At 39.4% G+C, this 202,500-nt stretch overlaps 6 protein-coding genes across 13 annotated transcripts in view; 4 read left to right on the plus strand and 2 right to left on the minus strand.

Moving 5' to 3' along the window:
- pnpla2 (patatin-like phospholipase domain containing 2) overlaps positions 1-11,193 on the minus strand; it is an 11,803-nt gene extending 610 nt beyond the window's left edge. Inside the window, exons 1-9 of the mRNA XM_026918735.3 lie at positions 10,682-11,193; positions 8,928-9,160; positions 7,870-7,935; positions 6,332-6,544; positions 6,130-6,190; positions 5,208-5,390; positions 4,976-5,108; positions 4,169-4,291; positions 1-3,332 (exon numbers count right to left, since the gene is read on the minus strand). The exon at positions 1-3,332 is cut by the window's left edge and continues 610 nt beyond it. Coding sequence (XP_026774536.3) covers positions 2,996-3,332; positions 4,169-4,291; positions 4,976-5,108; positions 5,208-5,390; positions 6,130-6,190; positions 6,332-6,544; positions 7,870-7,935; positions 8,928-9,160; positions 10,682-10,868 — 1,536 coding nt within the window. The 5' untranslated portion in view covers positions 10,869-11,193 and the 3' untranslated portion in view covers positions 1-2,995. The remainder of the gene's footprint in view (positions 3,333-4,168; positions 4,292-4,975; positions 5,109-5,207; positions 5,391-6,129; positions 6,191-6,331; positions 6,545-7,869; positions 7,936-8,927; positions 9,161-10,681) is intronic.
- Positions 11,194-15,539: 4,346 nt separating this feature from the next.
- Positions 15,540-28,612, plus strand: pidd1 (p53-induced death domain protein 1). 4 transcript variants are annotated; one of them, XM_026920006.3, is made up of 16 exons: positions 15,540-15,597; positions 16,101-16,847; positions 17,233-17,646; positions 18,368-18,526; positions 18,691-18,742; positions 18,833-19,034; positions 19,170-19,319; positions 19,413-19,586; positions 21,201-21,348; positions 21,454-21,589; positions 22,219-22,369; positions 22,696-22,819; positions 24,122-24,237; positions 24,900-25,007; positions 25,232-25,425; positions 27,262-28,612. In XM_026920006.3, the coding sequence occupies exons 2-16, from the start codon at positions 16,262-16,264 to the stop codon at positions 27,500-27,502; spliced, it is 2,955 nt and encodes a 984-aa protein (XP_026775807.3). In that variant the 5' UTR covers positions 15,540-15,597; positions 16,101-16,261; the 3' UTR covers positions 27,503-28,612. The 4 variants fall into 4 exon arrangements, with proteins under 4 accessions (XP_026775807.3, XP_026775806.3, XP_026775805.3 ...); XM_026920005.3 differs by having other exon boundaries at positions 15,567-15,637; XM_026920004.3 differs by having other exon boundaries at positions 15,573-15,860.
- Positions 28,613-28,874: 262 nt separating this feature from the next.
- slc25a22a (solute carrier family 25 member 22a) lies at positions 28,875-57,781 on the plus strand. Of its 3 annotated transcripts, none has more exons than XM_026919344.3 (11): positions 28,875-29,164; positions 42,412-42,576; positions 42,856-42,981; positions 43,105-43,160; positions 44,311-44,401; positions 45,446-45,503; positions 47,900-47,960; positions 49,506-49,653; positions 49,739-49,893; positions 51,139-51,214; positions 53,498-57,781. In XM_026919344.3, exons 2-11 carry the CDS (start codon positions 42,557-42,559, stop codon positions 53,649-53,651), a joined length of 945 nt encoding a protein of 314 aa, XP_026775145.2. In that variant the 5' UTR covers positions 28,875-29,164; positions 42,412-42,556; the 3' UTR covers positions 53,652-57,781. The 3 variants fall into 3 exon arrangements, with proteins under 3 accessions (XP_026775145.2, XP_026775146.2, XP_053092781.1); XM_026919345.3 differs by lacking the exon at positions 28,875-29,164 and adding an exon at positions 39,010-39,362; XM_053236806.1 differs by lacking the exon at positions 28,875-29,164 and adding an exon at positions 39,461-40,661.
- Positions 57,782-61,332: 3,551 nt separating this feature from the next.
- Positions 61,333-171,952, plus strand: syt7a (synaptotagmin VIIa). 2 transcript variants are annotated; one of them, XM_053236777.1, is made up of 11 exons: positions 114,722-114,777; positions 129,496-129,575; positions 131,143-135,507; positions 139,856-140,260; positions 145,748-145,864; positions 159,282-159,393; positions 159,762-160,026; positions 164,015-164,184; positions 164,402-164,516; positions 164,997-165,196; positions 166,204-171,952. In XM_053236777.1, the coding sequence occupies exons 3-11, from the start codon at positions 135,428-135,430 to the stop codon at positions 166,306-166,308; spliced, it is 1,569 nt and encodes a 522-aa protein (XP_053092752.1). In that variant the 5' UTR covers positions 114,722-114,777; positions 129,496-129,575; positions 131,143-135,427; the 3' UTR covers positions 166,309-171,952. The 2 variants fall into 2 exon arrangements, with proteins under 2 accessions (XP_053092753.1, XP_053092752.1); XM_053236778.1 differs by lacking the exons at positions 131,143-135,507; positions 139,856-140,260; positions 145,748-145,864 and adding an exon at positions 61,333-62,847 and having other exon boundaries at positions 114,674-114,777.
- Positions 171,953-185,411: 13,459 nt separating this feature from the next.
- Positions 185,412-197,685, plus strand: ppp1r32 (protein phosphatase 1, regulatory subunit 32). Of its 2 annotated transcripts, none has more exons than XM_026918770.3 (12): positions 185,412-185,646; positions 188,878-188,986; positions 189,325-189,442; positions 189,571-189,715; positions 189,817-189,880; positions 190,230-190,342; positions 190,978-191,043; positions 191,144-191,230; positions 191,381-191,455; positions 193,418-193,515; positions 193,691-193,792; positions 195,208-197,685. In XM_026918770.3, exons 2-12 carry the CDS (start codon positions 188,878-188,880, stop codon positions 195,227-195,229), a joined length of 999 nt encoding a protein of 332 aa, XP_026774571.3. In that variant the 5' UTR covers positions 185,412-185,646; the 3' UTR covers positions 195,230-197,685. The 2 variants fall into 2 exon arrangements, with proteins under 2 accessions (XP_026774571.3, XP_026774572.3); XM_026918771.3 differs by having other exon boundaries at positions 185,415-185,646; positions 190,230-190,330.
- Positions 197,686-198,702: 1,017 nt separating this feature from the next.
- LOC113529984 (leucine-rich repeat-containing protein 10B) overlaps positions 198,703-202,500 on the minus strand; it is a 4,519-nt gene continuing 721 nt past the window's right edge. Inside the window, exon 1 of the mRNA XM_026919623.3 lies at positions 198,703-202,500. This exon is cut by the window's right edge and continues 721 nt beyond it. Within this exon, the coding sequence (XP_026775424.2) occupies positions 201,106-202,224 (1,119 nt within the window). The 5' untranslated portion in view covers positions 202,225-202,500 and the 3' untranslated portion in view covers positions 198,703-201,105.

The raw sequence follows: 202,500 nt of genomic DNA on the forward strand, positions 1-202,500 counted from the left end.
TATGGGCTCTATGGCCTCTAATGAGGCTCAGGGGAAAAAAATTTTATTAAAACGTCAATCCCACCTATTTACCCATTAATTTTATCTAATTTTAATTAATTTATTAAGGGAACCTATTAATTTTTTACGGGAACCTATGTTTTGTCATCCAAAATAGGCGGGTCCACACTAGACAATTTTTATAATGAAATAATTGTCTACTTTCTCTCTGTGTTTTCATCAGTTTCTCACTGACACATGCTGATAACCTTTCTCTGATTTCTCTGGTCTCTTACCTAAACAAAGATACCTGCAATGCTGAATGCGTAACACACTGTATTAGGCCACAAGTGGTTTGTCCACTCAAAAATTAATGCACCAAAATGATTTATTTCAAACCTACTGTATGTTGCGTATGTGCTGTGTGAAACTCGAGCTGCTCTGAATTGCAGCCTGTCTCATACTACACAGTCTTTTCTTAAAGACAGAAAGTATAAATATTGTCCAGTTTTCCTCAGATCTGAAATACAGCTGAGGCAGGGTAGTGGCATGTCCTAGTATATTTAATATGTATTTGTATGCTCAAAGTTTTTTCACACAGTTAATGTTATAATTAGTACAGTCACTATTTCTATACATGCTTTTTTACGATTATGGGACAAGATATACTTGGGCGGTGATCAATATACCTGGGCACACCACCAATGTATCACTTTTGTGTGGGGAAAAACTGCTCTCCGACTGCAAAGAGCTCAACAGCCAGAAGCAAAATCATCACAGAAAAAAATACTCCAGCATACAGGATCATGCAACATGCAATTTTTTTCCCATTCCACATTTTAGCCAAAAACAAGGGCAGTTGATGAGGTGATGGAAGTTCTCCCAAATACATCTTCAGACTGATCACAATAAAGAGTTCAGGTTGAGGAATGTGTTTTCTGACTGAGGCTGTGCAGTCAAGTCTAGATAAGAAGCACACAAACTTTGAAGCCTAATGTTCATCAAAATATAACCTTCTGTATCATTGATGTAATTCACAGCACGGTGAGTACAGCAATGTTCCTTTAGCATCACTCCAGTGAACTTTTTTTCCTGTTGTCAGGTCCCCGGGTTCAAACACAATATATTTTTTATATTATATTAGTTTTTATATTATATTATTTTTTCCTTGAATATATTTTGTGCAATATATTCAAGAAAACAAAATAAGCCTATAGAAAACTATAGTGAAGCAAAAAACAAAAACAAACAGACTTACGAAATTTGAAAAGTCATGGCTGCATGTGCATATACTGAGCACTTTATTAGGAACACTTGTACACCCACTCATTCATGCATTTATCTAATCAGCTAATTGTGTAATGTATAAAATCATGCAGATACAGGCCAGCAGCTTCGGGTGATATTCAAATGAACCATCTGAAAGGGGAAAAATTGTGGTCTCAGTGATTTTTACTGTGGCATGATTGTTGGTGCCAGATGGGCCGGTTTGAGTATTTCTATAACTGCTGAGTTCCTGGGATTTTCATGCACAACAGTCTCCAGAGTTTACTCAGAATGGTGCAATAAAGAAAAAACATCCACTGAGCAGCAGTTCTGCAGGTGGAAACACCTTGTTGATGAGGGAGGTCAACGGAGAATGGCGAGATTGGTTCGAGCTGACAGAAAGGCTACAGTAATTCAGATAACCACTCTGTATAATTGTGGTGAGCAGAGAAGCATCTCAAACATGTCAAACCTTGAGGAGGATGAGCTACAACAGCAGAAGACCACGTTGGGTTCCACTTCTGTCAGCCAAGAACAGAGCTGAGGCTACAGTGGGTACAGGCTCACCACAGCCGGACAGTTGAAGACTAGAAAAATGTAGCCTGGTCTGATGGATCTCGGTTTCTGCTGAGGCACACAGATGGCAGGGTCAGAATTTGGCACCAACAGCATGAATCAGCATGAATCCATGGACCCAACCTGCCTCGTGTCAACAGTCCAGGCTGGTGGAGGTGGTGTAATGGAGTGGGAAATGTTTTCTTGATATACTTTGGGCCCGTTATACTAATCAATCATCGCTTGAATGCCACAGACTATTTGAGTATTGTTGCTGACCATGTGCATCCCTTCATGGCCACAATTTACCGTCTTCTTCTAATGGTTACTTCCAGCATGATAATGCACCATGTCTCAAAGCAAAAGTCGTCTCAAACTGGTTTCATGAACATGACAACGAGTTCAGTGTTCTTCAGTGGCCTTCCCAGTCACCGGCTCTGAATCCAGTAGAACACCATTGGGATGTGGTACAACGGGAGATTCGCAGCGTGAAAGTGCAGCTGAAAAATCTGCAGGAATTGCATGATGCAATCATGTCAACATGGACCAGAACCTCAAAGGAATGTTTCCAACAACTTGTGGAATCTATGCCACGAAGAATTGAGGCAATTTTGAGAGCAAAGCGAGGCCCTACTCAGTATTAGTACAGTGTTCCTAATAAAGTGTTCGGTGAGTGTATATTAGGACAAATAAGTCTTTCTACATTTTTTTGTAATATTGTGGTTTTAAAAATCTCTCCCACCACTGCCTGGTCTCTAAGGCCTGATTTACAAAGATCTCTCACTAGTATCAGGTAGGTGATGTTTTTTGACAGTGTGGGAATGAAATAAATGCCGCCCCAGGACGAGCTGATGACACCCCCCCCAAAAAAAAAAACCTTGTTTAACGTCAGAAATTTAAAGGCATCATTAAGCTGCCCATGTTTTCCAGACACCCAGAAAACATCACTTTTGCAAAGTAATAAAATGAACAATAAACTTTCCTCATGGTGTCCAGTTACAGAACGGGGAATCACATAAAAGCCATAGAGGATCCAGTTCTGTTCATCTTGATGAGTTAATTAAATAAATAACCAAGAACTTCTTTAAACATCCTTTTTTAGCATTGAGTATGTTGGAATTATTAGTTTTCTCAGAATGCCTGGGGCTCATGGTGATCACATGACATCACAATTTTCCATGACTGAAAAAGTGCATTATGAGATGGGATGGTCCTCCATTTGATTGTTTTGTGGAAGAAAGTCGGCATTAGCGGACCCCACAGGATGCATAGTCAAACCTTCATCCATGTCTTCATGGATAGGTGGAGAAGGGGTAAATGTAGGTTGGAGAGATCCAGCACTAAAGGAGCCGTGTAGATTCAGGTTAATGCAGAAGAAGCCTGGCAGGAGCTGGCGCTGGTACTGCTCCAAACGCTGGAGAGCATCCAGCACAGACGAGCTGCGTCTACACACCCAGCCTGGCAGAAGATTGGCAGCGCTGAAACTTGCCGGCGCAGACTGAGCATGCCTCAATTCCAACTGATAAGACAATCTAAGGGTGTGTGAGAGAGAGAGAGCATAGTTCAGTATAATAAGCAGTAAGTCCTGGAGTATTTTGATGAGAAAAAAGTTTAGACACCTCTGGCCTGGATGATTTTCACTAACCTCTGAGGAGCACAGGCTGTAAAGCTATTGATGAGGATGTTTTGTATTGAGGTGAAGAATAATTGGGAAGTTCTTGTCCCAGTTCCACTAATGTTGAATGGAGCGGCACATATCTTTTGCTTTCTGCAGTCAATAATAGGCTCACTGATGTTAAGGCTTCTCCTGATATTAAGTGATAGAGTGTGCTGAGAGTAACCTTTTTTCTCCCTAAAGGCTGACAACAATGTGCCCAGGATACAGCCTTGGGGTTCACCTGTCAGACGGCATCCTGATATTTTGAGGTCAGTAAGAAAGAAAGCCTTGATTCCAGTTGCATTAAGCAAGAATCAGACCAGCTTATAAATAAAAGCTGTGCTATAATCAATAAAGAGCATCTAGGCTAACTTCTTTTTATCCAGGTGAATTAAGGCAGTATGCAGTGCAACTGGTATCATGTCATGAGCGATTTGCGAATTACAGGGGAACATAACTGTCAGGGATTTTGACGTACACTTTTACAAAACATTTCACGATTATGGCTGTGAGTGCAACCAGTCGATAGTAGTCAAGGCAGGCGATTTTGTTTGAGGTTTTAATAAACAGGTAAGTACAACTGGCCATGACAATGAATTATCAAAAATGTCAGTCCACACCACAGATGATGTGCAGTGTCTTTTTTAAGAATGCTTGCTTTTTTAAGAATCTCCTTTTCGTTCATGTGTTTGTGTATGTGTGGACTCTCACCGTGCCACCAGCTGTTGGGACACATTCCTCCTGGCATGGTTTAGAACACAATTCAATAGCTTCACAGTCTGATCTTTAATCCAGCCCACATCCTCCTGGACATCAGGGAGCCACTCCAACATCCTGACAAAGAGTCATCATGCGTACTTAGAAATGGCGACAGTAGAATCAGTATGAAATGATACAGTAACGAAATAATGCAGAATACAGAGTAATATGAATGTTTAACAAAGTTCTGCAACCCTTTATAAAACTAAAGAACCCTGGAACCATCTTGAATGAGAATTACACAGTTTCTGGAGGATTTCCTGTTTCACATTCCCACCACACCGCAGGAAGCAGCACCATTCTGTAAAAGCTTTCTGTAAAATCAGCTCCGCGCTGCAGTGTCTGAGACAAGTGGTTTTATCCTACAACCTAAGAACTCACTCATTATAAATTCATTCAGTATAACAATTATAACAAGCTCCACTATTAGTTCCTGGCCCAAAGAACGGTTCTTACTTTGGAGAACTCTTGAGGTCAGGGAAAGTTCCTGAACTTTAGAAAAAATTCCTAAAACATTTTCTGTAGTGAAAGTGCACCTCTTTCTCAATTAAGCATCATCTCTCATTACTTTTGACCTCAAGTATTGTATTCTTGCCTCACACCCAGTGTTCCTGGGATAGGCTCTGGATTCATGGTGACCCTGACCAGAATTACTTACTTACTTACTGAAGATAGATGATTGAATGGATGAATGAATGATTGAATAACTCGCTCATAGGATGTGATCAACTGTTTTTTTATGAGCACACTAGTGATCACCTGATACTCAGTGACACAGCTGACTCCAGCGGCAGTGTGCATGGCTCTAAGATGGCTGACAGCATCCTGACTGGTAGCGTGTTGCTTAGAGACTGCATGGGACGTCGTCTTTCTTCACAGGCTTCCATGAGAGCTATTGAGGAAAATGAAAAAGAGAGACATAGTGTCGTTCATATTTCTGAAGTACTTATAGCATGTTATTCCAGGAGTACTGTGTGTATTCTTTCAATACCCCTATGCAGCTGTGGAGGTAAGTGCTCCAATATATGTTCCTCTACACTTGAGTGAGTGCCAGGCATCATCTCTCTTTCTCTTCTATGTCTTTGATCCTCCTCATTCTCATTCTCGGAGTCCTCCTCAACCCTCACACCACCGTTACTCAGTGGCTGCTGAGGTTGCTGGAACTGTAACAGGCCTGTGAAGCAAACACAAAGCATGTTAGAGAACTTCACAGTTATTTCCTGAATGCAAAGTTTTTTCTCCTTGTGCTTACATTAGTAACATGACCACTAGAGGGCACTGCGACACTTAGAAACAGCTCTTCACAGTATCATAGTGGCTCCTAACTTTAATAAGCATCTTATCCATGACAGCAGTTATTTCAGATAAAACAAAATATTTTATAGTCTAGAGTGCAAAATATAGACGTTACTCTATCCGTTTGACCAATAGGCCACTTTAATAGGAACACCTGTATCAAAACTTGATGTGATCTTTTGCTGTTGTAGCCCAAGCCTCAAGGTTTGACATGCTGTGCATTCTGAGATGCTTTTCTGATCACCACAATTGTAAAGAGTGGTTATTTGAGTTACTGTAGCCTTCCTGTCAGCTCGAACCAGTTTGGTCATTGTTCTCTGACCTCTCTCATCAACAAGGCGTTTCTGCTTGCATAACTGTGGTATAGTAAAAACTATAGTAAAAAAAAACAGGAGATCAGCAGTTTCTGAAATAATCAAACCAGCCCTTCCTGGTCAAGCTCAGTGAGATCACAGGTTTCCCATTTGAAAGTTTTTTTATTGTGAATATTAACTGACGCTCTTGACTTGTATGTGCATGACTTTATGCATTGCACCACTGCAACACGGCAGGTATACAGGTGTTCCTATTAAAGTGCTCGGTGAATGTATATGATAAACCTCTCTTTCTTCTCTTACCATTTTTCTTTAGGAAATGCAATGCATCTTTGTATCCTTGCTGGCACATTGTCTTCAGCACCTGATTTAAAAAAAAAAAAGTTGAGCAGATGAAGCATGTGTACAGTTTCAGTACAGTTTACTGTTTTCCATGTGTAAATGCAGCATCAGTATTAAAGCTGAAACAGAACCAGAGTGCATGTGCGTGTGTTCGTTTATTTACCTGCGGATCCGGAGGAAACAGCGCTCTGGAGACTCTATACAGGTTGGAGAGTGTGAACTGTATAGAGGTGTTGGTAAATCTGAGTTCGTGCAGGTTGGTGGAGCTGGAATCTCGGGGGCAGATATCACTCTCCCCTGAGAACGGAGATACTGTGATGGTGTTCTTCAGCTCATACTGAGGCAAATTATCAGTGATCCCTCCATCCACATAACGCTGCAGAGACATCGAGACAGAAATGTAGCTTTTACCCAACAGTTCTTACACACCTTCCCAAAAAATTACACACAACACAAATTTCCAGGCCCTATTTCATCTTTTTAAAATACATTAAGTTTACATTAAGAGTTTTCCCTCACGAAAACTATGAAAACTTCCTAGGATGGACTGAGGTCATCCAATATTCTATTTCTAGGTACAACAAGAACAGGAAAAAAAAAAACACCATCCTTAGCAGCAGTATGGCCTTTGTGATACTTGGCAGCGCATGTATACACACAATACCAAAATGCTTCTGGCACAGTTCTGGCAGACACACACAAACACACACACACGCACGCACACGCACCATGCTTCACTCAGAAGCACACGTGACAGCAGGAGATGTCACTTTTTCCCATAAGATATAAACACAACACATCGGTATAAGCAAAACAGAAATGTCTATTTTCAGCGCACACAATTGCAAAATCAAAACATGTGCTCTCTCAAGTGAAATTCTTCCCACATCCAGTGACTCACTGCTCTGGGACTCATATGCTGTGCGATCCTGTATCATGACATTGTGGGTGTTCTGTGTGCTGAAGGTCTATAAAAGAGATTAGATCCACCCTGAATAATGTGTGTACTCTTTATACATCTTTATAATTAACACATTATGATCTTCAATGGCGTCTATGAGTCGACCTTTTTTAGTTTAAATTTCTTTCATTGATGTGCTGCTACCCACAATGCCTTTCGACTACCTGCTGATAGTGGCACCAGGAATTACCTCTTGCTTCGGCTCTACCTAAAGAGAGCGATGCAGCAGAGCTTTAGGCATTTAGTCTGTCCAGCTCTCTCACCTCCTCATCGGTATACTCTGCTCAAACAGATAAAGTTTAAAGGATGGCCATCTTGTAGATCTACACAGCTGAGCCCAGTCAACAGCGTCGTACAGTCGCACTGCATTCTGGAACTTTGAATCCAGCATTGGATTTCTACATTAAACATCGTTGGAAAATGGTGAGTGAGAAAATAAGCTCTTGCTTTTTTTGTGTTTAGGAGTGAAACCTGACCATTTTCCTTTATGTTTCAGATTGCTGAAATTAAACACCTTAGTAATTTTACTAGCAAGGTCCACAATCGCTAAGAACATCACACGTATGTCAGTATAAACATCTTTAATGTGTTTCAGGGTGGAGGTTTCCTTTCTTAGGTTCAGGTGCATTCGATTACACTCTGCCATGAACAGATACTTACGCCTAAAAGCCACTAACAGATCGAACATATCTCTCACATTTCTCAATGACAAAAAAGTGAAGAATACATGGAATACTCACCACTCCCCGCAGGGTGGGAGGTATAAGGCCACAGTACACGGGAATAAAGGCACTGCACACACACGCCTGGTCAAACACACAAACACACACAAACTTTTTTTATACCATCTGTTTTCCATTTGCACAGCTCCCAGTTAAGTTCTTACAATAAGTTTGGATTTGTCTTCAGCTGAATGATAATGTACATAAGAGTTCAACTGCTCAAGCAATTATGATGAAGAATGAAAAGATGAACACATGCCAACTTTCTTTCAGAATGTCATTTTAGTTCAGGTTTTGGAATGATGCAGCTATTTTGTGTTTATCATTTTAGTGGACTGACAGTATTAGCACAAAGAGTAAATTGTAAATAAAGTACTATGAATGTACAGATCCTATAACTCTCTTTTGTTCTGCACAGTTTTCTTACTTCAGTGAGGTCTTTAGCCACTGAACTGCATAAACTATTAAAATTATTTGAACATGTTTTTAGTAAACATGCAGATAATATATTTCTGAAGGAGTTGCACTTTATCTCTTCTGGTCATATTATTAGTAACTATTAGTAACATTAGTAATAGCATGGCCCAAGGGTTGCCATGGATACTGAAGGTAACACACTTTTTCTATATTTCACAGGTCTTTTTCCTGACACTTTAAAGTCACGTATACATTGATACAGATTTGCTAAAATGATCTGAAATGCTTTAGACTCATTTTCCTACTTTTCAGCCTACTGTAACATGGACTTTAAACGTTTCATCCCAATGATGTCATGGCACATGCAACCTGACTCTTAAAGAAATGCCAAATCACTGATGCGTCCAATCTCTGTTTTGCAATCTTTATCTCAGTTTACTACTTTTCTAATTAATTTATTATGTTTTCTGGCAGATGGCTCTCACGGCAGAGCTTGCTGATGATACAATTTATATACAGAAATGTTATAATTACAGAAATTATATAATTTGCTCACCACAAAAAGTGACTATTAGACAATTATAAAGCACACATGCCCAGCAATGCAAAAGCAGACCTTATCTAAAACTGCTTTTGTATAGAATGCGTGTGATTCTTACTTGCACCAGTTCCTCATTGCTGTTGAATTGAGACACCAGCACATTCTCCCCATCTGTGACGCGGGTGAGAGAGATGCCCAGTCGGCCCGTGGCCTTGCTGTACGCATCATGCGGCAGTATCCGATGCATCATGCCCCGCATTATCTTCACCAGGTTAAAGGAAGGGTGCATTGGTCCCAGAAAACGCTTCCTTGCTTCCTTCGCAACATCGATAATGCGGGCACCTGCCTCTCCTGGAAAACAGTAAAGGAGTGCAAATACAGTGTTGAGTTAAGAACAGATGTGTACATGGTAAGCTTTTTATACACACGCAGTATGCCATCAAATACATGATTACATGATTGAATCAATGATGGAATGATTACATGATTACATGATGGAATCAATCTACAGTACTTCTCTGCACAGTCTTGGGTCTCTTTGCATTTCATCGTGGTAATTATGAAACCTTCATGACTTGGATAAGGTGTACAAGGCAGCGACTACAACATCCTAATTTCTGAAAAAACTCTCTGTTCTCTTTTTCTGCTTCCAGCCCTACTGCAGCAAGAGTGTTTAAAAAGTTCACAATGCAATGTTATGATCGACATTCTTAGTGAAAAGATGTTCCCCAGGGTTTCGCTAGGACTTGCAATCTTCTCTGAAAGCAAAACTTTTTGTGGGGTTCTACATAGAAACTTTAAGTGTCCTGACAAGCTTGAGAACTCTTATGGCTTCTAGACTTGACCTAGAGATGATCAAGTAGATTCATAAACTAGGAGATCATACTTGGAGTTCTCTGAAAGCTAGCTTCAGAAAAAAAAAGACAGGACATGTCATTTAATTAATATGTCATTAACATGTAATTACTCCAGTACTGCACTGACACTGGCATTTACTCACATTTCGTGAATATATATATATATATATATATATATATATATATATATATATATATATATATATATACACACACACATATACACTTATATACTTATATACACTATATTCACTTTATACTGTTAATACTCCAGCATTGCACTGACACTTCCACACTTCCACGAGGACTTGTGTATATAAGGCTATAGTCACATTATATCCTGTACTATATTATATATATATATATATATTAGTCTTGCTTACACACTACTTTTTGGATTGCTGCTGTAATCTGTGAATTTCCCTCTCCTCTGGTATTAATAAAGTTTGTTAGTCTATCTATCTATCTATCTATCTATCTATCTATCTATCTATCTGTATCTCTCTCTATCTCCTAGCTATCTATCTGTCTATCTGCCTCTGTTTATCTATCTATCTATCTATCTATCTATCTATCTGTTTGTCTAACTGCCTCTCTCTCTCTCTCTCTCTCTCTCTTTCTATCTATCAGTCTGTATATCTGCCTCTCTCTCTCTATCCATCTTTCTGTCTATCTATCCATCTACCAGTCTATCTATCTGTCTCTCTATCTGTCTGTATATCTATCTACCTACCTATCTATCAGTCTGTATATCTGCCTCTCTCTCTCTCTCTCTCTCTCTGTCTATCAGTTTTAAAGGCTAGGGCACAGGTTTCCAGCCCTGGTTCTGGAGTAGCTCTGTCCTGAACATTAGCTCTCTCAGCTCTGAGTTGACTAACATGTGCAGGACAGAAGGAGGAGGAGGAGCAGGAGGTTTAGTCCAGGACCAGGGCTGGAGACCTGTGCATTAGTGAATGCTCTGAGCATTAGGGAACACTCTGAAGCAGGTTAGATGAAGTTAGAGAGCCTGTGTTACCCAGACAAGCCCCGCTGACCAGCGCCGTGGCAGTGAGTGCTCCTGCTGAGGCTCCGTACACATGCTGCGCATTCTCAATGAGGAAAGGCGCTTCCTGCTGCAGACAGCTCGCCACTCCAATATGGTAGACACCGAGAAACCCACAACCTGCGAATGAGATATTCCAGGGCGAGTCCAGCGGAAACATGATGGAGAGGATGCTGAGAGGTCAGAATGAAGTCCCTACTCAGTCAGAGCTCCATTTAAAAACAACATGACCTGCTGCTTCCTCAAAAAACTCCGCTGTTTACAGTCAGAGCCGGCGGTGCTGAGGCCACCAGCAGAAATAAACACACCGCTACCTCGCTAACTGTAGTCCACTAAGCTAAAACACTTCCACACGTCTTCTCTCCGAGCTGCTTCTCTTCGAGCTCAGTGTGTTTTAAGCACATTTGTGTAAAGTAGCCGGTTAAATAACGCATCACAGCGCTCGTGCCATCTCCGTCAGAACTGTCCGTTCAGATAAATGGGCGTATCCGCTTCCATACTGACCAATCAGCTGCTTGTAGTCGATTCCGTCTCGACCAATCACAGATCAAGAACAGAGAACCTCCCGAGCTGTCAATGCAAAAGCCTTTCCAAGAATGAAGTAGTGACGCACGACGTCGTTATTTTGTATCAGTACAAAAAAAAAAAAAAAAAAGAAGAAGAAGAACATTGACCAAAAGAATAGTAAATATTGTGATCTGGATGCTGAAACAACATTCACTCACTTTCTCTGACTTAATTGGTTTAGTTTGTATAAGATTTGATATTAGGGAAGAGGAAAGTCTCTGATAAATAATATTATATCAGCAAAATAATTTATACATTAATGCCAGACTTTACTAAGTCCAGTATTCTGTACAATATTTAATGTTAATAAAAAATTTAATGTTAATGAAAAAAAAAAAAAAAAAGCTGTAAGCTTATTTCAACTGTTAGACCATTGGATTTTTTTGGATTATGGTTTTATTGATTTTAAGGATCATGGATCTCTGTTCTTGACATTCTTTTTTCTTTTCTGATTTTCCTTTAAAAATAATTTCAAACACTCAGGGGTGACAAAGTACAGAGAAATTATACTTAAGTCAGGGGTACCAAAACTTCTGGCCAAATGGATATTATGAATTTTCTGTGACCACAAGAAATAAAAAAAGCCTTACATTTTTACAATTCTAGATTAACTGTAATGTAACATTTAAATATTTAATTAGTCCGTAATGTCAGTAACATACATATGTGTAACATGTATATAACATAAGGAATATTCCTCGCACTGATCCAGTGGGAAGTGTCGTTAAACTGAACCAGTAGGGTGGTGTGCTACGCCCTGACGCTGAGCAGCCTGGTTTATACTTGACGGATGATTTTGCATGCGCATACAGAAGGAGCATTACTGTTCACACACTTACTGTGTATCTTATGAACATCCAGAAGATTTAACAGCAACAAAACATCCCTTCACCAAGTGCAACTGTAAAATGTCTAGAGATTTCATGCACAGTGATGTTAAACACAGTGACTTTCCGCTGTCATCATGAATGTCGTCATGAGCCGAGTCTCAAATCTAAAACTCTGACCTTACATTTAAAAATATTTACTAATCGAGGAAATCCAGCTGACTGGTACTCAAAATAGACCTTTTGCAAAATATACCATTAGTTAGAATCTGATTTGCTATATAGCCTATTATCTTAGGTACTAGCTAATCATCATTAGTTTAACCTGTCATTAGCAAAGAAAATAATATAACTTAGTCAGTCAATGCCAGCAAATTAGCAAAACATACCTCAATCTGGCTAAATGAGAGAAGACGAGACCTTTGTGATTTGCATTTGAAGGTTTAATTAAAAATGTGAGGAGGAAAACATAAGTTTTTTCCTTGGAAATGTAACTAAAAATACAAGTATTCAATTTCAGTAAAGTATAAACACACTAAAATAACACTTAAGTATAGTAACAAAGTATAATTACTCAAGTAACATTGTTTTCAATATCATTACCGAGCTGTATTTATGATATAGATTTTAAATTACAAGGTACTGTGCACTTTTATAAATTATATCATAGGGCTTAATTTACAGGTGTTGCTTGTCACGTTTCTAAAACGGGTACAGTCTTTTGCATTATATGTTGCAAAATTGTGCTTTCATTAGAAATTTCTAACTTTGGACACATGATAGCAGCAATTCTTTTTTCTCAAATAGTTGGAAAAGCTTCTTTTGTGTTTAGTAGAAATGTCCCCTGGGTATGCTGCTGCTTGCCTCTTGGCAAATGTGAGAAGTCCTGCTTTAGGTGTAAATGGATAGGTCTTTTGTTTGTTATTTACCATTTAATGGGTTTTATGTGAACTATTATTATCTGAGAAGCTAAAGAAAGTCAATTTATGGATCATGTTCATCCATTGCACGTGTCAACCCACTTAATGTTTTGGAATAATGGCGCTATAACTAGGCTTGTTGTCTTGACAACTGAGTTATTAGTCTATGGATTCATGCTTGTGCTATTTATGCATCCTGCTAATAGAAAAGTACACTCTGTTATAGGGCATTTCCACCCGCCAATGTGCTCTTCTTGGAATGTGTTGTGAACAGTTATGACAAAAAAACTATTGGTTTTCCTTTGGCCTCCTTCTTGTACAGTGTGCCAGATAGTGCCTCGTGGAAAAGGCTTTACTGAGTACCTTGTAGGGTCAATCACAGGGCGAAAATAGGGAAAGGGCATTTCAGCTCTTTTTTTGTTGTTTGTTTCCTACATTTGGAAAAATAACTAATTTCTCACATATAATATAAAATACCAGAATTGCCTGCCTGCTTCAAAAATAAAATTCTTAAGATTCTTCTGTGATGATAGTCTCATCCTGTGCTTTTTATTCTCTTCCCCTGGGGATGAACAAGATGATAGCAGGAAAATATGTTCTTAGTCTCAGGGGCAGGGAGAATCCCAAAATAAAACAGCTGGGGCAAAGAAACAGGACAAACAATAACACAACATGTCCAGGCAAGCAGGAAATAATTAAAAAAATACCACATCATGTTGTTTCTGGTCTGGAGGATTCTGCTTTTTTCTGATATCAGTCTATTTATCCATTATTGATGTCTTCCACAACATACAATCAACCTAGTCTGTGAATTATCACTCGTAATACCACAGTCTAGTATAAGCCAGGCCTTAATCAGTATTTGGGGCATTACTGGACTTTCTAAAATATCACTATGCTTATTCAATTCAATTTTATTTGTATAATGCTTTTAACAATGGATATTGTCACAAATAAGCTTTACAGAAATAAATACATTCAAATTAAATTAAACCAAAATAAATTGTAAATATGTGAATTTATCCCTAATGAGCAAGCCAGAGGCGACAGTGGCAGGGAAAAACAACCTGAGATGAAATGAGGAAGAAACCTTCAGAGGAACCAGACCCAAAAGGAACCCATCCTCATCTGGGTGACACTGGATAGTGCAATTATAAACAAATCCCTTCTATAACTGTGTACTACATGGACAAATAGTGCAATTGTGCAACCAGTATCTTATCTGGGACTAAATGACAAAATGATATATAATGAATGTAGGCCAGGGGACTCCAAGGGCTACATGAAGCTTAGCCAGGATGGCAATGATATTTTAAAATTTTGTTACAGTGATGGAATTCACAACCCACTTTTAATAAGCTATTATATTTACTATTGAGTTTTTGTAATAGTAATTAGCATACTTGACTGATCATTTGAATTAATTTAGTAATTCAAACCTCAGTAGCTAAAAAAAACAACAAAAACAATTAGCCTGTAAATAATGTCTACTTGAACCTAATATGTTCTATTGTTGGAAAGGAAAAAAAAAACACTTAATGGCTGCAATATATAGGATTATGTTCATAAAAAAAACTCTGAGGTATGCAAGAAATTTATTTTACAGAATTTATTTTACCCAGCTTTGTAGGTACTGAATGCCAAAGCAATCCATCTGTTACATGTTATTTGGGTGTTGGATCATTCTCAGCACTGACACTGACACTGACATGGTAGTTGTATCCTAATGGGTGTTTCAGGCTAAAGAACAGTTTACCTGCAGCTGTTCGACTGTATCCTATAGGTCAGTTAATATCCTGTAGGTCAGTTAATTTAACAGTACAGTACAGTGCTTTGTCTTGTCTTTCAAATTAACATGTCTGGGTGTACAGAAGTTTCCAAAAATATCTTCTGGGATTTTTTTTTCCTAAAAAGATTAGTCATTATTTGGTTCTCTGTCACACCTGATGCAGCTCATCAAGGGCCACAAGACTTTAACATTTAAAGAAATCAAAGGGAAAAGCTTCCCATACTAACTTCCTTTATCTATTTGTTTAATTCTTGCTCATTTCCTGACCAATGATTTGTTGTTAAGATCATTAAAAGCTTAATATTTTGCCATTTTGGGCTTGGAGTGAATATGTGACAAATAACGGCTTCTTCGTAATGATCAACGCTATGTATGAAGGAAAAAGGGTGAGACACTATCACTATCCTTACTGTGAAGCATGGTGGTGGCAGCATCCTGTCATGGGGAGGTTTTGCTGGAACGGGAACTTCAGAAAATAGACAACATCATGAGGAAGGAAATATTGAAATACTAGAAATACTGAAGCAACACTTCAAAACAGGCTGAAAGTTAAAAACATGGTTGCAGCTGGGTCTTCCAGCAGGACAGTGATCCTGAATAAACCTCCACAGTTGTAACTAAGCGGCTTAATGACAGCAGAGTGAAAACACTGGAGTGGCCATTACACACATCTCCTGATCTGAATCCCACAGAAACTTGGTGGCTGAAGTGAAAAACTGGAGCTGTCCCTTTAAGAGCTCGTGTCCCGCCTCGCCCTTAAAGTTCCGCGCGTGAAAATATGAAAATGTGAGGAAAAGTGTTTGACAAGGAAGTAGCTTGCTATGTGGTATTTTACTTAAGCCATAAACACACACACGCACACACACACTCACAGGCATTTCACTGACAACATGTTTACATTTTCGACGACGAAAATTTTGGTATTTAGCCCTAAATCCACCGCGACATTGTGTGAGTTTTGACAGGTTACTTATAGCTAGCTGGCTAACGCTGGCTAGCTAGAAACTTTCCTAGCAAGACAGCTAATTAGTGCTTATTTTACCTAACCAGTGAGTTAAACTGTTTATTTTATACTCGGAAAATAACTAACTCTTAAAAACAACAACAACAACAACAACAAAGCTTTCCTGTCCTCCACACTGTAACTGTAAAGTTATACTGAATGTCACAATAAGGGCTTTACATTTAGTGCACCATTGCTTTTCAGTGAGCCAGCCCTGAACTGAGAATATAATACCATCTGTTATTATATCTGGCTTTTTCAATTTGCACCTTCCATCTCTTGACAGGCATGGGCTTGCCTGGACTAGAATATCTCAGCATGGGCCAGTTTGGTGATGTGGTTCAATCTCAGTCATGGTGCAGGAGAAAGAGACGAGGTGTCACATTTATGTTTTGACACTCCTGTTCACTTGCTTTGCAATCCAAAGCCGAACTAAAAAGAAAGAGGATGGAGAGAGAAGAAGAGTGGACGCAAGCATCCGCAGGAGACGGCACGGCACAAGACAAGGAAAGACTGGATCATTTGGGTGTAAAAGAAGGGATGACTGTGGAAAGGGATCTTGGAGAGCCCGGGATAGCATCGGATCTGGATCTGCGACTGATCAGACAGTCTGCACTGGAAGTGGTGAAGGACGGATCAGCATCAATGCGAAGCTTTCTTCATGGACATGCAGTTGGAAATGGAGAAGCTTTCAATGCCTTTACATCTCCCTCTTGTAGCTCATCTTCTTCCTCGTGCCCTTCTTCCTCTGCTCTCCTCTCCACTTTGTCTCACTCCTCTTCATCTCCACAGCCCTCTCTCGCTCCTCCTCTCACACCCTCACTAAAGTTGGATGCAGTGTTAGTGGACGGGAGACTGGTGTTGGACGTGTATCAGCGTGGGGGCGCAGTGATGCCCGCTCTGTGGGAGAGAGCTCCAGAGCGGATGAAGCGGGTACAGTATGTCCGACTGGGCTCTGAGGACGAGGAAGCACTGGAGGATGCTCTCGGTGTTCTCCCTCGTCTCACTCAGCTGCGTTCACTAGCTATTCGAGGTACATGCACACACACACACACACACACACACATATGTTGCGGTGTTCTCAATTTGACTGTTATATATAATTTTAGGTAACTGATTAGGACTTACGGGCAACATGGTGAACATGTCACATCACAATATTTGAAGGCGTTTTGCCACATTTTAATAATACTTTTATTTAATATTAAACAGAGAAAGTGGAACTGAAACATTTGGTACAAGATGAATTATAGCATCCAATCAACTACTTATTAAAGGTTATAAAAGTGTTAATGATACCTGATTTTAAAATGTAATGTGATGTATTTTATTGCAATATTATTGCACTTGTTGCACTTCATAACTCTAAGATGGAAACCATATCATAAACTCTACCCACTCTGTTCTCGCTCTCCTAGGCCACCGCTTCTACGATGCCCGAGGCGAACCCCTGCCTGGCCTGCTGACCTCTCTCCCTCCCTCGCTCTCCTGTTTTTCCCTCCTTGTCCACCTGGATCTCTCCTTCAATCGCCTCTCATCTCTCCCGGCCTGCCTGTTCTCACTCTGTCACCTCTCTGAGCTCCTCCTCTGCCATAACCTCCTGATCAGCCTGCCTGGAGAAGTGGGTGGCCTCGTGGCCCTGCGCCGTCTCAGCGTGCTGGGAAATAAACTGGAGACTCTACCTTCACAGCTTGGTCTTTTGCATGGGCTACAGGACCTGGACGTGTCCTTTAACCAGCTGACGAGTCTGCCCGATGAGCTCGGCCTCCTGAAGAATCTACACACGCTGGAGCTCTCGTCCAACAGGCTTCGAGAGCTGCCCGAGACATTGGGTGAGGGAGAGAGTGGAGTGATGCGTGCGTAGAATTGGGTCTAGATGTATGAACCCAGAACTATGAGCTATTTTTATTGCATCAGCTGTGAAATACAAATATGTAATTCTTTAGCACATACTATTCACAATTTATTAGATAATCCAGACACACGATAGTTAAGTTGTATCCTTGTATGGTCTTGAATTGTGCCTGAATGTCCTGTTCGCAAATCATTTGTTTCTTTTCTTGAGAGCTGTGACACACTATATTTGTCATTCAAATGGTTACTCGGATGATCTTAGCACCCAGTGTGATTTGTTGTTGTCTGTTAAAGCTCAATTCCTAATTTTGATTCAATTGCCACAGCAAATAAGAACAAACCTTTTTGGCATTATATTAGTGAAGAAGGATGATATCTTGTTTGGGACAAATAGACAAAATAGCACTAGACTTGGGTATCTGAAATACAGTTCTGGGCACGTACAGTACACTTTTTGAATTGGAGGAACAAGTGAAAGAAAAATACACATGAATAGAAATGTATTAGTTTCTTTAAATTGGCATGATGAAATGAAAAAGAGATTTGCATGTGGTATAAGTAAATATTCTGATCAGTAAAACTTAACTATTTCCATCTTTATTAATTATTTGTTGTAGTTTTTCTTTAAACATAAAATGATGATGGTCATATTAAGACAATTCTATCTGTCTTAATCTCTTTTTTTTTTGTCCTGTTTAGGTTGTTTACACTCTTTGAAGGTGCTGGCAATCCACAGTAATGAGTTGCGGGGCGTCCCGGAGTGTGTGAAATCCCTCCCTGAGCTGACCAGACTGGACGTACGAAATAACCCACTGGGCCGACCCCCGACCCCCCCACCACTCCCTCTTGCACCAGCAGGTTGTGCACAGTTTGACTCTAACCACATGTTACATGTTTAATTAAATCCTACATACACTAGTTAGTCACTTTAATACATCACGTGCATTTGTCTGTTTAATAAAACACATGCTGTTAGTTATGCTTTTAGTTGATGCAGGATTATGATCTTGTGTCCTTTACAGCTCAAACTGACTCTCCAATACCAGAGTTACACCTTGCCTTCAACCAACACAAGTAAATTAAACACAACAAAAGCTTTCTTGTAATTATAACGTATAAGTATGCTCCTCTCTTTGACATCCCTTGTTGTGAAAATTCCCACAGGTTTTCAGTGTCTCCTGCTGGATGTCATGTGTTTCTTCCCGGTGGAGGAGAGCTCTTGTTTCCACAGGGCTGCGTTAAGGGCTTTACACAGTTCAAATGGGCTGAGAGAAAGCCAGACAGGAAGTGGATATGGCTTGAGGAGCATGATTTCCTGCTAAGTCGTTCTTTGGAGCTGCTTCCGCACGGTGTTACATTTGACAAGGTGAAATGAAAGGGTTATTATTTGATTTTGGAGAATGATTAGTGTACAATTAATTCTGTTCTCTTAGATACTGCTGACTCTTATAAAGCAGTATCAGTTGCTTACTTCTAATTTGTCTTTTCTTATCTTTCCCAGCCTGTAGAAGTGTGCATTCCCTACCACAGGACTCGTAAAGGGGAGGTGATTGTGCGCAGGTATGATGGTCACTCCTGGGATACACTACCCACTCAGACCAGAAGAGGGAGCCACAGGCATAGCTGTAGGCCACGGGGTCGACCTGCGCGGGTAACACACATCACTAAATATCCTCTAACCTGCATTGTAGGCTTTATTTATAAAACTCACAGTGATATTTTTTCGCGCTGTGTGTGTGTATAGCTGGCGTGCTGCACTGTGATGCACTTCTCCTGGTTTGTGGCCGTCTCTCGTCCTGTCAGAGACTGTTGCTCGGTATTGCCAGAGGGGGCGCTGCTGGTGTCTCGCTATGACCCTGGGATCAAACTCACTTTTCCTCCGAACTGCACAGCACATGCGCGCACCGTCACACTGCAGGTGTGTGCCTCTATTAAATACATCCTTATATGGGGACTGATCTGTTTTAACCATAAATTATAATATATCTACGTGGTATTTATAACACTGCAAATATCTCTAGGTGTATAATAGGTGCACAACAAATATATTCTAGCTTGCACTCTTGAGATGTTTATGATCCCAGAGCGTTGTTTATAAAGCTTGTATGCTTATATTTGTTGTTAATATTCATGGATGCTAATCAGGATTTGTGCAATCTTAAATGGACATAAACTGTTCTTATATATAAATGCACAAAAATTACACCAAATCTTTTTCTGTGCTCCTGCAGTGTTTGTTAGTGCATACTCACTTTTTTCCTGATCAGGAACTTTTAGTTAGACTAGTGTTAATTAAACAGGCTGAGTGATTTCGTTAATCATTGAAAGTTAATGTCAATTATAAAAATGTAAAGAACGTGAAGAAATGAACTATCAGTATGCACAGCACTGAGAGGATAGGGCGCTACAATATTTCATTTGGAGGAACGGAACAAAAGATTTGTTCTGAATATTCATTCATTCATTCATTCATTCATTCATGATCTTCAGGTTTATCCTGATCAGTGTAGCAGCCTATCACAGGAATACGGGTGCGAAATGGGAATACACCATGGACGGGATACCAGTCTATCACAGGGCACCATGGACACACACATACAGTGAATATTGATTACTAAATAACAAAATCAGCAAATACATTTACTGAAGTAGAAACTCCCGACATTTGAGTTAACCTTTCAGAAAAAGGTATCAGTATGTTACTTACAGTTTGGCTTCCACCTTACTGGTCTAATATCGTTCATAACTAGCATTTTATAACTTGATTTTAGAAAATAATTGTGTGTTTCTGACTATCTGTGATGGACTGGCATTCCATCCAGGGTGTATTCTCGCCTTGCGCCCAGTGTTCCCCGGATAAGCTCTGGATCTACCACGACCCTGACAAGAATAAAGCTGTTACTGAAAGTGAGTGAGTGAGTGAGTGAGTGAGTTTTGGACTATTCTACAGACCACAAACTCAGACCACAGACCACAGGACTTCACATTCATCTTCATGCATATGTGGAAGCCGTCTTATAGATGCCCTGATACTTTTTCAGTCAGTCATTTTTAGCAGACTAGAATAACATCTGGGTTTGTGTCAAGCTGGTTTTTTGACACTGTCTGTTGTTACAAGCGCTTTGTAAGTAAAATAGGATGGAATTAAACATGTCCTGTGCATTGATGTTATACCTTCTCTAATCCTTGGCAAGATAAAGTGACCTATTTCACAAAGATTACCCTAAACTTCACCCTAAAACTTTGACTTTTTGTAACTTTTTGAAGTATTAAAATCATTCCGTTATCACAAGCCCTTGCAATATGCATATTGCAGTATTTACATTTCCAATATTTCGATAATTTCAAAAAGATTTTGCAGCCCTAACAATGATGTAAGCTTACTAAAACAGCAAGCTCCATGTGTTATCAATGTCCATGTTATGAATATTTTAGTGTCTGTACTGGTCCATGAGCCATGTAGTTGATGTCTCTAGATAGGTTTGTTAAACAGCTCGGTATGTTGTAATGATAAATTCTTTGCTATACGCAGGTGCTGCAGGTGGCACAGTCTGAGGTGCAGGATCTGACTGGAGATCCACACGCCAGTGCTAGCCCCCTCCTCTGCCTCTCCCAAACTCCCAGCATGCACTTCCTCCAGCCAGTCAAAGTGCAGATCCCCCTTCCTCCTGGACTTACTGGTGCTCAGACTATTTCTCTTTCTCTGTCTGTTTCTCTCTTCCCCTGTTCTATCAGGTAAGGATAAAGTGTATGTGTTTCCGTGTGTGTGTGTGTGTGTGTTTTAGGACTTACAGTGGATATGTCTCGGCTGCACCTGCTGCATGGTGACCCTGTGGCTCACACCTGGACTGATGTCACTGCTCAGGTGTCTCTATACATCACACATCTCTATGCCATCTTTTCTGTCACACACTTCTCATGGTGAGTCATGAGACAATGCACATAGGTTTATACTGTCTAATGCAGCAGTGTAATATCCTGTGTTGTGGGTTATATGATTTGTGTATGTGTGGTTACACCATATTTTCCACTTTGCTAGACTTGGATTAAAGATGCAGTATGTAACGTTTGTGATGGAATTTCAATATTATTGAGAACTTTGCCGATGTAATATCTTCAACATAAATCAAAAAAATTTCTTTATTTGCTCACGAACAAGACTGGCACTTTTTGACTGACACTTTGTCCTCTGTGATTGTTTTTCCTGCTTGCGCCCCCCTAACTTGCAGCCTGAATGGTCAGGAGGTAAAAAAGTGATGTCACTCTGTGGGTCTCTGAAAAGTGCCTTGTGGCCCACAAGTGATTCCCATAGAATTACTTGTTAAAAAAAAAAGTGCATTAGTGGTTCGGTTATTTCGAATAACTAGAGAAGTCTACAAATCCCCTAAAGTTACATACTGCTGCTTTAACACTTAGTTACTGTACACTGTAATACAGTCACACAACCTTTAAATGTATGACTGTGCTCAATCTTTGACCTATAAGCTGGTCGTTTGTTAATGGTGTGGGAAGACTTATAAACATCTGTGTGTGTGTGTGTGTGTGTTCAGGTACTGGCTGTGGTACACCACTCACAGCTGTGTTAGTGGAGTGGTGAGGAAAGTGTACCACAGACTAAAACAGTTCAGGGTTCAGTTTCTGGTGCTGCAGAGAAAAACAGACCTCACACAAGTGCTACTGCAGTGTCTGCCTTCAGATAAGGTGTGTGTTTGTGTGTGTGTGTGTGTGTGTGCGCGCACGCAAACTTTCAAAATAATCTATGTGTATTTACATGCTTATGATATTTTGTTCTTTGAAAACCATATAACATCATTTGGGCATGTTTCTATAACCATTAGTGTGACAATTCACAGTTTCTTGCTTCGGTTGCCATGGTAACATGAATAAATTATCAATTGTCCAGCTTGTCAGTAAGACAGGAGGAATGATAACACTTAACTCATGAAATCCAAAAAAAATTGTGACACCCCTAGTTTTTTGAGTAAGTGACACATGGTGTGTGTGTGTGTGTCTTTGTCTTTGTGCAGGTCGACAGTAGGTTAGCCTCTCTGTCAGAGCAGTATGATGGTCCTCAGCCTTCAGATGTGTGTAACCTGTTGGAAGGAGAGCAGTTCTTTGCTGGGTTTGAGAAAGGCATCGACATCACCTCCGGTGTGCTCACACACACACACACACACACACACACACACACACACACACACACACACTGTACTCCACATGCACACTAAGGTATAGCTGTTAAACCAGACTGTTAGGAGTATGCTTATCTGGCTGTGTTTGTAATTGGGTAGGAGATCATATTCGTTCTTGGGTTGGGTAGCATGTGTATGAATAGTTTATAAACCAATTGTGCCGTAGAAGTTGTAGATGAAACTACACACAACCACAAACCAATTGATGGTGTTGCAGATTGTTATTGTTATTACTATTATGTAACTGTACTGTATTGTTATTACTATTATGTAACTGTAAAACTGAACAATTTTTGCTTTGGAGTTTATCAATTTAGCTAACATCGGTGTAAGTTGCTACATTTGATCACTCCAAAATACACCAATAGACTCTTCTTTTTCCCCTGGATTAAAAAAAAAAGAAAACAGATGAACAAGTCAGCATATGAATATGAAATGATTGACAGTTGCATAGGTGTTTTGAACTTTCTGATATTAACTGACCCCCCCATGGAAGCTCTGCTTTCTTTCTTCCTGTTCTTGGACAAAGACACATAATTGCATTTAAAAGTTCTTATGAAAGTGTGAGCATGGTGCACATGGTGGTTAGTGTAACTCTATCTAAGACAAGTAATTTGTGATGGGACTATATTGAAAATGTGCTCTGTACTGTGCAGGTCTGTAATTGTACATGTATCTGTAATTCTATTTTTGTTTCTTCTCTTCTTTTTTTTTTATCTTGTTGTGTCTTATGTCTGTGGCACCTCTCACTGTTGGTTGGGCTGCTTAGTGCTTTAAATAGTATATTTATTGGACTTTCACCAATTAACAAACAACAACAACCACAAAAAAGAGAACATTCATTAATCGATAAATAGAAAAAACAAAGTAAAATAAATTTTTAAAAAAATTTAAAAAGACAGCTCATTTCAGTTTTTAAAACACAAAATGCAGTTTCAGAATACAAAAACATACTTCACACTTTATATAAATAACCAGTTTTGGAGTGAGAAATATATGTAAGGTATTCCAGTGGTACTAGTTCCATTAATACTTTTTGCCAGCCTTTCACAGAAGGGGCTAATGGGACATTTCTGGTTGAAGCAAGTAATAAAATTAAAAAAAAAAAAACTTTATTGGTCCTACAAAGAGTGGAGTTAACTTTGATATGTTCATCACTAAGGCTGCTGTTCATTAGGGACAGATACCCAAGTTAATTAATGCCCATGTTCTGTATAACATTTATAAAACACGGACATTGGTTATGGTTATGTTCTGTCAGATCGACCAGACTGTAGAGAAGGCAGACTATCCTTCACCTTCTACTCTCACTTGAAGAACATCAAAGAGGTTCACGTGTGCCCGACACACCAACAAGAGGGAACTGTCCGAGGACAGGTGAGCATGAACTGTCTGGACTGTGCCTGTATTTTTAGTCCCACATTGTTGTTTACTGGATACAGCTGAGATTTCAGACCAGACCAGACCAATATGTTTAGTTAACAAATCAATTAGTAAATGCTTTAGTTTCGTGTACATGTTACTTTATACGTGAATTCTATTCAATTCAATTCAATTTTATTTGTATAGCGCTTTTAACAATGGACATTGTCACAAAGCAGCTTTACAGAAATAAATGGATTCACAAAAATATATTGTAAATATTTGAATTTATCACTGAATTTATCCCTAATGAGCAAGCCAGTGGCGACGGTGGCAAGGAAAAACTCCCCGAGATGATATTAGGAAGAAACCTTGAGAGGAACCAGGCTCAAAAGGGAACCCATCCTCATCTGGGTGCAACGGATAGTGCAATTATAAATAAATCCCTTCTATTATTGTGTACTATATGGACAAATAGTGCAATTTTGCAACCAATAAATTCATCACTGAATGAGGTCCCATTTATAATTTATATCAGAGACAGTTGTGGCCCAAGCAGATTCTTTATTCTCCAAAGACAAAGCATTTTGGAAAATAGATCAGTCTTTCCACTAATGCGCAATAATTTCATATGTGGTTACCCAAATGTGTGTGTGTGCATGTGTTTATTTTCTCAGGTATCGTTCTACAGAGGTGAGGTACCCAGTGACCTGCCAGAGGAAGTGGCGCAGAAAAGGAAAGGCCACGATAGCCAGTGGATGGCTACGCTCCCCCTTAGACTTCCGGTAAGATTCACAGAGTGAATACATACATGGTGGTAAACAGTTTAATGCTGATTGCTGCTTTAAAAAAAAGCAAATCATTTTTGTCCTAATGGGTAAGATCAGGACAGAGCTTCATCGCCAGAGAGAGGAACCCAAGTGGAACTTGCTTTTCTCTGCTCAAATCCACTACAATTCGCACCTGACTTTTCTCATACAGTCCTACACTCATATTCTCACACACACAGGGTGTTGACCAGGAGGGCAGTGTGTATGCAGAGCGGCAGTACCCTCCGCTAAACCTCGGTGATCCTGAGAGCGGCTATCTGACAGAGACCAACTTGCTGGCCATCTCATTACGCATCAGCCAGGACTGGCGCAGCATCGGCATCAACCTGGGCATCAGCTATAAGGAGCTGGATCGCATCCAGTTCAAACACAGGTGCGCATCACAGGAAGTGCTGCAGAGGCAAAGAGAGCCTGTGTGCCACAAGATGGCGCTGTTAATCACGCTTCAGTTGCTGCTGGCTCTTAGGCTTTTTTAATATCTGCTCATGCTGTATAGATATATGTATATATATATATGTATATATCGATCAAACTGTGAATACCAGGCAAACATATTTCTGTGAGTAGAGCCTTAATATTAAGGATTTAGACTTTCAAAGTTAAAGGGAACATATACAAATACATTAATGTATAGATGTGTATACGTGTAAGCAATTTCTGTGTACATGTGTAATGTGGGTTATGTCTGATTAATCGGCTTAGCTAAAAGCAGATGACAAAAGACAAAAACTAAGCATGAATATGCATGAGTATTATTGTTTAATCTCTTCCCTGTCAGTCATCGTGGGCCATCTGGGACACTGCAGGGGATTGTACATCCACACACACACTGAGAAGCTCAGTGCATTGTCTGTTTTTTCTTCCTCGCTCTCCAGAATCTTCTCCATGTCCAGTGTTGCGCAGTAGAATTTCTACAAGTGCATTTCTCCATAGCAAGATGGTAGTGTTAATGTTTTATCAACCAAGTAGAAGAGTACAGTTGATACACAATATGTAAGACACACCACAGACCGTGCTGTTATATGAAAATAATACATGCTGAGGGGGAGTGATGCAGCACGATGCTAAAGCAGAGAGATGCTACCCCCCGAGGTGCATTGTTTTTGGATAACAGCATGGTCTGGAGTGTGTTAGTCCACTTATAGCACAGCAATTTGCCAACAGTTACAGTGTTTAATTTATTAATGTATAACACGTTGCACATTTTACTGGTTTACAGTTAGATTTAATTCTGTGGAATGTCTGAGAGACAAGTTAGTTCCTGTTCTCACTTATGTGATAAACAGTCATTCCCTTAGTGGCCTCTCTCTTCTCTCTTCTCTCTCTCTCTCTCTCTCAAAAAACACTGCTTGTCATTTTTCTGAGAAACTAGAAAGCGTAAACTCTTCTATCCTGAAGACTTTCCTGTACTGATAAACTTGGCGAAGCACTGTGACTGTTACAAAGTGCTTACAACCCAAATCCGTTTATTAAATCTTTTATTATTAGTCTTAGATTATGCTGATTGTACAAGTGCCTGTGTTTGAGCTGTTACTATAGAAACAATAACATATTCGAACGAGCACATGAATGTTAAACTGTTGTTCTGTGCTGTTACACAGAAATAATGGAGAACCTTCTGACTTGATCAGATTTGAGCATTCAACCACACTGTGGTATAAACGTGTTAAATCCATCAGTTATGTATGTCTGATGATTTGGCTGAAGCACAAGTGACTGAGGACTACTGGCTGTTACTGAGTCACTGGCAGGCAGCTCCATGGTGCTAACACAACGATGGGCCTTCCTTTGATTTTTTTTTTCTTTTTTAATATGTGCACATCAATCATTTATGTAGTTAAGTTATGTTTACTGTGTAGCTTGTAGTGTAGCTAACTACTTTTAACATATAGTGTTGCTTGAATCTTTAAATTGATATACTTTCAAGACTCAACCTACTTCTTTAACTTTCTTTTCTCAAATGGAAAAGTAATTCAATTATTAAAAAATAATTCAATTCAATTATTAAAAAATAAATCAATCCAATGCTTAAACACCTAGATCCCACCTAGAGGTCACACTATATGAATTACATACTAATGGCTAATCCAGCATTTAGCACACATTAATCATGCAATTAACGAATGTCTGAATGCACCAGAGTGGCTGTGCACATTCAGTCCCATACCATATGGCTGAGAAAGCACTGATCTTGCTGTGTGTTTTTCAGAGATAACCTAGGAGCCATGGTGTTGGAGATGCTCTTCCATTGGGCGAGAGGGCAGGAGAAGGCGGGAGCAGGAGCGGTCCCACGGCTCATCGATGCTCTAATTGAGAGCGGGAGGCGGGACCTTGCTGAGGAAGTGGAGGATATAGTGAATCTGGGGAAAAAGAAGTACACAGAGTCCCTGAAGAGAGTGGGCCTAGAGACAGAGACTCCAACAACCTCTACTCGGTCTCCATTAAGCTGACATAAACGCACACACACACACACACACACACACACACACACACAGAGAGAAGGGAGACATCTCCCAGGTGCCTAATGCACAAATCAGACTAATGGTGCTGGCCATTGTACATTTAATATTTAAAGAGCCAATTATTTAATATAAGACACACACACACACACACACACACACTTCTCTGCAGTGTCCCTGCTGTCAGGTTTTCCACTGTGTGGTCGTTGCTATGGCTGAGCTGCCGTTGGGCTGAATCAGCTCCTCACACATGTCTGCTGAACAAACTTCTTCCACTCTACCTCTCTGTCTCCTGAAGCTTACAACAGCCTTGTGTTCACCAATCACTAACTTAAACTGGAATCAGACAAGTGCACTAAAATGTTTATATTGCCAATGTGTTTTGACCATTTTGTGATCACTGATTGTACATGATTTTTATTTGAACCATGCCCGAACTACGCTACACTATGTGGCCAAAAGTCTGTGGACACCTGACCATCACACTCTTTCCCAAAATGTTTGAAGCATATAATTGTATAGGATGTCTTTCAGGATCAGGATCAGAATCTCTTTAATAGCCAGTGAGCTTTAATACATGAATTTGACTTGGTCGTGGCCTTGTATATCAAACAAAACAAAGAAACCAAAAAAAAAAAGAAAAAACCCCACCATGCTAAAAAGAGAGCTTGCAGTGAGCTGCAGCATTACAGTTTCCCTTCACTGGAAGTAAATGGTGGATCCAATAACCTGTTCCAGCATGACAATGCTCCTGTGCACAAAGCGAGCTCCATGAAGACATGGTGTGTGAAGGTTGAAGTGGAAGAACTCGAGTTTCCTGCGCAGAGCGCCTGATCTCACTAATGCTCTTGTAGCCGAATGAACACAAATCCCCACAGCCACGCTCCAAAATCTAGTGGAAAGCCTTCCCAGTAGAGTGGAGCTGATTATAACAGTAAATCAGGAACAGGATGTTCAGGGGTGTAACGGTCAGGTGTCCACAAACTTTTGGCCATGTAGTGTATGAGTGTATAATGTTTGTTGACATCTTAAACAGTCTCTGTATTATGTTTTAATCTGACAATTTTGTTAACGCACAAAAATAAATGTGCTGTGAGATAATCCTAGCCTAAGAAGAATCCCAAATTGCGCACTGAACAGCATGTAGGTTTAGCAGCACCTGTCATTGCGCACTATGTATGTAGTGCGCACTATGTAGTGCACAAGTATGCAGAATGGGATGAGGCTATGCGTCCTAGTTATTTTTACCTCCAAGGTCACAGAGTGCGGAGCAGGCGATGTCGTCATGGTGACGCCGTGCTCATCGCCCCGCCCCTTCAGCTCGGGTTGTAATAACGGGGTCTAGCACAAGGGGACGCAGCTCTCTCTCTCTCTCTCTCTCCTCTACTCTTCTCTTCACTTCTCTTCTTGTCATCCCGGCGCTGCATTCCTTTCAGCTCTCACCTCTCCTCCTCAGCTTCTCGTCCTGTCCTCACCAGTCTCCGCGACCGCCTCGTTTTCTTCCTGGGGGTTTGTTTTGGTTTCCCCCCCTCTAAGGTTACAGACAGTAGCTGACGACGGTCGGCTTTAGTCGGCTTTAGTCGGAGCGCATCGGCAGGAGTGGAGAAGACGTGATTACGGGTGTAAAGACATAACGGGACGCACAGCACTACGGTATGATCGCGTTAAATCCTTTACTGACTCGCTGCAGTGCCATGTTTATGAGATCAGAATGCGGAATGATGAAGGATGCAATTTTAATGAGAGTGCGATACACACACACACACACACACACACACAAAGGTGCTGGATGTGTGCGTTAATCCGGAGGAGTAATAATGCATTATGAGCGGTGTGGGTGTGGATGTGTGTGTGTGTGTGTGTGTGTGTTTCCCGTTATGTGGCACTGTGGGATTCCCTGAAGCTTTTCTGTTAGAAGGGTTGCCATGGTCACACACGGTCCTGTCATACAGCTCCTGTGACCGGTTATAAGCGCTTAATGAACATCCTTCTCCTCTAACACATCTGCTGTTTCATGGCTGTTGGGCCTGAGGAGTCTTGTAGCGCGAGCAGATCATCATCCGGGATTCCTCACTGCATTCGCGGTTGTGTGCGCTTTTGATGGATGCTCCCTAATATCTCATAATAATAATAATAACAATAATAATAATAATAAGCTGGTAATGTTTAATATTCAAGGGGCTTCCCAATGTACTGTCTGCTTCAGAGAGCTGTATAAACGGGATCTTTGGGATTGGATATGGGATTGTTAAATGGGGGATAATAAAAATAAATAAATAAATGAATGAAAACAATGTTGCGGTAAGCCGGAGCGACTCGTCGCGTGCCGTGCGCGTCCCCGACACGCCTTAGTGCGCGCTCCCGACTCAGGAAAACGTGACCCTTTTCGGCGTCCAGTGGTCTAACGGTGCAGATACACAGCAGCAGCAGCACGTCTTCACACACTGATCACAGTGTCTTCGTCTGAGGACTTTGCACTTTGAGTCCGCTTTTAGGAAAGAAAAAAAAGAAAAATCCAGCACCTTTTGTATTTAATGATTTGCATGCAGAAGTCTTTCTATCAGAAACCCTTTCAGGAAGCCAACAACCCTTAAGTAGCCTATACACACCCCTTTCATACATAAATTATTTTAAAACATCCAATTTTTATTATATATACATATATATATATATATATATATATATATATATATATATATATATATATAAATGTATTTTGACTTTTAAATCAAAATCTAACTTATAATAAAAAGTAAGTAGAAATAGCATGATTTAAAAAAAAAATGTGTTAACAAACAAAAATGGTTTACATTCATGTCTAAAATATTTAACGCTGATGACCAAAATGATAGAAAATATTATTTTTCAAATATAATCTTGACAAAATTTTTTCTTGACAAAAAAATTTCAATAAAAAAAGCTAGTCTCTCTGGCAGAAAAAAATATTTGTTTTATTTAATTTAAGATTTTGTGTAGAAAGTTTGTAAAGATATATCAGAGACATGGTGCAGTGGGAAAGGTAAAAAGTCTTCCAGAGCAACAGAAATAGTCGAGAGAGTACTTTACTGATCCCCAAGGGCAAATTTGGTGTCACAACAGCCACAACACAAGAGCAACAAGGAAGACTAAGACTTACCAGTTCACAAGAAACTCACAATATACCACAAATAAGAAGGAATAAATATATACATATAAATATCTCTTCAAGTTATTTACAGAGTGAGATTCCTGTACAGATTAACTGTATGAAAGCTTCTCAGGTTTAAAACTACATTCTGATGAGCAGCCGTGGTAGTGTGTGTATAAAAATGTAAAGTAGTCATATGTAAAGTGGCAAAAATTCAGGATAAAACTTTATGTTGAATTACACTACGTGATTAGGAGATGATGATGTACATCTGATATTTTCCATAAGTGTGGACATGATACATGTCAAATAAAGGGTCAAATATTTCTTTTAATAGCGCAGATTGTTTGCCTGTAATATCATTATTAACTACCAGTGCATGCAAGGGTGTAAAAGTAATCAGAAAACAGATCACTCATGACATAAGATTTACAGATCAATTACTTAGGCTCTGTCGAAAAAAAAAAAAAAAGTAAAAGTTCAGTATGACATTAAAAGACAACAACATTCACACACTTTTCTCTGTCTGTTTAAAGTTATACTTGTTATGCATCAGGGCTTTTTATAGTCAGAGACCCTTTTCAGTGTAAACAATTTCCACTGATCTCATTACAGATTTATAGTTTTATAGTTACAAATTATTTTAACGTTGACTTTAAGACTTGACAAGTGTGTACCACATTTACAGCTTTTTATCCCTTAAAAGTCCAAACCATTTAAACTGTAGTAATATTTAGATTTGTAACACTGCACTGTAAACCCAATCAACTAAAGTGACCAGGCAATTAGGCTTATAACAATAATAACATAATAACTATAACTTGTTTGATAGTGGTTGATCATACATGTGGCTTACTGAGAGCCACATGGCTATAAATTGCCTCCATCCCTCTGGCCCGCTGAGACCTTCGAGCGGTCAGAGGTCATCGGATGTGTCCCGTTCGCTCCGCCACTCCAGTGGCACACACTCTGGATTAAACTTGGGTGTAGGTGTACGTGTGTAGCTTGTTATTTTGAGAATTCCCAAATGACACCCTTTAGAGCAGCTGCTTCAGGCTTCTAGCGGACATACAGAATATGCTCGTTTGTCCACCTGGTCACATTGCAGTCATTGGGGTCAGAGGACATCACCAGATATGCATGGTATGGTTTTCAGCAGAGATTAGGCTGAAGGCCGTTTCCTTGTTTCCCAGACCGGTGTCCCTGACTGACCAGGTGACAAACAATCAGACACGGGGCTTTGGTATGAGTTGCATTCTTACTGTATTACGAAGCAAAGCAAAAGGAAGGAAATCTACTTATTGCTTGTTAAGCTGCTGAGGAAACAGTCACAACTACTGTTGGAAATAGTTGAGACAAAGGTTGAATAGTTCAGCAGGATTAATAATGATTAAACTGAAACTCATGACAAGGCTTTATGATTAGATTTTAAGTTTTAGAAATCAGCTTTTTAAAATGAGGCTTTAAACTGAATGATTTTGCAGTTGCAGACAAAAATCGCATGTCATAAAAGAATTATTTGGTTGTGAATTGAGCTCGGTGGTTTTATAAAATATAGTGTGATATACTCACTGGTGGCTGATTTCGTGCCATTGAAGCGACCAAAGACAGCTGACGTCAAAATTCTGCTACACTGCTACAAGGCTCATCTGAAATCCACCAGCAGGAAGACAGCATAGTATTAGCTTCAAATATGAGACTCACGGGCTAGCTTCAAATATGAGACTCACGGGCTAGCTTCAAATATGAGACTCACGGGCTAGCTTCAAATATGAGACTCACGGGCTAGCTTCAAATATGAGACTCATGGGCTAGCTTCAAATATGAGACTCACGGGCTAGCTTCAAATATGAGACTCATGGGCTAGCTTCAAATATGAGACTCACGGGCTAGCTTCAAATGTGAGACCCATGGGCTAGCTTCAAATATGAGACTCACGGGCTAGCTTCAAATATGAGACTCACGGGCTAGCTTCAAATATGAGACTCACGGGCTAGCTTCAAATATGAGACTCATGGGCTAGCTTCAAATAGGAGACTCACGGGCTAGCTTCAAATGTGAGACCCATGGGCTAGCTTCAAATATGAGACTCATGGGCTAGCTTCAAATACGAGCCTCACAGGCTAGCTTCAAATATGAGACTCACGGGCTAGCTTCAAATATGAGACTCACGGGCTAGCTTCAAATATGAGACTCACGGGCTAGCTTCAAATATGAGACTCACGGGCTAGCTTCAAATATGAGACTCATGGGCTAGCTTCAAATATGAGACTCACGGGCTAGCTTCAAATATGAGACTCATGGGCTAGCTTCAAATATGAGACTCACGGGCTAGCTTCAAATGTGAGACCCATGGGCTAGCTTCAAATATGAGACTCATGGGCTAGCTTCAAATACGAGTCTCACAGGCTAGCTTCAAATATGAGACTCATGGGCTAGCTTCAAATACGAGCCTCACAGGCTAGCTTCAAATATGAGACTCACAGGCTAGCTTCAAATATGAGACTCATGGGATAGCTTCAAATATGTAACTCACAGGCTAGTTTGAAATATGTAACTCACAGGCTAGCTTCAAATATGAGACTCATGGGATAGCTTCAAATATGTAACTCACAGGCTAGCTTCAAATATGAGACTCATGGGCTAGCTTCAAATACGAGCCTCACAGGCTAGCTTCAAATATGAGACTCACAGGCTAGCTTCAAATATGAGACTCATGGGATAGCTTCAAATATGTAACTCACAGGCTAGTTTGAAATATGTAACTCACAGGCTAGCTTCAAATATGAGACTCATGGGATAGCTTCAAATATGTAACTCACAGGCTAGCTTCAAATATGAGACTCATGGGCTAGCTTCAAATACGAGCCTCACAGGCTAGCTTCAAATATGAGACTCACAGGCTAGCTTCAAATACAGGACACACAGGCTACCTTCAAATGTGAGACCCATGGGCTACCTTCAAATATGAGACCTATGGGCTAGCTTCAAATACGAGTCTCACAGGCTAGCTTGAAATATGAATGTCTCATGTCAGTGGTGAAATAAAATCCTGACTTGCTCATATTTATTAAGCTAGCATCCCTCATACAGTGAGTTACCACACATGCTAAAATATCCTTATTATATGAAGCTTTTGAAGAAGATATTCCACGTTGTCCTCTTTTCCCCATCCATGAACTGCTCCAATCTCATCTTATCCGCCTTTTAAAATGTGATTTCTCTAGGCATAATGTTTCTACTATTTTACACAGTGCTGGTTTCTGTTTATGTGACTCCATTTGCTGCACAGATCACTCTACTTTATATCGTATGTAGAACATAGTAATTTTTCTTTAATCTGAAGTCGATGGGTAGAGCATCACATAAACTGGCATGGGGAACACATGCGATCGCACATTGTGTTATAGGATTCAGGTAAGATTATCTTGTACAGTGTGACAAATAATAATCATACAGTGCCATCACACGCCTTACAATCAGATCTTTTTTGACCAAATTCATGTGAAACAAAGAATACTATAAGAAGAGCATGACCTAAGATCTTGAAAGTTCAGTAATCACAGTCACTGTCATCTTTTTTTAATGCTGCGATGGAGAATTGCAGAGAAGATGCACCTGCTTCAAACATGAGATGCATGCTTGCTATGCTCAAGAATAACAAACTCATTCTTAACCACTGATGTCTGTTATACTGTTCAGTGTCCGGACCTGAGTCTGAGATTTCCATCAGCGCAGAGCATGTTTAGGTAAATGAGGATGCAGGAGTTCACTGAATCAAAGTGTGTGAAATCCTAGATTCTACTATATGGCTTAGGAGATACTCGAGTATTTAACTGAGCACACAGAGGCGGGATGGGGATATGCCCTGGGTTTTCAGCTCAGGGCCATCTTGTCTAGAGCTAATTCTCTGAAGCATGACATTCCACAGTAGTACCATATACATGTCCACCCTAAATAATCAGGACATAGTACTGCAACTGCTTTCTGTCTCTTTGTCTCTCTCGTAGTTGCACTAATGTTGAGCCTAGTTCTCTGCAGCACACAGTCATTAAGTCAATCAGTGAGCTTTATCACTGATTAGCATTGGTTTGTTTTCCTGCGGTCAATGTCTTCATGGAGTTGGCATTCCCTCAAGCTTGAGTTAATCGTCTTTGTTTTCTGAAAGAGGTCAGAATGAGGGAATTCACTGTGAAGAGCATTTTGGTCCGTTGGAGTGCCTGACTCCCGTCTGTTCAACACATACAATAGGTTGCATTTATATAATGGGTAGAGTGTGGAATTTTAAATGTGTTTGCTTTTTGGTGTTTGTTTTTTCTTGGACAAATGATAAATCCATTAGCTAACCCACTAGGCAAGTAAAAGCTCCAGTGTGCTAGGCAAAAAAAATGGTGGCTAATGTAATATAATAATGTATAGTGAGCTAGTTAAGTGCATTAACACAGCCTGAGGGAAAGGACTGAGTATATGATTATTGTTCTCTTCTGACATGGTTTATGAAGTAGCACATCATGTTTGTACTCCTGATAAAAGGTCAGCAAGTCTCTGGGCAATATTTTGGCTATGAGCTGTTTTGTTCCATCCTCACATCACATGTAAAAGTATTCAAGTCAGGCTAGCTTCTTTATTTTCCCTCCATGTGTGTAACTGTGAAGTGACTGTTACTTATATAGCTGGAGATTTATATAACAGTGTTGTGCTGGACTTTTTTGTTTCCCGTATGTTCCAGTTCTGTCCTGGGCATTAGGGGTGGGCGATATGGCAAAAATATCGTATCACAATATTTCAAGGTATTTCTATGATACACAATATGCGTCATGATATACAGGTTTCCTAACAAACTGGCAGTAAAACAGTACGCATTTAAAATAACTCCTTTACCTTTAAATATTTGTTTAATGATGTTTTTATTTAATATATGCAAAAATAAATGAATATGTGTAAAAACGTAACATTAACACTTAACAATTTTAAAGATTCAGACCGTAGAAAACTGCTTCCAGGGATTCTAATGTAACCTTAAACATTCATATATATATATATAATTAATTTTTATAATTTTTTGATGATGCTTTTATTTAATGTGTACAAAAATAAGTTAACACTGAAAAGAAAAAACATTTTATAGTTTTAAAGATTCAGATGGTAGAAAACCTTATCGAATCTGCTTCCAGAGATTGTAATGTAACGGCAAACTTTTATTAAAAAAAGATATCACGATACTCACGATATCTCTAAAAAGTGTATCGTGACATAATTTATCACAATATTGATATTATATTGTCATATCGCTAAGCTATACTGGGCATCCAGGCTACTGATTTATCCCCCCCTGTGGACTTGTTTAGAGCTAATACCTGATTTTATTAAAAACTAAGATTAAAGTAGCATGCACGTCACAGTTCTTCAATGAAAAGGCCCAATACTGGCTGAATTGGGGATTATTAAGAAGGATTGTGTGTATTGTAATAGTTGTGGGTGAGATTCTGGGTACAATTAATTTATATACTGAAGCAGTATATGACCATACATAGTCCAAGTCTCCATACATAGGGCAAATTAACACTTTCTAGCAAAATGTCTTTCAAAAATTTTCATACTTGGTGTGCATTATATATATATATATATATATATATATATATATATATATATATATATATATATATGTATGTATGTATAAGGTTGCGATGGACTTTAACAGGAAACATGGCAAGCACATCACACACAACACTGCTGCCAAACATATTAACAAATTCAAAAAGACAACGCCCACAAACATCCACTGACGAAACCACAACCGATATGGTGCTGGCAAACGTAGTCCCCTATGTATGTATGGAGACTTTTGGGACAGCCATTAGTATAAAAGTGTCTTTAAATGTGAAAAAGCCTATTTTTATTCCTTAACATGCTTTGATTACACAGAGCAAAACAAAAAGCTAAGAGAAACAGAGAGATTACAGGTCATATCACCTTTTATTTTCAACTTTGGAATCTGGACCTTACAGGAAACTGTAAGGATGTAACTCTTGGAAGTCACATTACACCCTTGTAGTTAGGTTTATAGCACCACATTACTGCGACTTCTTCCGTTTTATATCTTTCACCAGTTTGTGGAGTGGCGTGTGCAATGACTTCATACAATAATAACAGCAAATAAGTAAATAAATATAAAATTACAGGCTTCGACAGTGTCATACTGTATTATAGAAGTAGGTTTATTAAAATATTCTTAGGTACGTTTTTATTCATGGGACAAAGTTCTGGCAATCCACAAACAAAATATGACTATTAATTAACTAGTAGATTATATATGTTAGTTAAATAACAGGCAGTTTTAACTTGCAATAGATTTCACAGCTGAATGAGTTTCAGATTTGTCAGCCGTGTTCCTGGGACTCTCATGCAGCTATTATGTAAGGGATGAAACACAACAGGGCTTGCTGTTATATTACAATAATCAATGACAGAGTGATGTGATGCCATTACCACCCCGAAGCTGATTGTTTTCCAATAACAGCATGGCTCAACATCATATATTCCTCTTATTCGACGTCATTTTGCAATAGATTACATTTTTAATTTATTAATGAACAACAAATCATACTATTTATCCGTTTATAGTTATGTTTAATGTTATGTTAACGTCTGTGAATCAACTTAATTCCTGTTCATCAGCCTCTCTTTTTCTCTCTCTTGAAATGAACAAAACAAAACCTTAAAGCCCTTGATCCTGATGACCTTCCCATGTTGGAAATCTTTACCTCTGAATGTTACAAAGCCCTGACACTGGAGACTCCTTCCAAAAATGCTACGTGTACATCTCCTCAGAGAAAATCTCACCATATAAACATACAGATATTTAATCTGTTTATAGATATACACTCCTGGGCAAAAAAAAGGGCCAAGCCCAAAATGGTAAATATGAAGCTTATAATGGTCTTAACAACAAATCATTGGTCAGGAAGTGAGCAAGAATGAAACAAATGCACTCCTGAGAGCTCCTGTGCCTCCATTTACTGGTTTTCTTTTGCTGCAGTGAACTGTTTGTTTGGGGAAAAGCTAGAAACAGGGAAATTCACTTCTATAGTCTTCTTGTATGCAAAGTTAAAATCATGATAATGATTCAAATGTTTGATGTCAAATTCAAACTAACACACGTCTGGGTGTACAAAATTTTCCAAAAATATCTTCTGGGATTTTTTTTTTTTTTAAAGATTGGTCATTATTTGGTTCTCTGCCACATCTGATGCAGCTCAAGGGCCACAAGAAACCAAAGGGAACAGCTTCCTATACTAACTTCCTTTATCTATTTGTGTAATTTTTGCTCATTTCCTAACCAGTGATTTGTTGTTAAGACCATTAAAAGCTTAAAAATTTGCCATTTTTGGCTTGGCCCATTTTTTTTGCCCAGGAGTGTAGTGAACAGTAATGTATTAGGTTGAGTGCATTAATACAGTATAAACCCGAAATTCACCTTACAGCTGTAACTATTATCAGAGATACTGTAGACAATTTATCAGCACCTTCTGACCAATCAGATTTGAGAATTTATTAGCGCTGAGGATGGAACAGGGATCGTTATAGGATTATAGATCAAAATAAGGACACTTGAGTCTTATGTTGCATTTGAATGAGACAAGCTGAAATGTATTTTTTTAATCCAGTCTACGAGTCTATGATAACGATACTGTCATGCCGTTAACGTTTATCAGCACCAACTCCAAGTGTTCGAATCTTTAATGTTTAAATATTTTCAGAAGGTTACACAGGCAAGGTGGTGTCTCATTTGATTGTATCAAGACTACAGTTACTTTAGTCTGAACAATATTTATAACTCCGTTTAGCCTTTTTTTTCTGTCATGTTCTCTCTCTCTCTCTCTCTAGCTCTCGCTCTCGCTCTTTTTCTCGATTCACCTCTTTGGCTGAAACCATGACAACTAAAAAGGCAAGAAAGAGAGAAAATGAGCAGAATTCCCACTTGCATAGTTCACACCGTTTCTTCTTGATGCTGTATCATGCACAATTGTGATTTTTGATTTTATTTAATCTTTTTCTGTTCACTTTGTGCCACTCTTTTCTTAATGATGCACTATAATGACAGTGAGCATGTAAATACATTACAAAAGGAAGATATGACTCAAATAATGAATTAATATAAAAATATTAAAACCTATTACTGCAATACACAGTAATTTCTGAACACTAAATGGTGTAGTATAGGAAAAAAAAGAGGCCTTGTTTTAGGAATAATGAATAAATTGCAGTTTATAGCTCAAAGCCTGTGACTGAGAATAATATGATTGTGGGGAAATAACAGTTTTAGCTGAAATAACTGCAGTCATTTGGTTATGTGATCATTGTAACAGTCCTAATAAGAGCATATACTCTGGGAATGTGCAGTGCATAAGGTGACTTGATAGTCAAAGTTCAGAAGTTTCTTAACTGTTTCAAAGTTCATAGTGCACTAATAAACTGTAGCACTATCACACTCCACCCCAACCCCCCCTCCACACACACACCCTCCTGTCTCACTCCAAGGTTTATTTCATTCTAAAGTTGCTTATTTGCTACCTCTGTTATCTACCCATTTGCTTGTCTGTTTCTGTTTCAAGTGGACCCATGTGTTTGTAATTTTTCTCTTTGGGACTGTGTTAATGAGAGTGAAAGTTAATTAACGTGTGTTTGTTCTTTCTGCGGTTGCTGAAACAGTTTCAACATCTGGTAGGTCTCATTCTTTGCATTCACTGTTTGACATTTTTCTGAGTAGGAGCTCTGCATTTCACCACACACACACACACACCACACACACACTTATGGACAGCTGTGTTGGCAAAAATCTCATTGCATAACATTTTATCTGTGATATTTGTTCAGTGCTTTGCTTACTTGCCAACACTGACCTTATGTTCATGCTTAACGTCAGGTTCTGTGTGAGCGTGCTGCTGAAAGCACGTCATCAGCTCTTTTTTTAATTATTATTGATTATTTACGTCCTCTTAAGACTGGAATTGGAAATGTACAAATTATTGGGTCATTGAAGTTTACTGTCATGAGCTGGATATTGCTGTGATTTAACAAAAAAAAACTCTTTAAACTCTGTATGTTCGTCTTGGTTCTCTAGGACTCCTTCATGTTGGCTGCTATTTACTGTATTAATTATTTTACTGCACTGCTGAATTCCCAGATCTGGTTGGTCAGAAGATGTTGATTAATTCTCTATAACAGCAGCATAGGCTGTAATTCTAAATTGCAGGTTTATATTAATGCACTTGTCCTAATACCTTATCATTTCTATTATAACAGTTCATTCACAGGGACTCAAATTTATAAATAAGTTGTTATTTAACATAAAAATGTATAATCATTGATAAGCTGCAGACTTCCAACATTTTAGGAAGGATTCTCCAGTGTTAGTGCTTTCTAACAGTTAGAGGTAAGCCTCGTCCTTTAATTTTTCCACCATGTGAGAGGCTTAAGAAAAGATTTTGCAGTTTGCCGATTCTCAGTAACATGACAAACTGCTTTTTTTGTCTTATTAACTGCAAGAGAGAGAAAATAAAGAGGCTGGTTGAGGCAAGTGCTTACATGTTCTGCAAACTTTCCACAACATTAAATGTAACTATAAGTGGATAAAAAGCACAACATTTTGTGCTAAGCTGCATCACACCTGTTGTTAATTGTTTTCCTAACATCATGTCCATAAGTGTTTTACTTCTTACTTAACGTACTGCTGATGTACTGCTTATCAACTGTCACTTTGTTTAGTTTTAGTAGTAATGCTATCTATCTATCTATCTATCTATCTATCTATCTAGAACAACTTATTTACAGACTGGTCATGGATTATGCTTATTATGTTAAGAAGCTATAAAAAATTAAGCATGGAAAAGTCACTGATTTGTTATTACATGTTTTGCTTTACAATCTTTTGTGTTTCTTCAAGTATGATGGTGGAGAATTTAAACATCGAAGGGAGAATGACTGAACAAGTACAAGATGGAATTTGTTTAGAGGTTTAAGGTAGGAAGGAATAGAAGAATGGAGTGATAAGAGAAAGGCAAAGAATGGGTCAAAGGACAAGGTCAGAGGAAGAGTTCAGGAGGAGAGGAGAAAGAGTGGGACTAGTGTCAGCATATTCCCTCTCAGGAAAACTGTAAAGAATAGTGAGCACTGAAATGGATTAGAGAGAGAAAGAGAGAAAGAGAGAGAGCGTTTATTTCGTCTGTATGTTTCCCGTGACTTGTTTTGAACTCTGCTGTTGGTGTGGACCAGACAGACGCAGACACAGACACACACATTGATCGTGAAGAAGTGATGACCATGAGAGATTGGAAAGAGACGGAAATTCGACTTCGCATAAATGCTAACAGGAAAGCTGGAGGAGTGTATGAAAGTGTTTAGAGAGAGAGAGGAAGGAAGAGGGGAAAGGGGAGGAGATGGAGTGTAAAATGATTGGTTGCAGGGAGGGGTGGAGAGACTGCTAGAGTGAAACACCTTCCAAATCCTCAGTTTCACATCTGATCAGCATCAGAGCCAGAGATTGTGGTTCGCTGCCAAGTTACACTTTTACTGGGCTCTCAGCTCCGCTGTGTGAAACTGCGGACTCCTACAGAATAAAACTCCAGAAGCTTCCAGACTAAAACTGTGGAATCTTACAGAATAAATTTTTGGAATCTTACAGAATAAAACTTCAGAATCTTACAGAATAAATCTCCATAATTTTGCAGAATAAATCTCCATAATTTTACAGAATAAATCTTCAGAATCTTCCAAATTAAATCCTCAGTATCTGCTGTTGCTTGTACATCATCTCTTTTTTCCTTACGTACGTGCTTCTTCACTGTCCCCTATATTTCATTCACAGGGTTGTAAGCTTCGTGTGTTTTCTTGGTTTCTAATTTTCACAAGAATGAAGTGTGTTGTCATGCAGGTAACACGTCCAGAATGTGTGGTGTGGATCTAACCGAATGTGAACTCGGCCTTACTTCTCTTCAGAAAAACTTTCAAAACAGAATGTGCCCATTAAGTCAAAGCTCATGGTGCACTTTTTGTTTTTTTGGGACGATTTGGGACGGCAGTTATATAGTTAGTTTGTAGTTTCAACTTCTACTTAAGTTTGAAACAGCAACAGATAACACAGAATAGAAAATAGAAAAAACAAGTCTGATTGTATTGATGTGCTTCCCTGCTTGTTGCAAAGCATTTAACATTTTATGAACATTACGAGTCTGAAGAGGGGCTTTAAATTGGAGAGGTGGAGAAAGTCAGTGATCACGTGACGTGTGTCTCATATACACTCAGGAATAATGTCTGAAATTAGTAAGCTGTAGAAGACATTTGACTCAATCACTTAGTGATGTTGCCAATAAATTAAAAGATTTTATTAATATAGTGTGCAAGATTGAAAAGGGGATAAGGATAATATATTTTATTGCCTTTGAATACTTTGCAGTTGTTATCATGCAGTCCTCCAGAGATCTGAATGCTCTCTAGTGAAAGACAATAGCTAAAATCACTGTGCTAGGTAGGTATGCTGTGTGTGTGTGTGTGCTGGATTGTACATCTGGTCAGCCTTGGGAACTATTCAGGACTTCTACTACACTACATCAGCCAAAGAGAGCGTGCAAGAAACACATGATGAGAAAAAAAATGAAATAAAAGAGCAAAGGCAGCCAGTAATGAACTATTCCTAGGCATAAGCAACAAATTAGCTAAGGATACTGTGTTCTTGCTGGGTTTAAACCCCTGTCTCTGTGTGTGTCTTTCTTAGGTACCCTTGGTCAATGTGAATGGGCACACTCACACTCACACACACACTCTGAATCCCTATCGACTAAACAAGATAACTGAAGGACGTACAAACCGATACTAAAAAACCTCTCTAACACACAATAAAGAGGCGTGGGCCGACATAAATGGCTGACAAACAGATCAGGTAAGCACGACTCCCATTTTTCCATTTAACGTCATTGAATCATAAATCTTTTATACTGAACTAGGATCGGCTTCATTATGTTAAAAAATGATTATGATAAAAAGCCTTCATTTTATACATCCCCCTTTGTTGCTTGTATTTATGTTAATTTGTTTCTGGTTTCAATGGAGTTTCTCTTCTCACTCTTCACCCCTTTTTGTTAGACCCTTTTTGCTCTTATCACGACTATTAACATTGCCTTGTCTTCTGTCTTTCTTCTTGATTAATTCCTTCTACCAGTTTGCCTGCCAAGTTAATAAATGGGGGTATCGCTGGCCTGATTGGTGTCACCTGTGTGTTTCCCATTGACTTGGCCAAGACCCGCTTACAGAACCAGCAGAATGGCTCTCGCCTCTACACCAGCATGTACGTATGGACACAGCCACACAGAATGAACATAGTGTTTTCACATTCTCCATTCCCTAATGATATTTTCTGTGCCTGTGTGTCTCTGTGTACTTTTGGTTGATTTTTGTTTATGCTGTGCAGTTCAGATTGCCTTATCAAAACCATTCGCTCAGAAGGATACTTTGGAATGTACAGAGGTGGGTGTTTTCCTAAAGTCCCAAAGAATATGATATTTGTATGAAATTAAACTTAAGAGAGATATTAATCCTCCACCACAGTCTTAATGAAAAACTCTGCGGAGTCCAAGCACCTTTTCTAAATAGCTCCCCAGTGGCCAGTTCTTGCAGGAGACCATGGATGAATCTACTGTTCAGGCTTCATGACAGTTACACTGTGTCTTGGCCAATTCCCACCCTCCAGTTAGGTCTTCCCTATCATGTGCTTCCTCTGAGGTGCATGAAGCTAGCCAACCGCATCTTTTCGAACTGCTGCTCATGCAATGTCAAGGGGTAGTGTAACACACTTGGAGGAGAGTGCAGTCCGTCTACTTCCACTTGCATGAGCTCACAAACCTAGATTGATAGGGGAGACAGGGTACACCACTGTTCCCTCCCCAAGCCCATGACCAATTTTGCTCTCTTAGACTCCTGACCACGAATGGCTGTGACATCACTGGGATTCAAACATGCAATCTCCAGACGACAGGGCAGACACTCTTCTGTTGCACCACTCAGGAGCCCCCAAAGCTCCCCCAAGCTGTTTGAGTAAATTAAGCTCTGGCCCAATAGAAGTAATTGGTATATGGTGGCCATATTGTATACAACTCTCAACAGCAAATTTTGTGAAGAGACTCCAATATGAGGAATCACTTCTAAGCTTAAACTGATCAGACCTTCCTCAGAGCTGGATGGGTGTGGCTTAATATTCTAATAAGCTCACATGATTTAGATGGTTTCATAGTTCCTGCAGAACTGTAAGAAAAGGTACAACCCAAACTCACAACCTACAACCTACGAGCTCAGCCTGCTACACAGTAGACTATTTTCTTTGGCCGTTAGGTGAGCCTCTTAGGTAATGTTAAAGCTTACGTAATCATTTTCCAGGAGTATGACCACCCGCTTTACATCAAAAGGAGAAACGTGGTATGGAATTTAGAAAATAAATCGTGAAATTTTCATGCTTTTTACTAATTAGAAAACAGTCACAGATTTATGTTTGCAGGGTCATTCCATTCTGCATTTTAACAACTTACTTTTAAATAAGCAGGTTACTATGAGGTTTTGGCATATTTATTTATGCATTTATGCATATGATGGTCAAAGCGTCTTCCCTGTGTGGTGTGTTCAGGTGCCGCTGTGAACTTAACTCTTGTGACTCCGGAGAAAGCCATAAAGCTGGCTGCCAATGATTTCTTTAGGCACCATCTCTCGAAGGACGGGTGAGCCACAAACACACACACACACACACACACACACACACACACACACACACACACACTGTTGTGGTACACACTAGCAGTCTTGGGTGCAGTTGCATAAATGCATGCATGCATAAAAGAAAGAACTGTGTGTGTCAGAAGAACACAGTCATCCTTCATGCACACAAGCCTGCCGTTATTGTACATGCCTACATGGTAGAACATCTGGAATCACTTGCTCATAAAGGAAGGTGTAGTATTACACAGTGTGGGCTGCTATTGTATGTCAGACATTAATATTAAACACAGGCTGTTCACCAACACTACCCAAAAGTCTCTGTTCAAATGACAGACCACTCGACCTTCACTGGCCAAGTCGCACATTGGCACATATCTCCATAGTGACCAGAAACGGGGCCGGTAAATTATTGACTCGACACAATGTGAATTATTAATTCGGGACTGCACGTGTACTTGTGTGTGTGTTGTCTGCGCGTACACGTACCAATTTGTGTGTACGGGCCAAAGAGTTTGTGTATTATTTGAATACAATATATAAAATATTTAGTATTCAAATGCATTAAAATATTATGAGCTTGTAATGTTGTCATGCAGGAAATCACAAAATGTTATAATTTCATCACTATTTTTATATTTCAGGATTTTTATTTATTTATCCATCTTAATGCAAGAATATATATGTTTTTTAAGCCACTCCAGAACAATTAGACTGAGTGCAAATTATGTGCACTATATTTGCTCTAGAAATACAATATACCATAACAGCGTTCTGGCACATCTGTAGCTCACTATACAGTATATCCAATACAACACCATATCCACTTCCTGTTGGATAACCTGAATATTTGAATGTGTACATATTATAAATAAAAATGTGATTACTGCTGGACCAATGCAAGTGTTCTTTAGATATAACATAACCAGAAATTGACCACATGGTCTGCAAGGGCAAATTTTATTTACCTTATTGTGCTTTAAATTGTGTGTATTTATCTCACACTCTGTCTCATTCATCTGCTGTCTGTCATCTGCTGTGTGTTTCAGGCAAAAGCTCACACTGTTTAGAGAAATGCTGGCAGGCTGTGGTGCAGGTACATGTCAGGTCAGTTCACACACACACACACACACACACACACACACACACACACTCACACACACACACACACACACACACACATGCTGTCTTTTATTCATTTATTTTAAGATCCCTGTGCATGAACAGCTATTTTCATCCTCTCTCTTTGACTCACAATAAGCCTCATTTGTCAAGCGGGATAAGAACGGAAATCATTCGTAGGATCTTTTGCACATTAAATTTAGTATTTATGACAATCCTGAAAAACGTCTGTAACCTACTCGTGCTCCTGAGTGTATGTAAATTTACACATAAGAAGACTAACAAATGCAAACCTCAAATGATCAACCTCAAATCATATATACTCATTGAGCACTTTATTAGGAACACCTGTACACCTACACAGTCATACAGTTATCTAAACAGCCAATCGTGTGGCAGCAGCGCAATGCATAAAATGCAGATACAGGCCAGCAGCTTCGGGTAATGTTCACATCAACCATCTGAATGGGGAAAAAATGTGAAGTCAGTGATTTTAACAGTGGCATGATTGTTGGTACCAGGAAGACTGGTTTGTGTATTTCTGTAACTGTTGATCTCCTGGGATTTTCACACACAGCCATCTCTAGAGTTTACTCAGAATAGTGAAATAAAGAAAAAGCATTCAGCGAGCAGCAGTTCTGCAGACGGAAATGCTTTGTTGATGAGAGATGTCAACAGAGAATGACCGAAAGGTTACTGTAACGCAGATAACCACTCTGTACAATTGTCGTGAGCTGAAAAGCTCACCAAGACTGGACAGTTGAAGACTGGAAAAATGTAGCCTGATTTCTGCTGAGGCACACAGATGGTAGGGTCAGAATTTGGCACCAGCATGAATCAGCATGAATCCATGGACCCAGCCTGCCTCGTGTCAACAGTCCAGGCTGGTGGAGGTGGTGTAATGGTGGAGAATGTTTTCTTGGCACACTTTGGACTTGTTAATTCCAATCAATCATTGCTTGAATGCCACAGACTATTTGAGTTTTGTTACTGACCATGTGCATCCCTTCATGGCCACAAATACTTCATGGGCACTTGGTAATTTACGGGTGCTTGGCATCAACATATGCAAGTGAGTACGAAGAAAATCAGAGTTTCCGAAACTTCCGTAAATCTGGCGGAAAATTTTTTGATCGGTTTGGCTTATGCAAATAATTACACACAGCTATACTCAAAGATTGATGCTCATTGAGGCCCATTATTTCTATCTGAAGTCTCTGGGCCATAGATGTCATATAACTGAGGGTTAAAGCTCTCTGGTTTAAAATACTGAGTATATGAAGTTCTCATGTATGGTTTTGACAGCCATGTAGTCATATGTATTTCTTCCAGATGAGATCATATTACAATCCAGTCCAACAGAATTGGATTCCTCATTAGCGAATAGACTGTAGCTACACCGAACTAAATAATGGGATTACAATACTAGACAGCATGTGGATTAAGTTGTATCGACCGCGCAGGCTTTCCAACACTAACAATTACATTTTACCCATAATCCCATCAACCTATGAGTGTTCAGGGTGAGATGTGAGCGGCGAGGAAAGGACCTTGCTCGGTTAAAACAATGTCTTCCGTGTGATATGATCCTAACTGCCATTTATGTCCAAGATAGATTTTCAGCATCTGTCTCAGCACAGCTTCTTCATGTGAGTCTGTGCACAGAATTGGTCCTTTTCCTGTTAGTGACTGCGTTTAGGGACACACTAATGTCTAAAGTCACATTCATCTCGGACCGGGTACACATCCGATGAACATACGTACCTTGTGATCTTGACAGGAGAAAAATACATGGGAGATTTTCATGTTTGCTTTTTTTAACCTACTGAAATGAGGAGATAAATAAACATGTCACATGTGAAAGAGCTGCTCAGGAAATACTAGGGAGTGAGAGTAATGGCCTTAATTACAGCTGACTGACTCTGTTAAGTGTGTACATGTTAGTCCCATGGCAACCACATCCTGTCATCTCCTCAGGAGAAAACGAGTCTTATATAGTCCCTTAGGGGATTGACCTTTATTTTGCATGTTTTGTGCATGTGGAGACTGTTATCAGTACCATACTGATCTGTCAGTATCCACTTCACTCCAGAACACTCTGACTGAATATTAGCTTTTAAATATTAACAGCTAATTAGCATCAGCATTGCCTGTTTCTTGTTTTATTGAGGTACTTCACAGATAGGATCTCATGTCTGCTTTAATGACATAAAAGTAACTAATCATGATACAGAAATATTGATCTATTTTATTGTCAAATTTTATTCTAGATAAAAAGGGTGTATTTTGTTAGAGTTTTTATTTTTAATTTATTTGCCTTTATGTGACATGTTCTCATTTTCACAAAAGTTTCTTTCTCTTTATTTGTGTGTGGCTTGCAGGTCATTGTTACAACACCTATGGAGATGCTGAAAATCCAGCTGCAAGATGCAGGAAGAATTGGTGAGAAAAAAAATATTGACTCTTATTCATCTATCCACCAAGCTGCACGTAGATTTGAGCGCTGAGAACGATGTGTAAATAAGAATCTGAGGCTACAGTGGGCATAGGCTTGCTGAAACTGGACAGTTGAAAATTGGAAAAACATCACCTGGTATTTTTTTTTTCCAATCTTGAGCTGCCCGATTTCTCTGAGCCTGTGCCCACTGTAGCCTCAGATCCCTGTTCTTGACTGACAGAAGTGGAACCTGATGTGGTCTTCTGTTTTTGTAGCTTGTCCACCAAGATTTGACATGTTGTATGTCCTGAGATGCTTTTCTGCTCACCATGGTTGTAAAGAGTGCTTATTTGAGTTGCTGTAGCCTTCCTGTGAGCTCGAATCACATCACATGAGATCACATTATTCCCCATTCTGAAGTTTGATGTGAACGTGAACTAAAGCGTTTGACCTGTATCTGCATGATTTTATGCATTGTGCTGCTGCCACATGATTGGTACAGGTCTTCTATTAAAGTGTGTGTATATATGCTACATTGTGAGGAAAGTATTTGATCATCTACATTCACACAGAAATCAAGGAAATCAAGAGGAAAATAAAGAAATGAAAATGTCTTCAAAGAAGTGCACAAGACATTATTTTATACCTGTTTTATTATTTGTATTTTAAAATTTGCTGACATTAATTATGATATTGATAACGAGTCACAAATAACTGTAAACTGTGGTTGACTGTTGTAGGCTCACATATTTATTTGTACAATATTTATTCTCTCGGACCAGAGATGCGATGAAATCGAGACACAGTAAAACTGTCTGCAGAATTTAGGTACAGATTTACTCAGGTGCACCACTGATGAATAAGGGCCCGTAAGAGGCAAGGGGGTGGAATAAAGACAGAAACACTCAAGTGTGGAGATGAGAAAGAAAGGAAGGAGAGGGGCAGAGTCATCAGTTGATTATAATACACTGCCCTCATGTGGCTAACATCATATATAGCTCATAAAAAACTTGCAGTAAAGTGTGTAATGATAATAAATGCAATATATCAGGGTGTATGTAATGATGTAGAGATTGTTAAAGAAGTCTAATGCTGATGTTGTCATAAAATAGTACTATAATGGATACAGTGAATGATTATAAGGTTTTCCAGACTTGAATACATCATCTAAGTTAGTCTGAATTTCTGAATCCTGGCTCTGGAGTACCATCGACCTGTACATGTTGGTGCTTTCCCTCATCTAACTCACCCAGGCTAACCTGGTTAGGCTTGTGAATTAGTTTAAATAGCTGAATCAGGTGAGTTGGGAGCAAGGAAAACACCAAATGGTGCAGGGCAGCAGTACTTCAAGACCAGAACTGAGAAACACATGAAAAATAAGATCTAAATAATAGGCATTTATGGATTTATTGGATTTTGTGTGTTAGAGCAGAAAAACATCACAACATATTTAGGCTAATATATTTTCTGTCAGTGCTAGCTTTGGTAATTCTGATATCTGTGTGTTTGTGTTTGTGTGTGTGTGTGTGTGTGTGTGTGTTTGTGTATAGCTGCTCAGAGGAAGCTGATGCCACAAGCCGTGTCTCCTGGTGGCCCTGTGGAGGTGAAGAGCCCGACTGCCATGCAGATCACACGAGAGTTGCTAAGAGAAAAAGGCATTGCTGGACTCTATAAAGGGCTAGGAGCCACTCTGCTCAGGTACTACACAAACACACACACACACACACACACACCTAGGAAGCATAGTAATACTTGATCTTATTCTCTCTCTCTCTCTCTCCAGGGATGTTCCTTTCTCGATCATCTACTTTCCTCTGTTTGCTAATCTGAATAACCTGGGGAAGAAGGGAGAGGAGGGTCCTGCTCCCTTCTATGTCTCCTTCATATCGGGATGTATCGCTGGCAGTACAGCTGCTGTGGCAGTCAACCCTGTAGATGGTGAGTGCCAGAGCGTGAGATTCAGACCTCAGACCCCTGGAGAAAAAAAGATTACCTGATGTCGGATACACTCCATGTAGCCCCTTAAAAGATTTTTTGGTTTGTTCTTTTGAAGGAATAGAACAAGATTCTATATATAATGGTACAAAACAGGTTCCTTTTCAAAACAGTTCAAAACAGGTGCAGTTTTTCCTTTTCAAAAAAGTTGAACCGCTTTAGAAAGCTAGCGCTATTAACCATCCATTGAATCCTTGTGCGTAGGACAGGTCAGGTATCGAAGTCTCCAGGAGAGAGTAGCACAAGGATGACATTTAGAGTGAAGAAGCAGCCAGGAACACAATTACAGCCAACAAACAACTTATTGATTGAATCATTAGTGTGTCCACACAGAGTGCTTTCACAAACCTGTGGCAAAAGCTAAATGCCTTTTAGTTCAAGGTTTTTTTTTTCCATAGTGGGGCAAGGGGGGGGTACAAACACATTACCAGAGTGGTCCAGCTGAGGATGCACATACAGCATGTGGTGGGCTCATACAAATTTCAGAAACTGCATAATTACTAAACAAATAATATTAGTCTAAATGACTCTTGTGTGCAAAGCAGTATCAATGCAATATCTATTTAAATGACACCAGTATGATATGATTTCAAGCTAATTTTTAATTAATAAAACTATAATCTAGGATTCTCAAAGAGCTATTTGCTTAGGGCCTTTCCCTGTCGTTCTTTTAAAGGAATAATCACCCTTTCATATTAAACCAGCTTGAACACTTTATATAGAATTACTAACTATATTATTGCAAGCATAAAACAGAGCTTGCTGCAGATTTGCTTGATGCTTTTGCATGATGGACTGTACCATTTATTTAAAAAGAAAAAAAGGAATCAGCATGAATGGCTAACAGTACCTTCATTCTGACTTGCTGAAAACATTTATCTCCTGTAATCTTTCAGCTTCTGATTGCACATGAACTGCACAGAAAGCCCCCAAATCAATTGACTTGGGTTTTAAAACCTGGCTTGCGTAAAAACGTAATCTCTTGGCATTAAAGTGAAATTGTGAAAGGGGTTTTTACTGAACCACCCCTGGTGGTGAGGCAGCTAAATACTGGAGTCCAGGATAGAGATACAGGTGATCTAGAGGTCTAATGCAACAGCATTTATAAATGTGCAACACCTGAGCATGAAACACTGAATAGTCCATATGTGTGTATGTGTGTGTGTGTGTGTGTGTTTTGTGTTACAGTCATAAAAACCAGGCTGCAGTCGCTAACACGTGGCAATCAGGAGGACACATACAGCGGAGTGACTGACTGCATCAGGTGACTTCAATCTCTCTTTGTTCTCATTGGCTACTGAGAGTGACTTCATCAACTCGTTTTTATTGTCTGTTGAAGGTCAGAATTAGTCAGCTAATCTGTCAGTTTCTGTTATCTGGCAATATTTCAGTTGGCAGTTCTCACACTGGCTCTGTTTCAGCGTTGTCAACGTTATTTTCAAATGAGCACCATTCCAAAATTCTGAATAAGTGAGTGGTTCTCAGACGTGTCCTCAGGGCTCTTAGACAGTCCACATTTTTTGCTAACATCTCACACATGAATAGAGGAAAAAATGTTGACCATTTGGGTGCCCTGAGGACTCGTTTGGGAGCTGTTGGCATAAATGATAAAGATTATTGTTAAAATGCAATAGTTTGGAACTGCAAGTAGATCAGAAATATACATTACAGTACTGTACTGCATAGGAACGAATCCCCTTAGCCAGATCTATATGAAAGTTATGAAGATTCAAGAGAAGGACCACCATCACCAACCTTCTCCACATGTACTGTATGATATCAGACTTGGAGAATTGTATTATTGTAGTATTTTAAAAGGGGAAATGATCAACACAAAATGAACTAAACTATCACAAGGCCATGTATGAGACATACAGTTACAAATAACTGGGAATCCTCCAATCAAATGTTGAATTTTCTTCATTAAACATTACAAAAAAAAAGTATTTTCATATATACTGTACACTATATGGCCAAAGAAATATAGACATCTGACCATCACACCCACACTCTCCTGGGAAAAAATGGGCCAAGACCTAAATGGCAATTAGTAAGCTTTTAATGGTCGTAACAACAAATCATTGGTCAGAAAATGAGCAAGAATGAAACAAATGCACTCCTGAGAGCTCCTGTGCCTCCATTTCCTTGTTTTCTTTTGCTGCAGTGAACTGTTTGTTTGTGGAAAAGCTAGAAACAGGGACATTCACTTATATAGTCTTCTTGTACGCAAAGGAAAAATCATGATAATGATTAAAATGTTTGATGTAAAATTCAAACTAACACATGTCTGGGTGTACAAAATTCCAAAAATATCCTCTGGGATGTTTTTTTTCTTAAAAGATTACTCATTATTTGGTTCTCTGTCACACCTGATGCAGCCCATCAAGGGCCACAAGAAATCAAAGGGAAACGCACCCATACTAACTTCCTTTATCTATATGTTTAATTATCGTATATATATAATATCCTCCACTCTTCTGGGAAGGCTTTCCACTAGATTTTGGAGCGTGGCTGTGGGGATTTGTGTTCATTCAGCTACAAGAGCATTAGTGAGATCAGGCACTGATGTTGGTGAGGAGGTCTGGGGTTCAGTCGGTGTTCCAGTTCATCCCAAAGGTGTTCAGTGGGGTTGAGGTCAGGGCTCTGTGCAGGACACTCGAGTTCTTCCACATCAGCCTTAGCAAACCATGTCTTCATGGAGCTGTCTCCAACTTTGTGGTAAGAACCACATATGGGTGTGATGGGCAAGTATGCACATACTTTTGGCCATATAGTGTACGTAAAAAGAAGAGAAAATTAAAAATCTGTACAATAATAGATTTTAAGATCCAGCCACTTGCCTGTTACAATGAGTAAGAATGGAGCACTGACCAACTCATCTCATCACCGTCTCAGAAAAGTACATCATACTTAATATATTGGAATATTGAGCCATCAGATAACACGGCCAGTGCGATAAAGCCGAACAATTTAATATGAACACCTGAAAACTCCTCAGAGGTTACAAAGCATTCTCCCCACTTCAGGATTAGGAGAGGGGCCTAATCCGGTGTCCTATTTTACATATGAAACATGCACGAGCAATGGCATTCAAGCCATGAGTTTACACACATATGAGTAGATAGATTTTCAATTTAATTCAGTGAATTAGTTTAAACTCTATAGCCTGGGCTTTGAGGACTGAAAAAATGTGCACTATTTAATTTTGTTCTTTTAAATTTCCATGTTCAGATAACCTAGGCTACATAAAACCACAGGATGCTGTTTGTATAAGCTAAAATAGCACACAGTGCAGCTCAGCAGTGGCATTTCTAGAACAATATCATTTATGCTACGGTACAATAAATGTGGTATTAATATCACATTCAGTTATGTTCACATGTGGGAATTCTAGTGTTTAGCTATGATTTGTACCAGGTTTTTAACCATCACTGGGGGCTGTTACTGTGGTAACTCGGTTAACCGTCACCAGGCACAGGTTCTCTGACTGTACACGTATTAGATCTATGCTAATGTCACACCTACTCAACTGTCTCATCCACTACAGAAAGATTCTGCGGAACGAAGGTCCCACCGCCTTCCTGAAAGGCGCGTACTGCCGCGCTCTCGTCATCGCCCCGCTCTTCGGGATCGCTCAGGTCGTCTACTTCCTGGGCGTTGGTGAATTTATCCTCAGCTTTTTACCCAAGCGGAACAATTAACCAATCAGTTTTGCTTTCTGCCTTCCCATCTACACTGCACCAGTTAAGACCTCTTCCCTACCGCCTCCATCTCAACTACATGTGATGCCTGGAGGTGTTTTTATTTTTGTCTATTAATTTTGTTATTGTGTAATTTTATTGGAATGTATGTTTCATTCTGGATGAATGTGACAATCAAATGGTGATGAGAGGAGATTTTTTCAGAAGGAGAGTTTGCCAAATTCCCTGAGGGGGCCTGTTAGTGCTTAGCTTTAGCACAGGCCTTGAAATTCTTAATTCAACATGCCATAGTTGGTTATATGGTTTATGGAGAGTCATATGAAGTCATATGAACTCAAAATAGTGATCCTGTTCGGGATTTTATAAAGTTAAAAAGTGATTTTAATATTTGGAAAAACGACACTTTAATGTGTTTTAAGATCCTTGGGTAGACTAATTGCTTCCCAATATTGTGATATGAATTCTCATAAGCCTAGAATGTTTTTCTGGCCTTGAATGACCTCGAGACATCATTTGTGTGTGCGCTTGAAGGTTTTGTGTGTGTGTGTGTGTGTGTGATGCAATAGCCATTTACAGTCTCAGACTGACTTCAGGTCTGAGTAAACACACACACTGATGCTGAGCTTTGAGTCTGATGATAGCAGCATACACAGTGCAGATGACTCATATCAGCTAGAGCCATCTCACACTCCAGCTTTTCATCTGTGGAGAGATAGTCCATTACACACTACGTCATGGAGAGCAGTGCTGTTTGAATAACCTAAATGCACACTACGGCTGTGTCATTAAGAGCTATAAGTAGCAGTTTCCAGTTTGACTTGTTAGTTGTAATCCTACTCCGCTTACTCGCTGCCCGCTGGCTAGAAATAACCCTTGCACTAAAAACCGTCACAGAAAACTGAATTATTCTGTCATGTATCCTCAGACTTCTTACATGTTCTGAGAGTAACTTTTCTGCCTCACAGCACCCAGATCACGGCTGATTATGGGTTTGAGAAAATTTGCTGAGCCATTTTGCCTAGCAATTCTTGTGCTAACATAAAAAATTCCTCGAAAGCACAACCACTGCATATGTCTAATCACAGATCCTGCTTGGATTGGCAGCACACTTGCTCTCATGAACTGGTATTTAAAGTCTTATTACAGTTGCTGCTAGTGGGCTTTTGAGTAAAAGAGAACGCCAGTTAAAAGGCCTTACATGCTGAGCCGTCCCTTTTTATAAACGAGTACCAATCTGTTCTTTGTGGTGTTAGTTATTGCTAGCGTAATTATCTAAATGAATCGCATTTCACGACTTCCACAGTACAGGGAGTGAACGCTGTACTGTGGGAGCTGTAAGTATAATCTAGCCTTATCTTTACATCCTTTACCCTGCAAACCAGATCCAAACCATCAGATAATTATGTGTTAGTACAGACGTGTGATCCAAATGTCAACTTAGTGCAGGGAGGCGGAAATCCTTTGTAGAGAATATTTGGAATTTGGAGATTCCTCATCTGCATTCTGGACAATTTGCATGCTGAGATTTTAGGATAGTCTTTTTTTTATCAGTGAGAGATTGATGAACTAATTAAATTCATTAATGTCGTTTTCTTTCTCATATCTCAGCCCCCCAACCTTCTCGCAGTCCCCCCTCACACACACACACACACACACCCTCCGCTATGCATTGCGTGCACATGGTGAGTTGTGGCCTCTTATTGGCTAGCGAGAGATGAAGGTGACTTTGAAGAGTGATAGCTAATCATATGATGTCTTTTCAATGCTGTGTAGTGAAAGGGCAAAAGCACATGCTGAGTGATGTTTCAAAAATATTCTGTCTTCTCTGCTGGGAGTGAAATCATATTTATCAAGATTCCTTACTATATATATAAAAAATACACACACATATATATATATATTATATATTTGTATTAGTTGGTTTATTGTTGCTTGTCTGTATTAACTGTTTAATGAATATGTGCAGATTATATTTTTGATTTTGTTTTTGTTGTGTACGTGATGGCTTATTTTGCACACTTCCCTTCCCTTCCTCATGCTTTCTTTTACATTTTTTTTAAAATGGCATTTGAATCCAGGAGCATTAGACCTGCCCCATGTGAAATTGACAAGGAAGTAACTGCCACAGTTGGTGCGGTTCTCACTGTCCAGATGAAGTACAAACTTTCCAAACAGAAAGAGTTTTGCTGTTGCTAGAATTCGGAAGTGCTGATGAATACGGGTCAGCATTCGAATCTGCGCACAGCAGTTAGTGTGAGCTAAGTACATATGCAACGATGAGCATTCATAGTCAGGCTTTATCCTGACGCTCTCTTGCACAGAGAAAGCCTGTTTTATGACTGCCAATCAAATCCTGACCAAATCCCTACTCAAAAGACCTATGCTCCTGAGGCCTGTTGCCAGCCTACCTCTCTGGAGATTAGCCGATTAGCATTAGCATGCTTTACAGGAAAAAGCCATCTCTGCGAAGGTCTTTATTGCAGTGAATTGGAACTGGGAAGCAGAAATCGTTTTATTTGAATCTGCTTCTGCTCCTGGTTCACTGTGTGCTGGTATTGATGAACCCTTTAGACATGAATAGTTATTGTTATTTAATACCATGATGCAGTTATTTATTTACACTACAGTTTTTGGGTCAGACAGTCCAGAGTTTAGACAGCTGCAAAGTTGAGACACCAGAAGATTGTTTACATGGTTCTCCTTCTTATTACACTGTGTCATCTGTTTCTTTGCAGTCTGTGCTTTACACCTTTTTCTGAACGTGATCAGTGTTCAGTCTCGCTCTTAAGGCTTTGTGAATGTGTCTCAGTGACACTCTGACCTTGCTCTCCATGTTTGCCTTGTGCTTCTTCTTCATCTTCTTCTTCTTCTCTGTGTTTTTGTTTGTCCTTTTCCTGCACATTCCAAATGCTCTTTTGTGATACTTGATTCTTTACATAACTGTGATTATTATTATTTCTGTTAATTTGTATTTAAATTTTTAATGTCATGTGATTACTGGTGTTTTTATTCAAGATTGTAAAAAAGAGATTTGAAAAAAAAAAAACTCTGTAGTTGTAATTGTGACAATGTCTGAATGTTTTATCAGTTGTGAACTGATTGTAAAGTGAAACTTAATAGTATATTCTGTGAGGTTGTGTATGGCAGGTGTGGTGTGTATGTTTACGTGTGTGTGTATGTGACTGTCACTTATTGTGATGTTAAATTTTATATTTTTCCCTTACTTTCCCACACTGACTCTCCAATCTGTCCTACCTTCCCTTTGTCCTGGATGGAGAGGTATGGGAGATTGAGGTCTAAACACCAAAAATGTTTATTTATAATCACAAAGAAGCAAAAAGCACAAAGAATGATCAGGCACAAGCTCTACACTTGCGGCCACACGCACAAACACACACACGCACACACACACACACACACACACACACACATAGGTAACTTCTTGTTAAAGTATAGTCCAGGAGTTCTCAGCTGTACATTAGAGTTAAGAACCTCTGATATAGTCCATATAATGTTTAATGAATACCTAAATTACTGTAGTGTGATATAAATTAGATCAAATTTGTGCTTTTTTTAAAAATAGTCGCACAATTGTATAGTCTATAAATGATGTATTGCGGTCCATAATGTATTTTAAACCTTATAACAAAACAGAGAATATACCTTTAAATATTATGACCAATGTTGGAGATTCTCCTTTAGTAGTTTAGATGTCAGTTATCTAAGATTTGAATACATATGATGTGAGTGTGAGTGATATGGATAGACTATATAATAACCAGCTTACTTATATGCAATAAAAGGAGACACTACAAACAGGAGGAGTAACCTGTCAGATATCTGCAGCTTTACTCTGTAATGCAGCTTTTGCTGATTCCGTTAAAGGCTGTAGAAACAGCACATCTAACTCCTAACACCTTGTTTTCTTCCTCCAAGAGGAATAGTGCAATGAAACACTTGGAAACACACACACTGACAGCCCTCTTTCTGCACTCTATGCGGAGATTGATTTCAATGCAATGAATATAAAATACATAAATCTTCACTGTTTTCCATGCAAAACATGGAGAGACAAAGTGTTGCATTCCTGTGTCAGAGATGGTTGTTCAATAAAATGGGTTTTGTCATGAGTGCCTTGCCTGCTTGATTTTTTTTAAACTCGTGAGCTTCTTGGTCAAGAGACTGACAGACTTCTACACAAAATGCTTTAAATGTGTAATTTGAAGTCACAATATAATAGCCAAATACACACAGTTAGTCAAGGTCATGGTGTGTGTGTACGCAGTGCTCTGTTCCACAAGATGGCGCTCCAGTGTGATGGAATATTATGACTATATTATGCTGCCATATTGGTTTGTTTCCATCCCAGTTAGTTTTACAACACCAGGTGAACTTTAAATCAGTCTGAAGTCATTTTTAAACCATAAATAAATAAACAGGGTAAACGACTATTAAGAAATAATGAACAAACGACGATTCCAGGCATTTGTGAATTGAGAATCGACTCGATTCCACACAGTGATGTTGTAGTAGCCTGATATAGTCCCAGTTATCATTTTATGTAGTTAACTATAGCTAAGACTTTCATATATGCTTTATAAATCTAGTGGAAATCCTTCCCAGAAGAGTGGAGGTTATTATAACAGCAAAAGTGGGACTAAATCTGGAATGAGATGTTCAGCAAGCACACATGGGTGTGATGGTCAGGTGTCCACATACTTTTGGCCATATAGTGTAGCACATTCAAAACAACTTTGGTTGACCAAAGAACTGAATTAGCTAAGTCTTAGGATACTAAGATTTTAAAATCAAATAATAAATAAATAAAGCAGTAATAGTAATAAATAGACAGGCAGATTGGTTTTGCTTGTGTGTGTGTGTGTGTGTGTGTGTGTGTGTGTGTGTGTGTGTGTGTGTTTGTGTGTGTGTGTGTATGTGTGTGTTTGGCACATCCCCCTAATTTACTGGAACTGTCCTAATATTGATGAACAGCCAAATGAGCACCCATTATTGATTTAACCACAATTAAGCTATATTCTGGTAAATTATGTAAAAAAAAAATGGCAAATGAATTTTGATTTAATATTTTAATTTGTCCCGTAGGAGAACAATAACACTGTGAGTAATACAGAAGGAAATTCAAAATGATATGCTATACATCAACCGTTGCAAGCTGCAGAGGGAGGAAACCTCAGTGAAAAATGCCATAGCTAGAGAAAAAAGCACAAAGTCACTGTTTAATCATTGAGAAATATATCCAGTAATTAGAAATAGTTTGAATTTTTCATGGAACAGAAAGACAGATGCACACACACTCACATACACACTGATGAGAGAGACAGTCTGCAAGTGGTTATTGAATTGAGGTATTATTTCATGGTCAGGTTTCATACGCTCTACTAGAACTGGCTCATCAGACCAGCGCACCATCTCATGCTATAGTTCATTACGACTCTCGACAGCAGCATATCCGCTGCTCTCGTGACAGTAATGACATGAGATTACACTGGAGTATGAGATGACATACAGGACTAAAACGTAACACTTCAGGATGCAGCAGGCACAATGCATGTCATGGCAGCATCTCACAGCTGGTGTGTCATTCAGGGTCAGCTGTATTAAGATTTTTGTGGAGCTCAGTGCCAGTCAGGATGTGATTTGGTTCCTGGGCAATGAAATATGAGCTGACCTCGCGGTTCTCTCATCATGTCAAGAATATGCTGCTTATATATCACCATTAAGGTGCTGTGTCATTGTGCTGTCCTTGACGATAATGGCACGTCCCTTTAATCTTGATTTAAATCTATATAATAATCAGACTTTGGTGCCTTTGTAATATCTTTTGTGATATAAATGTGCAGAATTTTAGTAGTGTGTGTGTGTTTGCAGTCGTACATTGAACATTTCCTTCCTTGTGTCTCTTGGCCACTCTAAGCCTCCACCCTGAACTATTATTAGCCCCTCTTCCACTCAGGCTAGAGAGAGAGAGAGTGAGAGAGAGAGAGAGAGAGGGAATGAGGGAGAGAACATGGGCCAGATAAGTGGAGCTGAAAGTGGGGAAAAAATAGAGGTAGTGTGATGAAGAGCTGAGACAGAGGGGTGACCACTGAAGCATAGAGTGCTGAGGTAGGGGGCAGGAGGGAGAGTGGTGTTGGTGATGTGTATATAGGTCACTAAATCAATGGAAATCTGTTTTTTGAGAGGAGAAGATAGCGATGGAAATATTTATAGAGATGAGAGAAACTGAGAGAGAGAGAGAGAGAGAGAGAGAGAGAGAGATTTTCAACCCTCTGCATTCTTGTTTCTTTTATTCCACATTACTGAGAAACTACGCACACATATACAGATATATACATGGATACATGGGAATAGTGTATATACAGTATAAGGCTAATGGATTATATGGATGTTTTCAAAAAGGATTGAGGCCAGGATTGTGGTGTTTATGTAGGACTGGGTGTAACTCTATCCTGCAGGAAGTGGTGCAGTAGAAATTGGAAAATGACATCAGCACCATAACTGATACACTGGTACACAATAACATCAGCAGATATCATTACTACTGTCAATAGCAACCACTGTACATGAGCCTCAGGTAACAATCTGCGCCTGATATGATTTGAATTCCAAAAAAAAAAGCCTTATCTTAACCAAAGAGTAGGATTTGCAACCATTTTTGCTTCATAGTCAAGCAGTTACCAAAGACCCCAGAGGCAGCAGATTCACTAAAATGCACTTTGCACATTATAAACACTATTGAAGGGAGTTTATGTCACTGTAACAGTGGAGTGTGTAAAGGATTTCTGGTTGTGTTTGTGGCACACAAAGGGAGCTGCTTGAGCTGACATTTTAGTTTGTCATTAGATTTAACAGACCCAAAACCCACCTGCCTGCACTTTTAGTTTCCAAAATGCACTAGTATGCCCATATCTCCAACATCTCTTAATGGAAAGCTCTAAAGCCAAGAGAGACACTTTGTGATGAGATTGCATACTCGCAAACTTTGTTACCTTGCAATCACTATCTAGGCCCATTAATTTTATTGGTGCCTCATCTGTCTTGGCATCCTGACAGCTAAGAGATATCATAACTTAAAAGCCACTGCTTCACTGGGCAAAGTGGAGGGGACACATCCTTAATCCAGTGATGCCTGTCTGCAAGAATCCAGCAATCAGTTTGGTGATCTCCCTACACACCAATACACACACACACCTGATGATTTCACTCAGAAGTCACCTTTAAAAACCCATCTTTTCTCTTTGGCCCATGCCTAGCTGTAAGAGACGTAGTGCACAGTGATGCAGTGGAGTGCACTGTTCACTTATAATATTTTACCTTATGTAATCTTGTCTATATATTTACCTATGTAGTTTTATGTATTTTTAATTATTATTTATATTTTATTTTTTAAATTCATCTATTCTAGTACTCTTTTTCCTTTTATCAAGCTTTTTATGAGCTTAGTTTATAAACTTTACTTTATTAACACGAGTGATTTTATTTCAGCTTTTGTACAGCACTTTTGTCTACAATTTGTTGCTTTTAAATGTGTTTTAAAAATAAATTTCTGACTTTGATTTTGACTTCGAGCTAATCCTGGGAACACTCGGTGAGAGGCAGGAGAATTCACTCCGGATGAGTATGCCAGACCATTGCAGGGCATCACACACACACACACACACATTCACACCTAGGGGCAATTTTAGCATGGCCAATCCACCTACCTGTATGTTTTTCCTCCAAGCAAGAGGAACCCAGAGGAAACCTATGAGAACTTGGGGAAAACGTGTGCAGGAACTCCACACAAACAGTAGCCCGAGCTCAGGTGTGAGGCACTGTGCCAACATGCCAACCTGAGGTGACTCTTGAAAGCTGCCAAATGCATGACAGTAAGTGACAAGGTGAACTTCCTTCCCTGCTGTGATAGGATAGGATGCTATTTTATTCTCAGCTCTACTGGATCCACCTCAGGGACCGATGAAAGTGTGCGTGTGTGTGTGAGACGGGTTTATGAAGAACTTCCTAAGGAAGGTGCTTTGCTCTTGGCAACATTATGCATGTCATTAGTCCTATATTACAGCATTACAAAGTGCTCAAGGTTACTGCTGCGTGAAGTCTAACGCAGCTCATGTGGAATAACCGACACACAGCATTCAGGGGTTGCTGTTACTATGAGCAGCCTTTGAGGTTGTAAAAAAAACACAACCAAAAAACAAGAAGGAGAGCATGTATGGATGCTGACGCTGATTGCAATGGCAAATATAAGCCGCTAGACGTCACCACTTTGACGCGTAAACTTCTGATCTCCTTCCACAGCGCGCGCAATTACAGGAGGCTGACTCTTTCTCTCTCTCTCTCTCTCTCTCTCTCTCGCGTGTATATGACGACGTGGATGAGGTAAGAGCTGTGCGTGTAACGAGCTCAGAGTCACGTGGGATCCACCTGCACGACGGTTCCCAGCGGGAGCTTCACCCGGGAGACGCGCGCGCCTCTAATTGCCCGGTGTTGTGAGCTTGGTTAAGAGGCCACGCCCCTTCAATTAGTGCTCTTCTCTCACACATGTGCACCATCACCCGAAAACAACGTGTGCACACACCGTGCTAGGAGTAGAGCCATTAGTGTGCGTTCTCTAAATATTTAGCAGGCTCCTGTCTGACCCACACACACACACACACACACACACACACAGTAAAAAACAGCAAGATTCCTGGAAGATCTTTTACACGGTTCTTCAGGTTGGTTCACCAGCAGAACCTATCAAGGTGCCTCCAGAAACATTGCAAAGATTCTTATTGGAAATAAAAAAAACCCTCAAATGTTGTTTTTTTGGAGTGTTAGAGCATCCGAGTGCAGAAAACAGACTTTGTCTTGATCAGGCTTTGTGTGTGCGTGTACAGAGAGAGAGAGAATGTGACACACACACACACACACACACACAGTGAGAGAGAGAGAGAGAGAGAGACTACCTGCCCGCGCGTAATTCTGGGAGGACTCCGTAGCGCGTCCTCTCGCCGAGCAACAAGACAATAAACACCAAAAAGAGAAGGAGAGAGAGAGAGAGAGGGAGAGAGAGCGAGACGCGGATGCGAGAGTTTCCCACTGGAGGAGTACAATTAACCACCGAAGCAACGTCTCCGGCGTCGAAGGGCGAATCAGCGAGCCATGTATCTGAACCGAGAAGAGGAGCATAACAAAGGTAAGGCGCGTGAACCCTGGACGCAGCACTACTCTGGACGTGTCGTGTAGCATCCTGACAGCAGGAGGTGGGGATGATTTCGGGCTTTGGGGACTAAGCACCTGTGAGAGGCAGGGGTCATTCCAGCGGCCACTGTCTCCCCTCAGGATATAGTTTTCCACAGTCAGCTGCGTGACATTGCCCTGCGCTGCCCGGTGTGCCACCTGAACCCAGTCCCACTGATCCATCCCAAGGTGACTTCTTGCATAACCATTAAATACAGAACGGGGAGCTACTTGTTGGCTGGAAACACTAGAGAGGACATGAAAACACAAGGTCAAAGCAATCATGGGTACAGGACAGTAGTGTCTCCCTCGGAGGGAGCTGCACGTTCAGGGGACCGTTATGAGAATTTAGATATGATTCTGTCCGAATACTATTATTATTATTATTATTATTATTATTTTGGTAAATCCTTTTTGCATGTTTATGGTGTCGCGTAAAAAGACACTGGCTCCTGGGTTTAGTGGAGGACGAACTGGTAATTAGGAGCCAAAGCTTCGGGTTAGACAAGCAACACCTGCTGCTCAACACCGAGTGCGTGCGTGTGTGTGTGTGTGTGTGTGTGTGTGTAAGAAACACACGGTGCGGCAGGCAGAAGGGAGTAATGCTTTGCTCCATTCCCCTTTTTGCTGTGAGGTAATGGCTCTGTGCAGTGTATCAGTGATAACAGTAAGGAGCGCGGCGCGGATCAGTGTGTAAGATGCACGGTCTCGTGCACTGCTGCATATGTTGCAGGAAAACACACAATCCGTGAGACTATATGTGATCATACTGCAACTGTTTCTTTTCATTTCTCATGAGTTTGTTAAGGATCAAGACATGGATCAGGTTAAACTGCCTTTTATCAGTTCCCTCATACACATGCACCACACACTATTCCAGTCCAATAGAGTGTATTAGTCTCACTCTGGATATAGGGAGAGGTATTGCACCCATGCGCGTGATTATTATTATTATTGCACTGATGCTGTAAGCGCTCGCGGCGTGTATCCAGCGCCTCTGCTTCCTGCCTCTTGTTCTGAATTCGCGGCGCGTCTCAAGGTGGAGTGATTGGGCGCGAGATTGCGTGTGTGTGTGTATGTGTGTGTGTGTGTCTGCGCGCGCGCGGGGCTCCGTCGCTCGTGGGCGGGATTACGGCGCACGAGGACGCGATGGATTGGTCACGTGCACCACGCGCTTTAAGGTCTTATTTCCTTTTTGGGGTCTGTCCGTTTGAACAGCTTTATTGCTAAATTGATCAGGTGCTGGGGGGGGGGGTCACGGTGGCCTAGTGGTTAGCACGCTTGCCTCGCACCTCGTGGGTTGGGGGCTCGATTCCCGCCTCTGCCCCGCGCGCGTGGAGCATCCATCTCCCCGTGCTTCAGGGGCTTCCTCCCGCAGTCCAAAGACATGTGCTGTAGCTGATCCAGAGAAGCTGATTGGCATCTCTATACTGTCCATAGTGTGTGTGATGGTGCCCTGATGGATTGGAAACCCCGTCCAGGGTGTCCCCCGCCTTGTGCCCCAAGTCCCCTGGGATAGGCTCCAGACTCCCCACAACCCTCTGGAGGAGAAGTGGTACAGAAAATTGATTGATGGATGGATGATCAGGGAGTCATATAAAGCCTTAAAGGTGCTATTAATATGAGGATCAACTATTTATCTAGAATAGAGAGCTTTATATAATGTTAGTTTGCTGAGACAACCGAGAGCTTGCACACATTTCTGGGCCTTTGAACATTCATTCATTCATCCTTAGTAACTAGTTCATCCTTGTCAGGGTGGCAGTGGATCCTGGGAATGCCAGGCGTGAGGCGGGAATACACTCTGAACGGGACGCAAGACTGCCTCAGTGAAGCACGCGCACACAATTTCACACTCATTCACACCTACAGAAAAGTGACCATAGACAGTTGACCTACGTGTTTTTTGGAGAAACCAGAGAACACGGAGGAAACTAGAGGAAACTTGCATGGACACGGGGAGAACATGCAAAAGTCACACACAGATGGTAATGCAAGCCCAGGTTCGAACTGGAGCTGTGAGGCAGGAACGCTGCCCGCTGCACCCACCATACCGCCGTGCGAAAATACAGCCTCTTCTGAAAATACAGACTTTAATCCTAGTCTCTTAGGTCGTGTTCACACCTGATGTTAACATCCGTCTCGAGTGATCTGATTGCAAACAGACAGCTGAAGCACATAAAAGTTCATTTCGTCTCCAGTGACCACTTGTGATCGGATTTCATACATCATTTCCGCTGGAGGAAGGGTGTTAACTCCTTATAAACGAATTTATAACCGAACAGGGGATGAGACAATGAAAGATGCTACGAAAAGCAGCTTCTTTCGTCTCTGCTGTTATAGTATCACATTTATCCCTTAGCCTAGTAGTGGAGAATCCGCCCATTCAGCGTGATTTCCAAACATTTCCGACTAGGGCAATGACGCAGTCGATTAGGCGTCCTTTGTTGTTGTCTGGGACGCTTTTGCATTGACACTACAGATGTAATGTGGTCATATGCGTCCCAGACGACCTCCGAAGGGGGTTTGAGTGGTCAGATCACAGTCCGTCTCCAAGACACATTGGACCCCATTCGCACTTGTACTTAACGCTGTCCACTTACAGTCGGATCACCCAGGATGCACATTAATGCCTGGTCCTGTTCGCTTAGGGGCCCCGGGCAGTGAGCTCCATACAGAAAAGGTGTTGTAGTGTTTCTTTGAAAAGGCCGTGACCTATTAGAGGAATATGATGTCAAAGCTCATGAGACTGACAGGTTAACCAAAGATTTATAAAAACATGGGGTTTTATCAGTTCAGATAATTTACAAATAAAGGAAATTCTACTCTTTGTCCACACTTCCTAGAATCGAGCCTTTTACAAAAAAATCAGTCCAAGGGCATGCTGACAAATGATCAAACATCTGACAGAGAACCCTACTCAACCTTCTCCTGACAGCTAAGGATGTTTAAAATTTTACTACAAAAGAAATACTGACCAAGTGTGTGTGTGTGTGTGTGTGTGTGTGTGTGTGTGTATATCTCCTGGTTCGGAATACTTTTAGTGTTTGGATGTCCTCTTGTCAGTCATTTTATAGACACTCCCCAATGCCCCTTCACTCTACCATCGTCTTAGTCTGGTAATTATCCTTTGAGCAAAAAAGTCCCTCACAGTAAAAGCAGAATAAGCATTGGCACCACTTTTGAAAGATGGAGTAATTTATTACAGGTGAGAATTAGTGAAATTGCTCCTGGACAGATACGTGAAGACAGTCTGTATAAAGCCTTAAATTGTTTGCATGGCCAGCTTTACATAACATATCGGGTAGAGAGATTTTTTTTTCCCCCCTTACAAAGAAAAAAAGTGCAGTGGCAGCATTCGTGAATATATTTATAGTGTTATAACTCACTTTCAAGCAGCTGAATGTCCAAATGCACTGGAAAATGATGTCATGACAGGCCTTACTAAATCTAGTTGAACTCCTGTAAGTTCTGCAGGGTGGAGCTTTTGTGCAGATGTTGGGTGGGAATGGGGGTGGGCTTAAGGAATAAAAAACATTCAAATCTGATTTAACTCCACCCATTTAACTGTTGGAGACCTTGCTGAATTTTGAGAAAAATGTTAAATGATGCACCTTTAACGTTCCAGCGGTACAAAGCACTTAAACTGGAGACTCCTTCCAAAACTGATGAATAAACTTTACCACATCAACAATTCCACATGTTTTTTAAAATTATATTTATGTGAAGTGTCCACCATATAAGTCCATGTGTTGTTGCTATATGAATGTTAATGTAATAGAGCTAAAATGAATGGAAATCTGTGCTTTGCCTTATAGCTGGAACTATTAGAAAATTAATCACCACCTTCTGACCAATCCAAGCCAGTCTCACAGAAAAAAAAAAATTGCATGCTCCTTATTTGCAGCACTACCACTACTCTATTTGAATCAATATGTAATAAAATAACATACATCATTATTTACATAAATAGTATTATACTTTTTAAATAAAGATGATTTGGATAAAATTAACTTTTTTTGCCATCACACTGTACCAGCTGCAGGTTTAGGTGGCACCTGAAAAACGACAAAATGAAACTTGGCAAACCTTGGAAGTCTTTGTCATCATAAGAGATCGGTCTTTTTCTATCATTTTCAAAATCTCCAATAAACTTACCTCTATTCATTTTTACTAACTAGGTTATATGAGTGTAGATTCTCACATTTCCATTAGGTGGGTCCAGAAAAGGGCTGAATGATGTCACAGGCAAACACAAAGGAACTGTGACTAATTCAGTAACTAATAAAAGTGTCTAATATTTACTTATACAGGTTTTTGTCCTCAGAGGACACCCCACTTATGTTAAGTGACTAAATACACACACACCAACCAATCTACACACTGTACATAATGAAGAGACTGTCCACTTCATTTACTGATTACTGTTTCCATGCACATAACGTGATGCATGGAACTTCTTGTTCCATGACAGGGGTGTGTACACACACACATTTCTGTATATTGACTGATTATAATCTGTTAGGTACAGACTGTGGATGCAGTGGTTCAGAATGGAACAGAAGGTGGAACTGTGTGTGTGTGTGTGTGTGTGTGTGTGTGTGTCTTCATGGCTGCAGCAGAGGAGATGAGAGGAAAGGAATGATTGACAGCTCATGTATAATTCATGAAGTCCTGTTCATCATGGTGGTGTTTGGTGTGTGTTGTAGGAGGCAGGGGTAAGGGGAGCAAGGAAAGACAGACAAATGGTATGAGCGAGAACGGTAGACATATACACGGTGTGAAAGAGAAAAATTAAAACGGCGATCTGAGTGTCACCACGGACTATCCCTACTGTTGATTATCAATACAAGTGTGTATTTGTAATGACCAAGAGGAACTCTGGGACCTCTTTTCATTTGCACTTTAAACTAGCCGATATTACCTAAAAGCCAGCCCGGCTTGTCACAGTAATTGGAAACCTGCAGAAAGCTATTATACGAGGGATAACCGAGAAGAGACATTGATTTTAAGCTCGGTTATATCCAGCTTTGCTCTTATGAGATGAATCACAGGCATAATAAATTGATTCCAAACTTAAGCCTTTTAATCATCATGAATATTAGATGGCTATATTGTTAGTGAACTCTGTTCAATACATGACATGTGGTTTTGCCTTTAGGGGCTACACACTGTATGGTTCAGATTTTTCCTTCATCCTCGGCAGCCTGCTAAGCCCAGTCCCCTTTCTTCTTGCTTTTTTCTTGGCAAATAAATGTTAGAGATATGCAGAGTCCACAGCCATATGCCATGTTTTTCACAATCGTTGTTCCACAGATATATTCTATCATCACTACAAAGTTTGATGCAAAAGTAGGACACTGTTTAGACTTTATATATGCACACATCCTGGTTCTGTGCTCATTACAGAAGTTTTGTCATTCAACTTGCAGGAGTTCTCTCTGTTAAACTCCCAACTTATTATTCAGTTATGCAGCTTAACTGCAATGAGACTAATAAGAAATGTGTGTAGAACTGAAAGTAAGGAATGCAAGTCTGGACCCACAGACGGATCCTAGGATCCTAGTAGTTTTGTTTATTTTTCTGCCTGTCATTTGCCTTCCAGACAGATGTAGTCTGGCTAGTAATGAGCACAACATTTCAACCCAGTTTCCCAGAAAAAATGTTCAACATGCAGCTTATCTACAGCAGCTTCTACATGCTGAATATCAGTGTTCTGGCACGAGCATACGTTGCATACCAATGTATCAAACTTTAACCCGAATGTTCTGTATGTCACGTTCTGCACCGACATCATTTACCCAAGCCCACCTCTACATAATGAATAATTGTACTTATTTTTAACCATATTGCGTGTAGCCTAACTCATGTGTGAAGTTGATGCTTTTCATGACATATGATTAGACTTACCAGGCACATGGAATAAGCCCAACTCTCTTCTGTGCAAACACGGCCTTGCAAGTCACATGATAGTGCGGTACGTTAACGTGGGTAGTTTTAAAACATGGATAGTTTTTACCCTGTAATTTCCTGATGCTTCTGAGAACACAGACTTTCCATATTTTGAAAATACCTGTGTTACCATACAGCGTTACCATGTGACTTACAAGCCTGATTGTGTTTGCAGAGAAGATTCATGAGCCAGACAAGTCTAATCATATGTCATGAAAAGCAGAACGTTTATACACAAAGTGAGCAGTGCTCAATGTGATAACGAAAGAGGTATAATTATATTATTATACATAATTACATGACATTATTACATATCAATCTTAATTAAATAGAGCAGTGGTAGACGTGGGTTTGATTAAAATATGTTGTTGTAGAACGTGACATACAGACCAATCAAATGAAAATTTGAGATGTTGCTATGCAATGTATGCTTGGGCCAGAACATTGATATTTAATGTATTAGAAGGTGCTGCAAATAAAGTGTCTGTGAGACTGGGTTGAGCATTTGGAATGCAAAGCTTGATATGCATTTAGGCCATATGTAGATGTTAAAAGCTCACTATGCATTGCATGAAAACAGAGAGCAATTGGACAGGCCAGAGACACCAAATATGAATGCTTATGATAGTGCAAATACAGAGCAGAGAAAGGAGCAGGTGAAATGAGAGAGAAAGAGATGGATGCAGCAGCCACAAAGGCAGGGGGAGAGGAAAAAAGAGGCCAGCCAAGTACCAGGTGAGAGTTAGTCAAGACAAAATAGCTGCAACTCTAAGAAGGAGGGTGAATATAGTCTGATAAGTATCCCTATTTGACCCCTTTTTTATTGCATATGGAGAATCAGTGTTGTTTGCCAATTTGAGAGAAACTAACCCTGTGGCATTTTTACTTTGGTGAACAGTAATTAATTCCATCCATCTTAAGGAATTCCTTTATCCTGGTCCTGGGTGTGAGGAAAGAATACACCTGGGATGGGATGCCAGTACATTACAGGGTACCATACGCACATTCACACATTCATTCACACCTAGGGGCAGATTATAGTCTCCAGTCCACCTATTGGCATGTTTTCGAGAGGTGGGAGGAAACCAGAGACCCCAGAGGAAACCCATATGGACATGGAGAAAACATTCACAGAAACCCCACACTGATAGTAACCTGGGCTCAGGATTGAACCAGGGACCCTGTAGCTGTGAGACAGCGACCGCGCCATCGGGCTGCCATTTTGGGGAACAGTGATTGATTAAATTTTAATCTACCATACCAGCTAACATTGCATATTTCCTGATGGAAAGAGATGTTATGCACATACAAACAACACAAAAGTGACAATGCATGTTTGCATTCAGCTGTATTTCTATTTCCTCATTGTTTGCCCATCATGTTTCCTCTAGGCGTCTGAGCCCATTAAGGGTTAAACTGTAGAACAGACCTTGTGGATGACTAAGTAATATCACTGGCTAACAAGCTGGGAATTTATTATTACATAAATCAGATGACACTCCATGCACATAACATCATGGCAAACATGCCAAATAGACATTATTTATTATTGATAGTGAATAAAATTTGACATAAAGACCACTGAGTGATTACAGGCAGTGATATCTGAGCTTGTAGAGTATGATTGAATTGTAATGAATACTAGAATAAAACATAATTGTGATCAGCATGTTTGGACATTTGGAAAGGTGTGGGGATAGAAAAGCTGGATTTGGGGGAAAAATACATTGACTCAGTACAGAGTAACTGAACCAAATTTGCACAGACTGTGTTTTTACCACAATATACTTGAAAAGTGATGCGAAAAGTGTGAGAAAATTATATAATAGCAAAAATATTATATAAAGTAGGAGGTGAACTGTAAGGTATCATTTTTACAATAGTCTCTAGGCTGTAGAGGCCATCTAAATCAGATTGGGGCAGTGTCCAATGTTCCCATCTGTTCATGTGATCTCACTGCAGATGAGTTTTGGTGGGTGCGTTGGCACTAACACTGTCCCATCATGTTTCTAATGGATAATACCACAAAGTCTTCCCAAGCCCAGTTTTCCTCTTGCTTAAAGCTGCAGGATGTAGGATTTTCTAATTTTACTCTTTTTGGTAGAAAAATATTATTCCTAATTGTGGAAGAACATTTCATAACGTGGATTGTCCTACGTTCTTCCTCCAATAGTAATGACACCGATGGTGTATTGAAAATAGTATTTAGTACAGTAGTATGCAGTTTAGGATTCTGGCCCAAGTATCCACTTAGAGTTGCTCAGTATTGCAGAAATGTTACGAGAATAACATTGTATACATCAGTATACTAAGTATCAGATGAACGAGCAAAGCCTCTCAACAGTCGCTCGTCTTTTAGCCACCGTAAACCGGTTAACTTTCTGTGTCTTCTAATGAGCAAACTTGTCACGTAACATTAGTTAGCTAGCGAAAATGTAAGCTCTGGTCAAAGAGAAAATGGTTGCCCTGCCGTAGTCTCATGCTGTGTCTATTAAACAGTAGAGGCTACACATCTCTGAAGTGAGAGACACAAACTAGTCTGCTAATTCTAGCTAGCTAGCTAAAGTATAATATAAAGAACTAAACTATTAAGCCTGGTCTTTTTATTTTAAATGTTTTTATTTCCCCAATCCTTGTTCTCTGTCTAATTTAAGGTTAGCGGGTTAGTGTTAGCAACCTAACTAAACCACTCACCACTGAAAAAAAGACACGGATCAAATTATAAAAATGCAGAGAAGTCTACCAGCTTAACAGTTTATTAATCACTAGCGGGAAATGAGGAGAAATCGACCGAGTAACATCTATCATTCACTATCTTCCCACAAAACTCAAGAACAAATAACATGTTTAGCTAAACTCCTTTAGTCCTTAAACCTTTTTCCTCTTGTACTATATCAAATTCTTTCACTCTCTCACTCCTCTGTTGCTTGTTTATACTTTCATGCACTTCCTCTTTCTCTCTCTTCCCTTTGATTAGCTCCAGCACCTGCCAGTCACAGTGTAGTTGGACTTCTTTCATGCCTATAGTTTCATGTCATACAGCCTATAGACTGGGAATATGACAAATTTCTCACCTATTATGACCCAACACCAGTGACGCAGAGCTGACTGTAAGACCCACGCACCTCTATTCTTTTCTTGCCTGACTCAGTCCTCATTTTAACAAAACAGTCCTGGATCTTTAAATGATCTTGCTGAACCAATACTCAAACGGAAGCAGTAGTCTAAGGAAGCAAGATCGAATTGTCAGGATGTCTGTCATGTAATATGTTCTCTTTTACAACCATACAATGCCTATCTCCTTTCATTCATTCATTTATTCTTTTTGAGTAACCGCTTGATCCTTGTCAGGTTTGCGGTGGATCCAGAGCACATTCTGGGAACACTGGGTGCACCGCCAGTCCATCACAGTGCATGTCTCTGTCCTTGAAGAATATAATATATTTGCACTTCAACTTTTTCAAACAATGTCTCTTGATTTTTTTTATGCATTATAGAAGTCTGGGTTCTCTGAAATGGGAGGCACATACTTCACTTTGAAGGTTTAATATGCTAAATGTCAAAGCTGTCATTCTGGACTCTCATAGCAGGTGGTGTTGTTTGCCTACTTCCTGTCTGCATTTAAAGTGTGTCTAATAGCAAATTGCTGTGGTAGCTTAATACACGGATGTGTAGTCAGAGGGAATTTAAATTGGCAATGGAGGCAGAGGAGGAGGTGTGTGTGTGTGTGTGTGTGTGTGTGTGTGTGGTGTAATGACAAGATTACAAACCTATTACAGCTAAATGATGATGATAAAAGCAGAGAGAGAGAGAAATACAGTGCAAAGCTGCTGAAGGGAGGTTGCAGTGTGAATGGGGTCCCGTGAGGGATGAGGGAGCAGCGCTGCTGTCATCTCTGCTTTGTCTGCGCCTCACAATGGTTGACCCTGCATGTATTGGAGGTGTGTTGGGGTTGGGACACATTGACTTCATTTACAGGTCTTAGATATGATAAAGAGAGAGGAAGAGAGAGATGTCAGACATCACAAGTAGAGTCAGTGATTATTGCTTTACTCTGCTACAGGAACTAATTACAGCCTTTGTGCATAAGCACCTGCCTCTGAGCATTTGTGTGTGTGTGTGTGTGTGTGTGTGTGTGCTTAGAGTGTTTTGACACAACTCTACTCTCAGCTCAGCAGTAACAGTAATAAGAGCGGTGCTCAGTGCACGACCGGATGGAAAGCATCGCCGGAGTGATGTCTGGGACGAATAAGTCGAGCAGCTTCACTCGTTCAATTCGTCACTGTTCTTCCATTTTATCTAGCTCTCACCGTTTACTAGATTTACTAGACTGTGGTTTAACCCACTTCCATTAAAGCTTTTGCACATACCTTTTGCATACCTTTCTGTTTTGCATCTTCATGTTTTGGAGAAATTCTGTAGCCCAAGATTCAGCACAAGCTCAGGTTATGAAATATTTGTGAAATATTTCAGGTTATGAAATATTTAAAATGTTACTGTGCATAAGAGCCAATAAACAAACAAAAACAAACCTAAATAGGAAGTAAAAATTGCACACACAGCAAAACCCTGTAAAGAAAGAAAGAGAATTGCATAAAACATTATAAAGCATTAAAGATTTTAAATAAGATTTAAAAAATAAAATGTACCTATGCATGTGTCAGTAGGAGAAAAAATGTGTAGTACATAGTGATTGAATTACAAAATTCATGTCAAAAGGAATGGTGGATACAAATAATTAGAGATTATCCTGGCAAAATCTGTGATTTTGCTAATAATGTATTGTTTTAATAAATGTGATTAAATATTGGTGCAATCCCCCCGATATTATATACTCACACATACTGTATCATTAACACCAGACACATTGCACTGGTCAATGCTGATCATATGTGATTTTTTTCTCTTTTTAAACAGCAGATCTTTAAGTAGCAATACTGCACTTGTTTTGCAGTTTCTAAAGGCTGAAACTATTAATAACTGATATGATTCCATTAATAAAGGCTGGAAAGTGCCAGTAAATCATTAAACATGAACCGACATGCCATTCTACCTTAAACAAACAGAAAAGTATGTGGTTATGAGAGCAAGGAATTTATGTCTAGGGGTTTAAGGGGTTAATAGAGTTGATGTCTAGCTCAATCCAGCATTCCAGCTGATGGTGTGATGCCAAACCCGGAAACCTAATTGTGTGTTTGTGTGTGTGTGCACGGGCTCTGACTCTGGCTCAATACAATGATGTTTGTGACCTCCTCGTCCTCTCACTGTCATCTGTCCTTTCTGACAGGAGTATCTTTAGGCAGTCACATCTTGTGTGTGTGTGCGTGTGTGTGTGTGTGTGTGCGCGCGTGTGCGTGTGCAAGTGCATGTGTGTGTGCGTGAAAGATAAAGCAAGTGACAGAAGTAAGCGTATGTTAGAGAGGACATGCTGGCATGATTGAAAGGTCACACAGAGGAGATGTGTGTGTGTGTGTGTGTGTGTGTGTGCGTGTGTGATAGAGAGAGTTCTTTTGTGAAGAAGGCAAGAGAACAACTCCATCCATTCATTTTATGCAACAGCTTTATAAAGTATGTATGGTTGCTGCATCTGATGTACCTCAGAAGCGGGAAGTCGAAGTTAGGAATGATCTCATTTTCGACCTTTGAGCATTCAAGCTACAAAGTGGGGGGAAAAACATGGACGCCTCCATGTTTATCTTTTGCTAGCAACAAGCTAGCCAGCTAACTGTGATGAGTGATGTATATTTTCTTCCTCAAAACAGCCAACTGTAGAGTCAGTGTTATAGATTTAACAAGCGAATATGTCTGTATGTTGATTAATCTAAAGCAAATACTTGCATATACAGTAAAACTCATTTAAAGGTAAGAAGTGCTGCTCTGTTTACTCTTAATGCTGTGATCAGCCATGTTGATCTGATGTCAGTCTCGGAGGAACTTGTAGTTGAGAACACTATACAAGTTCGAGTTGAGGGGCATTTCTTTAGCTTTTCCTGGTCGGAGGTTGGGAATTATGAGTTATGACACAGCATTAATATCCTGGACACTCCTGTACTTCGTGTGTGTGTGTGTGTGCTTTGTAGAGGTGTGTAAACTAACCAAAATCTGGACATGACCAGAATAAAACACTTAGAGTTCAAGCAGTTGAATGAAGATGAAGATGAATGAATGAACTATTCAAACTTAACAATAAGAAAGCACACCTCTTGAATGTGAAAAAAACAAAAAAAAACATTACGCATAACCTTCTCTGCTAGCTAGCTAGGAGTTTACAGTTAGTGTTAACAAAGATTAGCGCTGTCAGATTCCTCTAAACATGCATTCAAATTGTAATCGAAACAGTCTGGTGTTCAAATACATTTAAAAATATGAATGTTATAGTGTCAAAGACAGAACCGAGATTGGCAGTAGTGTGTTCGTATCTCATAAACCTTGTAAAGACGACTTACTTTCAGCAAGCAAAAAGAGGCAATGTAATCATTTTAACATAATGTTTCAGATTTTTTCTATTAGTCCATTCTTTATAATTCATCTTCAATTATTAAGCACCACAATAATCCTTTAAAAATGTAATTAAGCAAATGCAGACAAAATCAAACAAAATCATTGACGACCCGCTCTGATTCAGTGATGTGGAATTCCTTCACCTCTCCTGTGTTGTGTGATCCTTCTTTACATTTTGTCTAAAGTGTTTAAAGCACATGCTTTTGTGTAGAAAAGAACAGGTATAAAATATCCAAAACATGAACAGCATGAACCTGAGCAGCACGACATGAACACGTCAGCTTCAAAAACTACACCTTACTGAACGTCTCTGGAGGTGCAGCTACTTTAACCAGCTTCACTGTCGCTCAGCCTTTGATTAGTGTGAGTGTGTGTGTGTGTGTGTTGTGAACAGGTGATTTCGTCAAGGTTTGTCATCTTAGCATGTGGCACTTTTGAACAGCCACGGAAAGACAAATAGGAAATGTTTTAATCAGTTTCCTCCCACATGAACAAAGAGCCTCTCATGAGACTTTGTACAGAGAGGAGTGTGTGTGTGTGTGTGTGTGTCTGTGAGATGTGCCTGGTGACAGTGTGTTTCTTTTCTCTTCTTTGAGACAAGTATGTGGGGTGTGTGTATATAAGTATACTGGCTTGTATAAATTCATAAAGGCAAAACATGAAACTAATAGTGTTTTAAGGCTTTATATGGTTTAAAAGCACTTTCTATAAAACCAGTAATGATTCACATTGAATTAGTAACCTAATGAAATGAATTCAAATACAGTTAATTAAATAGATGAAGCAAATTTTCTCTTTCATTTGACCTTCTTTGTGAGCGTTGTGGGTCTGACACACAGTTCATCAGCATCAGTGCATGCGATAGACATTCAGATGAAATCACTACCTTTTTGACTATTATGCTAAATAATGATGTCTCTTCCAAACTAGATTATTTATTGCACAATACCAATAAGATATTGGGAAAGCTTCAGTTCTGACTCGTCTTATGATTTCATAGCTGTAATCTTTGTTGAAATGGATAAAAAGGGCAGAACATTGTGTGTGTGTTGTTTTTTTTTTTTTACATTTAAATGATTTATCCCTTGTGTTTTCTTAAGCAGCAGAGAAAACGAGTGATTAAATGCAGTCTTTCTGCACTGTGAAGAGGGAAAACCTGGATATTCACAAAGCTTGTGATGAATGACGGGTGGTTTCTTCATGAAAAATAGGTTTGGGATTTAAAATTCAATTAAGCTGCTTTATTTTAGGACTTTAGTGAAGGTGGGTCATATTTGACTATTAAGACTATTAAGGCTGTAGTGACAAATTTCTAAGTTCATAAGTACACTGGGAAAAAAAAGGGGAATATGTGGTCGGTCAGATTTATGAGAAAATATTATGTATAGTTTACATTGAAATATTATAAGTTTTTCATCAAAATGTGGTTTTATTGCTTATATGAAATTTAATTTAAAACAAATATCTAATCTAGTAGATTGAATTATGTAGAATGAGTGTGATCAATTCACATAGTGTTAACATGATCTAAATACGTTATAAACATTAGTGAGGATGTTGGCGATGACAGGAAGAAATGATTATAGTACTAAATGAACTTGGATAAATCATGTATAGCTTGATAGCGCAGATTTATGAGAAGATATTATGTTGAGTTTGCATTAAAATAGCAGAGGTTTTTCAAGAGAATGTGATTTTTGTGCTTATTCTAAATTTAATTTAAACAAAAATATCTAATCTACTAGTGTGGCTGCCTCACAACTGGTCCTGTGTTTGATCCTGAGCTTGGGTGAGCATGCAGAGTTTAATTCTATTTCAAAGCTTTGAAAAAAAAAAAAAAAAAGATCATATCATGTTGGATGTACAAAAACAAATCGTGTTAATGTAACTCGATTTATTCACATGGAACCAATGTATACTAAGTAATTAAGTTTTTTTTTTTCAGTGTAGTTTGTGAGTGCTGGCGCTTAATCCAGATTTACACTGTACGATTTTCGGGCAGATTTTGCTGCTGCAGGCGCAATCACACATTGTAAAATCTTTGGTCAGGAGTTTGAGGTCGGTGGTCTTACAACGCATAATGTGATTTGCTCATTTAGTGCCACTGCGACCAGAAACAGCCGACGACAAAGTTTTCAGCGTGTGTGTGCGCTGCTACAACACTCATCTAAAAGTGAGCATATGATTACACAAAACTCATGGGACAGCGACAAATACACTAGTGGCAATGGCGAAACGTAAACAAAAGCATACGAGGTTTAAAAAAAGAGTGGTGTGTTGAATTGTGGCAACAGAGACAGTGTCTCTATAACGTCTCATCACATTTTTATCATGATAGAACAAAAAGGAACATAACATGGGAAAAAATAGGGGACAAATTACAACTTCCAGGTGTGTAGCTAGCTAATCAACAATGCAAACGCTCTGTTCATCGAAACGCTCTGTTTTTCATGAAATTTTCATGCTTTCCAGTCGAAGTGCTACAAACCTGTGCTGCGTCTCTGCACACCCAGTATGGCAGTGCGTAGTAATTTCTTTAATTGTAGGTCTAAGATCTTCATCGTATAATTTAACGTGAAGGACACTTGTTATCGCACATTCTGGTATAGAATTCTGCCAAGATTTGATCATGTCGTACAGTGTAACAATTGTAAAAAGACCACTGGAATCGCACAGCGTAAAAAAACTTTATTCAGGTTTATATGCAAAAATGAAACTGTTCCTGCTCATATTAGCTGCTTGATGCTGTAACTAATATCACATACAGGTGGTGACAAAAACTAACAGAAAAACTGGCTGTAGTGAGCAGTTTGCTGGCATGGTTCGAGTCCACTTGTCTCCTTAGACTGAGGAGTCACTGCAAATCAATAGGAATCAATACAAAAGTTTCTTTCCCAGTGTCCCCATCCACAGGGCATGAATTCAGGCCACTGAATAGTTTAATGAGGATTACAATCATGTAAACTATATGCTGTGGCCTTCCCAGTCACCAGATCTCAACCTAACTGAACATCTGTGAGAGATTTTGGAGTGACATCCTAGACAGCGCTTTCCACCACCATCACCAGAACACCATTTGAGGGAATAGACTTTCGAAGAATGGTGTTCATCATTCAGTGGTGTTCATCATTGCTCAAATACAGTTCCAGAGTCTTGTAGAATCTATGCCAAAGCACATTGAAGCTATTCTGGGAGCTCATTGTGGCTCAACACCTATAAGACACTTTAGGTTGATTTTTCCTTTCATTTGTAACCCATCTGTATGTGGAGTAACATTAATGATTGCATTAAATTAGCACCTAATGGTTTTTGCGTCATTGTTTGTCACCACAAAGTTCTCACCAGACACCACAGAGATACTAACGAGATGCACGGCATCAGATATACAGCACTAATGGGCCGCTTTCAGGTCAGAACTTTGCATATTACATTTAGTCCTATCACAGTCTTTATTTAGGTCTACATCTAAATCTTTAATTTGGCCTCTTGTGACTGTAGTGCATGACCAAGTAGAAAATATCTTCAATATATTCTTGTTTAAGATTACTCGAAACCAAATATAATATTATTAAACCTATTTCTAGACATTTTTACTCATTTCAAGCTTTTTTCTTTGGCAGGTTATTTTGCTTTTTTCTAGAACGAGGCTAAATGCTTAAAAATAGAATAGAACAAGACTATTTTATGCTTGAAATTAAGAAAAACATCTAGAAATAGGTTCAATAATCATATATTTCGTTTCTTGTAATTATATAATAAGAAATATTAGATCAATTTGTCTATATTATTTGACAATATTTGACTATATATATATATATATATATATATATATATATATATATATTTGCTAAGATGTCAGTATGTGTTTGGCTGTTGTTCAAAACGGCATCATTTTGATCATCTATAATTAACCACTCATATAACAAAACACACACTCTCTCTCTCTCTCTCTCTCTCTCTCACTCTCTCTCTCAAAAAAAAAAAGTAGTGCACTTCTCTCAAAGGTAAAGTTGCTGAGTTTGATCTCCTGTGTCGCATATCACACATCAGTAATTGTGGTCTGAGGCAGTTTACCTGCTAAAAATCGTTATTACTGATGAACAGAAAACATATATTTCTGTATGTATATGTTTATATGCAGATAATTATTTTCATGTGCATATAGATATCTGAATGTAGTGCTTTATTAAGAAGCTATCTCACATTGAGTGGCTGATTTCATTCCCTCTTTGTTTATTAATGAAACAAACATTCGTATGAAAGAATATTAATGGTGCTACATTAGTCTGATTGATGTTAATTTTGTGGACTGATATATCAGTCTGTGTTTAAGTAATATGGAGTTTGGATGTAAAACAGCTTCTTCCTGTGTGCTGCGTCTTACCACAATGATGCTTTCATCAGCCCTGGATGAGGTGAGAAACACACGTCATGTCAGTAATGTAACTGGGGGAGAGTTCGTGCAACAGTAATTACTGGTGTTTGAGCTGCTGTGTGTGTGTGTGTGTGTGTGTGAGTGTGTCTTAGAGACAGAAAGAATCCAGCAAGATAGACAGATTGCACTGAATGAGTGCCATCCTTTCAGCTTGGATGCTTGATTGCTCTCTCTCACACTCTCTCTCCATTTCATCTTTCCTTGGTAATGATTTCTATCGACATTTTGTCTATCATTATGGCTGTATGATGATATGATATCGATATTGTGGTAAATAATGTGGTAATGATTTCTATCGACATTTTGTCTATCATTATGGCTGTATGATGATATGATATCGATGTTGTGGTATATAATGTCACAACGCACTTTTCTGAGATACTGTAGGTATTGTGATATACTTGTTTCATACATTTTTTTAGTAATTTTAAGCAGAGGAACAATGACAATCTAATTGGATGGTCTGATTTGATATTAAAATATTGTACTGAATTTTAAAATTATAATGTTAAAATGTTAGTTTTTTTTTTCCTTTTCAGATTTTTTTTCAGTGTTATATAATTTGATATTTGAGGACATTGCTTAAATCTATCATTGAACTAAAGTTAAAAAAGCAACTTTTTTGAGGATTTTTTGTGCATTTTTGCCATAATTTGGCCAATTCCTTCTCTTACCATGTGACAACTACCAACTAGGGAGGCTAACACATGCTTCCTCTGAGACACGTGAAGCCAACCAGCCACAGCTTTTCAAACTGCTGCTCATGACACATCACAAGGCAGCGTAACACACTCAGAAGAAAGCGCTACCCACCCTCTTCCGTGTATATGAGTTTAAAGACGTTCACAATTGGCTAGTGTGATTGACAGGAAAGAGAGAGCATGAGAGCATGGCGAGTTTTGCACTGTTGCCCCCAGCAACTCCTGATCTCTGGATGATAGAGTGAACAGTTTTCTGTTGCACCATTCAGGAGCCAGTACTGTTTTGCTGTCAGTTTGTTAGCAAATCTATATATATTGTGATACATATTATGTATCGTTGAAATGTCTTCAAAGTATTGTGGTATGATATATTTGTCATACCGCCCACCCCTATATACTCTATACGGTTAACAACATGTAGACACCTGGCCATGACACCCATACGTGCTTGTTGAACATCCTATTCCCCTTTTCCTGTTATAATAACCTCCACTCTTCTGGGAAGGCTTTCCACTAGATTTTGGAGCGTGGCTGTGGGGATTTGTGTTCATTCAGCTACATGAGCATTAGTGAGATCAGGCACTGATGTTGGTGAGGAGGTCTGGGGTTCAGTCTGTGTTCCAGTTCATCCCAAAGGTGTTGAGTGGGGTTGAGGTCAGGGCTCTGTGCAGGACACTCGAGTTCTTCCACTCCAACCAACTCCAAACCATGTCTTCATGGAGCTCGCTTTGTGCACAGGGGCATTGTCATGCTGGAACAGGTTTTGGGCCTCTTAGTTCCAGTGAAGGGAAATTGTAATGTTACAGCATACAAACACATTCTATACAATTATGTGCTTCCGACTTTGTGGTAACAGTTTGGGCAAGTGGGTGTGATGGTCAGGTGTCCACACACTTTTGGCCATATAGTGTGTATACTTTTTTTTTTTTTTTACAACTTCTTGAATGCATTTGATAACATGTCCTGAAAACATCACATGAATCCTGAAAAGGAGAAAGAATGAGGGAAGGACAGATAGATTATGCTCTTAATGTCCTTCTCACACTTTAAACTATGTTTAGTTCTACAAGGCATTTTTATGTCTTTGATAATACCAGTCTATTACAGACATTAGTCACTCCTTGTGGATATTCAGTGAAAGGCGACGTGTAAAGAATATGATCAGTGTTCCACATCAATTTTTTAACAGCTCTAGTTTTCTGTCTAACTCCAATAATCCATCACAGAGCTAGTTATTCACTGCTTTTTCATTTCTCGCTTGCTCACACCAAGGAGAAGATTGTCATAGCTACAACACTTGTCTCATATTCAGCAGCTTTGATCAGGCTGTGAAACCTGTTCTGCTTTATATAACCGTGTTCGAACTTGTCTATATTGAGCTCACGACAGCTTGCTTTGTGATGCCTGCAGTTTGGGGGATAATTACTTTCACGGACATTTACTTCTATATTTGCTGAGGATGAGATTTAGTTCTTTATTTTCTACAACAACAATCTATTTTAACAATTAGTAACAGTTATTAAATTTACAGGTATAAAAGATGCTGAGCTTTGAGACTTTTACGGCTTTTATACTGTACATGCGTTTCCCACAATTAGTTTCCATAATTACCTTTTAATTAGTGTCCTCTTCTGGGCAAATGTTTGTGAAGCAATGCCCACTATATCTATGTATCTTTTGTGTAACGTGTTATAAAACGTTTTTTTTTTTATGGGCTGGAGCGCAATAGCTAATTGTCATTTGAGTGTTTTGTGGACTGTGCTGCCCACTAGTGGCCTGAGCTGCAGGATAACGTGTGATTCGGGAGAAAAGCAGAGAGGAGAAGGGAAGGATGAAACAGGGCAGCGGGCTGAAAGAGCGACTGCAGGCGTGAAGGGCTGACGACGAAGCCTGAAACCGTGCATATGGTCGTCAGGATGCGCATGGACGCACACAAATGGACAACGTAAACAGATGTCTGTGTACGGCAACATATCGCTGATATAGATGCTTTTCTGCCAACAAACGGACAAAACCATCCACCCACTCACCCACGAAAGGTTGCCACCAGCGTATGCCAACATCACGTCTATAGAGACCCCAGAGGAGAATGATCCACACTGGAGTTTACAGACACGCAGACACATCAGTGAACAGCAACACCGTGAGCATATAGACTGTCTATAAATAAGATGACAAAATGGTGCTTGGGTACAGGGAGGGGTCAGATACACAGATAGGGCCTCGGCTGTGCAGACACACACGGCCCAAATAGAGCAGATCCCTCCCTGAGAGACAGCTCAAACATCAGACAGACTCATTTGCTCTCTCCCCACATCCTACTTTCAGTCCCACTACACACACACACACACACACAGGCACACATTTGCATGCTGCTCTTTGTTCTTACTCTTGATCCTTCTCAGTTGGACAGCTCTGTTCCAGATCTTCTCTCATTACTTTCTATTGAACACGTGTACACACACACACACACACACACACGCACACACACGCACACACACACACACACACACACACTAGGAAGAGAAAGACCCAGATGGTATGAGACATAATGGAAAGAAAAGAGGGTCTGAAGCTCTAAGTGCATTCCTTCTGCCTTAACTATGTTTATGTGTTGATCTTAAATAAAGCTCTTAAACACTCCAGCAGCACAGAGCCGTCCATCCACAAGTGGCTCATCAGGGGAAGCTTGCCAATGCCCAGTCGATTCTCATGTTTTAATCCCAGTTGTTCTTTTATTCTTTAGTGGCTAGCGCATGCTGGCTTAAAAAGTCTTAAATCGAATTTCCCTTAAATGGTACTTATACACCCTTATCTGTTCACTTACAGTACACGAGCTCCTAAAAACGTTAAAGGTTGCAAAAGTCATACCACAGCGCAGTTGAGTTCTCAAATCTGATTGGTCAAAATGTGTTTCAGTTAATTAAACGCCGGGTGCAGTGCGCATTATCCTGCTGAAAGAAGCCACTGCCATTAGGGATTACCGTTGCCATGAAGAGGTGTACTTGGTCTGCAACAATGTTTAGGTAGGTGGTATGTGCCAAATTAACATCCACATGAATGCAAGGTTTCCCAGCAGAATATTGCCCAGAGCATCACACTGCCTCCGCCGGCTTGCCTTCTTCCCCTTAGTGCATCCTGGTGTCATCTCTTCCCCAGGTGAGTGACGCACATGCACCCGGCCAGCCACATAATGTAAAAGAGAATGGTCCATGGTCCAGTTCTGATGCTCGCGTGCTCATTGTAGGTGGTGGACAGAGGTCAGCATGGGCACTCTGCCCGATCTGCAGCTACACAGCCCCATATGCAGCAAGCTGCAATGCATGGTGTTCTGACACCTTTCTATCACAGCCAGCATTTACTTTTTTACCTTCACTCCCCATGTACATCAATGAACCTTGGGTTCACCAGTTGTCCTTCCTTGGACCACTTTTAGTAGGTACTAACCACTGCATACCGGGAACACCCCACAAGACCTGCCGTTTTGGAGATGCTCTTACCCAGTCGTCTGGCCAGAATTGCTCATATGCTTACGCTTTCCCAATTGTCCTTAGTGTACCTTGTTCTCTGACAAACCGTGCCTTGTTATCGTGTTTGCTTTTCTGGTTTTGGTCTTTGTCTCATTTCCTGGTTCCTGATTAGAGTCCTTTTCTGCCATAGTCTGTTTGTTAATCGCCTGACCCTTTCCTGTTATAACATTTACGACTTTGCATTTTGAATTTGGTCTGCCAGTATCAAAATTAAAACATTTCAACCTGCACCTGCAACCTGACAAAGCCATGTTTTTGTGTCTTATTAGCTTCAGGACAGTGACAAAGTGAGTAACAAAGTGAGGCTGGTGAAGGAACGACTGTTTGATAGCTGCTGTAATGTCATAACATGACAATAAACATAAAGTCATAACATGAACTAACTTCACTAATGTATAACTATAAACAGATTAAATGTCAGACATATCATTCTTTAATGAGTTAATAAGTTAGTGTTGGCAAATTGCAGTGGTAGAAGAGGAATAGAACTCACAGTTATTAAATCGCTGCAGTAACTATGGATAATTATTTCTATATTTTATCTGTCTTTTCCCTCAGGATACATTGAGGTTGTTGCAGAATTTACCTTAACATTACTGTGCCATGTGAAAAGCTAAAGATTATATGAGCCACGTTATCACTCCATTAAGAATCTGCCTAACCCGTGTTTTTTTTTTTTTTTTTTTTTTTTTTACAATAAAGAGAATCCAGTAGTCCATCTGAGCAGTGAAAAAATATTGCAAGAGCACAGATTTTAATGTCAAACAGGAGGACAAGCACATAATGGAACATCAGCAAATCAGCGAAGGGTATCACTAGCAACACCCTGATGAATAGACTTCAGAGACGCTGTTATCAGTGCGTTCTTTATATAGCCTATATTAAGGTATTTTCTTTTGTATATGCTTCTCTTTTGTATTTATTATAAAGTCAATTCAGTTAGATATTTTCTCGTTTTTACGTCTCGTATGTCTAATTAAACTGTATATGTTAAATGGTAGTTATAGTAATTTACATTAGTGGCAGTATGTTGCCATGGTTACCATGGGAGTTTTTTCTTTTAATAAACTATATATAAACTATAAACATATGGGAATATATGGACTGATAAACATTAGCTTCCCAGACTAGGGTTGGGAGTCGATCCCAAAATGAATCCTTGATTCCAGACATTTGGAAATTGAAAGTTGAATCCAAAGTGATTTTATAGTAGCCTTATTTATAGTAATCCTTTTTAAAGTAATCCAGATCTGTCTTCTTAAGTGTTAATTGACCGATGGTTTATCTTGTTCTCTAGACCGTAGTGCCATTGTTCCACTTTCATGGATGACATGTTTTGGAAACAGGTTAGGTTATGCTAGCCTGGATATATTTTGCATGTTTATATAGATACATAAAATATATATCAGTTTCTGATGTGTTCATACATGTTTGCTTAAGCCTTAAGCAAAGGTTGACATAAAGTACTAAATACAAATAACTGGTCCTGTGCTCGGTTGGAAAAACAGTAGCAGTATGTACCATTCCACGCTTAATTAGTATTGCACTGTTTGGTTTTGCCCAGTCTTCTTCCCTGTGTATGGGCTTTTGGAATCGGGAATGGAGAAAATTATGGTGTGGAATCGACTCCATCGATTCACATCACTTGGAATCGAAATCAGACTCAACTTCAAAATGTCTGGAATCGAGCAGCCTTACCTCTGACAAAGGGGAATTGAAATAGGATTGAAATCTACAAAATCGGCATTGAATTAATGTTTTAAATAAAAAAGAAATGCTCTAGATGTTCTCTTTATACTCCCGAGCCATATTACCTGCTCCACCTGTATGTAAACCACACAGTTTCCAGTGGTTATTATTGGTGACCTGCTCGTCCCCAACCCAGTCCTGTATACTACAATGCTGCCATTGTCATGATAATTACTCTGTCAATATTGAATCCCAAGCTCTTAGATATTTACTTAGATCTTGGGTCAGTGAGTCACACTGTGTCAAGCCCCACCAAAAAAAAGCATGTGCACTTGTCACCATACGAGGGAGGAAATGTGATGAGCAAATACAATGGTACTGTAAATATTACAACACTTTCTTTTTTTTTTTTTTGCACATTTCTACTCCAGTCAGTGTTTCCATAGTTACACACAAGAACAGCCACACAGTCATTCACATATAAAGCAGTTTCAACTTTTTAAAATTCATCAAATGCACTTATAATTTTTTTTTATATCCAGTGTGTGCATGCGTGACACAAACATGAGAAAGGCGATAACTACTTATCGGTGTCTGTACACACACACACACACACACACACACACACACACACACACACACACAGAGCAAAACACTGATTTTCTATGCTATGTATTTAAATCCAGCCTCTTATTTGATAATGAGCTTTATCAACCAGGGTGTAGGCATCTCACACATAAATCTTATAATTATCAGCTCTGTAGGTGTCTATGTGTATGGGGTGTGTATGTGTGTGAAAGAGAGAATGAGAGTGTGACTGCATCCGACGCTTAATAAATCCTCATCTTAGATGTTAAGATGTTTAAGCCGTTTCAGTTTCCTTTCACATGACTTAGAGCAAATGTGCTTACAATTATTATGGAAAATCTATTTTAAAAGGATAAGAATTTGTACGCTGGGTTATTATTAAGCTATTAAATGATTACTTTGCAGTTGACATGTTTTATTACTATTGATTGCTACTGCAGAATCTAAATGCCATCCATCCATCCATCTAAGAAATAAAATAAGTAAGCTTGCTTTTATTGATTTGTTGTTTTAGCTTAGTTTTTTAAGTAGCTCTTATTGCTGAGTAGAAAATGAGGAGGACAGCATTATGTATCATGTGCTCTTTGCTCCTTTGTGGAATCAGTAAAGTACATGCATCCATCTATCTATGTTGATCTATCAATGAATGAATGAATTGAATGAAAGAACCAGTAGGAGAAAGCAGCAGGTGGCACCTGGTCTGCAGTTAAAGCATGACATTGTGTAGGTTTTTACTCTTATAAGAACTGCTCATGACATTTCTGATTCAATTTATTGTCTGTTAGTCAGCTTTATAAATGAATTGGAATAAAATGCTCACTACAGTGTTTACTACAAAGAGTGATAATCATGGCAAAACCCAGCATTCTGTAATGTTTTGTTAAAGAAATACAGTGCAGCAATGTATGAGGTGAAGAAGTTTTATTTTTTAAACAAATTTATAATTAAAGTTATAAATTGCTTTATAAATTTACATTGCACCAATATGAGAACACAGCATGCCAGCAAATCAGTGTATCATCCATTCAATCCAAAAGTTTTTTTTTTTCTTTCTTCCATTTTATTTCCCAAAAACAAACACAGATTGTTTCATATAAAACAAGCAACCTTATAAAACAAGTGTTCATAGGAATAAAAATAAAAATCCTGTGCGTGTTCATATAAAACAAGAGATCAGATCCTGATTTCTCAGCTTTTCCATTCTAAACCATAAAACGAGAAGAATAATCATGAAAATATAAAGTAGGCACCTTTTTTTAAAACTGGTTTCATTCCCACACGCAAAGATCACCAGCAGGTGGAGATACTGTGTGAAGATTTGAACAGGGAAGACGCAGGGAAAATAGCTAATAGTTGCTGGAAAGATAGCGTCACTGGAGATGTAAACAGATGTCATAGTGTATATTTGATGATGGAGTGACACACAAATATTTCCGCCAATCTGGCTTAAACTTGTTTAGAGAAATGCTCGACCATGAGCAGACACAGGTTTTGCCAAGACGACAGCTCGAGAAGGAAAGGAACGTGGCTGACAACTTTGGCTAGGTGGATAAAATGAGGTAAAATTGTTGAGCCAACAATATCATTGCCTTTAATGCAGCCTAAGTTGGGCAACACTTATTTAATTGATTTGTTTTTACAATTCGACCACCGCATACTCATTTAAACACAATGATATTGGTGGTTCAACAAATTTACCTCATTTATCAACCCGATTGCTGCCTTTTTTTTTTTTTTTTTTATGAGGTTGACATCCTCTTGTCCTTTCTTCTGGGTCAAAATATACAGTACACATAAAATTCAGTATATAGGCTAATATTTCAAAACATCATATTCAAAGTCTACTGTAGATTGTCGACTAAATTCATAGCCAATGCTATAAATGGGTGAATTTAGAAAACAAGTAGTTTCAGGGTGTTTTAAAAAAAAAAAAAAAATGGATAAGGATTTGAATGGATGATACACGGATATATTCAACAGTCTATACTCTTACACGAGGCAGGTAAAAGTTTTACCTGAACAGCAAAAAGAGATAGAAGGGATGAAGATGTTACAGTGAGATTGAATGATCTGAATGACGTGTTCAGTCTTAACTCGGGTACAACTAGATAACTCCAGCAGCTGAGGACGTGAGTGTAAACCCAGGGGTGCTATAGATGACTAGCTCTACTAGATAAACAGCAGAGTCTGTAACAAATGTAGACACAGAAATGTAACTAATGCACCTGCACTTTCTACATAAATCATGTGTGTATAATTTGTATAGAATGGATTTGATGTTCATAATCTGTGGATATTTGTATTCCTAAGCAAAAGTGCTGAATCATTCATGCTTAGGGCGGTGTAGTTTAGGGCTCCCTGGAGACCATCACTCTGTCTCTAATGTTTCCATACACCTAGTATGGTCAAAACAGATGTCCTACAGGGTTGTTGACAGAGCGTCCATGTTACACATCAGCTGAGATTCTGTTTATGCAGGAAGGTCATACAGTGTGGACTGATACGTAAGACCATCATCAGTTCACCGAGTCGATTACGTCAAACTTTGGATCACACCAAACCCACAAGTAGCACCAAGTTTGGCTTCACTGTGTGTGTTTATGCTCTTTAGTGCCATAAAATATTCAGAACATGTAATAATACTTTTTAATATTTAATCTGTGCATTTGCATTTCCCATGGTCGTGTTCAGGCCTACAGATAAGGTCATCTTGATTTTAGTGAAGCTGAAGAAGGAGGGATTGTGTGTGAATGTGTGTGTGTGTGTGTGATTGGCGAAGTGTGGGATGTGGGAGTAGTAGGGGACTAAGAAAGGAAGACAGAAAGATGGTTCCTGGAAGCCTGGAGGTTTCTAGCCGGCTGTTCTACTTTTCCCGCCAGTGCTCCTAAGGCGTGCTCAATTCCCAAGTTCCTCTGCTGTACTCTCCATTCGCCACTTTCTACTCATTACACTCTGTTTATAGCCACCTGATGCCTAATGCTTATAACTAAACACAGCACCATAAACCGGCAATGCAGCTTATGCACGAGTGTGTGTACATGAAAGAGGGAGAGAGAGAGAGAGAGAGAGAGAGAGAGAGAGAGAGCAGGAAGGAGAGCCAGCCAGTTCATTATGTGAAATGACATGAAGGAATAAAGAAGAAAGAGGAGAGTTGAAGATGACTGGGAGACAGATGGCAAAGACTGAGAACGCGGAGAGAAAGTGGTGTAGTTGAGAATTGGGGAGCTGCGATTCAGACGTGAGATCCTGTCAGTATGGCTGAGAGAGGGGAGCAGAGTGATGGAGAGATGATGAGAACAGATGGAGGTATGGATGGTTGGATGATGAGATGCGACTGTGGGCAGGATAGATAGGCTTACTGGCTGCTGTTTTTTTTTTTTTTTTTTTAATACGGCTGTCGTTTAAGGTAGAATCTCAGGCTAAATGAAGACAAGTCTCATTTCAGCTCATTTCAATTCATTTGATTTTTTTTTTTTTGTGAGCACAATCTGAAACTGACAGCATAGAAGAGTCCTTTCAATGTAAAAACAAAGTTCAAGGGCTCCCTTATAATTCATTTCATGAATAATTTCCATTAGTATGAATAGTATAATCCAGCTATTAGAACATGATGTAAATACAAACCGCTTATATAAATGGAGTCATTAGAGCTTTATGTTCCTGAAAAGTTCTGTTGCAGAACCGAGTTACACCAAGTTAAGATTTTGTATCATATAACAGCACTTTTCCTCATTTTTTTTTAAATTAAATTTTAGGTTCTGTTAGATTAGAGGTGACATTTATGTTGTTCACACTGTGTTTAAAGAAATGACAAAATTGTAAACCCATTTATTTCAAGTGGCTTGTCAATTAGTCCAATAATTATAATAGCAAAACCATAACTATAACAAATATAACAGTAGTAGTTGATAATAACAATAATAACCTCCGCCGTCATCATGTCCTTAACCCACTTTATGGGTCCCATGTTGAGAAACTGGCTGTAGAGGACATAATATCAGTCTGCTCATTTTACATGTGTGTTAACCACAATTACAAATGGCATCTTCTTTACAATCCATTAAAATAATAAATATTTATATAGGGTTCATGGTGCTTGTGCAAGTCTTTTTTTCCCAATCCAGATATTCCAGTCTCACCTTTCAGTTGTCCAGTTATCATCTTTCTCGTCTAATCTGATCAATTTGAATCTAATCGAATTTAATCATAATGAGTAAGTTTCTCAAAATTACAGCTTAGTGTTTGCTAAAGTTGGCTTTGTTTTGTAATTTCCGTACATTCACACTTCCAAAGCCAATACCAAAGAGAGTGTATGAAATGGTTTTCATTTACATATACCTTATCAACATTATTATCTTTTAAGGCTTTTTTTTTATAGGTCTCACTGATTTTGATTAGGCTAGAAGAAAGAATCCATCACTGAATATACATGCAAAAGCCAAAGCACCTCTTGTTGTTTTTGTTCTTCCTTTGGGCCGAAATGGGTCACCACAGTGGATCATTGGTCCGCATATTTGATTTGGCACCGTTTTTAATGCCAGATGCCCTTCCTGATGCAACCCCCCCAATTTTATCCAGGCTTGGGACTGGCACTGGGAGTGCAGTGTCTTGCGCAACCCCAGTGGCTGGGGATGGTTCCCTGGCTGGGAATCGAACCTGGGCCGCAGCAGTGAAAGCGCAGAGGCCTAACCACTGGTCCTCCAGGGACCCTGCCAGAACAACTCTCATCAGTGTCTTATTAGTGATTCCATATCATGGCCATGTGAAAAGACAGCAATGACCTGCAGAACAGTTGTGAGCCATAGACAAATCAAATCTGTCAAAGACTACTCTAAGGTGCTATGGCAAGTTGAAAACCAAGCCAGTAGTTAATAACTGCGACAAACAGTGCATGAAAGAGTTTGATTCAATAGAATGGTTTTGATCAAAAAATAAAAATTTCACCAAAGCATGCATAATGCCTGATTAGGTCCACAAGATAATTGAAAACGGTTGAGAACATGATATTAATGTAAGCTGATTGTAGACACGAATACACTTAGTCCTTGCACAGGAGGCATAGTGTGAGAGTTTCATAGAATATGCTGGGCCACGTTTTAGATTTGTATCACCACTTAGTGTAAGAATGTCCTGAGTGACTCGCGTAGGTATGCGTGGATCCACAACTAGAATCGATCTGTCAGATCAAAAACAAACAAACGAATAACCTTTTTGAAGCCAGTCTACTTAGCAAGCTGAAAAAAAAGAGCATTACCAGACAAGTTACACAATAATAGAGTTAATGGTTAAAATACTCTATATTTTAAAAATAGCTCTGAGCAGATGGTGTCAGAGTGTAAGCTTGTAAACTGTCTTTGTAGCATTGCCAAAGAATTGACTGACAACTTCCTAAACAAAGACTAATAATGAACAGAAGATTTTACTAATTAGGATTGGTGCGTGCAAGACAGAGAGAGAGAGAGAGAGAGAGAGAGAGAGAGAGAGCTCATAAACTCAGCTGGGAAATCTGGCATCACAAGAAAACCTGAAGTGAGGTAAAACCTTACAGGACTCAAAGTTTATTATGATAGTAAAACATTTTGTTTCAGTTTGGATACAATTTTTTTTACTTTAGCCCATGTTTTTTTGTTTTGTTTTCTGATTGCTATAATGCAGAAGCTAGACCAAATGCAACGTACTGACTAATGAAAAAAGAAAAAAAGAAAGAAAGAACAAGTGTATTGGCTACCAGTTTCAAAGTTTGAGGCTGTGTTTTGTTTTTTATGGTCTGAAGATATGCAGCTTCCTGTCAGCTTGAACTTTATTACTAATAAGATTTCTGTTGTTGACCTTTATTGTTAATTCTAACATCGTGTTTGTACGCTCTGGTTGGTCTGATATCGCAGATTTAAATATATAATTCAAATTGTGATTCAAATCACAGGTTTATATTAGTTATCTTATTCTCATATGTGAACTTTTCTATAGTAACAACTTATATAGAGAAGCGATTAAAAGATGTGTAATTGTTGAAATATGGTATATAAGTTTTCTATGAGATGTTTATTTAGCATTTTTGGAAGGAGTCTCCAGTGTCAGCACTTTGTAACAATCAAAGGTAATGCTGTAACTTTAAGTATTTGAGTTTTTTTAATAGATAAAATTTCTTTTATTTTCTTTCATCCTGTACATTTGTTATTAATGTAAGAGTTGTGACTGCAGGGAGGGAAATACAGTAAATCTAAGGGAATGATGAGGACCCACTGGGAAAAAGAGAACAATCATCGTATGCCACTAAAATATGTGTGGTATTGTGCAGCATGGTGAGCGTGCTCTAACTGGCATAGCTGAAGCGTAACGATGACTATTGTGCACAGGCCTCCCTTTTCCCTATCTCTTTTCCTCAGTCGCTTGTGTGCCAGTGAGCAGACCATGTTTGCAGGCCTCTCACTGTTTGAGCCGGGCGCTGATTCAAAAGCTAAGCCTGTTGTAGAGCTGCACTGAACCACTTGGGGTTTGTGTGACCTTGTGCTCTAAGCTAAGCGAAAGGAAGGGTGGCGAGCAGTAAAGCCAGGCTCAATCCCTCAAGCCGAACACAGCGTAGGATTCTCAGTGAAGCGAATCACTGCACACACAGTCCAGGAACACTCGATAGCACTCACCGAGACTGCAAAAATGCTCAGCATGAATGTAACAGCGCTCACTATGTCATTAACACATCACTAACAACTAAAACTCCATAACTCAGTGGTGTAAAAACCATCATGGCATTTACATTCGCAGCTCTATGCTGCATAACATCTTATATCCCGTAACACTTTCTACATCATTCTCTAATGCATTTGAAACACACATTCAATCTGTGTTTTTTAATCAGGGTTTAATTTTCCATGCATATACGCTTTATTAGGAACACCTGTACAACTGCATATTCATGCAGTTATCTAATCAGCCAATGATGTGGCAGCAGCGAGATGCAAAAAAATCATGCAGCACCATTTGCGCACCATACTGTGTAAACTCTAGGACTGATGTGTGTGAAAATCCCAGGAGATCAGCAGTTTCTGAAATACTCAAACCAGCACATCTGGTACCAACAACCATGCAACGGTTAAAGTCAGAGAGATCACACTTTTTCTTCATTCCAGTGTTTGATGTGAACATCAACTGAAGCTCTTGACCTGTATCTGTATGACTTTATGCATTGCACTCCTGACAGATGATTAGATAACTGCATGAAAGTTAGATAACTGCATGAATGAAGGTGTACAGGTGTTCCTAATAAATATATATATATATATATATATATATTATACATACATACACACACACACACACAATATATACACACTCAATGACAGTTACACCACATTGATATCTAATCATCCGTCTGTGAACAAGAAACAGTTGGTGTCATTTTGTAGGGTGACAGCTCAATCATAACTCACACTCTTCAGATCGTCCTTATTTAACTAAATAAGAAAAACAATTATCCCAGAAGTAATTAAAATAACAAAGACATCCAATGACAGTTCAATTGAAAGGTTTCAGTTTTAATGGAAATTTAAATACTTAGCTTAGATTCTCTAGCCTGCATTTCTGCAACAGGCAACATGATGTTGAACACGGAACATTTACATGTTTTCTAGACGACCCTTCAATGTCAAATAAAAGGCTGTCACCATATGTGGGTCTGGAATCCTATTTGCTCCTGAAACTGTGACATTTTAAGGCCCATGTCCTAGATTCCCTCACCACACACACACACACACACACACACACATACACACACAGACACACACACACCACCTCCAGTGGCCACCGCTGAAGCCAGCCAGACTTCGCTTGCCATAAACAAATTACAAAAGATTTATGAGCACCTGGAGACCCCCTCCTCTGTCTCACTTCCCTTCTCTTTGCAATCCTCCTTGTTTCTTTTCATCACACTCTTTTTTTAATCTCTATCTCTTTTGGTGTCCTTTTGCCCTTTTCCTCACTGCTCATTGAAATAAAGTGTCTCTGTAAAGAGCGATTTATTACCGCATGAGACAGTGTCCTCTGTAAAGCTCAGAGGTGACTGCTCGACTTGCACCCTCATCCCAGAGATAGAATATCGACTGGAGCACAGCCCTGGCTCACCAGCCTGATTCTGGACTCCATAAAACACACAGCAACAGACAGTTTTAAAGTCACTTATCATAAGAGTACTACTTTCTGTTCTGTGCGTGGGTCAGAAGGGCAATCTGCATGTATGCATTAAACATGCACAATGTATGCACCTCTCAACACATGTACATCACTAAATTACGAAAGATCCACATCATATATGTATTTTCCCCTGGCTCTTTTCCCTGTCTCTGTCACTATCATCCGTCTAAAGCCACTTAAACAAGAGATGGCACCACTAAAATCAGATTTGCTTCTCGCAGTACTATTGCCCACTGAAAACAAGCTTGTGATTTATTCCTCAATAACTGCACCCTGAAGCGTATCATTTTCTGCATTGTGAAACTCAAATATAGTCTGTACAGCGGCCTTTTGCTAACGTTCTGGGAAATCAAGCTGAAGTTCAGTGAAAAGGTCCTTCGTGAAAGCTCAAATCTTAAAGACATTTGAGGGGAGATTCATTTTATCATCATAAAAAGCCAAAAGAAATTTGACTCTACATCAAGGAAACAGGTTAAGTAATAGAGTGAAGGAATTGTGGATAAGACAGTAGTTACAGTCAGGTCCAGAAGTATTTGGACAATGACAGAGTTTTTGTGATTTTGCCTTTATACACCACAACAATGGATTTGAAATAAAACAATAAAGATGTGATCCAAGTGTAGACTTTCAGCTTTATTTTTAAGAGGTTCCACAAAAATATGGCATTTACCATTTAGGAATTACAGCCATTTTCAACAAAGTACCTCCATTTTCAGGGGCTCAAAGGTATTTGGACAATTGACTGACAAGAAGTTAATTGACCGGGTGAGGTCCATTCCCTCGTTACTTCAATACAAATGAAGCAGATAAAAGGTCTGGAGTTGATATCAGGTATTGAGTTGGCATTTGGCAGCTGTTCGACTGGAGCTACCAATATGAAGTCCAAGGAGATCTCAATGCAAGTGAAGGAGGCCATCATTAGGCTGAAAAAACAACATAAATCTATAAGAGAGATAGAAAAAGCCTTAGGTGTGGCCAAATCAACAGTTGGGTACATTCTTAAAAAGAAAGAAAGCACTGGTGAGCTCAACAACATCGAAAGGCCTGGAAGACCATGGAAGACAACTAAAGTGGATGATCACAGAATCCTTTCCTTGGTGAAGAAAAACCCCTTCACAACTTCAACAGAAGTCAAGAATACTCTGGAGAAGGTAGGCATATCATTGTCAAAATCTACAATCAAGAGACGCCTTCATGAATATAAATACAGAGGGTTTACAACAAGGTACAAACCACTGGTAACACTCAAGAACAGGAAAGCCAGATTAGACTTTGCCAGAAAACATTTAAAAAAGCCTCCCGTGTTCTGGAATAAGATTCTTTGGACTGATGAAACCAAGATTAACTTGTACCAGAACGATGGGAAGAGAAAAGTACGGTGAAAGAAAGGAACAGCTCATGAACCAAAGTATACCACATCATGTGTCAAACATGGTGGAGGAAGTGTTATGGCATGGGCATGTATGGCTGCAAATGGAACGGGCTCACTGGTGTTTATTGATGATGTGACTGCTGACAGAAGTAGCAAGATGAATTCTGAGGTGTATAGGGCTATAGTCTCTGCTCACATTCAGCCAAATGCTACAAAACTGATAGGACGCCGCTTCACAGTGCAGGGGGATAATGACCCTAAACATACTGCGAAAGCAACTCAAGACTTTTTGAAGGCAAAGAAATGGAATATTCTTCAGTCGCCTGATCTCAACCCAATGGAGCATGCTTTTCACTTACTGAAGACAAGACTGAAGGCAGAAAGACCCACAAACAAGCAGCAACTGAAGGTGGCTGCAGTGAAGGCCTGGCAAAGCACCTCCAGGGAGGAAACTCAGCATTTGAGTTTTGAGAACATGGGCTCCAGACTTCATGCAGTCATTGACTGCAAAGGATTTTCATCCGAGTATTAAAATTATGGTTATATTTACAGTTATGTCACTTTGTCCAAATACCTTTGAGCCCCTGAAAATGGAGGTACTTTGTTGAAAATGGCTGTAATTCCTAAATGGTAATGGTTTTGTGGAACCTCTTAAAATAAAGCTGAAAGTCTACACTTCGATCACATCTTGATTGTTTTATTTCAAATCCATTGTGGTGGTGTATAAAGGCAAAATCACAAAAACTCTGTCATTGTCCAAATACTTCCAGACCTAACTGTATATATGTAGTATTATATCACTGTATTATATCAATTATATAGGTTACAAAAACAGCCTAGCCAACACCATCCATTAGTAGACTAGGCTGTTTTAGGATGCCATCAAGGAAAAAAAGATTTGAAATTGTACTTATTTACAAATGAGCAGACCCTCTTTATGATGTGCTTCTGTGTCTTTCTTTCTTTCTTTCTTTCCTTCTCTTTCTTGAAAGTCAAGAGAAAGAGAAAGACCTTCTTAACCCTGGCATTTACAAATAATTGGACGCTTGTGAGTTTGCTCCCTGTGTCTTTCTGCAAAATATCTGTGATATCTGTAAATCAGTAACAAAAATATTCTTGAGAAACTATTTTCAGTTATTTGGAAAACCTCTGCTATAGTGCTTGTTCAGGCACAGAGAAGCTCAGAAAAAGCTCTCCTCTCCCAGAAATGAGTGCGAGACGATAACAGTTTGCGTGTGCAGAAGAAGATAGATGCTTTGCATGCTTTACTGGTGTGCAAATAACACAAAGCATGCCACAGCCATCATACCACTAATGTATGTAATATACGGTAATAGGGCATAGCTGTGTTAATAAAACATGGGTGGACTTTTGGCATGCTATCAAAAAGACAAAGCATTGCTCTGTGATAGAGACAATAAACCGTCATGGTTGTTTATCTTTGTCCTTGTCATCCTTTTCATAGCTTCCTTTGTCTATCAGATCCTAAGTGATGAACCAAATATCCGTTAAAAAACACTACCCTTAGGAAGAAAAAGAAACTCACCAGTGGGTAGCAAAGGTTTAAAAATAGTAGCAGTAGAGAAAAAAAACACACTGGTGCAGATATTTACATCTGCTTTGGGTTCATAATTACTGCACTGAGTCGGAATGCGTTATCTGCACTGAATCTCCACATCCATGCTGTAATGTTGTTACTGAAGTCCTTAATGTCTCACATCCTTTAAGAAACAATACTTAGTCCCTGTCCTAGAGTTATTAGCGGTTATAAATCATAGTCACCTGTATTTTAGACACAGGTCAGTGGGCAAGGTTAGCATGGAGTCATCAGTCCCAGTGACCTTATTAAAAATAAAAAAAAGCTTTTATAGTAATTGCTCATGTCCCAGACTTGAAGCCATTTAAAAGAAGCAAAAAAGTGATACCTGAGGCGCACCCTGCGTCATAAAAACACATGCGCTAGCGAAACTTAATCCCCAAGCAAACATTTAACCTGGCAACTCAGGTGAGTGATAACCTGCTTATGTTTAATCTGTGAGAAAACTGTAAAGTTACATAACCTGTTGTTCAGCTTACCATCAAGAAAACATATTACAGCATGCATGCAGGTGTGACGTGCACCTTACAGCCTTATAACATTATAGTATGATAAGCTACGTGTTCTAACAGCGTGAGTGAGATATAATCAGTAAAGTGTTTAACATTCTCTAGAGGTGAGTTCTCTTGTCCTGTGTCCTGTGCCATACAATAACACAAAAACCAGCCCGCACAAATTGTGTGCACCGTGACCTTTTGTGAGGGCAGGTCTGTGGCGGAGAGCTATCTGGGATGAGTTACAGTGCTGTTCCGAAGCTATCTGGATCAGATAATAGTGCTTCATATTCAGAGCTGAGACGCCAGGGGACAGAGACAGTTAGGAGGCAAAAGAGGCTCAGCTAGCAGGGAGAGCTGTAAATAACTCATTCATTAGGAAACCGACTGAAGAGATATGAGACGCAAGCTGCCTGAAGAATATTTATTAGCCAAAACACACTGTAAAAACACACACACACACTCACTCACACTATATTATAGGAAACACACTGAATACAACAGTAAACACACAGCACTTAGCACACATATGTGGACTCTGAGAAAGAAAGAAATCAAGCTTAACAAGGGCAAGTCAGTGTTGCTATTAATAATCCTTAAACATGACACAAAGTGATCAAAATCACAAAACATTAATTCAATCATGGAAATAATGTGAACGACTCTTCACTCTTAGGCCAGATCTGTCAGAAATAATACAGGATTTGTAATGAAACTGTATATGTGATGTAATCATGTAATAAAAAAGTTTTGACACTCCCACTTTATAAAACAACACAGTTACAGGTATTCTGGGACACATCTATAAGCTCTTCATATGAAGGACAGGTGCATTCTGGGAACATAAAAGCTTATTATGCACAAGGTAAAATATGAATCAGGGATTAGGAACTAATGCAGTAAAAAAAAAAAAAAAAACATTTTGGTAACACTTTATTTGAAAGGTACCTACATAGAGCCTTAATAACACATTCCTAAGCATTGCACAATATTTTATAAAGCAGTGCTGGAGAATTTCTGAAAGGCTTATGTCAAAACATGTAAAGTGACATAACTTTGATAACTTTGTATTTTTTGTGACATAGTTATCTAGCATTAACTATTTCCTTGATGTAGATTTCAGGTGAGCTATGTAGGTTTGTTCATGCAATATAAATTTGGTACGTTAGCCAACTAGCAAGCTAAGCCCGTTAAGTTCTGATATGATAGTTAGCTTCAGTTATTCCTTCTAACCGGCTGTAACCATAATCGACTTCTTTTGGCTTGGAAAGCTGTCTGATTTGATAGTATGCAGTAAAAACGAAGGTGTTTATGAACAGGATTCTGGCTTGGTCTCAGAAATCACTATAGTCTCCAGCTGATGTCACAGTGACGTGTATCACTCAGCGGTCAATTAGACAAAATAATGTTACTGCAATTTTCTTAAAGAATGTAATAAGGCTTGGCTTCATAATGGTCCTATAATGTTATACACAAAACATTACAGTTGAGACAAAAAGTAATATTTGCCGAGAACCAAGACAGCTTTATTGGCCTTGTATTGGGATTCTTTCTCATTTCAGTGTACCTGGTTACACAGACACACCAACACAGGATACAACACACATGTAGTGCAAATACATGATTCACATGTCAACTATAAAAAAAGTTATTAAATAGCAATATACAATCAAATGTTAAGTAATGTGCAGTATTATACTGAGAAGCAGCATAATTAAAAAAACAGTGTGCACAATATTAAGTGTAGTCTTACAATTATGTGCATTGTGCAAATGAGCAAAAAGGAGCTGTATAACACAGCAGCATATAATATGGTGCTTTTTAGGTGTTCAATAATGCACTACTCAAGATGCAGAAAGCCTGAGGGTAAAAACCCTCTTTCAGTCTGCTAGTGCGTTCGTTTATGCTGCAATATCTTCTACCAGACACTAGGGGATAGACCAGTTTATGGCTTGGGTGGTTTGGGTCCTTGATTATTGCTCTGACCTTGCTGCAACAACGGGAAACACACATCTTGTAATTGTTAGCAAAGCAAAAGTTCTTAGAACCGTAACATTCAGAAAATGTTCCACTAAGCTAAAACTGTTAGGCAAATAATGACATTATTTGCTTGGGAACCAAATTGGATCTGTCTTTCAGAGAATCTCAAATGTGATCATGTTACTGGTTAGAGGCAGCGTGGGCAGATGACACATGTTCATCTTCAGGTTTTCCTGTTTGACAAATCACCCTTCGATACTATTAGAGTTAATGCAATCTTCACTCAGTGCTGCTTCATTATCTCTCTGGTTTTCCTTTCCACATGCTGTGGGAGGGATGTTCCACCCAGTCCACATCCGCCATCATTCTGGCTGCACTGGTGAGCGATGGAAACATTTGCAAGGAGAGGAACGAGGAGAGTTTTCCAATACAGTGATGAGCAATAGCAGTCAGTGAAGTTTGGGGGAAAGGAGGAGGACTTGTGGGATTTTAGAAATTCAGGCAAAATGAGGGAGATTGCAACTGAAAGAGCATGACTGAAGGAGAGAGAAAATGTGACCTTTATGCCACCGTTAATTAAAGTGCTAACGGGCATATGCTGATTAACGTGACCAGAGAGACAGCTATACAAAAGAACTTAGTTTCTGTTATTTTATTACGTGACATGGACGGAAAAAAAACTACGCTGTTCACTGTTCAAGACTGCCAGACCTACAACACGTGTACACACTCCGTGACTTCCTGTGAGTCATTAACAAATCATTTCACTGGTGGAATGGAGCAAGTTATAAAATATAAAATTTAAGCAGGAATGAAGTGTTAGCTAGTGTACATTTTCGATGAGATGAAATTAAATTAGTTGAATCAAGATTTAGCCATGATTTTTATATAGTACAGATCATGACGATGAAGCATGTGCAATTCAGGCAGTGTAGTTCGCAGTACAATGAGCTTAAGGAACATGATACCGAAATCATTCAGTTGTGGTGGGAAATTTGTGAGATCTTAATGTTAATGGAACGTGTTAGCTACACTGATATTTTTATTCAAATGGAATTGAATCACATATAAAAAGCAATTGAAATAAACAGGCCAGATTTATTGAAAAAATATTTTATTTATTGAGAATGAAATGTTAATGTTAATGTTAAATGTAAAAAATTTCAGTTAATACAGAAAGTATTGAGAGGCTGAAAACAAGAACTACTTATTATCTAGTTTCATGTATTCATTTCTAACCTCTATAAACTGGATTAATATGGTATATAGGTATGGAAAGGGTGCAGTGTGTGATATTGCCTGTGTAGTGAATTCATTGTGAGTTAAAACACAATACAACACAATACAATATGTTAATAAAAGGACTATAAAAAACTCGGAGAGTGTTCTTTTTGTGTAAGATGGTCAATTATAGTAGCCCCTCACCCTCCCGGAAACAGGGCTTCCCTTCCTTACAAATCCTAATTTAGGCCCTGGTTAATATTGGCTCAGAGGAAACCTGCAGTAGATATTTGTGCATGTGATACAGTGACGTACAGTACATTTTAGTGTATGTTCAAATATGAGCAGATTTGAGATTCATGGAAAATAATCAGTATTGGTGCAACCATAAAACCTCACTATAGATGTTCAGGAAAAAATATTTAGTTCCCAGTGTCCTGGGATTAAAAAAATGAAATCATCTATATAAAATGTTAGATACACTGTACAGTACCATGCAAAGGTTTACAAATAAATGTTATTTCTTTAAAGATATTTATATGGACAATATGTGTTTATTTGATTGTCAAATCCCTATATAACATTATGTAATGAATGTAACAATGATTATCTGCATTTAACAGTATTGTAACAGCTCTGACCCTTCAAGGCATGGACTCCACAAGACCTCTGAAGATGTGCTGTGGTATCTGGAACCAAGATGTTAGCAGCAGGTCTTTTAAATCCTGTAAGTTGCAAGGTGAGGCCTCCATGGATCAGACTTGTTTGTCCAGCACATCCCACAGATGCTTGATCAGATTGAGATCTGGGGAATTTGGAGGCCAAGTCAACACCTTGAGCTCTTTGTCATGTTCCTCAAACCATTCCTGAACAATTTTTTTGCAGTGTAGTAGAGTGCATTATCCTGCTGAAAAGGTCACTGCCATTAGGGAATACCACTGCAGTGAAGGGGTGTACTTGGTCTGCAACAATGTTTAGGTGGGTGGTATGTGTAAAAAGTAACATCCACATGAATGATGCTCACGTGTCCATTGTACGCGCTTTCAGCAGTTGACGGGGTCGGCATAGGCACTCTGACTGGTCTGCGGCTACGCAGGCTCATACACAGCAAGCTGCGATGCACTGTGTGTTCTGACGTCTTTCTATCATAGCCAGCATTAACTTTTTCAGCAATTTGTGCTACAGTAGCTCTTCTGTGGGATTGGACCAGATGGTCTAGCCTTCACTCCCCACACGCATCAGTGAGCCTTGGGCGCCCATGACCCTGTCGCCGGTTCCCTGGTTGTCCTTCCCTGGACTGCTTTTGGTAGGTACTAACCACTACATACCGGGAACACCCCACAAGACCTGCCGTTTTGGAGATGCTCTGACCCAGTCGTCTAGCCATCACAATTTGGCCCTTGTCAAAGTCACGCAGGTCCTTATGCTTGCCCATTTTTCCTGCTTCCAGCACATCAACTTCGAGTTAATGTTATTCACCTCACCTGTCAGTGGTTTTAATGTTATGTCTGATTGGTGTATCTATATAAACAGCTTTGGTTCTCATTTGACGTTAAAGTCATTCATATGACTGTGAAAGTCAGATACTGAAACAGTCTTGTACATATCAGTTTTTCATCAGGTGGCCTATTAATATTGCCCAGTACTGCGCAAAGAAACAATGTCATGAACTCAATTTCAAATGAAGTCAGTTATGGGCCATATAAAATAATGTATGTGCAGTGTTTGTATGTGTGTGTGTGTGTGTGAGAGAGAGAGAGAGAGAGAGAGAGAGAATTAAGACGTGATTACAACAGCACTGTAAGGTCTACCAAATTTTCTAAACCCTTATAAACCAAGTTGAAAATAAAACACCAGTAATAATAAGTAGGGGATTTTTTTGTTTGTTTCAATTGCAGTGGATATCTAATGACAGAGAATGTAGGAGAACGTATGTGATTTACGTTTATTTTGTGTCTGTTAAATGGAAATTTGTCTGTAACTCTGTACACTCTGTGACATGATGTGTATGCATTTAAATTACATTTATGGCATTTGGCAAATGCTCTTATCTAGAGCGACTTTCACTATCAATAAATACATCTTCATACTGGTTCAGTAGGTCGGGGACTAAGAGTACTATTAGTCTAAAAACACTGCTGGGGAGGTAGTATGCTATGAAAAACACACAAGATAAAACAAGATTTTTTTAAAGATAGCAAAGTGCTATTCTACCACCTAGGCACCAGAACAGAGAAGAACCTTGATGCATGCCTTCCTTGTACCCTGAGAGATGGTGGGATCAGTCGAGAAGTGCTAGAGGATCAGAGGGAGTGTGGTGCAGTGCAGGGTGTGATAAGTGCTTTAAGGTAGATGGGTGCTGATCCATTTTTGGCTTTATAGTCCAGCATGAGTGTTGTAAATCTGATGTGGGCAGCTACAGGAAGCCAGTGAAAGGAGTGTAGCAGTGGGTCGTGGGAGGGAACTTGGGAAGGTTGAAAACAAGTTGTGCAACTGCATTCTGCATCAGTTGCACAAGTCCAATGGCAGGCAGGGGCAGACCTTCCAGGAGCCAGGAGACTGCAGTAGTCTAGTCTCGAAATAACAAGGGACTGAACAAGCACCTGAGTGGCCTCTGTGCATAGAAATATATACTTACCTAGGCAAAAGTACTTACCCATAATATAACCTGAAAAGCAATGTATTAATGTCGACATGTGTAGAGATACTTCAACTGTGTTTTATATGTTATAAGTTTTCAAATACTAGAGCCAAATGGTATATTCCAGGCCCAATTAGTGGCAGGGCTTCAGGTATGTAAGTATGGGTACAAGGTGCAGAGACTCATTTCCCAGGCTGTAGTTGAAGCCAGGAGTTATGTGTCTGCTGGAGGTTAGTCGCAGTCCAATGGGGCCACTTAGTGGTTTTGGCTGTTGGTTTCATAAACAAAAGACATTTTATTTGGAGTTTAACCCAAGGAGTCATCAACTTGGAGAACTTGTGCAGTCCATCTGTAGTGAAGTCCGTGCAGTCCATCTGTAGTGAATCCACTCTCTGAACCCACTCAAGTATCACGCACCATCACGTGTAGTGTCTGGTGAATTCCCAGCTGTAACACACCCACTAAACATGGTAATTAACTGGTGAGCTAAATCAGTTGTTTTAGAGCAGGTACATCACCAAAGTGTGCTGCACTGTCACCATCTAGGACTGGAACTGGATATCTTGGGCATGTCTTAAACTGTTGTACTATGTCATAGTGCTAAAGTCATAGTTTCACAATTCTATGTAATTCCACATACCTTCCTCATACCTTAGACCACTTGTGTTAAAATATGATTTGTTAATCTTGATGGCAGCAAACGTCTATGCAAGAGGGAAAACCGATCACAACTAACACTAACCAGGATGTTAGTTTGATTATTATCTACAGTAATTATCTGATACATGTAAAATGACTGCACACGTTCATATATCTCTATGCCTATTATTGTTATTAAATAGCAATTTATTGGGAAAATGTAAATTTATTAAGGACATAATGGACAGTGAAGGCAAAATGTGCCATTATTCAGTAAAAATAGCACAGTGTCCTTTTCTCTTTCTTCATACTTTGAGGTAAATCCATACACTGTTGTTTTGTTGTGACTGGCAGTAAATAAGTGGACAATTTCTTTTCCTAATAAAAGACCTTTATTAGTTCTTTAAGATCCTTTGTTGGAGAGCTAATTTCCTGAGCAAGCTTGTCTTAATGTACTAAAGATTTGATGTTTCTTAATAATGTTGTTGTACCTGTGTAACACATTGCATGGTTCAGTGTTCATTACGTAATTCTCTCCAAAGAGACTTTGCTCACATTGCTGTGTGTGCAGGCATGGAATTTATTTTTGTTTAGCAACATTTTTCTGGTCCTCGAGCTCAGTAACAGTATTTTCATGAGGTTCAGAGCTCAGATGCTGTTAGAGAGCTCTTCTGTGCTGCACCTGGGACCTCATGTACTGTGTGTCAAGCCACAAAATAATAAAATATCATGCTTATATTGTTAGAAGTGGCTCAAGCAGCTTTCTGAGCTGGTTATCAGCAATGCGTGAGCTTGCATGTGGGCATATGTGTAAATGCAAATGATAAGAAAGGCTCTTCTTCGGGGGGGGAAAACGACATACACATAGATATGTACAGATGGACGACATACACATAGATATTTATAGATAGACGAAGAATATTCTAGCTCTTGGTTACAGCATCTTCTCTCTTGGACACACACACACACATACTCTCTCTCTCTCCCTGTATCCATCTCTGTCTCTGTGTATCATCTATTTCATTATCATCCTGTAGTAAGAATGAGTGAATTAGCAGTACAAATTAAAATAAATGTCATATAAGAGTAGGAAATAGGGGAAGAGGTGGAGCCCTTATGAAAATCTCTCCATCGTACCATGTTTTTGTCTTTGTGAAATGACAGCTATAGATGCATAGAGGCCAGTGTGTATGTTTGTCTAGGTGTGTGTTGTTTGCCATCTTGCTGTAGACGTTATTCAGTGTTGCCCTGCAGGTTTGTACCAGTCACCATCACTCAGCTCATTGCTCACAATCTTGTGAACACACACACACACACACACACACACACACACACACACACACACACACACACACACACACACACTCTTCTCATTGCCTCCTACACTGCAAGTTCTTCTCATTGGCCCTGTAGTTGTTGAGCTTAATCGCTATATGACGCAGCCTGTTGTAACACACTTATGTTCGGCACATACAGTATACACCACTCCCATTTATACAGTGGGGACCAAAAGTCTGAGACCACTACTGAAAATGTGTCTATTTTGCGTTCTTTTCTAATTTAATACAACATTTTTTCATTAAAAATTATATTACCTGCAACAACCTGAGTGAAAAGTACAAAATATTTACATGAATTTCAGAATTTCACTAATTATGTTCCCCTTTTGCTTTAATAATAGAATATGCACTTGAGCTGACATGGACTCCACAAGTTTGTATAAAACCTGATGATGCATGTTAAATCAAATCCATTGGAGTGTCAACTGAACACCTGCTTCAGTGGAAGAGATAAGACTCAAGGAAATCTGACCTTTTGTGCAAAGGATTTAACATAATGAAATAGTGACCTAGTGTAGTAGTGTAGCAACAGTGTAGAATCTTAAATATTCAACATATTGAACATTCAAAAATAAGCTAAAATAAATTACAACCATGTCATTATTTGTATAATGATAATTTTATATACATATTGCTTTTAAGACACTGTGCATCCCTAATCAGATAATAACATACTCAGAAATTAAACATAAGTTCTTATGTAAACATATGACTGTGATGTAGTTATGAGTTATGAATATTCATCCTCCAGGTTTGACTGTTAGAAAGAAATGCTTTCGCTGCCAACAGCAGGCCGATTGCCAGTTGCGAACGTACACCTGCTCTCAGCTCCTACAGAGCGAAATTTAGTTGGAAACAAATATTATCAAGGCTGATTGAGATCAGGGCTGATCTAGGATCATGTCTTGGCTCGGACTATTATTTCAGTTAGGTCTAAACGATATATGAATAATACATTCACCCAGGAACCCAGTCTTCATTTATATTATTCTGCAAAATATTATGTACACTCACCGTCCACTTTATTAGGAACACCTGTACACCTGCACATTTATGCAGTTATCCAGTCAGCCAATCATGTGGCAGCAGCACAATGCATAATATCATGCAGATACAGGTCAAGAGCTTCAGTTAATGTTCACATCAAGCAACAGAATGAAGAAAACGTGTGATCTCTGTAACCTTAACTGTGGCATGGTTGAGTATTTCAGAAACTATGGTGTGAAAAAACAAAAATATCCTGTGTGCAGAGGGTCTGCAGGCTGAAACACCTTGTTGATGAGAGAGATCAGAGGAGAATTACCAGACTGGTCTCAGCTGACAGGAAGTCTGTAGTAACTCAAATAAGCACTCTTTACAACCGTGGTGAGCAGAAAAACATCTCAGAATGCACAACACATCAAACCTTGAGACCACATCAGGTGCCACTCCTGTCAGCCAAGCACATGAATCTGAGGCTTTCATGGGCACAGTCTTACCAAAACTTACCAAGACCAGGTGATTTTATTATTTTTTAAATCTTAAACTGTCCAGTTTAAGTGTCCATGATAGCCTCAGATTCCTGTTCTTGGCTGACAGGAGTGGAACCAGATGTGGTCTTCTGCTATTGTAGCCCATCCACCTCAGGGTTTGATGTTTTGTGCATGCAGAGATACTTTTCTGCTCACCACGATTGTAAAGAGTGATTATATGAGTTAGTGTATCCTTTCTGGCAGTTTTCCTCTGACCTCTCTTAACAACAAGGTGTTGCCACCTACTGAACCGTCGCTCGCTGAATGTTTTTTTGTTTTTCGCACCATTCTGTGTAAACTCTAGAGACCGTTGTGTGTGAAAATCCCAGGAGAACAGCAGTTTCTGAAATACTCAAACCAGCCCATCATCTGATTGGCTGTTTGGATAACTGCATAAATGTGCAGGTGTACAGGTGTTCCTAATAAAGTGGACGGTGAGTGTACATAATGTTTTGCAGAATAATATAAATGAAGACTGGGTTCCTTCCTGTAAAGCAGGAAGATTCTGGATCTCTTCTTAATGTCAGACACGCACTGTGAGAAAAAGTTTGAAACTGTAGTGTGAGACGAGTCGCACAGATGTGTCACTTGAAAACAGGCATGACTCAAGTTCCAAAGTCTTGAATCATACTTTATCACGTAAAGCTGCCACACACTAATGTAGCCAGTTTATTCAGGCCATTCTTTCAAAATGCCATTATTTCATGCTGAATGCTGTAAATATAAATAAGCGTTCCCTGTGAGAAGTAATCAAAGGCAGGACTTTTTGATCAGGACTGTCATGTATTCTGCTCTATCTGTTTAGACAGAGGTCACAATTCCCCATATCAGATATGTATCTGAGTTCAGTACCACATAGGAACGTGGCCTACACTGGAATTTGAAATGTCAGATCCAGTGTGATTTTTTTTTTACTACATCTACAGAGCCATGCTGCAAAAAATGACCTCTTGGCAAGTGAAAATATCTTGAATATAGTAAAATGTATCTAGTTTTCCTATTACAAGATTACAATAAACCAAATTCAAGATTATTAAACCTATTTCTAGACTTTTCAAACTTGAAATACTCTTGTTCTATTGGCATATAACTTAATTTTAATCGTTTAGGCTATTTCTAGAAAAACAAAAGCAAAATCATCTGCCTATAGAACAGGATAATTTATAGCATGAAATAAATAAAAAAGTTTGGAAATATATTTGATAATCTTATATTTGCTTTAATGTAATGTTATAATAGGAAATATGAAATACATTGGACTATTTTCATGATATTTTTTCTTTCTAAGATGTGCTCAGTGGACTGAGGTGACATGGTGGTTATTCTTTAATAAAATGTAGCCACAAATTCGTATATTAAGGCCAAGAGTTAAGTTTCTCAAGATCTATTATGTGGCCACAAACTACTTATCTTGTGGCTGCTATTTGTATTTTAAAATGAACGAGACACAGTGAGAGTGAGAAATCAATTGAATTAAACCATCGTGGCCACAGGAACGTAAGCATGGAGATGACTGATAATATTACATGTTATTTCAGTCTTGGAGTGTTGTATAAAGACATACTGGAGTCACTGGCATTGCATCATAGATACCATTAGATTGAGTCTCCTTAAGCGAAATGTCAAAGAACATAGACCTTTTCAGCTGTTCCTGCCAGCTAAATAATTGACTGGAGGCCATGTGTTAAGTGTGACTTTCCAACAACATAGTAAATTGTGGGTCCAAGTCATAAAAAAAAAAAAACAAAACTACAAAGTCACCTCAACGGCTCAGTACAAACCTGTGTTGTCACAGTATTGCAGTGTATTGATTTGTGCAGGTTATGATGCATTGCACATTTTCCGATTATAATGAGCATTTGTAGGTCATAGGTTTGAAGTCACACCTTCCACTATAAGGTCATTATTTTTAGAAGGAGAACGTGTGAATGTAGTGAACAGGGCTGGGTGTTTGTAGCCCCGTGGGCAGATTTCATTAAGGACTGTTACTGGGTCAGTGTCAGCATCCCTGTTCTCTTTAGCATCTGTATGAAGATATTACAAGGTCTTTCCAAATACACACGCACTCAAACTTACACATAGACACATCTTGCAGTGTGCATAGTAGCTGCTGTTTGTCTGAAGTGCTGCCCTCACCATGTCAAGTACATCCTCATCCTGCGTCCCAGAGGCTGTTTACCATGGCAGCTCTGCTCACCAAACTGCACTGCTGCTAATAAAGCCAGACTAATTAACTACACACACTCACTATCACGCACACACAGGAAAGCAGATGATCTTTGCTAGGTTGGTTTCCAGACCCTCAGGGCTTTGAGCATGTACAGTACAGTGGCAATCCAATCTCAATACAGAGTCATAAATATGTATAATGGGTTGCTTGGGCCACTCAGTGTTCCATAAACTGTAAGGCTAACTCATTTCATTAACGTATTATTATTATTATTATTATTATAATTGCATTTATTCTATAGATTAACATACTGTAGGTGAGATTCAAGATTCAGGATTCAGATTCATGCGTTAGCAGGTTAGTTAAGTGTAGGTTGTTGCTTGTGGGTGTGGAGCGAGCACTACTACTTTCTCTTGTGCGTGTGTAGGATTTTTAGCTACGATGAGAAAGGCTGATAGCCCACATGTAGCCTATAGCACACAGTGTACTACAGTATGCAATTTATTCTTTAAAATGTATTTAAAATGAACTCTAATATTTGAATAAAGTAAATAAAAAGTGTGAAAATGGGTTTTTGATGTACTTTAGTGTACGTGCCAGGTTTTGTATTAGCTTTGTTAGCATATAAGCGATGAAAGCTAACTGTACTAGCTACATACACTCATCAGAGGCACCACTATATGCCTGTATGCCTTTATATCTTCTAAAAAGTAAGACATAAATTAAATAATGCATTAATTAGCTCCGATGAGAAATGGTAGCAACCAAAATATAGCCTACGGTGCACGATTTACTACAGTATGATTTATTTGTTTTTAAAATGTTTTACTAAATATCTTCATCAAATAGCACGCTAATCAGTGTGAAAAACTGATTAATTTGCATGTAAAATACCAGTCTTCGTATTAGCCTAGTAGCATATTAGCAGTGCACTTATTGCAGTGTACTTCCTCTCTGCTACTTCCTTCCAAGCTTTATTTTCCTTCATAATGTCTCTACACAGATTTTGTGAGAGGTTGTATAAGAAGCATAGGTCTTATACATCATCATTTGTGAAAAGGGGAATGAAAAAATGTTGGATCATGCGTACCATGCAATTGGCTGGAATCATTCCTCAGGACCAGTCGCATGGTACGCATGGCTTTACTTAATTGCATAACTAATTTGAAACTCACGTCACTCACCACTGTCGCTGGAATCATGGCTCTGTGTCATGCACAAATGTGAATGCATGGTAATACTGCTTTAATATGAAAATGATAGTATGCTTTGAGATAGGTATTATTTTTCATAGGTTTTTTCATAGATAAGTCCTAGCATTCAGAAAATAAAACTGAGCACGTGCCTGATCTGTGTTCTACACATTATCTATATGTATTGATGCATTAAACCCCTCTAAACCATTGCTTGATCTGAAAACACAGTGCCAGAGTTTCTCTTCTCTCTTATTACAGAAGGGTAATTCACTGTGAGAAGTTGTCAATGACACAGAGAGCTACGCGCCTGAACCCAAGCGTGATTGTAGTTGTTTAAGACTTCTTCTGGCTTCCTGTAATTACGCTTCTGAAGGAGTTGGCCTGTGCCCAGAACAAGCACTCTGAGCCAAACGCAGGCCCTGAGAGCTTCTTTAACTGAGAGGACCGTTTTATTCATATCATTATGGCCTTCTGGACGGCAGATCTGATCTGAACAGCTTTATGCTTGTATCCGATAAGTCAATAAGTCTGAGACAGAGTGTGTTTTTAACTAGGCTTCTCCTCACGTCCTCGTAAATCTCTCTGATGCAGTAAAGAGGGCTTTATTTGGAGCATTGTTTATATAGTTTACGTGAAATAATTTACATTTTGACCGAATTCAGAGCAACAGAAATTCATTCATCTGCCCTGAGCAAACAAAACCTAAAGTCCTAAACACCTGCAGATTGTGTGTGAGTGTGTGTGTTTCTCCATGTGGAATATCACTTATTCTAGCTACAGTATTGCTGTTCTAGCTTAACCTTGAGAAATGAAAGATCTGGACTTTAGGTTTATGAGAGAGAGAGAGAGAGAGAGAGAGAGAGAGAGAGAGAGAGAGAAAGTGTCACCACCAGGGACAGTTTGCCTCATTTAGATCTCATCACGTTTCCATCTGCGTGTCTCTCGGGCTCGAGAGCAGATTTCCCTCTGTCGTTTACCTTCACTCCATCTCCTCTCTGTGGGGTCAAGACCCATTATACTGATACTTTATTTCATGCTCCACCTTCAAGAAAAGATTGAGGTGTGTGTGTGTGTGTGTGTGTGTGTGTGTGTGTGTGTGTAGAGGGGTGAAAAGATCATACACACTGGTTTGCAGCATGCCTCAGATGAAACCGGCTGTGGGGATTGATTGGTGCTTTATGCCCTGTGGTCTTGTTTAGGTTAAACACAGAATCTATCTGTCTCTGTCTTTTACACACACACACACACACACACACACACACACACACGCTGACTGCACTCAGCTAGGTTCTTTTTTTTTATTGCTTACCCACTAACTACAAGGGAGTCTACTGTGAGCAGTGTTTGTGTATATGTAGAGGTGAGTGTGTGGGATGAGTCAAACAAAAGTTTATCTGCCTATCTCTCTGTTTGTCTATCTACCTATCAGGGTGTGCAACATGGCAAAAATATAATTTTATGTTACTCGTTGACAATATGTGAATGGTAACGATAAGAGCTTGAATCCTGATAATGCCACTACCATCTGTGGTCAGGGGCGAAGGGAGCAGAAATTGACCGTACTCTCTGAGTTTGAGGGGCATATTCTCTCTCCCATGTCAATCACAATGACACTAGCCAATCACAGACATCCGTGAGCTCATGTATGCGGAAGAGGGCGGATAGCGCTTTCCAATGAGTGTATTACGCTGCCCCGTGACTCAGCATGAGCAGCAGTTTGAAAAGATGTGTCTGGCTGGCTTCATGTCTCTGACGAAGCACGTGTTAGCCTTCACGGTCGCCTATTGGTAGCGGTCGTATGATAAGGGAAAGCTGTCTGTCTGTCTTACAGTAGTGTTATGCTGAAACTTCTTGTAGACGAGGGCGGTGATGAGAGCTGAGTCTGTGTGAGTTCTAGCCTGAAGAGAATAATGCCATTTTATGTCCTTTAGAAGAGATAAAATTCTTCTGGCATTCTGGCATCAGAGTTCAGTGTTAGAAAGTAGAGTGAAACATAACCTCCTGTGGCATTCTGGGTGAAGATGTTGGATGTGTGCGTTCTTGTGTGAGCAGCCATCTTGGACCCATTCCCAGACTCATATGACAATGATGTGTTGGGCGTTTGAAAACCTGTTGTTTTACCACAGCTGATAGTGCTTAGCCAAAAATAGAGTACAAATTGTTAAGTCGGCGAGAAAAAACAAATATATATAAAGCCAATATGAAAGTCTGGCAGTATTGTGACTCAGACTGCAGTGCTAGAGTTGTGTGCAGGTGTGCATGTTGGGGAAGAGATTTTTATCCTCACATGGGAAGATATGAAGATGTGAAGATTGCGGGACAAAAGATAAGAGAAATAATACATTCAGGAAGATTAATGCATACATCCAGTGCAAAGGCATTAAATGTCTTAAACCTCAAAGGCCACAAATTGGGTATCTCAGGTTTGTAGAAGTCCATTTCACGGGTTTTTGTTTCTCTGGATGAAGCACAGTGTTGTGAAAAGATGAAGACTCCTCCCTCTCTTGTAAACCTAAGGTCCAGCTCTTTCATTTTTCAAGGTCGAGCTAAAACAGCAAAGGAGTAATAATGTTCTGTATGGAGACACACACATGCACACACACACACACACACTCAGTCTGCTTGTACAATGTAGTAAAGCATTATAGTTTCCTTCCATGCTTACTGTGGAAATAAATCTTACACTTTTATCAGCTGTTCCTTTCATCCCTGATTCTCTGCGCAGCTCTACCTTCAGCCTGCATGTGTATTCATTAATCAGAGTTTGGCAGGCCCTGTCTTTCTCACTGTCACCTTTTCTTTTTTTTTTCTGGTCTCTCTCACCCACTTTCTCTCTCTTTGTACTTCTTTCTTTTAATTTCCTTTTTTCCTCTCCGTTTCACACCTCTTTCGTATACAGTCAGTTACACAAAGTGTGCTTGTTTTTATTTATGTGTGTGTGTGTGTGTGTGAATGTGTGTGTGTGTGTGTGTGTGTGTGTGGCTGTGGAAGAACAGCACACACAGAACACACTCATTATCAGAGCTGATCCCAACAGCCTGCTCTCCAGACTAGCCTGCCTTCCATCTGACACGATCACAGCCAGCTTTAGCCTCCACTTACAAGACCCATGTGTGTGTGTTTGTGTGTGTGTGTGTGTGTGTGTGTGTATGAGTGCAATAGAGGTGAGTGTTCATATTTGTACTAAAAATGGCAGAATAATAGATGTGCATGCATCAAGCTAGAGATAATAGACATTTGCACACAGTAATTGGAGTGAGCTGTGAGGTTTCAGACATTCTCTCTCTACAGATATCATTGTTCCAATTACATTTTCCACTTAGTCCACTTAGTCTTCTTCCTCTTCATATGTATGTTCTCCCTGTTAAAGGATAATCTGTCTTTTTATATTAGTTTGGAATCCTGTTATTCTAATCTTTGAAAAGGCAATAAACATTCAAAAATGTGTAAACTGATGTATTAACAGACTCTACAGTGGAACTGTATGTTTTTTTTCCATAATGAACATGTAATTTGGGGCTGTTCTACCTAATAGTTCAAGTAGATTAATTTAGCAGCACAATTTGATTCAGTAAACCTACAGCAATGGCGATTGTGTGAGCAAATTAATAGTTCTGGAGAGCAAATTTATAACATACACTTTTTATACAAAATTATACCATTCAGTATTTTAATATTAAGAAGGTTCAAAATTATGCCTCAGTATCTCCAAATGATCAAAATGGTTCTTAGTCAGTTTCATGTTGCACCTCAATGCCAACAGCATTTAGAAACTGAAAATTCAAACATATTATACTCTAAGAACAGAACATATAGGTTTTTATTTTACATTAATATTGTACGTTGTACAGTTTTTTGCTGTAATCACAGCATTTAATCAACATTATACTGGACACACACTTGACCTATAACACACCCACTTTTTGCACATTACGAGTAGAAACTTTCTAAGACTGTTTTTTCCCCCCTCTGCCAGCCATTAACACACTCTGTGTGTGTGTGTGTGTGTGTGTGTGTGTGTGTGTGTGTGATTCACAGGCTCAGTGGCACTGAGTGTGTTCCTGGTGTCATTGGCAGTAACAGTGTGTGCTGTTTGGCTGGTGGCTCTGTGCGGCGTCTGTGGTTGGTGTCAACGCAAGCTGGTGAGTTTTCACACACACACACACACACACACTGACCACACCACATATCCACACACAGGCCTTAATGATCAAATTAGCATCCAATTAAATCTATGCATAAAATGAACCCACACACTGACACTGCTGATATTCAGCTCTTCCATCTTGGCTTTACCTGTACCTTTCCAGGTGGCATGGAAATGGGAGTGAAACACTTTAATGTAACATTTTTTCCAACCAAAATTTATGATTAAATCAATAAGACCAACCTATCTTAATGTATCAGAATGTTCTCAAATATTCAGAAGAGTCAGAAAGAAAGAAGTATTCAGTATTCGAGAAGTATTTTTACATACGGTGCCTCGTAAGTCAAGTCAGAGCGTGGAAATTTCCAGCAATCAGCCAGCAGCTTGTTCATTGCTTTGAGACAATCGCACCACACCTTGCTATGACACCAAGACAAATGAAGTGGCAGTAGTGGTATTAAACATGTCAGGCAGTAGTGTTTTGTTAAATATAACTCTGGAGTGTTACCACCTACTCCTGGTGATTGACTAGCCTTCTCTAGGCTTATATACTCATCAAGAGGAACCGCAAATCTATATATAGTTGAATAGACCATGATCTGAATTAAAAAGTACCATTTAGGGATATTACAGCTATAATATTTAGCTTGTGCTTCTCCAGAGAGAATTTTAGATGTGAATATTGTTTGCTTTAGCTACAGATTAATCAAAATGTGCTTGGTCAGTAAGCTCACATTAAATCTATTTCTTATTAGTACTGTTGTCCATGTACATGTGTGTTTAGTTCATTTTATTAAACAATAAACTCTGCTGAATTTGTTAATGAATTCTGGCATAAAGATCTAAAATAATTTATAATAAAGGCTTTAATATTTTCCTGACAACTAGCAGATCCATCTTTATTAATGTCACTAAAATGTTTAAAACAAGTTTGATTGATAGATATTGTAGAAATTCTGTATTAAACCTCTAACAGTATGGACTTTATCTGCCACTTTGGCCATTCATTAGAGTCAGAGAGAATGTATTACACTGAAATGTATTACACAATGTAAACTACATTATACTCTCATCATACACTCATTCCCAAACAAACCCACATCTACCACAAATAGATCTGCTCAGGTCTGAGGCAGCACTTTGATTGCAGCGTCATGTAAATCTCTTTTCTGTGTACTGTATCTAGCCCAATATTAGGAGAATATTTCAAAAAGGAATTATGAGGTCAAATGCTACGACGGAAAGATCTAAGTTGTAAAACTACTTCTAATTAAAACTTGACTGCCTTTCCCAGTGCTCGAATATGCACTCATTTCATTTGATGATGAGCCTAATGGGTGAACGTGATGTGTAGCGTGCAAACACACACACACACACACACACACATACATACAAAAACCCACATCATGGCAGCCATAAGTGTTACTGGACAGATTGTCCATGTACTTACATCTGTCACTGCACATAGATTTTCTTCCTTTCTTACAAACCACAAAAACCACACACACATACACACACACACTAACACACACACGCACACACACTCACAATGAGCCTCTCTCCTCCACAGGCGAGCACTGTCACTATAGATTACAGTGAAAGGCTTGGAGTTGTAATGCAGTCCATGGCTTATGTAACATAATTTGGCTCTCTCTCTCTCACACACACACACACACAGACACACACACACACACAGAGTTGCAATTGACAAGAGATTGATATGAGCTTTTGTGTCCATGTGTGTATGCGTGTGCATGTACGCATGTATCTTTGCATGTGTGTGAGTGGGTAGTGTTTGATCACTCACTCTCTGCTCAGCCTCCGTCAGTGTTAATTAGGCAGTATGAAATGTGATTGATTAAAATAAGGCGGCTGCTCGTTAGGCGGATCGAGTGGAGCATGCTAGCCAAGCGCTTCTTTCCTCACACGAACTTATTCGCTCGCTTCGTTCCGAGCTGATTGATTCATGATGCACGATGTTTCCTCACAAGCACGAAACACAGGACATTCGCAGAATAAAGTTCAACCTCCTAATCAACTCAGATAAAACATTATAATACTAAACTCACAACATGCGTGACGTAAGCGTGTGTACACGTGTACGTGCGTGTTTTTGAGAGTGAGCAGACTATGACGTGTGGCTGTCAGGAAGCCGTATTTGCTCTGATTCATCGCTGGGAGACTGATGCAAGCCAACCACACAGAAAGAAGAGAAAATATTTGCTTATGTGACATCAGGCTGTGTTTAAAGTTTATTACTGAGCTTTATAGGAGCTCAGTACTTCAACCGCCGTACTGAGCCTGAGTAGCTAAAATCTAAAATGAGAGGTATCTGACAAAAGCTGATAATTTACATTTATTATACTGGACTGAAGAGACCCTTACAGATAAATTGGGGAAAAAAAAGAAAAAGAAATATCAGTTTAGTTTGTAAAGAAGTATCGCACTTTAATTTGGATTTCTTTATTGAAGAAGCAGTGCTCAGTGTGTGTGTGTGTGTGTGTGTGTTTGACTGAAAGCCCTTAATGTGTTTCTATGCTTTATCAGTAGTTCAGGACAGAGAGCCTCATGGGTAACATGATGTGCAGTGAGCACATGTGAAAAAAGCTGCTGCTGCTGCTGCAAAAAAAAAAAAAAAAAAAAAAAAAAAAAACACCACTTTGTTGTCCACTTCCTGTGCAAAGGAATTCAGCAATGACATTTTGAGAAGATGGTTGACCTTCTCTGGGAGTCCAAAGGGAACTGCTAAATCACACTCATAAAATGAAAAGCAATGATGGAAATCTGAAAATATTCAGCAAATTGAGAGCAGGAATGAAGTTGCACCAGACTCCCTTGGTTAGACAACTGTAGTGTTTCAGTACTAGCAAACTCGGCTCAGCCAAGGACAAACAGGACACACACACACACACAGGGAGAGAGAGACACACACACAGCAGAGAGGAAGATAAACAGGCATTTTGAGATTAATGAGATTAATTTATAAGAGACCATAAGAGAGTTTGGATTAGAGTTTAGTCTTCTTCCTTCATGCTTGTTCACCTGTCTGGCTGTCCTTCACTTTTTAATTTCCTCTAATCATAATAGCATTATGATGATTATTGATTACTCCACACTAGGCTTGTATTATATAACAGTATTATCGTCCCTACTTGATATTACTTCGCCACAATATCCAGTGACGTTTATCTCTGATTATATTATATTACCAGACCTGCCGATCGCTATGCGTTTTCCGCAGGAGCTCCACAAAAAACATCCGAGCACGCTTGTACCAGTTATCACTCTGAAACTACACCAAAAGAGTGGTCTTTTTCTCCTAAATAAAATGATAGGTGAAAACTACTCTCCGAAATTAACAGACACTTCCTGGAAGTCCCGCCCGCTTCCCCATCTCATGGTGAATATTTCGAGTTCGTTAATGTGAAATAAAATCTAACAGTTAATGTTCAACCTGGATAACATTAGAACAATTTCAGCCAAAAAAAAAAAAACCTCTTAGGGTTTTGTCGGAAAGAGAAAAAAAACGAACAAAAGTTTTGACCAAAAAAGATTCGATCAGACGACCACAAAGTGTCAACGCTAACATTTTATAAATAATGTTAATGATGAGAAAGTGATTAAATACACTGCATTTCCTCTCCTGCTCAAGCCATGAGCATCATCAACAAAAAGTTGGCTATGAGGGAAGAAAAAAGTTGCCTATGTGAACATCAGTCAGTTTGTAAAAGGATTCCAGTGAAATATGATGTTATGTTTATTTATTTATTACTGTTCACTGCTTATTACTGCAGAATCACTTAAAATCCACTGTCCTGCTGAGGTTTTGCGATTGCCACAGTTCCTGACTGCACAGCTGGTAATATTATTACGCCCTCTCCTACTCTCCGTAAACCCGAAATGGTGGGAGTGCTCATTTCCCCGTCTTCTTTAGGCTAATTATTCTGGAACAATTGAATCTTTTACCACGATATTTTAAAATGGAAAATTGCAATGAGGGAAAAATTTATATTACACAAGCCTACTCCAAACCTTTGAATCTCTATATTTCCTGCTTGTACAGGTGTATATTTGCAATGAGGGGTTTTTGTGTAGTATCCAGTACAGCTTTACATCATAACTGCATTAGATTTATTAACTTAGAATTGCTATATATAAAGATATGTGCACAGAAATTGGCTCAGGTCAAATGCCTTGAGTTCTAAATGTCACTCATTTCTCAGTGTTCTCCAGGTGGAAACTACTTTCCCACACTCCTCCCACCCTTTCTCTCTCTCTCTCACTCTCTCCTTCTCTCTCTCTCTCTCTCTCTCTCTCTCTCTATCACACACACACACACACACACACACTTTTCCCATCTGACTCAGTTGGACTTCACATGCGTCATGGCTGAGTGTCAGGGGGTCGTACAGACTGGTATTAAATCCTTAATGAAGTCTGGTGAGATGGACCCACTGTGCATGCCTGTCTCTCTCTCTCTCTCTCTCTCTCTCTCTCTCTGTATGCCTGCATGTGTGTGTGTGTTTGTGTGTGCGTGTGAGAGAGAGAGAGTGGTGATAATTGCATCCTGTCTGGTGATTGGAGGGAAACTCCGGTTCTGGGTGCCAGTGTTTGATATGAGAGAGTCAGTACTACAGGCAGCCTTTAATGAAGGCAGTGGGTGATGAGGAAAATTGCTCCAGAGCCTCGTTCTAATAGAGGAGAAATGGTGCGTGGTTACCCAGGAGTCACAAATCATCCCCGACAGACACAAACACACACATCTCATCATTAATAAGCGCTGTAGATTTGGGTGATTATTGCCCAAAGCTTGGCTTTTCAGTGAATTAGCAGCCAATTTGTCTGAAATCACCTTCAAGAAGAATTACATGGTTGACTGTTTTTTTGTCAGAATTTTCAACATTAAATTGAGCATACGATGCACAACTGGTAAAATCCTGGTAAAATCACAGTAAGAAATGGACAGGCAGTGAACATTGCGGCAGAATGTTTTGGACAAAAGCGCTTCATTAGCCGTGCAAGCCAAGTCCTTCACAGCTTGCCTGAAATGTTCTGTTTCTCCGGAAACTTTATAAACCTCTAATTTCAAAAACAGAAAATTTATCCTTTTTCTGTAAGGGTGCACATACAAATGACCATTTGTCATCCCCCTCCCTCAGATCTGTCATTCACTGCTGCCTATATGTCATCCAATTATATAGCTGACGCTACAGTGATGATGTTTTTAGTCATAACAGACGTTTGACTCTGACACTGACTCCTCAGGTTTCCCACTAGAACATTTGGTACCAGTTCAGGGATATTAACTAAAATCCTGCGAACATGACATTAACAAGTTCTAACAGTGATTTAAATTTCTGTTGAAAGAAGTCGTCATTTGGTTTCTTTTTTTTTTTTTTGGAAAGCAAAGCAAAATTATTGCTGCAGTTATGATGTTTAGGATATTCTCTAAATGAAAAGCAAATACACACCATAATTCATTTGCAGTGATGAGCTTCAGTTCAATTTTGTTTTTAAATTTGTCTAATACTGAGTGAGTAGGAGTGACTTTGACAGAAGGTGAATTGGCGAACTTTTTAATTTTTCAGCTTGTCCGTCTCAGCGTGTAATCAGCGTGAAACTCTAATACACATCTGCCCTTTGACAAGCACCAGTTCAGTATGCATTCTTTATGAATATTTATATATGTTGATTCCGTCTCTGTACAGGACCAGATTAGCATATACTGTTCAGTAAAGAATATTAGCATCTAAATGAGAAATTGTGTTCATGTAGGGTGTGCCTGTGGCAGATGGAAATAAACACGAGCAGGGCTAATGATGAAGCAGTAACTATATTTAGATGGCAATAACTATATTTTGACAGTATGTTTTGTTTATGCCAGACCAGTAACGAGCACACACACACATAAACACACATTCATTGCATTTGCTTCCAGTGTTAAGGATGTGAACAAGTGTATACACCTCTGAGTCATAGGTTATCAGCTGACATTTTGAGTTGTGTGAGCGTTAGTGATTTTTTTTCTTTTTTTTTTTTTTTTGCAATAGGCTGAGTCCATCTCATATTCCCTCTAGCTCTTCATTACCCAGAAGAAATCCTTAGGAATGCTGCCAAGGTTTCAGGCAGATATGTATGTAAATATATTTGTTTGTACAGAACAACTGGATAAATAATAATAAGGTAGACAGGCAAATTGAAGTTATGTAATTTAGAAAGATAGTACTAACAAAAAAACACCATGCCATGATGGTGCATTTTTTTGTACTATGGCTTTATGTCACAGACGTGTCCATTGCTTTTATATTTAACATGCTTAGACACTTTAAACAGTCACTGAAGTTCTGCAGGCAAAAATGCCTTGTTGATGAAAATATTTATTCGGGGGAGAATGGTCAGACTGCGTCAAGCTGACATGAAGGCTATGGTAACTCAAATAAACACTCTTTACAACCGTGGTGAGCAAAAAAGCATCTCAGAACTCACAACATGTTGAACCACAAACCACGGGTTCAAGGAACGATGTGTTGTGCAATGCTTTTCTGCTAAGCACGGTTGTAAAGAGTGGTTATTTGAGTTAACGGAGTGACGTCAGCTTCTTTCAGTTGCTGTTTTTTTGGGGGTTTCTCCCTTCAGTCTCCTCTTCACTTCAGGAGGTGAAATGCATGCTCATTTGAGTTAAGGTCCGGTGATTGACTTGGATAATCTAAAACCGTCCACATTTTTCCCCTGATGAAGTTCTTTGTTGTGTTGACAGTGTGATTTGGGTCATTGTCTTGCTCCATGATGACATTCCTCCTAATTAGATTGGATGTGTTTCTCTGTAAATTAGCAGACAGAATGTTTCTGTAGACTTCTGAATTCATTTTGCTGCTACCATCATGAGTTCTATCATCAATAAAGATTAGTGAGCCCATTCCAGAAGCAGCCATGCAAGCCCAAGCCTTGACCTTCACTGTGTTTGACCGATGAGCTCATATGGTTTGGATCATGAGCAGATCCTTTCTTTCTCCACACTTTGGCCTTCCCATCACTTTAGAAGAAGTTAATCTTGGTTCCAGAGCTTTTGTAGCTCATCTCTGTATTTCTTTGAGAATTCCAATCTGGTCTTCTGATTCTTACTGCTGATGAGTGTTTTGTATCTTGTGATATGGCCCCTATATTTCTGCTCTCTAAGTCTTCTTCAAACAGTGGATTGTGATACCTTCATCCCTGACCAGTGGAGCTTATTTTTGGTGGTTTATTTCTTTTTCAGGACATTCCAAATTGTTCTATTGGCTAAGCCCAATGCTTGTGCAATGGCTCTGATTGATTTTCCCTCTTTTCTCAGCTTCAAAATGGCTTGCTTTTTTCCCTTAGCAGCTCTCTGGTCTTCATGTTGGTTTATCCTTTTTAACAACAAATGCAGTCTTCACAGATGAAACTCAGGGCTCAAACCAAAAGTAGACATTCAGAGCTATTAATTGTTTAAACAATCAATCTAACAGGGCACACTTGGGCAACAGGAAACACCTGTCAGTCACATGTTCCAATATTTTTTATATTTTTGAAATGGTGGCATGTTGTTTAACACAATAGATATAAATCAGGAAATGAACGCTGAAATTATGATCTATCATTTCATATTCATCTTTTGAAACCCAAAATCAAACCCAAATCCTTGTCCTTGGAGTGTCCTTGGCTGAATTAGTGTGTAATGCCTGACATACACTATAGACCAAAGGCACACAAGCTAGCAGTGATATTTTAAAGCACAATACATATACATTATAATTATGGCATTTTGCCAACAACCAACATAACACATGTTTCCTGACATTAAGTCAAGGTACATCATGAAAATAGTTTGGCTTCCACAGTCATCTCTCAACTGTTGAGCTCCAATGGGCCAGATCAGTGAGAAAAGCAAGGTTTAGCATTTGAAATAGACTTACAAAAGGCTGGCACTGGCATACAAGCAACATACCTTTTGAATCTTTATAAAATGACACCTCAAAATATGTCATGCCGTCATTAGGGAGATGATATAGAATGTATAATTGAAGCACAGTTAGGTCATTGTACTCTATTGCTACATAATACTGTATGCCTTAGTAAATATTTTACTGTGTATCTCTTTATGTTTGTTTCTACAAAATGGCTTCCAAACTTTTAGCTTGTAGCGTAAGTTATACACACCAAATAGAATTATCATGGTTAACTTTACATTAGTTTGTGTGAAGCCACAGCAGGTAATTAGATAAATGCTCTAATGTGGCAGTGGGGGATTGTGGGGACAGTGTGGCTCAATGGTGGGGACTGGATCAGGGTCAGTAGATTAAGGGTCCGCACCAGGAACCACAACATGATAGAGCTTCTTGGTTTGATCCCAGACTAAGCACTTCTGATTTTGATCTAATGCCTGAAGTTTCCAGGATGATGCTTCAGACCACTGCCACTAACACAAAGCTCTTAAACACAAACTGCTCCAGAGGTTGTAACCATAGACCCTGTTCTCAGTCTCTTCTCTTATCTCATGTCTCCATGCATGTCACCATTCATACATAAACAGAGACAGGAGTGAACAAAAGGGTGTGAGATCAAAAAGTGTTATTGGCATAAATTGTAGTTAAATGTAATAACTGCAGTAAATAGAATAAGGGAAATGAATAATGTTAATGATGGTATGAAGGAAATAATGAAACAAATGCAATTCACATGCATGTATTATATGCATATTATACACACACTGAAATATCTACATATGGGAGAAATATATAGATTTATATTCTGTTCTCTTTCCTGCTCTGGCTCTTCGGCCTGAAATATCCCTCATTTCTCTCTCCATCTCTTTCTCCGTCTCTCTCTCCATGTCTCTTTCTGTATCTCCCTCTCTGTCTCTCTTGCCATTTCTCTGTCTCTATCTGTCTCTCTCTATTGCTCTCTCTATTTCTCTGTCTCACTCTTTGTCTCTCTGTCTCTCTTGTCATCTCTCTCTCTCTCTCTCTCTCTCTCTCTCTCACTGTCTCACTATCTCTCTTTGTCTCTCACTGTCTCTTGCTGTTTCTCTCTGTATATTGCTATCTATCACTGGCTTCCTGTCACTGTTGCTCTCATAACAGTGGCCTGTTTGCTCTCTTTTTCCTCCCTGGAGTCAATTATTCTATTCTATTCTATTCTATTCTACTCTATTCTATATATTTATCAGATGATAATGCTCTGAATGAAGCTTTAACTGCTTTTTGTAAATGGCAGTCACTCCGTTTACCTTCTTTAGTGCTTAGTGTCTGAGAGAGAGAGAGGGAATAAGAGACACAGATGTATGGACAATCAGACTGCGAGATAGAGAGGAGAAGGATGGAGGGCACTCCATGAGCGCGAGAGAAAGACAGATGCAGACAGATGGATGGACACACAGGCTGACTTAAAAAACAAAGGAGAAGGGCAGAAGACTTTGAAGTTGACTCTGAAGAGAGATGAATAGGATTAGAGACTGGGAGAATGAGTGAGAGAGCATGCCAGAGACTAGATAAAGGGAAAAAGAGAGGGAATAAATGAAGAGATTCGTGCCTGACAGCAGTGTCCTCTTGAGAATTCTTCTAAAAGTCATGTTTTTTCATTGGGAGAAGAGAAGTCTGTTGAAAAAGTAGACTGTTGTTTGGTTAGGTGTGTGTATGTGTGTGTGTGTGTGTCTGTGTGTGTTTATGTGTGTAGTGCTGATTATTTCATGAACTGATTATGTGAATTTTAATCTTTCTTTTTCTGTCTATCTCTCTCACACACATAAAGAATTTGTAATTTTCCAGAGAGGCCAGTAGGAATATTTGTTCCCTTGCACCATGTCCTTTCCTCTCCCCACTCTCTCTCTCTCTCTCTCTCTCTCTCTCTCTCTTTCTCTCTCTCTCTGTCTCTGTATTTTACCCCCTTTTTATCCCCTACTCTCCTTTTTTACTCCCACTCATGCTCTCTCTCTCTCCCTCTCTCTCTCTCTCCCTCTCTCTCTCTCTCTCTCTCTCTCCCCTACATCTCATCTTTCTAAAAATTTATCATGCTGTTGAATGATAGATGAGTTGCCCTTGATAGCTTGTTCTTGCCTGTCACAAAGCAGCACTGCTCTCCATTCCCAGGAGCCACAGTGTGTAAGTACAGTCTGTGTGTGTTTGTGTGTATAGACAGTTTGTGATCAAGCCTCTTTAAGTGTGCTTAATACACAATATTTTATGTGAGATTTATAATGGGACACATTGCATAATATATTAGATATTACAGATTACAATGCTTTAGAGCTAATAAAACAAGGTAATTTGCATATTTGCAAATTATATTACATTATTTATGATTATGTTTTGTGTTTTTTGCAGTAGTGGTTGAGTTTGTTGGAACCCCACAAAAACAGGCCATTAATAAGTCTGCTTATGAGTTTGAACAAATTCCTGTAAATTCCTTTAAACCTGCAGAAGTCTACTTTAACCAGTCTGATCTGCTGTTGTACAAGTACAAGTATTGTTTGTACCACTGAACATGGTCTGTGCCTCTGGCTGGAAATCATATACAACATCATGGCATTTTCCGAACACATAGCTGAACATAAATAGAGCAATAGCAGAAACAGAGATTTTTCCTGTATTGCATCATGAGTTTAATGTTGTATGGCAACACTGTTTAAATGATTTTTTTTGGAGCGTCATGAGAATGTGCAGAGCAATAAGAGAGCTCAGTGAGCCTGATCTTCCCAGTGTTCATCCAGGGATGATAATTGATGGCGTGATGATGCTCTCAGCTGGAATTGCTCACATGGATGAGGGACACAGCAGTATTTCTCTTTTCCAGACCCACTGATGCTGCTCATATCACTCCACTTAATGTGGGTAAAGCCTCTGTTTATGACCTTGCTCTAGTGGCACTGTTCTGATAATCCTGAGGATACTCTATTCTTTTGGGCTTTCCTGCTGAAATCATGTGCACGAGCAACGTGCAAGCTGCTCAAAAATCCCAGCGATTTGCAGTGTCATTGTTCTTTGCTGTGTGCACTGATATGGTTTGCTTTCTTGCCTGTATCTATTTTGGTATTTTTATGATTTAATTTGGAGGTTTTGATTCATTTTCATATAACAGCAGCTCTGACAGTAGTTGCAGCTCTAAGGCAAATCACAGGTTTATATGCTTGTGGTTGTTCTAATCCAATATCATTTCTATAGTAACAACTTACACACGGATCTGTATAGCAGACACTCCAAATAGTGTCTTTTAATATATTAACTACAAAAAGAAAGTCTGGTGAGGGGATAACTAGTCTCACATATCTCATAGAATAGGTCAATTTGCACATTTGTAAATGTTACTGCTGCTATTTCTTATCAAGTAGCTTCACTTTGATTTGCACATTGTTAAATGTGACAGCTGCTATTGTTATTGTGTAGTTGCACTCAATTTGCTACAGGCTACTGTACTATTGTTTTTGTATTTGTTATTGTTATTGTCTTGTACATAAGTCAATATTGCACATAGAGATATACTTCATATTACTGCTACATGTGAACACATTACTGTTACTACATGTACTGTACTATTGTTTTGCACAAGTCAACATTGCACACTCACACATACAGATGTACATAGTCTATATTTCTATATACATAATCTATATTTCTACTTCTGCAACATAGCTACACTTTATTATGTTTGTTTGTATGTATGTATGTGTATGTCTGTTTTTTTTTTTTTTTTTAATTTTTTTAAATAGTTTGCATTTATCTTGGCATTCAATGTGGACAGCAAAGAAAGAATTTCATTGTACAGGGAAACTTGGTTTCCTCACTGCACATGACAATAAACGCTTTGAATCTTTGAACTGTTTATAGCTGTAATACTGTAAGTGATAATAGGAACTTTCATGGATGTTATACAACATTATACATAACTATGAAAGGATAAACTATATGATGTGCTGTTCTTCAATTAATCAAAATTTCTTAGTGTTTGCAAATTGCAGTGGCATAAGAGGACTAGAATACAACACAGCATGCTGTTAGAGAAATATAATCTCACTACCCTGTTCCTTACATATTGCTGTTGCGCATAGCTACTGTAGCCTGCTTTGTTGCTCGGTGTGTATATTTGTGTGTGTGTGTGTGTGTATGCGTGCGTGCGTGCTTTGGGGCAGTCAGGGTGCATGTGTGATGTCCCTTCTAGCTGGAACTGACTCACCAGTGTTTGGCATTGCATGTTCTATCTGCCATTTCTGTGCATATCCTCTTGTTTTGTCTGTGTGTTTGCCAGTATTTCATCATGTAATACACACACAGTTCTTTTTCTCGCATAGCTGAGACACTGTGTTTATGTAGTTAATCTGAAAGTCATACCAAAATTAGAATGAATGTCACTGTTTAAGTAGTATTCCAAATTTTACATTTAGTCCCCTAAGTCTGGTGAATCATGCTACCCAAATGCTTCTGCATGCGAAGAACTACATCCCATTACTGTGTTACTCTCAACTGAGATTTACATCAGGGGCTCCCAAATTTATTTTTGGGCAAATGACCCCAAATGGACATTATGAATTTTCTGTGATCACAAGCCTGGACCAACTTAATAGTTTTTTAATTTTCAAATTTAAAGTTTAGGATTGTAGTAGCATTTGAACATTTTATTAAGTTATTAACATGTATGTATAATGTAAGTGACAAAAAAAACCCACAAAAACAAAGGAATATTCCTTGCAGTGACATTCACTACATGGCACATCCGAGCCACAACATCCCCGTGCAACAGGTTTCCAAGTCAAACTGTAAAATGTTTAGTGATTTCACGCACGTTGACGTTACACACACCGACAAGCTCTGTCTGTCTTTAAAACAACTGATATACATATTTGCATTATATTACCTCTGGCTCTGTATAGAGCCATGAGCACTGACTTCCTCTGTCCTGTCTGTCCCATCTTCACCTCCCACACACCCTTCCAATCCTGTAAGTGCATACATGCATGCATTACGTGCAGGCTCTGTGGGTCCTGACTGACATATAAAGTGAAGTCACTCTATTTATAGACTTGAGTACTCTCATTCGTGTACAAACTCACATGCATGCATGCACATGGACACACACGCACACAAACCCGAGCTGATTCAGCGCTTGTGTCCTTGCTGTCGGAGATTCCTGCAGCATCACAGCTCCACCAATCACAGAGCTTTGTTTGTACAAGCGTAACCATAGCCTGTCCCTTGCTGTGAGATGCTCTTGGCCACAGTGAAGTAAAGCCAGCCAAGCCATTCATACACACAAACCCTGCTGTCCTCCAGCTCTGGACTGGCTCAGGGAACAGGACAGATAGTGCTGATGAGCCAGATAGCCACAGTCCCAGAGGCCATGGGTGAGATCTCACACCGTCTGCTGATAACTAAATAGTGTACACCATGCTGGGTACAGGACAGGACTTGTTGCATGTTGTGTGACGTGTTTTATCAATGATGCTGTATACAAATATAATGAAGTACTACCAGAAGTTTGTCTGCACGCCAGTTGCAATACATAATGGTAACAAAATGTTCACATCATATTTAAAGGAATGGTCAGGATTTTTCAACTTAATTATTATATCCTTTATTTTTCTGCACTGAGAACACTTGTACACCTGTTAATTCATGCAATTATCCAATCAGCCAATCATGTGGCAGGAGCGCAATGAATTATATCATGCAGCTACACAATAAGAGCGCCAGTTAACGTTCACATCAAACATCAGAATGGGGAAAAAATGCGATTTCAGTGATTTCGACCGTGGCATTGTTGTTAGAGCCAGATGGGCTGGTTTGTATTTCACATTGCCTGGTCTTTTTCTAGTCTTCAACTGTCCAGTTTCAGTGAGCCTGTAGCTAGATTCCTGTTCTTGGCTGACAGAAGTGGAACCTGATGTGGTCATCTGATGTTGTAGCCCATCCACCACAACGTTCGACATTTTGTGCATTCTGAGATGCTTTTCTGCTCACCAGGGTTGTAGAGAGTGGTTATTTGAGTTATCATAGCCTTTCTGTCAGCTTGAAAGAGTCTGGACTTTCTCCTCTGACCTCTCTCATCAATAAGGCATTTCTGCTAGCACAACTCACTGAATGTTTTTTGCTGTTTTTCACACCAATCTGTGTAAACTCTAGAGATTTCTGTGCGTGAAAATCTCGAGAGGTCTACAGTTTCTGAAATACTCAAACCAACAACCATGTCAAAACCACTGAGATCACATTTTTTCCCTCCATTCTCATGTTTGATGTAACCATTAACTGAAGCTCTTGACCTGTATCTGAATGACTTTGTGCTGCTGCCACATAATTGGCTGATTGGATAATTGCATTAATGAGCAGGTGTCCTTATTAAAGTGGCTGGTGAATGTTAATTGGCAAAATTCAACAACTGACCTTAGACTTCTATTATGAGTCAGATTTGAGGCTCAGTGACACAGTCGTGAGGTGATAGAGTTAAACTGGGTATTTCTGTGTAAATATGTGTGTGCAGTAATTACAGCTGAGAATGTAGTGTGATGTCTGCACTCAGAAGTGGAGGGGGGGCTGCAGGGGGGCTGCAGGAGGAGCACAATGAAGAGGATAATGGCTTACATACAGACCTGGTGGATGCACTCCAAAGTTATGTTTCTAGCTTTAATTAGGAGGCTTTATCTCATTATCTGATTCATTCTGCCATCCTCTCTCTCTCTTTCTCTCTCTCTCTCTCTGTCCATGTCTAGGGAAAGAGAAATAAACCGGGCGTCGAGGCAGTGGGCACTCCAGACTCTGCACGAGGCCGTGGAGAGAAGAAAGCCATCAAGTAGGTGGAGGGCATCTCACACACGCTCTCGCTAAATTAACCTCTCTCTTTCTGTCTCTCTCTCTCTTCTCTCTCTCTCTCTCTCTCTCTCTCTTTCTCCCCCACCTATGCTGTGGTGGGATGAGATCATATGACTTGGTAAGTCTGGTGCTAAAGCATCTAACGAGCTCTGCTGATAGTCATGTGACTAGCACCATGAAATGTTCCTACTTCCTGTCCTTTATTCCCTTCCAGCTCTGTATGACTTTTTCTTATGATCCTTTTTTTGTTGCATTAAAATTTTGTTGCATTTCATCTGCTGTAAGGCGTGATTATGATCTGATCTGCTTGGGTTGAAAAACATATCAGCTTACTCTATGCCAAAACTTCTTTTCCATTATGCATAATTCCACTTCCATGACTGATAGCATCTCCGATGCTTAAGTGTGTGTGTGATGGCAGAATAAGAGCTACAGGGAACGGCACACGCAGTAAATGAATCTCTTCTGAATAGAGGATTTTGCTTTTGTGTGCACGTGTGTGTGCGTGTGTGTGTGTGTGTGTGTGTGTGTGTGTGTGTGTGAAAGAGGTGCTTGGCAGTCATAAGTGCTGCCTGTAAGTGAGAGTTAAGTGGGGTGGATGCGTCGTGTTGGTGCGCAGCTGTTGTTATTGGTGCGAGTTGGTGAAGGCAATCGCTGCTTCCTTTTTCACGCTCCTGGAGAGCTCGTTTGATCTCTCACTCATGACTCATGTAAAATGCAGTTCACTTGCCTCTGTAATGCAGCTGTGCTCTCAGAATAATAATAATAGCGCGTCCACATTTGTCTGTTTGCAGGTGGTGCTGATGCGCAAATGTCTTTTTTTTTCCTACTGCACTTCATGAGTTTATGTTTCAAAGCAGTTATACTTAATGGCTTTATTTTGTTTGCTTCTGTTGACGCAGAGAAAACTGCTTACTCTCTTTATGAGTTTGATCTCTCTGGATATTGCTCCAGTAACCCACCTGACTTCTTTTCTCCCCTCATATTTTCAAGCAATGTGCAGCGCAGCTCTTAACAGAATGTAAATCGCCATGAGTGTTTCTCCAGAACCTTTTGTACATTCTCTGTTTCTCTGCTTTAAGTAACTCCCTTTTCTCTCCTTATCACAGTGAAATATGTGGATTGATTTTGAATGTTGTATAATTATTCTGTGTTTGTATAATCGATTAAAGTTTGCATGTAAACACTGAAATTTATATAATGTAGCTGTATTTCTCTCACTTTTCTCTTTATTTCTCTGATTATATCCGATTTACTGAAACTGCCATTGAATGTACAGCGACCTGTTTTTTCTCCCTTTTATGGCTGTTCTGTTTTGCCATAAGAACACTGTGTTTTTCTCCAGTGAATCTGTTATTGACTTTAAGCCACTTCATATTTACGCCTCTTTAAATACTATCTTTTGGTGAGGACGGCTTTTGGGCTTTCATGGAACCCTGGCTACAGTTCAGCTCTTTACAACTAATTGATGGACGGATGGATTAGATGGATGACTGATGAATGGATATGCTGTGTCTCATGGATGTGTGTCTCTTTCTGGCCTTTAGTGATCTAGACAGAGACTTTTGGAATAACAATGACAGCAATTCAGAGCAGCAGCGGTGGAGCTCCTACCCGCCCAAGGAGTTTGTACTAAACATTTCTCCCTATGCCCCTTATGGAGACCCTCGCCTCACGCTCAAGTGAGTCTCTGTCCAGGCTGGTAAGAGACCCAACCCTTACCCAACAGACCCCACCCTAACTACCCAACCTTTTATAACCCCTGCCACCAGGCAAGGCTGTAGAGTGCAGATGAGGAGGCAAACTTGACTCTTTGACGCATGATCTTTATTTAAATTAACAAAGAATAGGAAAAAAAAAAGATACAACCTACTTTACATGTCTTTATTTGGGTTATTGTATGAAATCTGAAATAATTCCATTGCATAGCTCACCATTTCATTTCATATATGGTATTTTACATGTTAAATGCTAAGGAAAGGCAACAGTTTTCCAAAAGGCTATGACCCCTTTTACAGCTGGCAATCTGTATGCACAGTCTGGTTGTTGTTTTTTTTTTTTTTTTTTTTTCGGATGAGCTGTAAATGCACATACAGGATGCGATGGAGCAGCCTGAGCACCTCGTGCTGTGTTTAGATTTCAGTTTGGTGTAAATGCAGTCCAGCCAAATGAAGTACTTTTACTGAGGAAGAGGTCTCACCTGGGGAACTGACGATGTTGATGTGCCCTTGGTGAGTACTTGTTTGCATAATGCCACGGAAAAGGTGAAATCCGCCCTCACCAATGTGCATGCGTTTAAAAGCAACATGTAAATGCATCTACTGCGACCCAGATAGCACACTCACATCTAGCCAACGTCGGCACAATGTGCGCAAATCATGTCTCAACGCAGCTTGTTTGCTAATTGGGAAGACGTCGGCACAACAGTGCTTTGGTTCTCTGTCAATACATGCACTTAATCTTCTTCTTTTCATACTTTTAGAGGAATATTTACTCGGTTTGTGCTCAGTCATGTGCTACACAGTTAAAAGATACTCCAGAAATAGGTTATGCCAATTAATCACTGGAGGCAAGTTCTGTGAAGGGAGCTGAATCTGCTTATTACATGGTGATGATTTATTTAATCTGCTAACTCTCTTCCAGAAGTGGTGCTGTCTTACAACACTGCCGGGTTTAAATCACACATTATACTCAAGGGTGACTTAAAAAAAGCAGAAGATAAAAAAAAATGATGATGTGCAGACGTTTTCTCAGTTAGCAAACAAAGTCGTTGTGATGTCATTGACGTGTGCTATCTAGGGATATGCTTCTTGTCTGGAAAATTGCCTGCATATACATTTTGCATCTTTGCCACATGTAAACGGGGCCAATATTATGCCTTATTGAAAAGAAATGAATTTTGCTTCATTAAAATTCTTATTCAATTAACTCTAGAGTTAGTGACACATTTGTAATGCACGCCGTGTGAAGAGCGAATGAATGCTGCGCTGCATTCTGCATGATCAGCGGAACTCTACTCGCTTGTTTTAGCTCAGAACTCTGATCGTCATGCTTGTTTTGACCTCACACATATTCTAACTTTTGACTTAATGCCACATCGTTCAGACTCCTCTCCATCCGCCAGCTTAGAACACAGCTCTGTAATTCAGTGCGGTTCAGTGACCTCGTAAAGCTTGCAGGTTAGTGCTGCATCATCTTAATCTTGCTCAGACGATGACAGGAGAGGAGTTGTTTGTAACTGCCCCATGCTCCCTACAGCCCTGCCATGCTTCCCTGGCCCGTAAACTCTAGCCTCCGTCCCTCTCCCCCCATGGGGTGTTACCATGGAGACGGACAACCCTCTAATGTATGAGTTTATATCGACAGAACTACTCTAGTAGCACGCTGTCTGTTTATTTCTGTTGTGCTTTCCCTTCCCTTCCCTTCCCTTGATCCATCCCGCTGAGGGTTGACCGTTGCAGTGAAGTCATGATGTGGTAATAGTGTGTCACGGCTCCTCCTCTCCTGCTCTGGCTCTGCCATGGCCGCTTCCCTGGCCTCGTTCCCTCACCTTTGTTTTGTTTGGGGTGTGTGTGTGGTTTGTATGTGTGTGTGTGTGTGTGTGTGTAAATACCTGTGGTCTTGCTTGTGTTTAGTTAGCAACTGTTCCTATTTCCCATTTTCTTGTTTACCATCATGCTCAGTGTTTTGTGGTTTTGACCTAGCTAACTAGTTCCTGGTTCCTGGTCACTCAAAGTGTGTTGCTTATAAGTGCAGTCCTTGTTTACTCCCCTCCCACACCTCTATGCCAGCTTTTTGATGAGGAGGTGAACCCACACCTGCTTAATTCATTCCAGGTTCCCTTCACTTCCTAAAGAGCCGACTATGCCACGGGGAGCTTTTAGCTGCACGAGCCTTACAGAGCACACTTGAATAGCACCTGTCTTTCAAAACCTACTCCGTGGCTTTTAGGGGAACAAGCAAGAGAGGTTTCAGATGGAGAGAGCTGTCAGGAACGGAAATAAAGGAAACATGACTGATGTGGGAGCTCCTGTCTCCCCAGTTTAACATGCCCTTCTATTAATTGGTCTGTTCTACTGTAGTTCATAGGCGGTGGTTAATAAAAGGCCCAGGAGAATGTGGAGCTGGTTGGATTAAAAAGGTGTGAGGAGAATCTGGACTACAGCGTGAGAGCTGCAGATTTGAGCAAAACCAACACTGATTCATTTTGCGAGCCCATTTGTTGCTCTTTTAGAGTAGATAAAATATAAAGCACCTTCAAAATTTTGTTCGGAGATTGAATTTGGCTGCTGCTTAAGGCAGTGGGTTTTTTGTTTGTGAGGAAATGTGTCTCTGTAAGTCACTATTACTCATCCCATTTTGCGATATCATTCAGCGTCAGGTATATATGGCTCTTTTTTTATCTTATAGTTCCTTACGCTCCTGATGCACACTGGGGCTGCAGTGTTGGTTGCTTAAGGAGTTAAGGAGTTAATGCACCTAAGATCACCTTGGTGACTGTTTTTTTTTTCCCCTTATTTATTTATTTTTAATTTTGTTTATGAGAGAGGACAAGTGAAAATGATTGCTTTAAGCTGGTTTTGCTCTGCTCTGCAGCTGCCACTCTTATTTGTTCATAACCTCGTAATTTAATTGATGTTATAGTGTTGCTGCTGTTTGTGGAGAGATGTTGCATTGTTTCTGTGCTGTTTATGACAAGGGTACCCCTCATGGTGCCTAATGATGGTTGTATGACTAATAATCAATTGCAAATATGTTCATCTTAAAGCTATTTTTCATGCGCAATGAACGTTTTTTTTTGTTGTTTAAATTAGGATTTTTAAGAAATCACACTATAACACAAAGATTGATGTGGTGTGTTTAAACAGAAGCACGTCTTCAGCATCACCAGGGGGTGCTGTAGTGCTAGGTTTTCCATCATCTTAGTTGTCTTGAATGCCATTCCTGTAATATTCACCAAAGCTGAGTACACACCACATTGGTGCATTAGCGAGAGTATCACATGCATCACACGCCGCCGTCGTTTTTAGAGCTGATGACATCAGACTCAGTAAGGCCCTCTAGTGACCGGCCTCCGCTGTCTGACAATTTCACTAATGGCATTGACTACTAGCAGATCCTCACTCTCGCCAGCCCAAGGTTCATTAGCCGAGCAGCCCGAGCCGATATTCATTTCGCCTGTCGCTATGCTGACACCTTTACAATAACACCAGGCTCTCAAATCCCCAGAGAGCTGATCTTCTAGCACCTGACTGGATGAAATCCAGTAGAACAGTAATGCACTGAGGTTATAGCGAGGTAGGAACCCATAGCAATCAGGCTGTCGCTATAGGCGAGAGAGGCTCTGAAATGAGCAGCAGGTAAAAATATAAATCCAGTAGTAATTCACATCAGGCCATATGCTTCCCATGGTGCTGTAAGCAGAGTGCTGCTAGGCGTTCAGGGCACACTGCATAGACTGGAGATCTAATCAGTGCTGGATACTTTCAGACTATGCGCTCAAATTCGACCGTCTAACTCCTGCCCACGCTACACCTACTCGTGTCACCTACTGCACCGTTTCACATCACCCACCTGTTTGCGCATATGCACTCTCAACCACTGAGTATATTTTTCCTACCTTCAAGCACTTTCATTTACTGTAACCTTTCTCGATATCCCCTTTTTCTTTCTCTGTTTTACTGTTCTTTCTCTATGTCTTGATCTCTCTCGTCAACCCCCACCTCCCCAAACCTCATCCCCAGTGGCGCAGTCCCTGGGGGGCAGAAGGGGTCTCTTGGTGGACGTGGGGGGGATGGCGGGGGTCCCTCACGCAGTGACAGCGTGAAGAGCATGATGATGGGAGCCAGTAAAGCCAGCAGGTGGCAGATGGCGCAGGGCCGCACGCAGTCTGAGGATCTGAAGAACGGCAAGTGAGTCGAAACGCAAGCGAGACACTGAAGCTGCTGGGGAAAGAGAAGGAGCACAGAATAGATGGGATTCAGGACAGTATAGTTTAACAGAGGGAGGTTAAGGGTGGGGATGAAAAATGGTGAGTACGATAGACTTTGTAGCTTTCATTTAATCATTGAGAAAGAAAAGAAACAGAGAAGCGAGAGTGCAAAAGGGTGCAGAGGGGTGGTGGCTCGACCGGGTAGCTCAGAGCCACACACACTGTTGAATAGTTCTGTGTGTGTGTGTGTGTGTGTTGGGGGGGGGGGGGTTGTGTGTGTATTTGGAAAGGTTTTATGGGGAACATGCCTGTGTGTGGGTCCGTTTTAAACAGACGATTCGGGCTGCACTGCACACTAATAATAGAAGACGCATTACCACGCTGACTCACTGTTTCACCACACACACATATAAGGAGCTCAATATGAGGCTATAATGTAACAAAACAGGGTGATTACAACTATTCTAATCCCATCCGGTAAGCCTCAGCTCTTATAATGGCCTACTTATTATATTATTCTTGCTAGAGGAGCACCATTTAACCTTTCTGCTTTTTCACCTGACTGCCATTAGTCCTACACAGCGGAGCACTTGATTGGCGTGCTGCTTGGTGGTCATGAGGCTTTAACAGCTTTCTAGAGCTGAAAATTTGCACTGACGTTGCGGGAAAACTTTTCAGCCTACTGTGATTTGTCATTCTATATATACAGCTAGTGAAGGATGTTTTATGATGTTTAGAATGTTACTTTTGTGTTTTCTCAGCTTAAGCTCTATCCACTGCATCTATGGCGTATGTGTGATTACCAGAGAGAAGAATATCAACATGTTTTCCTGTATTAAAAAAGAGCAAATACTTTGTGAATTCTGTCTATAAAAATTTAAAATACACATCTATATGTAGTGGGGTGGCGCAGTGGGTAGCATTGCTGCCTCACAGCTCCAGGGTCCCAGGTTCTGTCCCGAGCTCAGGTGTGGAGTTTTGCATGTTCTCCGAATGTGGTTCCATGTGGTTTTCCTCCAGGGACTGAGGTTTCGTCCCACCTTCCAAAAACATGGTAGGTGGATTGAAGATTCTAAAATGCTCCAGGTGAATGTGTGTGTGTGTGTGTGTGGTGATGGACTGGCATAAGTTTCGAGGTGTATTCCCATTTCACATCCATTGTTTCCCAGGATAGTCTCTGGATCCACTGCAACCTGCAATCTCTCTCTCTCTCTCGCTCTCTTATATGTGTGTGTATGTATGTATATATATATATTTTAAGAAACACACAAAGGGTTCATTAGGATCCTGATAATTGCTTAATAAGGCTCTAATTAGATGCTTGTAGAAGGTTTATTCACTATGTATTAGTCTTTCATTCTGACCTGTATTGTTACATAATTAGACTTCTGATGATTAAAAATATTTTTGAGAAAATGAGAAATTATTGCATTATTAGTAGTGATAATGTGCAATAAACACTTTATTAAACCCTTGTTACAAACTATTGAGCAAGAAATAATGACATACATGTCCATGTTAGACCTAGGTTCTAGGTAGCATTTAATGACTGTATTTTATTGATTTAAGAGCTATTAAAAGTTGAATAAGTCAATAATACTTTAATATGTGTTCTATATTCTGACATAGAATATTAGTTATCACTAATTAGGGACTAAAAAGTAATACATTTTCAATAAATTGCAGTCACTTGATGCAACCTAGAGTCTAAAGTTCTAACATGGACACTTATATCTATATCTATATCTATATCTATATGTATATAAGACATGAATTTAAGTTCAGTAGTCTAATAGCGCAATAGTTTGTATAGCAAGCCTTTAAAAATATGTTTATTGAAAATTATCACAACTAATAATGCAATTATTGGACATTTTAATCTGACACAGATTTCTAGTTATGCAGCCATACAGGTCATTATGACTAAACATGTTACAAGTGTCTAATTTGAGATTTATTAAGAAACAACAGGAAATAAAATAATTGTGCTTCTTTCTAGGGATAAATAATTAGAATTAGAAGCTTGAAATTAGTAAAAATATCTAGAAATTTGTTTAATAGTCATATATTTGGTTTACTGTAATCTTATGATAGGAAACACTAGATATAATTGACTATATTCAAGCTATTTTCAGTTGCGGAGATGTCTTTTTTGCAGTGTATTGACAGAATTACCAGTTGCCTTTAGACTTCAGTTTCCATTAAACAGGTTTTTCCTTCTTTTCTCAGTGCAGGGAAACGTTTTGAAATGACTGATAATCACACATACGTTACATACTGTATACAGTAGATGGAGACTAGGCAGGAGTATTTGCTATGATGTAGGTGTTATACGAAAATGAATTAAGACTTGAAGGAGTTGGCGATAGGACAGGATGAGTAAGTGGAACACGTTTCTGCAGCAGTAGAACAATGCCAATGGTTTGGATTGTTGAGAGTTATTGAGAGTTGGGATGAACGGCAGCAGTAGCAGGGAGAGAGAATATTTCTGTACTGGTTATGTTTAGACTTGCAATAGATGACGTCTGAGCTGTAGGTGTCACACACCAGGTGCTTAATTTAAGTTCGTTTCTCACCCCCATCTCGCACCTCCTCTCTTCTGGCACCTAACTCCCTCCTTCATGCGTTCTCTCCATCTCACTTTCCTGTGGTCTCACTGTGCACGCACACTCCTCCCCTCCTCTGTTCACTCTCTCTCTCTCTCTCCTTTTCTCTTTATCCCTCTCCATCCTCTTCACTCTGTAATTGGATTCTATTTTCAGGCAGCTAAATGTGTCTGTCTCTTGTGTTTGTGTCTCACACCCCATTTTTCTCTTTTTCTCTCTCTCTGTCTCTCTTTGTGTGTGTCTCTCTCTCTCTCTCTCTCTCTGTCTCTTTCCCCCTTTCTCCCTTGACTGTCCTTGTATTGCCCTGCATTGTGTCACTACTTGTCACCATTTGACAGCCCAGTAGTTTCCTGTATAGAATGCGTTTCTGCAAAAAAAAAACCCAACGAAACAAGCAAAAAAAAAAAAAAACCAAAAACACCATTCAGTGTTTATTTTCAGTTGGATTCAGCTGGATGCTCAGCTGTCCAGCAGTTTGGTGTGCAGCAGACTGTTTGGCCTCGAACAATGCCGGAGGCTGCCGCTTGTCAGCTTTTTCATGCTTAACTGAAGTTTGGAGTTGTGCTCCAGTAAGTTTGACACAGTTTCTGAACAGCTGCTGTTGGAGAACAGAGAGAAAATAAGGCTAATAAGAGATGAGTTAGTGACAGGGGGAGGCGAGTAAGAAAGAGTGACGTTTCCACAAAGAAAGATAAGAAAGGTGATTGGTTGGTGTAGGATTTTTGAGGACTGAGGTGGTATATAAGACATGGGCCAGATGACAGAGGAAGTGACTGAGAGAGGTTAAGTCATAGAACGAAGAAAGCAGGAGATGTCTTTGGATTTGCTATGTAGAGACTGAAGGAAGAAGAGAAGAGAAAAGATGGGTATCCCTCATCAAGCCAAAAAGCAGTCACCTGGAAGAGCCAGCACTGGTCGCTTGGTGCCACACACGCCTCGACACACGCGCTCAGGGCAGACACGACATACTCCACGTGCCGCTCAGCCTCGGACGGTGACCCCCCGAAAGCAGGTTGCACACACCTCGCAGGGACACACACACGGTCATGCGCACTTGCACTCACACTCGCACCGCTCGCTGTCTGCTCAAGGGGGTCCGACTCGGCCTGGGAACGGACACACACACATGCACAGTTACACACACCTGTCGGCTCACGCTGACCAAGGTGGCTGTAACCTCTTCTGCTACCTGTGTTACTGTGCCTACTGCCTTGGCCTGATGGTCCTTTCATTCTGTCTTCTCCTCTTCCTCTCTCCTCCTTCACCTCGCTCACACTCTCACTCTGCATCTCCTCAACCTCCCTCCACCTCCCCTTACCCTGATGAGTTCATGTCTATGCCTTTGTCCTCCTTATCATCTCTTGCTGTTCCTTTCTGCCCCCATCCGGCTCTCAACTTCTCCTCCAACCTCTCTACCTTCTTTCCTTTCACTCCTCTTCTCTCCTCCTCTGGCTCTCTTTCTCTGCTTCATCCGGATTCAAACGATTTTCTGTTCAATCTCACCTCTCCTCTCCCTCCATGCCCCTCCACTCAATCCCATACTTCACACGGTTCCTCCACTTCATCCCCCGACTCCCAACATGGCTCTTCATCCTCCTCTTCTTCATCCCGCCCCTTTATGCTGGTCCCTCCCTCTCTGCTGCTCCTGCCCCGCCCATCACTGTGTCGCTCTCGCCCTTCCTCTTCTCGCTCGCTCCCCTCCCTCCTGCTTTGCCCACCCAGTTTCACAGACCCTGCCCTCTCATCTCTGGAGCACATCCCCGTGGCGGGGGCCACGCCCCGCCCCAGGACGCTGCTGAGGCAGCAAAGCCTCCAGCAGCCCCTCATCCAACCTCCAGCCTCAGGCCTCGGTGCCCGTTCAGCCATCTCACAGAGCTTGGGTCAGCTCCATCCTCAACCTGGAGGAGGGGGTGGAGGGGCAGGGCCGGGTGGAGGGGGAGGAGCAACGTCTACGTCTCAGCGTGGAGGAACAGGGACTCGAGTTACTAGAGGCAGCACAGCAGGGGGCGGAGCTTCACGCTATAGGTCAGGAGGCACAGGGAGCCGGGTCTTGAGGGGGAACCCAGGCAGCTGGGACTACATGATGAGCCAGATCAAGAACCGTGGCCTGGATGTCAAGTCTTTCCTGTGAGTCACTTCCTGTCTGGGTTTTCTCCCATGCATGACCGTCTCACTGTGTTTGGTCTGATTGTCTTGGTCCAATACAATACTTGGTGACTGCTCTCAATTGTTTTATCTGAGGTTCAGCAAAGTATTTGTAGGCAGCTTTTGCAGTTTTAGATACAGTGCTAAATTCTGACCTCAGAGTAGGAAAAATCGAGTAGGAAAAATCCATTTAAAGTTAAAGTTCAAGTTCACCTCTTAAAGTTTCTCAAGTGCTTTGACCTCTCTAATTCTCTAATGTGAGGCTGTTTCAACATGGCTACATACCTAATAAACACCTCTTGGGTTTCTCTGTGTATGGTGTCATCAGGAGGATAATGGGGTAATTGAAAGGTTAATTCATTTTGTACAAGAATTTCAATGATACTGTCTGGTGCTATTAATGATGAATTACCATTATTCTACTCTAAATTAATATGAAGAACTAACCAAAGAACTCTTTTGTGATTATTTGAGATCTTTTTTATATCAGCATCGAAGCCAAACAACACTAAGTTACTCTGAGAAATCATGTTTTCTGACCTTAAAAAAAAATCTATTCTAATGCTCTGAGGTGGGAAGTCTGAAAAGTTCCCAGGTGTGAAAGCTACATAATCACACATAGCAGACAGCATGGAGATGGAGAAAGCTCAAGGTCTGGGTCTAAACATCTCAAGTGGCTCAGAGTAAGAGTCAATTTCTATCCTCAGCTTACTCCAAATACATTTGCAAAGCACATTCCTGAAGATATGGAATGCAAAACCTGATTTTCACTCCTACACTAAGGCATTTTATGACATTGAGAGTATTATGCTTCCTCCTGTTCTCACCTCTTAGACTGGGAGTGTGTCTGTCTCTCCGTCTGTCTGACTCTTGGGATCTGCATGAAGCTGTATTTTGACCTGGTGAATATTGCTCCCATCCTTCATAACCAGTGCCTGTCTGGTCAACATTAATCTTTAATCTTGAGACATAACTTGTACATGGTTTTCATAATGCTGGAATATTGCTCTCATTCTCCTAGTCTCCGTGGGTTTATGTGTGTGTATCAGTTCTAACTTCCAGACCACAGGACAGTATTAGGGTGTGTGTCTGGGATACTGGGTATAAGTATAATTATATTAATTTATTCTTTTTAATTAAATGATTTCATCTCATTAATATTTATTTTCCTCCCTGTGTTGTTTTTTTAAATTTGGCTCATTCCTGTCCACCTTTTAATTTCTCGATGGGCTTTGCTCTCAGAAGGTCGGGAAAAACAAGCAAACCGTAATTTAGCTCAGAGAAGAGGAACATGATGTACTGAGAGAGAGCCATAGCCCAAGAACACCAGCATATACTGTCAGACCTTTTTTTTTTTGCTCTATCTATGTCTTTCAGTACATTTTATTTGAGGGTAAATAGTGTTTAATGGACAAAATATAAACTTTTTTCTATTTCAATAATGCCAATTCTTTAATCGCAATATTATATACTGCTATATGTTTGATATCATAGTGTTGAAATATCAAATTTATTGTTCTGAATGATGGCCTTTTTTTTTTTTAACCTTTGGCCCATTAGACAGTTTAAAATCATACATAGGCAGCAGATCTGAAAACATTCCCTTTTCACCATGAATTAAAATAAATAAGACGTTTCATGACAATGATGTATTCCATGATACTCGGCAGACATCTCAATCCATTTAACTCCAAACAAACACATTTGCGGCTCTCTTTTTTTCCTGTTCCGTTCCCCCAGCATATGGTCATGTTGTGACATGTAGTTAATTGAATTATTATGGATATTTGCTTTGGAATGAGGGCAGTATGCCAGAGTAAGGCTGTAATTTGCACTGAATATTTAAATAGCACAGGGATAAGATAAATGAGCGAGAGCCTTCACACACTGCTAGGCAAATCGTTTTTTATTACGTCGGTAGAGTTTAAAAGCATTAATGCATTAATTCTGATGTGAACAGCATGGTTTTTCATCACTAAGTGTTAACGACAGGAGAGCAGAACCACGTCTGGTGCAAGATATGTTCTGCTACATTGGCTTGAAATGTGGTGCAATATCTTGCCATGGCCTCTCGGGCATCATTGCACTTGTTTGATGGATGTGTCAGGGATTTTACGCGCACTGATGATGTATTTAACGATTAGAAATGAGAGCGTCTTAGATTTCTCTGCAGTCTATGCTGTTCAGGTGCTGCCGTGTGGGTGGGGGGCTCCTGATCAGTGCAACACAAAATCATCCTCCCTATTGTTGGGAAATCTTAGCAGGTTCGAATTCTGATGATGCCACAACCATGCATGAGTGGGAGTTCAAGAGAGCAAAATTAGCAGTGCTGTCTGGGTGGGAGGGATGGCATAGTCTATCAAAGCTACACTAATTGATTGTCTTTGAGCTCATAGATGTGGAAGAGGGCAGTTAACGCTTTCCTCCCATTGGGATCAGCTGCCCTGTGACCTTGGAAAGATGCCACAGCTGATTTCAGAGGAATCACTCGTGTCACTCTGGTTGGTAGCTATCATGGGATAAAGAAGAGCTAGTGGGTGGGAATCTGAAGTTAGGGATAAAAAATAAAAAGCTGCTGCCTAATTATATTCTGAAATCATGTAGGATACTTAAATCTTTCACGCACAGCATCCACATTGATTTAAGACAATTTAAGACAATTTTTAGGAAAATACAAGATATAAATCATCTCCAAATCACTGGAGATCCTGATTTTTTTTATAACTCTTTTTTAAACATACAATTTACACAGTTTATATATGTGTATATATATATATATATATATATATATATATATATATATATATATATATATATATATATATATATATATACATATATATATTAACTGTGTAAATTTTGCGTTTAAGCATTTTGCTTGAAAATTGCATTTTCTTTGATATCGAACATCTTAAAAATAATAATTTTAAAATATAAACGTTTTAGACCTGAATGTTAACAATATTTGTTTATAAACACATTGAAAGATTTTTTTAAATATAGGTAATATATATTTTTAATTTTAGGTGATATTTAATAATTTTACTCTTCTACTTTTTAATGTAAGTGAGATTTAGAAAAAGTCAAAATTCATGAATCTGAATAGTCTGGATATATTTTAACTAGTTTATGCATGAAAGGTTTATTTTTCATGCATTTTTCCATTATTAATATAATTAATGAATTTACATATTCATATTTAATCATATTTTGCTTTAGACTTTATTACTGGACTTCAATCAAACAGGTAACACAGCAGTATATTATGGTGAAGTCAGTTTCCTTTATTCCTTTTTGTAATCACTCATTGTGGTTACTGAATAACTCATAAAGATTATGAATAATGGAGTAATACGTTTGGTCCTTTAGGGGGGTTAAAGGTAATTTTCCTCTCTAATGTTCTTTTTTTCTTTTTTTTTCTTTTGTGTCCATTTATTTTTGCTGAAAAGCAAGATACTATGTTTTTTTGTGTCTATATACACATGTATGTATGTATGTATTTTTAAGTATCAGTATACTGTATGAATGTGTACCTGTATATCATGTAATGGCTGTGTGTGTGTGTGTGTGTGTGTGTGTGTGTGTGTGTGTGTGTTTTGGTTATGTGTATAACATTGTCTGTGACAGGTCAGATGCAGGGTTAAGCTCCTGGCTGCAGACTCATGTTAAGCCCGACACATTGATCTTCTGTCTGCAGCCTCATTACACCCACAATAGATAGTAACTGCAGGCAGAGAAAGGGAGAGAGAGAGAGAGAGAGAGAGAGAGAGAGAGAGAGAGAGAGGAGAAATATCTTGGAATCTGCTTAAAAATCTACGCACATTTAAATAGTTTTGAATATTAGTGCAACATTTTAAATAATGTTGAATATAAAGAACTAAATGCTAAATAGTGACAGCTATTATTGGTAATTTGTCTATTAATAGAACACAACTGACAATACATATTTGGCAACAATTGCCCCTAGACAGAAGATTGATCATGTGCATTATGTGTAGGTGGCATTTCAAAACGAAGGCTGTTGGAAAGGGAGCAGCTCATTTATTTTACAATTCTTTCCTCTCCACAGTCAAGCCTAGCTGTCCAAACAAGGAGGAGACTCGCATTCACAACCTGTTTTGGAAACTGACACAGAGAGAGACAGAGACAGAGAGAGAACGAGACAAACATGGATTATTGAGGGTTCTTGCTCTGTAATCAGTGTGAAGTGTTGGCATTGTTAACAGCCTATTAGAACAGTCTGTCTATCTGTACTGAGGCTAAAAACTCCCAACGCTGTTTTGTCTACACTTTGTGTGCATGCATTTGTGTGTGCCTGTGTGTGTGTGTGTGTGTGTGTCTGCATGGGCGTGTTTTTGTGTGATTGTATGATGTGTTCCTGGCTCCTTCTAGGGAACCTGTCACTTTTTTAAGGGCATTATGATATGGAAGGTAAAAATAGGCAGCGAGTGTCAGAACCGAGGGATGCCCAAGAGAGCACGAGCAAGACATGAAAATAGACAGGTGGTTTTTCAGAAAGACAGAATGCAATTTAGAGAGAGAGAGCGAGCGAGAGAGAGAGAGAGAGAGAGAGAGAGAGAGCGCAACGCGAGGGATAAATGTCATATGGAGGGCTTAAATGTTTGGGAGGTGAGTGGGCTTACGATCAGAAAGTAGAGGGAGAGCGAGCCACAGACACAGATAATGGAAGGGACGAAAAAGTGGAAAAGCTGTTGAAAAAGCTGAGACTGGAGGGATTTTGAAGAGGGTGAGCTCAGAAGAGTGGCAGTTAGGAGAAAATGGAATGAAAGAGGATCGAAAGACAGGATAAGAAAAATAAGAAAGGAAAATGAGGATAGAAAATGCGATGGCCCAGAAAGCAGTGGTACACCCTAGACACCTTGGTCTGGCCTGAGTCTCAAATAGAAGCAATTAGTCCAGATCTTTCTAATGAGGCTTAATTAAATCTGCACTCTGCAGGGAGGGGGGAGGGGGGTATGGATGGAAGAGATAGACAGAAGAAGACAGCAATAAAGCGATGGAAGGGGTGATAAAACAGGGGACAGGTGATTCCTAAGAGTCAGAGATTAAATAAAGCTGAGTGTGTGCATGTGTACTGGGACTCTTTGAAAAGGAACTCACTGAAACACACATCTGCTTGATTGCACTAAACATTACATTAAGGACCAGTGAAGGATGGGATGTAATATCCAGTCAGAGCTTGATATCTGTATGCAGGGACCTTCAAATGTATTGGCACAGTCGTAGTTTTGTGTTATTTTGGCTCTGTATTCCAAAAGCAGATACTGTGCTGTTACGTTTGGAGCTTATCGCACTGTAGTCCTATAGGGATCCCGGCCATGCTGTTTTGCTGGCTATCATGCTGCTTCTTTTCATATTGTCTGTTCTTATTCTTTATATTTCCTGTTTCTCTCCAAAAAATCTCCCTCTACTGTCTTCCCTATCCTCTCACTTTTGCCTGTGGTGAAGGGAAGGGAAGATGGTGGTTCTCTCTCTGGCAATTGGATTGGCTGAGCAGGATGATTTTGCCAATCTACCTGACCTACAGGAGGTACCACCCAGTCAAGAAACACCTGCTGACAAGAGGTACTGGCTTGTGTGTGTGTGTGTGTGTGTGTGTGTGTGTGTGCGCACGCATGTGAGTATATGCATGTGTGCATGACAGGTTTTTTGGAATGTAACAGTGAGAAAGTAGCAGTATAGCTTATGTGATTTGGATGGTGGATTATGCGTGGGTGTGCAAATGGCAAATTCTATGAAAGACATTACCTGTAGTTTGTTTTGTACAGAGCATATTAAATAGATTTTGAACAGTAGGAAAGTTCATTCTGAAAACAGAGAGGCTTTTACATGCACTTAACCAACCCACACTGTATTGCATGAAACCAGTGGCTCCCTGCATCATTAAAGGTGCTACATGTACGATTATTCGGGAACTGGAACAACGTTCGCGATGTCACTGCCGCCGAAAGAAGGTGGTGAGCTGGTTAAAATGTAATGAGCAGCCAAAAGGCACAAGATCACAGAAATGAAGATTCTTGGTAAGTTTTGCAGTGACAGTGCAGTGACATTTTCATAATGATAAAAATGATTTTTTCAATAATTGGCTGGCTGGCATAAGTTAGAACAGATGTATTTTCTGGCTTCTTGTGCGGTCTTGCAAATTAGCCTAAGATTGAACTAAATTCACTCTAACTGGTTGATGAAACTAGTGGCAATGTGGGAAGATTTTGTTGCCCAGTCTGTTTTTGACTATTTTTGAGTGAGTCCAAATGGCATGTACTTTTTAACCACTACAAGAGTTCTCACTGTTCTAACTTCAGAAATGACAGGAGCTTTAAAGGAAAAATCCACTGTGATACACGTTAAAAATATGTTTATATTGAAATATTTATGATGTGCTTAGAGAGGTTGGTGCTGATTTTTTTGGCTGGTGGTGTATGTTCATTATTCCCACGAGAAGTTAGAGTTGTGTGACTTTGCTAGCACAGTTACAATGGAGTTTAATTGGAGAAAAAAAATTTTTTACCTCCTAAAAAAAAAAAAAAGAGCGACAGCTTCTTTTCTCTCTCCCCATTTTTCAGTGATATTCAATATCATGTTAAAGAGAGATCTAGAGTAGATGTAGGGGACACAGAAACTCGGCTCGGCTAGTCAGCAGTCTACAAGATGACGAGCACAATAGCGTTGATGGCGATATTAGCATCACAATTGAAGCTTCTGAATCCTTTGTGTTAGGTCAGAGAGCTAGACAGACTAAAGTACTAAAGCACTGCTGCATCAGACTCTTTAGGTACACATGATGTGAGAGCTACGGTAAATCCAGAGGCACCACTATCACCAAAAATACACCATGTCAATGAAAGATGTTTAAACTAAAGAACTCAAATCAGAATTGAAGTCATTGAAGCTCACATGTTAATTGTAAAGATTAATAATCCTATTGTTTAGGGTGGATTTTTCCTTTAAAATCACACTGCTCTAGCTATACCACTAAATGTGCTTTCATTTCTGACCATGAAAATAGCACATGAGTGCACTCAGGGAAACAACATCACACTGATCACTTACAGACAGAAGGCACACATGTAGCACCTTTAATTCAGAGGAATGATGGGTAACACTATTTACTAACACCAAGCTCCGTCAAGTGTTACCATCTCTCTTTCTCTCTCTGCTTTTTTGCATGTGTGACCTGTTAGGAGGAAACTAATTTAAGTGAACAAACAAGTGAAAATGAGCAAGTCTAATATCTTGGTGAATGCCTAATTTCTAAGGATGGTGCACGGCTCTGTGTCGTTAATAGCTAGCTAGCTCATTAATCATTCTAATGAAATCTTCACCTGAGGCACATGGGGCTTCACACACGTCACCGGTTGCTGTGTGGGCCACAGCTCATCCACTGAGGGACTCAGTTTTGTTTTCACACCGGCACACTTAAAAAGCCGTCATGCTCTTTAGCACTCATCCTGTGAAAGTTGGCTCTTTTGTATTTTTTGACTAATTTGCTTTTCTTTACTCTCTAACACTTTTATCTCCTCTCCCTCACCCTCTCTCCTGGTATGACTCCTCTGTTTTTGTTTTTTATGTTAATTCTGGATTTTGTTTCTCTTGCATGCTCCCTCTTTTATTCTTTTGCTCATTATTTTACCTCTACTTCCCCCCTGTTTTGTGTGTGTGTGTGTGTGTTGGAGCAAGGTGTGCAGGCAAGTATGTGTGCATTTAAACTGAGGACTCAGCGAGAGGTCTCATTATTCAGCAGCATGCCAGCCGCTTACATAAGCATTCAGCTATAAATAAAGCATTTTTTGGTAGCCTAGACAACAAAAAAATGCACATGTGCTAGACACTGAGCCGACGTTTCTTATGAATGTTAAACTGATTGACAACCTTCTTTGCTAGCAGTGTAAATAGTTTCTCAGAGTGTTTATACGTTGCATAGCGGCATGATTTAGTTGTTTTATTTGGAGTGCTTATGAATAATCTTCCTCTCTGTCTCGGCCTAACAGCTAGGATGCTTTAGTTTGATGATTTACGGTGTGCGAGTGCATTAGGGGACTGGCATTAGTGTATACGTGTAAGAATAATGCACAGGTCTTTCTCAGAAGAGCTGAAAGCCACCTGAACCCATGCGGGATTCACTGAGCTGCTTCAGACATTAATGTTCCTCCTGTAACCTTATGCACTTAATATGACAAGTGAACCATTCATATTAAATACACACAGCACTTTCATTGTCTTCTACGAACCTATAAACCAGCAGTGCACTGTGTTAGTTTCATTTGGTTTTCTTTGAAACCTTCTTAGCAGAATGTACTAGAGAAGGGCAACTATACAGCCAAGGATCACACACTTTCACAGACACACGATTCTTATGCTAGAAGTGCTGTCTGGCAAATCCAAGGAAAAGCTGAAACGAAGCCCTCTCTTTATGGAAACTTTCTTTATGGTTGACATAAACTGCTGGCCGGTTGCCTTTGCTATTCTAGTAATAATCACCCAGAGCGCTCGAATAATCTAGTGGCCGTTGTGCATTAGAATAATATCACAGTTATGCTAATATGGTGTGAAATAGGGTGTATAATGTGAAGCAATTTTATCATCTAACAGACAGAATCAGAGAACGTGATGCATTGCATGTGCGTGCACACGCACACACACACACACACACACACACACACGCACACACACAAATGTTTTTCTATCTTTCTGAAGACCTTTCCTTTGACATTATGATTATTGTAGCTAAATAATCCTATGCCTGCGATTAAACCTTACCCTAGCCTTAACCTGAAACAAAAAGAAACATTTTGGCTCTTTTTCAAATACAAATTGTTAAAACACTATTTTTTGTGAGGACGTTTGACACTATTGTGTGATATTTGGTCTCCCAAAAGGCTAAATGTGTGCGCACAGACACACACACACACACACACACACACACACACACATGTACACACTTTTGTACATAGCTTTGAAACCATTCCATATCTAATAATTTGATAATTATGATGAGTATGTCTGAAGTTGTGTTCTGTGGCTTGTAATAATTTTGCCCCACAGGCTTAGGTGAAGTCTTATTAAAGAGACTTGTCTAATTAGACAAATAACCACAGAGACTTTGAGGAGAGAGAGAGAGAGAGAGAGAGAGAGAGAGAGAGAGAGAGAGAGAGTCTGTACTAATCTTCATATAGTGAAATTATTGTTCATATCATAACAGTGAAGATCATTAAGCTGCTCACAGTTAATGATCTTTGCGCAGCAAAATACTACACACAAACAGAAATCCACACATATACAGAAAGCTTTAGCCATTTTGCTGTTTGACTTGGTCAGGACTATAGGGGATCTGGGTTGAAGCACCCACTGTGATGGTGGCATTTAGAATGAATGGCTGTAGTAGGGAACACACACAGCAAGGCTTTTTCAGCCAGCACTCATGTAAGACTAAGGGGATCAGTATTCTCAGTAGCCTGAGTAGGATTAAGTTATGCATTACATGATTACGTTTATTGATTTTGCACAGAATTACATGTAGAGCAGTGCAGGGCAGGACAGAATCTCAAGAGTATACCAGGCATCATAAATGACAGAATTATACATGAAATTTAAAATATGTTTAAGAGCAAGACTTTGTGTAAATGTGTATGGTTTTACACTGGTGTGTCACGTCATTTACATTGGGTAATGCACTATCATCTTAGTTCTCTGTTGTGTATTGTTGCATGTATAGGATTGATTACATAGCCTCTGTTGTATCATAGACAACCAAAAGAAAATTACTACCCAAAAGTGTATATTTGTGTACCTTTCTTTTAAATAGGAATATGAAGCAGATTGAGGTGAAGAGCTTCAATTAGGTGAAGACTTGATCATTTGTGCAACCTAAGAATTTTTCACTACATGTACTTATCTTTTAGTTAAAAAAAAAAAAAAAAAGTCAAGGATATGAACCTCTTTCTTTGTAAAATGGCACTTGTACTGAATGCCTTTTCAGCTAACTTAACATTATGTTGAGTTAACCAGTTTCAGTTCAGTTAGCTGAAAGGGATTCAGTTCACAAGGGTACTTTATCACAAGGTTCAAGTTTCAAGGTGATACAAGAATTTAGAATTTCTAGGTGCTTTGCAATGTGATTGCATATAAAATGTACTGCATAACTCAGCTTCCACCTCTTTGTCCATCTAAACATGCTTCATGAAAATGTATATATTGAGTATTATAAGGCTTATTCTAGCCCTTATCTAACACGCCTTCAGTGCCGGATTGAGTCATTTTTCCTTTACTGCCCTAGACACTGAACACCATGAGCACTGTCGCTGTTCAACAGAACTGAAATAGGATACAGCTTACCTGTACACACTGCCTACTTCTGTCTACAGGTGCATGTAGGAGTATGATATTTTGGGTACTCTTTATTATATATATGGGTTGTTGAAACTGACTCAGCATTTGTTGAACTCACAGAGTCGCTCACAGAGTCGCTTTCTGAGAATCAAAACTCATGACAGAGGCCAGCTCTTCCCTCACAGGAGGATCTTTAAATGTAGTCCAGTGTCAGACTCAAAACTAGAGTAGAGCTGAACTCTGAGACCCTAAGGCTGTTTTTACAGCTAGTTAGTTTGGTAAGGTCTGTACCAAAGTTTGATTTTTTTTTTTTTTACTAATAATATTTTTGCCTTAGGTTTATGGTTGAAATGACAAAGAAACTTAACTTGATTTGGATGGATTCCTTCTGCATTAATTAGAGAGGCAACTAGCAAAGACATTTGATATAGTCCATGCAGAATTATTTACATCCCAATTTACAAGCTATGTTATAGGAGAGGGTGTTGAGGTAATCAAATTTGGAAATATTGCTCTGGAGACTATTTTACCAACACAAGAGGTGGGTTTTAAGATAAAAAAAAAATCCATATGAAATCCAATGCTGGAGACCCAGCAAGCATGTGGAAAAAGATTCCCTGCTCATCACCCTGAGAACACCATCCCGGCAGTGAAGCATGGTGGTGGTAGCATCATGTTGTGGTAATTCCTTTCATCAGCAGGGATTGAAAAACTGCTCAGGGTTGTGGGTAATTTTGACAAGAAGAATAGGTCAAAATATCAAATCTGGCTGTGCAAAGCCGATAAAGGTATATCCCAGAAGACTTGCAGCTGTAATTGCAGCCAAAGGTGGTTCTAGCAATTATTGACCCAGGAAGTCTAGTTGACCTTTCAGTAAAAAAAAAAAGTATTTTACAGCTTCAAATTTTAGCTACAATTAAGTCCAATTTAATTCCAGGTTACACCACTACAGAAGTAGGAACAGTCCAAATGTGTGAATAATTATGCAAGACACTGCATGTAAGTATACTGGAAGCTTGCTCATCCATCAGTGTGGGTGTATGAGGATGTTAGATTCTCTGCCACACAGTTTGCTCCGCACCATTTTAAGGTTACACCTCATATCAAAAAGGGTAAATTTTGGTGGGAGCTACTTTGAAGTAATCCTCACTGGGAACAAAAGACATGCTCTCACCCTCCTGTGCACACACACAGACACATACAAGGATATCAAATGGTTTGTTATGGTTCATTGGTCATTTTTGTTCTGGTGCCTGTGAAGTAAAAGGCTGTTCAATTTTATAGGGCACTTAGTTTCACTCCCTCTTTCTGGTGCAAACAATTCAGCTCAAGGTTTGCTTGATAGGCATAACTGCTTCACTTTGCAGTATAGGCAAAGATTTTGTAAAGTTGTAACTAATATATGTTTGGTGGCCTGGGATATTTTTGGTCATTTTCTACTATATAGTTCTGAAAACTGCTAACTGAAATAGATTTATTTGCCTGTATCTCCACTGAGAGATGCCCAATCTACCTCTACATTTATGACCTAATCTTCTTATGGAAAACAACATTACTCCCAAATTTTAAAGAATTATAATTTTACAGCAGATGAGATATCTCTTTGAATATCAGCATCATCAATGTCAGTCTCAGTTTTATCACATGAGGTAAAAGTCATGGTGAGTAAATAATTGCTGATTAATTTAGTGAGTTATGTAGTATTTGGTTATATTCTTGTTAAATTTATTTCTATTACTGTCTTTTAATTGAGTAATTTCTCTGTTTTGATCATAACATAATAGCGCAGAAGCATCACGTACGTATTGACAGCTGGTGTCTGATTAGGCTTATATCCATTGTGCTAGTTATCCAACAGCTGACTCAACTTCTGCAACTTCATTGCATCACACTTAGCTTAGGAAAGTTTTAGACATCTTTAGGCAAACTGACTGCATTAGTTAAACTGGCTCTATACTCACTGTGATTTTTGAAGAAAGACAGTCAGGGCGAGGTTGGAAAGTCTAGCCTAGAAAGTCAAATCTCTGTGAAAGTCTAGCCTAGAAAGTCAAATCTCCATGACAGTTTGGTAAACTTTGTTTTCTTGAAGTAGAGATGTTAAAGTAGATTATTGGCAGAAAAAAAACAAAATTTTTCATCATTTTTTGCTTTGCTGCATTCGACTTAGCGCAGAAGTGGGAACTTGGAATTACGTCATTTTCAACCTCAATGCATTCAATGCATTTGTTTACTGTTCATGCTGTGAGCAGCCATGTTGATTTGACATCACTTCCTGAACATGGAGCTGAGGAGACTGTCCCAAGCTCCTGAGCAACAACCCTTAGTGGAATGCAGCATAAAGTACCAACAAAACTATAACATGCTAAAATAGACCAATGCATAATATAACCACCAAAATACAGAATCCAAAACATGCACTCATACATTTCTCAAGATAATATGGTTTAAGATGTCCAGTGCTGGTCATTGGCTATTCACTGTACTTTACGCCATGAGACACAAACTGAGTATGCCTCTCAGCTCATGTAATTTTGGGAAATCTATTATTTTTCTGAAGTTTTTTTGTTTACACTGAAAGTTTTTCGACAGCAAATATAATGTTTGTACTTTTTTTGGCTGGGGCTTAGCTCAATAAATTGGTTAGAATCAGTTTGTGTTTTGTGGTGAAGAGACATACAGAGAATGCCCTATAGCATTGTAATTTGGGTTGTGTTTTAGTATCATTGCCTTTCATGTCCAAATGGGCTTTTTGTTTTGTCCAATAATTTGATTTACTTTTATTTGGCTCTGCTTTGCAGTGCTGGTCTGTGGAGTGGGTTTGTGGCCGAGCTCTTGGGTTTCGAGCACTTTGTACTGTATACTACATGTGAGAATTTGTAATACAATTTCAGACTAAGTATAATCAAAGTGTGTGGCCAATTTTTGCTTCACATGCAACAGACTGTTCCTCCCTTTAATCCTTTAGTATATTTCTAAAACATACCGCATGCAAAGACTCCCATCAAGTGTAGTTTTGTTTTCTGAGTGGATCTGCCACGCTGCATCTATAGAGCACAATAGTACTGTCTGTCCTTTTGCATGACACTGTAATTGGGGTTTCTGTTTTGTGGCATAAAATGATTTTCATGTTTTTTTTTTCCTTTCTTGCATTCACCCCCAGTCAGCAGCAGCTCATGACCATGTATTTTTTTGTGTGGCAGGCCGACATTAATAATGACATAGCCCCAAACACAGTGAAGCTGAAAGGCTATCACACTTGACTTATGCTATAGGCTAAGATCCAGTGAATATTTTGGAGTAACCCCGTAATAGGCAGTTGAAGATTGAAAACTTAGTCATCCAGCATACAATCTAGCAGCTTATTTTGTGTGGTTTTAGATGTACCAACAACTGCGTTCGAGGTTAACCAGGGTTGATAGGTTTCAGCAAAATTTCCAGCCTAATTACATCTCAAAAAACATACAAAATACCTGAAACTAGCCCAAAAATTTGGGCATTGGAAAAGGGAGACATTTTTCTTCTTATCCTCATCCTGTGCATGGGGAAACAAGTATTTTACATGTATTTCTGATATATGGACATTATCCACTCCATAATCGACCAATCTCTCTCCCAATCTTCGAAATATATCTTACAATAAAAATAATTAGGCCCTTAACCCTCTCTGCTCCAGGGGCTCCCTGATCTCTGACCCCAACTTCCTAACAAGCTGGCATATGCCAAGAAAAGAATTTCACTGTACTGTAATATCTGTGACAAATAAAGGCTTCTTCTACACTTTATTAGATTTAATTCAGATTATTTGCTATAGCCCTATCTGGCAACCATGTCATTAACTGTCCTGTCCACTCCTCCTCCTTTACTCAAATTGTTCATACAGCAGATTTGCCACTGTGGATGTCATTTAGCGCTTGTTGCAGTACATATTTATGACCACTCGGTGCAATAATAACTCTATGGAAGCTAAGTGGGGCATTGTATATGCTGCCCCGCGGCATCTAGAAATGCGAGCAAATCATCAGAAAATCGGCTTATATTATAATCAAATAACATTTTTTAATTCACTGGTCACTCAAAAGAGATAATTAGTATTCAAAGATGTAATTAATGTTAGGAATTTAAAATGCATGAAGGTGTGAATCAGGACTTGTGAATCAGTTTACAGAGGTGATAATTATAAATCTATAAATAATCTAAAGAGGTGATTTCCATTAAAATATGGTTTCTTTAATATATTACAGTTTTGGATTTGGTCTAATTTCCTGGCAGTGTTCAGTGCTGATAATATTGCAGGTAGCTGTGCTGCTTTATCTGTTTATATAATGTCTTTGCATAATTTGTATACTTGCTATAGTTCATTGTGTTTAATTATCTCTTTAAAGGGCAGGGAATATCTGTGTGTGTGTGTGTGTGTGTGTGTGTAAGTATGAAAGCGTATGTGCGCCAAACATACATACATTTGAGGTGTGATTTTATGTCATTAATCGCCACTCATATCACTCACACATTCTCACTAAACACACACACACACACATGCTGGAGTGGGTTGGTTATGTAATAGCCTCTCATATGCTCTCTCTCCACTCTGATGAGCCTTGGATATTGTTCCCCCAGTGCAGAAGAAGTGTGTGAAAAACATGTAGTGTGGATTAGTGCAAATGGTATATTGTGTGTGTATGTGTGTGTGTGTGTGTGTGTGTGTGAGGGAGAGAGAGAAAGAGAGAGGTGTGTTTGGTTAATGGTAGTTGGTGTGTAGAATAAACAGGAGTGGATTTGTGTGGGAGTGCTTGCACTGTAATATTATCATTTGTTATGGGGATCACTGGAAAACAGATAAAGGGATGGAGGTAGGGAGGGGTGGAGGAATGGCTGTGTCTCTCGCGTCTCTCTGCAGCCCTGCAGCCGAGGCTGTTCTGCCCACTTTACCCTCTGCTGTGTCGGTGCGGGGGGCCACATGCAGCCCACCGGGCAGGTAACAGCAGGATAGTATAACAGGTCACGGTGAACAACAAATGGCCCAGCCGCCTGCCTCTGAATGTGTGTTCCCTTGTCCATGTGTGTGTATGTATGTTCACGCGCGTGTTTGTGTGTGTGTGTGTGCGTATTACCGAGGCTCTCACCTGTACCTGTCATATATCCTCTCCTCGTCTTCTGTGTTTGTACTGTAACTGTCTGTCTACTGCTTCGCCCCATGTCCTCCCAAAACCTCTCTCTACACACACCACACACACTCTTCCTCTCACACACTCACTCACGTACACTCCACTCTACCCGTTGGTTGCTATGCCAACAGCCTACTTTTGAGCTGGGAGTGATGGGATGAACAGAAGTGTTCTGGGGAATTTGAGATCATTCTGCCCCCTACTGCTGGCTCTTCATGCCCCCGACTGCTCAGCTGTTTCTAAGATTTATTCATTAATACATTAACCCTGAATAATTAGAAACATATTTCTTAGTTTTATAGTTCCTGGGGTTTTGTTATAACTAGCTTCTGTGTGATCAAATGAAAGTTACATTACCTCCCATGAAATTGTTATTTTTTGTGATTTCTTTTGTCTTTTTTTCTAATTCTCCCTCTCTCTCTCTCTCTAACATGGTCTCTTCTTCATTCCTTTATTATTATATTCATTACTGTTTATTAGTTATATTTTTCTCAGACCTACTGTGCTTTTCCAAGCAAATAAGCCAGCACTGTTCAATGTTTATAGTCACAATTGCCTTTAACATCCTGCACTTTATACACGTCGGCATTTATACCCAATGACTATATTTAGACCTTTGTTCATTCCCTTATAACATACTCCAGTCCTGGAGGGTTTCAGCCCTACGGAAATGTGTGTTTCTCCCTTCTAACACACCAGATTCAGCCCATGAGGAGCTGGAGTCTGAAACCCCTATCCTAGAGAATAGCACCCTTCACTGTGAACAGGACTTCAGGCATAATGAATTACACAGCCCTCAGTGAAGATTCGCTCTGTCACCTCCCAATCAGTAAGATGGAAAAGGTGTGAGGAAGTGAAATAGGAGAGATCTTTGTTTCTCACTTTCTTGCCCTTCCCTTTTGTTTTATCCCTTAGTTCTGAGGTTAGCTTTCAAATCGCTCACACTGTCCTCCTCCTTTTCTTTACCCCATTTTGTATTGTTTTGTTTTCCCATTTCACTTCTCTTACCTCTCTTATCACTCTCTCATCATATTTCACTTAGCTCAATGTCTCTAAAAATCAATTATACTAACCAATTAACAAATCACCTAACCACTTAGCAACTGATTATCCAATCCACCATACTGTGCAGCACTCAATTATACACTTAACCAATTACTTACTAAGTAATATAAATGCCAAATATTACCTGGCGTCTGCTAGCTGAGCATTTTATCTTCTCCCTTTCCCCAGGCTGTTGCGCCAGTCTTTGTGTGTTTATTGTCTGTCTGTCTGTCTGTCTGTCTGTCTGTCTCTCTGTCTGTGTCGGTGTTGTCTGTTTTTCAGTGTTGTTCAAATGTTTGAATATCTCTGTCTCTGCTTGTCTCACTTTGCTTGCTTCGTATGTGTATTTAAAATTGTACGGGTATGTCTGTGTGTCTTCATTGATTTAATAAGTGAATTCATAAACAAAAAAAAATCCTGCTACATTGAGAAAACATTTTCGATCAACCTTTAATATCCATGTTGGTAGCTAAAACGTGTTGACAGACAGACAATGAATGAGTTTCTACTGCGAAACTCGGTCCGAATAAGCCGCTTGTGTCCCAGCACCCCTGTGCTGAGCGTGGACTTAGGCCCCGTCCTAATCTCTTTAGACTGTTGGGGTCCGTCTAGTGACGTGGATGAATTCTTACCACCTGATCTGATATTTTCAAATTGAATATCTAGATTTTTCATTTCTCTCTTCTTTCCTCGTCTCCCCACCATTCTAAAGATGCACATCGTCCCCTGACTGTAATATCCCACCTTTGCTTGTCCGTCCGTCCGCCCAACTATGTGTCTGTCCCTATTCTGTGGCTTTGAGGTTTTCTATTTGTTTACTGTGTCTCTTTGTTTCTTCAAGACTTCACTCTTTCTCTATAGCTTTCTTATTGTTTCCCTCTATGTTTGCTTTTAGATTTCACTCTTGCTCTATCACTCTCTTTCCAGCTCTCTCTAATCTGAGAAAAGAAAATGTTTCATCCAGGCCTTTCTTTTTCTTTGTCAAACTAATCTCCAATCTTGTTTCTCTCTCCTTCTGCTCTTTTTTTCCAGCCTACACTCTATTTTGCTTAACTTTCTGTATGCTCTTGGTTTGGTTTACTTTTTTTATTTGTAGTTTCTATCTTTCCTTTGTTTATTCTTTATCTAACTGACCGGATTAAGCGTTTCTTGTGTTTCCAGGCTTCTTGCTCTCCTTCCTTCTCTCGCTCTTATTCCTCTCTTGCAGCTCTTCTCTTCTGATAACTCAACACTGGTGTAGTCGTTGTCTCTCTTCTGGTTTCATTTGACTCTGTAGTCTGTAGTCATTCTAATGATATGCTGCATCTCTTTTCTGACAGAGAACTTTCTCTTTTTCCTGTCTCTCTCTCTTTCCTGCAGTTGCTGTCTGAATTGTCCACCCATTGTTTTGTTGCTATTGCTTTTTTCTGTGATCAATCCATCTGTCTCACTTTCCCCCTGCCTCTCTATCTGTTGCTGTCTTTCACTGTTACTGAACACCCATCATTACCATTATCTCTTACTATGCATCAACCAGTCTGTCCATTTGTTTTAAATGTGGTCTCTCTCTCTCTCTCTCTCTCTCTCTCTCTCTCACTCTCTCTCACTGTCTGTCTCTCTCAGTCTCTCTCATTTGCACTGTTTCATGTCATTAGTTTTTTGCAGGGTTTGGCTCTGTTCACTAGTTCAGTAAGACTGCACTGTAAGTGTGTGTTCTACCTTGGCTTCTCTCTCGCCTGTAAGAAACAGACCACTCCATATTTATACTACTTATTCTAGCAGCTTCACACCTGCTGTAAGGGAATAATGCATTCTTACTGTTTGACAGGTCTCATCTCTTTGTAGTTTGCTGTCTGCACATCTTTGTGTGATGTCCGTCAGCCTTCTTGTTCCTTTATTTACTCATGGTCCAAAATTAACATTTGACTGTAAAGTCTTTAATCTGTTTGTATATCCGATGATGTGTGTTGCGTGGTTGGATTTCGTTAAATGCCTGTTTGTGGTAAAAATGTTTTCTTGTTAATTGCATTTATAATTTGATCATGCTTTGTACTTTAATGGTTGTCTGTGAGTATAAGGATGTAACAAAGGTGCTTGCTGCAATCCAGTTTGTTTTAAAAGTTTAATTTGCAGTTTTTGGATTTGGATTTCACTCATTATTTGTATTATTGCATTTTTTAAATTTTTTTTTTTTTTTTTTTGCCGAGCATAATCTTGTTAAGATGTCCATCACATGCTTGCCATCTGAACCGTGTGTAGCTCGGAGAGAAAATATTGCATATTATATAATTTTTTAGAAGAAATCTGTAATTTTTCTATATTGGGTTTGTTCGGTGAGTGTACACTTTGAGCAAGTGTGGGATAAAACTGGGATACTCGCACGAAAAGAGAATCTTCCTCGTATGAAAAGTCACTCTCTCTCTCTTTCTTTCTGTATCTCTCCTTCTTTATTTCTACCTGTCTCTTTGCAGTAGGAATATGGGTAATAAGCCAGCAAACAGTCCTAAGGGTCAGCCACCAGATGCTGATGGACACTCCTCCGTCTCTGACCTTGCTAACTCACTCACTGGAGACATGGTGATGGTAAGATGGTGGGCTGTGGATTGTGTGTTTCTTACTTTGCTTACAGAGCTTTGACTGTGAGGGGTTAAGTTTGTCCACCTAAACCCAGAGCCTTTTATTGTCCATATATACTGCCACAGAGTTTCAAAAGAGGTGTGTGTGTGTGTGTGTGTGTGTGTATGTGTGGATGACCAATCCCAGAGATACTATCACTGCTGTTTTTCAATTCAAAATAGCTATTGAGTTAATCTACTTCAGTTACACCTTAATTACACAGTGTTTGTCTCAAAGCACTCTATCCTAACTGACGTAATTACTGTTTACTGCACATCTCTGATTACATAAATGACTCTGTGTGTGTGTGTGTGTTGTGTGGTTTTCCGCTTCAGTTGTCTCCTGGCTCGGATGAGGATCATGAAGGTCCAATCAGTGAGAAGCTGGGGAGGATTCAGTTCAGTGTTGGCTACAGCTTCCAGGACTCCACTCTCACAGTCAAAATACTAAAAGGTCAAGACCTGCCTGCTAAAGATTTCTCTGGCACCTCTGACCCCTTTGTAAAAATCTACCTTCTGCCTGACAAAAAGCACAAACTGGAGACCAAAGTTAAGAGGAAGAACCTCAATCCTCACTGGAACGAGACTTTCCTGTTTGAAGGTTTGTCAGTTTTATTCCTATCATTTCTGTACCTGTCAAGCCTCATGCTTGCACTGGGATCACACAGTAGAAGGACATGTTTGTTTATGGGTCACACAGATTTTGTCTGGCTTATGAACATACCTAAGTCAGAATTCAGGAAACTATACCAGTACCAGTACTGTACCAATATGTAAGAAATAACACACGACACAGTAATGAAAATAACTGCTCAGTCTGGAGTGTGTTATTCCACTTTTACCACAGTATAAGCCAACAATTACAATGAATAACATGTCACACATTTTAATGGTTTATGGTTAGATTTAATGTTGTAGAATGTCCTGTTCTCACCTACGTTATAGATGTGATAACTGGCCATTCCCCTCACCAGCCTCTCTCTCTCTCTCCCTCTCTCTCTCAAAAAAAATGTCATTTTACCGAGAAACTGTAAAACTCCTGTAAACTCTTCTGTCCTGAAGACTTTCCTAGTACTTCCATAATTGTTAAATAAATGTATCCTAAAAATATCACCACATCAACAATTATATCATCTACTTTGTTAAAAAACATGTTTTTTTAAGCAGTAGCTCTGGATTAACATTACATTTCTACTCTCAAAGCACATGAAGCAGCTACCAGCACTAGAGTGCACAAGTTCTACTTCCAGAGTGGTTACTTTCTGAACTTTTGCTTGTTTCCTTCGCTAAAAAAAGGATTGAATTGAGGAGCAGACGCAGCAATGGTGATCTCTAGAAAGAAAAACATTGTCTTCTTTGCTGCATTGTCAGGGCAGGAACAGAAAAAGGCTGAGCAGCTGAGACTTCTGCCCTGTGGAAAAGGAAGAGTACCACATTGGAACACAGATTAGAGGACCTGGCAGTGGGCATGGGATAAATAAAGAGCTGTTAGCAACAATGCAACTACATAATGAAATGCAGAGCTCGGGGGACTTAGTAAAGCTGACCTGCATACAGAGACAGACCTTGATGTACTTTCAGTGGCTGTGTGTCATTCTCGAAATTCGAAGCCCACTTTGAGTGCATTAGCCACTGGGGGGGTCTGATGAACAGAGTGTAAGGAAGGAGTGTGACTCAGCAGCATAAGCAACAAATGTACTGCAAGCTGGATTTATGGCTGCCTTGGTGAAATTAAAGTTAGATCCTCCTCTCAACACAACTGATCAGATGCCTAATCTATTGCACCAGTTTCATTCAAGAGCTCTTATGCATGCTCAAGAGACCAGTGATGCTGTGACCTGATAAAAGAGCACTACAGCTAGCTCAAATGACTTGCATTGATTCAACCGATTCTACACCTGAATTGACTGGCACTAAAAGATTGCATTGAATCAATGCAAGCTAGTTGCAGTGGCTTAGTGGTTAAGGCTTTGAATTACAGAGCCGAAGGTCTTGTGTTCAAATCCCAGCGCTGCCAAACTGCTATGATTGGGTCCTTGAGCAAGACCCTTAACCTTCTTCTTTCTTGTATCGATTGAAAGTCGTTATCTTAAAAAGCATCAGGCAAATGTTCTGGATTATATGGTATTTTATACTATGGAAGATCTTATAGTACTTTACTGTAAATACACTCACTGAACACTTTATTAGGAATGCCTGTACACCTAGACATTCATACAGTTATCTAAACAGCCAATTGTGTGGCAGCAGTGCAATGCATAAAATCATGCAGATACAGACCAGCAGCTTTGGGTTATGTTCACATCAACCATCTGAATGGGGAAAAAATGTGATCTCAGTGATTTTGACTGTGGCATGGTTATGGTGCCAGATGGGCTGGTTTCAGTATTTCAGAAACTGCTGATCTCCTGGGTTTTTCATACACAGCAATCTCTAGAGTTTACTCAGAATGGTGCAATAAAGAAAAAATATCCAGTGAGCAGCAGTTCTGTGGATGGAAACACCTTGTTGATGAGAGAGGTCAGTGGAGAATGGTGAGACTGGTTCGAGCTGACAGAAAGGCTACAGTAACTCAGATAACTACTCTGTATAATTGTGATGAGCAGAAAAGCATCTCAGAATGCACAACATGTCAAACCTTGAGGATGAGCTACAACAGCAGAAGACCACGTCAGGTTCCACTTCTGTCAGCCAAGAACAGAGCCGAGGCTGCAGTGGGCACAGACTCACTAAAACTGGACAGTTGAAGACTGGACAAACGTAGCCTGGTCTGATGAATCTCGGTTTCTGCTGAGGCACACAGATGGCAGGGTCAGAATTTGGCACCAACAGCATGAATCAGCATGAATCCAGGGACCCAACCTGCCTCGTGTCAACAATCCAGGCTGGTGGAGGTGGTGTAATGGAGTGGGAAATGTTTTCTTGGCACACTTTGGGCCCGTTAATACCAATCAATCATCACTTGAATGCCACAGCCTATTTGAGTATTGTTGCTGACCATGTGCATCTTTTCATGGCCACAATTTACCATCTTCTTCTAATGGTTACTTCCAGCATGATAATGCACCATGTCTCAAAGCAAAAGTCGTCTCAAACTGGTTTTATGAACATGACAATGAGTCCAATGTTCTTCAGTGGCCTTCGCAGTCACCGGCTCTGAATCCAGTAGAACACCATTGGGTTGTAGTAGAATGGGGGATTCGCAGGATGAAAGTGCAGCTGAAAAATCTCCAGGAATTGCGTGATGCAATCATGTCAACATGGACCAGAACCTCAAAGGAATGTTTCCAACATCTTGTGGAATCCATGCCATGAAGAATTGAGGCTGTTTTGCGAGCAAAGTACTAGAATAGTGTTCCTAATAAACAGCTTTGTGATTTAGTGTTAAACATTTATAGTTCTTTATTGGCAATCCTGTTGCCAGTAAATTACTGTAAAATTTGCGGTCAGTTTTTTTTTACAGTGCAGGGTCTATGTGTACTCCCTTGTCTGGATGTTTGGCTACTCTGTGGCAGTCCCAACAGCAGGTGTGAGCCATCTTGACAGAAGACAAAGCAGTATCTATTATGAATGCACCCCTCATATGCACACTTTATATGTATGGCTTGGATGGTAGCAGCAGCAATTCCAGTAGTAACACTGGGAAATTTGCACCTTATCATGAAAAGATGATGATAAATTGTATTGTATAGTATTATGGGTTAGCACACTGGGGACTAAACTAGATTGGGTCCAAAGGAAACCGCCCAGGCAGTCCTCCATTGAATTGCACAACCACAGTTACATATACTGTATAACCTTACCTAAGAATAAGACTAATCCTATTTTTTACACTTTGTATTACTTTCCTTTAACAAGCATACATATAGCAATAAGTCATCTGGCACTTCCAGTCTGTTCTGTAAATTGAACATGGATATTGATTTGTGTTTTCATTCTGGATAATAAATGGCTAGGCATCTTATATTACCAGGTTGGAGATAGATTTTTTTCCCCATCAGTATTACACCAGACTTAGCAAAGTAAAGAAAAAATAACAACATAAGAAAAAAGTTGCACTTCTTTACTGGATGATAAAAATATTCTCTAATTACTTTCTACGTTCTTCTCTGCCTTTAGAACTGCCTCTGGCATTTTTATATCCTCTGAGGAGCTTTTGGGTTCTTTTAGTTGTAATGTTATGCTATCTGTTCTAACTTTGAAAGATATCATACACAGCCAACTCTAGATATTGAGGTCATGGCAAAACTTTTTTTTCCGAACAATCTTTCTGTATATTTTGCCTTGTGTTGTGGGTTATGTAAATGCATCCACATTTTATTTTTAACATCTTGGAATTTTAGTCTTTTTTCGTAGTTAAAAACTGAGGTGCATTTTCTTTTTTGCCAAAAAAACCATGGGGGATGCAAACTTTTGCACTCAACATTTCTTCTAGCTAAGTTCCTAAACAAAATCTCTGCTGCTCCTCTGCACTGCCTTCTTAGCAATTTCAGAGTTTTTTTTTACTCACAGTGGCATTGGCCTTGTATTTGGCTGAAGAGTGACTGTCGATATTAGAGTGACATACCCAGTTCTGTCTGCTTGTCCAGGGTTCCCGTATGAGAAGGTCCGAGAGCGCACGCTCTACCTGCAGGTGCTGGATTATGACCGCTTCAGCAGGAACGACCCTATAGGAGAGGTGTCTATTCCACTAAACAAGGTGGAGCTGGGCCAACACCAGACTTTCTGGAAGGACCTGAAACCTTGCAGTGACGGCAGTGTGAGTGGCCTGACATGTAATGTGATGTTGATTAATTAGAGCTATAAACGTGTGAATTAATTATGTGCTTTATATGGAAATTAGGAGTTACGTAAAAGTGATAACATGCCCAAGTATAGGTTCTTCTTTTATATAACATCATTCTTTGTGAACATGAGCATTGCAGTCCTGGTGTGATTATTATTAAGATGGATATTTGTGTGTGTTTGACTTGTAGGGGAGTCGAGGAGATCTGCTTGTGTCTCTGTGTTATAATCCTACCGCTAACACCATCACTGTCAACATTATAAAAGCACGCAACCTTAAAGCCATGGACATTGGAGGCACATCAGGTAAACATATGCCCAGTAATAAAGTAATAAACATGCATGGACTTACATTCTTCCTTCTCTCTTTTGTGTTTCATACACGACCCATTCTCATTTTTGTGCTGGATTGTTTCGTCTACATTTTTTTTGTCCCCATCTTACAGAGCTTAGTGTTACTTCAAAACTCATCTACCGTCTTATGCATATTTTATAGATCTCACAGCATCAAACACTGACAGCAAACCAGTCTCCTTTCCTCTTCTCTTCTCTTCACTGCTCATTCTGACACCATGTCAGACCGCTGTTCCACTTACACTCAGCTACGTCATTCTGCTTTCATAAACTGTTATACATATACCTGTTCATGAGGAGGAGGCAAGGCCATTGATTTCACAGAAAAGTATAAAAAATATAGTTGTAACAGAAGCTTCAGACGTGCGCCAGATGTGTGTTTTCATTGAAGTGTGAAGATTTGCAGCACTTTTATTCTCTGATTATTTGCAGATCCCTATGTGAAGGTGTGGCTCATGCACAAAGACAAGCGTGTGGAGAAGAAAAAGACAATTACTATTAAGCGCTGCTTGAATCCCGTCTTTAATGAATCCTTCCCCTTTGACATTCCTGCACACGTGCTCCGAGAAACCACCATCATTATCACTGTCATGGACAAGGACCGGCTGAGCCGTAATGATGTCATTGGCAAGGTACTTTTAAACTGATGGTGCTTTTTTTGGCCACAGATTGGGCTTTGGGCATTTTGTATGCTTTAGAGTTATATTTACAGTATGTATTACTGTATAAATATATTTGTATTAGTGTGAATGATTTAGATATTCTTTATTAATTATAATATCTGTAATAATAAAAGCCAATTTAGACCTTGATGAAAGAACTACCCAGGAAAAATACATTTTAACTAACACTGGGCTGCTTTTCTCACAACATCTGGCAGCCTTGCTCATAGAACATATGCCATGAAGAGCTACATCATTTTCCTCATGTCTAACAAAGAAATTCGATACACTTTTAAAGACTTTCCAATTTGCTAAATGGCCAGGGCCAGTTAGTAGGTGGTCCCAGGTGCAGGTTGTGTGATTAACTACAGCCTCAGTAATGTGAAATTCAATGTCAGACGAGCTGCGAAGTCATATTGTGGTTACACCATGTCTTATTTGCACCGAGTCCCTTCACTGCCTATTTTGGATCATTTACTCAATTACTTTTTTCACAGAGGGCTGCAAAAAGGTAGTTTGCTTTTTTTGGCTATGTCTCAAACCATATACTATCACACTAAATAGTATGTCATGACAGTTTGCAACATTTGATACTAATGCTAGTAGGTGGAATACTGTTTTGACATTCAGTCGTATTATTTAGTTCAGAAGTTCACTAATGGTATTACACTATACGCTGGTTTAGTGTCTAGGTAAATTTTTTTGCTGATTAATACTACTACAGCCTACTGCCACCTACTGCTGTGGAGAGTTATTGACTTTCACAATAACTCTCCATAGCAGTTATTGCTATGGGAAACTTTTTGAGTGTAACTTTAACAGAAGACATGAGGCAGTTCTTCAAAGTCATCTTGGTGTGTCACAGCCTTTAGAGTGTAACATTGGCACAGAAATCCACAAACTAAGTCAGACATTTTTGTGTGTGTGTTTGTGTGTGTGTGTGTGTGTGTGTGTGTGTGTGTTTGCTCCTGGGTCAGATCTATCTGTCATGGAAGAGTGGTCCAGCAGAGGTGAAGCACTGGAAAGACATGCTGAGCAGGCCGCGCACCAACGTGGCACAGTGGCACGCCCTCAAGGCCTGATCACCCTCACCTGGTCCCACCCTGACCCCATAACCTCTAACTTCTAACCTTTGACCCTTGAGTCCATGCCCCATCCTTATGCACAAGACTGACTCGATGCCTGGCTGCAAAACACGGGTACTTTTAGCCATCCACTCTCAAACTATTAGCCTCTGCTCTTGTGTGGCCTCTTGTCTTTTTCTCCTTTCCTTAACTTACTTTTTACTTTCTCCCTTTCTCCCTTAGTTTACTCACACGCTTCTTTTTTTTCCCTCTTTCTTGCAGCCCTATTTGAACTCTGCTATAAATTTGGTAACATGTTTTGTTAAGGTCTGCATATGAAGTGATCATAATCGTTAAATTAGCAAAGTAGCTCCCCTTTTGTGACTATAAGCCAATATTAATTCCTAATGAGTTTCTAATGATGTACTTTAACAAAAAGAAGAAAATTGAATGAAGCCATTTGAAAACTGCTATATGCAAACTTTAATGTGATGTGTTACCAGTATTTCCTCTTGTACCTTTCAGTTCACTTTCAGTTCATTTATAGTATATTAAATAGTAATATTATATTAACAAATTTCCCTAGAGGTCAATCACATCTGTCCGCTCCCTGCTTCTCCTCGATCACTCTCATTTTCTATTCTGTCCTCTCTATCCTTTCCCTTCTCTCTCCTGTTCTTTGTGGGTCAGTCTTTACTCTCTCATTAAATCCAGGTGAGAGCCATTGGAGACTCTTGGGAGCTCTTGGGAGCTCATTTATTAGCCATCTTCAGGGGCGGACTGGCCATCGGGTAGTTTGAGACTTTTCCCGGTGGGCCGCTCCATTTTTCGCTGTGTGGGCCAGCCTTTTTTTTTTTTTCTCAGAATGTCCACTAAGATCATCCACTACTTAAAGGGAATGTTGGCTGGCAGAACACGACTAACTAGCAAAATTAGTCCTGGTGTGATGGTGCCATAATACTACAGTAAACAACCAAACTTAATATTAGCAACCCTTCACCTCCATGATTTCACTCTGTGGCACTTATTTAGCAGAGAAACTGCTTACCAATCAATTAAGTCAATGCTTTATTAAAGAAATGACAATATACAAAAATCAACTGAGTAGATTTGTTTCAGTAGGCGGTACTTAAAACAGGCAAAAGATGATGAAACTGTGCAGTAGTGTTGTGTTTTAGAATGGTATAGAATATACATTTTTAGTATACATTTTCATCCAGCACTTTGTTGTTTATGGCTATATTTTTCGTACTTATGTGGCATTATACATTGGCTCTATTGTAGCCTAGTCGATGCACTTTCAGTAATGTTATTTTGGACAATTGTCGGCACTTTAAAACAAATTCCCTGCTGATTTTTGTTCCCAGTCCGCCCCTGGCCATCTTTTGTGCTTATTCACTATTACACACACACGAGGAATTTCATGCTTATTGGATCCACAAGGGGTGAATGGCAGACTGTCAGATAAACATCATATCCATTCTTTGTCATTTTTTTTTATCAACATCTTCCTTCCTTTATACATGTCCTTTATTTGCATATTCTGTTAGTTTTTCTCCCTCCATTTTTCTTCTTCCTCCACCTTTCCTCCCTTCACTTGCCTTTCTATCTGACTTTCTCTCTCTTTCTCTCTCTTTCTCCTGGGCTATTTTTCTTTGAACTCTGTATCACTGGAACAATGGTAGTTATTTTCCTCCTTTTCCTGGGACATTTTGTCATCTGTGCTGTAGGTGATGTGTCGTAACTCCAGATGAAACACTATTAATCTTAGTGAACTGAAGGGAAAACCACTAACTTTTGAGACTAATTGTTCCAGGTCCTCTGCAACATTTGTAAAAGAGATATACAGTAAATCAGAGGGAATGGAAAAATAAGTACAAAAAAGATAGTCATCCTTGCCATAAGAATAGACAGTTGATGAATTGAAGCAAAATGTTCTTCCAAACTTGCTGTGAGAAGTGAGAAGTGGGCTGTGCGCCCCGTCAGGGCATCTGTACAGCAGTCTGCTCTGTTCTCGTGATTTTCTTTCTTTTTTCTTTACTTGCTGATGGGGTTAAGTCTCTGCAGGAATCTTTAAGATAAAGAGTTTGCCCTAATACTGCCTTTACCCGACTGTGCGCGTGCGCGTGTGTGTGTGTGTGTGTGTGTGTGTGTGTGTGTGTGTAAAATCATTGATGTGAAAAAGCAGCCAATATGCAAGGTTATCCTCTTTTCTCTTTCTGTCTTTCTGTATGCCTCTGAAAATGACATGGAGATAGAGTTAACCTGCACTATATGGCAGTGTAATAATGATGATAAATATAATAATAAATGTTTTAACAGTAATATTTTTTTGTATTTTAAGGGGGAGGTAACTCAAGATGGGTGTAGCAATACATGGAGGCTGGGCCAGACAGTACAGCACTGACAAATGAGTGATCATTCTCTCTGTCTCTTTCTCCCTCTCTCACTCATACACACTGTCTCTCTAATCTGCTGTAAAACAGTTCTGATTTCTATCCATTGATCCATCACTTACATTAAGGCCTTCAAGACATGGATTTCACCTGTAGGTGCATGTACTATACGTGGTAAAGTCTTAAATGTGTTACATCTTATTTACCTGTGAGAGTGTGTTAGTAAGCTCGAAATAATAATTAGCCTTTTGACTCATCACCTGAAGGCCTAATCCAAACCTCACTAACTCAAAAACTTACATAATGTCTACTTGGACCTAATGTGTTCTGTCAATGGAAAGTTCAGGAATTAAAAGCTCTGTAGCTCCAATACATAGCTAGGGTATTATTATTATTATTATTATTATTATTATTATTATTATTGTTATTATTGTTATTATTATTATTATTATTATTATTATTATTATTATTGTACACATTTGAATAATACTAAACCTAATAGCTGAATAGTTCATAATAGTTCATTATGTTCCTGTTTGAGAACCCTTGTTCTCTAGAGTATGTAATGGATATAAGAACTTTTCGCCTTAGAAATTAAAGATCAGAAGTAATATTCATATCTAAAGTCGGCTCTTTGTCACCATTTATGCCACCAGTGTTCTTGTGTATAGATATTCACAAGACATACTGTACAGTTCTCAGTAATGAACTTGGCTTGTCTTTATCATAAGTTTGTTTGGTCATGTGCCTGAGATACTGAGATACTTATCTGTCATGTTGGCTTCAGACAGTAATATCTCTGGAACAACAGAACAAAAAGCAGTTACTGACACCACTTCCAGCTTTTTCTAACAAACTGACAATTTCAGTTGTATGACTGAAAAGTTACTAAGATTATGGTTTTGGATAGAGATTAGTGATTCGGTGATAGGGGTTAGCGTTTGTACCTTGTCATTCTTAAGAATTTAAATCAATTCATTGTCATTTTATTTATATAGCATGTTTTACATTGTCAGAATATAACAGTGATATTTGTCACAAAGCAGTTTTACGGAAATCTGGATGTAGAATCATTTCATCCTCGCTGGGATACATGATGGTGTGAGAATAGTGTCAGGCCTAAAACTAAAAATCAGACATAGACACAGTAGTAAAAACAGCTATGCTTCTCTAACAGGACATTGTCTTAATACCTAATACTTAATAATGTTGTTAGAGACATGCAGGTCTAATCTGATAAAACCAGTTGTAACTCAATCTATACTTAATCGTTTATTTTGTTACATCCATTATAAATTTCTGCATATTACAGGAATACTAATATTCTGATTGAGCAAAGCAGTGGGATGTAGCTAAATGTACAGACATGACTATTAAAAAAACAATATTTATAAGCTGTTAGTAATATATGAGTAAAGGTGAACACACATATTTGAATTCACTTATGAGTTATCAGCTGAGATAAAGTTGTAAATAACATAAAATCACAGATTATGAACAAATACATATACACAAATCTCATCTATGTATAAAGGCAACATAATATTAGGACCTTGCCTAAATGCCCGATTCGTGTCTGTGCTTTATCTGGAACTTTGAAGAAAAGAGTAGGCACAGTTACAGCTTGGGATAGTGGATCGACAGCACTGCCACAAAACCCAGCCTAAGGAATGACAGAAAAAACAAAACAATGGCAGTAGAGTGAAGGCTCTCAGTCTTTATCCTCAGTCTTTAGAGCTATTTTGACTATTTTTACAGTCTTGTTGGAGGGTACTTAGTCATAACAGAAGAGTCACCTTGGCCAATTTTAAGCATTGGCAGAAGAAAAAGCTAGACTTAAGAGCTCAGCAGACTGGAATAGATTGTTAAATGAAATCAACCCTGTTTCTACTCAAGGGAGCATAAAAAAGACTGAAAGACTGAAGCTAGTAACTGTGCAAAAATCAATAGGAATGAAGAGATTCTTTTGACTGAGTTTGGAATTGGGTATATATTGCAAATATAGTAGTGATGAAGTTATATCACACGCTGGCCTGGAAAATATTTAACTACTTAATCTCCCAGGCCTCGTTGGTGGGTCTCACTATAGTCGCTGAATGATTTAGTGTAGTTACTGAATAATGTGCCTTAAGATCATTGTAAGATGACTGAACTGAATATTCAGTTATTTTGAAAACTGGGACCACAAGAACTGAGAAGAACAAGAACTTTAGAACTAAGATCTAGGATCACAATGCATGTTTGTTATGTCGCTTTATAATTATTATGCTGTGTTATATTTCGTGGTGCGTATTGGGTTATTTTCAAAAAGATAATCAATTCAGTAGATGTATTTGTGTGTGTGTGTGTGTGTGTGTGTGTGTGTGGATGGTTTTTAAGTGTATGTGACTCTGGGTCCCTGTGGGGTTGTTGGGTAGTTAGGACAGCACTTGTGAGTTCATGCTGCTTTCCGATCATTCACTGTTCTTGGGTAAGAAAGCTGAGCTCTAATCAATCCACCATTACGCCCATTCACACTTAATGGAAATCCATATCTATGGAGCTCTTCTCGTTGAGTGCTTGCTTTTGTGGCTTAATGTGGCCTCCACCCTTTGTTGCGTTGGTTCACGAACAATTAGTGAATGAATAAAAGCTTCACTTCTTATAAGCATCATTCCTTGTTCCACATTAGCGATAATAAAAGCATTGAAAAGCAAAGCTCTTTTTCTGTCTAGCGCAGAATGCTTTAGAGAAGGGTTGCACCAGCTGCGTGTGTTCTGTATTTCACAACACCTTATATCTTGTATTGGTGTTTTCTCTTTGATATGCGGAGTGGTTGAAATGAGTAAACCCTGCCCAGGTCTGCTTGTGTGTTTCTGTGTTCTAACTAATTAAACACTGCCACTTAGTGTGTTCATTAAACACTGCCTGTGCACCAATATGTGTGACCTCATTAAATACTGCCTGTATTGAGATGATGTCTATTCTAGATCTTTACTAAGAAATGATACTGCCAAGCTTTCTGCAGATGTCTGTACTAAAAAAAAAAAAAAAAAATGCAGAGACTTGTATAGTGTTCTTCGAGTTGTGTGTCTGCTGTGTGTGTGGGTGCTGTTTGAATGGGACGGTTGTGACAGTGGGAGTCTAAAAGGTGTCACAGTGCTTTACACTCTCTCTGTGAGGCTTCTGGATCAACGGTGGGGTGTCAATCTGAGCTTAATATAGTACACACCCCCACAAACACCATTATCATATATATATATATATATATATTTTTTTTTGTTGTTTTTTTTTTAAAAAGGTGCATTCTCAGTACTTTGTCACTGGTTAATTTGATTCTAGTCTTGTAAATTTGGAGCTGTGTGCAGGCGGAACACAGAAGGCGAGATTGAGACGAACAGAACAGACGAGACGAGAAGTGAGACACACACCATCTGAGTTGTGAGGCAGTTTCTCTACATTTCACTCAGTTGCATCATACAGAGCATTTGTGTTGCTTCTGCTTCAGTATGGAGCTTGTTAAACTTTATGGTACTGTCCAAAAGTTTAATGTCTGCTATTTATCTGGACAACGTGTTTATTGATTTGTTACAACTTTTTAACAGAATAAATATTCAGATTAACGTAAACATTAATACACACACACACACAAAAAAAACAATATTCTGTCTTCTAGAAAAGTTACTGCTCTTTTGTGAGATGGACACAGGTTGAAGGACGCAGGTTTGGCTCCCAGTTATTCTGCTTAGTCCAGTCCAGCCAATCAGCACACCCGATTTTACCTATCATACCAGTGATTAGCAAAATCACATGCGATTATTATATGGTCATTACAAATACTGAAATAGCTCAAGGTTTAAATTGACGTTTTGATGTTTTCCCTGCTCTAACACACCTGAACCATCTAATTAACAGCCCTTTATAAGTTGACGTGGGTGTGTTGGAGCAGTGAAAGCACTAAAATGTGCAGGACAGGACCAGGGTTGAGAACCTGTGATGTAGGAGATCTGGTGAAAATCAATAGAACAGTGAATTCTGAGCCAGAGGTTAAAAAGTCTACTGACCTACTGCGAACATGTTGTTAGAGACACGCAGGTCTAATCTGATCAAATCAGTTGTAACTCCATTTATATTTAATCATTTATGTTGTTACATCCATTACAAATTTCTGCATATTACAAGAGTACTGATATTCTGATTGAGTCCAATTCCTGAAAACTGACAGCAAGGCAGTGGGATCTAGCTAAATGTACAGATGTTATTATTAAAACAACTATATTAATAAGCTAGTCTTACTAAATAAGAGTAGAAGTGAAAAGAATTATATTTTAACACACTTGGATCCCTGGTGGTCTAGTGGCTAAGGATCCTGCACTCTCACCGCCATGGCCCAGGTTCGATTCCCAAGCAGGGAACTAACCCAGCCCCTGGGAGTGTACATTCCCAAGCCTGGTTAAAATGGGAGGGTTGCATCAGGAACAGCGTCCGGTGTAAAACCTGTGCCAAATCAAACATGTGGACCAATGATCCACGACCCCTAACAGGAGCAGCCGAAAGAACAACAGTGTATTTTAATACACTTATGCGTTATCGGCAATAACGTAATTGTAAATGATGTGACATCACGAAGTCAAATATGATTATGTACAAACACATTTACAAAAAAATCATTCATTTATAAAGGCAACATAATGTTAGCTAAAGCTAATTAACCTCAGCTGTTGAAAGTTACATCATGATACATGGTGCCAGACAAACGACAAGTCAATGGTATAATAAATAATAAAATAAATCCACAATCTACATATAAATTTACATTATTAAACTTCACATGTACTACCAAACTTCCAGCATAAACATAATGTGTCAGAGACAAGTTCAAGAGTAAATTAACATTACTAAGTGTGGAAATATCTACATCTTATCTAATATCTTTAAGTATATTTTTCCATCAGGTGCAAAAAAATTATATCTTAGTAAGTGAAGATATCTTGAATAAAGAAGAAGTTCTCTAGAGATTATTATATAACAGATATAGGATCATTAAGTGTAATTCTGGACATATTTGCTAATTTCAGCCTTAAAATTTTCTTATTCTATTAATCCTTCTTACTAGAAATAAACTTGAAATTAGCAAAAATTTATCTGCCAATAGAATAAAACAATGAGTAAAAATATAGGCGTAATAATTTTATTTTTGTTTAAAAACAAAAATAATAAAGATATGATATTTTAACTTGCTAAACAATTTTTTTTGCAGTGTAAGACTTTTACTCAGTACTGTCTCCTGCCTGCTGTCAGTGGAAAAGCTGTCAAGGCATCAAATCGAGTCGTGACAAGAGTGAGAGAAAAGCAGATGCTCGAGAAGGCGATAATTCTCCTCAGACTTCTCTTCTTCCTGCCCACATGTTTATTCAAAGTCCTGTCTCCAGACTTCATCCTTCTCTCTTCCGTCCTGTTCAGTTCAAATAGTTCAAGCTTTATTAGCAGTAAAGGTCAGCACAGTTTGTGGTGAGATTTGCAGATTATTGTGCAAAGCTCTGATTTTTGATTGTTTGCAATGATCTTGCCCCTTAGGGCAATGTGTCCTCAAACACACACACACACACACACACACACACAGAGACTAGCATCAGATACCAGCAATGCATTATATTGTTCTCATTCAGCAGCTTATAGCACTTATCACTGATTTGCTCCCACCGGACAGGGCTCGTCTTACAGCTTGGTGTCTCTGCAGATCAGGTCTGTAATCCAGTGTCGCTCGAGAAAGGGGCTAATAGAGTGCAATGTATTGGTGGGAGGGCTCAGTCAGCCAGGAAGCTTGCTCCGTCAGGTGAAGTGTGTTCAGAGGAACTTATCAGTCTTGATCTCTCTCTCTCTCTCTCTTTCTCTCTCTCTTTCTCTCGCTTTCTCTCTTTCACTCTGCCTGTCTCAGTGTGTGTTGTTCTGATCCCAGCCTCCATCTGCTCACCTTTTCATTGTTTAAAGCGCTGGTCCGTGCACCGGCTTGGCCACTCCCAGTCAGGGTTTCTGTGCACATTATTCTAAATGAACATAAATGACTACAATAAGTAATAATAGCTGATCTTTTTTCTGTTTACATTTGACTGTTGGTCTGTGTATAACCGTGTATGTGTGATAGAGTAGGTGTTCTAATGTTCAGTTTGTTTCTTTATAAAGTAACTGGAAAAAGGGAGTATAATAAAACCCCGAATATTATGTTTTGAAAATAGTTTTTTTTTTCCTGTAAATAACTGACAAATGAGCAACTCTGTGGTTGTAAAGATGTTTTAATTGCCACTTGTAATAATGCTAAAATATTATTGGTGGTTTAGAAAAAGATGATGATGATGATGATGATGATGATGGTGATGATACGCCCTTCTTGAACAAGGGCATTTGATGTCCACTGTATTTTCATTGGAGGAAGGGTTGAGGGGAACGACTGAGCAGAGATGCAAGAGAAGGAGAGGCACAGTCTGTTACAGAACACATTAAATTAAATTAAACACCTTAAATTACCCATAACTCCTCTCTATAAGCGGAACAGCGTTAATGACATGATTGTGAGTATTACAGTCACATCTTTATAACCGTGCTGGCAGATGTTTGGAGATAATCGGTGAGAGGGTTTGCTGACACAGATGAAAGGGTCCCCACACACACACACACACACACACATACACACACACACGCACAAACAGACAATTTGGTGTGTTAATGACACCCCTTCTGTTTCCCATATGATGTAGCTCAGCATGGTGGTTATAAATGTCAGCAAGCCAGTGTCGCACGTCTATACGTTCCTGTCTCCAGCTTGTTACTGTCTCCTCTACATCATTGCTCATGTGCTGTGAGTCACTTTCAGAGAATAACAATCACTAACAATCGCAAATGCAAATTGAAGTCTTCAGCCCCAAACAAACTCACCACTCACAGTGACTACTCTTGTTTGTCGTTTCAAAGCTATTGTATAAAGAATGAAATTCAGCTCTCATTCTTGTAACCTTCTGAGAGGCTTTCAAGGTTTAATTTCACAGCCAGTTCTCAATACACATTTAAGGACATAAAGAAAATTAGAAAGTTTCTTAGAAAGAATCCTTTCTAATAAGCAGACTGGTGGCTGTTTTTCTACGGTCTGGAAACGAAGAGACGACTAAAAAAAAAAATGGCAGCACTGACAAAATGAAAAAATGCTTTCTCCGAAGTCTCTTTGAAATGATTTGACAATACAATAGTATTGAATATTATTATCATTTATAATAATGTGTTCTGGGAAGCAACGGTGTTCTGGGAAGCGAATGGTTGATCATCTCTCTCCTTCTCTTGTGCGCTTTCTGAGTTTGTCCCCAAACCAACCCCACTTTCAATGAAGAGTGCTCTGTGTGTCAGCACTCATATGTGTACAATCTTCATGGATTTATTTCTGTATTTTTTTGCCAACTTTGTATAGTGTAAAAAAGTATAAATATATGAAAAATGAGTACTGTATAGATTTTAGCTGCCTGTCAAGGCCCACAAGTATATATAATTGGTAGAGTTAATCAGTCAGCCGTGTAGAAGCATTCTAAAGGAATTTACTGAGATCATGCTTTCTGTAGATTCTTGCGGTGCCACGTTTTTTTTTTTCTTTTTTCTTTTCTTTGATTGTCATTATTTTCTATGACTTACCATGTGGCATCTTAAAAGTCTGTGTTATTTCCTGTTAATACTTTGTATGGGTTGTTTATTTGTTTGTTGTTTGTTTGTTGATGAACACAGCGAGGTTCAGGCGCCCAGGAGAGTGCATGGGAACGCAGAGAGGAATTGTGGGAGTTTGTTTGCGCTTGTGTAACACGTTTGTCCGAAACTTAGTCCGATGGCTAGTCTGTGATAGTCCTATAGAAGCTTTCGTGTCCTTATTGAATCGTGTGTTCGATATTTAGATGTGGATGAAGCGCTTTTCTAGCACAGGTCAATGTTTCCCTTTCTTCTTCTGTCTTTCTCTTTATTGAATTGAACCCATTTGATAAGGACCCATGAATATCAATTAAAAAAAAAAAAAAAGAAGAGAAGAGAATACCGGGACCAGGCACAAAACACATGTTAACAGTGTCAAATACTTTTTTCAAACTCTGTAAAAGAAAAAAAACCACCTTCAGTCAGTGATGGGAAATGGTCCCGGTTATGATGTTTTAAAGCAGGGCCATCTTTCCTTTCTCTGATCTGAAAAATCCTCTCACATCCCAGTGGCTACGTTTAGATGTGTGTAGATATAGAGCTGTCTCTGTAAGTGAGCTTGTGTGTGCGTGTGTGTGCAACTTTTTACAGAATGTCAGTTTGGTTCTGGGTTGAAGATGCCGTCTGGACGCCTCAGTACTCTTACACCACTCCGTACTCATTCAAGCATCTTATATCTTCAAACATTCCATGAAAACGATTGAACTGCTGTCTTACAGAGTGAGGGGAAAATGTCATAGAAATGAAAAATTGCAATCATGCCTTACAACTCAGACCAACTGCTCTGTCGGCATTCATAACACTGAATAAATCTACGTGTTGAGCGTGTGTGTGTGTGTTTGTGTGCGTGTTCAGGAGTGGGGTTAGAGATTGAGGTGTCTATAAGCTCCACCCAGAAGTACTAAGGTTAAGCGTTTCCTTTATTTTTTTCTGCCTCTCCTGTTTTTTGGCCGAGCGGACTGTGATTTAATTGGTTGATATGTTTTCCTGTCTGCCCCCCACCCCTCTGTGTGTGTGGGTGTGTGGGGTGGGTGGAGATATGGAGCTGAGCTCTTACTATGTTCTATGATAAAACAAATAAATACTAATTTGTACAAACTTCTGCGAGATTGATGTGTTCTTTGCGCTCATTCATCTTGAATGAAAATGAATCCTACTGCTAAATTATTGAATGCACATGGCTGGATGTGAATAAGAACACTGTGCTCTCTTTTACACACGCACATACAGAGAGAGAGAGACACACACATATACCCATATCTACAATCATGGCATATCTACACTCACCATCCACTTTAATAGGAACACCTGTACACCTTATGCAGTTATCTAATCTGGCAGCAGCACAATGCATACGAACATGCAGATACAGGTCAAGAGTTTCAGTTAATGTTCACATTAAACATCAGATTGGGGAAAACGTCTGATCTCAGTGACTTTAACCGTGGCATGGTTGTTGGTACCAGATGGGCTGCTTTGAGTATTTCAGAAACTGCTGATCTCCTGGGATTTTCACACACACAACAGTCTCTAAGGTTTACACAGAATGGTGTGAAAAACAACAACAATAAAAAAAAAACATCCTGTGAGCGGAAGGTCTGATTAGATAACTGCATAAATGAGGTGTACAGCTGTTCCCAATAAAGTGAATGGTGTGTGTGTATATACAGTATTAAATCTGCAGTGTTGATGGGCTGAATCATGCACCAAATTGTTGAATGATCAGAATATTTAAGGCACATATCTCATAATTTGAGAGGGAGTTTTGCATCCATTTGCAAACCAGTGTACCGATAATACAATACACTCTGCGAAGTAATGCATTTGAAGCAATTGGTCATGCTCAGTCAATATTAAGAGTGAGCATGTTGTTAATTTCAGCATGGCACATTCATTTGTTACAGTGTAGCAAATAGTTTGGATTTGTTAGCTACAAAGTGTGTGTGTGCATGCTTGTGTGTGTGTGTGTGTGTGTGTCTGTGTGTGTGTGTGTTAAAATAGTAAATGACTGAACAGGAGGTGCTGTACCTGTCTAGCTGAGAGCGGTCATAACCGCAGCCTCGAGACAAAAGGAAAACTAGACAATGGAAATCAATGTCAGGGAAGAGAGCGAGTCACACTATTACTCAGACACACACACATACACACATACACACACTCAGAAGCATACTGAGCCAGGTTCCTGTAGACAAGGACTGTGCTGTTGTCCTTTCCTGCGCTGCAGCAGACGGCTGAATCCACCCAGCGCGACGGGAGCCCCAGCTTACATCACATTACTCTATTAATAGACTCACATTGTACACACCTTTACTTCCCCCCTTCTGTCTCCATATTCTCAAGTTCTCTCTTTCAGCAGTACATTCTCCATCTTTCTCTCTCTTTCATTTGGTTCTTCCTAATTATTTAATTATTATTTAATGGACTCACATTGTACACATCTTTACCTCCCCCCTTCTGTCTCCATATTCTCAAGTTCTCTCTTTCAGCAGTACATTCTCCATCTTTCTCTCACACTCTTTCATTTGGTTCTTCCTAATTATTTCATTATTATTTAATAGAATCACATTGTACACATCTTTACTTCCCCCCTTCTGTCTCCATATTCTCAGATTCTCCCTTTCAGCTGTACATTCTCCATCTTTCTCTCTCTTTCATTTGGTTCTTCCTAATTATTTAAATCCACTCTTTAAAACTAGGGGCTTCTAAGTCCAGGACTGGTGCCATGAAACATCAGCTCTTTTTTCATCAGCCAGGACCTTGGAGCCTGCAACGTGCATCCTCTCTCTTTCAGTGCAGCACAGAGGAAAAGAAGCAAATGTTCCCTGTTTGGACATAATAACATTGCAGTCCAGAGAAATGGCAAGAGAACTCTATAATTGTGAAACAGTTGTACAGACACGCAGACTCTGGCAGCAGGTCTCCGGGACAGATGGGAAAGGGATATGATGAGGGGAGATAGAAAAACTGAAAGATGAGAAGAAAAGTGAAAATTGCAGGAAAGGAAACCAGAAGGAAAATGGTTTGAGCTGAGTGAAGAATAGAAAGATAATACAGCATACAGTCAGCTCCAGAAGTATTAACGCTCTTTGAAAAGAATTTGATCTAATTTAAGGATGCATGAATGTTAAATATGTCATTCATTACCATGAGAAAAAAACAAACAAAAAAAAAGCAAAAAGGACAGATTGTTGTTAACCTGCGAATGTGGTAATGGATATAAAAAGAGACACAATCAGGGTCGTGATATAAAACAGTTACAAAAGTCTGGAATAGTTTATTTTTTGCCAGAAACAGGGCACATGAGCATGCTGCTCCAGGCGAAGAAGACCCCCAAGATCACAACTGAACAATTAATTCAGTTTAAAGTTTCAAAATAAACTATAGAGGCCACCTCCACAAAACAAGCTGTCTGGAAGATTAGCATGAAAGAAGCCCTTCCTGTAAGCCTCCAGGAACATAACATCACCAACACCTTGAAAAGTTAAGACCTACTTCTTTGCTATGCACTTAAATGAGCACTATTTAAATAAAAAACACAGTTTTTGTTGTGGAACTAACTCCTCTTTGATGAGGTTTTAGCTTGATAGTATTCTAATATAGGCCCTGACCTATTTACACAACCATGAGCATATATATTTGATGGAGACTATAAAGCACTTCTGTAAGTTCCTCTGGATAAGGAACATCTGCTACAGTAAATGTTTTCAATGATCATCCAAGTCTTTGGATTGGAACCATTTTGAGAACCTGTGGTCTGAACAGTCCACATGCACTAACCTTAGAATAATGCAGCATTCGACTTACCTCCGAAATCAGAACTCAGAATTATGTTATTTTTGACCACCAGGCGTTTGTGCTACAAAGTGGGAAAAAAAACAGACACCTCCATGTTTATCTTTTGTTACCAACAAGCTAGCCAGCTCACTGTAAAGAGTGATGTACAATTTCCTCCCTGAAACAGCAAACTGTAGAGTCAGTGTTACAGATTTAACAAGTGAATATGTCTGTATGTTGATTAATCTAAAGCAAATACTTGTCTATACAGTAAAACTCATTTAAAGGTAAGAAGTGCTGCTTTGTTGACTGTTAGTGCTGTGAGCAGCCATGTTGATTTGACGTCACTTGCTGAACGCGGGGTTGAGGAGACCATCCCGAGTTCACGAGTAGGAATTAGGGCATTTTCTTCGGTTACAAAATTCCTGTATATGCCTTTATACTGTACACTCCTGGGCAAAAAAATGGGCCAAGCCCAAAATGGCAAATATGAAGCTTTTAATGCTGTTGACAACAAATCATTGGTCAGAAAATGAGCAAGAATGAAACAAAAGCACTCCTGAGAGCTCCTGTGCCTCCATTTGCTGGTTTCCTTTTGCTGCAGTGAACTGTTTGTTTGGGGAAAAGCTAGAAACAGGGAAATTCCCTTATATAGTCTTATTGTACGCAAAGGAAAAATCATGATAATGATTCAAATGTTTGATGTAACACATGTCTAACACATGTCTAGGTGTACAAAATTTTCCAAAAATATCTTCTGAGGTTTTTTTTTCTTAAAAGTTTAGTCATTATTTGGTTCTCTGCCACACCTGATGCAGCCCATCAAGGGCCTCAAGGCTTAAACATTTAAAGAAATCAAAGGAAAAAGTTTCCCATACAACTTCCTTTATCTATTTGTTTAATTCTTGCTCATTTTCTGACCAATGATTTGTTGTTAAGACCATTAAAAGCTTAATAATTTACCATTTTGGGCTTGGCCCATCTATTTTTGGATGGATGGATGGATGGATGGATGGATAGATAGATAGATAGATCCACACAAAGAAATTGCTTTTTTTTTCATTCAAAGTAAAGTGTCTTGTCATTTTAGGCTTGGCCCATTGTTTTGCCCAGGAGTGTATATTGGAAAGGTTTTGATCTGGTAACAGAGAAGTTGACATAGAAGAAAAAACAAATATAATGTTAAACTAATGCTAATCCACAGAAGATGGAGAGTATAAGAAAAGCATATAGGAAAGAAGTAAAGGAGAAAGAGAGACTTGTAGAGATCAGGAGACAGATATGATGTAACTACTGTATTAGATCTAACTGGCTGTGGGCAAAAAGACAGACACTGGATGATTGATTTGCTATGACAGAAGTGCACCCAAACTGAAGCTCACACATACACACACACACACACACACTCTGCCATACCCCCAAAAAGTTAGTTTTGAGCCCAGCAGTGTACGAGAACTTGAATTCTTGAAGTTATTTGAATTATTTAGGTTGTTGGTTATTTAAAGCCCTGCAGACCTCCACTATGCCCTCTTGCTTTCCACCAGCATGTGGAAACTCTCTACGGCTTGCTCTCTGAATAAACATGCTTCTCCTAGGAATTGTAGTTCCTGAAACCTTAAGTTTGTTTCCCCAAGAGACAGACAGAGTTGTGTGAGGCAGATTTTTCTTGTCAAAGCATTTTTAGACAGTCAGTGGGCTTCGTGGCTTCTGGACCGGCTGTGCTAGCTGCTGGGGTGAGTAATTTTCAGTTAAGTCCTGCGGGAAAAAGACGCAGCTGAAGAAGGTACAGCTACAGGGAGCATGCCTGGAAACCTCTGTCACCTTCAATTAACATCAGCCAAACCTCAGTACACCATTTTCTGTTCAAGTTAGGAAATAAACAAGGGCAATGTGACATATTCTGTTAAATGGATGTATACTATTAAGCTAATGGGCACAACAATCACACACCTAACGAAACAATTTGTTTTCCCATCTCATGAATATTTAAGATTTAAAATGTCAGAAAGAAATATTTATTAGTGTTTTTATTCGTGGAAGGTACAGAAATGAAAAAACTGCTTTCTTTTTATCTAAAGCTGGAGAAGATCTCGCAAGAAAAAGATATTTTTTGCTAGGATCGGTGAATGGCATTGAGGCCCACAGTGGTGCCATTAGCAGAACTTCCTCCAGGTCTCACAAACTGTGATGTCATGGAAACAGGAGACACTGTAGGGACTTCAGTAGTGGAGCCTGCACTACTTTCTCAGAGAGACAATCTGGCCAACATATTGCAAAGCTAATTCTGTGGTTTCATTATTCCCACTTCTTAATGCGGGCAAATTTAATTTTGTCTTGCAACAATAATTGAACTCTTGCTGCAATACACACATAATTCACCACTGGTCAAGTTTGTTTAAACATTGTCAAACTGCTGGACGAAATGCAAAACTCTTGGCTGCCAACAGACAACGATCTGATCCAGTAGATCCATACATAATCTTATATTGGATGCTGACAGAAAATCATTTCTCTTTTCATCAAGCAAACCAGAAGCCTTTGGAATGAGGGAACACTGGACAGTAGATGATTGCAGTAGATGATTTAGAGGATGATGGGGGTTGAGGAGGTGTACCAACAGACCTAACCTTGAATCTTTAGAGCCAAAGAACTGTATTTATTGTCTCTAGTGCCCCAACATCAATCATACTATCGAGGCCTCAGTATGAGCCAGCATAAAGATAAGGCACATCAGTAGATACAAAAGGCTTTTAAGAAAGGGTTAAATTGGAGGAGGGTTCAATGGCGAGGACTTCCTGCCTTTGACACTCTTCACAATAAAGCTACCAAGAATAGATATTTAGAGTGATGCCATAGAAGAACCATTCCTGACACCCATTTTCGGAGGAATCTTTTATTGATGTTGCAGCAGATGTTACCATTGTGTGGAAGGATCTGGGTTTGGAAAATGATTTCGTTTATTGTGGCAACAGAAATTGGACTGAAAGCTTTTTCAGGAAACGAAAAATGGTTCTTCAAGTAACCAAAAATCTTTTCAGGCACCTTTCATTGTTTGTTTGTTTCTTTCTTCCTTTCAGTTTTTTTTTAAGTGTATGTGAACAGCAAGTAGAGCTAAGCTCTGGTAAAATTAAATCGTGTGTGTGCATGTGTGTGTGTTCTTATGATGTTGTGCAACAGTTTCGATCAGTCACATCACTGCACTGTTTGAGTACTCTCACTAATGGCATGATCCCAAGGGCAGCCAAGCCAAGCCAATATGCACCGAGAGGTGGGACAGTGACGGGTCACTCTGCAGGAGGCAGGAGGAGTTCTGCTCGCTTAAGAAGAGCCACTGGCAGTGAAGGTGAGAGTAGATTAATGTGAGCGCTAGAGATTTGAAGGAAAAAAGGAGACAGCATGTGCAACTGTAATGATACTCCGGATTTTTTTTTTCAACCAGATGTGCTAACAAACAAATCAACCATAAGTGTGTCATAAACATTCCCACAATATTGAAGTGATATATCAGGCTGTAGGCAACTGCACAACAACCCATTTTCTTTTATGCTTGCTCTCGCTTTGGATTTGAACTGAAACGAAGACTAAATATATGGTGTTTACATATTGGTAGATCCATACACTAATCATAGCTGTTTTACACATTCCAGGGAAAGCACATTTAGTCACATTTAGTGCTTAGAAGCTAATCCTCTGCAGCTGATGACTGTCTTAAATCTCTGACCCATAAACATTACCAGAGGCTGGGTACATTTCCATGATTCCCTGCTAAGGTTTTTTTTCAGTAATGCAGGCATTTTGATTTCCTGCTTGTTTCATAGGTTTTTTGAAATCACCAGTGGGCTTCAGATTTTGTGGTTGGCTAGTCAGGAACATTCCACCCTTTAAGTTCCTGATCTGAAAACCTCCTACAGTGCTTTATTACTTTGTTGTGTTTTAAGGTGGAATGCTGTTTACTAGGATTTGATGAATTTATTCTGCTACTGCTGTTTGCACTCATTCATCAACACAGACATGTGGGTCAGTTCAACACATATCTGTTCCATAATGCTTCACAGATGATAAGCAGCTCCTTTCCTCCATACTTTTCTCATTCCAGCTGTGTCACTGCTAGACTTGTCAAGGTGCTCATGCTTTTTAACAGCTTTGGAAATGTATGATTATTCTTAAGCATTGTCACGGCATTGACGCTTGTTCAGTCTTCATGCTGCGAGAGAAAAAGGAATCAGTTATCACATCTGGAATTGATTTGTCAGCTATCTTATGGATAACCTAAAGATGCATAACAAACATCCATAGAAATAGACATAGACAACTGTCTAATTGCATTTTGGTCCCCTAGAAATGCAGTTTCATAACAATAAATTAGAGAAAGAGGATGAATTTAGGACAAGCATCAGACACTGGGAGCTCAGTCTTCTGATGGAACAACACCGCCATCTTGTGGCAAGAAATGCAAACAACACTGTGACAGCACAACAAACACAATTACAGCAATCAGCATAGTGTGCAAAAAGCTTCAGAAGCTGAAAAGAAATCCAGAACTGCAGTTTTCTTTCCCCCAAAATAAATCCTCAAGTGACTTGAACAGCCTGTAACAGCTGTAGCCTGTAGCCTGGCATCCCTGCTGGTAAAAAAACAATAGAAACCATCACAGAAATTCTAATGGTTTCCATTACAAATACCATTACAAACCATCAGCTAACCATTGAAACCATTACCATTACTGGTCCTTAATGGTATCCACTAGACACAACATGTCACCAATAGAAGGCTGCAAATTACTAGTAGAGAGACACAGGGACCATTACAGCTTCCATTAAAACCAATACAATTCCCATTATAACCATTAAAACCATTACAAATTCTATTAGGGTTTCTTATTTATTTATTTATTTATTTATTTAGCAGGAATGTTAGCCTGTATCCTCCTACTTTGTATCATATAAACTACCTATAGCAATCTAAGCTTTAGCCTATAACACTAAAAGAATCAGTGAGTCAAGAAAAGAAGTGAATCAACTGAATCAAGCTTTGATTCTTTTGATTCACCATCCAGTGTGGGTATCTAGACTTCTAGCTATCTTCACTTTGCTTCTGCAACCTTTTTTATTTATTTATTTATTTTTTTATACAAGCCTAGCTAATATGACAATTATATTTTACAGTTTACAGTTTTATTTATTTTACAGTGAAATTATTTATTGTGCACCTTACAAAATAAAATAATAAATAAACAAATGAATAAAGAAATATAACAAAACAGTTGAATTCAAGTGCTTTCCTTGTCCCCTGGCTTGTCCTGACTTTGCTTCTACAGTACTGGTAACAGTACAGTACTACATTACTGTATTACACTACTGGTACTTTAATAAGGGACCCAAAGTCACGTGACCTCGTGACGCGCCGTTAGCGTGCTGGTTTCCTTGGTAACAGCGTGGCGGTAACGGCGCTCTCCCGCGGCGCGCGCAGGTTCACACTGCAGCAGGTAACTTTCTTCTGTAATGTAATAAAATTCATATTCTGAAACTTAAAAACTGATTACAGCAGTAACCAATCTTCATGACTACACACACTCCTGGGGGAAAAAAAGTCAAATAATAAGCTTTTAATGGTTTTAACAACAAATCACAAAAATATTTGATGTAAAATTCAAACTATCACATGTCTAAGTGTACAAAATTTCCCCAAAATATCTTCTGGGATGTTTTTTTCTTAAAAGATTAATGATTATATGGTTCTCTGCCGCACCTGATGCAGCTCATCAAGGGCCACAAGGCTTAAACATTTAAAGCAATCAAAGGGAAAAGCTCACATACTAACTTCCTTTATCTATTTGTTTAATTCTTGCTCATTTCCTGATCACTGATTTGTTGTTAAGACCATTAAAAGCTTAATATTTTGCCATTTTTAGGCTTGGCCCATTTTTTCCCCCCCGGAGTGTAGTTATATGCTTGTTACAGGCATGCCAGGTCTTGCATAACAGTCACTCATTAAATAAATGAAAGATAAATAATAATAATTTGCTTGTCTACAGTGTTTTGCTGAATTTGAAAGAATACATTGTGAACATCAACTGAAAATGTGCCCTACTGAATGATACCGCATAGTACCTGAATCCACCCTACTGCAATAACAGTCTCCTGTTCTCATTTCCTGCCATGACAGTTGTTTGTTCATGTCTGAGCAAATGTTTCATAGTTACACAAATGTGCTGAGTGGTTATAAGACCGGGAGGGACAAAGTTCAGAGAAATTATACACTCCTGGGCAAAAAAAAAACCAAAAAACACCATTGTGCCACCATTTGCTGGTTTAATTTTGCTGTTCGGGGAAAAGCTAGAAACAGGGAAATTCACTTCTATAATCTTATTGTACGCAAAGTTAAAATCATGATAATGATTCAAATGTTTGATGTCAAATTCAAACTAACACATGTCTGGACGTACAAAAATTTCCAAAAATATCTTCTGGGATGTTTTTTTTTAAAGATTCGTCATTATTTGGTTCTCTGTCACACCTGATGCAGCCCATCAAGGGCCACACTTTATCTATTTGTTTAATTCTAGCTAGTGATTTGTTGTTAAGACTATTAAAAGTTTAATATTTTGCCATTTTTGGCTTGGCCCTTTTTTATTTTTATTTTTATGTAGTTATTTATTTTTTTCCCCAGGAGTGTACTTAAGTGAAAATATAGATACTGTGCCAAAATCTTACTCAGTTAAAAGTATCCAGACAAAAAAGTACTCAAGTGAAAGTAAGTAAGTTGCTACTTTTAAATGTACTCAAGTATTAAAAAGTAAAAAGTAAATGTTTTTAACATTTGTTTACATGTGAAAAGTAAAAGTAAGTTTTCTTATTTTTATACATAAAATTATGTATAGCAGCTACATAATTTTGCCTGAAAACATCATTTAATTTCTGTAAGTTTGCAATATTTACCATTAGCTAGAATTTGACTCGCTGCCTAGTTTATTATGTTAGCTACTGGAATCAGAGCTAGTCTAACCTGGCATGAGCTACATGATAAACATGATAAATTAGCCAATTACAGCCAGTTAATGTTAGCACATTAGCTGAACCTAGCTCAACATGCTGTTTCAAATTAGATCATGTCTAGCTCATGCCTTCTAGTGAGGTAAATACTGCTCATTTTATACAAATCTTTGGTTACTCCAGGATACTGAAACATTTTCCTGAGGTAGGGCCAGGGCCGTTAATCATAAAGTTCCACACTGCAGCGGTGGATTTTCCATATCAAACACACACACAGATAGCTATAACACTGACTACGTTATGTAGCATGACGTCACGGCTTATGACCATTTGCCACAATTCTTGATAGGTTTTTTCTAGATTGATGAACTTGATTAGTCTAAACTGAAATGATTGGATGGTAAACTGAGCCCATTGTAATGATGTACAGCATATAGTCATTGGATATATGAAAGAAGAAGAGGCCTTTGTGAATTGTAAGAAGTACATTGAAGGTTTAAATTAAATTGTAAGGAATAAAAAGTGACAGCGACACCAAACTAATACTTAAGCACAGTAATGAAATACAACTACACAAGAAATGTCCCTGATTCAGATTCGGATTCAGATTTACTGTCATGTCACAGTTTACACAGTTACTAAGTAAAATATAAACTCACCAGCCACTTTAATATGAACACCTGTACACCTGCTCATTTATTCTGTTATCCATGCATAAAATCATGCAGATACAGGTCAAGAGCTTCAGTTAATGTTCACATCAAACGTCAGAATGGGGAAAAAAGTGTGATCTCTGTAACCTTAACTGTGGCATGGTTGTTGGTACCAGAAGGGCTGGTTTGAGTATTTCAGAAACTGCTGATCTCCTGGGAATTTCACACACAACAGTCTCTAGAGTTTACACAGAATGGAGCAAAAACACAAAAAAACATTGAGTGATGGACAATTCTGTGGGAGGAAACACCTCGTTGATAAGAGAGGTCAGAGGAAAATTGAGGCCAGATTGTTTCAAGCTGCCAGGAAGGGTATATTAACTCGTACAATCACTCTTTACAACCATGGTGAGCTGAAAAGCATCTCAGCATGCACAAAACATTGAATGATGAGGTGGATGAGCTACAACAGCAGAAGACCACATCAGGTTCTACTCCTGTCAGCCAAGAACAGGAATCTGAGGCTATCATGGGCACAGACTCACCCAAACTGGACAGTTTAAGATTAGAAAAAAAAATCACCAGGTCTTTTTCCAGTCTTCAATGGTCTTCTGGTTATTCTCCTCTGATCTCACTCATCAACAAGGTGTTTCAGCCTGCAGATCCTCCTCTCACAGGATGTTTTTTGTTTTTTCACACCATTCTGTGTAAACTCTAGAGGCTGTTGTGTGTGAAAATCCCAGGAGATCAGCAGTTTCTGAAATATTCAAACCAGCCCATCTGGTACCAACAACCATGCCACGGTTAAAGTCACAGAGATCACATTTTTTCCCCATTCTGATGTTTGATGTGAACATTGACTGAAGCTCTTGACCTGTATCTGCATTATTTTTGGCATTGTGCTGCTGCTGTTACGTGATTGGCTGATTGGATAACCGCATAAATGATCAGGTGTACAGTTGTTCCTATTAAAGTGGAGGGTGAGAGTATAACCCCTGGTTATAAATGTGTTTTGTTATGTGTCTAAGTGTATTGTGTAGTGTATTGTAGGTGTATTGTTTTTACTTATAGATGGGTGGACCACTGGATACAACCAAGCCTTCCCTGAAAGGCAAAGCAGACAGATGGATGCTTAACTCCTCTCTCAATTTGCACTGCACCTCCTACCAACATGACTATGGTGAGAGGAGATGAGAAGAGGCCACACCTTTTACACCTTACTCTCCTCCATGGCTTACAATGAAGCATGAACATCTGACACTGACATTCAAATTTCTTTTACTTTCTTTAGGATAAGACATAAAGTACATGCACATGATAATTCAATATTTTTAGTTTAGGATTAGTGGATGGTTATAACTATGGAGAACAAAATCAAATAAGCAGTTTGTTCTTTGTGTACATGTTGTGTTCTGCTCATACTTTGCTAATAATATATTTCTGCCTAAATGTGAAATGTGAGTTCCCTGGTACATCTGGGACACCTTGTTTTTATTGATCTTCTTCTCTTTCTGTCAGGTAACCAAGGCTTCAGTTCATGCTTAGGTCATCACTATGGGACAGGCTACTCTGCCAATCTGAAACCTGCTGTCTACTACAGTCCCAGCCTTGATTTGCTTGACAACCCCAACCTCGGGTCAGCAAACAATGCTGTGTTTCTGATAACCCTGTGTGTCTGGTTCTACCATCTTTACCTGAAGGTTTCTCTCTCTCTCTCTCTCTCTCTCTCTCTCTCTCTCTCTCTCTCTGTATGTCTGTCTCTAGTGTTTCACTGTTGGACAGTTTTCAGTCCCAGACTAAGCGCCATTACCAGCCACTGACTGTACCCAGTGGAGCCGAGGCTCTGCCCAGCACGACAGATAAGACCAGAGAAAGCGGATATCTGCAGCTTCACACACACCCCAGACCTGTGAGAATCATATCTCTGCTCTCTACCTAACCAATTTAAGCTCTGGTAACATGGTTTATATTTATTTTGTCTACAATTCTCTTTCTTTCTCTCGTATTCAGAAATTAGTATCATGCCAGACAGAGTATAAATGCAGTTATACTCCTCAGAGGCCCACACTCTCAGGTAAAATCAAGCCTTAAGGTCAACTATTAAGCAGAAATATGAAGACGCAGGATATTCTATTTGATCCTGAGATTGGGTTACTGTCTGTGTGGAGTTGTGCTTGTCCTCATGCCAGTAGGTGGATTGGTGACCCTAAATTGCCCCTAGGTGTGAATGATGTGTGTGCATGCTGCCATTAGATGGGTGTATCTCATACCCATAGCTTCCAGGATCTACCACAACCCTGACCAGGGTAAAGCAGTTACTGAAGATGATTGAATGAATGAATGAATGAATGAAAGTAAGCATTGTCATGATTGCAATATCCAAGTATTGCCATGAGTGTTAAGTCTTTGTGTTTGTGCCACAGTGTACCGTAAGCATCAAATCACGAGAGCTAAAGAGAAGAGTGGATTTACTGAGGGAAACAACCAGCACTACAATATACTTCTACCCCAAGACACCCCCATGGTCTACAATTCAGTATATTTTCATTCTTACTGCTTTTCATTACAGGAGGTGTATTAGAAGCGACAGTCAAATATAGCTGTGGCAATACACCAGAGTGCTTTGCTACCTGCTCAGTTCAAAAAGTGCTGTTTGTTCTCTGCACTCCAGCATATTGGATTTTATATGACACAATAACAGTCCTTTTTAGAATCACACTATACTCCTTTCAGATTGCTACAGATAATTGGAGGAAAAACACTGACATATGACAATCTTAAAATAGACATGATGTTTATACTAAACATAAATATAAGGTTTAATACTTGGTTGTAAATGTTTCACAATAGACAGATTCTTAGAGCATTTCCTAGACCCATCATTACTGTACTCTGGGTATGATGCACAGCTGGGCAAGAGAAACTTAACAGCAGCTAACTCTCCAAGCTGTGTAAGGTCTTCTGAGGTCTGAATCCTATGTGGTTCATCCCTGAATATCTTTACAGCTGCATGTTAACTTCATAGTCACTGTTGCATCAAATGTACTGGAGTACAGAGTGAAAGCAACAATAACTTCACTGTTCAGTTACTTTTAGACTGCATTGTACTTTGTACTTGAATTCCCGATATGCTCTGTCATGTTAGCTTGCCTACCTGTTTGTGACCGTCAGGGAGAAGCTCAGCAGACGCAGAGCAGCGTGACGAGGATGGACTTCCACCCTACGTCTTTCCTTCAGGTGTCTCTCTCTCTCTCTCTGTCTCTCTCTGTTGAATCGTCTTCTCTCTGTATCCCTCAAACATTGTTCACATGCTTGTGTATGTGTGTTTGTGTATCAGGGCAATGAAGTGTTACCCAAATTGGTCACTCATGCTCCTCGAGAGACAGCATTCACCAGAGACGCTCAGAAAATGCTGACATGCCCTGTGAGAGCAGCACTCACCTTCACTCATCCCATCTCATTGCTTTCTCACTAAGTCAAATTTCACTCCTACACTCATCCTCATTTACTCCATTAAGGGATTGGTAATAAGGTTAGTTTGTCATGTCAATGTCATGGTGCTCTCTGTCCTCAGGATTCTCTACTGGTGTGTCCTCGTGGCCACAGACAGAAGAGCCTGATCTTTGCTGAGAGGACTATTGGACGGAAGGTTTGACCGGCATTGTCATTAACCTGCTTACTCTTTCTCCCTAGATTATCATGTCAAGTGTTTGTAGGTCAAGATGACTAGGCATGTATAATCTTCCAGACATTTCAAAGGGCTTTTTTTATTCTATTAAGCAATGGAAAAACATCTTCAAAATTATACCCTAAGGCCATTCGCTTTGAATTACAACCTCTAGACATTAGAGGTAAGATGATCTGGATGATACATACTCTGTTATCATGCACACTTATGGATGTACTGTATCATGCACTCCGTATAAAGACGGTGTGAAGGTTTATATAAACCTGGGCAATGAGAGTGAAACCATGTCGTATTACTTTCTCACAGTATGATAAATTTAGAAAATTCTTCATTCTAGCATTTGAAAATGAGCTTTCTTTTTGTTACAGTTATGTGCAAAAATTTGGGCACCCCTGCCCAAATCATGTGTTGTGTTGTTTTTCTCATTTAAATATTGATGCAGTATTAATTACTGGAATATTACATATTAATATTAACAATATAAAGGATTTCGCTGCATAAGAAGCGACAGTCAAAGTCTCCAGAAGAACTGTGGCTGGTTCTGCAAGATGCTCAGTAACACTTACAGCTCACTTCCTTATAAAACTGCACTAATTGTACCTGAGACTACTATTTTTTTTTTAAAGCGAAGGATCGTCACACCAAATATTGACTTTGTTTAATTTATTACTGTTTACTGCTCTTTATAGTATTTTTTTAAATGTAGAAACATTTAATTTAATTATTTTTGAAGGCATCTTTGCTCTACAGCATTTCTTTGCTTGTGTCTAAGACTATTGCACAGTACTGTAAATCTGCAAATTATAATGCACAATTAGTACTTAGTTCATGAATAACAGCAAATGTGGGTGCTTTGTGAGTCAGTACTTAGTAACCCCCCTTCACAGCCTCCAAACAGTTCTTATAGCTAAGATTGTTTGTATTCTTGCTTTAATTTTATTCCATGCAGAGCACTTCTAGCATGATGTACATTGCACTACATGTTTAACATCCTCTATAACATTCAAGTTTGGGGCTTGGGTGGTCCCAAGTTTCCAAATCCTAAATCTGAAGTTCTTCAAGTAGTTCATGGTTGATGTACAGTCAGGTCTATAAATATTTGGACGTTGACAAATAATTGTTGTTTTAGTTGTCTAACACGGTATATTGGAGTTGAAATTAATGAACATGAGAATAACTTGCAGACTTTCAGCATTAATTTGAGGGTATTTACATCCAAATCGGGTGAACAGCGTAGGAATTACAGCACTTTTTATATGTGCCTATATGTGCTTACAGCGCTTGCTGTGTGTGCTGTGTTGTTGTTGTAGTTTAATGGGTGATTTAAGTGATTTAAGTGGACAGAAATGTAATACAGAGTCTCCCATGGGTCACTCTCAGGCCCAGCTTGGCTTAATAGGATTTGAATCGCATTGAAGAGTCTCTGTGTCTCTCTACATTTCTGGGGAGTAGAGAGACATCAAGACTATCAGAGTGGTTTAATTTATTGACTTTCCATTTTCATCAGAAAATGGTCTTTGTTGAAGTTCTTTACATAAATTCGGCAAGACATATTTCAGTTTTTTTGGACTTGGGTATTGTAAATGGTCCAATGCTTACAGTGCTCTGGCATTAGCTTCAACTCTGTAGTGTTGCATTAGAGACTAATGATTTTTCCTATTAGCGAGAGTGCTGAAAGTCATCATTAAAAGCTGGTTTCTTTTCAGGTGGGCATGATTTATCATCCACTTGAATCCAATCTACTGTAATCACATTGTAAGCAGTGGCTGAGTTATAGTGGTGCAATGCCAGATACGACCATGTGAAAGATCGGAGCAGTCTGAACGAATCTCTGTGGAGATGTGGTGCAGTAAAATATGCGTTATAGATGCTGGGCTTTGCCACAGTGTGCAAAGTAGGCCAGTGAGTTCTGTTCTCTTTCAGGAAGACTCAGGCTTTATCCTCAACACCCCCATCCTCAAGACCCTGTCAGACACACCATCGTCTGACCCACTGCAGTTCCTCTCACACTACCACACCAAGTGAGTCTGCATGTCTGCATTGTGTGTGCCCTGTCAAGACCTCAGCATTTTAAAATTAATACAAACTTGTCTATTTATTCCAGTGTTTATAGCTATTATATAAACATTCGTGCTGACTATTACTGAGATGATTAGACTTGTAGTGAAAAAAAAAAGCTTGATGGTTTGTGTGCAGGTTTTGTAACAAGGCAGGTTTCAATATGCATAAGACAGGCTGGAATAGAGGAGGGATTCACAAACACAGAGGCAGTGGATACAGCGGACGAGACACAGACAGGTATAAATACTACAAACACTACAAGTATGAATGTCACTCGTACAGTACTGCTCAAAAGTTTGGAATCAGTGTTCCCATATGAAATCCATATCATATGAAAGCCATTTATAGGAGGCTGCACGTGCACAAACACACACACACAGACACAGACACACACACACACACAGACACAGACACACACATACACACACCCACACACCCACACTAGAGTTGCATGACGACTACTATTTTTTCAAATTTTTAAAAAATTGTAGAAAAAGCAGTTTCAGGACTATTTCTATATATACTTTACTCATTTCAAGCTTGAAATAGTCTTAGCAGATAATTGTACTTATTGCAAGCATTTTTTTCTGGAAAGAAGCAAAATTATCTGCCAATAGAATAAGAAATTTTTAAGCTTGAAATTAGTAAACTGTCTACAGTAAAATGTCTAAAAACAGCCTTAATGATCTTATACTTGTTATATAATAATTTCACAATGAGAATAAGATAACATTTCCTTTATTCAAGATAGGCCTACCTTTATTTATTAATTTTTTTTCCCAGATATAATTATTTTCAGTGCAGTATCATCCGAAAACTAGTGATATCATATCATTAACAATTCATTAAAGTAAAAGAAAAAAAAATCCCTGCGTAGTCTTGTGCAGTGGATTGTAGAATTGGCTTCTTCTAATCTGAAATATTTTCAGACTAAAAACGTATATTAAGCCTGCTTTCTTTACCATCAGCCTCTCTGTTTTTCTCACTGTCCCAAATAATCTACATCTCCCCAGAGCAGCGACTAGTGCAGGGGTTCCCAAACTAGGGGTCGCGACCCCACGAGAGAAACTCACAATCACGAGAGAAACTCACAATCTCTTCTTTTGTTTCATTTATTTATTTTACAAATTTCAAATTTCCTATTACAGTTAGTGTTTGAATTTTAAACACCTTTCAAGTATAAACCAGGCTGCTTCACACTGCGCCGTATCACACCACCCCGGTGTGGAATTTCCTATAACAACACGACACTTCCCACTAGACTAGTAAGTCAACGCTAGGAATATTCCTTTGGTTTTTAGTCACTTGCATTAAACACATGTAACTGACTGACATCATAAAATGTTCAAATATTACAGTAGTCCTATATTATAAATCGGGAATTAAAAAAAAATGTAGGTTGCTCGAGGCTTGGGGTTGCAGAAGTTTCATAATGTCCATTTGGGGTCGTTTGCCCAAAAAGTTTGGGAACCCCTGGACTAGTGAATGTATTAGTTACTAATCGACTAGTCCATGCAACCCTGAACACTCAGACACATACATTCACATTCACATGTATATGAATAAAAAAGTAAATAATATGATTCAAAACTCTTTTTTAATTGTACTCTATAAATTGATAGTTTCTCTCTTCCTTCTTCTCTCCCTCACAGGTTTAATCTTTGTGGATATTAAGTCATCCATCCAATAAATGCAAAGCTACCGACTCATGTGTTATATTGCCATGTTCCCATTTCTCTTCATCATGATGGTAACCTTACTGCTATAGGAAGTTTTCAATCTGAATAATACTCATATTTACAAATCCTGTTATAACTGCCTTGTATTCATTAAAGTAATTAATCACATACACACATACATACACACACACACACACACAAGTTGGTCTTCATTATGTATAAAGCTGTTAAACTTTCAGTCCATTACAGCTGCATTGTGTATATGTTTTTATATCTTGGTGAGGACCATTTTGACCCTTCCAGTCCCCACAAGTAAAACTCCTTTTTACAAAAATGGCACCTTTTATTTAAAAAACTAAAAGAGGTTAAATTTATGGAAAGATTGAGGCATAGTATTAATTAGCTGTATTCATAGGTATGTCAATAGAAGTGTGTGTGTGTGTGTGTGCGGCATAGTGTTACATTTTTCAGCGAAACAAATCCTTAATTTTAAACTTAATTTTCTCTGTATTATAGTTACAGGTAATAGAATTTAATGAAAGAATTTAAAGTCCCCATAAAATGGCTTCTTAGCTGTGATTTGACTCCGTATGTTGATGTATTTCCTTCTGAAACAGGAAGTTAGAGTGACATCAGGTTGAATTGCTTCACTGACTTACACAAGAAGCCAACAGCGTTCGAGATATGCCATATGTCTGGCGAATCTAAACATATGCAGTGGCCAAGCTAAATATAGAGAACAGCAAAGAGTTAACAAGAGCCTTTTCTTACTGATGGAAAAGCCTCTGTAGCATAGAAAGATGGAATCGTAGTCTAGCTCAGTCTAATGAAGCAAAATATCCCAGCAGTGAATAGCCCTAAGTTGGTAAAACATCTCCAAAAACTGTACTGCGACCTTGTACAAATTCCAGCCTCTACGAAATGAATAAACTCCAACCAAAGTTTTTTTTTTTCCAACCAAAGAAAATCATGTGTGAATAGTGTGTGGGAAGGTGCAAGGGCAAAAAAGCGATGAGCCAAGTTTGCTGACCAAGACACGCCCCTGGGAGTGGAACATACTGTATATGGTCCTAGAGCGCATTTAATTGCACAGACATGAAGATTTGCACAAATATGCATAAAAAGATTTTGATTATTTTCCTGGAAGAGGTGAACTTGAAAATAATAAAACAAGAATATCTCTAAAATATCATATGTGTCCCCATAAGACTTAGGAACAGGTACAAAAAGCTTTGAAACACCCATTTTAATTTCAGGGGCACCTTAATGAGAAGTCTTTCATTCAAATGATTGGGTTTCAGAATTATTAATTCATCAAACCTTCCTTCTCTGCCAAGACAGTTCTATACTAGTAGCAAAAAGTGAAGCTGTATGTGATGTACATTCGAATCTGTTGCTCATTCACTGTCATGTGTTAGAATGGTATGTAACTGACCCAAAGAGAATGAAGGCAGTATAAACCAGAGACTAGTGTTCTACATGATTTAGCACAGAGGCTTGGTGCACAGTGCATGCCTGCTTTATGTCACCCCATAAACCTACATCCAAAACAGTCCAACATAGCCAGAGGTCTGTGCCAAAATCTGTCAGTGGAAAAAAGAAATCAAATACGTGGACATAGCCATCAGTTGTTAGTATGTTAGTATGAATTATATAATATTAGAACAATACTCTAAACCACACACAAGGATGCTCATATCCATAAAAACATTAATGATCATGAATACAGCAAACGTTTGTATTTGAGGTATATGTGTGATGTATTTCCAGTAAACTCTCTCGTTAGTTTTGCACAGCTCAATGCTTTGCACCTTCATTCATCCTCTCCAGAGCTACACTCCATGGCCAAAGGTTCGTGGACACCTGAACATCACGCCATTATGTGGTTCTTCCCCAAACTGTTGCCACAAAGTTGGAAGCATACAATTGTATAGAATGTCTTTGTATGCTCTTGCATTACAGTTTCCCTTCACTGAAACTAAGAGGCCCAAACCTGTTCCACCATGACAATGCCCCTGGGCACAAAAGCGAGCTCCATGAAGCCATGGTTTGCCAAGGTTGGCATGGAACCCCACTGGATACCTTTTGGGATGAATTTGAACACTGACTGTACACCAGGCCTCCTCACCTGACATGAGTGCCTGACCTTGTAATGCTCTTGTGGCTGAATAAGCACAAATCCCCAAAGCCACATTCCAGAATGTAGTGGAAAGCCTTTTCAGAAGAGTGGAGGCTCTTGTAGCAGCAAAGGCAGCGAAAAACTCCATATTAACGGCCATGATTTTGGAATGGGAAACATCGGTGTGATTTTGTGATGTCACTTTTGTCCATATAGTGTGTATAGCATCTGGGATGACAAAGCCTCTGCTTAAGATCAGAGAATTTTGCACCATTGAAAATGTTAACATTTTGGACCTAATCTGGAATAAAGCATCTCCATATGCTTGCTAATGATATCCCATTCCACCTGAAGCTTGTCAAAAAAGACAGGTAATAGTGGCAGGTTTGTCGTTCAAACTGGACTAAGAGAAAAACCTTTAGTTCCAAATACCTCATAATACAATAATGATGACTCAGAAAGCCAAAATGATTTAACAGATGGTGTCTCTAATATTTTAACAGACAGAGGAAGAGAGATTGAAGTCAGGCATTCATGAAACAGTACCTAATAGAGCCCTTAACCACAGTTAACCACAATTAAGCCATTTTAGCTCAAAGCCTTTAATAAAGTATAATAAGGAAAGTTGGCCACTAAGTATAAGTTGTGTAAGTTGGCCAGCATAAATCATGGCAGACCGCTTGCTAGACTGTGCTACTGTGTATTCAAGCAATGTTTTCAAATTTAGTTTTTATAAAAACAAGAAAAAGTTACAGAATGTGAATCAGTTCTCTTTAGTGCAAACATGTAGTCGCACAATGTGAAACATCTTCCAAGTGTACTGTCTTCTCTTTGGTTTTAAACCATTATTTTTTTTTGTAAACTGAAAAAAAAAGTCCTTCATTCCTTCGGATGAAAGAAACTTCGTGTGCATGACAGCGAACACTAAGTAAGATTTGCAGTTTTTCATCACAGAATGGAAAAAACTGAACTTAATGTTAGCGATGGAGAGAGTGAAACAGAAAGTAGTATCTTTTTAACCCACACTAGCCCACCCCGCTTTGCTTCCAAGTTAAACAGAAGGAAGGTGGAGGAAGGGTTTAAAAGGAGCATAACTTGACAAGAAGGGAACAAGAGGCTTGGAGAGTGTGAGTGGAATATATAAAGAGGGAAATATGCTGGTCATTAGAAGGAAAGAATGAAGAAGCCTGAAGAAAATGAGAATTAGAGGACACCCCTGATGACAGCTGACCGCTATACTTCAAGTCTCATTTAATTGCTCCCTCCCCGCCTCATGCTAATGTTTAAACATCTTTGCTTCTTACTCTGGCCTTTTAAGGAGAAGCATCCCCCTGTATCATTTCCCCCTCTCTCATCCCCTCACACCGTTCTCTGCTTTTCACATGTCGTCCTCAGAGAAACTCTGGCTGCTCTAACAAGGTTTATCAGTGTTAACATTAGTTTGGCTAGCGCTGTCCATTTATCTTTATGATCTTCAAAAGCTCTGTAGCTTCTGTTGCTTCTGGCTGCCATGTCTCATTTCAAAAGCAGCACATTTCTGAAGTTTAGAGCCTTCGGTTGAATTACACAGCTGGTGTACATAAGTCTGTTCAAGTACTAGATCGTTCTCCCAGCTGCGCATGAATGATTGAAAAACATTTTCGCAAACCCAATGATTATTTAATGAGAGATTTCGTTTCAGCAACAGACATCACGGCAATCGCAATATCCAATTCCAGATACAGTACACCCAGTTTAGAGTAGAATTACACCCTCTCTCGTTAACCCACTCATTTGCACGCACACACACACACACACACACACACACAAGTTGGTCTTCATTATGTATAAAGTTGTTAAACTTTCAGTCCATTACAGCTGCACTGTGTACATTGTTCTTCACAGGTTATTTGATGATAATAAATTAAGTGCAAAACCTAAAAGTGAGAGTCCTGTATTGCAATTATTTCACTTTTTCTCACAGCAGCCTTGTCGGAGCAAACTCTGGAATTTTGAACCTAATATCTATCAACCACATCCTGTACGATTACCAGCGAAAAGACTTTTAATGTGTCCCTGTACTGAGATAACACAAACCCAGTTTACTCGAAACTCACTTATGGTGGTCTAGTGGCAATTATTGATTTCAGATAATAAAGGGTTATGCAAAGCACAATTTTTGTAGAATTTCAAGAATTCTTCATTCAGATATATTTGGAAATAATTGTTCTGTACAACAATTCATCCTTTCAGAAGGTGACTCCCTGTCACATAGGGAAGATTATCTGTTATCTGTTGCTAACATAGTCATGTTACATTGATCACATAAGAATGCCGAAAACCTAAGAAAAAGTTTAAATAGCATGAATTATGTGTTACTGTGCTGCTCTAGCGGTTGAGGATTGTATAAAACTACATAAGAACAGTAAAACTTTCCCTTCTTATTGTTAAAGTCTAACCAGGTATGTGCACAGATAGAACCTATGTGTGGCTTGAGCCTCTGCTCTTGCCTCATGCTTTATAATTATCATTTTTATGGCTTTCAAGTGGCTCCCAGAAGACAGATGTTGCATGGATTGCACTTGACACTGAAGACTCAACCACAGCAGCTTAGCCGAACAATTCTTCAACAATCTTTGTTGGTTTTATTGTTTTTAGATGCCACCTGTGATATGGTATCGGCTTGCATTTGCTTCAGCGACTACAGATTGGAAAAGATTGGACAGCCAATGAGAGCAGGTAACAGTGTGTTAACAAGGTAACACTGAGAATTTCATGTTCACCTTTTTGCACTGGTTTATTATGTAATCACTGTTGAACAATATTTATGACTGCATTACAAATATAATCTGTTTAAATAAAGCAAGTAGTCATTTGGCTACGCACGTAAGAAAGCGAGCTAATTAAAAGATAACTTCAATACCATGCAGAACAGTTGTAGGACTATATTCATTGTATGATACATCTAGTTAAGTTGTGTAAGATACATGATGAATCTTATAATTACACCCTGTTTAGTGATTCTATAGCAATAAAATAACACACACACACACACACACACACACACACACACACACACACATATATATATATGTATAGCCTACATCTGAGGTCTCAATGCCACAAATGTGTGGTTTACATGTTGAGTTTATTGTTTTGGGGTTTGGAGAATAGGAAGCAAATATTAAATATTAATATAAAATATAAAAAAATAGTGTGCGTTGAAAGGCAAAATACACTGTCTTAATGACGTGCGTGTTAAATGATCTACTCTGTTATTCAAATATATAATAAATTAACATATTGTAATTCCAGACAAAACCCCTAATTCAATTTATGACTGCAGATCTAGAGGTTTTTTTTTTGGTGGGGGTTGCACTTTTAAAATCAAACAATGTATATTGTGCATTAGCCTGTAGTGATCTGATAAAGGGTCTTAACAGATTTCAGTGGGCTTCCTATAGTTTTTTTCTCTAGAGCTCTTGCCCTCCAATATGTCTACGCACAGGTCTAAGTATCACATATTTTAAAGGTTTACTAAGAGAATTCAGCAACTACCCTTAAACCTTTATTATGAGTGAGTTTCGAGTTTGGGTTCTCTGCTCTTTTCTCAGTACAGGGAAATGTGTCGACTCCTGTGTGGAATTTGCATATGTAGTACAGATGTGGTAAATGGATATTATGTTGAAAAATGCTAGAGTATTATTTTAATCGAGTTATTGCAATCCAAATTAAGCTTGTTGTGGTTAAAGGGGAGGAATCGATCATTACACTCATCTTCCTTGCTCATACTCCACCTCTACCCTTCCATAACCATCATACCCCTCACGCTCATATTCATGCTCCCCCTTGTCAAATGACACTGTATGTCTTTCAGACTCCACCTCTTCTTCTTTGATTTGTAATGTCACATCCTCCTCAGCTGATGCTGCACTTGCTGTCAAAGACTTGCTCATTCGGAGTTTCTTTAGTATTCCATGGATGGCTGGATTAGCTGCTGCGGCTGCGGCTGCAGCTGCTGCCTCTGCCTCTCTTTCTGCTCGCTCCTTTGCTTGCTTTTTACTCTCTCTTTCCTTCAAGGCCTGTGCTGCCCCTTCCCCAACAATTATAACATCCTGTCCAAAACGCGGCGGCCCCCTCACAGGGTTGTGGTCATAGGAAAAGAGTCGGAGTGCTGGGAACTGTAGCAGACTGGGGAACTCTGAGATACGGTTTCGGTCTAAATCCAGAATCTCCAGGTGCTCCATCTTCAGGAGAACACGTGGGAACTCAGTGAAGCGGTTGCCATAGAGCCAGAGGCTGCGCAGCGCTTCCATGCGCCACATGTCTGACGGCAGCGTCTTAAGTTTGTTGTCACCAATCTGTAGCGAGCGCAGGTGAGGGAGCTCATATAGCTGCTTGGGGAAGCGCTGAAAGTAGTTACTGTCCATCCATAGACAACGTAGGTTCTGCAGGTTTCTGAATTCTGGTGGCAGGCTCATCAGCCGATTGCTGCCAAGGTATAGGCGGGTGAGGTTGGCCAACTGGCACACACCCAGCGGGACGTCATCCATTTTGTTTAGGTCAAGCGCAAGAGTGCGCAGGCCCTGCAGCTGAGCAATACTATCCGGCAGAGTGCGAAGCTGATTTCTACTTAAATACAGTTTCTCCAAATGTAGCAGGCCCATAACTTCCTTAGGGAGGTATCGGAAACGAAGATGGCTCAGGTCCAGCACTGGATCTCCACTAGAGATTAGCTCATTAAAACACGAAGGCAGCTTTTGTTCCACCTCCTCTTCTTTCACTTTAGCCTTTTCCTCTTCCTCCACTTCCTCCTCCTTGTCACCCTCTTTTTCTTTTTCTTCTTCTTTGCCCTTTTCCTCCTCCCCCTCTTTTTGAGAGGAGTTTCCCATGCCCTTCTTTGTGGGTCACTGTGTGTGTATGTATGTGTCTGCCAGTGGGAGTATGTGAGAGAGTGTGTGTACTTCTGGATGGGCTGGGTGTGTGTGTAGAAGTCTCTTGGGCTGTTTTGCCCTCTCTCTGTGAGCTTCACTCAGCAGGCTTTCCCTGGCACAGAGAGATGCTATGCAGGGTTGCATGGTGTGTTGGCCGTGAGCTACCTGAACCCTGATGCAGGACAGCAAGGCTGGATGTCAACACACACTCTCTCACACTGGACTCCCATACTC

This window comes from Pangasianodon hypophthalmus, chromosome 9 (assembly GCF_027358585.1).
Source record: "Pangasianodon hypophthalmus isolate fPanHyp1 chromosome 9, fPanHyp1.pri, whole genome shotgun sequence".
NCBI classification, from domain to species: domain Eukaryota; kingdom Metazoa; phylum Chordata; class Actinopteri; order Siluriformes; family Pangasiidae; genus Pangasianodon; species Pangasianodon hypophthalmus.

Excerpts from the sequence above, each read along its gene's own strand:
- pidd1 (XM_026920006.3), top strand. The coding sequence starts at position 16,262 with ATGGAGAGAGAAGAAGAGTGGACGCAAGCATCCGCAGGAGACGGCACG. Across the intron at positions 16,848-17,232 it reads GCGTTCACTAGCTATTCGAG|GCCACCGCTTCTACGATGCC; the intron begins GTACATGCACAC and ends TCGCTCTCCTAG. Across the intron at positions 19,320-19,412 it reads CACGGGGTCGACCTGCGCGG|CTGGCGTGCTGCACTGTGAT; the intron begins GTAACACACATC and ends GTGTGTGTATAG.
- slc25a22a (XM_026919344.3), top strand. The coding sequence starts at position 42,557 with ATGGCTGACAAACAGATCAG. Across the intron at positions 47,961-49,505 it reads GCAAGATGCAGGAAGAATTG|CTGCTCAGAGGAAGCTGATG; the intron begins GTGAGAAAAAAA and ends GTTTGTGTATAG. Across the intron at positions 49,894-51,138 it reads GGCAGTCAACCCTGTAGATG|TCATAAAAACCAGGCTGCAG; the intron begins GTGAGTGCCAGA and ends TTTGTGTTACAG.
- syt7a (XM_053236777.1), top strand. The coding sequence starts at position 135,428 with ATGATGATGGGAGCCAGTAAAGCCAGCAGGTGGCAGATGGCGCAGGGC. Across the intron at positions 140,261-145,747 it reads CTGGATGTCAAGTCTTTCCT|GGAAGGGAAGATGGTGGTTC; the intron begins GTGAGTCACTTC and ends CCTGTGGTGAAG. Across the intron at positions 159,394-159,761 it reads TCACTGGAGACATGGTGATG|TTGTCTCCTGGCTCGGATGA; the intron begins GTAAGATGGTGG and ends TTTCCGCTTCAG.
- ppp1r32 (XM_026918770.3), top strand. The coding sequence starts at position 188,878 with ATGGGTGGACCACTGGATACAACCAAGCCTTCCCTGAAAGGCAAAGCA. Across the intron at positions 191,231-191,380 it reads AGAAAATGCTGACATGCCCT|GATTCTCTACTGGTGTGTCC; the intron begins GTGAGAGCAGCA and ends CTCTGTCCTCAG. Across the intron at positions 193,793-195,207 it reads AGCGGACGAGACACAGACAG|GTTTAATCTTTGTGGATATT; the intron begins GTATAAATACTA and ends TCTCCCTCACAG.